Source organism: Dasypus novemcinctus, chromosome 28 (assembly GCF_030445035.2).
Source record: "Dasypus novemcinctus isolate mDasNov1 chromosome 28, mDasNov1.1.hap2, whole genome shotgun sequence".
NCBI lineage: Eukaryota > Metazoa > Chordata > Mammalia > Cingulata > Dasypodidae > Dasypus > Dasypus novemcinctus.
The window spans coordinates 21,382,081-21,670,438 of NC_080700.1; the positions used below are offsets into that span (position 1 = coordinate 21,382,081).

The window sequence follows — 288,358 nt, forward strand, 5'->3', positions numbered from 1 at the left end:
GAGTACAGTTAACAAGAACATTTTAGTGTTCTGTTGTCAGTTACCTCACTAACACAATGTGTCAACAATAAGGGAGTATATGGGAATGTTGAATTTTTTACACGACTTTTTTGTAGCCTACGACTTTACTAATTTTAAAAATTACAATTAAAAATAAATTCTGGGTTATGTCCACCCTCACACCAGCTCACTAGGTGTCTGTCCAAGTCATAGTTTCCTCATGGATAAAACACATGGTGACTGCCACATCATTTTCTATCTCCATCCTCAGCTTCCAGCCCCATCCTGGTTGCCATCCAAAAGTTTTCCATCTTGCTGCTCATTTCTCCCTTCCTCTCTGCCTCAGAAGAACGGTGTGGGGTGGGGGGGAGGGAGAAAGATACAGAAGTCCTGAGGTGGTACCATGATTTTCACTGCTCAGACTCTTTCTGCTGCCTTCCCCTCCTCCCACGGCCCGCTTGGGGAGAAGAAGAAGAGATTTTGTGGCCTGCCATAAGCATGGATGACTTCCAGCAATAAGGGTATTTAATCAAAGTGTTTTGACTTGTTGGTTTGAATAAACCAAAAAGTAATTTGACTCCTTATTAACTTATTCTTCATTTTAATTTTAGATACTACCCTTTCAGAAATATTTCCATTGTACAGAAACGTTTCCTAGGATTCAAGATATGTAAGGAAAGAGGAGGGAGGGAAGCAGGGAAGGAGGGATCTAAAGCAATGAGGTAGAGAAAAGACTTGCTAATTCTAACTGGGTCAGCCACTACTACTTGTTTGGTATCAATCAAATGTATTCATTCAGGAAACCTCTCCTGGAAGTCTGCTGTGTGTGTGACTCTGGATGGACCCAGGGAAAGCAGAGATGAATGTAGCACAGTCTTTAAGGACCAGCTTTATGTTCTGATAGTCACACGTTCTAGGTATAAGTTTGCCTTTCCTTCCTACAAAGACTCACAGCCAGTGACACTATTTGAAGGCTTACCTGGAATTTGATCCGCCAACATGGGATTCCATATGACATTGGGACCGACAAGGGGATCTGCATTTCAGCATGGCGGTACAAGAGTGGGACCATGAAAACAAGTGACCATGTCATGTACCAAACCACCCAGAAGATGCCAGCCTACAGGTATGACCTGCTGAAGACAGCTGAAACTCCAGCTCAGAGGTGAAACTTTTAAGGATAGGGCATCATCCTCCAGGAATCAGATGCTTTTTCTGCATTAACTGAGATGCTCACGTGATTGTTCTTTATTCTCTTAATATGTTGATTAATTTTTTCAATGTTAAACCAACCTTGCATTTCTAGGGCAAAAATCCACATGCTTATAATGCATTGTTCTTTTGATATTTTGCTGGATTTGACTTGTTTAGGATTTTTATATGAAGAAGAGACTGCTGTCCCTAGAGAAACCTGTTTCAATTGGCCCTTGGCTGGCATCTAGATTTTGAGAGTGTTCCCACCACTAATAAGGGTCATTCACTGTGCCTGAAATGATTGTGTAGACAATCTGGTTTATACTGAACAACTACTTTCCTTATGGTAGGATGGAATTTTCACACATGCTGGGCAGCGGGTGCTTATGTGGCCAGCCTCTAACAAAAACCCAGAGCACTGGATCTCTAATGAGCTTCCCTGGTAAACAATTTGTTTCTGGAAGAATTAAGAGCATCTTGTGTGACTCCACTGGAAGATGAGTTCGGAAAGCTTGAGCTTAGTTACCTCTAGATTTCTCCCCAAGCACCTTTTCCCTTTGCTGATTTTGTTTGTATCCTTTTACTCAAATCAAACAACCATGATTTGCTGAGTCCTGTGAATTATTAGACCTGAGGTGTTCTTGGGGACCCTGCTGTACTTTGCCATTACGTTCACAAAGGGTATAGAGCTGTACTTTCCTTGTAATATCTCTGTCAGGTTTTGGTGTTAGCTTAGGTTATGCTGGCTTCATAAAAGTAGTTATTTTTCCTCTTCCTCTGTTTTCTGAAAGAGATCCATATTATTTCTCTTTTAAATTTTGACTGGGAAGGAGCATGAGGGAACTTTCTGGGTATGATGAAAGTGTTATTTATCTTGATAGGTTGTGTGCTATGAACATATGCGTTTGTTAAAACTCCTTGAATGATGTATTTTAAAATTTCATTTTTGTAAATTTTACCTTAAATTTGAACTGTAAAAATACTTAAATTTGCCTTTTTCAGTGATATGGGATCAGTAATGGGAAACTACCTTCTGTGTACTCTGGACTTGAACAAATTAATAACTATATTGACGGTAATGGGAATCAGAGTTCTCATTATTGAGAAAGGGAGTTAAAATGTGGATGGAGGAATACTAGAATATGCCCTGAGATTTTGGATTTGGTGGTATCAATATAAACTCATGATGCAATGACATACCAGTAGTGTAAGCACAGCTAACACCCAAAACTTGGTTTCTAATACTGTCTTTCACTGAATAGAACAGAAGTCTTTGGAGAAATGGCCAACTGAAAGACTGAAACAAGGAAAGTACGGTATAATCCTGGAACATCTTATGTGCCAGAATGTAAGGAGGTCCTCAATGAATAATAGGGCACATTAAAAAGAGAAGGATGGGGAAACGGACTTTGGCCCAGTGGTTAGGGCGTCCGTCTACCATATGGGAGGTCCGCGGTTCAAACCCCGGACCTCCTTGACCCGTGTGGAGCTGGCCATGTGCAGTGCTGATGCGCGCAAGGAGTGCTGTGCCACGCAAGGGTGTCCCCCCGTGGGGGAGCCCCACGCGCAAGGAGTGCCGCCCGTGAGGAAAGCCGCCCAGCGTGAAAAGAAAGAGCAGCCTGCCCAGGAATGGCGCCGCCCACACTTCCCGTGCCGCTGACGACAACAGAAGCGGACAAAGAAACAAGACGCAGCAAATAGACACCAAGAACAGACAACCAGGGGAGGGGGGGAAATAAATAAATAAATAAATCTTTAAAAAAAAAAAAAAAAAAAAAAAAAAAAAAAAAAAAAAGAGAAGGATGCAGAAGGCATCTTGATGGAAGTCTCAGTGGCCAAATCTGGGACAATTCATGCATCAAAATAAATAATAAAAAATTAGTAAAGAATTATAACCCAATGAATAAAATAAGAATCTATAAGTCCATACTAAATAAATACACTAATGAATGAATGAAATTGGAGGTTCTTCCTTACAGTAGAATGTCAACCCATAAATATTGAAGGAATGATAGAGGTAGGAAAAATAAATAAAGGATCCCTTTAGAGTACCTTTTGAACAGGAAATAATTACTCAATTTAAAGAACTATTAAGTAAATTATATATTTCAGGCAACATAAATTCACAGCGAATTTTCATTTTATGCTTCATTTTATTAGGAGCCATTGATGAGTTCAGATAAAATTGTAAGCTTTCAATAAACTTGAGAGACATTAATATCATTAAATATAAAACATTCACATACTAGAGTATCAACAGAGCTAAAACAAATTCTTTGGAGAAGCAAATAAAATTGGCAAACTTTTGGTTACATTAGTTAAGAAATATAAGAGAAAGCCATTATAGGGCATGAAAAGAGGGACACAACTATAGATGCTGCCGAATTCCTTTCTACCTCATTGGTTTAGGCAATTTCCAATTCTGCCAATATTAATCTCTTAGCTTTGCTCAAATTTGTTCCTTCTGCTATTTCACAGGCCACCCCTTGCCTGGGTCTTTGTTATGCCATTGCCCTGGCCCCTAACTGGGTGCCCCACTTCTGCTTTCTTCCATCTTGCCTACTGCTGTGCTTACTCAGACTACTTGGACCTTCAGAAGAAATCCTAGACTATACAACTTGGCATTCCAAGTCCTTCTTGTCCTAATGCTATTTCTTTGTCAACTCTCTTTCCTGGTTGTCAACTCTTAGTTCCCATACTTAAATTAAAATATGCTCTACCTTCACATTTATCCTTGTTTCCTACCCCTACAATCTCGTTCATGCTTCTCCATCCACCTCAGAGAACCCAAATGTGAACCAGTAAAGTTTCATCACTTCCAGAAGCTTCCCAAGTTGAAAACTGGGCTTCCTCCACTCTACATTCATAGTAAATTTTTGTAATTTTATATGTAATTTTATACATGCATCAAAGTTGCAAAAGTAAAAAAATCTGTGTACCATTTCCCAGATTGACCAGATTTTTTCCTTTTGCTCTATTTTCTCTCTCCCTCTGCACATATGCACACGCGTTTTTTTTTAAAGATTTATTTATTTATTTTTAAGTCTCCCCCTCCCCCAGTTGTCTGTTCTCTGTGTCTATTTGCTGTGTCTTGTTTCTTTGTCCGCTTCTGTTGTTGTCAGCGGCACGGGAAGTGTGGGCGGCACCATTCCTGGGCAGGCTGCACTTTCTTTCGCGCTGGATGGCTCTCCTTACTGGCGCACTCCTTGCGCGTGGGGCTTCCCTACGTGGGGGACACCCCTGCGTGGCACGGCACTCCTTGCGCGCATCAGCACTGTGCATGGGCCAGCTCCACACAGGTCAAGGTATGAACCATGTAAAAGCATGTTGGAGACATCATGCCCCTTTCCTTTAAATACTTCTCTGTGTTTCCCAAATTTGAGTTATTTTCAATACATATAACCACAGTGCAATCATCAAAATCAGGAAATTTACATTGATACAATGTTATTAACCTATCCATTATTCGTATTCAAATTTCATCAAATTCCATCAAGTTGTCGTAAAAATAATAATAGCTATTTTCCTAGTCCAAATCCAGTTGAGGATCATCTATGGCCCTTGATTGACATGTCTCTTTTGGATCAGTTCTTCAACTTTATGTTTGTATTTCTTACTTATAGAACTGTAATGGACTTTTTCTTAGCATACTTAACAATTGCTTCCTGATATATCGACTATCTGTTATACATTACTTATTTCCTCTTCTAGCCATCAGGCTCCTTTGAGAGGGAATACATGTGTGACACAACTTTTAATCTCACCCAGCATTTCCCAAAGTACCCAATGTATGGTAGATTTACTATGAATAAAATGAGTTTGTTCTTGTATTTAGAGAGGTTGTTTTATAGGAATACTTTCTAGCTCTGAGAGTCTATCTAAATTTATGGCGCACTTGGAAACTGAAGATCATTCCTAACATTTTGATAAAGAATGTGGCAGGATAAGGCAGAAAGGAGGAGGGGGGAAGATTTTCTTATTATGCCCATAAAATCAAGAGCCAAGAACTCAAACCAAGACCACTCCAACCCTTAGTCCTTCTTTTGTGCATTTGATTCCAACCCCTCTAGCCTTTTTACAAACTCTTTTTGTTTCTAAGTCTATGTTTGGGCTTTTTTTTCCCAACTGGACCCTTTCCATTAACATTTTAACATGTTCAAGCCACTTTCACCTTAAAATTCTTCACTATACTTCAGCTTTATTTTTTTCTCAGTCGCTCTAGCAATAGTTCTTACTATGAACAATAATCTCCATGTCACCAAATCTAATGGACATTTTCCATTTTTGACCTTACTTGACTTTTCAGCAGTATTAAGCACTTCTGACCACCTGCTTCTTCTGAAGACACTGCTTTGGCTTCTCATATACTACACCCTTGTTTTCTTCCTCCATCTCTGGTCACATCTATGTCTCTTCTAGGCTTAATCTTCTCAACCCCGTCATTAAATACAGGTGTTTCTCTTTTCTCTTCTCATTTTAGACTCTCTCCCCTGTAGTCTAATCAATGTCTATGGCTTTAATTAATGCATATACGTGAATGACTTAAAAGTCTTACCTTCTGCTTAGAGCTCCAACTACCTCACTGCCTATCTGGCATCTCCATCAGGATGTTACAAAGGCACCTGAAATGTAACATGTCTGAAACCCGAGTTAATGATTTTCCCCCAAATTGCTTTCTCAATTAATCGCACCACCATCCACCCAGTTCCATAAGACAGAAACCCAAGAGCCACCTTTACACTTCCTCTCCTTCCCCCACCCACCCACTACCACCAACTATTGTTAATTATAACCTTTTCAGTATTTCTGGGGTTGTATATTTTTTCATATTTGCTCCTAATCCAGCTGAAATGACCTCCTGTCTCACCAGGACTACTGGAATAGTCTAAATGTTTTTCCTCCTTCTGTCATTGGCTCTATCCAATTTATTTGTTACAGAGCAGCCACTGTAATCTTTTCCAAGTGAAAATTTGGTCCCATTACTCCCTGATTAAAAGCATTTAATGGTATGCTCTTGCTCTTAAGACAAAGACCAAAATCCTTCATATGGGTTACAAAGACCCTAGATGGTCTTTGTAGCCCATGTCATCCTCTCTAGTCTCCTTTTGAACCATGCTTCCCTCACACTCTGTGGTCCAGCCTTCAGTTTCATATCTTCTTTCCAGAGAGCGGTGGCACACTCTTTACAGCTGGGGAAGGATGAGTTTTCCTTTCTTCTATTGTTCTTTCTGGAGCCCAGTGCCTCCTAAGTTTAAAATAATAGAAGGGGTTTTTTTTGGTAATGTAACTCAAGCCAGAAAGGAGCCTGGCATTTTTGTTCACACCTTGGTGAGGAATGGGAGATGTGCATTGGCTGGTTGCATTCATAGTGATTGTTGTTCAGATATCCCACCTGTGAGGATGTCTTCCTCCCCTCTCTCTCAGCTTCTGGGTCTGAAACTTCTCCCCTTCCTGCAGCAAACACAAAAGAAGCATGAATTAGTGTTCAACCCCGGCAGAAGGTCGCACACAGGGAGGGCGGTGTGAGGCAGAGAGATCAACGTGGTTTAAACATCTGAGGAAAGAAGGTGCAAGGGACGAGTCCACAATAATCCAGAATTAGGGCATCCTCCTGTTAGTTACCTGTGTGCTCAGGGTGAGATGAACAGAGTGGAGAATCTTTTCCGAAATTTGGGTAGCATCATATTTCCCACTCATCTGAAGGCTTTTTGAAGATAGAGGGAAATTGTGTGTGTGTGTGTGTGTGTGTGTGTTTTCTCACCATTTTATCTGTGCTGTCCAGCATAGTAGGCACTCAGAAAATATACTTATTTTCTGATAGCTAATTAAATCATTTGATCTGCTCTCATACTTGAAGATATTGGCTTCTATAGTTTAAAAAGTTTAATATAAGTGAATAAGTATATTTAGCAAAAATATTCCAATTTTGTTTGTTACATTTAAAGGTAGCAAAAAAGGTTGTGTGTTGATTCGAGTCTTGTTCTTAAATTAAAACTTTTCTGAACCTTTGACTAGATTAGATCAGTTAAGGGCCATTCGATTAGAGTGCTCCAGTAAGGCGTAACCCAGGGTATGTCTTAATCCTCTTACTGGAATCCTGTATAAATGGAGGAATAAAAGCCACAGACACAGAAAAAGGTCACAGAGACAGAGAAGCATCCAGAAGTTGAAATCAACAAACCTGGGAAAGAGAAAAACCACAAATAGAGTAGCCTGAAGCTGAAGCAATAAGATCTGGAGGAGAGGGGAGAGATGAGCAGACACTGCCATATGTCCAATTGCCAATTGTTGAGCTTGGGGAGAAAATGAGCTTGGAGGAGAAGGCAGAGACTGGCAGAGACTGGCAGAGCTGCCATTATGCCTTAACTATGATTTACCAAGAGGTGAAAAAGAATTATTTTTAAAACTCTTAAAAGGAGGTAAATACATATTTATTAAAAGTAGTTTTTTGGGGAGCATTTGTTCAAGTGGTTGAGCACCTGCTTTCCATGTTTGAGGTCCCAGATTCAATCTCCCCTACCTCCTAAAGACAAACAAACAACCAATCTCCCATTAGGGAGCAGACGTTCAGTGGTTGAATGCCTGCTTCCCATCTACAAGATCCTGGATTCAAACCCTGCTACCTCCTAAAAAATAGCAGTTTTTTATTGTGGCATATTTTATTTTCAAATTCATGGTATCATGTTGTTTTCGTAGTTTATCTTAAGTACAGTTTTTTTTTAATCCAATCTGAATTGAGAGTCTTTTAAGGGAGAATTTAACCAACTCATTTTAAATAAAGTAAGGGCTGTGATGATAGAATACAAACAAGGATAAATATACCTGTAGTTATAGTAGACTGATTCTATTATATTTCCTGCTGCTAAGGTCAATTACCTCCCACAGTTTCAGGTTGACGTTCCCAGCAAATTTTTGACGTGGATAAAGTTGGTTTCTAGAGCCACTGGCCTCCTCCCTTGAGACAGTTTCCCTCCCTCTTCCAAGAAGACCTTCTATCTTTTCCCTCCCAGAAGGCTTTTCTGGCATTTGGAGCGTTCATATTTTCTTCCTGTTATCAAAGTGCATGCTCAGGAAAAGATACCACTTTTAAACACCCATCATTATCAGCTTATGTGCTATATTTCTCAGGAATTTACATTTAATCCATGACAGACATGGAATACACCCCTTTGTTTCAAAATACAGAATTTTCAGTATTATGTAAGATGTATTTCAAAGTTTAAACTGTGCAAATGCTTAGTACACTAATACTTTTTGAACAAACATTAATATTGTGGGTATTTTACAGTTAAATATTCTTTGAACACAAGATCTCAGATATACATATTTAATGGCACCCCCAAAACCTAGATTTGGAAAGAATCCATTTAATTGGTTCCAAGAATGGGTATTCAGTTTTATTTTTCCATAAACTAGACATGTTTTGTCTGAATAACAGTGGGTGCACTTTACAGAAGATGTCAAACTACTTGTGTGCTTATTATAAAATGCTGTAAAGAAGATGCACTTCCGTTTTGGGCCCCTAGGCAAGATTTGGTTACAGCACTTAGCAAAGAGAATTTCTGTTTTATTACTATTGATCAGAACGGAATTCCTGGTATCAGTATTATAGCTGGAAAGGATTTGGGCATAGAAGTACTTCATTTTTGCTCTGTGCCTCTGTCAAATTAGTGTCAGAACAAACAAGGTAGGTATTCCTTGCGTGATCCAAATAATTAGCAATGTTGAAATTTATGAAAAAAATATATGATTTTGTGTTTATGTTTTATTCCACAATAAAATTAGCAAAATGGATGATGGTTTTGTATAGGAAATATGAGAAAGGGTCATTCAATTGAAATGACCAGTGTCACTGGAGAAAGATCCTTTCAAAATTGGAGACAATAAAAAATTATAGAATAGTTTTTAAAGAAATAAGCAAAGCTATTGACTATTAAATGTCTATGAATGATCTTTCCTACTTGCTTTGGCATAGACATGAAACAGGACTGTAGATTTTCTTTGCAAGCACTATTAAATTTTTCTTAAAGATGTGTGTAAGCATTTATAGCTGTGCCACTCTTTTTTAACCATTCTGACTACCCAGAAATGGTATTATTTTATTAAGCAATCAATATCCACCTTTAGCCAGGACTGAGTTTGATTTTAGTGTTTAAAACTTCTCTTTCCTCCCTCTCTCCTTTTTGTCTTTCTTGTGATTTGGGAGGAAAAGTCTGGATACTGCACACTTTATCAGAAGGGAAACATCATGAAATAGAGATGATCTATACCAAACCCATGCCCTATTGAAAGAAAAAGTTCTGTTTACCCATGTCATGACCTTCACTGGAGACCTTTATTACTTCATGAGGCTTTGATCTATTTGTCTATTGCCCTTTCCTTTCAACCTGCAGAGCTCTCTTTACCATCTCTTGTAGGGCCAGTCTAGTGGTGATGAACTCCTTCAGCATTTGTTTATCTGGGAATGTCTTAATTGCTTCATTTTTGTTTTGTTTTTATTTTTTATTTAGCTTTATTAAAGTTAATAGATCACAAGGGATGTTACATTAAAAAACATAAAAAAACAAGAAACATAAGAGGTTCCCATATAACCCACTCCCCACCACATCATTTTTGTAAATTGTATATTTTTTAAAGATATATACATCACACAAAAAAAGTTACACTAAAAAAATATAAGAGGTTCTTGTATACCTCCCACCGCCCCACCCCACTCCTCCCATACCAACAACCTCCTTCATTATTGCGGCACTTATCACACTTGGTGAACACATTTTAGGACACTGCTGCACTACACAGATAATAGTTTACCCTGTAGTTCACACTGTCCCCCAGTACATTCAGTGTTATGACAGGATATATATGGTCCAGGATCTCCCTGCAATATCATTAAGGACAACTCAAAATTCCAAAAATGCCCCCACGTCACATCTCTTCTACCCTCTCCTTGCCCTCAGCAACTGCTGTGGCCACTTTCTCCACCTTGATACTAAAATTTCTTCTGTTACTCATCACAATAGTTTTATAGTAGAATATCAGTAAGTCCATTGTAGTCCATATTTTATTCCTCCAATCTGTGGACCCTGGGATGGTGATGTCCCTTCCACCTCTAGATCAAGAGGGGGCTTAGATTCCACATGGGTGATGGATGCAATTCCTCTGCTTACAGCTGTAGGCACTCTTGATTCCCTGGTGTGGTGGTTGACCATCTTCACCTTCCTGTTAGCTAACCTGGGTAAGACCAATGAACCAGAGAGTAGGAGTTGCCACTCTGCTGAGGCTCAGGGCCCAGCTGGCACATGGGCAGTTCAGAGATTCAAGTCTCCTGAGTATGGACCATCCCTAGCACCAACCACAGGTTCAGTAAAAGTGACAGAAGAGGCATGTGTAGAAAAGTTACATCTGAGTCCAGCTCTGTCACACTTAGGAGCACAAATTCCAAAGTAGGATCCTCTGACATGGCACAGAGCTCCAAATCCATCTGCCATGACTATATACCCTGTGGATCTCCATAGCCTTCAGGAGAATGAGTACCTAGGGTTGTATCTACTTTGGCTTTTTCTGGGGTCCTGCTGAGGTGTACGTAAGTGCGACCCCTCTGATGGCCTCCTGGCTCTTTTTGGAAAACTCTTAGCCATATCAACTCATTTGTCTTTGACGTTTCCCCCTTTTATTCAAGGTCAAAGAGCAGTTTTTACCACTTGATTGAACATGTGGGCTGAGATATTCTGCTGGTCTGAGTTGACCCTTTTATTCAAGGTCTCTTTCTAGTTGCTTCTCCAGTTAGTGATTGGTAGTAATCCCTTGGTGCTAAGGAAGCTCATCCCCAAGAGTCATGTCCCACATTGGGGGGAAGGTAATAATTGCATCATTTTTGAAAGACAATTTTGTTGAATATAGAATTCATGGTTGGCAAATTTTTACTTGTAGCACTTTAAATATGCCATCCCACTGCCTTCTTGCCTCTATGGCTTCCAATAAGAAATTAGTATTTAATCTTGTTGAGGCTCTCTGGTGTGTGACACATTGCTTCTCTCTTCCAGTTTTCAGAATTCTCTCATCTTTAGCATCCAACTTTATGACAATATGTTGTGGCGTGGTTCTATTTGGGTTTATCCTTTCTGGAGTTCGTTGAACATCTTGGATGTGTATAATCATGTTTTTCATTAAATTTGGGAAGTTTTCAGCTATTATTTCCTTGACTGTTATCCCTGCCCCTTCCTTGCTTCTCCTTCTGGGTCTCCCACATGCATATGTTGGTATACTTGATGGCATCCCACAGACTCCTCAGGCTCTGTTCACTATTCTTCATTCTTACTTACTTCTGCTCCTCAGTCTAGAAGATTTCAATAGTCTTATCTTCAAAATCACTGATTCTTTTTTCTGCCAGCTCCTATCTGCTGCTGAACTCCTGTACAGTAAATTTCTGTTACTGTGGTCTTCAGTTCTTTTTGGTTCCTTTACATAATTTCCATCTCTCTGCTGATATTTTCTTTGTGTTCATCCATCATTTTACCTGATTTCTTTTAGTTCTTTTTCCATGTTTTCCTTTAGCTCTTTGAGCCTATTTATGGCCTTTTAAAAAAATCTTTGTCTGATATGTCCCAGGTCTGGTCCTCCTCAGTGATAGTTTCTATTGTGTTGATCTCTTTCTTTGCCTGGGCAATCACTTCCTATTTCTTCGTGTGTTTTGAAACCTGGGTATTTTGACATTTTAACATGTTAGCACTGAAATTTAAACGCTAAGGCATTTGTTCCTTAAGCTTGTATCCAGTTAGTGTTATTCCAGAGCTTTCCTTGAATGCTTGGAGCTAACAAAAGAAGAAGAGGAGAAGGAGGAGAATGAGGAGGAAGAGGAGGAAGTGGAAAAGGAAGAAGAAGGAGAAGAAGAAGGAGAAGGAGATGGAGAAGAAGAAGGAAGAGGAGGAGGAAACACCTTCTCCAGTCTTTGAAGGTTGACCTGTCCAAGTGCTCTCCTCCAGGGCTTATACATATGATGGATTGTATGAGAATAGCTCCAGGTCAAAGGATCTTTTCTGTGCATGTGTCTTGTCTGGGGCATACACATGTGGCCTAGGAATCCCCCCATTTACACAGCTACAAATGCCCCATCTTCCCTAGGAAATGGTTTCCTCATGGTCCCAGGTACTATACAGTATGCCCTTTAGCCAGCGATCTCTTTCCCCATGGAACACAACTTGACTGCTCTCCCACAGCATTTTGTAGGGAAGCTCTCTGAGCTGCTTTCTTTTTTTTTTTATAGTTACCAGTAACATTGTAATATTTTGTAAAAATTGTAATATTTTTGCAAAGAAGGTACTATGTCAATGCTAAAGGTAAAAAAATAGGTCTAGTTTTATGAGGTATGAATATGATTAAACATTTTTTCTTAAATTTCTTCATTAAGAAGGAAATGTTGGTCATGACATATAATCAATCTCTAATCACTTATGTATCTTTCCTTTTTTTACAGGCTAAAATAGTTTATTTCAAAGGCTGTGGCAGAACAAACTAAATTTAGGTCTTTTTCACATCTGGACATATAAATGAACCTTCAACAATTATGAAGCACACAACACAGTGTCCACATATTCTCCTTCCATCTACCTGGTCAGAAAATATCTAATCATTAAAATCTTCAGGAACATAAGCCCACTGTCTAAGAGACCCAAGTAATGGAATTCCTTTTCATTCTGGCTAATATTTAAATGTAAATGCACTACTACTACCACTAATAATAATAATAGTAACAATGACCTCTCTTCAATTATTTTATTCAATAACACTCCAACTCATCAAAAAAGACCACCATCCTTGTTCAGGAAGCTGATAGGTGGGCAGGCAGTAGGGCTCCACCTGGAAAACCAAGCATCCATGAGCTGCCTCCTATATGCAGGGCACATTTTGGGATAGTGAGTCCCTCAGGTCACCACCAGACAGACTGGACCAAACATACATGTTTCCAGCATGTGCATGGGGGCCATCTGCTACCTCCAGAACATGACCAGGGATATGCATGGGGGCTGTGAGCAGGGAAGGGGTAAGCCAAGGTACCGTGTCATCCCACTGTTTTTTTTTTTTTTTAGGTGCTGGAGTGGGGAATGAACCTGGGACCTAGGATGTGGGAAGCTGGCACTCAACTACTGAGTAACACTGGCTACCCTGACTTGGTTTTTTATCATTTGTTTGTTGTTTATTTTTAGGAGATACTGGCGATCAAAGCCAGGACCTCGTACATGAGAAGCAGGTGTTCGCCCACTTGAGCTGCATCCTTTCCCTCCTACTGGTTTTTTTTTTTTTTGGTCTTTATTTATTTTTTTAATGTTACATTAAAAAAATATGAGGTCCCCATATAACCCCCACAGCCCCCATCTCACTCCTCCCCCCATAACAACAACCTCCTCCATCATCATTCATTGCACTTGGTGAATACATCTCTGAGCACCGCTGCACCTCATGGTCAATGGACCACATCATAGCCCACACTATCCCACAGTTCACCCAGTGGGCCATGGGAGGACATACAATGCCCGGTAACTGTCCCCACAACACCACCCAGGACAACTCCAAGTCCAGAAAACACCCCCACATCACATCTCTTCCTCCCACTCCCTACCCCTGGCAGTCACCATGGCCTCTTTCTCCACACCAATGTCACATTTTCTTTGATTACTAATCACAATAGTTCATGAATAGAACATCAGTAAGTCCACTTAATCCTTACTGTATTCCTCCTTCCTGTGGACCTTGGCTTGGTTGTGTCCATTCCACATCTATGTCAAGAGGGTGTTTAGATTCCACATGGATGATGGATGCAATTCTCCTGCTTGCAGTTGTAGGCACTCTTGGCTCCCTGGTGTGGTGGTTGACCTTCTTCACCTCCATGTTAGCTGAGTAGGGTAAGTCCAATAAACCAGAGTGTAGGAGTTTCAAGTCTGTTGAGGCTCAGGGCCTGGCTATCACATGGTCAGTCCAAAGATTCAGGTCCCCTGGGGATACACTAAACCCCAGTGCCAACTACAGATCTGGTAAAAGTAACAGGAGAGACTTGTGGACAAAGATCACTTCTGAGTCCAGCTCCATCACACAGAAACACAAACTCCAAAGTACGGCCAACTGAGATGGCACTGAACTCCATCTGCCATGACCATAGAACCTGTGGGTCTTTGTAGCACTCAGAAGAAACAATACCTGAGTTTGTATCTACTTTCTCTGTCTCTGGGACTCTGCTGAGGTGTGCATAAAGGCAACCCCTCTGATAACCTCCCAACTCTTTTTTGGAGACTCATAGCTATATAAACTCATTTGTCCTTTCCATTTCCCCCTTTCATTCAGGTCAAAAAGCACTTTTAACTCGTTGTATTATATGTATACTGAGATATTCTGCTGGTCTGAGTTGACCCTTTTATTCAATATCATTTTCTAGTTACATCATCAGCTGGTACTTGGTTGTAATCCCTCGGCACCGGGGAGCTCATCCCCAGGAGTCATGTCCCATGCTTGGAGGAAGGCAAAGCATTTACATGCTGAGTTTGGCTTCAAGACTGGCCACATTTGACCAACAAGGAGGCTCTCAGGAGGCAACTCTTAGGCACCCTGCAGCTCTAGGCCTTGTTCTTTTTTCAGGTGCATGGGCTTACAAGCATAGTCATTAGTATCAAGGACTCCGTGTTGGACCTTCCTTCTTTTTCAGTCTTTGCCATTGCACTTGGGGGATTGTTGCTGTTCCATTAGGGAAAGTGATAGAGCTCCCCTATCTAGGAACTCAGCACTCCCTCAGTTGTTGTTTTTAATTGTAACCACTATGAAAATATCAAAAAAATTTTATGTACCCTGGATATATGCCCTGGAGAACTCCCTGCCAACCATGTGTCCCTTGTCAATAACATCCCGCACCAATATTCCTCCCCTGCCATTGTTGAACCTCTCTGTGATCCAAAACTTCTTGAAAAATGAAGCCCAATATATTGCCAGGTTCCATTAATAGTAAAATGGAATATAGTGATGAGTTTAAAGATTAGATACAGAATACATATTAATTTAGAAAAATTTAGGTAAAAATAAATTGGGGTATCAAAAAATTTTTTAATGCAAAAGCTTTGTTTTTGATGTTTTGCCTTCCATCACTGCAATAAGTGTTGCCCTGTATGCACATTGGCAAGGCAACTTCCATCTTTTCCTCAGTGTCTACGTTCTTTCTTTTTCTTTTTTCCCCTAATTATTACACTTGTCCTCACAAAAGTTTTAGATCACAGTAATTCATATATACAATATACAGTACTCCCACATATCCAACATAAAACACTTTGTCCCTTCCCCAGCAATAATCTTTTTACATATTCATACTATATTTACTGCAACTGATGTACAGATATTGAGACAATAACTTTCAAACAAGGTAACATTTGTGTTTACATTGTGGTTTATATTTTAGACTATACAACTTTCTAAATTTTTAGTTATCTTATGTTTTACACTATGATTTACATTTTAGCCTATTGGCCCCTATGCATTTTTGGTGTAATTTAACATGTCTTATATCCATCCTTGCATAATCTTGTGGAACACTTCTATTGCCCACACGCTTACATTGATTCTATCTATTCAATACCTCTTTCCCATCCCCTCAGGGCCCACAGTGACAGTCAGTCTTCATTGCTTGAAGGGCCATGTTCAATGTTGAGGGCTTGACATGCTCGACTGCCCTAACACATTAGGAGCCACCATTTCTCTCGAGAGATACAATTCCCTCTATTTGAGAACATCAGTCCTCCCCAGGATGTGGGTGTACCTTCACTCTCATTATATGGGTCTCTATCCAATGATATAACCCCCTATGACAAAATGAGCACTCACACACTCCCTAGAAGCCTGTCTTGCATCAGATTATCCCCTTTAAGCATTGTAAACAGGTAACCTTCCTTATTATATTTTTGAAAAATTTTTCTCAGCATTATACTCTCAACCAAATATCTGACAATCTCCTATGTTATATATTCCCCCACCCTTCCCCCAATTTCTTGGGCAATATTTCTACTGCTTTTAAGAAGACTTTTTCTTGATTCAGGACTTGCCCTGTTCCTGCAGTCCTTTAACTGTTTTCTGGAGCCCTGAGAAAGACGTTTCTGCCAGTTTTTGCTGGTTGTTCAAAGCTTCTGGGACAACTGAGTCCTGAAGCGACTTACTTTGGGAAGGGTCCAAAGTCATTCTTTTATTACTATTATTTTTTATTTTTTTAATGTGACATTAAAAAGATATAAGAGGTCCCCATATATCTTCACCCCCCTCAAGCCACTCCTCCCACATCAACAACCTCTTTCATCATCATGGGACATTTGTTGCATTTGTTGAATACATTTTGGAGCACTGCTGCACCACAAGGATAATGGTTTACATTGTGGTTTACACTATCCCGACGTCCACCCAGTGGGCCATGGGAGGACATACAATGTCCAGCATCTCTCCCTGCACTACCACCCAGGACAACTCCAAGTCCTGAAAATGCCCTCACATCATATCTCTTCTTCCCTCTCCCTACCCTCAGAAGCTACCATGGCCACTTTCTCTACATCAGTGCTACAATTTCTTCCATTACTAATGACAGTAGTTCCATAGTAGAATAACAGTAAGTCCACTCTAATCCATTCCTCCATCCTGTGACCCTGGGATGGTTTTATGTCCACTCCATCAAGCGGGGCTTAGATTCCACATGGAAGATGGATGCAATTCTCCTACTTGGAGTTGTAGGCACTCTTGGCTCCCTAGTGTGGTGGTTAACTTTCTTCAGCTCCCTGCTCACTGGCCAGAATAAGTCCAATAAACCAGAGGGTAGGAGTTGCAAGGCTGCTGAGGCTCAGGGCCTGGCTGTCACATGGCAGTCCAGAGATTCTTGATGGAGATGTATGGAAAGAAACTCCTGTAAAGGTGGCTGAGGGCTGTGTTTGGAGCTTCCCCCAAATCTTTGTGCATCTAGCTTTATCAGCTCTTGAGGGTACTGGGGACCTCTATCTTATTTCTGGAAAACTCCAGATGTTCTTATAAGAAATGATTTTGTGGCAAATGGTGAGAATGTATTTTCTTCTCATTTCTATTTTTATAATTAACCCCATAAAGATGTTTTAAAAAGGAAGAGGGAACTTTTTACAACACTTCAAAAAATTTGGGGGTAGTATAGGGAAGTGTAGTGAAGGGAAGGAAATGTATCACATGAAGAGAAATGCCCATTTTAGGAAATCAGGTCACAGGCTTGATGTGGCTAAAGCATTTCCTTATATGAAACTTGATTAAACGTACTTACAAATTTTACGTTCTTGTCATCCTGTTGACTTCCTCCCCCGTGAATCCACCCCTCTTCATTTCCTCAAATGACTTTCCCCTCCACTTGGTTTCCTCACCTTTGGAGTTCCTTTGCAAAGGTTCCTATTAATGAGCTCTTACAATATTTGTCCTTTTGTGTCTGGCTTATTTCACTCAACATATTATTTTCAAGGTTCATTCATGTTGTCATATGCATGCCGACTTCATGTATTCTTACCACTGAAATAATATTCCATCATATGTATATTCCGGATTTGGCTAATCCATTCATTGGTTGATGGACCCCTGGGTTGTTTCTATCTTTTAGCAATTTTGAATAATGCCGCTATATACATCAGTGTACAATACGGACTATAGTCAGAAGTATGGGAAAGTATTTGGAGATGGTATCTAGATAACAGTAAAGACTGCTCTACGATTTTTTCAACACAGAAGAAAATCAGTTATAACAAAAGTACCACAACTAAGGCAATGTGTTAATAATAGAGAAAACTGTGCATGTGAGGGGGAATGTACGGGAACTCTATTTTCTGAATGATATTTCCATAGCCCTACAACTTCTCTAATTAAAAAAAAAATGCAAAAATTCCATTCCGTTAATACAGAAAAAAAGACCAGATGGAAACATCATGCTCATTTTAAAACATATTTTAAGTAGGAAATCTATAGAGGGCCATCAAGATGAAAACTTAACTGGAAGATATAATAGAAATTTGGTTTAGTTAATAGTCCACCATTCATAAATAAACTTGATAAATCCTTAGACTATTTCCCAGAGATTACCAGGGTTAGTGAGGGTTCCTTTTCAACATTGTGTACTAATCAGATCAGACATGGATATCTGACAAATGTCTGCCAACAGATTTTATTTTCTGTGAATTTGAGGTTATAACTTGGACCTATCAACTTTTCATTGATTTCTCAGTTTAGCAGTCCTTCTAGGCTAAGATGTTTTCTGCTACAGGGATAAAGAAGAGAGCAAAGCAGATCTACAGGAAGTGGGAGAAGAATGAGCAGACACACAATGATTAGCAGAAACTCTACATCTTCCATTACGAAAGAGACAGAGGAGTAGTTGCTTTGATTTCTGATGATTTCACCTGCCGTTGGGCTCCTCTTTACTTATTATAAATTAGCCCAAATTAATTTGAAAGGGATCTTATTTTTGTAAGCAAAATAATCTATCAGGTGAAATCAATCATCTCTGTGTAGGTTTCTATTCTTTATCTTCAATTTATAAATAATGATTTTATTAGGTGTGTTTAATTTTGGTGACTTATAACCAACAAACCAAACAAAAACCAGTTACTGTGATTAAGACCAGAGCTGGAAGGCAGGTGCACTGAGGACTCTAGAAGGTCAGCAGGTCAAGCACTACTATGATAGGGAGAAGACTAAAGAGGTCCCCCAAATTACTGTCCCCTTGTTAGTCAATCAATCTAGGTACTACTAGGTACTATTAATCTAGGTATTACTGTGAAGGGACTTTGCAGGTAGAATTAAGGATACTAATCAGCTGACCTTGGGGTAAAGACATTATCCCGAATTACCTAGGTGGACCCAGTGGAATGACAAGTCCTTTAAAACAGAAAAAAAGGCAGAAGGGGAAGAAAGATTCGAAACATGAAAAGGACTCAATACACTGTTTCTATCTTTGAAACTGGAGAGAGACACAAACCAAGGAAAGCAGGCAGCCTCTAGAAGCTGAGATCAGTTCTCAGCCAACAGTCAGCAAGGATGCAAGACCTCAGTACTTCCAGCCTGTGGAACTGAATTCTGCCCTCAACATGAAAGCGCCTAGAAGGAGAGTCTCCAGATAAGAGCCCAGGCAGGCTGACACCTTGACTTCAGCCTTGGGGGCACGAAAAAGAGAATCCAGTAGAGTACCTCTGTACCCAGATTTCTGACACACAGAGGCTGTGATCTAATAAATGGTTGTTGTTCAAGTCACCAAGTGTACGGTAATTTGTTACTGTAGCAATAAAAAACTCATACAGCTATCCCCGGGGATACGTCAGTACCATCCTGAGAATCTAATTAAATTCCAAAGCCTGAAGACAGTCCCCTGATCTGGCTCAGGTCTCTTGACTGTAATGTAATTAAATGGCAAAGGAAAAGGAAAAACAAAACTGGTCAAGTATTCCAGTCTACTGTTTGTGCATGTTAATGTATATATTATAGCCTATACATGCACATGAATGGGCGTGATTAAATCATAACAAATAGTAAAGTAACTGGTATCCTTAACTGAACATCAGGATTGTGCTACTTCTGGTAAATTCACCACACGGGGCTAGGAATCTCCTGAGGGAAAAGTTTTCTCATGGAATTCATAATTAACCTTTCTCCCATGCAGGTTGGTGATCCCACAGAACAACCCTTCCCAGGGTATTTTGGAAATTATATTCCCAGTGAGAAATAAGAAATGCAGACCTACGTGGAGCTGGAAAGGAAATCAGGAGAAAATAGCTTGCTAAATTTTGTGAGGCTGGGAAGGGAGAAGGAGTGTAACATTTTTAAAAATGGAAAGAAAAGCTCAGGGGAGTCATTTTGATTACCAGACTCAGTCCTACCTTTTTTATGGTAACAAACCCTGAGAGCTTGAAACACACAGGTGTGACAGAGAAACATGGTGCTGGCTGGTGTTTCCAGTTCTTCCCCTTGTAGCCAACTGTCTGAACAGCTCCCAAACTGAGTTTATGTTGGTGGAACTTATGGGGCTTTACCATTTGGGTGAAAGAGGAGGTTTTTAGGAAGTATGGAATATATGATTTTGCATTTTCCCCATAATCCTTTAAGCTCTTTCTCCCTTCTAGTCATAGCAGCATTTCATTTTTAATAGTTACCCAGCAAGCCTTGAGAAATAGTCTTTACAGCTCATGACTGATAAGTAAATCTTGTATGCTTAGACTTCTTTCCCAGAAACTCTAAGAATAATCTGATCTGCTTAGCCCCCTTACTGTAGAGATAAAACTTCAGCCCTACTGACGAACATTGTGAAGGCTCGTTTTATGTAGTTATTGTGAAAGTGTAACTTCTGCCCTGCTGAGAAACATTGCAAATGATCACTCCTCATTCCCTCATTATCCGTGTGAATGATGCATTTTAAAAATCATGCTCGCCCTCGCATGCCCTCTTCTTTTGCACATAGACATGTAGACTGAAATACTGATAAATAGTAAACTAAGGAAAGCATATATTTCTGAAAATCACCCCCTATGAGCTATCGGTGTTCTAGTATTGTATTCTACTAGACATTTAAAATGAAGAAAAATTGTATTTGCATATAACCAAACTGAATCATTATTCTGACAAGTTTGTTTAATTTGGTAGTAATTGTATTTTGTAAAAGGTTTGCTTGGAGACAGTTTCCAAAATCATTTTGTAACTTAAGTGTATAAGGTGAATGTTTTTTTTTTAAATTAAGGAAAAAGAAAGCAATTTTGTGCTAAGATAAAAATGACTGCTTATTTAAGAAAGAGGTAAATGTGGGACAAAACCTGAATGAATACAGGAAGTGCAGAAGGTTTGCAGAAAAGGAATTTTTGTGATCAAAGTTGGGGAAGATTTGGTGGGTCTATGTATCTATAAAGTAAAATAGTATTCTGATGCAAAGCTAAAATTTGATTCTTTATCTTAAAGTAACAATGCTTCTTAAATCATTAGTTTGTTGTAATAAAAAGGTTATAAAGCATTTTTCTCCTGAATAATTAGTATGCAAAGCAGAAAGTCTGTTTCATCAAAATATATTCTTGTACTTTATGTTAACTTTATCGTGTCCTTGGTTTAAGAAAAACAAGTCTTAGGATATATATGGTTGACAGGGAGTTACACAGGGCATATGCCCAGGGTATATAGTAATGTCTAGATATACTCATAGTGGAAACAATTAAAAACAACAGCTGGGGGGGGTACTGAGCCCCTGGCCGGGGGGTCGCTGTCGTGGACCCTGGGGGAGCAGCGGCAGTCCCCCAGATACAATGGCAAGAACCAGGAAGGAAGGAGGGCCCAACAGTGGGCTCCTGATACTAATGGCTATGCTTTTGAGCCTATACACCTGCAATAATAAGGCCTAGAGTAGCACTGTGCCTGGGAGTTTCCTCCTGACAGCCTTCATGTTACTCAAATGTGGCCACTCTCACAGCGAAACTCAGCATGTAGATGCAGTACATTCCCCCCAGTGTGGGACATGACACCCAGGGATGCGCCTCCCTGGCACCAAGGGATCACTACCACATACCAGCTGAAGATGCAACTAGAAAATGACCTTGAATTAAAGGTTCAATACGGATCAGCAGAATATCCCTGTCTACATATAATAACATGACTTCAAAATGCTGTTTGACCTAATGTAAGGGGGAAATGGAAAGGAGAAATGAGAATATAAGGCTATGAGTCTCTAAAAAAGAGTCTGGAGGTTGTCAGAAGGAATGCCCTTATGCACAACTGAGCAGAGTCTAAAAGACAGATAAAGTAGATACAACCCCAGGTATTGGTTCTTTTGAGGAATAAAGAGACCCATGGGTTCTATGGTCATGGCAGATGGGGTTCACTGCCATGGAAGATGGTCCTTCTTTGGAGCTGGTGTTTCTGTGTGATGGAATTGGACTCAGAGGGGATCTCTTTTCACAAGACTTGCATGCTACTTTATTGGAATTGTAGTTGGTGCTGGGGTTTTAGTTATATTTAGGGGATTTGAATCTCTGGACTGATAATATGACACCCAGGCCCAGAGCCTCAACAGACTTCAGCTCCTACACTCTGATTTATTGGACTTACCCCACTCAGGTAACATGGAGTTGAAGAAGGTCAACCACCACACCATGGAACCTAGAGTCCCTACAACTGAAAGCAGGAGGAGTGTATACAGTATCCATGTGGAATCTAAGCCCCCACTTGACATAGATGTGCAATGGACACAACCAATCCAATGTCCACAGAGAATGTGGAATGGGTGTGGGAAGGGTAGCCATGGTGGCTGCTGGGTTTGGGGAATGGGAGGAAGAGATGAGATGTGGAGGCTTTTTCAAGATGTGGAGCTGTCCTGGGTGGTGCTTCACGGACAATTACAGGACATTGTAGATCCCCCCAGGGTCCACTGGATGGAACGTGGGAGAGTGTGGGCTATGATGTGGACCATTGACTATGGGGTGCAGTGATGCTCAGAGATGTACTTACCAGGTGCAATGGATGTGTCACGATGATGGGAGAGAGTGTTGCTGTGGAGGAGTGGGGGGTGGGGGCGGTTGGGTTGAATGGGACCTCATATTTTTTTAATGTAATTTTTAAAAATAAATAAATAATTTTAAAAATAAATAAAATAAATATAAAATAAAATATAAAAAAAAAGAAAAACGAGTCTTCTTACTTTTAAAAGAACATAATGTTCAAACCTAACAACTCTTAACATTTTGCATTCTCAGGGTCAAACCCTCAAAATTATCTTTTCTTTTCAAACTATTGCAAAAGATTTGTTCTTTCAGCTTGTAAAAAGTGAAGCACTAAAACACCAAAAAAATAGCTAGACATTTAACAATGTTTACTGCAAAATATTAGATTACAGTATAATGTTGTTTATCGCAGTTTTATGTTTTATGTTATATGTCACAGATGTTATATGTCACAGAAAACCTTTCCACCCAGAAACTAGGAGGCAGATGCTTTAGCTAATATTCGTTTGATGTGCCCTACTCCCACTGAGGAAACAGCCCTATGGCTACCTAAAGAGTGACATCAAGGGGCTGCGATGGGGTAGCGCATGGCTAAGATGTTAGGCATTCCTATAAATCATTCTGACCTGGTTCGTAGCATACAAGATTGTGAAGCCTGTTCTCAGCTTGGACCACAAATAGTACCTTACAGCAGTGGACATATCCATAAAGCCACACCCTATGGGGATGGACTTCACTGCTGTCAGACCCCCTTGGGACCCAGTCCCCCAATACCATGCATGGTGTCTCTCCATTTGAGTTATTGGCTTGGTCAGTCACTACTACCCCCACAACAATAAAGGTATCTGCCCCATCTCCTGGTCACGCTCCTGAAGTTGATGGAAATATGTCGCTGCTCTGGACTTCAGCAATGCCAGCCTGTGATGGCTCAATAGCCCTAGATCTACGATGGACATTGCCTCCAGGCTGGCTCTGTGTCATCGTGCTGGTGGGCACTATGCACCAGGCCCGTGGAACACTAGAGCCTACTTCCTGTTTTCTCAAGGACCAGTGATGCTGCAGTATGCTGACTATGTGAAGGGCATACACAGTGAAGCAATAATCACTAGAGTAATGTGGGTAGAATGAAAGCAAACACCATTGGCATTAAGACCTTCTCCCATGGAGGGACAACATGTAAGGTGTTGAAAACCTGGAGCTTGCCCATTGATGCCTCATGCTTCAGGGCCTATGTGAGAAACTTCATCTGTCATTTTGCTTTCTGGAGATGATGTCCCTCTCCGGGTACCCACCAAACACTTACGTTTGCATTCTTAGGCTAATTTTCTTGCTCATCCAATGTTTTCTTCAACTGGGTTGCCACCATGGCAGCTGCACACACCAAATGGACTGTTTGGTATGTGGATATGTGCCAGCCTCCAGTAGCTCTGGTCTTCCTTGGAATATCCTCCCCTTACCTTTGATTAATTGGAGTAATTGCTTCATGAGTAGAAATCATAGCCACCCACTTAGGTGGCAACTCCCAGAACCCACAAACTGTTTTAGTTACTCTGCTTCTGTTAAATATGTCTCTTCTATTGTCAGGGAACATTTAAACAAAACCCATCCATCCTTTATTTCAATTTAGAATGGCCTCATGTGGATGGTAGCAGAACATGTTATGACAGTTTGAGATTTTTTATGGATCTCAAATGGAGAGATATTATGTTTTTAAACTAATCTATTCCTGTAGGTGTGATACCCTTTGATTGGAATAAATTCCATTGAGGGTCCTTTGATTAGATTACTAGCTAAGATAGATTTGGGCTTTGATTGGAATAAGTCAGTGAGGCATGACTCAGGTTGAGTTTCTTGCTGGGTCTGAGACCACAGAGAGAAGACACAGGAAAAGGAAGATGCCATATTTGGTCCTTCCATGTTAGAGAGGTTTCACTCACAGCTGAACAGCAAAGAGAGAAGCCCCCAAGAGGCTCAAAGAGCTGAGGCCCAAAGAGAGAGAGGAGGCCCAGTAAGAGACAAGACCTATGCCAGTTTTGCCTACATCTGCAGAAAGGCAGAGAGCTCAACAGAGATCGCCCGCCATCTTGCTTTGCCATGTGGTAGCTGACTTTGGTGAGAAAGCACCTCTCACGGTGCCCTAAGCTGGACTACTCACAGCCTCAGAATGCTAAGTTTTTACCCCAAATAAATCCCTTTTATAAAAGCCAACTCATTTCTGGTGCTTTGCCTCAGCAGCCCTTTGGCAAACTAAAACATGTGACATCCTAAGCGCTCAATCAGCCTTTTGTCTTGAAAGAAACAACGTCTCCAATCAACCCACTGTCGTGTAGGACAGGTGTGTGACTGAGTCATCCGTCTGGCAGACTGAATGGACTGGGTGACAAAATGCATCCCTACGTTTGGGAGCTTCTATACCTCCTTCAGGAGAGGGTTGGTTATGTGGAACAGACTTTTGGTCACACCTACCCTGTAACTGGAGAGGAAGGTGTAAACTGGGGTATCCTTTCCTACCGAGAAGTATACACAAAAATTTTACCCAGCACCCCTCAAAACTCCCAGTTCTACAAGACCATTTTGGCATTATAATCAAGCTGTTCTCTAGTATGGTGGGAGAGGCCACTTAGTATTTTTCCCTCCAGTGCTGGAGCCTTAGATGATTTAACACAAGGAACCGCCCTAGCTCACTTCACTGCCCAAGCTCTTAGTGGTGTTGATCATAGCATAAGCCTCTTGAGTGAAGAAACAACTCAAATGAGAAAAGGGATATTACACAACCATATGACCTTAGATGCACTTACTGCTGCAGGGGGCCGGGGGGGGGGCACTTGTGCCATAATCAGTGCTGCTTACTGTACCTATATACCCTACGGACATACTGAAGTTACCAAGGCTTTAAGTCATTTACAAAAGTCTACAGCTGCAAGCAGGAGAATCGCATCCATCAGCCATGTGGGATCTCAGCCCTCTCTCGATTTAGAGGTGGAATGGACATCACCATCCCAGGGCCCACAGGAGGGAGGAATAAAATATGGATAAGAGTGGACTTACTAGTATTCTAATATAGAATTATTGTGACTATAGCAATGAAAAAAAGTACATCACTGACGTGGAGACAGTGGCCAAGGCAGTTGCTGAAGGCAGGGAGAGGGAAAAAGAGGTGTGATGTGGGGGCATTTTCGGGACTTGGCGTTGTCCTGAATGATATTGCAGGGACAGATGCTGGACATTATGTATCCTGTCATAACCCACTGAATGGACTGGGAGAGCGCGTGAACTGCAACATAAACCATAACCCATGCTGTGTAGCAGTGCTCCAAAAAATAGTCATCAAATGCAATGAATGTACCACACTAATGAAAGAAGTCGTTGAAGTGGGAGGAGTCGGGGGTGTGGGGAGTGGGGTATATGGGAACCTCTTATATTTTTTAATGTAACATTTTGTATGATCCATGTATCTTTTAAATATATATAATAAAAAAAAGTCTATCTGTCATATGAAACCCCTCGGTCTAGTGCACTTTTTCTCCTCCTGGCTCACAAACCTACCCTCACACTGGAATTACACTTTATTGTTTGTTAGCCTCATTGCACTAATAATGCTCATTTGCTTGGGTTGCTGTTGTTTATATTGCAGCTGTGGCCTGATGGCGCATCTGTAAAGCCCCTGTTCCACGCGCAGGGCTTTATGTGGAAGAGGTGCTGGCAAGATTTAAGAGTTGGGAGACGGGGTGGATTGTAGCATACATGGCTTTGCATTTTCCCCACACTGCTTCCAGTTCTTTCCCCTTCTAGTCACAGCAGCATTTCATTTCTTAATAGTTACACAGCAAGCCTTGAGAAATAACTGTTGGTGAGCTCACAACTGATAAGTAGGTCTTGTATGCTTAGACTTCTCTCCCGGAAAGTCTAAGAATAATCTGTTCTGTGAATTGCTTGACCATCTTACTGTAAAGATGCAACATCAGCGCTACTGACAAACATTGTAAAGGCTCATTTTACATAGTTATTATTCTACCCTGCCGAGAAGCATTGCAAACGGCCGTTCCTTCACAATCTGAGTCCTGCATTTTTAAATATTATGCTCCGGGTCACATGCCCTCCTCATCTGCACTTAGACATGTAGTGTCAACGACCCCTCTTGCGTTGTGGTAAGTGTGGACATCAAGCCTTGGAAGCACCCATCTCTCCTGCCACCAAGGACGAGGAGCTAGGCCATGACCAGACTTAGGCTCTCCAAGGGAGAGTGTCTCCTCTCTGACAACGGAGGGCGAGGCTCTCCATGAGCCCGTAATCAGGGCTCACTCACTCACCCAGCTGGACTTGTCCGCGTCTTTCTTTGGTTGGACCTATCCCTCTCAGTCTGGTGGGAAGCTGTCCTTTTACACGGCTCCCTGCTATACTCATAACAGAAAGCCAATGTTTTAATGCCTCCAAGCAAGACCAGCAGAAGAGACCCATGCCAGAGTTCAGGATAATAGCCAGCCTGCTACAGGTCTGAGATTTGGAACCCCTGTGAGAAATGGGGTCTACTCAGAGCAGAAGGAACTATGTTTTGAAGGACTTTGATCCACCCTCGGAGCAGAAGTGCGGTTGCATGGTCCAGGTGGCTGGACAACGAGGAGCAGTTTAGAGGCCGGCCTCCCCCTCCCGCCTCTCCAAAGCACCTTGACCGAGAGCTGCACGTGGACTTGGAGCAGGCTGCAGAAAGGCAGGCAACACCTCGAGGAGCCCGCGCAGATCGACCTCGCAGGCTGGTTTCGAGGTGTGGGAGCCTCAGGGTGGCGGGAGGCAGTGCTGAGGTCCTGACTTGGCAGGTGAAGCCTGCAAGTCAGTGAAAACCTTCAGAGTTTAGGCATAAACGCTAAAATGGCGTCATTTGCTCCCAAAGGCTGGTGAGGTCCAGAATATTCGGTTTACACGTTCATATCAAAAAACAGCCACTGACCTCATTTATTAGACCCTGCTAGGGTGGAATTTTTATACCCAAACAAAAGAAACAATGACAACAACAACAACAAAAATAGGTACACATCTCAAAGGAAACCTGTGTCGGGGGAAGTGGAAAGAGGGGGCTCTTTTCACCAGCCCTCCACGCCTTGCTGCTGCAAATTCCCAAGAATCGCCTGAGTCTTTGAAAAGTAGAAGTCCTTGAGGCGGATGTGGCTAAAGCAGTTGGGCACCTCTCTCCCCATGTGGGAGGTCCCGGGTTCGGTTCCCAGTGACTCCTCAAGATGACAAGCAGATGCAACGACCTGACACAGTGAGATACAATGAGCAGACAGATATGGGAGCCATCTAAGGGGGTACAGGGGGAGAAAAATAAATAAAATTTTTAAAAACCAGGGGCAACAACTCAGTTGCATCCTGGTTTAAGACACTCTGAATGTTTGCCATGGGAAGACTTTCTTTCCGTACTAGTTTTAGAGAGCAAAGAGGGAAAATGGGCACTTCCTTCATGTTTATAACAAAACACATTTTTTTTTCCTAAGGGGTAGTTACTGGACTTGGGTTTTCTTGACATTTTATTCTACATTCTCCAGCCCTTCCTTTTTTGTCACGATCAGTTCTGTTCAGGAGATGGTACAAAGGTTTTCTAACATATTTCTTTGTGACCTGACATCGAAATAGACTGATACAAAAGTGAACATTGAAATAATAATAATAACTGAAGACCAAGTGGGTCTTTTCACGGTTTTCAAAAGGTGGGAGCCCCACTGATGACTCAGCTATGTCATTCCCAAGTGATTTAGTGAGATTTATTAAACTCCTTCAACCAGTGCCATTTCATTGTTCACAGTTGAAATTTTATCTTTTAAAAAATTGAATTGTGGTAAAATAGGTATAACCTAAAATTTGCCATTTTAACCATTTTTACTTGCATAGTTCAGTGGCATTGATTACATTCACACTGCTGTTCAACCATCAACAATGTCTATTTCTTTTCATCACCCTAAACAGAAACTCTGTAGCCATTAAGTAATAGCTCTCCGTTCTCCCCTCCCCTCAGCCCACCTCTGATTTACTTTCTGTCCCTGTGAGTTTACTTATTCTAGATATTTCTTGTGACACTTTGAAGATTTTTGTGGATCCCAGAGAAGATTATGTTCTTGAAGCTAATCCATGGCTGTGGGTGTGGATTGAATTCATTGGGGGGGGGGGGGGAGCTTTCATTGGGTGACTTCAGTGAGGTGTGACCCAGGATGGGTCTCCGTCCTCTGCTGGAGTCCTTTATAAATGGAAGCAGCAGACACACAGAGAAGCCATGGAGTTGGAGAGAAGGAACCCAGGAGCTCAGAGAAGAACCTGGGAGAGAGGAAGCCACAGATGGAGCAGCGGAAGCTAAAGCAACAAGACCCAAAAGAAAAGCAGATGCTCCACGTGCCTCACCACGTGGAAGGAGTCCAGGATTTCCAGGAGCCAACCTTTGGTGAGATGTCTTTTAAGATTTATTTTTATTTATTTCTCTCCCCCCCACATTGTCTGCTCTCTATGTCCATTTGCTGTGTGTTCTTCTGTGTCCACATGCATTCTCGTCAGGCTGCACAGGAATCTGTGTCTCTTTTTGTTGTGTCATCTTGCTGCATCAGCTCTCCATGTGTGCGGCACCACTCCTGGGTGGGCTGCGCTTTTCGCACAGGGCAGATCTCCTTGCGGGGTGCACTCCTTGTGCGTGGGGCACCCCTATGTGGGGGACACCCCTGCATGGCATGGCACTCCTTGCGTGCGGCAGCACTGTGCATGGGCGAGCTCACCACACAGGCCAGGAGGCCCTGGGTTTGAACCCTGGACCTCCTATATGGTAGGCGGACGCTCTATCAGTTGAGCTACATCCACTTCCCTCTGATGGTGTCTTGATTTTGACATTTTCAGAGCCTCAGGACTGTGAATTTTTAACCTAATAAATTCCCATTTAAAAAGTCAACCTATTTCTGGTATATGGCTCCAAGCAACTTTTAGCAAACAAAAACATTTCCTGTTAGTGGGAATCATATAATATTTGCCCTTTGGTGTCTGATTGTTTTCACAGAGCATGTCTTCAAGGTTCATCCATGTTGCAGCACGTATCAGAACTTCATTCCTTTTGATGGCTGAATAATATTCTATTGTATGTGTATATACCACAGTTTATCCATTCTTCCATTGATGGGTTGTTTCTACCTTTTGGCTACTAGGAATAATGCTGTGAAATCTTATTTTTGCCAAGGAAATAAAAGAAGTAGAAGATTGGGGATAGAGGCATGCCAATATTCTTGTCTTACATAGTTGAGTCAGGAAATACTGTCCACAGTTTCTAGAACAAGAAATAGAGACCTAATAATTTTATTTAAACATGGAAGCATTAAAAATTGTATCATAATTATAAGATACTTGGAGGATTGCAGGAAAAGAATGTTTTATCTTTTACAGCAGAGTCAATGGATATTATTTAGGGCCGCTAACCAATAAAAAAGAAGAACCTTACTATTTCATTTTATAACAGTAACTTCTAGTAGGACTGAAAACTGAAATCATTAAAAAGTAGTCAGCTCTAGGATATAGCACTGTGGATGGGGAAGATTTGCATGGGAGATGGTTGTTTTTCTCTATTTATTCCTGTACTATATTTTCTTGGGCATTTATTATTTTTATTACATTTTTAAAAATAGAAGAGTCCAACAGTTAAATGTATTTTCAAGGCAGAGATAAAAGGGGAGGGATGCAAAAGAGGTCTGAAGACTTAAATAGGCAATTCTCCAAAGAGAAAATACAAGTGGCAAAAAAGCACATGAAAAAAAATTTCAATATCACGGCTATTAGGCAAATGCAAAACAAAACCACAATGAGAGCTCACACCTCATAGAATGGTTGTTATTTTAAAAAAGAAAAGAAAACAATAAGTGCTGGAGAGGATATGGAGAAATAGGAACACTCCTCTGTTGATGGGAATGTAAAATGGTGTAGCCTCTGTAGAAGCAAATTTGGCGGTTCCTCGGGCAGCTAAATATAGAACTGCCATATGATCCGGCAATCCCTCTACTAGGAATGTATCCAGAAGAACTGAAAACAGTGACGCAAACAGACATTTGCACACCGACGTTCATAACGGTGTTATTCACAATTGCCAAAAGATGGAAACAACCCAAGTGTCCATCAACCGATAAATGGATAAACAAGTTGTAGAATATCCATAGGATGGAATATTATGCTGCTGTAAGAAGAAATGAAAGTGGGACATATATGGTAACATGGATGAACCTTGAGGACATTATGCTGAGTGAATTAAGCCAGACACAAAAGGTTAAATATTGAATGGTCTCACTAGTAAGAACAAAAGATGAAGAATAAACATGTAGAGTTAAAACCTTGAATATAGGTTACTAGAAGATATGATGAGGGCTGAGAAGGGGTACTGATGTTTAAATGTAGAATTTTTAATTCGTTTGACTGAAAAAGTGTAGAAATGGATGAAGTTGATGGTAACAAATCTGTAGCGAGTGTAACACGGCTGGTTTATAAATGGGATTGTGGCTGAAAGGGGTACATCTAAGGATGTAAATGTCGATTGAAATAAAACTAAAGAATAGTCTAGGGACTGAATAACACGGTGAACCAGAGGTGGATAAAAATTGTGGTTAATAGTACAAATACATGGAGTGGGCATCACAATCCTAGAATCCTCAGAATTGGGGAATAAAATATGCACTAGAGTGGACTTACTGTTATTATACTATAGACTTATTGGGGTTCTAACAATGGAAGAAATTATATCATTGATGTGAGGGCAGTGGCCACGGGAGTTGTTGAGGGCGGGGAGAGGGAAGAAGAGGTGTGATGTGGGGGCATTTTCGGGACTTGGAGTTGTCCTGAACGATATTGCAGGGACAAATGCAGGACTTTATATATCCTGCCATAACCTACAGAATTGAGTGGGAGAGAGTGTAAACTACAGTGTAAACTATAATCCATGCTGAGTGGCAATGCACCAAAATATGTTCATCAATTGCAATGAATGTACCAAACTAATGAAAGAAGTTGTAAACGTGGGAAAAGTGGGAGGTGTGGGGAGTGGGGCACATGGGAATCCCATATATATTTTTTTATGCAACATTTTATGTAATCTATGTATCTTTTAAAAATTAATAAAAATATATTTTAAAAATAGTACAAATACAAGAATGTTCTATGAACTAGAACAAAGGTGCATCACTATTACAAGGTGGAAAGAATATGGAGATGCATGGGAAAAATACAACAACTGTAACTTACAGACTATAGTTAACAGCAATGTTGTCATATTCTTGCATCAGTGTCAAAGAAAGTACTGTGTTACTAATAAGGAGGTGTGGAAAAAATACACCAAATGTACGCCACGGACCACAGTTAGTGGTGAAAGTCTGATGATGTTCTCTCATAATCTGTAACACATGTTCCACAACAAGGCAAGGTGTTGGTGGAGGGGTGTCGTAGGGGAATTCTGCATATTATGCATGATTGTTTTGTAAGTTCACAGCTTCTCTAAGGAGGCAGTATAGCCATGGAACCCAGGCCCCTTCTAGCACTGCTCTCCCTGCCCGGGTATCAGATGCCTGCCCCAAGAGAAGAAAGCCTGTGATTGCTGAAGAGCTCTTGGAAGAGAGTCTGTGTCCAAGAGCCCCTGTTGTCCTTCTGCCCAAGTGCCCACATTTCCTAAAGCCACCTCTGGCAGCACCATGATGTGTCCGTGCCCAGCCTGGGTTTGGATCACAAATCTGTGCAGGCAGGGAATAAAGAGGGAATGAAAGGATTGACGAAAGCAGCCCTTAAATCATCTGGGCTGCTTTTTATCCAGGAATAGATGTACTGGGCATATAAAACTGTCCTGGTTTCATTTGAAAAGGTACCACAAGCGTGAGTATCCACAGCGAGTGACATTTTGCCAGCAATCACGGACTTGTAAAACAGCCAGAAAATTCTGGTGTATTTTTGGCATTCGGAGGGTTTTTTAATTTGTTCAGGAAAGGATAGAAGGTGAAGGAGTCATTTCCACCCATTTGTTTCTCTCTCTCTGTCTGCACTTTGAATTCATTTAAAAGATGGGTTTTGAAAAGCAATTTTAATCCTTTGGGAGCTATGTAGCTGGGAAGCAGGTGCTCGACCACTGAGCTATATCCGCTCCCCAGGAAGAGTTGTTTCTTACATTTGTTTTTTTAGGAAGTACCAGGGATTGAACCCAGGACCTCATACATGGGAAGCAGGTGCTCAACCAGTGAGCTACATCTGTTCCCCTCAAAGACAAAATTTAATGAGGCTGTTCACTAGGTACTGGAGAAGGCTGCGCTTGGAAACGCTTGGTGCTGTGTGTCATGTAACACTTTAGGGGTGGAAATCCTGTTTTCTATGTATTTGACCAACTGATTCAAGAGTTCAGGCTGTAGCCATTTACTACCTTTATTGCAGGGGCTCTCAGGATGATCTTTCCTAAGCCAGGTGTGGTCCAGTGGATGTTCTTTGGGGTTCTGCCCAAGTCCCTCTAGGACAGGTATAAACCAATTTATGAGTGCAATGTCAAGAACTTGAGGAATTGATGGTCAGTTTGGATAAAGACAAAGAACAGACAAATGCAAAGAGGACTTAGAACCCTGGTTTTGGGATTGGAGACCTGGGTCCCAGTACCAGCTCTGTCTCTTAGTGGTTTTTCCATTCTTGTCTGAACTTGGGTCTCGGAAAGAGAGAGGAGCAGTGTAGCCAGGTGGAAAAACAGTAAGCTTCAGAATTTGACAGACTTGCATTTGAGTTTTGGCTGTGCTACTGTTTGTGTGAGTTTAATCTCTCCAAACCATGATTTGCTCTATTAAAATAATGGGTCAACAAAAACAAATGGGTAGACGGATGAATGGACAAACAAAATGTGGTATATTTATATAATGGAATATTACTCATCTATAAAAAGAAGTGATGTGCTGGAGCATGCTACAATCTGGATGAACCTTGAGGACATCATGTTGAACAAAATAAGCCAAACACAAAAGAACAACTATTGTATGATTTCTCTTACCGGAAAGAGCTGGAATGAACAAATAGAGACAGAAAGGAGAACAGTGGCTACCAGAGATGGGATGAGGGTGGCGCGGGATAAGATAGGAGTTATTGGTAAATAAGTATGAGTTTTGGTTTGGGATGATAAAAATTATCTGGAAATAGATGGTAGTGGAAGTTACACAGTAACATCAATTTTCTCAATGTCAAAGAACTACTTAAAATGGTTAAAGTTACAATTAAAAGTAAGTAATTTTTAAAAATGGATATAATAGATTAAATGAAGTATATGAAAATGTCTGGGGCATTGTAGTTTCTGTTCTACTGAAAAAGGTAAGAGAGGAGGAGGCTGAGTAGGGGGAGGGGGAAGGGGAGGAGAGGAAGAAGAAAGAAGAAGAAGAAAAAAGAAAATCCTGCCTACCATAGTGAAGTAGGAGAAAGAGTGAGGAAAGGTGGGAAGAAATTGGAGTAAGAGAGAATAACAAATCTGGGGATATGAATTCGTGAGAAGGCTCTGAGTTGCTCCCTGTTTGAGCAAAAGCAAACTTCCATAACTTTGAGCCATTACATCTTTCGGGGAACGTTTGCTCCCAAGCCACTATTATTCATGATAACTGAAGCTGTGGGGTAGTTGAGATTGCCCAAGGAGAGTTTGTAGAATGAGAAGAGAAGAGAGCTTGGCACAGAACTTTGAGGAATACCCACTTTGAAGGCACCAAGAATTCTGAGGAGCAGCCTTCAGGGGCCTTGTAGAAGTCAGGGGAAGGAAGTGTTTTACGAAGGAAGAAGAGTTCAATAACATCAAAGGCTGCTAGGAAGTAAAAAAAGAACCGAGACATATCCATTGTATTTAGCCCAAAGGAGTTTTATATGATCTTGTCAAAATAGTTTCCGTGGATCATAAGTATAAGTCAAATTGCAGAGGTTGAGGAGTAAGAGGGAGAAAATGCAGGCAACTTTGACTGGGAAGGTGTGAGGTGGGGAGTGCCAAAGGAGAAACATGTTGGTAAGAAGGCATGGTTCTTCCTTCTTTTCTTCCTCCTTCTTTTATTCATTTTTTTTCTTTACCCCTTCTTTTTCCCCCTTCCTTCTTTTACCTCCTTCCAGTAAAAAAAGCCTAAGCACATTTAAATTCTAATGAGAGAGAAACTGAAGATACAGGCAAACGCTTTCCAAAGTTCTTACCTACTGCTCAGACCACTTTCCCACAAAACCAATTGCCCACCAAACAGTTGCATCTGCATGTGCCTTGGGCATGTGAAGTCTAAGGTGGATTTTCTTATCTCCTCCCTAGTTTCAGGCTCCTCTTATCCCCATAGCTGGCACCACCATCCATTCTCCCAGTGGCTCAAGCTGGATGCCTGTGGGCTGCCCTAGATTCCACCTTCTGCAACCCACCTGAGTCCTATCCATACTACCTCTTTAGCACTGGTCTAATTTTCCAGGCTGCCAAAGGCAATATACCAGAAATGGGGTGATTTTTACAATGGGATTTTATTAGCTTAAAAGCATACAGTTCTGAGGCCATGAAAATGGTCCAAATCAAGGCTTCATCAAAATAATACCTTCTTTCTGAAGACCAACTGGTGGTGATCCTGGACTCCTTTGTCGTATGGCAAGGCACATGGCAACATCTGTTGGTATCTCCCTTCTCTTGCAGGTTTCATTGCTTCTGGCTTCTTGCTTCCACGACTTTCTCTCTCTTTGAATTTCATTCTCTTGTAAAGGACTACAGTAAGAGGATTGAATGAGTTGAGTCACACCTTAACTTAAGAGCCTACTCACCAAAAGATACTACTTACAATGGGTCCACACTCACAGAAACAGATTAATTTTAAGAACACACTTTTCCCATATGCTCCACTCCACTAGTGTGGTACATTTGTTACAATTGATGAACACCTATTGAAGCATTGACACTAAGTGTGGCTTACAGTTTCCATTATAGTTTAAACTCTCTCCCACATATTTTTGTAAGTTGTGATAAGATATATAATGGCCTATATCTGTCACTGCAACAATCTTTCAGGACAATCCCAATGTCCTGAAAAATGCCATCCTATTACACCTATTTTTTTTTAAGATACTTAGTTTACATAAATGTTATGTAAAAAATATAGGGGATTCCCATATGAAAGAACGAATGACAGAAAATGGAGACAGGGCTAAATGCAGAGTTTTGAGGCACTGATTCTTCCCAAACCTGGTTTGGCTTAAACAGTAAGCATGTATTGTCTTATGGTTTCATGAGCTAGAAGTCCAAAATCAAAATGTCAGTGAACTTATGCTTTCTTCCAGGAATCATTCTGGGGCTGGCTGCTGATATCCCTTGGGATTCCTTGGCTTGCCCCTCTGCCTCTTGTCACATGGTGATGTCTTCTCCTTTGCCTTGGCTTTGGCTTTTGGGTTCTCTTTAAGGCCTCCAGTAATCCAAATTAAGATGTACCTTCATTCAGTTCGATCTGACCTTAACTAAAAATATTATCTTCAGGAAGTCCTGTTTACTAGGGGTTCACACCAATAAGGAGATGGATTAAGACTAGGAACAAGTCTAAGTTGGGGTACATAATTCAATTTACCATAAAGTATAACTGGATTAAAGTAAGTCCTTGCCTCCTCTTAGGGCTTCCCTCCTTTAAGGCACGTTATACTATTTTTCAATATGCTCTGGATGATGAGCTTTAAACCTGGATATTTCCTGATTTCAAGATTGAGATTTCAAGACAGAAACTTAGAGTATGTCTATACATGCATCCTAGACTCAACATAAGTATTGTTTAAAAGCTACATTTAAAGACACTTTACCAACCCCCCCAAAAATTGTCCAGTTGATTTCTACAGGTGAGCTTGTATAATTGTTAAATGGTTTTCCTTTACTATCTTAATACTTTGCACTATCCACTAAGCAAAGCTTTGGAGACTGCACCAGGAGCAGGAGGTATTGCCCCACAGCACATTTGTACAATATCAGTAACAGTTTCTATTACTCTGGCTCATTAAAATTATCTTTCCAGAAAGGGTATGCTACTAATCTCAAATGCTATTATAGAACTTGTATTTAAAAGGCTCAACTTCGTATTTTCCCAAACCCAATTTCCTAAATATTTGGATTGATGTCACAAACAAGGGACTTGTCATCTGAAAACTCGTACTTAGGGCCATGGCTCTTGGGCATTTGCGTCATCTCCCATCTGAGTGAGGATTAGGTTAGTCCCTGTGGATAGAACATCCGCAAAGCTGTTTGATGTTCTCTGATAGGGATTTCACAGTCATAAAATATCCAAGGAGGCATACTTTCTTTTTTTTTAAAAATCAGTTTGTCTAACAGTGTATCTGAGGTACAAAATACACTCCATTGAACAAATGTCTGCCCACAACACAAACTTTCACATCTTTTAGATAGTGTGTATATAATACAAGCGCAATAAAGCATAAATCAGCTGTTCACCTGCCAAGTTTCCTTTGTAAACTTGTTGTGCTGGCATCACCAACTCATGACAGGCAGATCAGAAGCACATCAGAAAACGTCAGTGGAGCAATAATTAGCAACTGCGTCAGGCGTCTGGGCCCATTTTGTTAATGTGAGATCATGGCTTTCTTGCTCTTGGATGAAAAAGAAAGAATGGTGTCTGGAAACTATAAATGACCTAATTAATTTTTCTCATATGTATATGGGGGAGAGTATTATTTAGATCAAAAATTTTAATAAGACATTAAGAAAATGTGAATATTCTAAAGGGATAGCCAAATGAGTCATTGGGCTTCCCTGAAAACACCTCAGGTAGCCAATTAATTATTTATAGACTATTTAATAATATGTCTAGCCCTGTATCAGATATTTTGCCAATAAACAAAATAGGTAATGCAGGCTGTTGTGAATAAGAAGCTCTAGAAGACGATAATAATTTGTATGAACAATTATTAATAGACAACAGTACCTCTATGCATGTTATTGAGTGCTAAGTAGGTATGGCTATAAATACTTCAGGAATTAAGAGAAACAAGTAGAGTTCAGGAAAAAGGCATGAGGGAGGTAGAGTTGAATGCAACTTGTACATGGAAAGAATTTTGAAAAATGGTTAATAGTGATTGAGCCTTTCTTTGTGTGTCCTACTATGCTAAGCAATCAACTTACAGTATTTCATTTACTTCTCCCTACAATTGCATGGAGTAGATACTGTTGTTTATCCCCATTTTACTAAAGAGAAAACTGAAAAAAGAAGAGGGCTAGTGACTTGTCTAATACCACTTAGCAAATATGAGGTGGACTTCCAGAGCTGACTCCAGAACCTGATCTCTTAACCATTTTGCTACAATAACTAGCTATACTAAAATAAAAGACATGGGTATAGACATGACTAGGGGCAGAAATATATACGTACATATTAGATATGGTGTAGGCAGAAGATAGCACTAAGGGAGACTTTCAGATTCAAGAGAAGCATGAAACTAAAGTGTAAAAGTGGAACTTGGCATGGACTTGAGGGAGGATGATGAAGATACTTGATTTAATTGGAAAGGGGGACTTCTCTTGGCAAGGGCTAGGTAATAGGGGGAGGTTATGGAAGATCCCAGTGGAAGGTCAGTGTTGGCATGCCACAGGGGATTTTGGCAGGTCTGGGGCTGAGATTCAGGTGTCTACTGACTGTTCAAATGGATAACCACCATGATTTGTCTGTGTGCTTTGGACAGGAGGATACTCTTTAACTGCAGCTAAAATTTTAGAGACACCAATACCGGCGTTCAGGGTTGGCCCCTGATTCCACTGGAGGCCAGCAGAGCTGTGGGAAAGAGCTTGAGCCCTGACTGCTCTTGGGGTTCAGACACACACAGACCTGAGTGATAAAGTGGAGGTGGGAAGCAATGGAAATGTTCTGAGGCTTCAAGGGGAGCTGTAAACTTACAGTCAATGCACATAGCTGTGAACTAGTGGGCGTGAATCTCTAGCAGGTCTACCACATTAGGTAGACCTCGCCATTCTAGTTCTATAATTTCAAACAAGACATCCCTTAGTTCAAGCCAATCACTTAACCTAGTCCCTGACCAGAGAAACAGTGATTTCTTCTAATTCCGGACCATGGAAAAGACTTCCAAGGGTAATATTTCACCACACACTATGTTCTCCTTGTGCTTTGATGTGGGGCATTAACCCGTGAGTAAGATGCAATTACACAGTGCACAGTGACCCATCCCCACCCACTGTTGTCTCGGAGATTTCTGCAAAGGTATGAAAAGGAGAAGTATGGAAAGCTGTCAAAATGACATTGGAGGTCACTTATAAATGACGGTCCTGGAAATGCTTGGAGATGAGAACCCTGCAAGAAATAGCCCTTCTTCAGGAGTAGAAGGGGGTGGACATATATAGCTACTGAGAATCACAAAGCAGTGTTGAAGTGCTGCATGTGCAGGCAAAGTCTAGTGGTACAGAGGAAACTCAGGTTATTCACTACCCAATGTTCTGGTGGTTTAGGTATATTATGGGGTGTGCACACATAAGCCCTATGCATCATGTGTGCTTGTATTTATTAAGCAAAGACAGTAAGCCTTTTCCAGAGAGATCACGAATTAACGCCAATGATTAAAATAGTAAAAGAGTAAAAGAAGCACAAATACCTCCTCTTACCCCCCCTCCCATAAATCTCTTATAAAACTTTGGCTTGGGGAAATAAGACTGATCACTTTGTTACTAAAACTTGTTTCTTTGCCCATCCAAAGATGAATGCTTATTTCAAAGCACAAGCAATGCATAGCTTGTGGCTTCAGTTTCACTTGTCCTCTATTGTAAGCCCAAGGTCACGGCTGCCAGTGAGCACACCGACAGCTCCCAATTTACGAAGAGGTTAGGCTCCAAAAATATACTTGTAAATTAGTCCTCTGGAGCATGGAAGCATTTCTCCATACAAGGATGCTCAGAAGGAGTTCTCAACCCTCAGGCCAGCTCGTAGAATTCAATGTAACACCCAAGGGTGGTACCAAGAGCCATTACAAAACTACAAGGATGAGGGTGGACGGAGCAGATCCAGGGAGGGAGTGCCAGGGCTGTCATGTTTTCAACTGGAAGAGCCCAATTCGTAATCATTTTTGGCACATGCTTTTCAGGGTTTGTTGTCCTAGCAATATACAGCATTATGTCAAGGAAAAAAAAATTATTTCAAAAGAGTTTAGGACTCACAAAAAGTGGCAAAAATAGTGCAAAGATTCTGTGTACCCTTCACCCAGCTCCCCTCAATGATGATGTCTTACCTAACTATAGACATTGTCAAAACCAGGAAATTGACATTGGGACTCTGTTATTGATTCTGGTGGAGAACTTATTTGGAGTTCACCAGTTCTTTTTCCCCCCTAAACAAATGCAAGGGTTTAGAATTTTTAGGCCACTTATTTCTCCAGTGTTACAGTTGCTAAAAATCTGTATTTTTGACACTCACGTTTCCATTCCTCAAAGTAAAAAAAGCAAACAAATAAAAAAAACCTGCTAATGTTATTCGGGTGGAGACTGGTTTTACATTCATACTAACTACTTCAATTTTGATACAAAAACGGCAATTTTAAAAAAAAGTCTGGAATATGCTATATATGAAACCCAGAGAATAATTTATGAAATGAACGACTGAAATTTAATTCTAAGCCAAGATTCTGCAATGTGTCCCCTGAGTCTTGTCCCACTATTGCTGTGAACTGAGTGAAGCCATTTTGGTGGAGTCACTTAATCGCTTCAGTTTTTGGTTACTTGGTTATAAAATAAATAAATTAGACTAATGACCTCTGAAATCCTTTCAGTTAAAAAAAAATCCTATGATATCCCCCTGTCATAGAGATCATTATAGAACACATAAGGTGGTTTTATTAAAAACAAACAAACAAGCAAATAAACAAACAAGCAAACTCCTCACATCAAAGTCATGGAGAAAGTACAAAAGAAAATGCAAAGTCAGTGCCAGGCAGGTGAGAGGCAAAGGTGGTAAGGGACAGTAAATTTAAAAAAAAAGCTTGGGCTGCGAGTGCTGCAGTGAGCCAAGGTTTGAGCACCTGAGGACCCACCGCTTAAACCTGGGCAAAATGTGGACAGCTTGTGTTAACTCTTCCAAGCCTCAGTTTCCTCAACTGTAAAAGGATGCTTTTACTTGTTAGTGTTGTTCTGAGGATTGAACGGATCCAGTATGTGACGCGCACGGGCAGAGCCTCTGGCATAGGGTCTCCTTTCATAAATGTTCACGGAGGCCCTGAAAGTTAGATTTGAAATAGGAATGAAATAAAAAACCCGGGAAGAGAGTTAGAGTTTGATGAGGTGACATGGTCTAGAAGTTAGCCTGCCATCAGTGGTGGCAGTTAGCTTGAAGCAGTGAGGCTCTGGTTCTGAGGGAAGTAGAGAAGGGCCTCTCACGGGGCTCAGATGTGTGCGTGCATCTTTGCACTCAGAGAAGTACTTGACTGAATGGAGAAAGGGGACAGGGCTTTCTCACCACGATGAGGAAGAGACTCATGGTCTCAGTGGCACTCTGAATTGACTGAGAGACAGAGATGAGTCAAACAGACCACTCTAATCTGTTTTTAGGAAAAGTAAGCAGGTCCCACATACTTTTTTTCAACTTTAATTTTTTTACTTTACTTTTAATTTTTTTTAATTCGAGAAGTAGTAAGTTAAAACAATTATGCATTCCATAGAATCCCCATATATCACCCCACCATCCACATACTTTTTATCTCACTGTAAATTTAAGAGATGAACTTGGACTGTGAAACCTAAGGGAGAACCCAAGATATTTTAATATGAAAATGAAACTATGGTTTATCAATCTCGCCCCATTTTGTTGCTCATGCTAGTTTCTTATCTACAAATTTTTTTCTGCTGTCTCTTAGTATTTATAACCTTCCAATTGCCGTTACTCAAGATAAATCTTAAAATCATCTAGACAACAATTAATGCAGTAAAGACAGAGAAAGAAGAAAAGAACAATTGAAACAGAAATACTTATATATACTCCTGTCTAGCAGTCACACAATACAGCAATTTCCATCATGTCCCACTGGGTAATCTTGGTCTCTTTATTGTATTCCTTTGGGCCACATTAAGAAAAGGATTTTGAATTTGTCAGATGGCTTTCATCTTTTCACATTTAAGACATAGTTTTAAAGTCTCACAAAATTGACATCTGTCAGCATTCAACAAACTTCATTAGAGAACATGCCTCAGTAAATATGTACATACCACAATAACCTTGATTAATGTGGTTTATGCTTTTGTTTTTATATTTTATATTTTTGTTTTTATATTTAATGTTATAAAAAGAGAACTTGAACCCACTGCATTACGCAGCTAGGAAATGATCTAAAGATTTTAATTTAATGTTATTTTTAGAAAAAAATCATTTATTGGTTCATCCTAAGACTAGAAATTATTCTTTGACTCCAATGTAGACTGGGAAAACAATCATGTATAGTTTTTAAAAATATAAAGATTAATTCCAACAAGAAAGTAATGAACAAGTAGAAAGCTTTAACTCATGAAATCAGGCAAGCACCCTCTTCCCCATTGGTGTGACTTTGCTAACCTGTAGAGAGAACAATATCCAAGTGATCTTTTATAACCACTAACATAAGAAATTGCATTGCAAGGTTTCCAGTTCAATGTAGCACTTTAGGAGATAAAGAAACTAAGTCTTTACTTAAAAATCACTTAAAATGTTCCACTGGTATATTTTACAAAACGTTTACGTCAAAACAACCTGGTTTTATAAATAAAAGTGGCTACTTTAATTGTGTCAAGAAAATTAACTCTGGAGAACAGCACTTACCATTTCAAATCTAATGAGTACTGGACCCAGGGCTGGGCTTGGAAGGGATCTGACTTCTAGATTCAGAGTCAAGGCTATCTGGGAGACAAAGATTGGTGACATCAGTCAACATATTCCTAATCAAGGAAAATAGTCTTAAATCCAATGCACGCAATTTTATTCAGATGAAAATAGACATTGAAAATAGACATGGGGTTCCATATTCCATTTTGAGATTCCTACTATGTCAAAGTGATGGCTTGGCTAATATATCAACTTGACCAGGGAATGGTACCCAGTTGTTTGGTCAAGCAAACACTGGACTAATTGTAATGCAAAGACATTCCCTAGACTTTAATCATCTGTGAGTTGATTGCATCTATGTCTGATTACATCTATATTCAACTGAAGAGATTGCCTTCAGCAATGGGTGATGTCTCATCCAATCAGTTAAAGACCTTAAAAGAAGAAGTGATTTTAGTAGCAGAGAGAGAATTCCCATCTCCACTTCACACAGCCAGCGTCTCCTGGGGAACTCAATGAGGACCTCAGTCCGAGTTCTTGGCTTGCAGCCTGCTCTATGGAATTCGCACTTGTGCATCCCCATGGTCGCGTGAGACAATTTTTATAAAATCTCATACTATTTACAGATATCTCCTGTAGGTTCTCTTTCCCTAGAGAACCTGACTAGTACAGTAAATAAATATAGACTGTCTCATCTCTGTCTCCCATGACAAATAAAAGAGTTACTTAGGCAACATTTTCTCTATTCCCAGTATCATTCTATTCCCATATTTTAAGATATTTCTTTTATGATCTCTAATAAATCACATTTGCAGATCTTACAAAATTGAAAGTGACTCTTGAGAAAGGTTCCACATTTTTCAAAAACCAACTAGTGTTCTTGATGGAAGCATATCAACACCAACTCTTGCTAAAAAGAAGAAAAGAAATGTGCTGGGAAAATAAAGAGCATCTCCTAGAACTAGGAAGGAGGCTAGAGAGCAAAGGTCAGAAAATGGGCAGTGAGAGCCACAGCTCAGGGCATCTCCATGGCTGGCCTGGAGAGATGCTGTGACTGGCCTCGCCACTCTGCTGTGCAGTCACTCAGCACTGATGTTGCTAGACCCCAGCTGCCCTTGTAAATAATACCTCATCTGCCCTGCATCCTTGTGGCACTCTTCAGGAGTCAAGGATCTGGGCAAGAGCACCTGAGTGGCTGGACCTCAGCAGAGCATGGGGTCTGGTCAGTCAGCTTGGGCCATGAAGGGCTCCACAGTGGGGCATGCTCTCAAACAGGAACATAGAAGGTGTGAGAGTTTGAAGTTTTTTGTGAATCAAGAAAGATCATATGCTTAAACTAATCTGTGCCTGTGGGTATGGGGCATTTGATTATAATAAGGGACTTTTTGATTAGATCACTTGATTAGATCACTTCAGGGCTTTTGATTGGACTGTCAGTAAGGTTGGGTCTCTGTCCTCTTGCTGGGGTCTTATAGAAACCAAACACTGGGAGCAGAAACACAGAGAGAGAACCGCCATTTTGACCCTGCCATATGAGAGAGAGGACTCTAGAGATTGGCCGCCATCTTGCCTTGCCACATGGCAGGTCTCCCAGCATCTGCCAGCAGCTGACCTTCGGTGAGAAAACATCTCTGATGGTGGCTTCATTTGGACATTTCATGGTCTCAAAACAGTAAACTTTTACCCCAATTACATTTCCTTTATAAAATCCAAACCATTTCTGGTATATTGTATTCACAGCCCTGTGGCAAACTAAAACAGAAGGAATAGTGCCTTCCCCATCACTCAAGGAAAAATATTCCTTACTATTATTATTTTAAGTCATTTTCTTCAGGGAAAGCTTGTATCCTAGGCCCTGCCATTTATTAATTAGGAGACACTGGATGTTCTCATCTGCTAAACTGCCAAAATGCAGATACCATAAAATGGGGTGACTTTTACGATAGGGATTTATTTAATTTAAATGTTTACATTTCTGAGGTTGAGAAAAATGTCCAAGTCAAGGCATCCTGTGGCAATGCTTTTTCCCCAAAGACTATTTTCTGGTGGTCCTTGACATATGGCCAGGCTCATGGCAGCATCTGCTGGTCTCTCCTTTCTCATCTGGGTTTCATTGCTATCAGTTTTTTGCGTTTGCAGCTTTCTCTCCTCTCTCTGAATTATGTTCTCTTATAAAGGACTCCATTAAGAGGATTAAGACTTACCCTGGGCCGTGCATTTGCTGAAGTAACCTCATCAAAAGGTCCTATTTACAATAGGTTTACACCACAGAAATGGATTAACTTTAAGAACATGATTTTCTGGGGTCCATATACAGCTTCAACCATCACAATGGACAACTTTATTTTCCTCGGTCTCCATGGTGATGAAAATGGGACATACCTCTCAGGATTGTTGTAGAGATTACATGAATTAAGAATATGTGTGAAATGTTTAAAACACTGCCTGGAATGCAGCAAGTGTGTATAAGTATTTTAAAAATAGATAGCAGAAAAAAATGTAGGAGCTGGATGAGCCAAAGGAAAGAAATAAAATTGTCATGCTTATGCATAACCACAGCCAACACCCCACAGCACAACTCTCCAGACCACCTTTGATGCATGTAGAGACTCTAGAAATGTCATTCATTCCACAGATACTTGTTGAGTTCTGATTTTATTCCAGGCTCTACTTGTGCTAGGACAAAATGAAGAATTCTTACAGAGAATGCATGTATGTTATTTCATCTAAAAAATGGGATTATATAGAACATATTACTCAATTACAATTCTTAGACCAAGGCTGATCTGCAGTTTTTGTTATCTGTCAGCAGTTACATAAGTATACACGTAGGCAGTAAGCATTTAGAAAGTTTATAATATTCTGACATCACCATAATATCCAAGTGTGTAATCAGTGGGCTAATCTCCTTGAATAGGATGTAGACAAATTCCAGAATTGCTGATTCACCTCTAAGCCTTGTGTCATGAGCCACAACATTCAGGACCAGTAAGACCATATATTGGACTGCAATGGACTGGGAACAAGACAGATAGACAAACATGTTCTCTTTACCACCAATTGTTTGAAAAGCACTGGTATGGAATGCAGTCTTTGTAACCTGTTCTTTTGTGAAATGTTGTAAGCCTCATTCCATTTCAATGACTATGTTTCTAGATGTAATTTTTAATGAATGTGTTTTTCTTCAGCTTTTAGGTTTGCTGGAGAGGTGTCTTAAGCTTAATTGACACCTACAACTTTCCTGAGATTGTATTGTCTTTTCCCATTTGAAGATTACATTAATGTAATTTATGTGTGAGGGCACTGAGTTTCAGGAAAAGCAGATTTTTCTTGAACATTCTTCCCAGAGGGACTTCTTACCAAACTATTGAAAGAACCTCACTAAAAATAGTTTCATTCATAATAAGATCCAAAGGCAGAAATCCCTGGCAATACTTTAGCAGACTTTAATTAATAGTACTGTGTCTTCTTCGTTGAGACTTTCACAAATCCCCAAAGTAATAAATGTTATTACAGCACAAGCAAGCTGTTTTCTTTTACTCATTTCTCAGCAAGAATATGATTTTTTTTCTCACTTTACCTCTCTGTGATTCAAAATCCCCAAGCAAAGCTGTGTTCCGATGCTGATTGTTGGGGATTGAATCATGTACCCACCCCCCGGCAAATATATGTTTACATGTAAATATGAGCCCATTTGTAAATAGGACTTTTGGAGATGTCATTTTTAAGGTGTGCACAAACTGAATGAGGGGAGTCCTCAACCCAATATGGCTGAGGTCCTTATAAGCAGTGGAAATTGGACACAGGAGAGACTAGAGACAGAACAGAAGGAGACAGATTACCATGCAGTAGAGAATTGTGGGAAAGCCATCGTCAGAATGCTACAGACTTTGAAAAAAACATGGCCTTGATGATGCTTTAGCTTTTTACTCCAGGCCTCCAAAACTGTGAAACAATGAATTCCTGTTGTTTAAGCCAACCTGGTGAGTGGTATTTGTCATAGCAGTCCTGGCAAACTAAGACTGATGTTGGGAGTCTGGCTAGCTTCACTCATTAGCTAAGTGACTTGCTCTCTCCCACCCATCTTGAAGCATATGCAAATCAAGGTGGCGTTTCCCTCAAATAACAAGCTATCACATGTTCTGAACCTTCATCATCAGTCTAGGATGGAACATGTCTACAAACAAATGGAAAATGTGAAGAGAATTTTGTGAGTCCTACACGAAAAAAAAATGCCATTCATTAGATGGGACACTTTATGATGCATCTGAAAAGACAGGAAATTTGGAATCTTATGGGGAGTATTATGGCAATTTGGTACTTCCCAGGCTACACCAACCAATAGAAGGATGACCCCTCTTTGGCACTCATGCTGCTGTTCCCTTCTCCTCCACATTCTGAATTAGTTGTGGCATTTTTTCCCACTCGACTTCAAAGCTGTCCTCAATAGTGTGCTCTATCTAGAAAGCCCCGACCAACTGACCCAGGTGGGACAAGAGAAGAAACCTATTTTGCATCTAGATGAAAACGATACCTACATTAGGTTTCTAAGAGTTGCAATTCACTTTACCCTGCAGTTATATTAGTAGCCCCAACACCTGAAGTGTTGGAAAGAAAAGTGGTGAAGGATTTGCTATTTTACTTTAGAAGAGTAAATATGAACTCCAGAAATTACTTAGGCTGATATGTTTTTCTACCTTATCATAATTCTGCTCTGGACTATTTCAGTCCTATTTGGCATTTTTTCTTCATGCCTACCCATCCCAAAGATGACTTAAATCTAAATCTTAGATATTTCAAGTATAGAGATAGAATCTATTTCAAAAGGATTATAATATCTAGACTATCTCTCCCTGCCCAAAACCAAAAACTTTCTCCCAGGGGAGTCCAAATCAGAATCATTCAGCAAGAGAATGGGCCAGAGAAAGATAATTATTAATACTAATCAATCTAAATCAATGTTAGGGTCTAATTATCAGCCATGGAATAATAGAAGTATAGAGCAATTTTCTACTACATTTACATGCTAAGGTAAAAGTGACTATTTCTATGACAAATAAGGAAAGAATAAGAGTCTTTCAAACATTCTCACCTACTTGTCACACACACACAAGAAATATGATTCCTCATTTTTTCCCTTAGTCCTGAGCACATGCACCAATTCTTTTGCCACATTTTCTTTCATCAGATCTTTGAGGAAAAAAACAAAAAACTTATTTCAGGAGGAAGGACATTCTTGAGGGGGAATCAAAGAGGCTTTCATTTATTCAACAAATAATAAATACTGTAGCAGTTTGATACGGTTATGAATCCCAAAAATAGATATTGGATTATGTTTGTAATCTGGTCTGTACCTGAGTGTGATTAAGTTATGATTAGGGCTTTGATTGGGCCATGTCACTTGGTGGGTGGGGACTCACAGATAAAAGGCATGACAAAGGACAGAGTTGGGATTTTTGGTGTTAGAGTTTTGATGTTGGAATTTGATGCTGAAGCCATAAGCTGGAGCCCCGGGAAGTAAGCTCACAGAGGAAAGAGAAGCAAGCCCCAGCAAGAGAGGAGCCCTGAGCCCAGGAAGAAGCAAGCCCTGGGAAGAAAGGAACATTGAACCCAGAGAGAAGCAAGACTCTGGATGGGAGGAACCCAGGAAGCCTGAACCCTCATAGACATTGGTAGCCATCTTGCTCCAACACGTGGAAATAGACTTTGGTGAGGGAAGTAAGTTATGCTTTATGGCCTGGTATCTGTAAGCTCCTACCCCAAATAAATACCCTTTATAAAAACCAACCAATTTCTGGTATTTTGCATGAGCACCCCTTTGGCTGACTAATATAAATACCTTCTTTACATGAGGCACTGTTCTAGGTGCTGACAATATCAAAGTGAACAAAACACATGGAATTTCTTGCCCTCATGGAACTTATATTCTAGAGGGACACAGAGAAGGTAAATAAGATAATTTTATGATCGGAGGCTTGCAGGAATCTAACCTTGTATTTTACCAGGGGACAATCGTTCTGTATTCACCAATTCAGTGTTTGTGGCTACTTTATAGAACTTAGCTATACGAACAATGAGAATCAAAACTATCGGATGGTGACAGATTCTTTGGGGACAAACAAAGCAGAAAAGGGAGCCAGGGAGGATATGTTTGGGAGGAGGGGAGGGGGTGGAAATGGGGGACCTGAGTAACAAGGGGAAGCCTCACTGAGGTGACAATTGAGTAGAAACCTGAGGATACTGAGATTCTGAGTCCGAGTGACTGAAACGTGGTTCCCCCAAAAGGCAGGGCAGGGGGATAAGCTGGGTGGGCGGAGGACATCCTGAGATTGGGATCCAACAGGCAGTTAAAAACATGAATTAGACTCTGGGCCATGAGACACACAACCACAGAACTAGCTGACAATGAGGTGGTAGGAAGATGAATCTTGGTAGCTGAGAGCAACAAGAGAAAGGATAATAAAAAAATATGATTCGACAAGCTCCTACTGCATCAGGAGTGCTAACGTGTTTTATTCTGCACATCTGTCACCCCGAAGACATCCCTGCAAGGTCCCAACCATGCATCCTGCAACGAAAAAGAACAACAGTGGTACTAGGCAGTATTTATAAAGAGCCTACTAGGTGCCAGACACGTTTCTGGGACTTTCGACAGCTTGGTTGATTCAATCCTCATGCCGACGGAGGCAGGTATATTATTAGACTCATTCGGGAGATGAGAAAACTGGGGCTTAGAGATGAAGTTCTCCAAGGCCCTAAACTGGAAGCCGAGGGAAACCAAAGGCCCAGTCTGGCTGGATCGTCTCTGCTCTCAAAGGAGCAAAGTTGCGTCTGTGCTCTATCAGCCTCTTCTGCCCTTAGAGAAAAGCCAGCTGAGGGCAGAACTTGGGTGAGTATCTTGAGGGGCAGGGGAAAGAGCTGGAGACAGTTTTCAACATGGTAGAGCGCTCGGGGCCGTGTCAGGGAGCGCGGGCGCGGGGGCGCGCACAGCCACACACTGCGGCCAAACCTGAGCCCGGGGGAGTGGTGGACCCCGGCGCCGCAGGGGCAGAGAAGAGGCAGGGAGGGACTTTCCACCCCCGCGGCAGGACGGCACACACGTTTCTGGGGATATTTGAGAGCTCAGGGAGAAGCGAACATCGATGGTTCAAGCCAACCCTGAAACTCCCTTTCCCAGGGAGTTAAGGCAGGGAAGCAGCCTGTGCCAACTGTGGCCTGAGCAAGTCGCTTCACCTCTGTGAGTCCCAGGTGTCCTAATGTCAACTTGGAGAATCGCTGAGATGTCTCCAAAACCTAACCCCGGGTGCTTCTTAGTTCTGCAGTCGGTCACGGGCACACAGTGGGCGCCTCCTGAGAGCCAAGCCCCCGCTCTGGGAACCCGGCTGCCCGGCCCGCGGTGCGCCGCGGAGTTAGGCCTGGAGATGCCTCCCGGCTGCCCTGGCCACCGCCCAGAGGTCAAGTCCGAGAAGCAGCAGCGAGGCGGGCTGCTTAGCGCTAGAACTTTCTCCCTCTGGGACCCGGGTCGGGGCCAGATGGCAGAGGAGGCAGCTGGCAGGGACCGCGGGGAGCCGCGCGCCAGGCGGGAGGCTGTGCCCGTCACTCGCCGTCCCGGGCACGGGCCCGGGCGCGCCCAGGGGTGTCCCCAGGCGGTCCAGGGCGGCGGGGCGCGGGAGGTGGCGCGCGGCCGGGGGCGCCCACGGCGGGGCGGGCGGGCGGAGCGCGCGGGAGGGCGGCGGGGCGGCAGGCGGCGCGGGCGCGGGCGGGGCGCCAGGGGCCGGGTGGTGGGTGGGGGCGGGAGGGGCGGGGGGAGAGAAGAGGCCGCGGAGCCCTCGGGGCACTGCGAGGCCCGGCGGCGCGCGGGAGCCGGCGCGTCCCCGGGAGGCTCTCGGCGGCTGGGGAGGGCGCGGCGGGCCGGAGCGGCCGGGGCGGCGGCACGATGCCCACCTTCGACGAGGCGCTGCGCAGGGCGGGCGAGTTCGGGCGCCTCCAGCAGCGCGTGTTCCTGCTGCTGTGCCTGACGGGCATCACCTTCGCCTGCCTCTTCGTCAGCGTGGTCTTCCTGGGCACCCGGCCCGAGCGCTTCTGGTGCCGCGGGCCGAGCGCCGCCGCGCTGGCCGAGCGCTGCGGCTGGAGCGCGGACGAGGAGTGGAACCGCACGGCGCCCCCCGGGCCGCACGGCGCCGGCCGCTGCGAGCGCTTCGTCCTGGAGGCGGCCAACGCCAGCGCCCTCGCCTGCGACGACCCGCTCGCCGCCTTCCCCAACCGCTCGGCGCCGCTCGTGCCCTGCCGGGACGGCTGGAAGTACGCGCAGCCCCACGCCACCATCGTCACCGAGGTGAGGGGCGCGGGGCGCGGGGCGCGGGGCGGGTGAGCGCGGCCGCTCCGGGGGCGCCGGGGCCAGGTGCCTTCCCCGCCCCCGGGAGCCGGCAGCGAGGAGGCCAGGCTCGCGTTGTGAGGAGCTGGTCCCCAAGGGAGGACCGTGGGCAAAGGGACGCGGTGGTGACCTTTGGGGACTGACGAGGTAAACCCACCCCTTTGGAGAGCCGCGCTGTAAACGGCTGGGAAAAGCCTGCCTTTGCCGTCTCAACGCTCCTGAGTTCACGGAGAGATGCTTGGGCGCCAGGTGTCAATGAGAACTTTGATAGAACCCAAGTTTCAAGATGCACGTGCCTTCCCGGGAATCGGCCAAAGCACCCAGTTGACGCTACCTTTGAGCATGAACTGGACATTACGGGGAGACGCACGGCACAGAGCTGGATCTCCGGGGGCAGGGAGGGTTAGCAGGTCGCGATTGGCCCGTGGTCTCCAGAGGGCAAAGCAGAGGGGGAAATCAAGCTTTGAAGTCTGCGCAGGTTTTTCTGTTTGTTTTGTTTTGTGTTTCCAGTTGCCTGAATGATTATCCCAAATGCAAAGGGGACAAAGGTCGAGACTCTCCTGGGAAATGATTTTGGGAAAACCGCTTTGGGACAAAGAGCAACATCCGAGAGAAGTTGGGAAAGCTGGGCTATTGAATAAGAGTTGTGATTCTCCCTGCTAATAAACTATAGGGAGGCAGCAGCAGGGGCCCCGAGCCCTAGACTCCGCCCCGTGGACGCCCCGTGGACAGGTGGCGGCTGATGGGGCGTGGTGGGGGGGGACCCCGCTGTTTTGTTGGGTGCCTTTGGGTGGCCAGTGCTTTCGGGGGGTTAGACCCGGCTTGGTCACCCTTTGCTGAGAAGGCCATTTGCACCCTTGTGAATTCCAACAACAGGGCGGAGTCACATGAAAAGAATCAATTCGGAAACTGCCTGGGATGAGCAGTTTTTAAAAACGTCTTGAATGTGCTCAGGTAAATTGGAGAAAGAAAAAAAGTTGTCTTTATTTTATGTGCTGTCATAGCAGTTTTTCAGCACCTCTTTGGATAATGGGGAAAGCACTGGTGAGGAGTGGAGAGGGCTCTGCTGCTTTGAGCAGGGATCGTTGCCCTAGCAACACCATCTTTCTGGAGTTGGGGTTTTTTAGATCTTGAGGTTGTGTGCAGATCTGTAACGGCGTTTGTGGGTGTGTTGGATCACTTTGAATGGTCCCATGTGAATTATCAAAGTGTATCATTGATGTGGAGACAGTGGCCATGGAAGGGCTGAGGGCAGGGAGAGGGAAGAAGAGATAAGATGTGGGGGCATTTTTGGGACTTGGAGTTGTCCTGATTGATATTGCAGGGACAGGTGCTGGACATTATATATCCTGCCATAACCCACTGAATGGATTGGGGGAGAGTGTAAACTACTATGTAAACTATAATCCATGCTATGCAGCAGTGCCCCAAAATGTATCTACCAAATGCAAAAATGTGCCCCAATGATGAAAGGCGTTGCTGATATGGGAGGAGTGGGGTGGGGGATATATGGGAACTTCTTATATTTTTTTAATGTAATGTTTTTTGTGATCTATGTATCTTTTTTATTTAAAAAAAGGCAATTACATGAAAATTTCAAAAAACAATAGTTAAAAAACGTTTCAAAATATGAAATAAAGACATGTTTAGAAAAATGAACCCCCCCCCCCAAATGACATGGCAACGTGTGCCAATGCTTATGTGCATTTGGGTTACTTTATTTTATATATATATATTTTTGTCTTTATTCATTTTTTTAATATTACATTAAAAAAAATATGAGGTCCCCATATACCCCCCACCCCCCTCACCCCACTCCTCCCCCCATAGCAACAATCTCCTCCATCATCATGACCCATTCATTGCATTTGGTGAATACATCTCTGAGCATCTCTGCACCTCATGGTCACTGGGCCACATCATAGCCCACACTCTCCCACGTTCCATCCAGTGGGCCATGGGAGGACATACAATGTCCGATAATTGTCCCTGCAGCACCACCCAGGACAACTCCAAGTCCCAAAAACGCCTCCACATCTCATCTCTTCCTCCCATTCCCCATTTGGGTTACTTTAATTTCCACTTGATCTTTATTGCTGCAGACTGCTTTATAAATGGTGGTGGGTAGCTGTTAGGGATTTCAGGGGTGAAGTGGACAGGGCATGGGCTAGGGAGGGCTGTCACTAGTACCTTCCCAGAGCTGTTTGTTAGGGGGCTGTTTCTATTCCTGTTAGCAGGGTGTTAGTATTTACTTCCCAGGGGAACCAAGACGCCCCACGTGGAGAATAGGTACCTGATGTTTAAAGACATCGAAACCTCATATGGAGAATAAAATGAGCCTTAAAATGCAAAATGCACACAGACTTGAGCAGGTTTTGCATGAATGAACATGCTGGGCAACGATCAAAGGCCGATATAGAATTTGTGAATTAATGCACACATACTTTAGAAGCACAGTATTCCTGGATTATTTCAAGAAGGGACCTACAGTCTTTGGAAAGGGGGTGGCTCTGGAGGGACAGTGTGGAGTGAGGCAAGGTGGGAACCTGAGTCCTGGCTCTGTCTCCAGTTAGCTTGTGGCTCAGGTGAATCACTTACCTCGTTGGGCTCTGTTTTCTCATCTATAAAATAAGGGGTTGGATTTAGCCCTGTCCAACCCAACTAACGTGATCAGCGTCATCACTATCTTTCTGTGCTCAGAACAAGAATTAAAACTCATCAGAGAAAACTAAGACAGTGTTCAGAGTGCTTTGATTAAGGCCACAGATAGAATTTGAAGTACACTGTAGAGATTTTTTTAAAATCTCAAATTACTTCTTTTTTTTGTTTTAATGTTTGGATTCTTAAGAGGAAAATTTCTACCTATTCAGGAATAGATGTTTTAGCTATCCAAAACAGCTTGTTTTTCCTCAGAGTTCTGGGTGGCTGATATTTGGTTGTTTTGAATTTTGAATATGATCCAATTAGTTTTTGTTCTTTTGAATTCTATCAGAGTGATTAAAGCAACTATAGGTCATATCTTTAATTAACACTACGTACCCAATGTTTTTTTAATTTTATATTTGTCTTTATTTTTTTTTAATGTTACATTCAAACAATAGGAGGTCCCCATATACCCCCCACCCCCACCCCACTCCTCCCATAACAACCACCTCCTCCATCATCATGGGACATTCATTGCACTTGGTGAACACATCTCTGAGCACTGCTGCACCACATGGTCAATGGTCCACATTATAGTTTATACTCTCTACCCAGTAGGCCATGGGAGGACATTCAATGTCCAGTAACTGTCCCTGCAGCACCACCCAGGACAACTTCAAGTCCTGAAAATGCCCCCACATCACATCTCTTCTTCCCACTCCCTACCCTCAGCAGCTACCATGGCCACCCTCTCCATCTCAGTGCTACATTAACTTCAATTACTAATCACAATAGTTCATGAATAGAATATCAGTAAGCCCACTCTAATTCATACTCTATTTCTCCATCCTGTGGACCCTGGAATAGTTGTGTGTGTTCACTCCAAATCTATATCAAGAGGGGGCTTAGATTCCACATGGGTGATAGATGCAATTCTCCTGCTTTCAGTTGTAGGCACTCTTGGCTCCCTGGTGTGGTGTTTGACCTTCTCCACCTCCATGTTAGCAGAGTGGGGTAAGTCCAATAAACCAGAGTGTAGGAGTTGCAAGTCTGTTGAGGCTTAGGGCCTGGCAATCACATAGTTAGTCCAGAGATTCAGGTCCCCTGAGTATACACTAAACCCTAGCACCAACCACAGGTCTGGTAAAAGTAATAGGAGAGACTTGTGAATAAAGATCATATCTGAGTCCAACTCCATCACACAGGAACACAAACTCCAAAGTAGGAGCAACTGACATGGCACTGAACTCCATCTGCCATGAGCATAGAACCTGTGGGTCTCTGTAGCCCTCAGCAGAACCAATACCTGGGGTTGTATCTACTTTATCTGTCTCTGGGACTCTGCTGAGTTGTGCATAAGGGCAACACCTCTGATAATCTCCTGACTCTTTTTTGGAGACTAATAGCCATATAAACTCATTTGTCCTTTCCATTTCCCCCTTTTATTCAAGGTCAAAAAAATTTTAACTCCTGATATTATATGTAGGCTGAGATATTCTACTGGTCTGAGTTGACCCTTTTATTCAAGGTCACATCACCAGCTGGTACTTGGTAGTAATCCCTTGGTGCCAGGGAGGTTCATCCCCAGGAGTCATGTCCCACACTGGGGGAAAGGCAATGCATTTACATGCTGAGTTTGGCTTCAAGACTGGCCAAATTTGAGCAACACGGAGGTTCTCAGGAGGTAATTCTTAAGCACCCTGCAGCTCTAGACCTTGTTCTTATTTCAGGCACACAGGTTTATAAGCATAATCATTAGTATCAAGGGCTCATTGTTGAACCATCCTTCTTTTTTGGTCTTTGCCATTGCACTTGGAGAATTGTTGCTGTGCCGTTAGGGAAAGTGATAGAGCTTCCCTGGCTAGGAACTCAGCACTCCCTCAGTTGTCATTTTTTACTGTAACCACTATGAAAATATCCAAACATTTTTATGTACCCTGGATATATGCCCTGGAGAACTCTCTGCCAACCATGTGTCCCTTGTCAATAACATCTCGCACCAGTATTCCTCCCCTGCCATTGTTGAACCTCTCTGTGATCCAAAACTTCTTCAAAAACGAAGCCTAATGTATTGCCAGGTTCCATTAATAGCAAAATGGAATATAGTGATGAGTTTAAAAGTTAGATATAGAATACATACTAATTTAGAAAAATTAAGGTAAAAATAAATTGGGGTATCAAAAAATTTTTAAATGCAAAAGCTTTGTTTTTGATGTTTTGCCTTCCATCACTGCAATAAGTGTTGCCTTGTATGCACATTGGCAAGGCACTTCTTCCATCTTTTCCTCAGTGTCTACGTCCTTCCTTTTTCTTTTTCTTTTTTCCTAATTATTTAGCTTGTCTTAACAAAAGTTTTAGATTACAGTAATTCATATATACAGTATACAGTACTCCCACATATCCAACATAAAACACTTTGTCCCTTTCCCAGCAATAATTTTTTTACATGTTCATACTATATTTACTGCAACTGATGTACAGATATTGAGACAATAGCTTTCAAACAAGGTAACATTTGGGTTTACATTGTGGTTTATATTTTAGACTATACAATTTTCTAAATTTTTAGTTATCTTATGTTTTACATTATGATTTACATTTTAGCCTATAGGCCCCTATACATTTTTGGTGTAATTTAGTATGTCCTATATCCATCCATGCACAATCTTGTGGAACACTTCCATTGTCCCACAGTTACATTGATTCCATCTATTCAATACCTCTTTCCCCTTCCCCTTAGGGCCCACAGTGACAGTCAATCTTCATTGCTTGAAGGGACATGTTCAGAGATACTTGCAACTATGTTAAGGGCTTGGCATGCTTGACTGCCCTGTCCCATTGGGAGCCACCAATTCTCTCGAGAGATACTATTCCTTCTATTTGACAACATCAGTCCTCCCCAGGATGTGGGTATACCTTCACTCTCATTGTATGGGTCTCCATCCAATGATATAACCCACTATCACAAAATAAGCACTCACACACTCCCTAGAAGCCTGTCCTGTGTCAGATTCTCCCCTTTAAGCATTAAATAGGTAACCTTCCTTATTATGTTTTTGAAAAAGTTTTCTCAACATTATATTCTCAACCACATACCTGACAATCTCCTATGTTCATTTGTTCCCCCACCCTCCCCCCAATTTCTTGGGCCATATTACCCATCCTCCCATCCCTAGCCCCCCTCAAGTCCACCAACCCCACCCAAAGGTATCCCTATGTCCCCATTTTATCCCTTCGCTGTACAAATACTTACCTCCAGCTTATCATAGATTTCACCCATGTAGGTGTCAGCTTACATCCTTCCTCCTACCCCCCAAATTCCTTTAAGCCTATCATCTGGTCTCTAGCTCTCTGCGGCAGCTTGGCTTACTTATTTCATATCATTGAGGTTATGTAGTATTTGTCTTTCAATGCTGGGGTTACTTCACTCAACATAAGGTTCTCAAGATTCATCCATGTTACCACATGTGTTTGCAGTGTATTCATTCTTAAAGCTGAGTAGGGGAAACGGACTTGGCCCAGTGGATAGGGCGCCCGTCTACCACATGGGAGGTCCGCGGTTCAAACCCCGGGCCTCCTTGACCCGTGTGGAGCTGGCCCATGTGCAGTGCTGATGTGCGCAAGGAGTGCCGTGCCATGCAGGGGTGTCCCCCGTGTAGGGAAGCCCCACGTGCAAGGAGTGTGCCCATAAAGAGAGCAGCCTACCCAGGAATGGCGCCGCACACATGGAGAGCTGACACAGCAAGATGACACAACAAAAAGAAACACAAATTCCCGTGCCACTGACAACAACAGAAGCAGACAAGAACATGCAGCAAATGGACACAGAGAACAGACAACGGGCGGTGGGGGGGGTGGTTGGGAAGGTGGGAAATAAATAAAATAAATCTTAAAAAAAAAAAGCTGAGTAGTATTCCATTGTATGTATATAGCACATTTTATTTATCCATTCATCTGTTGATGGGCATTTGGGTTGATTTTAACTTTTGGCACTAGTGAACAATGCTGCTATGAACATTGGTGTTCATATATCAGTTTGTGTCCTTGTTTTCAGTTCTACTGGGTATATGCCCAGCAGTGGAATTGCTGGGTCATATGGCAAATCTACAGCTAAATTTTTGGGAAACCACCAAACTATCCTCCAGAATGGCTAGATCCTTCTGCATTCCCACCAGCAGCCACTGTGTTTTTATAAACTTGAAATTTGACATCAAGGAAAGGGAGTGAATCTAGAGAGCTTAGAAGATGGCAGGAGGCAAAGAGCTACCCAGATCCCAGAGCGCCTCCATAGATTGTTTTATTTAATTGTCATGCCGTTGTGGGGGAGGTATCATTGTCCTGGCTTTTTAGAGGATCTGTCAGGGTTTCCCGTAGCTCGTACATAGCCCAGCTGGATTCAAATCCAGACATTTTTACTGTAAATTGGTGGCAACCCTTTCTTCCACACAGTTCTCTACGTCAGTTGAGAAAGTCCTCAAAACAGGACACCCAGTTCATCACTTCTTATGTCCTGCAGGAAACCTTGTTGAACCTTTGCATTTATTTTATTACTACCCTGGCTCACATGCCAGTTTGTTTTTATTATGTGGCACCTGGAACCACGGTCAGCCCAGACTGACAGGCGGGGCAGCTGTGCCTTCATTTTGGTGGGAGTGATTCTGGGTCCTTTTGGTATGAAAGTTGCAAAATGGCCACTTCAACCCCATCCGCCCCTTTTGCGTCTATTAAAAGAAACCGAGTCACTAATAACAATCAATGTAACAGGTTTATGAAAAGAGAAATTGCTTGAGCAGGGATAGCTGAAACCGAAGTGAGTCTCAAAATATTTAACAAGTTACATTAGCTTATAAAGATTAAATTATGGGATTCCTGGTGAGGAAGTTACAACAATTGGTTGACACTTAGTTTCCTTGTTATAAAGGAGCTCTCATAAATGGAGAATGATTGTAGATTGGTTATGACAGTATATTTGTCCATTTCTGATGGCCTATTTCCATTGGACTGTAAACAGCTCACTTCCAATTGTTGCTTAAATTGTAACTTTTTAAGGGTAACTTTTTTGGTAAAGCCCCCTATCTTTATTTTTAACTCTTTATATATATAATTCTCTTTTAGCTAAATCCTATAAAACACATTTTTGTTAAAATTATTGGCTCAACTTGGTTAATGCAAACTTTACAATCCTTATCATCTTAAACATTTAATAAACATAATGTTAGCTTATTTGATCAGTTAACTTAACCTTATATAAATTTAGGAAGAACACACCAAGGAAAAAATATCAACATACTTGTATTATATCTAACATTAGTAACTCAAATTAAACCAACAGCAAAGTCTCATTCGCTAAAGATCTATTTACATTATGCAAACTTGAAAATTTTAAAAACATTTGGGTTAGCTTTTAACATTTGAAACATTAAAACTTTAGTGTCTTTAATTCCTGGGTCTTAGTAGTATTTAATTTATAAGCACTTATTTATCTAAAAGCCATTTTGAACAAAGTTCCTTTAAGGAGTTTCGCAAGTATACCATCGAGAGCTTTTAAAAAAACCACATTTAATATATATATGAACATTTAGACAAACACAGTAAAAACTTACAACTCAAAATGTCAATCATGAGTTGGACAATTTGATTCTTAAAAACATGAAAAGACAAATATGGTAAACAAAATTCACTACATTATCTGAAAGCATTGGCATTTGCCTTTTGCCTCAGAAGATGGCAGGCCTGTAGTGTTCTCTGTGCTTCTGAGTGAGAACTCCCAAGGGGAAGTTGTGGTTAAGGAGGCCTAAGGCTTGGCTGTATTAAACCATCTTTTTTTTTTTTTAATTTTTTTATTGACTTTGTAATAATATTACATTAAAAATATATATATGAGGTCCCATTCAACCCCACCCCCCCACCCCACCTCTCCCCCCCCCAGCAACACTCGTTCCCATCATCATGACACATCCATTGGATTTGGTAAGTACATCTTTGGGCACCTCTGCACCTCATGGTCAATGGTCCACATCATGGCCCATACTCTCCCCCATTCCATCCAGTGAGCCCTGTGAGGATTTACAGTGTCCGGTGATTGCCCCTGAAGCACCATCCAGGGCAGCTCCATGTCCCAAAGACGCCTCCACCTCTCATCTCTTCCTGCCTTTCCCCATACCCATCAGCCACATGTCCACTTTTCTCAATCCAATGCCACCTCTTCTATGTGGACATTGGATTGGTTGTGTCCATTGCACCTCTATGTCAAGAGGAGGCTCAGATTCCACATGGATGCTGGATGCAATCCTCCCACTTTCAGTTGTAATCACTCTAGGCTCCATGGTGTGGTGGTTGTCCTTCTTCAAATCCATCTTAGCTGAGTGTGGTAAGTCCAATAAATCAGATTGTAGGTGCTGGAGTCTGTTGAGGCTCAGGACCTGGCTATCACATTGTCAGTCCAGAGATTCAAATCCCCTAAATATATCTTAAACCCCAACACTAACTGCACCTCCAGCACATTAGCATGAAAGTCTTATGAAGAGAGATCCCATCTGAGTCCAGATTCATCACACATAAACAGCATTTCCAAAGAGGGGCCATATGACCTGGTAATTAACCCCATCGGCCATGACCATAACTCCCATGGGTCTCTTTAGCCCTCAAAGGAACCAATATCTGGGGGTTGTATCTGCTTTATCTGTCTCTCTGACTCTGCTCAGTTGTGCATAATATGTTGGCCAATCATTGGAATGGTCCAGGAGTTGAGGTTTTAGTTAAGTTATAAAAAGTAATAGCCAATCGAGAGACATTTGAGGCTCACCGGCGACCGTAGCCAGCAGGTCTCAAAAATGCTTTCACTGGGGCCTGGAAGCGTCACTTTGTAGTGTTTCTAAGATGAGTATTTTGGTGTGGCCCTTAAAGGGAAGTCTGATTGTGCTTGTGCTATGCATAGAAGTGCTGGGTGATCCGGAATGTAATCTCATTTTGTGAGAAAACATCTTACCAAGTAAAGGACTGTTCATTATATACTGGCTCTATGTTTGTGAAAGCGGTTTGGGAAGTGGGCAATAAGACATGTGGACTGCTTGATATCATTTCTTGTGCAATTAGTCTGATTTTATTTTTTGTCCAGGAAATTCTTTACAATGGACAGGACGAAGTTCAGCTCCTTCCCAGGGCACTGGGTTTCGCAGAAGGCCTAAGTTTTAGGGGCAACTGGCAGGCTCTGGGGGATAAGGTAGAAAAGGGAGTTGGTTTGAGGCTGAAGAAGTAGGACTAGTATAAAGACTTTTTAGCTTTACTTCTGTGTAATTTAAGGAATCTATTATAAAGTCTGCTTTTGAGTCATCTTGTCTTTTAGAAGCTTCTGAGTACCAATTTGAAAATGATCTACACTCCTTTTGTGGAGCCTGGGAACGTCTCTTTTCAAGTACACCTTTCTAGTGTACATTAGTTAGCTCAAATGTTCCCCAAAGTGGCCGCTGCAAACTCATGTCATTGCTGGTGAGATTTTCCCATTTATTCAAAAACAAACATGAACTAGGGCCATAGTAAGGAAATATGAAAGTAACAGGCATCTTTGCTGAAGGAAAAGGGAGAGATTTACATTTAAAGGGAGGAAAGCCGATATTCAATCAAAGGTTTTCTACAGTTTATAAAAACAACAACGACAAAGGTTTCAAAAATGAAAATTACATTGGAATTCTGCAAACGTAAAAGTGGCTGTCTTAAGGCACACCAAATCCTCTGTTCCCTCCCAACACAGACAGAACAAGGTACTCACCAAGGAGACATCTGGACCAGACCAAACCAAAATCAAAACCAAGTGTAACAATAAGCCTGAAGTTCAATGCCCCTTGTGCTGCACGGGTAACTAGGGAGCAATGGGCACAAGCCCACTGTGAGTACAACATCTGGACACTCGCCAGCTGTGGGGACAGCTGGGGCACCCAGATCCCACTTCTGACACCAGACACTGTCAAAACTGAGTTACTGGTAATAATCAATACTATGGGTTTATTGAAAGAAAAGTTGCTTGAGCAGGGAGATCCCAAACCAAAGAAGAGTTTTCAAAATAGTTAGCAAGTTACATTGGCTTATAAAGGCAATTAGGAGATCTCCCAAGGGAAAATTACAATAATTTAGGGTTCGTATTATAAAGGGAGTTTGACAAAGTGGGCAATAATCTTAGATTGGTTGTTATTTTTATCCATTTATGACAGGCTATTCCTATCCGATTGAAACTAGCTCACTTCCAGTTTTTGCTTAAACATCAACTTTTGCAGGGTTCCCCCCCCCCCCCCCCACCAGAAGCCCTCACTTTTATTTATAACTCTTTGTAACATCCCTTGTTACTTCTTGGAAAAGTGGTCATTCCTGGCAAGCCAATGTAGGCAGTCAGTTTACTTTATTGAACACATCTTACAAAGCTAAACAGCCCCCAAGGAGTTGTCAGAAGGCAGTACCTAGTGCTGGGTAGGTTCTGTCTAGTTCCCCTGTTTGCTTTCCCTGTTCAGCTGTCTCCTTCCAAGGCAGTGGAGTTTTCACCTACATATAACTTCTTCAATATAGACTTTTCTAATTTCTGATTCTAAGCCTGATCTGGCTATCAGACATTTGGGCAGAATAAAACATGATGTAGTGCAGAGAAGTGAGTCAGAGAGCTCCAAATACTCCAATTCGTTGCTCAGGGAGTAAGTGCTTGCAAGTATACCATGGATGAGGGAAAATGTGAGTCTCTCTCAGGTTTCTCAGTAGTAACTGGGATTCAGAGCACCTTTAAAAACAGACCACATGCAGCCACCACACCAAGGAACTGAGAGTCTACAAGTGCAAGCAGGAGAACCCCATCCATCTGCCATGTGGGATCTAAGCCCTTTCTCAATTTAGAGGTGGAGTGAGCATTGGCATTCCAGAGTCCTCAGGATGGAGGAATAAAATATGGATTAGAGTGTACTTACTGGTAGTCTACCATAGAATTCTTGTGACTCTAGCAGTGGGAGAAATTATATCATTGATGTGGAGGCAGTGGCCACAGGATTTGCTGAAGGCAGGGAGAGGGAAAAAGAGGTATGATATGGGGGCATTTTTGGGACTTGGAGTTGTCCTGAATGATATTGCAGGGCCAGATGCAGGACATTATATATCCTGCCATAACCCACTGAATGGATATGTAAACTATAATCCATGGTATGTAGCTCCAAAATATATTCATAAAACGCAATTAATGTACCATGCTAATGACAGAAGTTGTTGATGTAGGAGGAGTGAGGAGTATGGGGAGTGGGATATATGGGAACCTCTTATATTTTTAATGTAACATTTTGTGTGATCTATGTATCTTTAAAATTAAAAAAAAATAAAATGGCGGAAAAAAAGATTGGTATGCACTAAACATCAAAAAACAACAACAAAAAAAAAAACCCCAGACCAAATGGCCCTTGTTTTCCTTTTCTTTCTCATATTTTCTCCCAGAATAAAAGAAAAGTCACTTTAAGGATGAAGCTGGCCCAGTGAAGATGACGGTGGTTGACAGGTTCCTGGGGGTTGTTTGTATGCTTTGTGGGTCAAGGTTTGCTTCTTACAAATCTGAATAAATGGACAGCCCAATGTGCCAACCTAAAGACATCAGGCCCACCATCATCGTATCCTCACTGACTAGTTATTAAGCATGTAATCAAATGTATATACTAGAGAAGGAAGTTCAGCTAAGCACAATTTTTAGTCTGGATTAGCCTCTGATTTGCTTTGGGCACTGAAAAATACCTTATCTTTGTTTTGCTTTAAATTCTAATATTATTTATTTTTGACTTGTCTCTTTTTTTGCTGAATCAATCTCACCAGAAGAATGTCTATTTTATTATTGTTTCAAAGAACAATAATATTTCAAAGAACAATAGCATTTCTTATTTTCTATTTCATTAATTTTTTCTCTTTATTATTTATTCTAGTTTTGGGGGATTGCTTTTGGTGTTCTTTTTCCAATTTAAGTTAGATTTCCAGCCTTTCTTCTTTGGTGATATAAATATTTAAATCTATAAATTTCCTTCTATGTATTTCTTTGACTGCCCCCAACAAAAAAGCTTTATAATGTGTATTTTTAAAATTATTCTAGTCTCAGTATTTTCAAATTCCATCATTATTTCTTCTTTGACCCATGATTTATTTAGACGCTTAGTTTTAAATTTCAAATGTGTATGTTTTGATTTCTAAGTTAACCGTGGTGTGGTCAGAGAATATGGTGTGACAATATTGATTCTTTGAAATTTTTTGAAACTTACACTATAACTTCGTAAGCAGTCAATTTTGTTAATGTTCCATATATGCTTGAGAAGAATTTGTGGTCTTTAGTTTTAGGGTACAGGGTTTCATAGATGCCCAATATTTGAAGCTTGTCAATTGTACTATTAAAATATTTTCTATTTTTTACTTCATCTGCTTGGTCTATCGATAATTAAAGAAAAGTATTAAAATCTGCCATTATGTGGGTGGGTTTGTCAGTTTCTTATATTTCTAGCAGATTTTAAAAATTTGTATACTTTGAGACAATCTTATTAGATTCATAGGCATACAGATTTAGCATTTAAAAACATTTCATAGTGAATTGCACCTTTTATTATAGTGTAGGGATCCTGTCCAAAGCAAATCATGTATTTTGTCTCAATGTTTATTGGCCTAATATTAATAGCTACTCCAGTTTTCTTTTAGTTAATATTTGTCTGCTATATCTTTTGTTTTCCTCTCATGTTCTACTACTTTAGATGTGTCTCATAAAATGCATAAAACTTGATTTTGTTTTAACTGGAGTGTCCAGTCTCTTCAAATTTATTATAATTGGTATTGTGGATCTTGTTATATCAACTTTTTTTCTATTTTTCTTGCTCTTCCTATGCTTTTCTTTTTCCTTTCTTAAAAAAATGATTTTTTGTTTTGTTTTATTTCATTTTATTCCTTCTGTTAGTTTGAAATTTGATCCTTTGTTTCAATTTTTCTAGTGAAATTTAACCATGTTTACTAACAGAGCTTAAATTTAATGCTACAATCCCCTCTTAAATAATTTAGGAAACTTCAAACTTAAACTCAGTCACTCTCGCTCTCATCTGACAAGTATTGGTAGCCAATCTTCTATGTTTGCCCCTTATTGTTAATTTGTTATTTGTATGTAGATGGTACTAAGAATTGTATTTATACTTTATTTGCTCATGATTCTATATAGTAACTCATTTTCCTTCCTTCTGAAGTAAATCCTGTACAAGTTCTTTGGATGTATAGCTCTAGGTAGTAAATTTTGTTTATTTGGAAATATCTTTATTTCACAATTATTCTTTTTTTTTTCACAATTATTCTTAAAAGATAGTTTTGTTAGGTAAATAGTACTGTGTCACCAATTACTTTCACTCAGCCCTTTGAGGATGTTAGTTCTGTCATGTGGCTTTCATTTTGCTCTTAAGAAGTCTGTTGTCAGCTAATTGTCCTTCCTTCATCGGTGATCTGTTTTTCTCTTGGGTTGTGTCTAGATGTCTTATATTTATCCAGCGTGGTATACCTTGCCTTAAAAGGCGTCTGGCACATAGTAGGCACTCAGTAAATATTTGTTGAATGAATGAATGTTGTGTTTCCTTTAACTGTGAATTTGGTTCTTTCATCAGTTCTGGAAAATCCTCAGCCATTATCTCTTCAGCATTGCCTTTTACATTCTCTGTTCTTTCTTTCTGAAGTTCTAACTAGACACATGCTGGAAGGTCTTTCTTCCACCTTTCATGACGCTTAACCTCTCTCTCATAGTTTCCATTTCTATGTCTATATGTATGGTCTGGATTTTTTCAGACTTACCTTCCATATCACTACCTTTCCATTCATCAGTGTAGAATCTAGTATTCAATTCCTCCATTGAACTTTTTATTTCAATAATTATGTTTTTCATTTATCAACATTAGATTTGTTTTCATTTATTGGTGGTCTCTTATTTCTTGCTCATTTTTGTGTTTCCATTTTTAAATTTTTTAAACTATTTTACAAAAGATGCCTCTTTGCTTTTTTCTGGTAATTACAATATCTAAAGTCCTTGTTGTTCTATATGTGTTTGGTGGTGTTATGTGTTTGGTGTTTATTAATTAAGTCCCATTTGATTGATCTTTTCAGTGGGAAACCCTGTTACCTCCAGAAAGGCATTTGCAGGAATGGGAGGGTGGGAGGAAAACTCCTGATGTGGAGTCACTTTTTTACCTTCCATTCTTCCTAGAACCACAGGGGGCCACAGGCAGTGCTGACATGGACATTTTCTCTCAGGTCTCAGGGAATCCCACTCTTTGCAAATGCCTTTCATTTATCCATCAGGTTTTACCTCAATGTCTGACTTTTTTTTTTGGTCATTGTTGTCTGCTTTTATTAGAGGTTTGTGGTTTTCTCTTACTTCCTGAAGTGCTGGTAGTTCAGTAGAAATTATATTTTGTGCTGAAGGTAGTTGTTTTTCAGAGAGTCTTTCAAAGTAAATCGTCTATGCTGCTCATGACAGAAGTATTTTAATAGCTGAACAGTTGTTGTTTTATGGAGCAAAAGAAAGAGTCTGATGAGTGCACAGCATTCTTAATATGTGCTTACTTATTGGACTAGGAAACAGGATGTCAAAGCAGATCCATACAGCTATGTTGGTATGGATCCCAGAACGACACTAAGCAAAATATATACAATAACAAGTTTAATTGTGAGAATATGACATAGCACCTCCCACTTATCTCTGAAAGAGTTCAATTGAAATTTACTTAGCATTTATTATATGCCAGGCACTGGGCTCTCCTGAGGATACAAAGATGAGCAGGAATCTTTCTTCAACAAGCTCCAGGCCTAGCAGGGAGTGTTGTGTTGGAGATTTGGACCCGAAGGGTATCAGGAATGAAAGAAAGAGAAAAGAGAGAAGGAAACAAAGAACAAGAACGAGTGAGAGAAAAAGAACGAGAGAGCTGGGATCATGGTCTGCGAATAATAACTCCTCAGACAACTTTGTTTACAAGGGGCTCTCTGTATACCCCAGTGTATGTGACAACAAGCAGGACTACGTAGCCTACGTGCCATCAAGCAGCATTACCCGTATTCTAAGGAATTTTTAAAAAATCTTATCTAAAGGTACAAAGTCTAAGTGTTCTATTCACTACAAAAGGTTATGTGCTCATCTTTTCTTTCAGCCTTTAACAGCTTCATCCCATTTGCCAGGAACTCTTAATTACCTCATTCCTTAGGTTGCAAGCGTAGCCATGGAGACAGCACTAGCATGGAGACAGCACGTCTCTCCTTGTGAGGCCACTGTGCCTCAGTTTGCAACATCATTGCATTGAAATCATTACGCGATGAGAGTGGTGATAAATGTGGTGAAGGGATGCTTTCTTCTGGTTGGTCTGAGGGGTGGGATCAAGGCAAGAAGCACATTAACCTTGACCTCAACCTCAGAGGATAAGGAGGGCCCAAGAGGAAAACAGGAGGAAAAGGAGGTCCCATCACACATTCTCTCATCTTCAACATTGTTCTTTTTTTTATCGCCTCTTATTGAATGCCTTCAAAATCAGTGCTTAGTGTGCATCCCTGGGTTCCACCTGCAAGTATTTGGCTGGGAATCTTTCTTTTCACAGGCACCCAATGTCCCTGCAGGTGTTCCATCCATGGGGAAATGCTGGGTGGGGAGGTTTGGTACATTACCAAGAGTGTGATGTTGATGTCGTAATGGAGCAACCTTAAGTGTGGTTGAGGAAAGCACCTGTCCCCCCAAACACATTCGGCAGATGCTTGGACCTTTATGTCAAGGCAGGCATCCCAAATTTTGCCTGATGGAATGCTGCGCTTTATTTTCAGAATGCTTTGAGCTCTCCAGGAATGAGTAATTGATAGGAAAATCCTGTAATTGATTGGGGTTGGGGTGAGGAGGCGCCCAAAGCTGAACTATCCTCCCTGGGAATCTTGGTAAACTTTAGAGTTGGTGTTTGGGCGAAAGTAAGGACCACAACTGGACTGGAGAGCCAAAAGACATGAATGACACAGACATCTATCCTTTTTGATCTTCGGGTTAAAGATTCTTGGCAGAAGATAGCTTGGTGTAGTGGAAAGAACAGATATGTCCTTTGGTGCCTGAATGCCAGCTACTCTGTATATCAGCTGCAAGGGCAAGCCACAGAGTAATTTCTCAGCTCTAGAACAAGTGTAATAAAACCTATCTTAGTACATTTAGATGCTGAGTTTGACTTAGAGAGAGGCCACATTTGAGCAACAAGGAGGTAACTCTTAGGCACCCTATAATACTAGGCTAAGTTTCAATTTCAAGAGTAAAGGTTCATAAGTACAGCCATCAATATTAAGGGCCCATCAATGGATCATCCTTCTTCACCAGTTACTGACCCTGTACTCAGGGGATTCTTGCTGCTCCATTAGAGAATGTGGTAGAGCTCCCCAGGATGGGAATTTGATGTTCTTTTGGTTATTGTGTGAATCTTCACCCACCATGACAGTGCCCCATGAACACTTAAACACATTTATATGGCTTGAATGGTATGCCCCAGATGAACCTTTTCCCGTGTATCCCCCATCACTGACATCCGCACAAATGATCCTCTCCTGTCATATTTGTAACTCTTCTATGAGTGATTGGTCTGACAGAATCATGCAAAGTACCTATCGTTGTGCCAGGCCATAGGTGATATTCAAAATTATTTGTTCCTGATAACAAGCAGAAACTCTTGAGCTGGGGGGAATGAAGAGAAGGAAGGAGGAGAAGACAGTTGACAGACCAGATTTGACCTGGGAGCTGTCATTTCCTTATGCCTGTTCTAGCTTGATAACTCAGTAATAAATTTGCATTAAATATAAAAAAAATGCATGAGTTTTTGTTTGCCATTGAGGCAGAGAAGATACTATTAAGTTTCCTTTTCCTCTGGGGCACACAACTGGGTTTTATTTCCCAGCTTCCCTTGCAGTTAGTGGGGTCATGTGACTGAGTTCCTGTGATGAATATTGGCGGATGAGACTTCCAGGCCTGGAGTCCCAAATACCTTTCCTGCAATCCTCCTCTCCCTCTTTTTTCCCTCACCTGCTGGCAAAGAACTCTGAAGGCCTAGAGGATGGTGGAGTTCTTCGATGGAAGTATCTAAGATGCCTGGGTGACTGCAAGGAGTAGAGTCCCCCCACCCCATCCATCTGCACTGTCATAGGAAAAGAATGAGAACAAGCTTTCTTTGTGTTAAACCACTGAGATTTGGGGGTCATTTGTTACAGCTTGTTTTAGTTGTCTAAAGGCTGCCAAAGGCAACATACCAGAAATGCGTTGGCTTTTAAATGGGGATTTATTAACTTGCAATCTTACAGTTCTGAGGCTGGGAAAAATGTCCAAATCTAGCCATCAAGTGATGCTCTCTCTCTGAAAACTGGGTGCTGGCAATCCTGGACTCATCTGTCAAAAGGGAAGGCACATGGTAGTATCTCCCTTCTCCTCCGGGTCTTGTCACTTTCAGCATCCTGATTTTGGTGGCTTCGTCTTTCAGCTTCCTTGGGTTTCTCTCCATCTCTGTGACTCTCTCTCCATAGTCATCCCATTTATAAAGGCTTTCAGTAAGAGGATTAAGACCCACCCTGGGTCATGCTTATTGAAGAAATCTAATCAAAAGGAAGGTCCCACCTACAATAGGTTTACACAGACAGGAATGGATTAGCTCTAAGGACATGATCGTTCCTGGGGTCCACAAAAGTCTCAGAATACCACACGTCTCTTCTTGTTAGCCTACCATGACTAATACAACATTTTAGTACATTTCCAATAGGGCAGAGATTCCAGGGCTGGGGCACCTAACAAAATGGTAGGAAAGCTGATACTTTCAAGATAGCTCACCTGCTGAGATGCCCAAAGGCCCCCATGATGCTGTCCAGCCAGTGTCCGTGACTTTATATGGCTCCTCTCCTCTCCAGGCACCCCCAGCTCCAGCCCCTCCAGTTGAGAGTCTTAGCCTAGCATGCTGTGGCTGGCTTTCCTCCTCTTGGCTCTTTCCTTTTCTCAGAATGCCTTTCTTCTTTCTTCATGGGGCAATTCCTTTTTTTTTTTTAACCTTAAGGTGCAGCTTAGACTTACCCATTCCAGGAATACCTTCCCTGAATCTCCACTTCTCCATCTGAGGTGTACTTGGCTTTCTTCCTTGGCCTGACTAGTCCTCTCCATGCACACAATGCACTATTGTGTGTTTGTGTGTATGCCTCCCTCATCAGACTCTAAGTTTCTTGAGGGCAGAGACTGTCCCCCCATCACCTGACACAGTGTTTAGTAAATATTTGTGATGAAATGACATGGTGCATAAAAAACATGTGTGATTAGTGAGTGAATGAGAAAGTAAACGAGTGAAGAGTTTAACCTCTTTTACAATTTTGACTTGACCCACGCCGAACTGGACCTACATAGATTGAAAACAAAACCCAACACATTCCTATTCCCCAATGGTGTTGTTTCCCAAGGATTTTCAACGTAAGCCTCAAGGTTTACAAGTCATTGGGTGGGCACAGACTAGCAGAATCTCCCCCTACAGGCCCCTAAAGTAGAAGGAGGACAAAGAGGACTGTACACTGCCCCTGGGTTTTGTCACTGCAGAATCCTAATTTGGGGTGTGACATGGAACATGGAAGGAATGGGAAGAAATAGAAGTCTGGCTCCTTGGGGCCTTAATTCTTATGTGCTGACATCTACTGTGCAGTGAAAGCTTCTCTCAGCTGTCTGGGCACTCTGTGGCAGGGGCAGCTGGGCTGGGGGTCAGCAAGGGGCAGAGCGAGAATTGGCTGGCAACACTCAAAAGGTTGCAAAGCCAATCCCTCCAGCCCGCAGAGGTGAGAGTAGATGCTGCCTACCTCTCAGCACAAAATAAAACCTTGCCAACATTCTTCCTCATTTCTCTCTCTTAAACTCTGACCCAAGAAAGGAGGTTTATTTATATTCGGTGAGGAAAAGACAGAGTTCCTTAAAGGTCTCAGCGTCAAGTTTTGTAATGATAAACGACTGGTGAGTATGTCAAGTACAAATAATGGCTCCTGCTGTTTTATCTGGGCAAGAGATCAGTCACATAACTTTTAAAGGATTGCTGCACTCTTTCTTCTCTGTGCTATAGTAAAACAAAATAGCCTAAGACTGTTACTTGGGTGATAATAGAGAAAAATAGTGAGGAATGCAGTCTAGGGGATTGGAAGAAGGTGAATAAATAAATGTGACACTTATTTTTATAATCCCAGCATTTCAATTGTATAGGTAAGAGGGAGTCCAGTAAATCCTTCAAAGAGTAAGATTGTTTAGTGTTTTTAGTTTAATAAAGGGTGTTTGGGGAGATTAAAAATGAAAGTCAGGTTATGGGCATGCTGATTGCCCAGAAAAACTGGGCTCCTTATGTCTGATTAACCAATGAGGTGGGACTTTGCGGTGGAAAGGTAAACTCAGGAACCATGTCACAGATTACCTCTTTTTTGTGATTGGGGAAGTCGGGCGACATTTGTGGATTTCTGTTTCCTTATATGTGTAAAGCATTCTATTGTCAAATTGCACACGGTAGGTTGGCTTAACAACGGGGATCTATTAGTTTACAGTTTCAAGGCTAGAAGCCAGAAATCAAGATGGCGGCAAGGCTGGTTTTCTCCCAGAGGCTGGCAGGTTCCGGTGCTGGCTGTCCCAATCCTTGGAATTCCTTGGGCTGTATCTCTCCTTTTTCTGCTCTTCGGGTTTCTGCTGACTTCCAGCTTCTTCCTGTGGCCTTCTCTAACTTCTGGCTTCCGGTTCCTTCTTTTTATAAGACTTCAAAAAGACTGGATTCAGTTGAACCTCACCTTAACTAAAAATAACATCTTCAAGTGGCCTTATTTACAATGGGTTCACATCCCCAGGAATGCAGATCAAAATGAAGAACTTGTTCCCCGTCCAGCTCCCCCCCGGGTCATATAACTCAGTGTACCACCCTGAGGTCCCAATAGCGCTATCATCTTGTAGCAGAGCTAGTTTTTCATTGACATATTTCATTGACGTATTTCATTCCTGACCCTGAACTTGGAGTGGCCCTATCTCTGTGAGCTGGGCGAGAGCTAACATAAAACATGGAGGTATTTGTTTCCTAAAATCAAGATGGATTCTCCCCCATGAACCCTTTCTTCCTGGCAGGTCTGATGTACTCTGTGAAGGATGTCGATAAGGAAAAGAAGGGGAGCGTCTGGGTGTTGCTGTCACTCTAGATCAGATGCCCACCTTGTCTTCTATAAGATCCACTGTGGACTCTGGTGCTTTATGGAGAACCTGAGGATAGGGTGATGGCATGAACCGTTCACACACAATGAAATGTGCTGTTGGGAAGTGGGGGAGGTGCTAGACTCGCCTTAAGAAAATTGTTCTTTTGTCAAACCCAGTCTTTTGAGGGAGGTGACCTCCTTTATAGGATTGTTAGGGCAGTAGCAGCGGAGATTACTAAGTGATGTGTAAGTCTCTAGTGTTACATTTTATTGCCCACCAAGGGGACTGGAGGTTTTGCAGCAACAGTATGGAACAATGGAGCCCAAGCTTCATTAACCCATCCATACCACATGCTTTTGCCTCAATGACCTGATTATAAATATTTAAACTTGAGAACATTTAAGTATTTTTAATTAATTCTGATAAGATTGCATCTGTTTAGGGAATATATAACATTTCTTATATGGGTTTTGTTGTTCTGTTGTGTTTATTTGCAATAAGAACAAAAGATGAGTGGGGGAAGCGGGCTTGGCCCAGTGGTTAGGGCGTCCGTCTACCACATGGGAGGTCCGCGGTTCAAACCCCGGGCCTCCTTGACCCGTGTGGAGCTGGCCCATGTGCAGTGCTGATGTGCGCAAGGAGTGCCGTGCCACGCAGGGGTGTACACAAAGGGGAGCCCCACGCGCAAGGAGTGCACCCCTTAAGGAGAGTCACCCAGCAAGAAAGAAAGTGCAGCCTGCCCAGGAATGGTGCCGCACACACGGAGAACTGACACAAGATGACGCAGCAAAAAGAAACACAGATTCCCGGTGCCGCTGATAAGGATAGAAGCGGTCACAGAAGAACACACAGCGAATGGACACAGAGAGCAGACAACTGTGTGTGGGGGGGTGGCAGGAAAATAAATAAAATATATCTTTTTTTAAAAAAAGATGAGTGGGGGAGACTGCATTTTCTCATTTCTTAGAAAATAGCTCAGAGAGGAAGCATGGACACTTGAAACAGGTGGGAATTTAGATGGATTCTTCCGTATGGGAGGTTACTCATCCAGTGTAGATAGAAAGCAAACCAGCGACCTCTGTCTCCTCCAAACGATGGAACTGTTTGATTCTTCAACTAATTTTAGCAGTTGTAGGGTGATACTGTTTAATTTTTCTTGGCTTCATAGTCCTGAAAGAGAAGCTTCCCATATGGGTTTAAGTTAGGATATCATAGTATCAAATGCAGTTTTCCTCACAAAAGCTTTCATGTGTCAATGGAGAGTGTTTATTTTATTGCTGCTTGGGTCCAGTGGAGCCAGATTTAGTCAAATGGTGGTTTTCAGTGAAATGCCATCAGCCAAGTGATGTCCCAGATAAGAGACAGAGCTTTAAAAAGAAAGGCCATCACTGGCCAGATGTAAGGACATTGCAGAATGCTAGCCCCCGTTCTTAAGATGTGCGAACTCTGACACACTTGGGGTTGGACATAGTCCTTTGGCAATGTTGAGTTTCTGGAATGATAACTCAAATCCTTGTGCGTGAACAAGGCTCTGGATAGCTCAACCCTCCGGAGAGAAGACTGAATCTCCTTTACGAGGGTCGTCGCACTTGTACAAGGCAGCACGTGAGCCCCTTGGGGAGGGGAGGTGTGGTGAAGGCTCCCCACAAGGTGACGACTCCACATGTGCTCGCCTCATCCCTGTTTGACAGCCTCTCATGTCTCAGAGGCCGTTCTCGGTTGTTGCTTATGCACAGCAGACAGCAGGATGGGTCTGGTTTCAAGGCGCCCTTGCCAGTTGGAAGAGCTGAGCGACAGCACAAGATGAAAAGAGACATGTGTCTCTCTCGCCCCGCACAACTAGGACAGGGATGCCGTAAACAGAAGCCTCTCGACATGAACAGGAGGCGCCAAGAGCCAGGGTCTCCTGGTCCGGAGACTGATGGTGGCACATTTACGGGATTAAGGGGTTGCGGAGAAACAGTGTGTACGTACAATATTGATATTTTTTTCAAGCAATGTTTTTGCAGACATCAGTTAAGAAATGAGCTTTTCTTCATTCTTCTCAAAGACATTTTCAAAGCCGTACTCATAGGGAAGATGTATGGATAATTAAAAACATTAAAAATCCAGGGAAGGAGAGAAAGTTCAATCGGCACTAGCAAATCAATTTGGCATCAACTTCAAAATCACGTAAAAAGTAAACGTCAAGGTTTTTGTTGTGTTACGGGAATTGTTCCAAGAATCATTTTCACACTTTCTGGGTCTTTCTCTGTGTCTCAGGTACTTAATAATTATGTGACAAATTCATCCTCTGAGACCCTCTGTAGTCAAACCACCCTTCCCTTCTAGGATTGCTGTGACCCCCTACCCAGGGTGCAGGTAAATAGGACATATATGGAAGAATCTTGATTTTTAAACTAAATCGAAGGGAATAAACTAAACCAAATAAAACTGCCTTTGTAGTTATCTACTCTCAAGATAATTCAATAATAGAAATTTATGATTGCAAAATCTGGTGGAGCAATCATTAAATTTTAGATCTTAGCTGGTTCAGTGTAACTGATGTCTAAGGCAAATACAGTGATTAAGGCTTACTAGTTGAATGAATGCAGGCAAATTATCCAGTTCAAGACTTCCTGCACTCAGGCGCTTAGGAAACGGAAATAAAATAGATGTTTCCTAGAGTTGCTGGGAGGATTGTATTAAATAAAGCATGTCAAATGCTTATCATGTTATCTGGAACATCATGTGTGCTAAGGACCTGGTGAGCATTTTAGTTGTTGATTACAGAGAAAATTGACTCCAAAAGGCGCATGAGTCTGGGAATTCAGGAATTTGGAGTAGGATGCCAAGACCCTAGACTTGGAGGGAAGCTTTTGTTAGGCAGGGCATCAAGATTCAAGTACTAAGGAACATGGCAGCGTTCTACTCTATGTATAAGCTGGAGCTATTAAAATAAAGAATAAAGAAAGAACCACGCTATAACATCTGAGCAACATGATTTAGCAAGACTTCCCAAGACTCCATGTATTCTGCCCTGAAGTGGAACTGTGCCTCCTCTCCAGGTTCTCTGGGTGCTAGATGAGAGGATCTGCATGACCTGCTAAGCACATGGAAGGTCCTTCTTCTTGCCTTTGGTCATGATATGGACTCCCCAAATCCTCACCTGACTTGGTCTGGTCTGTGGTTGTTGGACCCAGACTGGTTCAGAATCCCAAGCTGTGTTCTGACTGCTGCCTGGACAGAGGGACTCTGGGATAGAGGGGATGGAGCTCTGGCACTTCCTAAAACCTGGGCAATCCCAGGATCTTAGTCAGACCAGAGCTCAGTGGGGTCCGGTGACTCTCCTGTGAAGCTGTAAGGCTTGGGCAGGAACCCTGGGGGACATCTAAAGGCATTTTTATTCTCATTTTACCTAAACCAAAGAGCAATGCTGATTATCCTGTTAAAGTTCCTGGTGTTATTTTCTTTGCTGTTGTTTGGGGATGGGAGGTGCTGTTGGAGGTTAGTGGACACCACTGCCCAAGCAGACCATGAGCTCTTACAGGGTGGGAACTGCGTAGTATTACTCAAATTTGTATTGTAGCCCATCCCACCTCCCTTCCTGCAGTGCAAGCCACAATGCCATGCAAAAGAAATATTTGCTTCTTAATCTTTCTAAAGTGTCACTTTGACCAAGTCACTCGCAGCATCAAATCTTCCAGTTGCCTACTGGATCAAGAAGGGAGCCTGAGCTTGTAAGTCTGCCTTGCCTCAGCTTACCCTTCTGGGCTGCTTTGTTCTCACTACCCAGTTTGATGTACCTGCTGGGGATGCCTCTAAGGAGGAGATGACGAGGATTGCAGATTCCCAACCAGCTGCTTCCACCATGGTGAAGTTCCCAGGAGCTGTGGAAGAGAACACACCCAGGTACAATGAGTGATGAGGACCTTGGCCCTAAAGCTCAGTGAGGGGAAGCAGATGTGGCTCAAGCAACTGGGCTCCCATATACCATATAGGAAGTCCAGGGTTCGATAATCCTGGTGAAGACGAGCTTGCCCATGAGGAGTGCTGGCCCACTCGGATCCGCACAGGAGTACCGGCCATCATGGAGAGCTGGCGCAGAAAGATGATGCAAGAAAAAGAGACACAGAGGAGAGGCAATAAGAGACACAGCAGATCAGGGAGCTGAGGTGGTACAAGAGAACGATCACCTCTCTCCCACTCTGGAAGGTCCCAGGATCGATTCCCAGAGCTGCCTAATGAGAATACAAGCAGACACAGAAGAACAAAACAGTGAGTGGACACAGAGAGCAGACAATGGATGCGGGTGGTGGTGGTGAAGAGGTAAATAAATAAACCTTAAAAAAGAAAAGAAAACCTCAGTGGGGATGTCTAGGTAGCTGAGCTGCTTATGCCTGGATGCTGCCTTCTGGATGCAGGCCCGTTCCCAAGTTGGAGTAAGTCTCAGGTCTGCCTTGCCACCACAGCTGCATGGCATTCCAAGAGAGGATCCAGAGCAGAAAGGGTTCCAAAGAGAGCAGAATTCTAAAGAGGACAAAGGACTAGGAGAAGACAGTGCATGTGCAGAAAGTTCTTACACCAAAATCTCTTCTACTACCCACACTTTCTAACATGAAGTTCTATCATATGTTTCTTCACAAGCACCAGAAATCCTTTCATTAATCAGGACAATGAAAGGTGACCCAAAGGTGCTGTGGTTAGAAAATATCCATCCAGTCCATGCTGCTATCCTAGTTGGGTCATCTAGACAGACCTCCCCAATCGATGAAATGAACACAGTGCAGTAACAGGAGGACAGAAATGATAAATATTGAAATGCAGGCTAGGGCCGAGGTAAACGTGGGCTAATTTACTTTGTTTATTAATCAATCCAGTTCTCTTGCATTGAATAAACACTAAAATTTAATCTATGAAAGTAGCTCCATACTCACCAGGGATTAAAAAAACATAAGAGACTACATTTAACATTATATCTAAGTCACACTTACTGCTTACAAATGTATTTTTTTATTTGTCAAAAAATAGGAAAAGGCAGTGGACTTGGCCCAATGGATAGGGCATCCACCTACGACATGGGAGGTCCACAGTTCAAACCCTGGGCCTCCTTGACCCGTGTGGAGCTGGCCCATGCGCAGTGCTGATGCGCGCAAGGAGTGCCCTGCCACGCAGGGGTGTCCCCATGTAGGGGAGCCCCACACGCAAGGAGTGCACCCCGTAAGGAGAGCCGCCCAGCGGGAAAGAAAGTGCAGCCTGCCCAGGAATGGCGCCGCCCACACGGAGAGCTGACACAACAAGATGACGCAACAAAAAAGAAACACAGATTCCCATGCCGCTGACAACAACAGAAGCGGACAAAGAAAAATACGCAGCAAATAGACACAGAGAACAGACAACCGGGGTGGGGCGGGCAAAGGGGAGATAAATAAATAAATAAATAAATAAATAAATAAATAAATAAATAAATAAATCTTTTTTAAAAAAAGGAAAAAAGAGCAAATTTAACAATTGATCGTACTAAACTTAAAATTAGAACCAGAGAACATATGTTGTTCAACAAAAAAGGAAATATCAAAAAAGACATATTAGCATCTGGATTTTTGGTAAAAAAAAAAACAAAACAAACAATCCTGCAGTTTAATTAATGGTCCAAACTAAACAGACTCTTTTCTGAAACAAAATAAAGCTGTAATTAAATCCAGCTTTGTGACTTTGGTGAATCAGAATACCAGGAGATAAATAAAAACAAACAAAATTAGTAAGAGGACTGAAACTCATACAAGATTTCATGAATTGAAACTGTTGCACTAAGAAATGGCCTGTATTTGAGGCTTTAGTATATGAAAGATTTTCTGGAAAGAAACTCTAATAATTTTGCAAACAGTCCAGGTAAGATTATAATCCTGACTCATTTTCTGGATTACACATTAATGCCATGACCTTTAACTCTTTATCTTCTTACAACCACTAGAAGAATAACCAAAATAGATTTCATGCATTTTTCCAGTATTTGTAGTTATGTTATCCTTTTTCACGAGTCACTTTTCAATTCTTTTTTAATGGCATGCACTGCAATTATTGTATTTTTTCTTACAAAACTATTTAGACATTTCATGTAGATGATTTTTCTTTTTTTTTTTAAATCATTCAATCTGTCAAAATATAAATGATATACACAGGTAGTAAATCACTTTTAAAATTTTAATAACTAAATATTCTCCACCTATTCCATTTTCTCATTCTCTTTCTATAACCCTTTTTTTCTTAAAAAAAAAAGAAAAGCAACAACTACAAAAAAACTCTAAAAGTCCAGCTTAGTTGTGCCAAGTTGGAGTACTATCCCAACCCACCTTCCCTAAACCGATCATTAAAAAAGTTCCCTCTTTCATATCTTTTTCCAAAAGTGTTTGAATTAATGCATAATAATTCATGTATTTAATTCATTGACTTGTTTTTGCCTTCTCCATCATTGGCGCTGTGACAAATTAACAGGTGAAAGAGCTGGAATACATGTTCCTGTTTAGCATCAGTTCAGGAAAGAAAAAAGTGAATGTAGTTACAGTATTCTAATATTTATATGGGAGAATGTAAGACCACAAAGAGGTAAATCACTCTAAAAAAGGGGGTGGAGCGTAAGAAGGATGGGTGGCCCGTCAGACTGTAAAATGTGTTACAAAGCCAGATTAACAAGAAGAGCATGAATTAACACTTTACAGATGGGCTATACGTTTGAAAGCCAGGTGATACCAAGTGTTGGTGGATTTCAGGTGGACAGCTGGTGGGCATGTGCAGCTCTCCTCAAGAGCAATCTGGGCCCCGGGGACATCCGGCCACACAGCCGCATGAAATCAACACCGCCTCAGCAGGCTCTGTCTGGGAAATAGGAAAATCTATTTCTCCAACCTGACATAGTTATACGCATATATAATTCCCCTAATCATGATTCTTCTATTTCTTTTATTTGAATCTATAATTTCAACTTACCTGCTAAGTATATTTCTCAGAGACTTAAATCACTGGACTGTCCATATACCGGTTGAGCCCTGAAACCCAGCAGAGTTGCAGCCAATACCTACTCTGCAGTTCTTTGGGCTTTCCCTGGATAACTAACGAATTGATGATGATGGACCAGTCCCATTCCAAAAGCAAGGAGTGTCTTCGGCTCCAAACAGAACAATTCCTTACTTCTGCCCCATGTCTGTGTCCCTTCTCAGCCTGACACAGTCGGAATGCATGCTGTCCCAAATCCCTCAAGATTTAGGAGTGAACAAAAATCAGATTTATTGTTATTGTAGTTATTGTCTTTTGTTGACTGAGTAACTTGTAACATTGATATTTAAAAAAGAACACTCGAACTAATTATAAAAATTAGGTGTCCACATACATGTCCTGTGACCCAGCAATTCCACCACTATGTATAAATTCCACTACCCATTAACCCCAAAGGAATTCTCAAACTTATCCATTAGGAGACATGTGAGGATGTTCATTGCAGCATTATTTGGGGGAGTTGGAGGCACTGGGTGCTCATCACTTGGAGAATTTATATGTAGAATGTAGTAAAGGAACTCCCTTCAGTAGTTGGAAATGATGAGTTAGATGCTCATGTAGCATTACAAGTGGCCCATAAAGCAGAGCGAAGAACCAAAAAGTAAGAAAGAGCATCGAGTATAGAATATAATATTGTTTACAAAAAATTAAAAACATGTGCACACAAAACAAGTAATACATATTTTGTGAGAACACAAACAGAAAAGAGTCACAGTAACACATCAGAATTGTTGCCTATCTGCCATTGGGATGGGAATAGGACTACAGCTGAAAACAATCAATCAATGAATCAATCAGTAAAATGAGATAGGCGTCTTGCATAACCCACAATATTAGTGAATTATAATCAACCCACCCTCTGTCCCTGAGTCTCAAGTAGAAAAAGAGGTAAAAAGAAGTAAATGGATTTTTCTGCTAAAGGCACTTAGGAGTTTTGTAGGATGCCTTAGAATTTACCCCAGCCTCTGACCTATTGAATAGTTTGAATTATAATCTAGAAATATAGATTGGCTGGAGATCAGTGATCACAAACTATATTTAGAAATTCCTAGGGGTTGCAACCTTTATCCCCTTCACTAACGTAAGTCTGTTTTCATTAGACCGAAAGAACCAACTTTATGAAAAGTGTTTTAAAACTCAGAGTTTGAAATGCCAGCTCCATCTGTGATTGTGTATAAGATATTTCCTTGGGAAGATGTTTGGGAGCATTCCCTTTTTAATGCTTATTTAGCTTCTTTCTGTTAAACTTCACTTAAACATCATTTAAGATAAAACTTATGGCATTGATTTGTATGTTGTGGACCAAATACATGTAAAGTGTACAGATCATGTATATGTCTTTACCTCTATAAGACAGCTGGTCTAAGACTTTCTAAGACCTGTTGACCTGTGGGTGTCAGTGACAAAGGTCACACAGAAGGGGTCATGCAAATACACTGTGTCCTCAGGTGCAGAAATAGAAGGCTTTTTCTGGACATGCCACACAGATGATGTTTCTCAGTTCCCATCTCAAAAGCCTAATATAAAATGTAATAATTTCATCATCAGGTTTAAGAGTTCCATTCCCCAAATTGCCTTTTAGTTCACCCACAAATTTTTATTATCCTTTTACTGTAGAACAGAAGTTCAGGCATTGCTTTTGTCTTCAGTGAGCTTATGATTTCCTCATTAGGAAGGCCAAGGTGTTCAAAGTATTTCAGGACTGAGTTTGAGAAGTCCTTTGAATGCGAAGGTCCATACATCTTCCTGAACCAAAATGCTTTGGACTCCCACTCACTCTCTGTTTTAAATTTTCTCTTCTCCTTTGCATTTTTGGTTCTTCAGTTGGGTGCTGGTTTCATCTGAGTTTCCCAGAGAGCAGAGCCAGAGAGAGAGAGGGCTCCTGGGAAAGCAGGGAAGGAACTTGAAGTAGGGAAGAAGGAAACACAACCACAAACCACCAGGGTCTACCGCCAAGAACGGTGAATTGTTCCAACCACAGAACTTGCCATGAGAAGCCTTATGAGCTGCTTCTCAGGACCGTTGGGTGGGAGTAGGATCGAGGGAAGAACTGATCCTGGGGCTCCTGCTGCCCTGTGGGCAAAGATTCATTCCACGGGTATTAGTGCCCTCACACTTTCAGGTTGTCCACGCGTTGGATGCTGCAACTTGGAAGCCCTGAGGTTGGAGACAAGGAGGAGGGGGGGCACACAGGAGGCAAAGAGCTGCCAGGTGGTGCCTGCCCCAGGATGGTTAGTGTTCCACTAGACTTGAAGCAAGAGGCAGGTGAGACCTAGGAGAGCAGAGGCGGGTGTAGATACCCATGTATTGTTAGTTCCTTCTGGTCTTTTCTTTTGACTGATGGAGCTATCCCTAGATCCTAAACTATAGGCCACACAGAAGCGGAGAGATTGGGCTGGACCAGCAAAGCAGGAAGCTGCCCATTGCAAATACTCATGATTACAAATCCTGAATCCCTAAACCGGAGTGTTTCTTCTCTTTTCAATGAGATGGTTTAGGCCATACGTATGGTAGAAAGTCAGGGAAAAGGCTGGTTAGGGCAGAAATGTTTCAAAGAAGTGGAATGAGGATGATCTGAAGGAATGGATGGGTCATGCAGAAGGGAAGAAGGTAGAATGTTACAGGTGAGGGAGACAACATGACAAAGGTCTCCACTTTGATCTGGTAGTGATCATTTATTGAGAGGCATGGTAAGTTCTATGTCAGGAAAGTGCCACCTGTGAAGCAGCTCTATTGTGGACTGGCAAGTTTATGACACAGGTAAGGTTCCACCTGAAAGCCCCTGTGCCTCCTTCTCTTGGCAGCTGGTACACCTGGTCCTTCCCACAGGTGCACGCTGCCCCTCCACTCCCTTCTATACTAAATATTTATGCACCAAACCTGAGTGCCCCAAGAAACATGAGGCAAACACTGGCAAAACTGAAGGGAGAAATCGATTTCTCTACAATAATAGTTGGAAACTTCAATACACCACTCTCATTATTGGATAGAATATCTGGAGAGAGGATAAATAAAGAAACAGAGAACTTGGATAATATGATAAGTGAACTAGACGTAACAGACATCTATAGAACATTGCACCCCAAAACAGCAGGATGTATATTCTTTTCAAGTGTTCATGGAGGCTTCTCCAAGACAGACCATGTCTTGAGTCACAAGACAAGCCTCAAAAAAAATTTTTAAATTGAAATTATGCATAACACTTTCTCTGATCATAACAGAATGAAGCTGGAAATCAATCATGGATGGAAAAAGGGAAAATTCATCAATACATGGATGTTAAAACAACACAGTCTAATCAGTGGGTCAAAAAGGAAATTGCAAGAGAATTCAGCAAAAATCTTGAGATGAATGAAAATGAGAACACAACATATCAAAACCTGTGGGATACCACAAAGGCAGTACTGAGAGGGAAATTTATAGCCCTCAATGCATACATTACAAAAGAAGAAAGAGGTAAAATTGAAGATCTAACTGCACACTTGGAGGAACCAGAAAAAGAACAGCAACCTAATCTTAAATCAAGTTGAAGGAAAGAAATAGGAAAATAGACGAAAAACAAAATTAAAGAAGCCTTAGCTAGCCTGACAAAGAAAAAAAAGAGAGAATCCACAAATAAAATCAGAAATGAGAAGGGGACATTACTAGAAAAAGACCTTGAATAAAGAGGTCAACTCAGACTGGCAGAATATCTCAGCCTGCATGTAATATCAGGTGTTAAAAACTGCTTTTTGACTTTGGATAAAAGAGAGAAATGGAAAGGACAAGTGAGTCTATATGGTTATGAGTCTCCAAAAAAGAGTCAGGAGATCCTCAGGGGGTGATGCTTATGCATGCCTCAGCAGGGTACCAGAGACAGCCAAGGTAGATGGAAACCCAGGTGCTGGTTCTGCTGAGGGCTGCAGAGACCCACAGGTTCTATGGTCATGGCAGATGGCTCTGGAGTTCAGGGCCATGTCAGTTGGCCCTACTTTGGAGTTTGTGTTCCTGAGTGTGATGGAGTTGGACTCAGATATGACCTTTCTACACATGTCTCTTCTGTTACTTTTACCAGACCTGTGGTTAGCGCTTGGGTTGGTGTATACTCAGGAGACCTGAATCTCTGGATTGTTCATGTGATGGCCGGGTCCTGGGCCTCAGCAAACTTGCAGCTCCTAACCCCTGGTTTCTTGGACTTACCCTGGCCAGCTGACAGGGAGGTGAAGAAGTTCAGCCACCATACCAGGGAGCCAAGAATGCCTACAGCTGCAAGCAGGAGAATTGCATCCCATCATCCATGTGGAATCTAAGCCCCCTCTTGATGTAGAGGGTGACTGGACATAACCATCCCAGGGTCCACAGGATGGAGAATAATGTATGAATTAGAGTGGACTTACTGGTGTTCTGCTGGGGAACTATTGTGATTAGTAAGAGAAGAAATTATAGTAGTGATGTGGAGAGGGTGGCCACGGTGGTTGCTGATGGTCGGGAGAGGGAAGAAGAGATATGGTGTGGGGGCATTTTCAGGATTTGGAGTTGACCTAGGTGGTGCTGCAGGGATGGATACTGGACATTGTGTGTCCTGTCTTGGCCCACTGGGTGGACTGGGGGAGAGTGTGGACTACAATGTGGACCACTGTCCATGTGGTGCAGCGGTGCCCCAGAATGTATTCGCCAGGTGCAGTGGATGTGCCACAATGATGGAAGAGGTTGTTGATGTGGGAGGGGTGGGGTGGGTGGGGTGGGGGGTATATGGGGACCTCATATTTTTTGAATGTAACATTTAAAAGAAGATAAAGAAGAAGAAAAAGGAGCATACTATGAATAACTATATGCAAAAAAACCCCGAAACAACAGATGAGGTGAAAAAATTCCTAGAAACAAACGAACCACTTACACTGGCCTTAGAAGAAAACAATCACAAGCGAAGAGATTGCAACAGTCATCAAATACCTCCCAAAGATGAAAAACCCAGAACCAGATGACTTCACAGGTGAATTCTAACAATCGTTCAAAGGCAATCTAATACCAAGTATGCTCAAGCTGTTCCAAAACATTGAACAGAAAAGAATGCTACTAAATTCATTCTATGAAGCCAACATCACCCTAATACCAAAACCAGGTAAAGATACTACAAAAAAAGAAAATTACAGACCCATATGTCTTTAATGAATATGGATGCAAAAATCCGCAACAAAATACTTGCAAACAGAATCCAAAAGTGCATTAAAAGAATTACACAGCACTATCAAGAGTTTTTATCCAAGGTAAGAAAGGGTGGTTCAATGTGAGAAAATCAATTGTCCATAGAAGAAATACAAATAGCAAAGAAACACATGAAAAAAATGTTCACCATCACTAGCAATTAGGGAAATACAAATCAAAAGTAAAATGAGATATCATTTTCAAACTATTAGACTGGCCACTACTAAGAAGTCAAAAAACTGTAACGTTGGAGAGGATGTGGAGGGATAGGAATGCTCATTCACTGTTGGTGGGAATGTAGAATGGTACAGCCACTGTGGAGGAGTATCTGGCAGCTCCTCAGGAAGTTGAATGTATAGACTTGCCATGTGACCTGGCGTTGCTAGGTATATACCCAGAAGAACTGAGAGCAGAGACGAACAGACATCCACTGCCTAAACTTATACTTGAATGAAAAAAAAAATGTGTCTCTCTTCAAGGAAAGTTCTATGAAGTTTAGTTCTTAAAACTTCAGCTACTATGTGTTGATGTGGTTTCTTTCACTGCAGTTTTGGTTATTCTAATCCAATTTGCTCTCACTACCTCTTGGGTCTAATAACGAATCATGTTTCTATCCAGGAAACAGTGAAATTCATGTACCTCAGTCTGGCACCGATATCAGATCCCAGTGTACAGATTTTCAAACTTAATCAAAACTCCTGCTCTGCATGGAGTACCCTCTGCCCACCCACCCAGGCCACACTGTCACTCAGTTTCTTGACCTCCTCATCTCCAGTGACCTTTCCCATGCTACTCTAACATGTCTCTCTTGAAGCCATACCCTGAGTCATGCCATCAACTGGAGTGCATTCATTCATTCATTCATTCATTCATTCATTCATTCATTCATTCATAGGAAGGTATGAAGTGCCCAATGTGTGTTGGGCACAGCTGTAGGTATTGGGGTGAACCAGATGGGCGGACTCCCTCCCCTGGCATCTCCACCATCATAGATTTGAACTTGGCACCATCTGACCCCAGCTTCATAGTCTTCCAACTTGCTCATGATATCACTCTTAATCTAAGTGAATTGGGACCTCCCGTCTATGATTATCTCTAACGCTTCTCCTCTGGCTCCTTGCTCCTCTTCCTTCCCCTATCCCACTCAGATTTTTGGTCCAGTCTTCAACCACCACCAGCCTACCCAGCCTTTTTATTTTCAATGTATTACTTATTTATTTTTGAAAGGTACACAGATCACACAAAATGTCACATTAAAAAAAAAATAGGAGATTCCCATATGCCCCGCTCCCCACACCCCCCACTTTTCCCACATCAACAACTTCTTTCATTCATTGCAATTGATGAATACATTTTGGAGCACTGCTGCACAGCATGGATTGTAGTTTACATGGTAGTTTACGTTGGGAATCCTGATCTCACTGGGAAGGTTGCCACTTCTCTCTTCACTAACTTCATGGGGCCTTTCAGTATTGCCTGACATGCCTACTGTATTTCTTAATCATTTCTCACTCTGCTTCTCCACACCCTCTGTTCTGTACAAACTTGTACCTGCCCCCTCCCCACTCTCATCCTTGATCCTCACTCTTAGCAAATGCCCTCACTTTCCACTTTCCTATGGAAACAGAAGATGTGGAACAAGAGGCATCTTCAAAACCCTGCCACCCAAACAGGTGAGACCTTCCTTGGGTCTATCCCCTTCATTTTCTCCTTCCTGAGTTATGGCACTCATCCCCGTCAAAGGCTTCTCTTTCCACCAGTGCACTGACTGGTCTCCATCCCCTTCCACCTTCTCAGGTAGCTAACTGCCTCTGTCACTACCACCTTTATCTCCTGTACCTGCAATCTCTCCTTCGCTGGTGTTTTTGCCCATCCACATTTAAACATACTCATTGCATTTTATCTTTAGAACAACCTCCCTTACTCCTGTGTCTCCCTTCAGCTGAGGTCTCTATATGCTCTTAAAAGGGTTATCTGTCCAGTTACCTCCACATTCTTACCTGCTACTCACTTCTCAACCCATTGTGGTCTATCCTGCATCTTCTACAGAATCACCTCTTGTCAGTTACCACCAGCAGTAGAAACAAAACGTCCTCTATGCCAGGATTTATACATGCAATGGGCTTAACCTAGAGGAGCCAGTGTTGTTTCAGACCTCGTCGGGACCAGGGAGCTAACCTATATTCATTCCCGAAAGGCAGACAATGGATGTCTCTGTCTTTTTAAGAACGCAGTTCATGCTCCAGTCTCATTGTGCCTCCTTGCTCTGAGTCTCATGTATGGCACCAAAATGTCAACTCTGCAAGTGGAGTGAATATATCTATACTCTCTAGTGGTCCCTTTTGCTTATACAGGTACCTGTTGGGGTCACCAGTTCGTCTTTCACTGTTCTGCCCATTTTGCATTGCCCAGTATATCTGTTCTTTCACTTCTTGCCTACTCTGTCCAACTTCTGTTGAAGCCAAATAGATTTAAACAGATGGGCATGATGTACACACTCCATTCTGATGATTAATAGACACTCCCGAAAACCACTGAGTGAGGAATTTGGAGAAGTTCTGCAGAAAATTCTATTTAGTAAAATGTTAAATTATTTTAGGTTAATTATCACATATTTCATTATCTCCATCATCTTTGCTACCAAAACAATGTAAGTGCCTGCTTGAAAATTAGATGCTCTTAAGAGTCTTTCATATTGATTATTTCATTTTGAAGTTGTACTTAAAAGTAACATGCCATCTGTAAGCAGATCCAAACTTCAAAACCGGACATAGTATATTGATAAATTATCCCTGAATTCCTTTTTTTACTTTTCACATTCTCCAGCAGGCCAAAATCCATTAGCATTTCAGAGTATCACCACCAGTAAATAGCGTTGCTGTACCATGAAAAATTTTCTCTCATTTATGAATCAATATAGAATTTACTGCTGTATGGGAACATTTTTTACTACAAATCTGTGTTTCATGTACTTGTAACCCTTATTGGCCACTTTAATAGTATGTTTTAATATTGTTATTGTGATAACTTATATACAAGGCAAAATTTCCCATTTTCCCATGTTCATATATACAATTAAGTGATATTAATTACATTCACCATATTATCAACGCCATCATCCATGACCAAAACATTTTCATCATTCCAAACAGAAACACCGTACCCATTAAATAATAACTCCCCATTCCCATCCCCACCCTCAGGCCCTGGTAACCTGTATTTAGGTATTTGATTATTTTAGGTATTTCGTATATGAGGAATCATACAATATTTTTCCTTTTGTGTCCTGCTTCTTTCACTCAGCCTAATGTTTTCAAGTTTCGTCCATGTTATACCATGTATCAGAACTTCATTTATTTTTATGGCTTAGTAATATTTCATTGTATGTATATACCCAATTTGTTTATCCATTCATCTGCTTATGGACACTTGGACTGTTTCCATTTTTCAGCTATTGTGAACTATATTGCTTTGAACATTGTTGTACAAATATCTGTTCGAGTCCATCTCTCAATTCTTTTGGGTATATATGTAGAAGTGGAACTGGAGATCATATGGTAATTCTATTTTTAACTTTCTGAGGAACCACCAAACTGTTTCCACAGTGACTGCACCATTTTAGCAATGTATGGGGGTTCTTATTTCTCCACATCTTAGTCAACACTTGTTATTTTCTATTTTTAAAATAATAGTCATTTTAGTGGGTGTGAAGTGGTGGTGAGAAGTGGTACCTTGAGGTTTTCATTTATATTTCCTTAATGGGTAATATTCCTGAGCATCTTTTAATGTGCCTTTTAGTCATTTGTTTATCTTCTTTGGAGAAATGTCTGTTCAAGTCCTTTGCCCATTCTTGAATTGGATTGTTTGTCATTTTATGGTTGAGTTGTAGGAGTTCTTTCTGTACTCTGGATATTAAGCCCTCGTGAGGTATACAGTGTATTAGTCAACCAAGGGGGTATTGAAACAAAGTACCAGAAATCTGTTGGCTTTTATAAAGGGTATTTATTTGGGGTAAAAGCTTGTAGTCACAAGGCCCTGAAGAGTGGGCTGCCTTCTCACCTAAGTCAGTCGCCATGTGTTGAAGCAAGATGGCGGGCCTGGTCTCTCCTTCCTTAGCTGCTCAGCTGCTCCCTTCTCTTTGGCTGCAAACTATCAGGTGAATGGCTCATCTCTCCCTGGGGCTGCAGGATCAAAGTCCTCTTCATGTCTACGGTACTCTCTCTTTTCTCGCATTTATGCTTCTGTCTCTTCTGGAGTGAGTTTCCATTTAAATAGCCCACCAAGGGGGCAACGACTTAAACTGAATTATGCCTTTCTGAAGTGGTCAAATCAGAGCCCTAAACTTAACATAATTTAATCAAAGACATCTCAGCTGAATCTAATACAATCAAAGGGGATCACACCCAGAGGAACAGACCAGTTTACAAACACAATCTCTCTTTTTGGAATTCACAAATAATCTCAAACTTCCACATATGATTTACAAGTATTTTCTTCCATTCTGTAGTTTGCCTTTTCACTTTCTTGACAATGTCCTTTGATGCACAAAAGTTTCTCATTTTGAAGAAGTTCAATTTCTTTTTTTCCTTTGTTCACTGTGTTTTTGGTGTCCTGTCTGAAAATCCATTGCCTAATATGAGGTCTTTAAGATTTTGTCTATGTTTTCTTCTAAGAGTTTTATTATTTTAGTTCTAAGATTTAGGCCCTTAATCCTTTTTGAGATCATTTTTGTACATGTTATGAAGTAGGGGCCCAGTTTCATTCTTTCAAAGTTTTCCTACCACCATTTCTTAAAGACACATTTCTTTCCCTCATTGAGTGGAATTGGCATCTTTGTTGAAAATCAATTGTACATAGAGGTGTGGGTTTATTCTGAATTCTCAGTTCTACTCCATCGGTCTATTTGTCTATGCTAGTGCAGGTACCACACTGTTTTTTGTGTATTTTAAAAAGATTTATTTATTTATTTCTCTCCCCCCCCCACCCCAGTTGTCTGTTCTCTGTGTCTATTTGCTGCATCTTCTTTGTCCGCTTCTGTTGTTGTCAGCAGCACAGGAATCTGTGTTTCTTTTTGTTGTGTCATCTTGTTGTGTCAGCTCTCCATGTGTGCGGCACCATTCCTGGACAGGCTGTACTTTCTTTCGCTCTCCTTACGGGGTGCACTCCTTGCGCATGGGGCTTCCCTATGCAGGGGACACCCCTGCATGGCACGGCAGTCCTTGTGCACATCAGCACTGCGCATGGGCCAGCTCCACACAGGTCAAGGAGGCCCGGGGTTTGAACCGCGTACCTCCCATGTGGTAGACGGACACCCTAACCACTGGGCCAAGTCCGCCGCCCCCATACTGTTTTGATTATTGAAGCTTTGTAATAAGTTTTGAACTCTGGCAGTGTGAATCCTCCAACTTTATTCATCTTTTTCAAAATTGTCTTGGCTGTTCAGGAATCCATTGAAAATAAAGGCTGCTGGGATTTGGATCAGAATTGTGTTTAACCTGTAAATCGTTTTGGATGGTAGTGACCATCCAAAACAAGGTTAATTTTTCCAGTCCATGTACCAAAAAAAATGTCTTTCCATGTAGTTAGGTCTTCTTTAATTTCTTTCAGCAATATTTTGTAGTTTTCAGTGTACAAGATTTTTACATCCTTGGACAAATTTACTGCCAGGTATTTTATTCTTATAGATGCTATTGTATTAACAAATGGAATTGTTTTCTTGATTTCCTTTGAGGATTGTTCATTACTGTTGAACAGAAACATTACTAGGTTTTGTGTGTTGATCTTGTACACCAACACTTTGCTAAATTCAGTTATTAGATGTAGTAGCTTTCCTGTAGATTTTTTTGGGATTTTCTATATATGGCATCTTGCCATCTACAAATGGAGATAGTTTTACTTCTTCCTTTCCTATTGGATGACTTTTATTTATTTTTTCTTGCCTAGTAGCTCTGGCCAGATCTTCCAGAATAGTGTGAATAGCAGGGTAAAAGTGGGCATTTTTATTTGTTCTTTGATTTTAGAGAAAAGTTTGTCTTTAACCATTGAGTATGATGTTAACTGTGGGGTTTTTTTAAATATATTTTTTATTTATTTTTTAAAAATAAATAGATCACACAAAATTTTACATTAAAAAAATATAGGGGATTCCCATATGCCCCACTCCCCACACCTCCCACTTTTCCCATATCAATAACTTCTTTCATTAGTGTGGTATATTCATTGTATTTGATGAATACATTTTGGAGCACAGCTACACAGTATGGATTATAGTTTACATTGTAGTTTACACTCTCTCCCATCATCAATGATATAATTTCTTCCATTGCTAGAGTCCCAAAAAGTCTATAATAGAATACCAGTAAGTCCACTCTAATCCATATTTTATTCCCCAGTCTTGAGGATTCGGGAATGGTGATGCCTACTTCACCTTTTAATTGAGAGGGGGCTTAGCTCCCACATGGCTGATGGACGGGACTCTCCTGCTTGCAGCTGTGGACTCTCTCAGTTCCTTGGTGTGGCGGTTGACCATTCTCCCCTTCTTGTTAGCTATCCTGAGTAACTATGTGGGGTTGTATGCTCTTTTTATCAGGTTGAAGACGTTCCCTTTTATTTCTAGTTTTCTGAATGATTTTATCAAAAAGGGTACTGGATTGTGTCAAATGACCATCTTGAGATGGTCATGTAGTTTTCCTCTTCATTCTATTAATGTGGTATGTAACACTGATTAATTTGTTTATGTTGAAACACCCTTGAATTACTGGGATAAATCCTACATGATCATGATAGATAATTCTTTTAACTTCATGTTGGATTTGGTTTAATAGTAATTTGGGGGGGGCATTTTTGCATCTATATTCATAGGAAAAATTGTTCTGTAATTGTCTGTTTTTGCAATGTCTTTATCTGGCTTTGGCATTAGGGCAGCTCTGGCCTCACAGAATGAGTTAGGAAGAGTTCCCTTTTTTTCAATTATTTCAAAGAGTTTCAAAAGGATTGACATTAATTCTTTGGATGTTTGGTAAAATTCACCAGTGAAGCCATCTGGTCTTGTCCTTTTCTTTATTGGGAGGCTTTTGATTACTGATTCAATCTCTTTGCTTGTTGTTGATCTGTTGAGGTTTACTATTTTCTTGTTCAATCAGTTTAGGTAATTTGTGTATTGCTAGGAATTTGCCCATTTCGGCTGAGTTATATTATTTGTTGGTATACAGTTGTTCACAGTAGCCTCTTATAATCCTTTTATTTCTGGGGGTCAGTAGTAATGTCCTCCCTTTTGTTTGTAATATTAGCTATTTGTAACCTCCCTCTTTTTTTCTTTGTCAGTCCAGCTAAATGTTTGTCAGTTTTATTGATCTTTCAAAGAACCAACTTTCGGTTTTGTGGATTCTCTCTATTGCTTTTCTATTCTCAATTTATGTCCACTCTAATGTTTATCATTTCCTTCCTTGTGCTCACTTTGACTTTAGTTGTTCTTCTTTTTCTAGTTGCTTCGGGCATGTGGTTAGGTTACTGATTTGAGACCTTTCTTCTTTTTTTAATTTAATTATTTACTATAATTCTCCCTCCAGGCACCACTGTTTTTGCTGCATCCTATAAGTTTTGGTATGTTGTGTTTTCATTTTCATTCCTCTCAAGGTATTTTCTGATTTTCCTTCTGAGTTCTTCTTTTTCTTCTTCCTCTACCTCCTCTCCCATCCCCCCCCCTCTTTCTTCTTTTTCCTCTTCTTCTCTCTGAGGTACCTGGGGCCAGGAGAAACCTGGGACCTTGTTTTTGTGAGAAGCTGGCACTCTCGAGGCATCCTTGTTCATGTATGGGACAATTTATTCTGACACATACCTTGTCTTAGTTTGCCTGAGCTGCTATGACAAATACCACACAATAGGTCAGCTTAAACAATAAGCATTTATTGGCTCATAGTTTCAGGGGTCAGAAGTCCCATTTTCAATGTATTAGCAAAGCTTGCTTTCTTCCCAAAGATGGTGATATTCTGGTGCTGGCTTTGCCAGCAATCCTTAGCGTTTGTTGGCTTTCCCATCATATGGCAGTGTCCTCTTCCTTCTCTTCTGGATTCTCCATGACTTCCTGTTTCTGGCCCTTTATAAAGCCTCCAGTAGCCTCTATTAAGGCCCATCCTCATTCAGTTGGGCCACGCCTTAACTAAAAATAACATCTTCAAGCAGTCTTGTTTACAATGGGTTCATACCCCTCAGGATTGTGGATTAAGATGAAGCATGGGTTTAAATTGGGGTACACAATTCAACCTACCACATACCTCCCAGATGAAATCCCCTCTCCCTCTCCTGTGCTTGCTTAGCATTCTAACTACATCTCCCTGATGGAGTTTAAACACATCCCACCCTGTGTTCTGTTTCACACACCACATCATGGTGCTCAACTGGACGCTCCTTGCAAACCAGATCCCAGGCTCGGTTCCCAGTAAGTGCTGAAGACCATACCTCACACCCAAGAGCAATCCGTAAAAGCCTTTTGAATGAATAAATGAACTGCCTTTTCACCGTGATTAGCTTGCTTATGCTTATCGTTGTAGATAATACAAGATCTGGAAGTACTTGGAATATGGCAGTCTCTGGTTAGGTAGAGAAATATTCATGATCTTTCCCAATGTGATGGTTTAATACTATATGCACCTCAGAAAAAACATGTTTTTAAATCATGTTCTTAAATTTCATTCATTCCTATAGATGTGATCTCAATGTAAGCAGGACCTTCTGATGAGGCTACTCTAGTTAAGAAGGTGTGGCCCACCTCAGTCAGAAGAGGCTCAACCTTATTACTGGATTCTTTTATAGGGGAATGAAATTCAGACACACAGAGAGAGAAAGGCACAGCAAGAAGCTGAAATCAATGAAACCCAGAAGAAAAGGGAGAGGTCAGGAGATGCCACCAGGTGCTGTGCCATGTGACTAGCTAAGGACCAAGAATTGTCAGCAGCTACCCCCAGTATGCCCAGTCTTTGGGGAGAAAGCATTACCTTAATGATGCCTTGATCTGGGCTTTCTTTTAGCCTAAAAACTGTAAGCAAATAAATTCCCACTGTTTAATCTGACCCATTTCACGGTATTTTGATTGAGCAGCCTAGAACTAAACACCCATTGTCAAAGAACATATACTGAGAGGACTCTGATCTCGCTGGGGCATTTCCCATGACTCAGACCAGCTTAGCTCCATAGAGCTCACCTGTGAAGACACTGCTTTCCAGTTTGGAGCAGATGTGGATAAAGTAAAGCCATCAGACAGAGAAAGACCTGGCAGCAAGAAGGTGTTTCAGGTTGGGTCCCAACCTCGGGTTTAAACATTAAGCTATTGAAATAAACGAATGCATGTAATAGTTCATTAAGCTCTATATTTATTTAAGCAGTGTCCTGTATCTTCTGTATTTTGTAATGAGGAGACCACGTATAGTCTAAAATTTATTCAGGTATCTCAGGTGATCTCACACATAGAATTGAGGGAATGACTTATGAAAATCGTAAGTGGGGAAGTTAAGGCTTAATATGTTCAGGGTTCCTGTTTGGAATGATGGAGATGTTTTGGTAATGGATGGTGGTTATGGAAGCACAACCATGTGAATGTAATTCACAGCACTGAAATATATGCGTGAATGTGATGAAAAGGGGAAATGTTAGATTATATATGTGGTAATAGAATTAATTTTTTAAAAAATCTACGGAACCACAGTACACAAACAGGGAACCCTAAGTTAAACCATGGACCATAATTAATAGTAAAATTATAAAAATGTGCTATCATCAATTGTAGCAAATGTTCCATACCAATGCAAGTTTTTAATATTAGGGTAGTATATGGGAATCCTACATATCATGCATAAACATTCTGAAAATCCACAACTTCTCTATAAAAAAAAAAACCCATAAATGAATGCATTGTCTTGTCTCCACCTTCAATTCGTAATCACTGCAATAATCGAAGTTGGACCATCTCTGCTTCCCAAGTGTCCTTAAAAGGGACAAACAGAGAGTGGGCACACATGTTTGCTGAGTGAATAGCTTTGGACATCTGATGCCTGCTACTTTCCCAAGCTGGTAGATGGAGAGCACCACAAGAGACCGTGGATACACCTGAAACCTTGGTGGGAGTGATCCAGAAACGTATCAAACCAGCTCTGAACCTTGGATGTCTTTGTTCTCCCGCTTCCTGAAGAAGTGAAGCGGAGTCGGGGGTTGGGAGAAGTCATATCTTGTCTCAGTGTACACAGCCAGGACCAAGAGGGCCAATAGACTTCGACGTAATAGAGTTTTAGGAAGGATCTATTTTCCTGTTGTGTAGCCCAAGTCTGAGCCAAGAAACAAACATCAGCAGCCAAGCTAATACTCTACCCTAGAACTTTCTCTCCTTTTTCAAGGCAGACATAATTTTAAGACCAAGATGCAGAACTCTTGTACTCAAGAGATAGTCCTGTTTCCCCACAACAAATTGCTTTTAAAAGCAGGATAATATGAAAATGCTGAAGTAATGCTGGAAGAGAAAGAGAAATTTTGCATTTGATACCAGTTACTGTCAGTTTTAGAGCAAACATGAGGCAATAGTTAATTGGTAAGAACGTCAGAAGTAGCTCGTTTCCTAAAAAGAATAAATGTCAAAGTCTACATCATTATTAATATTTTTTTACTTAAAGAACAATGACAATGGCAACCTCAAAAAAATCTCAAGAACACAAAAGCTTTGGAAATTTGTAGCACTATTCGTTTATCCAAGTAAGATTATTCTGAGAATGATCTCTTGAGCTCTCTTAAATGAAGTGTGTATTCCAGCAATTTTTTAAAACTGTGTTCCTTTTTACCTGGCTGCAGGAGCACAAAGGAACAGGTGCAGTACTGAACATATTTGTGTGTTCAAAGGTGTGGACTCAAGTGTCAGACTGAGTTCAGTCTCTTCCCCACCACTGCTAACTAGCTTTGAACCTCCAACTAGTTTCTTTTTTTTTTTCTTCTATTTTTAAAGGAGCTTTAGATTCCAAAAGCGTTACATAGAAAAATAGGGAATTCCCATACACCCCACCCCTGTACCCCCTCCCACGCTTTCCCTGTTAACAACATCTTTCATTAGTGTGATACATTTTCCAACTGATTTCTTAATATCACTTAAGTCTCATTCTTTCATCTGTAAAATGAGGATAATCAAGTTGTTGGGAGAATTCAACAAGCTTGAGTCTTTTAAGGAATTAATCTAATGCTTAGCCAATAGTAAGCATTCAGTAAATGTTAGCGGTCAATAAAACCAAATTTCAGCAAACAGACTTCAGAGCTGAAGCGTTCCGTAGTACTAACCATAAGTTATCATCTGGGTATTTATTCACCTAACACCCGGACGTGTAGACTAAAATAACCAGATTATTGAAGGCTGATACTTCGTTGCACCCTGTTCATTTGGTTAATGTGTGTTAAGGAAAATAGCCCTGATTAGCACCCGCTCGAAACCTGCCAGGCCTTAAAACAAGGTCTTTGTGAAGTCCGTATTCACTTTTTTGTTGTATCAATAGGTCCCAGTAATCACAGGGAAAACAATTTCATTTAAAAATGCCTAGGGAAGCGGACTTGGCCCAGTGGTTAGGGCGTCCGTCTACCACATGGGAGGTCCGCGGTTCAAAACCCGGGCCTCCTTGACCCGTGTGGAGCTGGCCCTTGCGCAATGCTGATGTGCGCAAGGAGTGCCCTGCCACGCAGGGGTGTCCCCGCATAGGGGAGCCACATGGGCAAGAAGTGTGCCCCATAAAGAGAGCCGCCCAGCGCAAAAGAAATTGCAGCCTGCCCAGGAATGGTGCCACCCACACAAAGAGCTGACACAACAAGATGACGCATCAAAAAGAAACACAGATTCCCATGCCGCTGACGACAACAGAAGTGGACAAAGAAGAAGATGCAGCAAATAGACACAGAGAACAGACAACCGGGGCGGGGGAGAAGGGGAGAGAAATAAATAAATAAATAAAGCTTTAAAATAAATAAATAAATAAAAATGCCTAAAGACGCAAATATCTTCAATTTAGGACATTGCATAGCTGTTAATAATTTGATCTCAGATCCCATGACCAACTAGAATGACAGTCCAGGATGATAAATTAGTCGTGCTCCGGAGCTGCATCCAGTCGTAGAAGGGACCTGGCAACGCTGTGAAGCCCTGTCCTCCCAACACACTCGCCGTTGAGCTAGGAGAGGTTGGGGCATCTTAAGGACTTGGGGAAAGACCCTGTTTGGAGCAGGGATGCAAGAAACAAGGTCTTTTCCCAGGTGAAACTTTCAGAATTGAATAACAAAGTTTGGTCTGCACTTGGGGTTAAAAAACAATCAATGCTACAATCCCGACAGGGAAGTGCTTGCAAAACTGGGATTTCCAGGTGGAGCTCAGTCAATGATCCAATTGTTCCAGTGTTAGTCTGGACTTCCTTGACGCTCTGTACCATAAAAGTGGGCCAAAACTCTCTGAAGAGTAAGCATTTCCTCAAGCCTCTTTTCCTGATCCTAATCAAATTGGAAATGTTATAAAAACAATTCTCTTGTTAAGTCCCTCTTATTCTTCCTCTCACACACAAACCATCGAAGGAATAAAAATCAAAGTAAAAGTGAGCATAAGACACAAACAGAGGATGGGACCACCCGCCTAGGTTGTTTTGAACACGTAGGTTTGGTTCAATGATTTTTAGTTGTTTGAATCAGCTCACTACTTTTTTAACCCTGTGATAATTTGTTGACTTATTCTGGCCATAACTTCTGCTTTTCTTATTGGTTTATTTAATTTTCTGCTTGTCTTCTAAAACTTTTCATGGTGTAATTTTTCCTCTCCTGACCTAAGAATCATTGTTGTAGTCATAGGAAGAGCCTCATGTTTGTGTCTTACACTCACTCCCTGTGCACAGAATCATAAACTTTAGAACAGGAAAGCACCAATTTTCCACATCATCTGTTCAGTGTCCCCAATTTGACATGTGAAACAAACCAAGGCTCAGTAGATTTTAGAATGATGTGTTGAAGTCAAAATGGAAGAAAAAAATTAGAATAATGTTTTTGATGTTCTTATTGAAATAAATGATTTTCAAAAGTGTAAAAGAGACACATGTTAAACTGGGAAAATACCGAAGATTTAAATTCTGTCAGCTAGTTTTCATATCCTGGAGAAGTCAATTTTTAGATGGCATGGTGGCTGGTGTTTCATCAGCTTGTCTCTCCATGTCATAAGAATGTGTTTTTATTAGAAAACACATTTATTTTTATTGGGTTTGGCAAACTTTAGAAGATGTACATGTTACTCCATATTTTGACTAGATTACGAAAATCTTTTGCAACTGTGATTTCCAAATGGAGAAAAAGTGTTAGCAATAATTTTAAAAGACATAAGCTAAAATCTAGTAAGATGTGATGATCTCATTCTCCACTCTAGGTAAGGCATATGGGACATCTTTGACACAGCAAGATGGTGGATTTCTAAGAGAGAGAAATCCAGGGAAAGGCCCCTGTAGTTACACAAAACCCCACATCCTGCCCTCACCCTTGGGAAGTGGGGGTGAGAGGGTCCCTCTTACCCTCCAAACAAAAGAAAGAGAAAGTCACGCTTTCACTTTTAAAGAGGACACTTAGGAAGTGGGTGTGGCTCAAGCAGTTGGGTGCCTGCTTCCCACATGGGAGGTCCCAGGTTCAGTTTCCAGTGCTCCCTTAAAAAGACAAACAAGACGGCAAGCTGATGCAAAGGGCTGGTGCGGCAAGCTGACACAAGGAGATGTCACAAGGAGAGGTTACAACAGGATGATATAACGAGGAGACACAACAAGAGACACGACAAGCAGGGAACTGATGTGGCTCAAGTGATTGGGTACCTCCCTCCCACAAGGAGGTCCTGGGTTCGGTTCCCAGCGCCTCCTGAAATAAGATGAGCAGACAGAGAGCACACAACGAACAGACACAGAGAGCAGACGGTGAGTGCAAATAAATTAAATAACTCTTAAGAAAAAAGAAAAGGCCACAAACACTTTCACACCAGTGTTCACAGCAACAGTGTTCATAAGAGTCAAAAGGTGGAAATAATCCAAGTGTCCATCAACAGCAAAATGGATAAAGAAAATGTGGTCTGTACACACAGTAGTATTCTTTTAATTTCCTGGCTGCTTAAGCAAGTACCATAAAATGGGTTGATTTAAGCAAGGAGAATTGATTAGCTTATGGTTTGGAGGCTAAAAGAAAGTCCAAGTCAAAGCATCCTTAAGGTGATGCTTTCTCCTGGAAAACTGGCATTCTGGGGTGGGCTGCCGGCCATCCTTGGATCCTCTGTCACATGTCAAGGCACGTGGCAGTCTCTTTTTATTGATTTCAGCTTTGTTTCTCTGTCTGAATTTCATTCGCTTATAAAGTGCTCCATCATAGGGCTAAGATCCATCCTGATCACCTTAAATGGTCTTCACTGAAGACCCACTTTAAGTGACGTAGCCTCATCAAAAGGTCCTGCTCACAATGAGTTAACACCCACAGGAATGGGTTACATTTTTTTAAAATTTTATTTTATTTATTCATTTTTTAAAAAAATATTACATTAAAAAAATATGAGGTCCCCATTCACCCCCACCGCCCCCACCCCACCACTCCCCATTCACCCCCACCGCCCCCACCCCACCACTCCCCCCACAGTAACACTCTCCCCCATCATCATGACACATCCATTGCATCTGGTGAGTACATCTCTGGGCATCCCCATGGCCTGTGGTCCACACCATAGCCCACACTCTCCCACGTTCCATCCAGTGGGCCATGGGAGGACATACAACATCCGGCAATCATCCCTGGGGCACCACCCAGGACAACTCCAGGTCCCGAAAATGCCACCCCATCTCATCTCTTCCTCAGGAATGGGTTAAATTTAAGGGCATGTTTCTCCCGGGGGTACATACAGCTTCAAATCACCACAGGATAATTATTAGCCATAAAAAGAAATGCTGTTCTGACACATGTGACAACATGAATGAACCTTGAAGACAAAGCTAGTAAGATAAGGCAGGCACAAAAGGACAAATATGGCTTAATTCCACTTAGACGAAATATCTAGAATATGCAAATCCAGAGAACCAGAAAGAAAGTTCAAGGTTACCAGGAGCTGAGAAGAGGAAAGGAAGTTTATTGCTTAAGGTGGAAAGTAAGTTTTGATAATGCATTGTGACGATGGCAGCACAGCAGTTTAAATGCAATTATTGTCACTGAATTGTACACTTAAAATGGTTAAAATGGCACATTTTCTCTTTATATGTTACCATAATAAAAAGTGTACCCTTTAAATGGTTAAAATGGCATGTTTTATTATATATATATATGTTACCATAATAAAAAAAAATAAAATGCAAAAGAAAGGGATCTTTAAAGCTCTGTTGTTTTTCAGCTTTTAAGAACTTTCCTTGCTCCCTTTCACTTTAACTTGACACCGTCTGCAATCTGATAGCTTGTGGCATTGTTCCTGCACATGGGTGCTTAAAATCCAGAAAAGCTGCTGGATTTTACTTTGCCTATAATTGAGGAACACTTCTAGTAGCAAAAATATCCCCTGGTGCTGTTTTCAAAATGCCAGCTCAATGTGATAGAACTGTAGCAGTACAAGTCCCAGAGTCTCTTTTCTTCATAACTTAGTTTGGCAGTTTCCCTTTTCCAAATCAAAGAAATACATAAGGCAGCTAATTTTTTTCTCATTATTATTAGTTTTAAATCTTCCCACGTTCCTAAAGATAAATCCTGTGTGTTTTGTTTTGCCCTTGAGTACTTACAATGATCAATTACTTGGCCTGTTTTTGTGTTTATTGTGTGATTTCAGATACAAATCAACCTAGAAAGAGAACCCGCCTAACAGCAGATAGAGTCACAAGAAAGCAAAGAGTTGTGATTCATGGACTGTACTTGTCATTTTTGTTCTGATTTATATCTTGTTATGTCTTACCCAAGCTCACAAATCATATACAGATGAATACATCTGAAATACATATGCTGACTATGTGGCCAGTTTTTACTCTTCCCGTAGCTGATCTAGAACAGTCTTCCTCCACACTACTGAGCAATTTCTAAATGCTTATCATATCCCTTAAAAAGACTCTCCCACTTCTAATTATTTCAGGAGATTGTTATCATGTAAGGGATACAAAATCAGAGAATAATCTGTGATTGCTTTCGTTAATATTGAGGCTAAACTAGATCGTCTTAGTTTTGAAAAACTGGGGTTGAGAAACTTGTGGGGAAATAATGGATTTTTTATGGAATGTGCAGTTGCATATTTATCTTAGGAGGTCTATGTAAGAGTTTTACCTCCCAAAACTGTAATCTATGTAAGTTATCAAATTTGTTTATTATTTCTTTAAACTGTTTTGGAGTAAGAAGGTTTACAAACAACTGGCAAAATTGCATTGACATTATAATTTAATCACTTTATCCCAAATCATTTTGCTTACTGTAACTTGATTATATTTCAGAATTCTTAGAAATTTCACATTCCCTTTGAAAAATAAAGTTTGCAGTTTATTTCTATAATGGTGAAAAAATTATTATCACCTAAGTCCTTATACAAAATATGAAGAATTGGTTTAAGAATAAGGTCATGTATTGGACTAAGTGAACCCATTTACAGTAATGGTATGGAGGACAGAGTTAGAAACTCACAAATCATATGCAGAGTTTATGAAACTGTAGTAGACTATAACCTTATCTTTGTAAAAAGTTATAAATACATACATATACACATATGCAAACGTCTAGAAGAATATACATATCAGAATGCAATTGCAAGAGATATTAGTGATTTGTTCTTTTTCTTCTAATTTCCATACAGTGACTGTTACTTTTAAAATGTCATTTTTAAAAATTATGGATACCAGTCTTTTAACAAGAATGTTTTACTTTCTCTCTTTTTATTCTGATGATACAGAGTAACAGTGTTGCAACAAATCAGAGTTTTGAACAAAAAAAAAAAAACCAACAGGGGCATGCAGTTCAAGAAGTAACAAATTCATTTACAGTCAAAGAAAAAAATTATAGAAGTGGGACTTTTCTGGAAAATTCAGGATATGTGGCCACAATTAAGGTGTTTAACTTTAGAACTAATAGAATAGATGTCTGTGAAGGCTCTGGTAGGTAAACCATCTCCAAGTTAGTGGATAAATTTTACCTAGGCCTTGAAGAATGAAGGAATAGGATTTTATCAGGCAGAGAAAAGATGGAAAAATGGGTAGAGTTGATGATAACCCACTATAATGATTATCACAAACAGTGCTGATTTATAAATGTGATTGTGACTAAAAGGGGTAATCTACAGGAGTTAGCATTAATTGAAAGGCAGCTAGAGGATAATCTAGGGACTGTATTATATAGTGATTTTGGTAGTAGATGAGGATTGTTGTTAATAACACAAATACAAGAATGTTCCTCTATTACAAGATGTTAAGAATATGTTGATACATGGGAAAAATACAACAAATGTAACTTATAGACTAGAGTTAACAGTGATATTGTAGTGATTTTATTGCAAAGGCTATATTCAGTTCTTCTGAATATATTCCTAGTAGTGGGATTGCCAGATCATAAAGCAGTTTTATATTTAGCTTCTTGAGGAACCATCAAACTGTCTTCCACAGAAGCTGCACCATTTTACACTCCCACCAACAGTGAAGGAGTGTTCCCATTTCTCCACATCCTTTCCAGCACTTGTAGTTTTCTGTTTTTTAAATAATGGCCATTCTGTAATGCATGAAGTGATACCTCATTGTAGTTTTGATCTGCATTTCTCTAACCACTAGTAATGTTGAGCATCTTTTCATGTGCTTTTTGGTCATTTGTATTTCCTCTTTGGAAAAAATGTCTATTCAAGTCTTTTGCCCATTTTTTAATTGAGTGGCTTGTCTTTATTATTGAGATATGTGATATTTTTATATAACATGGAACCAAACCCTTGTCAGATATATTGTTTCTGAAAAGTTTCCCTGTTGAGTAGGTTATCTTTTCACCTTCTTACTTAGCAAAGCCAATTGAAGTATTAAAGTGTTTAATTTTGTGGAGGTTCCATTTATCTATTTTTTTTTCATTGCTCATTCTTTGGGTGTAAGGTTTAAGAAACCACCATCCACCACAAGATCCTGATGTTGATCTATATTTTCTTCCAGAAGCTTTATGTTTCTATTCTACCTTTTATATATAGGTTCTTGATCCATTTTGAGTTAATTTTTGTATAAGGTGTGAGATAGGAGTCTTCTTTCTTTCTTTTAGATGTGAATATGCAGTTTTCCCAGCACCATTTGTTGAATAGACTGTTCTGACCCTTCTGGTTGAGTTTGAAAACCTTGTCAAAAATCACTTGGCCATAGATGTGAGAATCTTATTCTGACCTTTCAATTTGATTCCTTTAGTTAATCTGCCTGTCTTTATGCCAGTACCATGCTGTTTTTACCACTGTAGCTAAGTAATATGATTTAAAGTGGAGGAAATGAGAATCTTCCAACTTTGTTCTTTTTTAAGGCCCTTACCCTTCCAGATAAATTTGGTAATTGGCTTTTCCAATTCTGCAAAGAGGCTGTTGGAATTTTTATTATAGTTGTGTTGAATCTGTAAATCAATTTAGGTAGAGTTTACATCTTAATGATACTTAGCTTCCAATCTGTGAGTATGGAACATACTTCCATTTATTTAGGTCTTCTTTCCTTTCTTTTAGCAATGCTTTGTCATTTTCTGAATACAGATTCTTTTTTGTCCTTGGTTATGTTTATTCCTAAATATTTGATTCTTTTAGTCACTATTATAAATGGATTTTTTTTCTGACTTTGCATAGAAATGTTACTGATTTTTGTGTATTAATCTTGTATCCTGTCACTTTGCTAAAATCATATATTAGCTCTAGTAGTCCTGTTGTGGGGTTTTTTTTTTTTGGATTTTCTAGGTTTTGGTGTCCTATCATCAATGAAGTGCAAAAGTTTTACTTTTTCCTTTCACATTTGGGTGCCTTTTATTCGTTTTTCTTGCCTAATTTCTTTAGCTGGAACTTGGAGCACAATATTGAGTAACTGTGGAGACAATGGGCCTCCTTGTCTTGTTCCTGATCTCAGCAGGAAAGCCTTCAGTCTTTTATTATTGAGTACAGTGTTAGCTGTGTGTTTTCATATATGCACTTTATCATATTGAGAAAGTTTCCTTCTATTCATATCTTTTGGAGTGTTTTTATCAAGAAAAGATCAAGTAATTTTCCAGCTTCTTCTGCTCAAGGTGAATATAACCTCTGCTGTGCATTCCATTGAAAAAACAGTCCATAAATCTAATAAGGGCTATATTCCAGGGCTCACACCCTGATTATACTTATAATAAACCTAGTCAATGCTTCATTCTTTGGGACACACACTGTCCATCTTGATTGGATTCACCAGATTATTGCAAAACTATAACCCTCATCTGATGTTGGATACATAAAGCCATTGTGAAGGACAGTTTTCCAAAATTCATTCATTCCTTTATACACTCATAAATCCTTTTGATTTGCATCCTGGAGAGTAAGCAGGGAACCTAATACACTGGGTGCCTACAGGTAAAAGAATGGAATTCTCTGAAGTAAATCTGGAAATTTAAAAAAAATTTTAATTAAAAATAAAATATAGAAAGGGACAATATTATCTTTTAAGGTATTATATTATTAGAACCAAACAATGCTGGTTCCCAATTTTTTCCAACTTGATTGTCTTAGAAAAAAGAAATAATCCAAATTCACTTATTCACTTACAAACGGAGTGCTTTCCCTAACCCTTGTATAGCTTGAGTGGCAGAAAGCTAAAGCCCTATCAGCTGAATACATAAGAGAAGAGGGTCCCAAACTGGTAGGCCAGCTAGAAATTAAGAGAGTGAGATTCCCCAGAAGCAAGAGAATCACAGAAGGGTGAACCCCAAAATCTGAATATAAACTCTTGCCGAATTCTTGGCTGACTATCAACCTATTCAGGCATAGGGAAGCCGCTAGGGCCATGCTAAAAACAGCTGCTGCTGGAAGGTGTAAAATTGAGCACCTGTGCACTTACAGGGTCATCAGAGTTTGCAATTTGCGTCCACTTAACATCCTACTAGAACAAAAAGCAACAGTCCTCAGAAACAGGATATAGAGTGGCTGAAATGATTATTATCTGCCAGTTTTAAATGCTGTCCTCCAACATATTGAGCCATGTGTTATTGATATGAAAGAAAGAGGAAAATGTAGTTATGCATGGGGTGAAAAAGGTAATCAATAGAAACTGACTTTATGTGGGCCTACACATTGGATATAATAGCCATAGATTTCAAAGCAGCTATTATAGGCATGTTCCAATGATTAAAGGGAAAATAAACTTAATGAGTGAATCTCAACAGAAAAAATGAAAACTATTAAAATATGGAAATTCGAGAGCTGAAAGTACAATAACTGAAATGAAAAATTCATCTATTGGGCTCAGCAACAGTTGGAGATGCAGAAGAAAGAATAAGTTAACTTGAAAGTAGGTCACTAGAAATAACCCAATCCAAAGAAGAGAAAGAAAAAAGAATGAAGCAAGACAACAGTGCCACTGAGAACCAAAGGACAATATCAAAGACCCATCTCACAAAATACAAGTTCTGTCATGTTCATTAGGCCTCAGATTATGCAGCAATGGCAGTGAGGGGGGGCTGCATTATGCCACAAAAGCTCATTCATGAGAACTGGATTTGTTAGTAATAAGACACACTTGCCTTAGGTATTAAGAGATTTAACTGTACCTAAAGAGAGGTTCACACTGCCCACTCATTCTGACTTACATCCTGTAATAGTTTGAAGCTGTATGGACCCCAGGCAAGTATGTTCTTAAAGTTAATCCATTCCTGTGGGTGTGGAACTGTTGTAAGTAGGATCTTAAGATGGGACCCATCTCATTCAGGATGGGTCTTAATCATTTTACTGGAGGCCTTTATAAGAGAATGAAATTCAGACAAAGAGAGAAAGCCATGGAAGCAAGAAGCTGAAAGCAGTGAAATCTGAAAGAGAAGGGGGAGACCAGCAGACACCACCATGTGCCTCATCACATGGCAGAGGAGCTATGGATCTCAGGCAGCCAGTCTTTGGGAAGAAAGCATTGCCTTGATGAAGCATTGCCTTGATGATGCCTTGATCTGGATATTTTTCTCAGCCTCAACAATGTCAGATTGTAATTTAATACATTCTCACTTGTAGCAGTTTGATATGGTTATGAATTCCAAAAATAGATATTGGATTATGCTTGTAATCTGATCTGTACCTGGGCATGATTGAGCTATGATTAGGACAGATAAAAGGCATGGCAAAGAACAGAGTTGAAGGTTTCTGATGTTGGAGTTTTGATGTTGGAGTTTGATGCTGAAGCTTGAGCCCCAGGGAAAGAGAGAGAGCCTTTCACCTGATAGTCTACCGTTGACCTTGTGGAAAGAGGCCAAGCCTAGAAAGCCTCATAGTCTACAGCTGACCTTGTGGAGGAAACAGGAGCTGAGCCCAGCAGAGCCCAGGAAGCCTCACAGACATTGGCAGCCATCTTGCTCCAACATGTGGAAATAGACTTTGGTGAGGGAAGTAACTTATGCTTTATGGCCTGGTAACAGTAAGCTCCTACCCCAAATAAATACCCTTTATAATGTCTACCAGATTTCTGATATTTTTCATCAGCACACCTCTGGCTGACTAATACATCACTGTTAAAAGCCAACCTATTTCTGATATCTGCATTTCAGCAGTGTAGCAGACTAAAACATATTCCTTTGTGATTTGTTTGTGTGTGTGCATGTTACCCCATGCACACTCAACCATGTATTGAGAATCACGGGATACAATGCACAGCCATGGAATTTATCCATCCCTCTTTTGATCTCTTTTTTTACGATGTATATTTTCTAGACTGTCTTTTTTATTCTTTTTCTTAAACCTACCCTTTTTCTCTCCATCAATAAAGGTCATGGATGCTGTAAAATATTAATGTTTTAATTCTCAATTGTATTCTTCAAATAAAATTCTGTATTTTTAGGGTATCTCATCTGTGAGATTATCTTTAAGTCTTTTGTACTTATCATTCTAACAAAATCTTATAAAGGATATTTCATAACCAAGGTTATGAAAAGGTTATGTACTAAGTCTTTATTGGGAGATGCAATCCCAACCTAGTGAAAATGAGGATAGGAAGTGAGGTAGAGAAAGAGACAAAGCAAATACATGATGGAGCATATCAAGCAAGTCTGAGCTTCTAAAAAAACACAGTCATTTGCTCAGTCACATAAAATGTCTTCCAAGCGGCAGACTTGGCCTAGTGGTTAGGGCATCCGTCTACCACATGGGAGGTCCACGGTTCAAACCCTGGGCCTCCTTGACCTGTGTGGAGCTGGCCCATGCGCAGTGCTGATGCGCGCAAGGAGTGCCCTGCCACATAGGGGTGTCCTTCGCGTAGGGGAGCCCCACACACAAGGAGTGCACCCCATAAGGAGAGCCACCCAGCGCGAAAGAAAGTGCAACCTGCCCAGGAATGGCGCCGCACACATGGAGAGCTGACACAACAAGATGATGCAACAACAAAAAAAAAACACAGATTCCCGTGCCGCTGACAACAACAGAAGCAGACAAAGAAGACTCAGTAAATAGACACAGGGAACAGACAACTGGGGTGGGGGAGGAAGGGAAGAGAAATAAATAAATAAATAAATCTTTTAAAAAAAAGGTCGTCCAGATAGACTGTGCAGAACCCAGTGCTGCCTCTCCCAGAGGGGCCAGAGAAGGCAAGTGTTAAACAAAACTTCAATCCCGAAGCATTTTGTGGTTGCTTTTGCTGTTGTATGATAGCATCTCATTGGACTAGAGTGTGTTGAGGGGAGAAAGAAAGAGGAATACATCTGAAATCTATGTGCTGGCTCCTTCCTGTCTCCTGTCTTAATGGCAAAGTTTTGCTCATCGCTAAGCTGTTCCCTGGCCCCTTTGTGCACCCACCAAGGAAGCCAGATCTTTGCTCCCAGATCTACACTTCTCCAAGTCCAGATTTGACAGAAGGAGCTAGAGTCCCCGTGCATCTGGCTGGGCCCAACCTGGCCTCTGGGGGTGCATAGCACATACCATGGAGGCCATGTCCAAGTCCAACCTTTAGCTCAGGGGAGGCTGGAGCAGGAACTATGTGAGGAGGTAAAGCTTGGTGGCAACTGCCAAAGCTTAACACTGAGAAAACAATTGAGGCCAAAAAATCTGGAGAGATGGATAAGTGGGAACAACACAGTCTTTGTCTGTACTTTGCAAATTGGCAGAACATAGTAAATGGGAGGGAGAGAGTGGTAAAAACACAAACAAAATGACAACATGACAACAAAAAAACAACCATGAGCATATGGAAGGAAACAGTCAATGCCCTCATTGCCTTTTGTAAGCGAGCATTGGGTCCATCTCCCCAACCTGCCTATCCCTTTACAAGTGTTGGGTGGATCACTATGAAATAAATGTAGGTAATCTTGGCTTGAGCAAATCGATTTCTTTACTTCAGGTCTTTGCAGCTCCTTCAAAATATGAATGTAAATTGGAAGTCTCCATCCAGAAGAGATATTGTGCACAACGTTTCACAAACATGTGATCATCAGTCTGCCCCAATTTTTTTGCAGGATGTATTAGTCATTTGAAGGGGTGCTGATGCAAAGTACCAGAACTTTGTTGGATTTTATCTGGTGTGGAAGCTGATAGTCACAAGGCCCTAAAGAGTCCAACTCAAAGTAGGATAAGAAGTACTTTTTCATCCAAAGCCATTGGTCACGTGTTGAAGCAAAATGGCGGGTGATGTCTGTGATGGTTCAGCCTTACTTTTTCCACTTAAGGCTCCATGGTCCCAGCTTCTTTCAGTCTCAGCTGTAGGCTGGCATAAGGCTCATCTCTCTCCCCAGGGCTCATTTCTTTCTAGGCTCAGCTGTTCTGTTCTCTTCACAAGGTCAGCTGTAGACAATCAGGCTCATCTCTCTTCCCAGGACCTCTGCCATGTCTAATGAGCTGCTCTCTTCCTCTGCTGTGTCTTTGTGTGTGTGTGTATCTGCCAACCAAGGGGGCAGGCACTCAAAGACCTACTGACATGGCTGAATCAAAGCCCTAATCTTAATTTAATAAGTAAATGGAACCTTTGAATTTAATACAATCAAAGGATATCACACCCAGAGGAACCAATCAGTTTACAAACACAATCAATATCTCTTTTTGGAATTCATAAATAATATCAGCTGCCACACAGGACCTCATGGGAGTAATGCTTATAGGCTTCACCTTGGGAAATGTTACTCTAGACTTTCTGGGCCATTTTCTCACTTTGAAAACTGTCTTTAGTTTACCAGGGCTGCTATTACAAATACCACCTGATACTCATGGGGGAAAGATTAAAACTTGTTTTATACTTTCTTTATGCAGTTTATGTATCCATATATTTCTCTTTAGCTTACATTCTATATACTTTATTATCTGTAATGGGGAACTTAGGAAAACATGTATTTACTCTCTATGAAGTATATTTTACTCTCTTAAAACCCAACAAAATTATACATGAACCTCTGATAAAATGAATTGTAAGTAAAGTGATTTTTCCTTACTAATAGAGAACTTTGAACGATGATTTATTTAAACTAATGGCATTCCAAATTTATTTTGAGAGTATACATATATATAACTTTGCATTGCTTGTAAATCATAGAAACTGCAATTCTGGATATAGTTATAACACCTAGACTGGAAGAGGGGTGTTTAAGCTACGTGGGGTGGGTAGAATTCTAAAGTGGTTCCATCACCTTTTATCCCTGTATTACTATTATGATTGTGTTATATTAAATACTTCAAAGGATTTTGCAGGTGTAATTAAGGTTACTAATCAGTTGACTTTAAGATAGGGAGAACATCTGGGTAGGCCTGAACTAAGAACATGCGCACTTTCAAAGCAGAGAGTTTTCTCTGACTGATAGCAGAAGAGGAAGTCAAAGAAATTCCAAGAATGAGAAGGAGGTGACATGCCCCCTGGCTTTGAAAATGGAGAGGGCCATGTGGAAAAGGCCTGAGAATGGCCTCGGGGAGCTGAGAAAGACCCCTGGCCTACAATCAGCAAGAAAACCAGAACTTCAGTCCAACAACCACAAGGAACTGGATTCTGCCCACAACCTGACTGAACTTGAAAGCAGATTCTTCACCAGAGCCTCCAGGTGGCAGCTCAGCCTAGCCAACGCCTTGGGTATGAGGTGCTGGGCAGAGAACACAGCCGAGGCCGCACAGACCTCTGACTCGTTCTGTAGAGCTGTGAGATAAATGAGTGTGGTCCTATGCCATATAAGTTTGGACTGATTTGTTACATAGTTTATTAGTCAGTCAAAGGGGTGCTGAGGCAAAGTACCAAAAATCTGTTGGCTTTTATAAAGGGTATTTATTTGGGGTAAAAGCTGACAATGACAAGGCCCTGAAGAGTTCAACTCAAGGTTGGTTTCTCACCAAAGTCAGTTTCGCCCCGTGTTGAAGCAAGATGGCCGCTGATCTCTGCGAGTGTTCCGCCTTCCCCTCCGAGCTTCCTTTCAGCTGCAGGCTGGCCCAGGGCTTGTCTCTTAGGGCTTCCTCTCCTGGCTTAGGGCTCGTTCCTTTCCCAGCCTTCTCAGCTGTTCTTTTCCCCTCCCAAGGTCAGCTGCAAATTTCAGGTAATGCCTCATCTCTCCCTGGAGCCCCAGAATTAAAAAAGACAGAGCTCTCCCTTCTGGTGTGCCTATCTCAAGGGAGTCTCCATTTTACATCAGACCCACCAAGGAGGTGGGAACTCAACCTGAGTCACTGCTGTGGTTGAATCAAAGAAAGCCTCCAAGCAGTCCTAACAGCTAACCTACGCAAGAGCCCTTCTACGGAATCCAATATAATCCAAGGGTATTGCCCCCAGAGGAATAGATTCATTTACAAACATATTCTTTCTTTTTTGGGGATTCACAAAAATAATCTCAAACCATCACACACAGCAATAAGACACGAATAAATTGTTTGTCTGCAATGCCCACACATTCATTCAGGAAGCTCACAGTAATATTTTCTTGGCTTTTCTGGAGGTGACCAGTAGTATGTGTCAGAGCGTTAGATTTGAAAAGTTTGAATTTAAATACTATCAAATACTAATTTAAACATCATGGTTCTGAAGTTATAGTGTGCCTCAGAATCACCTGGTGCGCTTGTTCGAGCACAGATTGTTGGAGTGCACCCTCAGAGTTTCTGATCCACAGGTATAAAGTGGACCCCAAGATCTTGCATTTCTTACAAGTTCATAGATAATGCTGATGATGCCAGCCCAGGGACCACATTTCGAAAGAACCCCAACTGTTAATGTCATTAGACCTTCTTTTAATATTATGGGAAGAATGATTTTGTAAACTATTGTATCTATCTGTAATTCTCCACTTTAATTACTTGTTTTCTAGAAAAAAAAATACTTCTAGTAAAACTATGATAGGGATGCATTTTGTTGTGGGCACAGCCTCTGATGTAGTTGTCTCTCTACATAATTCTTCCTAACGTAATTCTTTCCCTTTGAGGACTGTTCCATAAACCTCCTTATGCAATGGTTTTTCACTTGCTTAGACATCGTCTTTATCAGGAAGTATGGGTATAGTTTAAGGAGTCAACAGCAATTATTTGTGACAAAAACAAACACTATGGAACAAAGATGTTACCTTGTTGTACCTAAAGACCAAAGTTCAAAGGAAGGTTAATGGCAAAGCCCACTGTAGCTTAGCAGTTAAGACATGCACCACTTTGGCAGGTGTGAGACCTGCGTTAGAATCCAGCCACATGGAGCTACAGGGAACTTGCTGTCAATCATAGCAGGCCAAGGAGAGGCACCTAGAAGCAACAGCCCCTTTTTGCCTCCCAAAGAAGTGAATGTATTAGACAATTGCTGGTTGCAATACTCAATTCAGCCATCTTCCAGAACATTCATGGTCAGGTAACAACAAGTATCTGAGATTATAGAATGGTAATTTCGTGTGGTTAAGAATCATGTGATCTAGTTCTTCCATGCAGTTGTTCCTCAATCATGAACCCTTTTGTTTAAGTCTCGTACTTTGATATTGATCATTTTGTACCCCTTCCTTGAAATGCCCGACTGACTAAATCAATCAATGAACAAGCATTTATTGAGTGTCTACAGAATGCCAAGTAGTTAAACATCAATTCTTGCCATTTAACCCTCAGTTTTGTGGTGGCCTTGGGGAAGGAGGGCACCTGAAGAGCAATGTTTGGAAGAGTCAGTCAGCCCCTGCACCTAGGAGAGGGGGCAGCAAGTGTAGACACTAGAGCAATACACGTCCCTCATGTTGAGTCTAGCTTTTCTATTTAACTCTACTAAGCACTGCTTCCCCTATCTTGTGACTATACCGGGTCAGATATTTGTTCCTTTTTGACCCACTTTTTCTCAGTGCTGATGACACATACCCAGATGGTGAAAGCTGGGATGTAGTTTCAGTTCCTAAATCGTGCCCTATTTTAGCACAGAACTCCATTCCCAGGAAACTTTCGTGTGGTGCTGGATCTGTGCCTCTAAGGTCTTTAGCAGCAACACTGATTCCTGAGTGGCCCTGGCTGATAGGCTGGGTCATCAAGATGGAGACCCTGGAACCCCCCAACCCTCTTCTCCAAACTGCCCTTTTCTGTCCTTACCACAAAATTGAAATGGACAGAAAGTAGCCTAGAACAGCCGGTAAAAATTCCTCAGCCAAACACATGTGCACTGGCTGCCAAGCACAAATGAGAGTAACCTAATGACGTCTGTCCTGTTAAATCGTCATACTAACATGATACTTTCTGATCATGTCACTTTTGAGCAGGCATGATTGCCTACTGTGAGTGCTACATCATCCCTGATCTGACCCCACTTCATCTCACACCATTCCCATGTCACATCATCCCACCTCTCTAAGTTGTCTCCACCCTAGCCCAATAAAACCCTGCCTCTTTCCCAACTCAGGGAGACAGATTTGAACCTCATCTACTGTCTCTTTGCTGATAGACCTTGCAATAAGTCTCTTTTTTTCCCTCAAACTGCCAGTGCCATGCTCCCATGCACATCGGGCAACAAACCATTGCTCAGTAACAAGACTTACTGTGAAACCTGGTCAGATTGACTCAGACCCCAAGGGACAGAGTCTGTAGAGGGAAATCTAACAAGCTTTCCTGGGTAAGACTCTTGGGTGGTTCTTTGCTTTTAGATGGAATTGCATTAAATCAAGGTGGTAATTCAGGATGGTTAGTCCATGAAAAATAGTTGCTGTGATTGGCAAGTAATTGTGCCTTCAATTAATTTAAGACAGAAAAACTGATGAACCATCACTTAAACTGCACAATTTCTTTTGGAAAGAACCCTCCAAAACATGGAGTCGTGAATTTAAAGAAGAGTGGTACCAGGTGAAATTATTGTGAGCCACTTATGGAGCATTCAGTAGTCTGAATTCCCTAGAAAACTGAGCCTGGAGCAACCAGCTCAGATACTAATTATCGGGAGGTGCAATTCCAAGAAAATGAAAGTGAGGGGGCAAAGAGAAGTGAGGCAGGGAAGAAGGGGGAGCAGATGGGTGGAGCCCTTGCTGGTCAGAGCTGGCAGCAAACATGGCAGGCGGTCTCCCACGAGGCTGTGTGAAAGGACAGCCTCTCAGGACAGCCGTGGAGGGGTGGGAGGGAGGGCTGGCTGGTCCCCTGACTCCCTCTCCCCTCCTAGCGCCCAGGTCCTACCGGTCAATGTAGCCCACAGGGCAGCAGTCCCCCTCCAGGTCTGGGTGGTGGGTGTCAGGCCCTCTCTGGGGCAAGCCCAGTGGGGTCCCATGTGGCCCCTGAGCAGGTGCGCAGAGGCCCATGTCTGTGGGGCTTCCCTGGCAGCTGGACTTGACAGGCAGAAAGAGAAGAGCTCTTCCTGGGTGCCCCAGCTGGGAAGCCAAACAAAAAACCGAGGCAAATGAGTGGCATGCATCTCAGGTGGTGAAAAAGCTGGACCCCCATGCAAAGTCGCAAAGTTTCCTCTAACCGCGAGGGTTTAAGATTGGGAAGGAAGAGGAGTCTAGAGAGATACAGATATAGATATAGATACAGCTATAGATAGATATGTAGTTGATATAGATATATATAGATATAGATGATATGGGGATAGAGATAATATAGATACAGAAACAGAAATAGAGATATCGCCTCATTTTGTAAAGAACTTTCAACCTGAATCAACTGATATGCAAAAATTAACTGACCCGCCAACAGGCGTTTAAATACCTGACAGTCTCCATACCACTGTTTTTCAACCTGTTTTTCAACCTCCACTGCACACTAGACTAGATTCTGATTTAATTGGTCTGGAATGGGGCTCATACATTTTTTAAATTACCCCCATGTATTTCTAATAAGCAGTCAGTGTTGAAAGACACTTTTTAAAACCACCAGTTACATTACTTATCTGCAGAAGCTGGTGATGTTTACTGAGCACTTATCGTATCACAGGTATGTAGCTAAATGCTTTACTTCCATCATCTTAATGATATTATCAATCCAGTTATTTCCCTCATATAGCATTATAGAGACACTGACGGTAAAAGATGTTGAGAAAATTGCAGGACACAGAGCTAGGGAGTGACAGTGCCAAGACAGAATCTAAGTTGTCTGACTCCAGGGCGTCAACTCTTAACTCCCCTAAGGACCCTTCACAAATTAAAAACCTTCCATCAATGAGATATCATCCCACACCTATTAGACTCGCCAATATTAAAAAGTCAGAAAACTGTAAATGTTGGAGAGGATGTGGAGAGAAAGGAATGCTTATTCACTGTTGGTAGAAATGTAGAATGGTGCAGCCACTGTGGAAGACTGGCAGTTCCTAAGGAAGTTGAATATAGACTTGCCATGGGACCGTGTGATACCATTGCTAGGCACATACCCAGAAGAACCGAGAGCAGTGACATGAACAGATATCCACACACCGATGTTCATACCGGCATTATTCACCATTGCCAAAAGCTGGAAACAACCCAGATGTCCATTAACTGATGAATGGATAAACAAATTGTGGTATATTCACACGATGGAATATTACACAGCAGTAAGAAAAATGAAGTTGTGAAGCATATGACAACGTGAATGAAACTGGAAGACATTATATTGAGTGAAGGCAGACATAAAAAGGACAAATATTGTATGACTCTGCTATTATGAACGAAATATATTGTATAAACTCATGGAGTTAATGATTAGAATATAGGTTACCAGAAAATAGAAGGAAGTAGAGAATGGAAAGGTAAAAGTTAATCTGCAGAATTGGTAAAAAGTTTGTTTATAAATCTTTGGAAATGAATAGAAATGGTGAAAGCATATCATGATGTTTGTAACTAGCCGTGCTATAGTTTGACTGGTTGAAAGGGAAGCCCTAAGGTCATGTATATTACTAGAAGGAAAGCTAGAAACTGTAACCTGGGACTCTATAAGATAGGAAAACCTCATATAAAACACAAATATGGGTGATATTGCATATATAAGACTTTTTTACACAATATAAATACAAATATACTACAGAGAAGGAGAAAGAATAGCAGCTATGTACAGCAGGGAAAGCATAGAAAGATTGAGAGGTGATGCGCTTTGGCTGTTTTTTGTTTATTATTATTATTATTGGAATAATGACATGTTTTAAGAATGATTGATGTGATGAATGCACATATATGTGATTACACTGAATACCATTGATTGTGCGCCTTAGATGGATTTATGATTTATTAATATGTGTCAATAAAATGGATTTGTTAAGGGGAAAAAAACTTTCATCTTCTTACCTTTAGACAGTCTTAGTTATTTAAGGAAATTCCAAAAAATTTAACATGAGTAGCAGCAGATCTTCACTAAAAAATAAGATGGCTTAATAGAAAACCAAGAGGAATTGATTTATCAAATGTATTTTCTGAGATTTTAGGGTGACTCATGAAGGGCCTAAGTTAATAAATGCTGAGGCAATATTACTGTAAATAGATTTATTTTTCTCATTCATCAGAAATTCACAGTTTAGACAAAAAGTTATACATTTGAAAACACCTCACTGTCATATTTCAAAGAGCATTGCTTAATCATGCATTAAAACACAGCCATTGTTAACCTTGGGGAACAATTCAAGTGACAAATGAGAATTTACAAACCTTTTCATCGCTTCACAGCTTATCTGAAAAGGAGGTTAAATCACCCTGTTCTGAGCCATGGTTGCAGACTCTCTATCTCTCTCTTTCTCTCTCTCTCTCCCCCTTTCTTTCCCCTCCTCCTCCCCCCCCCCCCCCCCCCCCACACACACACACTTGATCTCATCTCCCTGGACTCTTGCTCTTTCTCTCAGTACATCTGCTTCTGGCCCTTTCCATTTGCAACCTTCAGGACTCTTCCTCTCCCCATAAAGTCTTCATCTTCCTTCAGTCCTTGGCTCTCTGTAGGCCTCTGGTTTCTCCCCATGTGTCAGCACTCCATTTCCCACTCCAGGTGGGAGACAGACAAGTGACTGCTCATCATAAAGAGCTGAGATCTCCCACCCCAACGACTTCAGGCAGCTGTGAACCTCACGGCCGCCATGTTTCTCTCTGTGCCTGGTATGCTGACCACCGTTCCTGAAACACTTCTCTTTCCCCTCTTTCTCTCCTTCTAAATCCAGGCCATTGTCAAAGGACCCTGTCTCCACCAACCAATCATGTCTTTCTCTGGAGTCCTCTTGCCTCTCTAGTCAAACGCATTCTCTTTGGATCTCTACTGTTCTACATCTGTTTCACACAAACCGACCTGGTCTCTCCAAACTATGTAATAAACACCTTGCAGAGGCAGAAACAGAGTTTCCATATCATTTGTATCTTTCATACCCAAGTCTAGACTAACGCCAAGCACACCAAGAGAAGCTCTGTGAACACCCGATGATTAATTATTTTATCCCTGAAGCTCATCATGGATAATGAAGATGCCCAAATAATGCCATTAGATCACGTTAAAAACGTTTTAATGGGGAGCAGGTGTAGCTCAGTGGTTGAGTACCTGTTTCCCATGTACAAGATCCTGGATCAATACCCGATACCTCCTTTAAAAATTTTTTTAAATTATGACTAGAATTAATAAACACATCCTTTCCCCTCATGAGAATCCAACCCAAATTATTTTCTGGGGGAATTACCGTAATTTTTAACCATAGGGTACCTTGTTAAGCTCTGTTTTCATATCTTGTTGATTAAATCTACACATGGGGATTCGTAGGCCATTAGTTGTTTGGCCAATGCTAAATGCAAGCCGGGGACAAACTGCCCAATGGCCAGTCCAAAGGTTGAGAGTGATGCACTTCAGTGGCTCCTGATTTCAAGTAAGAGCTAATTAGGAATGATTCGATTCACACCTCATCTTAGACAATTGAAACAGGAGCACAGATGCTGTGTTTTGACTTCAGAGAAGCCCCCTTCTCCCAGAACAATGCAAATTATGAATGAATATTGTTTCTCATACCCAAAGACTAAAGTCAGATACTACTAGGTTGTCCTCTATTCTTAGACTGTCTTATGTAAGAGTTTGTTGAAGAGAGCTAAACTAGACTTCCGTGAAAGATTCGACTGCTGCTCATCAGGAATCATTTCCTGTGGTCTGAAAAGTAAGGTTCTAAGTCTTTTGTACATTTACAATTTTTTTTTCCTGTAGGTTTCATCTTTGACCTTTATGTATTAGAGATAATTTTTTACTCTAGTTATAAGGATAATTTAGAAATCATAATATTAACAACTATCTAATAATAATTTGCCCCAGAATTTTATCATGACAGTTCAAATGAACACAATGTCTGAATTTTAACAACTAGGAAAAGCTCATTAAAGACCATGGCTAAAAATTCTTCAGGACTATCTAATGAAGCCAGAGTTGCTTGTAATTTCTGCAGAACTAAGCAATGTAATCCTTTCAGCGTTACATAAACAGTTGTTTGAGTCTTTTATCAGATCGGCTTTCTCTTCATGCCAAGGAGAGCAATTCTCTTTGAATAAAAGTGACTTTGAAGATTAATAAGTAACAGAATGGGAACACATGGTTTTATGAACATTAAAATTTTCAAATGTCTTTGTGTATATTCACTTTGGAAAAAATAATAGAAGATGCATCACTGGCTCTAGATAGCTTACCTTAGGAGAAAGGCAAAAACTCTTGTCTGTAAATTTTTGGTGAGCCACCATGATTGTCCCCTTAACAGGACGTGGGTTTGGGGATTCTTTCAGGTCCTTTAAGTTTAAGAGAAAGACCTCTTGCAAGTGCTCATAGGTCTTCAGTGCCCACTGAGAGATGTATCTTGGACCCGGAGCTCTTGCAGCAGTGGGCAGGGGCCAGCAAGCTAAGAGCTAATTAGGAAGCTCGAGGGGCAAGAGGCAGACTCCACCCCCTGCCTCTATAACTGGGCGTCAGATGGAAGCTCTGGAATCCTTGTACCCGCGGTGCTTCCTGTACTGGAAACATGCGTGTGTGTTTGAGTGCATTTATTTATGGATCCACAGTTTATTTAAATGTGTTTGTTTTGTACTTTTCAAAGATGGTCTATCTGGCCAGGACCCCAGTCATGAGCATAAAAACCAGGCTAGGGCTGTTAAGCAGGGAGGGAGTTATCAAAGGATGTGGATGGTAGACATTTTGGAGGGGCTTGGGGAAAGGGAAGGAGATCAGAAAGGACCGCCTGCAGAGCCTCTGGGTGGTGGGTGCCTGTCCTGCCCGGACCCAGCAGGAGAATGCCTCTAAGAAGTCAGTATCCTTTGGCCAGGTTGCCACGTGGTTTTACCAGCCCTCGCTGACTCCAGCAGCCAACACTGATGCAGACGACTGCCGCTGGTGGAGCTGGAGCTGCTGCCGCTGCCACCACCAGAAGTCCCTACCACCTCCCTCCTGCCTCCAGACCTGGCCCCAGACCCAAGCAGAACCCTGCTGCAAGGGAGTCTAGGAAGTGTAGTTTCTGCCCTTCTAGCCGCCTGGGATTCAGAAGCAGCACAGGGCAGACGTCTTCCGATGCACAAGACTCTCAGAGATAATGTTACCATAGTTGGCTGCTGGGTGTGGGGAATGGGAGGAAGAGATGAGATGTGGAGGCGTTTTCGGGACTTGGAGTTGTCCTGGGTGGTGCTCCAGGGGCAATTGCCGGACATTGTATGTCCTCCCATGGCCCACTGGATGGAACGTGAGAGAGTCTGGGCTATGGTGTGGACCACAGGCCATGGGGTGCAGCGATGCCCAGAGATATACTCAGCAGACGCAATGGATGTGTCATGATGATGGGGGAGAGTGTTACTGTGGGGGGAGTGATGGGGTGGGGGCGGTGGGGGTGAATGGGGACCTCATATTTTTTTAATGTAATATATTTTTTAAAATGAATAAATAAAATAAAATTAAAAAACAAAACAAAACAAAAAACAAACAAAAAAGTTACCATAGTGCTTTCGCCATTGAGACATTTCTTTTTAACTAGATTTATTTTAATATGATGTGTGATTAAAATCCTTGGTTAGGGAACCAGACTTGGCCCAGTGGTTAGGGCGTCCATCTACCACATGGGAGGTCCAGGGTTCAAACCCGGGCCTCCTTGACCCGTGTGGAGCTGGCCCATGCGCAGTGCTGATGCGTGCAAGGAGTGCTGTGCCACGCAGGGGTGTCCCCCGCGTAGGGGAGCCCCACGCACAAGGAGTGCACCCCATAAGGAGAGCTGCCCAGCGTGAAAGAAAGTGCAGCCTGCCCAGGAACGGTGCCGCACACATGGAGAGCTGACACACCAAGACGACGCAACAAAAAAAACACAGATTCCCATGCCGCTGACAACAACAGAAGCGGACAAAGAAGAACATGCAGCAAATAGACAGAGAACAGACAACCGGGGCAAAGGGATAAATAAATAAATAAATATTTTTTTAAAAACCTTTGGTTATTTGTCTTGAGGGAGAATGGGAAAGATCATAGGTTTTCTATTAGAGAGTATTTTGTGGGTTTAAAGACTATTGGGGGGGCATTTTAATCGATGCAATTCAAAAGCAGCTGAAAAAGTCACTAAAAAGATAGTTTTGTTTGTTTGATTGGTTTTTGCTATGCCTTGCTGTGTCATCTATGACAGGCTTGCAGTGTGTCCCTTTGCTAGCTAACCAAACTCTTAGAAGTAGAGCTGGATGAAGTAAATTTTACCATTTGGGTTTTTTATTTGACAATAGTTGATGCTTTCCTAAAAGCAAAATGTTGGATTTTCTCAGGTAGTTAAGTAAACTGTTTGCTTTCTCTGATGTATGTGGTTTTATTCTAGTTTCACTCTTTATGTGTTCTTTTCCAGTGGGAAATCATTTCAGATGATCATCTACAAATTAATTAACTTATAAAACCGTACCTTGGGACTTAAACTGATTAACTGAATGACCAGCGTTACTAATACGATGCATATTTTGTAGAGCTTTTCACTTCTTTAATCTCAGCTAACCTTCTCCCAAACTCTGTGAGGTGGGCCAGCTACTACTCCATCCTTTTATTTAAGCTATATTAAGTGACAGGCCATGAACTGTAGAAACAAGGAAAGAAGTTGGGTTTATTAATAAATGTGACAGTTTGCTTATAAATATTTATGAAATGACTCACAATTGCTTTTCCAACAACCTTACTTTTCTCTTCACACTACGGGCTAAAGCAGTGATTTTTGAGATTGGGTATGCATACCGCTGGAAGTATGTGAAGACTATCTAAGGGATTCATGAACTCAGATACTTGTGAAAAGAGTCAGTTTTCAGATACTCATCTCCCATCTGTCTCCTCTTCCCAAACTGATTTGCCTAAGGTATGACAATGATGAGGAGGCACCTCCCATCCTATAATTGCTCTTATCCCAAATTGCAAAAAGAATCTTACATCTTTCCCATCATCCTATGGTGTATTGACTCGGGAATTAAAATCTATGGAGCAATGTGAAATACTGGCTTTGGTATGAAGAAAGAAAGTCAATGACTTTCATGATTTGTTGATTCAACTGTTTTTGTTCTTTGTGTGTATGTGTAAGTCTGGGAATTTACAATGCTTTCCTTACAGCAAAATCATAAGGGGAATTAAATGATGTGCCAACTAACAGAAAATTAAAAAATGATTTTTGATGATAGATCACTATGGGATTCTTGGCTTATAACTTGGAAGAGGGTCTAAGAATTGAGTAACATTGCTATAACAAAACTCTTTCCATTCCCATTAATTTATTTATCCAGACAAGATTTCTTGGCACATAAATTTATAAAAATGAGAAACAGGAATAGAACTGATGTTGAGCCAAACTCATTCTAGTAATAAATAATATTCCTCCACAAATTACATGAGCTAACTGGAAAAACAACTCAGCCTCTCTTACATTCTTTTGGAAATGTAAATGTGAATTTCCAACAAAATTTTACTCCTGTGTAATAATTTATCAAAATTCACTATAGCTTATGTTTTCATCATTTATGCCCTAAAAATAATGAATTATAACCAAATCAAGAAAATTTCTAAAATTTAGAGACTTATGGTCACAGGAAATTTTCAAAGAATTAAATGTCAGTTTATATACAGAATTTACTATACACAAAAGTATGAAAAGGTCATCAAAATATCTTCTACATAAAATATATTATGTTAAGATAAAAGCGTGTGGGAATGAAAACAAGAGTTTAAAGAGAAAAAAGATGTGAGATTTTAGACTGTTAAAGACCTTGTTTTTAATGGATGGTGGTAGGTGTCAAATCATTATGGCATTTAGACTACACTAAATGTACTTAAAAGAATGATGTGTCAGTATTTATAGTATGCTGGGAATTACATCCTTGGCAGTTATTTAAACTTACAATGCAAGCACTTATATGCCAATGTAAAAAATTGGGCATGTGAGAGGATGTGTTTTCAAAACTCCTTTAAGGAATGTTGTTAGAAAATGGAATGCTGAGGTCTCATCTGTGCAGAATTGGTAAAAAGTTGTTTGCAAATGTCTAGAAATGAATAGAAATGGTGAAAGCATATCACAGGATTTGTGATTAGTAGTGTTTACATACGGGTATGATAGTGGCTTGTTTTTTTCCTGGAGTAATGAAAATGCTCTTATATTGATGTGATGAATACACAATTCTGTGATTATATCAAATGCCATTGATTGTATACTTTAGATAAATTATATATGTTTATGAACAAAAAAACCAATAGGGTGGATTTAGGGGGAAATACACCAAATGTAAGATATGGAGTATAGTTAGTAGTAATACTTTGACAATGCTCTTTCATGATTTGTCACAAATGTTTCACAACAATGCAAGGTATTGGTGGTGGGTGACATATGGCAGCCCTGCATGATATTATGCATGTTTGTTTTATAAGTCACAACTTTTACTATACCCTTACTGTTTATGTGTGTTCATGTATGAATGATACACTTCAATAAATTTTTTAATGACAAAGAAGTGAAATTCCTTTAAGGAGTCTATCAACGAAAATGTTTTAAGATCATTTTTCTATGCAGAAGATAAAATTTCAGCGTGTCTCCTGTGTGCTCCCTTTGTTTCCCCAGTTTAACCTCGTGTGTGTCAATGCTTGGATGCTGGACTTGTCTCAAGCCATCCTCAACCTGGGCTTTCTGGCAGGAGCATTCACTTTAGGCTATGCAGCAGACAGGTACGTATGTGTGTGACAGCACGTCACATCATCGTAATACAACATGTATCATGGAGATGAAATGGTTCATGACAACAGGTTTGTATCACTATAACACAACATACACTATGGAGACGAAATGTTTCATGACGTTCATATCCCTGTAATACAACGTATACTTATGGAGACGGAATGCTTCATGAGAACAGGTTTGTATCACTATAATACAACTGTACTGTGGAGACAAAATGTATACTTTGAAGATGAAATGTTTCATGACAACATGTAATACAACGTATACTAGGGAAACTAAATGTTTCATGACAACACATTCATATCACTGTACTACAGTATATACTATGGAGATGAAATGTTTCACGACAACAGGTTTGTATCACTATAATGCAATGTATACTATGGAGACAAAATGTTTCATGTTAACATTAGAAGAATATTTTTGGTAAATCTGGAGAAAAAAAATTATTTCCACCACTCACGACCTTCACACTAGTTTGGATTGACTAGATTTTCCCTTCTGAAAGAATTTCATCTTCTTACCCCTTTAGCTGTACAAATGGATGGTGAAAACGTAGTCCTATAAGGCAGTGAGGTCAAGGTTGGGTTCATGGATGACTGGGCTGAATTGCTGCAGAATTGACTAAAATGTGTTTCAATAATAACCTATTGGTTGTGGTTTAATTAATTTAGACATATTGCAACAGACTGAAGGTTTGTCCATTGCAAATTTTTCACTGGATATATATATGAAAAAGAAAACCTTGTGTTTTTTGGTACCAATTTAAAATTCTGCAAACAAAAAGTTTTTCCAAAAGCCATTAAACAGTTTTATTTATTACTGAACATTCATAAATATATTATAATCAGTTAATGGCAGGCATGATGAGTGTGCATATTCAAGACCAGTCCTGTTTGCTATTTCAGGTACTAGTAAGATTGGTTGTAGTACTCATATTTAACTCTATTGTTCTATTCCAATTCGAACTATGGAAATACGTGCAGTGATTTAGTAATTCTTTCAGAGTCCTTTGGACAGGGATCACTGTCTCTGGCCCTTGGCGACAGCTGGTTTACTATTTCTCTGGTCACTAGCACAGCCCTTGGTGGGTCACTGGCACCCATGAGAAATGCTAAGGATAGTACTTAGAAAAGCGGAGTGGCAAGTCATCAGCTAATTCAAGACAATGACATTGCCCCAATTCTATAGCCAACTTCAAATATGAGTTTGGCTGGACCAGTATATCTGAGTAGAACTTTTCTGTTTCTTTTCCTATCCTTTTCTCTTTCTCTCTCATTTTTCTTTTGTCCTCTCCCACAGACCCCATCTGCATATGAGTTTCCCCTTTATCCTTTTTGTGTCTGATGCTCTCTTCTCCCCCTTTTCTTTTACCTGTCTTTTCTTAGTCTTTCTGCTTAACAGCCCTTTCAAACTTTATCTTTCCTTTCTTAATCTCCCTCATATCACCTTCTCTCCTAACTGGCTATGATTTGAAATTGACTTCAGCCTTCTAAATATCTATTCATTTAATTTTGTTTTTACTCTTTCCTAACTTAAATTTAGTTTTGTTTCTTTGATCTTTTTCTCTTTTCACGGTCAATAAATGTATCTCCAAACTAAATTAACTTGGCTAAAGGAAGGGGGATTTTCTCTCCCTCTAGTCTAGCACTTACTTGAGCATCTGTCTTTATAGATGATATATGATGCTTTGGTGAGGATGGACCAGACCCAGGAGAAAGACTGAGCCGAAAATTATTCCGCCTCCTATCAGAGTTGGCCATCTTCTCTCCACATCTAGGATTTATCTTCACATCTAGGATTTATTTCCTTGAAGAAATAACTTAATAAGCCATATATCTATGAAAGGACAGTGCAGGAAGGGCTGAGGAGAATTTAAAAATCTAGCTAAACTGAGGCTGCTTTTGTCTCCCTTCTGCTGATTAAAGCAAGATTATATGTGAATTTTGTGGAAATTTCTATGAAAAAGTGTCACAGAATCAAATCTCTTAATCGTCATTAATGACAAAAACTTTATCAGCCAATAATTTGACACAGCCTCCTCCTAAACCACTTAACATCAGTCTCAAACTATTGGGCACACTCTGTCCCATTTCCCTAAGCCATTTAATAATAGTTACGTAAATAGTGAAAACAAAACACACAAATTTAGAATAATTCACATCGGTTTTGAACTTTAAAGTTTCTAAAGGACTTCCACATTAGCATTTCATCTGATCTTTTCTACAGCCTCACTGTAGAAAATAAAATAAAAGGCAGGGAAGCACACAAAAACAAATAAAACTTGGGTCTTAGCGAACTTAAGAAATTTGTCCAAGTTTGCAAGACTGGTAGACAGATTAGCCAAGATTCAAACCCACTCCTTCTGGCTCAGATAACCATTGCTGCTTCTTTGTATCCTTTCTCCTTATGATTCCACCCTCTGAAAATGCTAGAAAGTAACATACTGTGCCAGGGAGACTGTTTGTGAAAAACAGCTGTCATAGAAATGCTCATCTTTTGGGGCACCACAATCACAAAGGATATGTTCCATCCTTTAAATCTGTAACATTATGTATTAGTCAGCCAGAGGGGTGCAGATGCCAAATACCAGAAATCTGTTGGCTCTCATAAAGGGTATTTATTTGGGGTAGGAACTTACAGATACCAGGCCATAAAACATAAGTTACTTCCCTCACCAAAGACTATTTCCACATGTTGGGGCAAGATGGCTGCCGACGTCTGCCAGGGTTCAGGCTTCCTGGGTTCCTCTCTTCCCAGGTCTTCTTCTCTCTGGGCTCAGGGCTCCTCTCTTCCCAGGGCTCCAGTTTCAGCATCAAACTCCAATATCAAAACTCCAACATTAAGAACTCTTAACTCTGTCCTTTGCCATTCTTTTTATCTGTGCCCTACTGGCACAAGAGGTTTACATAAGTATTTAATCAAGTAAATTTATGAATCCAATATGCCCACTGGAAAAGATCAGTTTGCAAACATAATCCAATATTTCTTTTTGGAATTCATCAATAATATCAAACTGTTATGCATTATTTCAGAAGCCCATGTTTTATTTGCCCTGGTTTTGTTATAAAACAAAACTTAGGAATCTTCAACAACATTCACGTTGTAATGATGAAGACACAAAGGACAAAATTTCTGTACTTAAAACTTTTTGGCAACGTTTGCAGTGATAGTGCTTTTTTCATGATATTGATGAAAATGTTTAGAGTGATCTCTTTTTCTCTCTCTCAAAAAGGTATGGCAGACTAGTCGTTTACTTAATATCCTGTTTTGGTGTTGGCGTCACTGGTATTGGGGTGGCATTTGCACCAAATTTCCCTGTGTTTGTGATCTTCCGCTTCCTACAAGGTGTGTTTGGAAAGGGGACATGGATGACTTGCTTTGTGATTGGTAAGAAATTGTTACACCTTCTTTCCTGTTTGAGAACTTGAGTTCGATGGGTCAGACGCATCCAGCCAGAGCACCTTAGTCATGCGTCCTTTAACAATGAAATAGTGTGAGGTTTCACTGTTGCTATAGCGATAATTTCTGCAAAGAACATAGTGCCTGTGGCAGGATTCTGGTTGCTTTGCAAACTGAAATGCCTCCATCTGTTGGGAACCAAATAGGGAATATCATGATGTCATTAATGGGGTGAAATCACTTTCCAGCGCTACCATATTGTTATCTTGTGGTTTCTGGTTTGGCTTTGTTAGAAATTAGTTCTTACAAAAGTTTCAGTGGCTGGGGAGCAGACAGTAGCTCAGTGGCTGAGTGCATACTTCCCATGTACAGGGTCCCAGATTTGATCCCCAGTACCTCTTAAAAAAGAAAAAAATTCAGTGGCTCCTTGAAACAACTTTAAAGCATTTTCTGTGTATTTCTGTAATAGAGGTGGAGATGGCTTTCCCATGTTATAAAATATTGTTTAACTCTGGTCCTTCCATACCCATGGAGAACTTTTTACTACATGTAAGCTAAGACCTAAAAATGAGAAGTTAATTTTTGGACCTTCACTTTCTTCCATAACTTGAAAGTTTGACCTCATGGGTTTGAAAGAAAGAAAAGCCCCCTTTTACTCTTTGCTCATATTACTTAGTAGAGCCCAGGTCACAACCTTTGGCTATCTTTCTGGAATTGTCCATGGCCAACCACCTACTTTGAAAGTCATGGTGGACTTGTACCTTAGCATTCCACTTTGGCTTCTACTCTGTTCCATTACTGCAGTGCCCACATCGCAGACCCTTCAAAGAACTTTTTATTGGTGGTGGTGGAGGAGAAAGAATGCTAGGAGGGGTTGGAAGCCACTCACTGAAGCAGAAGGGATAACTGGATTCTGGGGCATTTTTAAGGGGTTCCCAAAGTTGTTATCTGAGGGCAACACTACGGCAGCCTGCCCCAGATGGTTAGACTGGAAGAAACCACTTAGTGGGTAGCGGCTGCAGAGAGAAGGATGCCAGCATTAAAAATGCCCACATGATTTTTAGAATGCCAGCTTGTCCAATCAGTGAAAAGCCCAACACTGTGGAGAGACTTATTTGATAGGAACTATCTTGTTATAACTATCTTGTTATAACTTGTAGAGTCAAATGTTCATCATGAATCTCCTAAGGAGACTAGAACATGCACATCTTTAAAGATACAGTGATAAAATTTAGCCAGTTTTCTGTAATTATGCTTTGGTAATTAAAATTACCTTTAAAAAATCATCAAAGCAACACATGTATCTTTTTGTATTCCCCTGCCGTGCCCAGAAGAGTGATTGGGCTAATCATGTAAGAGGAATATGATAAACACTTGATAATGGACAGAGTAGAGAGTGAAAGAAAAGCCTAGACGTTATCTTGAAAGCATATCTCCATCATTTCAGTAAGCGTGGAAGTCGGGGTATTGTTACGAGATAGGTAATACCCTAGTACTGCTGAATGGATGTGACAGGTGTAATGTCTTTTTATTTGTTTATTTTGGAACTGACCTTCAGCTTCCTAACCTCTTGTGTTTTTGTTTTTCTTCAGTGACAGAAATAGTAGGCTCAAAACAAAGGAGAATTGTGGGAATAGTGATTCAAATGTTCTTCACCCTTGGAATCATAATTCTCCCCGGAATTGCCTACATCATCCCCAATTGGCAAGGAATCCAGCTAGCCATAACACTGCCCAACTTTCTCTTCCTCCTTTATTACTGGTAATGTGGTTTTGGTCATTATCATATCCATACTTCCTCTGCAGAGATGTAGAATCTGTGCTTCCAAACCACTGTGGAAATGAAAGCCAAAAAAAAGGGATTGTCTAAAATCTCCAGAAACGCCAGATGAGTTCGGAGAATGTTTATTTGATTGGTAATTGTCATTAAAAGTAAACTGATAAAATTCCCAAACTTAAAATTCTGGGTACTGCCTTCCATTTGATTATTTTGCCACTTCTTCATGAAAACTATGAGGCAACAAGTGGTATCTGCCAGTATTTCAACAGGCAAAGTAAATGCAATCAATTTTTTTGCTTCTCTTCTATGTTTTCTTAAGCAAATTAATATTACTCTAAGAAAATGTTAAGGGCATCAGAAAATTAAGTTATCCAAAAGCTATAGGCCTATGCATTTGATTCTTGGTAGAGTGGACATATTTTAATTCATTCCTCGAATTTAATTTTAATACATGGGAAAATCAGTTTATGTAAACCAGGTTCTCAATCTTTTCCTCAGTGTACCTTAAACCCCCACTCTTTTCATATTTGTCAGTAAGAATACCATGATCTGAAATAGCCTGGTCTAATAAGAGCTATGCCCTTGAGTGTTTTTATGAGCAAAAGCATTTTATTCCTTCCATCCCTAACTTGCAAAATAATCTGCTAATAAAAATGTTTCCAAGAGCTTTATTATCAGTTCTCAGAATCTCCTAAACTTCTTTCTAATTGCAAGATCCATTTTGACACAAAAGCTCTAGCCATAAACTTTTAAGATTTTCAAATTCCTAGACATGAATCAGGAAAGTTTGTTTCCTTGTCAGGGTGGTTCCTGAGTCTCCCCGCTGGCTGATTACTCGGAAGAAAGGAGATAAAGCATTAAACATCCTAAGGTATATTGCTAAATGCAATGGGAAATATCTCTCACCAAATTACTCAGAGGTAAGCTTGTTTATTACTAATAACAAATACGGTTAAAGTAGCTGAATTAATTTCTTTGATGCTTAGGGATTTAATTTTGCTTCTTAAAATGATACGCGTATTATCAAATATATGACCAAATCATTTTTTGTCTGACTTAAAAGAAAATTTATCTTGGGAAGAATCACCTGATGTGTTAAAGAAAGAAAGATCAGCATGATAGTTGATCATTTCTATATTCTGTATTCTAATAGTTCCTCCAAGTTATTTGAATCATTACACTTTACCTAATGTAGTTCTCATAATAGTTAATAATTCATCTCTTGATTGCACAAACTGTGAATTAATTCATATATTGACATACAAGTGAGTCTAAAGATTGGTCTTTAAATTTAGCTTTGGAAATACTATTATTCAAACCAGAGCTTGAGCTCTCTATAATATTTCAGCCTTTAAACTTGTCTATGGTAGCCTGCTCCATTCCCGTTCCTCCCTCCCTCTGTCCCTCCAGCAAAAGCTTTCTGGGTGCCTCTGTGTCACTGAACTAAATGAATTGGGTGGGGCGGCAGGGGAGGATTAAAAATGCACTCCTTACCCTTTGGGAGATTTGCTGTATTGGAAGATACAATGTAGGGTGTTTATATATATAAAGACTAACATGTAAACAAGTATGTGCACATATAAAGAATAACATGTAAACAAATATGTGAAGCAATGCTTTAGCTGTAAAGACTAAGGGAATAGTGAATGCAAAATAACAGGTTTAATATAAAGAAGATTTTTGGAAGTTATGAATCCTGACTGAAACTTTATTAGGCTGGTAACATGGTTTTCTTCATAGCATTCAGTTTGTTTCTATCAGAAACACACTTTGCTGGTTTAATTTTCACTTCACCTTCCACTGCCGCCTGGAACTTGGTTGACTATTTCGGATTTTTACATTCTTTATCATTTTTATATTAAGCATCGTCAGTAGCATCTGTAGCGTCAGTAGCATCTGTGTTTACAAAGGTTTCAGTTGACCATTTGTCACTGTTGTAAGTCGATTAATGACATACCTTGAGGTCTCCAGATCATAAAATATATGGTAAAGATAAAATACGAATTTAAAAAAAAAACAATGAAGATTATTGTTAGAACAATTATAGGTTTGCAGAAAAATTTCAGAAAGTATAGAGGGACTCCATATATACGCATACACATATAGTTTCTTCTCTTATTACATCTTCCATTAGCATAGTGCATTGATTACAATTGATGAACCTATATTGAGACACTATTATTAACTGAAGTCTATAATTTACTTTAGGGTTCACTCTGTGTGCTGTACAGGTCTATGGGTTTTTGCCAATGCATAATGTCATGTATCCATCACTACAGAATCATACAGAATAGTTTCACTGCCTTTAAAATGCTCTGTGCACCACTCTTCAACCCTTCCTCTCTTCCCCCAGAACCTTTGGCAATCACTGATTTTTTTAATTAGCTCTGTAATTTTGCCTTTTCCAGAGCATCATATTCTGAAATCTCTTAGAACATCACCTTTTTCTCAGACTGGCTTCTTTCAACATGATCTTTTTTAATCACTAAGACTAGTCATTCCTTGATTGAGCAAATATGAGCTATGTAATTCCTTTAGGAGAAAAAAATACTTCTGCCTACTCCATTTGTCTTCAAAAGGAGTCAGATTACTAAAACACCTTGCTAATAGCTAAATTCAGGCATATTATAGACCAGACCATAGTTTTCTCTATCAGAGATCGTTATGTTCCCCCCAACATCATATAATGTACAAAGTACCTCTTTTTACAGTAATTCATATGTGCCAATAGTGCAGGTATTTTACTTGAAGGCCAACATCAGAATCACAGCAGGATCCTGTTATGCGTTTTGTGTAACTATAAATAGGGTCTCTAATCAATTATTCCTATTGTGATGACTTTAGTAAATACCGCCTATATCGATGTTATGATCGCACTGAGACCTTAAGTTTATGTGATTCCTTTAAACTTTCTACAGAGTTCTTTCATTTGCATTAGTTTATATCCCTGCTCTCTGGATCCCATCTCAAAGACACCCAGGTCCAAAGACCGAATTGCCCAACACCCTCTCTTCCTTTTCACAGAACCTCTTTTCCATAAATCTTGACTTTCGGAAGACGTCATCATCCTGTAAATTAGCTCACCCTTGCCGACCTCTCCAATTTCCACATCATCGTAGGGGTGCAGTTAAGCTCCAAGAGAGCTGGCACCTCTTCTCTCTTCCGAAGAGCTGTAGCCACCTCTTAGAGAGGCAGACTTAAGGACCTGATGCTCTCTATTACAGAAGATGGCATGAATTTTGCTTACAAACCAGGATTATACCAATCCCCTGGGTTTTAGGAAATGAGAAATAAAAGGAAGACATGGGCATGACGGATTTTATGAAAACATTTAACAAGGTGGATTGTTCCTTGCTGGTCCTGTGCCTGCTCTCAGTCTTACTCCACAAGCATGCTACTCCATTCGTGGGTTCAATAAACCCTGGCTCTCTCACCAGTCCCTCGGTTGCCATTTGCCAAAATTCCTGCTTGTCGTCTGACTCTGCCGACAGGATAGCTAGAAGGGAGAAATGCAGAACTTCAGGCTCTCAGAAGATACTAAGAGTGTAACTGTTATGCTTTGAAAAGAGAAGCCCCCAAATCAAAAGCCAATGCAAAAGAGGCAAGTGACTTGAGCTTGTAGGAAGTTATGTAGAAATTAGGTAGAATCAAAGACCAGGAGAGATTTTAAACACTAGGCAGCGTACCCACTGAACAAGACTGATTTATGGGACACCTGCCCTGAGGATTATCACCTTGTAGTACGCACATACTATACTTTCTTAAGCACACTTGAAAAAAATAAAAACCAAACTATGTAAGGCCACAATAATTACTGCACAGGCAAAACTACAGCATAACGCCTTGAAAGTATCTGTAGTCATCCACTAGCCGTGGGGTCATGTCAGCGAAAATAACTGTTTCCTGCTTGGTTTTGTTCATAAGGCAACGTTCTTGCATGTTCCAGTAAATGTGAAGTTTTTCTTTGGCACCAGGTTGACATTACTTCCTACCTGTTACTTGTAGTATCTTGGTTCTTGCCCTGCACCTGGTTACTAACCAAACCTGTCAGCTTTACATGATCACATGATGGCTATCATAGTTTGCCAATGGGCCACGTATACAAAGTACCAGAAATGGGTTGGCTTTTATAATGAGAATCTTAGGTAGGGTAAGAGCTTACAGTTCTGAGGCCATGCAATGCCCAAATCGAGGCGTCGGCTTTCTCAGACGTCCTGCCATGTGGCAAAGCAAGATGGCGGCCGACCTCCGCCGGGGCCCCTGCCTCCCCCTCCAGAACCTACGGTCTTCCAGAGCTCAACTTTGGGTGACCAGGCATAGGGTTTGTCTCTGTCAGGGCCTCCTCTCTCAGTCTCTTGGGGTTCCTCTGCCTTTCTGCATCTGTAGGTGAACCTGGAGTCCTCCTCACGTGGCAGGATCAACGTAATATGGCAGCTTCCTTTTCTCTATGTGGGTCCCTCTGTGTTTGTCTCCATTTGTATCAGACCCAGAAAGAGGGTAGAGATCCAGGGTGGCTCAAGCCTCACTGATGTAGTCCAATAAAAAACCCTTAAGTGATCTTACCAAGTAATCTAATCAAAGGCCCAGCTGAATTTTATGCATTCAAAGGGCACTACACCCACAGGAATTAATTAGTTTAAGAACAGGATCTTTCTCTGGGATTCGTAAAATAACTCAAATTGTTAAAACAGCCATGCAATAGCCTGTATGTCTAGGTGAAGGATGTATTGAATAGGAATGCTAGTCTGAGGAGATGGCCTTTGTGCCAGAAGCTGAATATGTGTGCTTGTCAAAATGAATAAGGAATGGGCAGATACTTGAGAGTGCTCAAGCTGTTGGTATATCAGAGCTTGATAGATAGAACTTGGTCTCCTGCTAGTTGTTTCTTAGGAACTTTTTCAAGTCGTGACCTGGGGTCATCTGTGATAATTTATGTTATTGCTCCCAACTCTCTCCAGTGCCTTTTCTGTAAGAGGGTTGTACATTCCTCTCTGCCAGTTGCCATATGACTTATGGTCACACGTCTCAGTGGTGTCAGGCTGGCCACTTGATGGGGTCAAGGGAGCAGAAGTGGCAGCACACCAGTTCCAAAGAAGAAGCTTTAAGAGGCATCATGAATTTCTGGCAGCTCTCTCACTCTTTCCTCTACCACAAGAACAGCACATCCTAAATCACTGCTGCTCCTTCACCATGGGTCTCAGAAAGAGAAAAGCTACAACTTGGAGCAAAGCTGCAGCAGCTGACCAGCAGCTGACCCCTCTGTGTAACATGGCCAAGAAATAACTGTGTCCTCAGTATGCTACAGTATGCTAAATGTGTCCCAGAATGCTCCTGAGGTTTGGGAGTGTTTGTTCTCGCAGCCAAAGCTAACTAATACAGATGTTCATAATTGCACTGGTTCCATTGCCAGAGTAGAGTTTAGTGATTCAACACATGTGTTGGTTATTTAGATGATATTGGATCATGGTAGATGAGATTATTGTTCAGAAATATTCACTTCCACGCCCATCAATTCCATGGGATGAAAATACTTTCCAGCTCTAGTGATGTTGGTCATTGCATGTAGTTTGCTTTGGCTTCACGGTAGGTGGAATATACTTCTTGCTCTTTGGTTCTGGGTGCCCACTTGACTTGCTTTGGCCAAAGGTATGTTAACAGATGTGTTGGAGTAGAGGCTTGAAATGTGCTTCTGTGGTTGGGCTTGATCTCTGCCCTTTGGCCATTGCCATGAGAAGAATATTCCCAGACTATCCTACTGGTCCCAGGTGGAAGCTGAGAGATATTTGGAATAGAGCTATCCCAGCAAAGCTTCCCCTGCCAACAAACATACATCAGTAGGCTCCCCAGCCAACCCCCAAACGTGTGAGCTCAATAAATGCTTATTACTTTATGCTGCTGAGATTTTGCGGCTGTTATACAGCATTATTTGTCAATAGTACATTGATGTGCTGATTGAACATCTGTGGTCACTGCACTGCACTGAACTGGATTATGTGACTACATAGGTTGTAAATGTGCCAGCATTTTTGGCTTCATTTTTTTCCCAAGGATTTTAAAGGCCTTTATGATAAGGGTCCTTCCCTTCCCAGGCCTTTATTGTAAAGGTTCCTCCTTTTCCATTCCGCCTTAGCTTTGCATGGGATATACTTATGGAAAACAGTAGTTTACAACTTTAGTTAACAAAGAACTTCTGATACTAATTGAATATGTTAATATTTGTTAGTAATATTTCATATTCTGCTGGCCCAATAAACCCATAAGGTTGGACTATAATTTCCTCATTTTTATGGTATGCTTATACAGCTCATTGTTCCTAGCTAATCTGTAGCTCATTAAAATATGAGTATAGATATTCCCTTGGTGATATCATGCATGAACACACTGATGGACATAACCCGTGGTAGCATGTTTAGGGGACATCAAGAACTGAAATTTGAGCTTTCTGATCCCCGAGGGATTCCTTAGACTTACCTTGAATATAAATGATCCTACGGTTTAATGTATTTCCAAAATACAAAAAGACTAAAACCTCATTAGATGGAAGCGGACTTGGCCCAGTGGTTAGGGCGTCCGCCTACCACATGGGAGGTCTGTGGTTCAAACCCCGGGCCTCCTTGACCCGTGTGGAGCTGGCCCATGCGCAGTGCTGATGCGCGCAAGGAGTGCCGTGCCACACAGAGGTGTCCCCCGCGTAGGGGAGCCCCACGCGCAAGGAGTGTGCCCCATAAGGACAGCGCCCAGCGTGAAAGGAAGTGCAGCCTGCCCAGGAATGGCGCCGCACACATGGAGAGCTGACACAACAAGATGACACAACAAAAAGAAACACAGATTCCCGGTGCTGCTGATAAGGATAGAGGCGGTCACAGAAGAACACACAGCGAAGGGACACAGAGAGCAGACAACTGGGGGGCGGGGAGGGGGGAAAGGAGAGAGAAAAAAAAGAAAAAAAAAACCCTCATCAGAGGCCTGGGGCAAGGCAACACGTGGAGGCTGGGCAAAGAAAAGGAAGTGCCCCCGGAAAGAGACTGATAAGTAGCCACTGAAATGAGAAGAAAACCAAAAGCAGAAGCCAAGGCAAGAAGGTGTTTCCGAGAGGATGTGGCTAAGTGTGCTTCGTGGCTGTTAGATCGAGTAAGATGAAAACAGAAAAGTTTCCGATTGATAACGGCTTTATCCTAAAGACTGTACTTCGAGTAACTGCACAAGGAAAAACAAGACCTTGATAAGGGCCTGAAGCAAGAAAAGCCATCTGAGTGCATTTGCTGTGCAGCAAGAATCACGAAGTAAAAACCAAAAAGGAGGCCCCAGACCAGAACAGACACTTCCCAAGCTACCCTGGTCAAGGAGATAAGAGCAATTTCAGATATCCACATAAAAACTTGAGATGAGGAAGCTTACCTAATTATTAAGGTTATATAAAATGTCTATTTCCAAAGTCATGCAGAAACCAGACAAGCAATACCCCTGTTCCAAGGTACCTTTCCAAATACTTTTTTTAAAAAATTCTCCTTATTAAAGATTTATTTTATTTATTTCTCCCCCTCCCCCCGTGTCTGTTGTGTGCTCATCTTCCTTTTTTAGGAGGCACCAGGAACTGAATTCAGGACCTCCCATGAGCACAGAGGCACGCAATCCCTTGAGCCACCTCCAGTCCCTACTTTCTTGTGTCTTTCATTATGTTTTTCTCCTTGTGTCTCTTGTGTCATCTTGTTGCATCAGCTCACTGTGCCGGCCCATCGTGTCTTGCTTGTCTTCTTTAGGAGGTACTGAAACCAAATCCACGACCTCCCATAGGATAGACACATATGCTTGAGCCACATCCACTTCTCTCCAAATACTCTTAAGTGGTCCCAAAGCACCTTAAACTCAGAATTCATTGAATGGTTTCCCTCTGTCTTTCCAAAAAGAATGAAACATTGTGATCGCTAACTCTTATTTTTTCAGTTACTCCCACCAATATCTGTATGTGCTGATGGGTTCCCCTCTCTGTCAGTCCCTGCCTCCCCAATATCATTTCATAATATTACAACGTACAAAATGTGCATTGACTGCAAACGTTCTGTGTGGGAAAAATTCTGTGTTCACAAAAACGCGTGTTGTTTGATGTGGCTAATGAGGAGCAGGGAGGCACCTTGCTGATTAAATCCACTTCAGACAAAGTGAGGGAGTTATGAAAACATCGATCATAAAAAATTTTAAAGGACGAAATTTGAGGAAAATAAGCAATATTTTTAAAAAGCTTTTGAAGCCTCATTAGAAAGTGCCAGTCTAATCGATTACCATGGTCACCAGAGAGCCTTCCAACTCATCACAGGTGCCATCTCTTCTATATGTTAATGAACTGTCACAACAAACACCAATTTTGCTACAGAGAGGGACTTTCCAGCTCTGGAAATGTCTCTTTCTGACATTTCCTTTCAAAGGGGGAATTTTTATAAATATAATTTTTTTCTTCCGAAAAAAAGGAGCCATATCCTGGCTCTGACCTTAATGAAGCTCATCAGAGCTATTTGGTATTCTACTCCAATTACGGGGCCAATTTTGTTTATGGTTGTATCTCATGGTTTTCTCAGAGTTGAGATTAGAGACCTGTCTGCATGGAATTCATTTCATGAGATCCAGAGAATGTCATTTACTTCCAGAGAATGCCTGAGTGGGGCACTCAGCCAGTGTCCCTGTCAAGAGTAAGAAAGGTGTGAGTCTAGAAAAGAATAAAGGATATTAGAATGCAAATCACTAGAAACTCATACACTACTCTATCCCGAGAGAGATCAATCTTCATTTTTTTACTTCACTAAGGGAATGGTACCGATTCTACTAGAAATGCTCTCATCCTTCAAATGCCACATAAAAATATGGATGCCATCATCTTAGCTTTAATTAGAATATCCTTGAACTCATGCAAAATGTCAGGACACCTGATCTCCCAAATCGATCATTGGAACTGGGGGTTAATTTAATAGTACTTCACTTAAATACATTTTTGGAAATAGATTGAGTTCCATTAATGATCTATATTTAAATGGATTGTTTTAATTAGTTAGTTTATATTTTTTCACTTTTTAAAAATAGGACTATATTGTACAAAAGGAGAAACAAGTTTTTTGCTACAATAAAAGAGGAATAAAAGCAGTCATATGGACATTTGAATTCAGCGTATGTCAAGAGCCCTGAGCTCCTTTTCTCTGCAATTAAATAAAAAGATCCTCCTACTCAGAGGAATTTAGCCTAAAATCGTTCAGGTCAGTAGACATTAATTTAACCATACAAATATTGAGGCAAAGATGTTCCAGAGCATCATATGGCTTTAATTGAATTAGAAATCCAAATGACCTATCTCTTAAAGAATGCGATTACAGTCGTGGAGTAGGCCAGGCAAATTTGGGGGATGCCTCACCAAAGAGCGGGATTTTGAGTGAGGAACCCTGGAAAACACAGGGCCTTCTCGCCAACTTGGTCTCATCTTCTAGAATCTCTCTTGGAATAACCAGGCTATGCCTTTGTCAAAATCTTAGCTCTTTCATTTTAGCACAAGTTAAAGCTTGAAAATATTCATCAATCTTGGTGTCCGAGGACACACGACTAAAAAGTAATTGCATGGGAAACGGACTTTGGCCCAGTGGTTAGGGCGTCCGTCTACCATATGGGAGGTCCGCGGTTCAAACCCCGGGCCTCCTTGACCCGTGTGGAGCTGGCCATGCGCAGTGCTGATGCGCGCAAGGAGTGCCGTGCCACGCAGGGGTGTCCCCCGCATAAGGGAGCCCCACGCGCAAGGAGTGCGCCCATGAGGAGAGCCGCCCAGCGTGAAAAGAAAGCAGCCTGCCCAGGAACGGCGCCGCCCACACTTCCCGTGCCGCTGATGACAACAGAAGCGGACAAAGAAACAAGACCCAGCAAATGGACACCAAGAACAGACAGCCAGGGGAGGGGGGGAAATTAAATAAATAAATAAATCTTTAAAAAAAAAAAAAAAAAGTAATTGCAGTAGTGGTGTGCTCGAGCAGTTGAGCACCTGCCTCCCAACAGAGGTCCCGAGTTCAGTTCCTGGTGCCTCCTAAAGAAAACAAACAAGGAGCAGACAGCGAGCAAAAATGAGCAACAATGAGCAAACAACAAGCAAAAACAAAATAAGCAAACAGTGCAGAAACAAACAAACAGAAATGAGGGAGCCAGGTCAGTGGCTCAGTGGCTGAATGCCGACCTCCCATGTACGAGCTCCTAGGTTCAATTCCCAGTCCCGGTCCCTCAAAAAAAAAAAAGAAGTTATTTTATCTCCAGAATACAGGACAACTAATGAACTACTGAGGAGGACTTCTCTCAGATGCTGACCAGTAGGGCAAATTCTCCAGTTTGCCCAGGTTTGAGAGGCTCCCCAGGGCGCAGGACTTTCAGTGCTAAAACTGAGAAGGTCCTGGGCAATATGGGACAAGTGAGTCCCCCCCTCTGTCGGTCCCTGCTCCCCCAGTTATGCTCAGAGGAAGATTCCCAGGGCGTACACTTTGTTGGCCTTGCGAGCCTGTTCCCTGGGCCCTCGTGTCCGTGGAAGATCTTGGGATCCTGGCCTGACGACAGGATGAGGTATATGCAATTTGTTTGCTGGACTGTTCTCAATATCACATGCAAATGCTAGACTTCCAGGCACCTGGCAAGCTTCCTCTGGCGTCCTCAGCTCTTTCTTCCTCAGTTCCTAGTTTCCAGTCTAGCTCTGAAGCTGTTTGACTGGGGCCCAGGCCCCCCTGCATCATTTCTGCTTGTTCTTTCCTCCAAAAGTAGGAGCCTGTCACCATGTGCCCACTCATCCATTGTCCTGACATCAGGCATATACTCTTCAAAAGCCTGGAGCCGGTACCCTCTTGATGACGAGGACCTGCTCTCTCCAGGGACTGCCGCTGCTATGAATCCAACCTCTGGAGCAGTTGAGTCCCCAGGAGAAGACCCAAGCATGCCCCGCCTTTCTAAGTGGCTCCTCTCCTTGGAGGAATTAGTTCTGGTGCCTGGTCAGCCTTCAGACCTAAAGCCCCTTTCGTTCTCACTCTCCTTTCCCTCTTATCAAAATTCCAGCACACCGTTTTCACAGGGGGATTTATGTGGGTTCCAAGCTGGGCAAAGTGACTTTTTAAAAATTTCTCTCACCTTCCCCTCACCCCCAGTTGTCTGCTCTCTGTGTCCATTCGCTGTGTGTTCTTCTGTGACCGCTTCTATCCTTATCAGTAGCACCGGGAATCTGTGTCTCTTTTTGTTGCATCATCTTGCTGCATCGTCAGCTCTCGGTGTGTGCGGCGCCACCCTGGGCAGGCTGCATTTTTTCGCACTGGGCGGCTCTCCTTACGGGGCGCACTCCTTGCACATGGGGCTCCCCTATGCGGGGGACACCCCTGTGTGGCATGGCACTCCTTGCACGCGGCAGCACTGCACATGGGCCAGCTCACCACATGGGTCAGGAGGCCCTGGGTTTGAACCCTGGACCTCCCACATGGTAGGCAGATGCCCTATCCATTGAGCCAAATCCACTTCCCCACATAGTGACTTTCCAAGCCATTTCAATTAGCCGCTCTATGGTAATCTTGGAATCAATGGACTCCTCCCTTTTTTCCTTTTAAGAGGATGATTTTCAACCTTACTCTTTAGGGCTCTGGATCCCCATATCCCTTTTATATGGAAGGAAGCCTTTGACTCTTCCTGCTGTAGTCCAAGCCCTGCTGACATCATAAGCAAACTTAAACTACAAAACAAAGTGAATAAGCCACACAGGCTTATTTTGTTAGCATTAATATTGGTTGCTCTCTTTTGGGGGAATTGCAAAAGTTCCTAATTATTTTAATTCTGGTTCTCCATTAGAATGGAGGAGTGTGTTTGGTCTTTCTTCTTTTTTTGAGCATTTTTCAAGAGAATGGCTATCTAATACCTCCTTTGAAATCCTCATGCTCTGTCTGGGAGGCAGAAAAAGATGGTCAGCTTTTTCAAGTGTCTTGTTTCTTTGCCGTTAGTTCATTCTTGGATTTTCAGCAAAACCGTCTTCTGCAATACACATTACTGTGCTTCCCTGCTGTGAATAAATGAGAAAATACTAGGTCTTTGTGAAAGTGTTCCCTCCTGCACAAGATGTTGGAACCCTGACTCCTGGCATCATTCAGAGTCAGAGTTGCCATTACCAGGAGTACTGTTTGGCTACATCTTTGACCTACAAGAAAAATTGCCTGTCTTCATGAAATACTCTAAAGAAAAGAGATGTTGCCTGGGGAGCAGGTGAAATCCATTAAATTCCCCAGAGCTAAATTAAATGTTGGTGTTCAGAGATGATGTGCAGGTAGATAAGAACAGGAGGAGGTTGTGCTAAATAGTAAGAGAGAGAATACAATGAGATCCACTTGTGCCAATCTCTTGAGATTGCAGCCAGGTAGAGTAGTGTGGAAGTATCAGGTACTACATTTCCATGGGATTTTTCAACTCCTAGAAAAAAAAATAGCAACCAAGAGTCATCTAACAGACGACTGGGTGAGGATCTCCTGGGTGGAGTTGCCATAGCAATATTTCTTCATGTTCAGGGATTGCTAGGTTCCTTGGATGGGAACAGGTAATATGGACCTACGTTGTCTTTTTCTTTGAATTTGGAGCTTTCTGAAGGGAAGGAAGTGTAATTTAATATACAGAAAGAGGACCTGATGAAGAGGAAACCTTGAGGTTTTTCCAAATAGTCAATGTACCTTTCTCACATTCCAAAAAATATGTATTCAGACTAGTAGAGGTCTGAATATGGAGGTTTTCAAGAGTCTTTGTATCCTTACCAGAAGAACAGAGGAGAACTGAGGGAATGTTGGGAAGCAATGGCCAGAACCAAGTATACAGAAAAAGTGTCTTTCACGGAATAACAAAAACTTGTCATCCTCCCTGGTGCTGGGTGGGGAGTACGAGCAGAGAGAGAAGCCTGGGCCAGCAGATTGCTCTCCCAGTGCAGACTCTTGTCTGCCAGCGCATGGAAGCTCAGTCCCAGAGCTGATGGAAGGATTGGGTGGCAGATCTGCCCCCATGAGCTGTAGATCCTTGGAGATGGTGATTGCAAAAGCCCCCAAAACATTTGCAACCAAGCCTTCTCTGTCGACTGAGCTGATACGCCTTGACAGTAAACAGAAGCCTCCACACTCAGAAAACGATGGGAGGTGGTGGTCTATGGGCTCCAAGAAGATTAGTCTCCATTTGATGAGCAACTGTTTCACGATCTCTCGAGGTTCATTATACCGTGTGCTCAGGAAAAGTCCAGCAACCCCAGAGGCTCTTTAAATTCTTGATAACAACTTTTAAGATCCACTCCCTCATTTTTTTTTTTCATGATTCAATAACATTAACTCAAGTTCATTATTTTTGCCTCTTTCACTGACCTTTAAGGCCAGGCTGTAAATGTTAGGCTGAAAGACTTGGCCAAGTTGGGGCAGAATTGCCTGGCTCTCTCTCAACGATGATTTCTTGTTTTCTTTTCCTCCTTACATTTCAGAACCAATACACCACAAGTAGTTTAGACCTCGAGATAAATTGAAGGAGGCTTATGGGATGAATATTCAGCAAGATCACTTTCATGGCATAGAGTGAAATGGAGATTAATTATCCATATGTTTTGATCAATATGTATAGTCATCCAGATTTTGACAATTTTTTTTGAGACCTGACTTAGATAAATTTTGCTAAACACCATTCAAGTATTCACTCCACAAGTCATAACCATTTATAGCCTGTGTTTACACAGGCTGCTCTAAAATTAGCAGAGATGAAACTTTTTGATGGCAATCGAGTGAAAAACTGAATATACTTCTCGTAACATTACTTAGAGTCCCCTTTCTTCCCACAATTCTGTAATCTTTTTGGTGTACTTTGTTGTCTGAAAAATAACCAGTCTCTAAATTTCAACAGGGCAATTATTAATTATCACAGTGAAAATATTTTTCACATTAAAATCTGAATAGAATATTTTATTTGTTCACTACATATTTGGAAACACCACTTTAATGTAACTGAAATGCAGTTGTCCCAGAAACCAAAGTATATTGAAACACACATTGTAACAGTTATTTATCATCATTTGTTCCTCCATTTTTTCCAACAGTTACTGAGCATCGTGTTCAAAGCATTTCCTTTTTAAACAACCTCTGTGTAATATTCACTTTAAAAAATATGTTTCCAAACGTGTTCAAGTCTCCTCTCATATTTTTTCCAGTTCTCTGTGGGCGCATTTCTTACTTTTTCTCTTTTTCTCTTTTTGGGCTGTTTTCAATCTCTCTTCTACTAATGGTTCTATAAACTATTTAACTGTATACACTTCCATCCTATACAAGTTTTATAAAACTAATATGAATTGTCCTCTCATTTAAAGTTGAAGAGTAGCTCAAATCTTTTGTGTAGTGTTTGAAACCATTTAAGTAGTTTTTTTTTTACCCAGCATGTTTTCATTTAAGGGCTTTTGTGTATAAATAGAAAGGCAATAAATTGAAGCTGTTAATTGCAGAATCTAATTTGTATCTTTGTTGGAATATGATAAAGCAAGACATGGTTCAAAGTTAGAGTAATTTATGAACACTGTATAACCTGAACGCAGCTTACCACAATCCAGAGAGTCAGTCATTTGACTACACACCTTTCACTATCAACCATGTTTAGAATCTCAATCTAGGGATGATGTCACGCCACCCATTCACAGCTTTTATGTACAAGTGTCTCATCTCTCTTTAATGGCCATTCTGCATGGAGCAATAAAGGATATACCAGTGATCAATAAGTAACCATATGCAGACAATATTTTGGCAAATCAAAAACCATAAGAGGGAGCACCACCCAAGTTCAGAACTCACCAAAGGATTGTGATATTTATTGAACTGCTTGGAAACTGCTCTTTTAATTGTTCAGTTTACTTGACTTTCCTTAGTAAAAGTTCCTTCAGCATTCTCAAATGCAAATAAATAAACATGAAACCAAGGACTTTCTGAGATACAGAAGGAAGGAAAATTTGGACAGTGTGCAAATCTGAACATGGTGTCCTCTGTGTTACCCTGCCTGAGGGTGCATTTGTGATTTGCCTTTCTTCACGTGTGAAGTCAAGCTCATCACTATCTTCTTTGGGCTGGACAAGGTGCCTCTTGTGTTTGATTCCATTTTATTTTCTCCTTCATTTATGATGCCCACTCTTCCCCTCAAAAGCTTTCCACTCTTATGTGTTTGATTTGTGCCCTTCAATATCTGTAAAACGGTCTCTCTGATGGATTTAAGTAACATAAATGTTCTTGTGCTGCTACAGTCTATGTTTCTTTCTTTTTTCACTTAACAATATGTGTTAAGTTAATTTGCATGGGCAAACGCATTCTTTCCCACTGCTGCGTGGTTTTCATCAGCACACATCTGCGGTATTTCACTTATCCATCCTCCGGATGGTAGGCCCCTCAGATGCCCCCAGTAATTGTAATCCACCTTTTCATGCTTGACCCCTTTGGATCTTCGCGAGCTTTTCCCTGGAATAGAACGCGTAGGAGGAGAACTGCTGGGTCACGGGCTACAGAGTCACGCTGGACCTCTCCAGAAGAGTTGCGCTGGTGTCCCTTCCCAGGTGGGCTCTCCAAGGACTCCCATTTGTTATTTCCCGATTTTCTCGTCTTCACCAATTTCCTGAGGGTGTAATCTCCGGTTACTGGAGAGATTCAGTCTGTCAACCATGAGCCTGGCTGTAGGGTGGCACCTCTGAGAATTTCCTCCCTATCTCTTTGTCCATTTGTATTGGATTTTCTGGTATTTTTCCCCCTCTACCCTTGATTTATAAGATCTCCTTTATTTATTTATTTCCTTATTTATTTATTTTTAGAGCAGTTCTAGGTTTACAGAAAAATCATACAGAAAGTACAGAGTTCCCATATAGCCCTCCCTCACACACACAGTTTCTCATCATTAACATTTTGAATTAGTGTGCGCTTCCTTGCCAACATTTGCTATTTACCTTTTTTTAAAAATAATAACTATTTTGATGGGTGTAAAATGGTATCCTTTTGTATTTACAATATTAACTCCTCATTGGTTTTATTTATTTTTTTATTTTTTTAACAAGTCAATTTTATTGATACTTATTAATAAAGCATACAATTCATCCAAAGTATACGTGATATAATCACGTAGATGTGCATTCATCACTTCAGTCCATTATTAGAGCATTTTCATTATTTCAGTCATAATAAAAAACAAAACGAACAAGAAAATTCTTCACTTCCCAATCTATGTTTCCCCTGCTGTACATAGCTGCTATTTCTGGCTATTCTTGCACAATTATTTACTTATTAAGCAGTTTTGTTGAGATATATTCAGATACCATATGATTTATCCACAGTGTATAATCAATAGCTATTAGCCTAATCACAATGTTGTGCATTCATACCTCGTTGGTTTTAGACACCACAAAAACCACCTGAAACTTTCAGCTGCCCACTAGCTCTATTTTTTCCTCATTGAACAAAATTCTCTTAATTAATATAGTCAATTCAATCTACATTTTTGCCTATTGATTGTTTAACGGGGTTTGTTCAAAAGGCCACGAAGAGATTCTCCTATTAGCCATCTGGCTTTGACTGCCGCATTCAGGCCTTGAATTCATCTGGAGTTCACTGTTGTTCTGGGTGTGAAGTGGGATCCACCTTATTTTTTTTATACTGAGGCAATTTTCCCAGCATCAGCTAATAAGCAGATTCATCATTTATCAAGCTCCCTTTTCAATTAAAATTAGCTCTCAATGTAATACCTGCTTATTATTTTTCACGAACCCAATCATTAATGGCTGAACTGTGTATTTCTGTGTGGTGGGTTGTCTAGGATGTTTGCCAGGCTTTTCAGGTATTACCAGTGAAGGAAGCACACCTGTGACTAATAAGCTGTATCCTCTAGACCCCAAATCCTTACCCAGACACAAAATAGTCACTTTCACACACTGGTCTTAAAAATCATTTTGTTTTTGTGAATAAAATTTCCCAACACTTACCATCCTCTAAAGCACATTTTCTCTGTTTTGAGCTTTGTTCTCTAACTGTTCATCAGTGAAATGATGCAGAAGTTCTATTCTGAGCCTGAAAATCAGAAGGGACTAGAAAGGCAGATCCCCCTTTCCCCAAATATTCAAACATTTTTTTGAAAAAAAAAATTACTACTCCTTGAGATAGTACTATCGGCCCCCCTTACATCTCCAAAGGGGATAAGGTATATGAACACAATTTATAAACGTAAGGAGATAATAATTTTTCAGACCTACCGATACCTTCATGACATCTATTTAGAGACTGAAACTTGATTGTATAAATATTTTTACCACCGAGGCAAAGGCCTAAACTCTTATTTAAGAAGTCTTCAATGGAATGGCAGTTCTACCCAGGGGACTTTCTGTTTCAGCGTTACAGTTTTTTTTTTTAATTATTGATTTTGTAAAAATATTACATTAAAAAAAAATATGAGGTCCCATTCAACCCTACCACCCCCACCCCACCACTCCCCCCCCCAGCAACCCTCACTCCCGTCATCCTGACACATCCATTGCATTTGGTAAGTACGTCTCTGGGCATCTCTGCACCTCATGGTCAATGGTCCACATCATGGCCCACACTCTCCCCCATTCCATCCAGTGGGCCCTGTGAGGATTTACAATGTCCGGTGATTGCCCCTGCAGCACCATCCAGGGCAACTCCAAGTCCCAAAGGTGCCTCCACATCTCATCTCTTCCTGCCATTCCCCTTACCCATCAGCCACCATGTCCACTTTTCCCACTCCAATGCCACCTTTTCTAGCGTTACAGTTTTTTGGTTTATTTCTGTGGCAAATTGATTAACGCCTAGGATGTGAAAATGCAGGAAAACAGTCCTCATTTCTTTTTTAAGAGTTTTAAAGGTGTGCATTTCTAAGGACTATTCATGGTAAGAAGTAAACACCAATCTTAGAAAAATTGCAATTTTCAAAACTTAAGTTGAGTCATCTTCATTTACTTCAAAATAGAAACAGCACTACCATAATAAGTTCCTATGAGCAGGGTGTGAACTGAAGGTTTTTTTCTTCTCAACTTGAGAAATCTATAGACTCTCATGATCTGGGATTGGCTAGATCATGTGTGTAGCAGATACTACCACAAGCGCAGTTGCTTAACACCACTGAAATATATATTTGAAAGTGGTTAAAGGGGGAGGGAAGAAAAGCTCAGTGGCTTAAAACAACAAATCCTTATTTCTTGTTCTTGCTACACATTGTAGATTAATTGGGGGTTGTTGAGTCTACAGATTTCTCACTCTTTCATCCAGGCTGACAGAGAAGCCACCATTTGAACCACTGCAGAAGAGAAAGTTCTAGAAGGCCTTGGACGCGCTTCACGCGCAGAGTTGGTTAAGTGGGCCCACCCAGACCCAAAAGACCAAGAGTGCAGGCTTATCATGTGTCTGTAAGGGAAAGGGAAGGCGTCTGTGGACCAAAAATATTTGGCAAACTCTGCTAATGACTACCACAGATCTCTAGTAAATGAGAATGCAGGATGTGGGAGAAACACTGACTTGGGATGATCAGTGTTTTACAGTTCAGATTATTACTGCCGACGAGAGAAGTTTTGTCTTTATTACTAGTAAAAAAATGATAATAAATAATTATTTGGCAAAATGTAAGCACAATTTATAGATTTCTTATGGAAAAAGTATATGTAATATATTATGTGTAAAAAATATACATATACTATATATATACATACACAGTATATATTGTATATATAAAAATACATACAATATATACAAAGACCCATTTCCCAGAAACCACAGCTTCCAGACATACTGGGGGGGGGAGAGGGAGGAGGACTGAGCCCAGGGGGGAGGAAACTCACTGGAACACTTGGAAAATGGAAGAAACTGAGGAGCGAGGGTGACTCTCCATGAGCTCAGCCAGCAGTCTAGTGCCAGCCCACAGCTGTGGGGTTTAGAAGAGCCAAGCAGTTGGGGAGCCCCAGACGGTGATGCCAGCTTGCTTGAGCCTGGTAAGAGCTGTGTGAAGGGAAATAAGAGAGGGACCCCGTTCTCCTGAAGCAAAGGCTCACAGGAATACTGGGGCCCGCAATCCCTACCTGCTGGCTCTCTGGCACCATCATCTTCAGCTGGCCCCTGACCATCGTGGAGCTTTGGAAACCTGAGAGACCCAGGCTTGGTGACACCTTGCCTGCGCTTGGCCAACCAGATAGGGCTGCCAACCGAGGAGAGGGGACATATACGCCCAGGCCCATACGGAAAGACAGCCGCCCGGAATCTAGCCGGGTAAGGTTGTAGATTTTCCAGAATCCTGCAAACTCCAGGGCACCTGGAGAAGATAGCGCTGAGGTGTGGGCAAGGAAAATATTCCCTCAGCTAGCGAGGAGAAAGGCCATCTGAAAAGTTTAATTTATGTTAAAGACCATGTTTTTATTAAAATAGTTTCTGAAGCACTCAGAAGGCTAAGAAAATGACCATAAGAATTTGGATGGGTGAAAATTCTTTTGATGGGAGAAATGTGGTTTTGATTTTTATTAGTGATAGAGCAGATGATTTAAGTCATTCACCCAAGCTTTAGCTCCTCTTCAAAAAAGCCCTTTCCTAACTAGTGACTTAAAGATACGCAGTTTGTCTCCATACTTGGTTTATTCTCCATAGAATGGAGAATTTCATTTATCCACACAATCGACTGTAGTGCGAGGGATAGGGCATTCTTCTCAATTTGACATTTTCTGGTTAGAATGATTATTGACATTTACCAGTACCAGGACTGTTGGGGAGTTCGAGGAACATGTTCAATTCAGTCCACTAATGTCAATTTTTGGTGTGTTTTCCTCCCAAGTTTGGAGTCTTTAGGGTTAGAGTTTTAGAACTGCCCTTGCAAGTTCCTTGCAAGTTCCAAGTTCCTTGCAAGGCCCTTGCAAGGGCAGTTCTAAAACTCTTCTTTCTCCTTCCTTGTTTTAGTACCATGACCCCCAAAATAAAACAAAGACAAACATCTCAGCTTCGTTTTTAGGAAATGAAGAAATGTCCCAACACGTGACCCACAGCTGCATTGCGTTAACCTTTGCTAATGTCTCCGTGGCCCTTTGGGTCCCTTGTGGGACCTCTTAGCTAGATGTACTTTTTGCTGTTGTAGGCAGCCTGCCCAGTCAAGTGGGAACGAGAGAGGGACTTCATTATTTTGTTCTGTTAGCTTGAGATGTGCTATAAGTGTAAATCACTCAGTGGATTGCAAAGATTTGGTATGGAAAAGAACACAAACTATCTCATTTATAATTTTATATTGAGTACATGTCAGAATGAGAGAGTCTACAGCTGCAAACAGGAGAGTCCCATCCATCAGCCCTGTGGGATTGAAGCCCATTCTCATTTAGAGGTGGAGTGGGCATCACCATCCCAGAATCTTCAGGACTGGGGAATAAAATATGAACTAGAGTGGACTTACTGGTATTCTACTATAGAGTTATTGGGGTTCTAGCAATGGAAGAAATTATATCATTGATGTGGAGACAGTGGTCACTGAAGATGCTGAAGGCAGGGAGAGGGAAAAAGAGGTGTGTTATGGGGGCATTTTCAGGACTTGGAATTGTCCTGAATGACATTGCAAAGACAGATATAGGACATTATATATCCTGCCATAACCTACAGAATCGAGTGGGCGAGAGTGTAAAATACAATGGAAACTATAATCCATGCTTCCTGGCAGTGCTCCAAATGTGTTCATCAATTGCAATGAATGTACCACACTCATGATTGTTAATGTGGGGAAACTTAGGAGGTGTGGGGAGTGGGGCATTTGGGAATCCCTTATTTTTTTTTTATGTAACATTTATGTCATCTAAGTATCTTTTAAAAATAAGTAAAAAATAAAAATAAAAATAAATGATAACAATTTGGATATGGTAGATTAAATGAAATAATTATTAGAATTAATTTTGCCTGTTTCTCTTTCGCCTTTTATAATGTGGCTACTAGAAAATGTAAACTTACGTGGCTCACATAGGTGGCTTACATTTTGTTTGGATTAGAGAATGCTCTAGAAGACTGGGATTTTTAACTACTTTAATAAGCATCAAACATTCATGATTCATAATTTCAATTCATAATTATCAATTTAAAGCATTCATAATTTAAGGAATTTTTATCGTGGTAACATATATACAACCCAAAATTTTCCATTTTAACCACTTTCAAGCACACAGGGCGGTGGTATTGATTACATTCACAATGTTGAACTTTCATCACCACCATCCATTACCAAACTTTCCCACTCCACCAAACAGAAACTCTATACCCATTAAGCAAAGCTCCCCTTGCCCCCCCTCCTCCCAGCCCCCGGTAAACTGTAATCTTCTTTCTGTTTCTATGAATTTACATATTCTCATTATTTCCTGTAAGTGGAATCATACAGTATTCGTGCTTTTGTGTCTGGCTAATATCAATCAGCTGACATCTTCAGGGTTCGTCGGTGTTGTATCATGTACCAGAGCTTCATTCCTTCTTACGACAGAATGACATGCCACTGTGTGCACGCCCTACATCGTGCTTATCCACTCTTCTGTTTGGGCACTTGGGTTGCTTCCAACTTTTGGCAGTTGTGGATAATGTCTGTTCGAGTCCCTTCCCCGTTTTTAATTCTTTTGGTTTGCCGGGTCATATGGCAATGCTACACAGCACGTCAGCTTCTGAGGAACCACCAAACTGCTTCACCTCAGTTGCACCATTTCTCCATCCCACCAGCCATGGAGGCGGGTTCCTCCTCCTCCTCCTCCTCGCCATCACTTCCTCTTTCCCATTTAAAAAATAATAATAACCCAGTTGGTGTGAAGGGGTATGATCGTTTCGGGTATTTCTTTACCTTGTAGCTCTTGTAGGGCAAATGTTTTACGCACTCTTGTTTTAAAGTAAAATGAGGTTGAAAAACACCCCAAAGCTCTATGGCTAATCAGGCAACTTCTCTTTTGTGAGTACCAGGCAGCGCTGTTCCCACCCAGAAGCTGGCCGAAGCTGCGTGACGTTAGACGGGTGCTGCTGGGTCTTCTGGTGGTGGCCTTTGACCAACGAGGTCATCCTCTGGGTGGGAAGCTGGGGGAGGACGTGGGTGTGACAGCAGCGGCCACTGGTGATTTCCTCCTGCCCTGCCCAAGCCCTCTGGCTCCTGAGGCACGTCTCTAAGACCTAGGAATACTTTAACGTTCAGGGTGATTCCTAGTCCCCCAAGAAAGCGAGCTCAAAATCCTGAAATAACATTTCATGCACACACAGAGATTAGAGATTAGAAGCTTCTAGAGAATGGCGCCTGTGGGGACCTCTCAGGGATCTGTTGGCTGAATAAATCCCAGGGGTGGAACACTATTCCATCTATCTCTGGAAGTGGCTCCTCAGGAAACGGAGGTTGGCTATCACTGAGGGCACTAAGGTGGAAGGGAAAATGGACGTTAAATGTGTGGAACCAAAGTAAATGGGGGGTAAGAGAGGAGTTTCTTGAGAGTACACAAGGATGGATATAAAACATGTAATATTACACCATAACATATAGGAGATGACAGACTGATAATGTAAACCATAATGTAAAACATAGGATAACTAAAAATGTAAAGAACTGTGTATCCTAAAGTATGCACCATAATGTAAATACAGATGTCACCTTGTTAGAAAGCTAATGTCTCAGACTCTGTACATCACTTTAAGTAAATATGATATGAATAGGGCGTAAGAGTATCACTGTGGAAGGGAAAAGGTTTTCTGGTGGATGTGTGGGAGTGCTGTATATTATATATATACATTGCTGTGGTCTAGGACTCCTGTGAAGAAAAGCTGAATAATTAGGGGGGGGGGGGGGGAAAAAAAAAATAGGATGTGGAATTTTTTCAAGTCAACATTCTTTATCTAAGTTCTTTATCTAACTTTATCCAAGTTCTTTATCTATCCTTTAAACTCATCGCTATATGCCATTCCCTAGTAAGGGACCATGACATTATATTGGGCTTCAAATTTCGGGGAGTTCTGGATCACAGAGTGTTTCAACAATGGCAATGGAGGGATACTGGTATGGGATACCAATGACAGATGATATATGACTGACAGGGAGCTGTACAGAACATATGTCCAGGGTGCATGGTAATGTTTGGATATACTCATAGTGGCAACAATTAAAAACCACAGTAGGGGGGGTACTGGGTTCCCGGACAGTGGTGCTCTGTCGTGGTCCCTAGGGGAGCAGCGACAGTCTCCCAGGTACAGTGGTGGGGACCGGGAGGGAGTGAGGGTTCAACAGTGAGCCCCTGATACTAATGACTATGCTTGTGAGCTGATAAACCCAAAATAATAACAAGGCCTAGAGCAACTTTGTGCCTGGGAATTTCCTTCTGTCAGCCTTCATGTTACTCAAATGTGGCCAGTCTCGAAGCCAAACTCAGCATGTAAATGCAATGCCTTCCCCCCAGCGTGGGACATGACACCCGGGGATGAGCCTCCCTGGCAACGAGGGACCACTATCAACTACCAACTGATGATGCAACTGGAAAATGACCTTATACGGAAGGTTCAATGCGGATCAGCAGAATATCCATGTCTACATAAAATACCATGACTTTAAAATGCTGTTTGACCTAAAGTAAGGGGGAAGTGGAAAGGAGAAATGAGTTTATATGGCTACGAGTTTCTAAAAAAGAGTCTGGAGGCTGGCAGAAGGTTTGCCCTCATGCACAACTGAGCAGAGTCAGAGAGACAGATAAAGCAGATACAACCCCCAGATATTGGTTCCTTTGAGGGCTAAAGAGACCCATGGGAGTTATGGTCATGGCCGATGGGGTTAACTACCAGGGCAGATGGCCCCTCTTTGGAAATGGTGTTTATGTGTGATGAATCTGGACTCAGATGGGATCTCCCTTCATAAGACTTTCATGCTAATGTGCTGGAGGTGCAGTTAATGTTGGGGTTTAAGATATATTTAGGGGATTTGAATCTCTGGACTGACAATGTGATAGCCAGATCCTGAGCCTCAACAGACTCCAGCACCTACAATCTGATTTATTGGACTTACCACACTCAGCTAAGATGGAGGTGAAGGACAACCACCACACCATGGAGCCTAGAGTGATTACAACTGAAAATGGGAGGATTGCATCCAGCATCCAGGTGGAATCTGAGCCTCCTCTTGACATAAAGGTGCAATGGACACAACCAATCCAGTGTCCACATAGAAGAGGTGGCATTGGATTGGGAAAAGTGGACATAATGGACAAAGGGTATGGGGAAAGGCAGGAAGAGATGAGAGGTGGAGGCGTCTTCGGGACATGGAGCTGCCCTGGATGGTGCTTCAGAGGTAATCACCGGACATTGTAAATCCTCACAGGGCCTACATGATGGAATAGAGGAGAGTATGGGCCATGATGTGAACCAATGTACATGAGGTGCAGAGGTGCCCAAAGATGTACTTACCAAATCCAATGGATGTGTCATGATGATGGGAACGAGTGTTGTTGGGGGGGGGGGGGAGAGGGGGGGTGGGGGGGTGGGGTTGAATGGGACCTCACATATATATTTTTAATGTAATATTATTACAAAGTCAATAAAAAAAAATAAAATAAAAAAAAAAAAAAAAAAAAAAAAAAAATAAATCCCAGGGGTGGACTAAAGAACAGATCAACCCCCTTCTCCTCAGCGCCGTCGTCATCTTTGCTCGTGAAACACGGTGTCTGATGTAAATCCACCTAGCTGAGAACAAACCAGAGGAAATTCCCAGGCTGGCAGTGCGGCTGCCACTGCTTCCCCAGCCCATCACAGCAACCACGGATGAGCGGTTTCTCTCCTGCTGGGGCTGGGGGGGAGGCTCACATCCTCTCCCTCTCAAGCCCAGGTTCCAGGAAGAACCACTAATTACGAGTCGGCAGATGGCATTGGACTTGCTGTCCACTGCCTGTGATCTCACATGCTCTCCCAGACACAGCAAAAGGCAGATTCCAATTTCTAGGTCTGGGGTGGGGCATGGCTGGCTGATTTACAAACGCAAACCTAGCAAGAGGCTCGGCCACCGGGCACGCGTGCTGTGTGGGCCATCCTGGGAGTGGTAGGGTTCTCTGAATGCTATTTGCTTGTGGGTGCCTACAGGCCTGGGGGAGCAATGGTGCCAAACTGATACTAAATATACTGGGTATATTTAAGAAAATCCAATCTGAAAATAAACTCACTCCTTTAAAAAACATAGTAACAGCTCCCTTTACAAAGGGACTCATATCAGAGCATCTTCTAAAAGCCTCTCTCTTTATGTAGTATAGCATGAGTTACAGGAAAGGATGAAGAGGGCCAAGTGAAGCAAAGTCTCTCTGAAATATTATTTTAAAAGTCGGCATTGGGAGAGAGTGTAAACTACAATGTAAACTGTAATCCATGCTTCGTGGCAATGCTCCAAAATGTGTCCATCAATTGCAATGAATGTACCACACTAATGAAGGATGTTGTTAATGTAGGAGGTGGGGGAGGTGTGGGGAGTGGGGCATATGGGGATCCCCTTTGTCTTTTATGTAACATTTATATAATCTAAGTATCTTTAAAAAGTAATTTTTAAAAAAAAGGCTTTATTATTCTAGCAATGGAAGAACTTGTATCATTGATATAAATCCGTGGTCACCAGAGGTTCTGAGGGGAGGGAGAGGGAAGAAGAGGTGTGACATGGGGCATTTGGGGGACATTGGAATTGTCCTGCGTGACATTGCAATGACAGATACAGGCCATTATACATTTTGTCAAAACCTATAAAATTGTGTGGCGCAAAATGTAAACTGTAATGTAAACTATGGACCATGGTTAGTAGCCGTGCTTCAATATGTGTCCATCAGTTGTAACAAATGTACCACGTTAATGAAAGATGTTGTTAAGGTGGGAAAGTGGGGGAGGGGGAAGGGTGGGTATGTGGGACTCCCCTATATTTTTTTATGTAACACTTATACAATCTAAAGCTTCTTATAAAATAAAAATTAGAAAAAGATATATTGATATATATCACCACCTTCTAATGAGCAGTTAAATTTTCAAAATACTCTGATGATGTGTGTTCTTATCCTCGTGCTGCTGCTGCTAAAACAACTAAGCCCCAAAGATCTTAAGTAACTTACCCAGTAAGAAAATGTCCGAGTAAAATGCCATATCTCTGGCCTACTCCTGGCCGGTATCCTTCTTGATCTCAAACCAGTTCCTCATGTGGGGAGCTCTGAACTCTATGTCTGTAACAGATTGTTGTTTATAATGTCTTTCTCTTCCTTGGCAGTTTAAATTAAAATGTCAGCTTGAAAAAATGTTTCAGAAAGACACCAGGCCAAATTGTAAATAGAGGTGAATTAATTTTGAAAAAAGATGAATTGTGCACTCTTTTAACATAGAGCACAACATAGTTGATGTAAACCAAAAGTCTTGGCAGAATTTAAAGACAAAGAGTGGACAGAGCAGACAGTGAATCTGCTCAGTAAATAAGTATAAGGAGACTGGCATCTGCAGTTCAAGCTTGAGCAATACCTTTTTCTATGAGTAACATTACTAGGCAGGGGCCTCCAAACAGGCAAATGTTACCCAGTGTCATTCCCTTCTTCCCTTACTCCACATCAGGGCCAGCATACCCTATTAAGATGACTTAAATGAATGACAAAATGCAATAGACATGCTAAGGGGTGTGGAGTGTTTCTTTTTGGAGTAATGAAATTGTTCTAAAATTTTTCGTGGTGATGAATGCACAACATTGTGATGATACTAAAAGCCGTTGTCATACTCTTGGATAGGTTGTATGGTAAGTAAATATATATCAATAAAACTGCTTTTAAAAAGATAAATAAATGTGCTAGAAAATAGCAGCTCTATACAGCAGGGGAAGCATAGAGAAATTGAGAGGCGATGAATTTCTTTTGTTTGATTGGTTTTTTTAAATTATTATTGAAATAATGAAAATGGACTAATAATGATTGAAGTGATGAATGCACAACTATGTGATTATATGAATACCATTGATTGTATACTTTGGATGGATTGTATGCTTTATTAATGTGTATCAACAAAATTGATTTGTTTAAAAAATATATATATGGGCCAAGTAGACACAAAGACAACATACTATGTGATTCCATTTATATGATATTCTAGAAAAAGCAAGACTGTAGATTAAGGATTGCCAAGGGCCCAGGGTGGGAGGAGCGCATTAGTTGCAAACAGACAAGAGAAAACTTTTTGAAGTCATGGAAATGTTCCAGATCATGACTGATACTCTCTACTTCCTTAAAACTCATTGAGTTGTACCCTTAAAACTGATGAGTTTTATTGTATCTAAGTTACTGTCTCAGTAAAATTCATTTTTTAAAAAACACATAATAACTGGATATAGCATTCATATTCTCTTGTATCTCATTAAGACTAGGCAAAATTTGGCAGTAGCAAAGAAACACAATTTATTTTCAAAATAGAGAATTAGATATTATAAAAGAATAAGGCTGCAGCCATCACTTCACACAAGTTGCCAAGACTTTACGGGATAAATTCCATCCAAGATACCTCTTTTAGTCTCTCGAGGTCTTTGAACAACTAGAAAGTGGGTCATCTTTCAGAATATTTGCGTCACTGTGGAAAGCATGAGGAAATCAAAGACCAGTTGGATTTGTTCTTAAATGTGGCAAAATACTTACTTGCTTGGAAGTACTATTAATCCTTTCATTCATTGCACAGGGAAGACTGGTTTTAGAGTCTTAATTACCTTCATCAGTGCTTCACATTCTTTTCGTAGAGGATATAAATTAGACATTAAATTTGTGCTTTGGAAAAGCAGAGATCATAACATTGTTTGGCTCTAAATCTCAAAAGGTTCAAATTAGGATTAATACTCTGTATATTTTGCAGAATGACTTGGAGTACTGAAGCAATCATTTTAAATATTTAGTACAAAATTATTTAGCCTAAAATATTCAGTCTTTAAAATAAAAGCATTGTTCTGAACTAAATTCTTCAGATAATTCTGCTTTTGGCAACAGTTAACAGAAAACCAACTTAAATGGGCTTAGACAATAAGGGCCTTTATTAGCGTAAGTATCTGGAATTCTAGAAACACAGCAGAGTTCAGGGTTAGCCAAACCTGGTCTCGACAATGTCATCAAGGCTATAGTATTTTCCGTTTCTCTGCTTTGCTGATGGACAGCGTCATCTTAAGACTGGCTCTCTTGTGGGTATGGGAGGGCTTCTAAGAACAATTTATGCCCACCACTGGTCTGTAATTCCCTGACAAAAGAGGGAGATTCCTTCAGGAACCTCTGACTTAAGAGCAAAGAGGGATTTTCCCAGAAGCCTCTTCCTCATTGGCTGGGACTGGGTCACCCTCCCATTCCTCATTGGCTCTGATGGGACCACCTTCCCCTTCCTCCTTGCCCCCAATTGGGCCATCTCCTTAGTCCTAGTTGGCTCTGATTGGGTCCCCTGCCCATCACTGGAATAAAAGATGGGATTCCCCTTAGATAACCAGGCCTCCCCTACAATTAGAAGCAATCGCATCCACTAAAAGCATGCTGTGTGTGTATGTGGTTGTGTGAGGAGGGGAATTCTACTAAGAAAGAAGGAATAATGCTCAGTGAATAATCAAAAAGGTATATTACAGTCAAATTTAAATCCATTGCTTTTTAAAAACGAACTAGTTTTTCTTGTTGCAAAGTGATACAGGTTTAATTTTTTTATTTTAAGATAACCAAAAAGAAAGTAAAAGCAACCGTAATCCCACCACCTAACGAGAGTCATCAGTGAGACGACACACAATATTTCAAATAATAGAATACTGTACTCTGCACACTGACTTTAATGTTGACCTCTGTTTCATCTCCTGACTGTCTGTGTGTCCTTCTTGAGTAAGCTCCTTAGCTTTCCTATACTTCAATTTCTTCATCTCCATAATGGGAATAATAACAGCCCCTATATAAATTTCTCCAGCACTAACCCTTTAGTTCAAGGGTTGGCAAATTACAGCCTGCAAAGCCAGATTCAGCTTGCTCCCTGTTTTTGTAAATGGCTTTATTAGAACGTAACTACTGTCATTCATTTACATACTGTCCATGACTGATTTCACACTACAAAAAGTTAAGTAATTCTGAACTGAGACTCGTTTGGCCCACAGAGCCAAAATAAATTACTGTCTGGATGTTTGCCAAACCCTGGGTTAGACCATAAGACTACTAATAATTCCTCAAAATCAAACACGACATAATTCTGTGATCACGTAGTGATATGACCTGCCTGGAGATGTGGGCAGCAAAAAGTGACTTCTGCAGAGCTAACAGGAAGGCAGGAGGTACTCTATTGTTTGATCACTGATAAACAATTAAGAACAAGAATAAGTGAAAAACATACAAAGGTGTTTGAATGTTGCAATAACTACCTGAATTGACCAGAGATTTTGAAATATGCAACGTATGATGTCTTTTCAACTCTGGGATGTTCATGAAGTGACAGCTATAGGCAGGAAATAGGAAAACTGAAAAGGAAATTTAAAAGAACCTACCATTAATGGGTGGGAGTATTCCCTTTAGAAATAAGAAATGATAGTTTCCATCATGTGCTTTGGTGAGCAAAGGTGTAAATGTGTAGGCAGGGAGTTCAATTGGGAATGCCCAGGAAGAGTATTTGAGATGTACACAACCAACAGACTCAAGCATTTAAGTTGTGAACAATCCTTGTGTGAAAAGAAAAGGCACACTGGAATATGCCAGTAATTACTCTTCCATGGAGGAAAAGTGTTCTTGAATTATAGGGGCTTTAACCTTGGAATTAAAAATGCTGAAAATCTAAATTATTTTAATCCACTCTAATGTATCTAAGTTATTTTAGTCAAATCAAAACTTTCCACAAAATAGTGTTTTAATTTAACATTAGATTATCAATCGAGTCTATAATGTCCTTTTTAAAAATGTGTAGAAATCACCATAAACAACAAAAAATATTTTTCTAGTATAAAAAACTTTCTCTATATTCAGAAGTTCAGTGTGGGCATAAGAACTGAGGCTCTTGAATCAATTGCTTGGTTTTAAATCCTGGCTCACTCACCTTTCAGTTGTTCAGACTTTAATGTCCTAAGCATTATTTTTCTTATTTATAAAATGGCATGAAGAAATCTGCTGAACTCATAGAGCTTTGGTGAGAATTAAATGAAATAATCCATTTCATTTAATGGATGTAAAGTGTTTCGCCCAGGATCTAATAAATACACCATGTGCCATAGATATTAACAATTTTAGTTTGGAAACCAACTACATGATAACATATTATGGAAGAATTGTGGGAAGATGGCAGGGGAGGGAGCTCCAGGGTTCAGTCCTTCCACCAAGGCAATTATCAAACAGAGGGAAATAGTCTGAAGCAAGTATTTGGAAACTCCAGAGACCAGAAAAACAGAGTACAGCATCTGGGAAAGAGCAGGAGGAAGAGAATGATCAACTGCAGTAGAGAACAGTGAGTTGTTCTTCCTGTGCAGCAGCAGCTGGCACCCATCCCCCATTCTCTTAGCAGGCCACCATGGGGTCCAGTCCCTTGCTGGCTCACTGGAGACAGAAAGGAACATAAAAATCCTCTTCCCCAGGAACAGTGGGGAACACAGCCAAGCACATAACATGGCTTCTGATTAGTAAATTCAGATCACTGGGTCCAGCCTCCAAGCTTTGTTTCAAGTCATATTTCAGTTTAAGAAGCATTAAAATATGTGTCTCAAAATAAAAGAAATAGAATATTGGAAACACTTAGGAATTCGGGATCCCTCTAAGACCTCTATTCCGCCCCCCTCCCCATGGCTCGCTGTTTATTGTTTTTGCTTGCTGTTTGCCCTCATCTGCTCGTTGTTTTTTGCTCATTGTCTGCTCGTTGTCTGGGTTTTTTTTTCCTTTAGGAGGCACAGGGAATCAAACCCAGGACCCCCCATGTGGTAGGTGGGTACTCAAATGCTTGAGCCATATCCACTCCCTGCTCATTTTTGTTTTTCTCGTTGTCTGCTTGTTGTTTGTTTTTCTTCTCTAGGAGGTACCAGGAACCAAACCCAGGACCTCCCATGTGGGATGTGGGTGCTCAACTGCGTGAGCCACACCTGCTCCCTCTAAGACATCTGTTTTGTAGTCGTCGTGTATGTTGAGACTTTCCCTATAACAATCACAGGCACAAGGAATGTAAAACCTCGTTGGCCCACTGCACTTAATGTTTTGAATATGTAATTTACAAGGTGCTATCAGTGTGAATTTACTATAGTTAAATTCTTATGACTGCTGGCAAAGAGATCTTTGACTCAAAGACTTGGGGAAATTTTGCTTAGATTTCGACTCAATCTGGACCAGATCTGGAGTTGAGTAAACAGACAGAAGGGAATTTGTCTAAGGTAGTAAAGGTTCTCCCTTAACAGGAGTCAAAATGTAAGGCAACATTCTAAGGAAACAGTTAGGGCCAGGGCACTTGACTTTTTGCTTCAGCATTCATTGTTTAGCCGTGTTTCCATGAGAAGGCAAATAACAAGTGTTTGTTGAATTGAATTGAAGAAAAGACCAACTTCTTGGGTGGCCAAATAGAGATGAGCTAAATTTTCCTGGGTCAAAAATAGGCTGTGTTCCAGTAAACAAACAGGAGAAAATAATAACTTTGGTGCTTGCTCTTGGACTTAATATATAACAATGTCATTTCTCTGAGTAAAGAATGAGAATTTTAGTTTTAAAAAACCCTTGATTTAGCCATTTTTACTCTCATTTCCCTCCAGTTGAATACATGGACACATGTATTTTCCTTTAGAATACTCCTTTTGTCCTTATCCTTAAAAAAAACAAATCCTCAGTGGAGCAATCACATCTCTGGAATCTTCACCTATTCAAAACGCTGGAGAAGTAGCCATTTCTGTGCTCTGGTTTTAAGGTGTAATAGTCAAAGGCCGGCCACTGGGTGGACTCGGGGAGACTGTAAACTACAACGTAAACCATTATCCGTGGGGTGCAGCAGTGCTCCAAATATAGTCACCAAATGCAGTGAATGTCCCACGATGATGAAAGAGGTTGTTGATGTGAAAGGAGTGGGGTGAAGGGGGTGGGGGTATATGGGGACCTCTTATATTTTTTGAATGTAACATTTTTAAAAAGGAGAGAAAAATAGTCAAAGGCCGGGTCAGTTCAGTAAGATCGTTTGATTCTGCAGCTTCAGATCTGGTTAATGACAAATCTGTACCCTGCAGCTCTCTCTTGCTGTATATATTGCTATTGAAATCCGCTTTTTCATATAGATCACTGTTACGGATGAGGAAGTTAGTAACCCAGCCTTCTTAGATCTGGTGAGAACGCCCCAGATGAGGAAGTGCACGCTTATCCTTATGTTTGCTTGGTAAGTCTGACTTGTGACGATTTACAGCTTGTATCAAATTTGCAACCTGCCCCTTCCTTCCAGTGGGGTTAAGGCTCTCGCTCGCTGTCCTCGGGCGTCTTTCACGTTCTGCAGGTTCACAAGTGCAGTGGTGTACCAAGGACTTGTCATGCGCCTGGGAATCATAGGAGGCAACCTCTACGTCGATTTTTTCATCTCGGGAGTTGTGGAACTGCCAGGAGCTCTCTTGATTTTGGTAACCATCGAGCGTGTTGGACGACGCCTCCCCTTTGCAGCAAGCAATGTAGTGGCTGGAGTGGCATGTCTCGTCACCGCATTCTTGCCGGAAGGTAATCTTCCCCAAAATCTGTTTGGCAACCAAAGAACTTGAAAAAAAAAAAACTTGAATGAAAATATTCAAGTAGAGAAGCCAACGTGCCCTTAGCAATGTACCGTTGCAGCAACATCTGGGTATCAGGCAAGCTTTAGTGTGTCACTCAATTTTTTCGAATATTTTATTGAAGTGTATCATTCATACATGAACATACATAAACAAAAAGTACAGAGTAAAAGTTGGGAACTTACAAAACAAACATGCATATCATCATACAGGACTCCCATACATCACCCCACCACCAACACCTTGCATTGTTGTGAAACATTTATTATGATTCATGAATAAACATCATTAAAATATTACTACTAACTATAGCCCATACCTTACATTTGGTGTATTTTTCCCCCTAAGCCACCTGATTATTAACACCCTGTTTTATTTTATTTTATTTTATTTTTTATTTCTCTCCCCTTTCCCCTCCAACCTTCCCCATGCCCCTGTTGTCTGTTCTCTGTGTCCATTTGCTGCATGTTCTTCTTTGTCCGCTTCTGTTGTTGTCAGCGGCATGGGAATCTGTGTTTCTTTTTGTTGCGTCATCTTGTTGTGTCAGCTCTCCGTGTGCAGCACCATTCCCGGGCAGGCTGCACTTCCTTTTGCACTGGGCAGCTCTCCTTACTGGGTGCACTCCTTGCACATGGGGCTCCCCTACACAGGGGACACCCCTGCGTGGCACGGCACTCCTTGAGCGCATCAGCACTGCGCATGGGCCAGCTCCACACGGGTCGAGGGGGCCCGGGGTTTGAACCGTGGACCTCCCATGTGGTAGACGGACGCCCTAACCACTAGGCCAAGTCTGCTTCCCAACACCTGGTTTTAGTATTATACATTAGTTATAGTTCATGAGAGAACTTTCTCATATTTGTCCTGTTAACCACAGACCATCTTCCACCACAGGATTCCCTGTGTTATACTGCCCCATGTTTTATACAATCCATTCAAAGTGTACACTCAACAGCTCTCATTTTCATCACCTCAATTGTAGAACATTTTCATTTCCCCAAAAGGAAAAATCCCATACCTTCTCATACCCCCTATTTTTGCCCCTTAGCATTGATATATTTTCTTTGCCGTTGCTGCAAAAAATATTACAATATTGCTGTTAACTATTGTCCATAAGTTACATTAGTTGTAATTTTCCCCGTCACTCAATTTTCTTCTTCATCAGTATCAAGACTTTGAGAAGAGATTATTTCCATAGATTTTTCCCAATTCATTTTATTTTCATTTATGAGGGAAATAGACGCTGTGCTGAATCCAGCTCTTAGTGACATAGTTCACTTCCGGTCACCTTCGTCTGATGTTCTTTCTGTGGTAACATTGACACTGCCGAAAACATTTCCTGAGCATCTACCATGATGCGGACTGAAGAAAGACGCAGCTCTTGCCTTCAAGTGGTTCCCAACCTTTTAAGGGACAGAGGTGCTTTCACACTGTCACAATTCACTGCGACAAATGAAGTGATAGGATTAGTTACAAGGTTGAAAAATAGCAACCAAAAAAAAAAAGGCGAGGGGGTGATTAATCCATGTGGGGAGGAAGGAAAAGCTTCGGGGACCTGAGGACCAAAAGGAAGAATGGAAAGAAATGCTCAGAATGAAGGGGAGGATAGGAGGGATGTCCCCAGAGTAGAAAATAGTTCCGTCAAGTACGAAACACCTCGTGGGCTCAGGGAATAAACGTTCTTTGTTATCACTGGGCGATAACGTTCATGCAAGGAGGCTGGAGGGAAGGTGCTTGGAGCTTGGGTACTTCAGGAGCAGGGATCACCTGGTGGCAACGTCCACAATGCAGACAGTGGGTGCGAGGGCAGAGAGAAGATGAGGGCACTGGAGGGAAAATGAAGGTCGCAGAGGTCGATGCGTTACACGCCACGGAACACTGATGGGTGACGTGCACAGGGGGAGGCAGAGGTGTCAGGTGACACGGACGCCCCCGGCCGGGAACCCAGCAAGGGCTGGAAAGAGGAAGCTCTCAGACTCCCAGGGAACGCTTGATCAGAGCAAATGCATCATTTCCGTGTTCCAGGGGGTGTGGAAGGGGGGATTTCCAGAGAGCTGGATTCCCTGTTGACCTTGGTGTCAGCACAGCAGAGGCTGTTCTTTCTTGAGAATACGCGGGAGGATTGATATTATGGCAGGTAGAACACAATGTGAAGGCTCATAAATTTGCAGGACATCAGTTCCACCCATGCTTAAATAAAACTACAGAAGTTCACTGCTATATTTATCTCATTTCCCTTGAGTCATCGACACATCCTAAGAGTCAGGATAAATATCTGTCTATACATGTCTATTTGGTAGCTATTAATTGCCAGGCATTAAATCAGGAGTGTGGGTAGAGAGGTGAATAAGCCAGATATCATTCTCACCCTCAGGAAGTTTCCAGTTTAAATAGAGGAATTTTTTAAAAATGGATTGATGTGTGATCTATTAACTTTAAAAAAAGATAATTAAATTTTTAAATTAAATTTTTTTTAAAAGTGGGTCAGGGGAAAACATTGAAGACCAAACTTTGATTTCCATTTTACTCTGCTACTGTATAGTTGGAAGGTTGCTTTCTTTTCTTGTTCTTTTTGTTGTTGCTTTATTGTTCTTTATTGGAGAAGTTGTGCACTTACTGAACAATCATGCATAAAACACTGGATTCCATATGCCACGCTATTGTAACACCTTGCATTGGTGTGGAATATTTCAATTAAGGAGTGCACATTATTATAATTATACTCTTAACTATAGTCCACGGCTTAACTTGGGTTCAGTGTACAGTGTAATTCCATGGATTCTTTTAAAATGTTTATTCTGTTACCACGTGTACAATCTAAGATTTCCCCCTTTCATCACATTCACATTATTTATTTCGGTGCCATTAATTATTTCACAATGTTGTGTTGCCCTCACCACCATTCATTACCAAAACATCACCATCATTAAATAGGAAACCTGTACATTTTTAGCCTTAACTTCCCATTTCCTATCCCCACCCCATCCCCTCATAGCCTATCTTCTAGATTCTGACTCTATGAGAAAATCTGTATAGGTTTTGCTTTAACTTAAAAACGTAGTTCACAACTAATGCAAAAAGTTACTAGTGGGGGAAACCGTATGTAGTGTTGTGGTATATGGAAGTTTTGTGCTAGTTGCATGTTCTATAACTGCTCTAAATTTTTTGAAAAACGTAGTTTACTAAGAAGAGTTCTTCTCTTCCCATTGCACGTGGAATAGAAATTGAGGGTTCATTGCATGCGATACCAGGGGTAGTCATTGAAAGTGTTTCTGAATATTTTCCTGAATTGACAAGTTGTTTATCTGTATTTGCTGAGTTAACCACAGGTGTTTTTCACAGCGTGTGTGTGTTTTGATTGGGTCTCTTGGCTTTTGGTCCTTTGCCATCAAACAGCCTTCCTCTTAGCTGTAAACCCAAGTTGTCCCTGAATTTGTTAGTGGGACTGAGTTACAGAGCAAACTTGACTTCGAAGAAAGAAACTTACACATGGAGCATCTAACCTGGATAATAAAGTTACTTCCACAGTAGCAGGCCGCCTCTTGACCACCACCTGAGGGCAGTGGGAGATTGTACAGCCTGGCTGGGAGCCAGGCATTCTTGGCAAAAGTTGCCCCTTTCCATTGTCCAGTCCCTGACACGGGCACCACCTGCTCATTGAAGGCGGGGGCTGGGAGGCATTTCTGAGTCCCCTCCCCTGGCCTTAGTGAGAAAGTAAAGCCTACATAAAACACATGTGTACAACTGTTCCATGCCAAAGCAGATGGCACAACTCTACCGTTACCCTCTGGTGCAACTGCTAATGTGAGAGCTACAGGCAACTTTATTTAGGAAAAACATCAAGTCGGCCAGGATGCACTCAGCCGACTTATATTATAATAAACTGGGGCCTCCCAGCAATTATCTGAATGTGTGAACCGTATTTTCCCTGCGTGCCCTCCTTGATAATCACTTTATTTGGTGAGTTTTAGTTTTTTACTGGCTGAATATCCTGCAGAGAAAACACGTATAAATCCACTGATCTTGGGTCTTATCTTTAATCCTCTCCATTCACTGATTTTCTAATATATATATATATATTCAGGAAGGTGCAATAATTCTTCTAGAAGATCAAAGGACCATTTAAACCGAGTGAGTCTGAGAAAGATGAAAACCAGACAGAAGCTTCCCCTCCCTAACTTTTCTTCCAAGAGCAGTCGTGGGCAACTGTCCTTGTCCCAAGGCCACTGAGGAAGGATGACATAATTTGCATTACTTTTAAGAAATTTTAGAGCCCTGATCTATTAGACCAATAATGGTTTACTCCTTCTTCCCTTAAAACATAAAAGTAAGACAATGTCTTAAATTCTGGAGGATTTCCCGGGGGAAGTAGCAAGATTGGGATGGGGAAGACAATGGATGACAGATACCTTGGTGCCAGAATTTGGGAGATAGTGTACCACTGCCAATCTCTCCAGACGTCTCTACTTTGTGAACAGAGTTAGATTATAGAAAAACAACTCAAGAGACATTTGTTGAACTCATTGAAAGCAGTGTTCCAGGCAGCCTTCTGCTAGAGAGCCCTGGTACACTGTCCTTTTGTCGGGAAGTAGCCTCTGCCTGTGCCCATTTGTGCCTTCCTGTATCCATACCTCTTAATGAAAACATACAGAACAGATGTTTCTCTTCCAAATATCCCAGCCCTTGCTACTGTCTAGAAACCAAAGTCAGATCCAGGACAGGATTCTCCTAGTCTGTTGGATTTTGTCTCTTTTTTTTTTTTTTAAAGATTTATTTCTTTATTTAATTTCCCCCCCTCTCCTGGTTGTCTGTTCTTGGTGTCTATTTGCTGCGTCTTGTTTCTTTGTCCGCTTCTGTTGTCGTCAGCGGCATGGGAAGTGTGGGCGGCGCCATTCCTGGGCAGGCTGCACTTTCTTTCACGCTGGGCGGCTCTCCTCACGGGCGCACTCCTTGCGCGTGGGGCTCCCCCAGGCAGGGGACACCCTTGCGTGGCACGGCACTCCTTGCGCCCATCAGCACTGCGCATGGCCAGCTCCACACGGGTCAAGGAGGCCCAGGGTTTGAACCGCGGGCCTCCCATGTGGTAGACGGACGCCCTAACCACTGGGCCAAAGTCCAATTCCCGGATTTTTTGTCTCTTTTTTTTTTCCAGGCTGGTAAATGAGAACATACAAAACACACAGCGAGCATTCCCTATTTGCTATCTTCTACACACTGAGCAAAGAAATGGGAGTTAGTGAAAGGATGGATGGTTATATTGTCTATTCCAATGTTCATTTACTGTACTGCCCAGAAAATATGTCAGGGACATTTTCCCTAGAAAATCCCTATTCGCTTACTCTTTCATTGGTTCATTTACTGAGTAGCATCTGCTTGCTCTTTGTGCATCCTTGAGCTTAGAGGTCACCTCATCTCCCTGTGGCCCAGAAAACAGATAATAAAAAACCAGCTATGCTAGATCTGTAAGATAACGTAAGGCATCTCTAAGGCTAAAATATTAGCTACCATTCCGGTTGTCATTGGTCATGCAATTTGACTACAATTAGCAAGGCATTTATCACTGGTACTTAAAATTAACTAAGACTTAGAGCTGGAGGAGCATTAAGCAAATGCCTTTTGTTGTTTTCTTAAATGTTCACAAAAGCAAACTACTAACTCTCCCCTTCCAAACTTTCTGTGTTCACAGGAATTCCGTGGTTGAGGACCACAATTGCCACCCTAGGAAGACTAGGGATAACCATGGCCTTTGAAATTGTTTATTTGGTAAATTCAGAATTGTATCCAACAACATTACGGTAATTCCAACATTACGGCTTGGTTTCTCATAAGTAACGCTTCAGCTAACTATTTTAGGTTGCCTTACAAAATAACTACGAAAGCATTTCCTTAGCTCGGTGGTATTTCAGCCTGGGCTGAATTTAGCCTGTAAAGAAGATATGCTTTGACTTACAGCTGCTCTTTGCAGGACTATCTTGACATTGCATTTTGTGATATCTTAACACACAGCCGAGGTCTCATGGAAAAGCAGTAGGCTTGAAAGAGGAAAACCTGGCCAGAGCATTTGTTTACATGATGGCTTCAGTCTGTATATTCATCAGTATAACCCTGGTTCAAGGCTGCAGCCTCTCTTCTGATCGCATTCTGCGTCTTGCGGCGCTGAGTGCCTGATCATTGAAGGACAAAATAAAAAAGTCTGCATGGAATAGTACAAACTGGCTTCCTTTGCTGGGGAAATATTCCATGGGAGTACACCTTGCTATCAATCTAGGTTACCAAGGTGGTGCCCACTGTCCCAGAGCAGGCAGACTGAGCTGCTGAAGGACTTTCCCCCAAACTGCAGAGCATGACCTAACATTTAACAAAATAGGAAATGGGGCAGAATGAAGAGGATTTGCTTAGTGTATGAGAGGATAGTCATTTTCAAATTCAAAGAACAGTCTGTATGGAAAATAGTCTAATTTCCTTATATGCATATGCCTGAGTCTTTCCATTGCATTAAATCTGTCTAAACAGTTTTTGTTTTTATTTTTATTTTTTCACTTTCCAGAAACTTTGGAGTCTCGCTCTGTTCCGGTTTGTGTGATTTTGGGGGAATTATAGCTCCATTTCTGCTCTTTCGACTAGCAGCCATTTGGCTAGAGCTACCTCTCATCATCTTCGGTAAGAACTAATTTTACTGGTTGTTCTTAAATGCTTTTATCAACACTCTTTGCATTCACAGAACTCTCTATTGCTTATTAAGTTTCCAATGAGTGATATTCATTTAATCTACCACAACTGTTTCAGTTTAGAGGAGCTAATCTCATTACAGTAAAATTTGAAACCCTAAATTAGTTTAGTTGGCTTTATATTAAAGGTTATGGTGAATAGTATCTAATTTAGCCTTCTTTGTTTGGGTTCTAAGGCAAAATCAAATTCTGTGAATCTCTTTTATAGTATCGGGGAATAGACCCAGTAGTTTTCAGGGAAGCAAATCAGACTTTAAGTATGTCTAGAAATAAGTGTAAAAACAGAGTCCTTGAGGACATACTTCCCAGCCGAAAAAATGCAAAAATCCTTTTGACAGTGTTAGGAGCAGTACGTCAGCATCTAATCATTTGATAGCGGTGAATTCAATAGAAGATCATTTCAAGTTATTTAATGGGATTTGGTCATAAAGCTCAGTGTTAATTCTGAGGTCTGCAGGAAAAGCAAAGAGAGCATCATTGTTCAACCAAGGGAGAGTAGTCTAGGAGATTCAGTAGGCTGATTATTCCAGATGAGAACCTGGCCCGGTGTGGAGTGTTGCATAGTCTGGGAGCTGGTGTGGTAAGGCAGTCCTTCATTCATAGAGTCTATGTAGAGAGAGATGCCTATTAATTTTCTTAATCAGTTACAGTAGACTGTGGTCAACCCTGAAATAGTGACAGTAGAGGGTGCGATGAGAGTGCATCAGAGGGACGTCCAGCCCAGCTGAGTCCAGCAGAAAGACCAGGAAGGAATGAGGTCATGACTAATCTAGGTTGACCCTTGGAAGACAAATGTCTAGAAGACAAATGGGAGCAATCCAGTGAGAGAGGTGTAGGGTGATAGTCCAGGAGTGGAAGGACCTAAGGCGAGAGGGAAAAGGTGTCCTCACGCAAACAGCCAATGAAGGAGGGAGTGTGGTAAGGGAGGGGGAGTCTGAAGAGAGATGAAGCTGAAGAGGAAGGCAGGGGCTAGAGAGGGAAGGATCTCATCAGACTTGAGAAGGGTTTGCCCTTTATCTAAACAGCAAAGGGGACCTCCTGAAAATGGTAAGCTGGGAACAGGGGAGGGCCACTGTCAGATTTGGAGGTATGCAAATGAACTGGAGAGGATAATGCTGGAGGTGAGACAACCAAAAGAGTTCTGTTATAATCCGGAAGAGGCCTCATAATGACTCGGAGCAGATAGATTCAAGAAATATATCAGCAGTAAAATCAGAGAGACAGGATGATTGCCTGGAGAAGGGACAAAGGGGCTGTGACGTGGGAAACCCAGGTTCCTGGTTGGAGAACCTGTAGATGATGAAGTGGTTGTGACTTTGACCACCAGAGGAGCAGGTCTGCGGGAGGCAGTGGAGGGATTCTGCTTTGGCCATGAGCAGGTCAAAGTGCCTGTGGGCTCAGAAGAGCAGTCTGGACTAGAAGTGAAGATCTGGGTGTCTTCACTTATAGATAACCATGGATGGATGATCTGAGAGTGACCAAGTTCCCCCAAAAAAAGAGGACAAAGGGGGGGGTGGGGAGAGAGCCTAGGACAGAGCCTTGACGACTGATGAGACACAAGGAGAAGGAGAGTCTCCAACCAAAGAGATGAGGAAGAAAACTAATTGAGGATGGGTCAAGGAAACCCAGTGGAAGGGGTTTGTTCACCAATGGCAAAGGCTGCTGGACATGAGCCCAAGAAGGACTCAATGGTAGCGCATTGAATCTGGGGGCAGGTTGTCATTGGTGACATGGTTGGAACAGGACCAGGGAAAAATTAAGCAGAACCCATGTTAGAACTGGGGAAGGTGGGATATGCAGCACGCTGGAAGTGGCTCATATGAGTTCACCAGGGCTAACTCTTAAATGTTCAGGAATTTGGGGAGCCATTTATTAAAAGCAATGGTAATCAATACTCAAAACTCATCGCTTCCTAAGTAGTTTACTACCTTTTACTATTGTCTCTAGTCTTGAGCTTGTATATGCCTGTTATATCTTTATGGTAGAGATACTGGCCATCTCTTCCCATTTCTGCATGCAGTGATGTCACTTTGGTCACTCGAAATCATCCATGGTGGAGATATTTACACCATGGAAACAGGCAAACGCTATAAACCAGGGACTGATTTTCCAGAAAACCAGTTGTTTAATGTTTGCCAGCACAACACTAGGATAAGAGGATTTGAAGAAAATGGGAGACGATGGTGTTTTAAGAAGTTTGGCTGTAGAAAACAGAAATAAGGGAAGAAGGTAACTGGAGGATAATGTGAGGTTGAGGGAAGGTGTGTTAAAGATAGGAGATTCTAGAATGTTTGGCTGTTTCCACCAATAGGTCGAAGATATTGGGGAGAGGGGATTAATCCTCACTACAGTGAGGTTCCCTGAAGCATAGGTGAGCATCACCCTTGAGCAGAAACAGAGGCAGGTCTTCCAGGGGGTATGATGTACGTAGGAAAAGAAGGGTGAGGTGCAGGTGTGTTATTGTGTTGATAAAAGGGAATTGAGCGGATTCCTTACTGGTGGCTTCCATTTTCCTTGTACGAGGTGAGGTCTCCTTTGAGTGTTTGGCACTTAGTAGGCACTCAATAAATATTTGTTCAAAGAGCAAATGAATGAATGAATGAATGAATGCCAGGAGTGTGGAATGATGGTACTGTATAGGGTTTGAGGAAGGCAGAGAACATTTCAAGTCATGGCAAAGGGAAAATGGAGAGCCGATCAGGGTAACCAGAAGACCGCTGGGCGGATGGTGACGGCTAGTTCAGTTGGCGGGCATAGCTGTCTCCAGAAACGGCAGGCAGGGGTGAGAGCCAGCTTGTGTATTCTGGTACAGTAATGCTTTTCCCCCTCTTTCCTAGGAATCCTGGCAACTCTCTGTGGTGGCCTCGTCATGCTGTTGCCCGAAACCAAGGGTATTGCCTTGCCAGAGACAGTGGATGATGTAGAAAAACTTGGCAGGTATGGTGCAAAATGCAGTGCCTCCTCAGAAAAATGGCATTTCAAAACCAGTAGGAGAAAGATGGTGTTGAGGAAATTGAATATCCATGGGGAAAAAATTATATTAAATCTCCATCTCCTATCCTAAACAAAAAATCCAAAGTAAATTAAGTGTTACTGTAAAAAAATAGGCACATAAAAGAATGTGCTTATTTTTTAGATGTGGTTGTGGAGACAGAAGCATTTCTAAGTAAGGCCTTAAAACTCAGAAACGATCTAAGGGAAAGGTTTTTTAATTTGACAAATTGGAAATAACTTAAATGTGCATCAAAAGGCTATAAAGTGAAAAGTCACTAAATAACTGAATAATACATTAGAATATTTTTTAAAAAATAAAAAGAACAATCCTTCTGTATAACTGAATAGAAAGATAGATGATAGATCATAGATACATATATATATATAGAGAGAGAGAGACATAGAGATATAGATCGAGATCGAGATAGAGATATAAATATATAGACCAAACTTTAAGTAATGCAGTTTTTTCTTCACTTGATAAATAACTGAAGGAGATTGGGAAGAGGGTAGAATCTGACTTTTTTTAAGTACCCTCTGTGGTAGATGTTTTCATCTATTATTTAATTTAATAAAATTATTTTCTGCAATAGCAATTACTATCCTCACTTTTTCTATACGTTAAGAAGTCTGTGCTCAGAAAGATTCTACAACTTTTAAAGGCTTGGACTGATGGTGAAACTCAGTATACAAGTCTGATTCCTTTTGTGTAGTCTTATGATTTTATCCTTTTTGATGATGAAATATTTTTATTTCTTATTTGAAACTTTTTATTCTGAAATACTTTCAAATGTATAGGTCAGTTACAAAAATAATACCACCCAATACAGAGAACTCTGATATTCCTCTATTTCCCCAACTACAATATCAGTCTATCTATCCATCTGTCCATCCGTTTAACCTCTGTCTGACTGCCTATTCGTCCGTCCATTTTTGAGCACTGGAGTGTAGGCTGTATACCTCATGCTCCATGAATGCTTGAAACTGCTCTGTACATTTCCTGCAATCATGGATATTCACTTATGTAACCAACCTTAAGTGCAGCTAGCAAGTTGAAGAAATTTAACATTGATATCAAGTTTACAGTCTATATTCCAATTTCTTCATACGTCCCAATAATGTCCTTTTCCGCCTTTTCTCCTCCTTTGTTAGATCCCATCCAGGATCACATATTGCATGTAATTGTTATTATCTCTTTCATTGCTCTTTTTTTTTTTATTGTGGGTACATTTATACAGCATAACCTTTCCCATCTCCACCATTCCCAATCATACCATTCATTGGGATTAATCACTTCGCAATATTGCAGTACCCTTACCACCTTCCGTTTCAAAACGTTCCCATTTCCCCAAACAAAAACCCGACACTCATTAACCATTAACTCCTCATTCTCCCTGTTCTCCACCGCTGGCAACTTATACTCTAATTTCAATGTCTATGAGCTTGCCTATTCTTCAATATTTTCTTTGTAGTTACCATGGGGCTTAAATTTAATATCTTAAATCTGTAACAATCTTGTTTGCTTTGATACCAAATTAACTTCAGTAGTACACACAAACTATGTCCTTCCACCCCTCTGTTCCCACATCTTTATGTAGTTTGTGCCACAAATTACATGTTTATACATTTGAGTCCAAGACCACTGATTTATCTTTATGTACGTTGTATACATTTTCCTTTTAGATCCCATAGGAATCAAAAAGTAGAGTTACAAACCAAAAATACAATAGTAGTGGCATTTATGTTTACCCATGTCATTATCCTTACTGGAGATCATATTCTTGATAGTCTATTGCTTCTTTCTTTCAACCTGCACAGCTCTCTTTACCGTCTCTTGTAAGTGGTGACACAGTCTTCCAGCTTTTGTTTATCTGGGAATGTCTTAGTCTCTCCCTCATTTCTGAAGAATAGTTTTGCTGAATATAGAACTCATGGTTGGCAGTTTTTTGCTGTCAGCATTTTTACTCTGTCACCCCACTGCCTTCTTTTCTTTGTGGTTTCCAGATGAAAATTGCCAATTAATCTAGTGTGACATTCTTGTATGTGACATGTTGCTTCTCTCTTGTGGCTTTCAGAAACTTCCCTTTAGTTTTGGCATTTGACAATTTGATTATATTATGTCAGAGGGTGGGTCTGTTTGGGTTTGGAGTTCATTGAGTGTCTTTTTTTTTTTAAGATTTATTTATTTATTATTTCTCTCCCCTCCCCCCCACCCTGGTTGTCTGTTCTCTGTGTCTTTTTACTATGTCTTCTTCTTTGTCCGCTTCTGTTGTTGTCAGCAGCATGGGAATCTGTGTTTCTTTTTGTTGTATCATCTTGTGGTGTCAGCTCTCTGTGTGTGCGGCACCATTCCTGGGCAGGCTGCACTTTGTTTCGCGATGGGCAGCTCTCCTTACAGGGCACACTCCTTGCGCGTGGGGATCCCCTACATGGGGGACACCCCTGCGTGGCAGGGCACTCCTTGCGCGCATCAGCACTGTGCATGGGTCAGCTCCACACCTGTCAAGGAGGCCCGGGGTTTGAACCGCGGACCTCCCATGTGGTAGGCGGATGCCCTAACCACTGGGCCAAGTCCGCTGCCCCATTGAGTGTCTTGAATGTGTATATATTTATGTCTTTCTTTAAATTTGGAAAGTTTTCAGTCATTATTTCTTTGAAAAAATTTTTCCCCTTTCTCTCCTTCTCCTTCTGGGACTCCCACAATGCATGTGTTGGTGCACTTGATGGTGCCCCACAGATCCTCAGGCTTTGCACTCACTGTCTGCTCTGTGTCTTTCACTTTCTGCTCTCTGTATCTGCTCATCTTCTTTTTAGGAGGCACCGGAAACCAAACCCGGGACCTCTCAAGTGGGAGGGAGGCGCTCAATCAGCTGAGCCGCCGCCGCTCCCAATCCTACCACTTTTAAATAGCCTTTTTCTTGATTTGGCGTTCACACGGTTACTGCAGTCCTCTAACTGTCTTCTGGAGCTTTGAGAAAGATGTTTCTGCCAGTTCTTGCTGGTGTTCTGTGGGAAGGTGGAGCCCTGAAGCCTCTCACTCTGTTGTCTGGATCAGGCAATAGGATGAAATGTTTTTTAACAGTGCGAATCTCTCTGGTATGATTGCATATGTCCTATTTCTGATCCTCTTTTAATCAGGTACCATTTCTCCTCAGAGTCTCAAGTGTATTTTTCCTGACTTTCAAAACTTGACAGGGTAATTAATAACTTAAACTGCTATTTCCTTGTATTCTACTTGTCCTCTTTCTTGATGCTAGCTTTGAAAGATAAGATTGATTAAATATCCCCAGAACATTCCTTAGAAATGCCTAACGGTGTGCTCAAAAGAATATCACTACATCATATCCATTGGTCAGCTACTGACAGGACAGGCTATCAGAGGAGAGGGAAGTGCCTGCCCCATGAAGGAAACCAGATCAGATTCTCACACTGGGATTGGAAGTAAAGTGGTAGATCATAGTAACAGTTTACTCCTCATTCCAAGTTCTACCTCTATTTCAGCCTAGAACAATGTTCCCTGACATTTGTTGGGGTAGGGGTGGGGATTCTCTTTAGGACACTGCCATTTTGTAAACCAGAATTAAGTGAGTAAATGAAATTCTCTTTTCATCTGTGGGAAGTAGGGTCTTGCTTCATCCACACAGGAGGAACACATGCTACTTGTGTCAGCACAGGCAATTGTTTAGCTGCATCATGTTATGGGGGAAGGGACAGAGAGTCTGAGGGGGGTTTCCAATCCTGCCACCCCAATCTCAATGCTAGAAGACCATGAGACAAACTGTTTTGTGTTTTTGGCACTGTTAGTATAAGAGACCTTTAAATACTGCTATAAAGTTAGAGGCTCTACTATTTTGAGATAAATCTATAACAGTATATAAAGGACAACATTTAATTAAATCTGAAAAGTGGTAAACAAAGTAAAAAAAAAAAAAAAAGGAGAATGTTCATCCCATGAGATCTAAGCCTCCTCTCAACTGGAAGCAGAGCAGGCATCACCATCCCGAAGTCCTCAAGACTGAGGAATTAACACACCTAAGGAGGGATTGCAACCACGGTCCAAAGTAGACTTATTATTATTATTCTAGTAATGGAAGAACTTGTAATATCGATATAAAGATAGTGGCCACTAGAGGTTCTGAGGGGAGGGAGAGGGAAGAATAAGTGTAACATGGGGCATTTAGGGGACACTGGAATTGTCCTGCATGATATTGCAGTGATGGATACAAGCCATTATACATTTTGCCTGAGCCTATAAAATGGTACAGTGCAAAGTGTACACTGTAATGTCAGCTATAGACCGTGGTTAGTAGCACTGCTTCAATATGTGTTCATCAATTGTAACAAATGTACCCCACTAATGAAAGATGTTATTAATAGGGGGAAATGGGAGAGGGGGAGGGAGAAAAAAATTATTTTTAAAAATTTTTCAAGGAGACTGAAGCAAGGGAAATCAGTGAGAAAGGAAGTGAAATTTTCTTAAAATAAGATATCTAGACTTTATGAGTAATTTCTCATGGGTTTATGTGCCCTAAAGCATCAGTTTCAGGACCAGAATTACCGGAAGTGAAATGAGTGATTGTCATGTTGTTATGTAAACTCATGCCCAGACAGGATTTATAATAGTCCCCAGTTTTGCTGAAGTTTGTCCAGCATGTTTGGTAAACCGTCAGAGGAGGTGGCTTTCCGTGGGATGAGATCAGGCAGAGGGCCTGTGAAGATGGGGAAAGGGTGGCTCCAGGGGAGTATTATTTTAAAATCATGGAAATGAAAGTTCCAAGATGGCCAGTAATGAGCGGATCTGGTTACTGGGAAGATAGGTGTAATAGATACACAAATGCAGTGTGCAGCCAGGGAGTCCTTCTGGGTGTTGGTAGACTACATCTGCACAGCTTTGCAGAGCTGGCTGAGTACTTGATGAAGACACAGTCTGGCACATGATACTGGGATTTAAAAAGAGAAAGACAAATTTCAGCGTCTTATTAGTTTTTAAAAGAAAATTTTAAAAGACACCTCATATCCCTTGGTACAGCCAAGAAAATTAAGATTCTTCTTAAGGATTATTTTACTAAGAATTTCAAGAACTAGTTTAACATCCCAGGTTATTTCTAGTTCAGAGGAACATGGAAAGGGACGCAACAATTGCAAAGTGCTTTCTTACAGATTATTAACCAAGGGAAACAGTCAGTAGAATTAGTACTAACCAGGTGCAGTTTTTGTTTTCTGTGTGTTGTCAGGAGAATAAAGTTTTTGATAGCAAGCACATGGCTTCTCTGATTTCAAGATACCTTTGTTAGGATCTGTAATCCCTTTATTAATTTTGTTGAAATCTTTTTCCCCTCTTCCTCTTGAACAATAAGTTCCAAAATACAGTTTATTACATCTTTATCACCGAAAGTTTTTTTCCTTTTTCACTACAGGCAGTTCACATACAGCAAAAGTATTGGTTTTAGTATGTTGTGTGACTTTGCTGTATATCAAAACTAATTTTTATAAGTTTTCATTTTAAACCTCAAACCATCTGTATTAGTTAGCCAAAGGGGTGCTGATGCAAAAAAACAAAAATCTGTTGGCTCTCATAAAGGGTATTTATTTGGGGTAGGAGCTTGCAGATACCAGACCATAAAGCATAAGTTGCTTCCCTCACCAAAGGCTATTTCCACGTGTTGAAGCAAGATGGCTGCCAATGTCTGCCAGGGCTCAGTCTTCCTGGGTTCCTCTCTTCCCAGGGTTTGCTTCTCTCTGGGCTCAGCTCCTCTGTTTTCTCCACAAGGTCAGCTATAGACTATGAAGTTCTCTAAGCCTTGCCTCTCTCTACAAGGCCAGCTGTAGACTATCAGGTGAAAGTCTCTGTCTCTCTCCCCAGGGTTTCTGCCATGTCTAAGGAGCTGTCTCTGTTCTTCTGTGTTCTTCTCCTGGCTCAGGTCGTCTCTTCCAGGGGTTTGCTTCTCTTTCCTCTGTGTGCTGACTTCCCAGGGCTCCAGCTCAAGACTCTAGCATCAAACTCCAAATCAAACGCAACATCAAAATCTCCAACTCTGTCCTTTGTTATGTCTTTTTTCACACCCTACCGACGTGGCCCAATCAAAGCCCTAATCATAATTTAATCATGCCCAGGAACAGACCAGTTTACAAACATAACTCAATATCAGTTTTTGGAATTCATAACTACATCAAACTGCTATACCATCTCATTAACAATTTGCCTGTTTATTTATGACCCAGTTGTGATTCCTCTATTAATAAGAGCTAATGAAAAAGGGATAAAAAGTGGCCACCCAGTGCAAACTGCTGGTGGCAAAAGGCTGTAATCTGTCCTTGAGGCTGGACACCTCCAACCCTCAGTGATGCAGATTCCTTCTCTGTCCTCATATGCTGCCCTAGCACCTTAATGCACTGTATGCAGATACTCAAGAGGAACTGAATTCTTCCTTTTGATTCCACTCCATTGACTGCTGATTATTTAAGAGAATAATACAGTCATTCCTGATCCTCAAACCAGTCAGGTTTTCCAACTCACCAGGAAAAAGACGGAAGAAGAGGGAGTCACATGAAATCAGGATTTCTACTAATCCAGTTGTATAAAATTTAAACAACTGGAAGAGATGGAGTTTTGGGGGAGGTTGACAAGAGGGTGTACAAGGCAAAAGTAGTATCCAACCAATATATAAATACAAAGAATTACACCAACAAAAATCCAAGTGACACAATTTTTTCAGTTTGAAGTTTTCCATCATAAAAAGTTGGGTAAGTTAATTAATTACACCCTTCAAAAAGAAACCTCATAAAAATATGACTTAATTCTACAAATTAAGCACCTTAATTGCTTTCCACAATCATTAACTCTGGAAAAAAATTACCACAACTATTGTCCCTTTAACTCAACACTGAATTATATCATTTCTGCTACCTTTTGATTACATCAACTGTTCTGTTTCTTAACCATCACTTACTCATTCAGTAGAAATTTATAAAGAATGTATATGCTCTAATTCTAATTAACACCTGCCTATGATCTGAAAGCAGATCAAAAGTGAACCTGGAGACTGTTAAATATTTCTAGCCTCTCTTTTCTGTCACCCCTGAGCTGGGTTTCCATGAGAAGTTATGTATGAGTGTATTTGTTCAAAACCAACTACGATATTTGAGCAATGAAAAGAAGTCTTTCTTCCAACTAGTTGCATAATCTTTCATAAGCTCTTTCTCTCTTCTCCTTTGTTTTGTTAGTCCACATCCCTTTCAATGTGGCTGGAAAAAGAAAAGCCAAGTCTCAAGCTCTCACCTTTGAGACCCCTGCCAAAAACACAGAGGAAAGGAGCTATTCAGTCTGATACTCTGGACAAAGACGTGCCTGGCAAGGCTGGGTGTTCGTCCATTTCACCTTCACAGTGCTGCGCTGCTGCAAAGGTTTTTAATACCACACAAAGACATTCAAGCTACCCAGAGGATTTGTCTACAGTGTTGGATGAAGCAGGACTTGGAAGTTCCTGGAAATGCATAAGATGTGGTCAGTTTAGGAAAGAGCCTGTTATGTGCACAGCTCTTCCTGAGCCAAGAGAATTTTGCTTCTCTTGAGCGGAGGTCCCTGTCAGACAGATTAAAGAGAGAAGAGAAACCCAACCCAGGCTCATGTTGTTTCCATCAGGACTGTTAGGAGGTGGGTGCACTCGAAGGACTTGGAAAAGGTATACAGACTTGAGTCCATCCAGTCTGAACAAGGGACTACTTCCAGAATGTTCTGAAGAGTCCACAGAGGGTGAGGATCCAGGAAGCCTGCTAATGAACCCTGAATCAAAGCATACCATTGGCACGTGTGGCTCAAGAGCTTTGTTCTCTTCTGCCTTGATTTCTGTAGGCCTTTGTAGCATGCACAGGTCAGTCATCCCGCCAGTCTTACACCTTCTCTGTAGCATCTGGGGTAATAGGCATGGTTTAGGCATCGGGCCATAAATAGAAAATAAATTTGCTGTATCATTTGAGGATTTGGCAATATTACTTATAAAATCAGGTTTTAGTCCTGAGAAGAAGATTCAGGATATTTTTGGCCATCCTTTAGTGGACACTTAGAGCCACATATTCCGTTTTTACAGAACAACACCTATGGAAAATAATTTCATGGGTCTTAGGATTTTAAAAGTCAAGGGATATTTACCTTGTATTTGTAAGTTCTTTTCTATGATGGTGCTCAGGGACAAAGGTGGAAAACACGGACAGTTTCCATTGAGTCTTTGCCCTTCTAGCTTGTCTTGGGAAGACTCTTATGTTTTCATTTAAAAGAGAAGTCAAGTATATATCCATGCTTAAAATAAGGAACAACAGCCTTGTAAGTGACTTTACAGATACTAACGAGAGAATTGAGCTTTCTTTTTTTGTTATCGAGATTTTGACATAATGGAACTGAAACACAAGTGTGCTCTTTTCCAGGATTCTGCTCTGTATGTTATATGTTACTTTTTACAGATAATCATATATATCCTATGCAGAATATTTTAATGAAGTATTTTGTGTATGCAAGCAAAAGTGGACACCAAAGGGAAATCTTGCCGATGAGGAAGAAAATTCCTATGTAGTGTGTACCACAAGTATGCTCATTATAAAATAAGATTTTAATCCTGAAAGTGCATTAGAATTTAATATGACTGTTTTGTTTTTTAATGAAATAAACGCAGCTTTTTGAAGATTTCATGCTTTTTTCATGTTTATTCACAGACATTGCATTTTTGCTTTCTTTGCATTTCTCTTTGCTTTAAGATGACTGGTGCTCTTTGATACCATCACTTTTGAATTGTATTTTGAATTATTTTGATTCCAATAACAATAAAAAATTTTAATTAAGAAAAATTAATAGTCATCCTTTTCCTTTTAAACACTTGCCCCATTAAAATACTTAATTCCCTGTGAGAGTATGTGCCACATACTGTTTTAAAACTAGGCAGCCAACTAGCAATGGTGAGTAAGCGGCAGATTTTCAGTGTTTATTTGCTGTTCCTTTACTATAACATTCAGACTTTTAGTCTGGTCTTGTTTTACACCTCCATTGCCCAGTTCACTTTATGATAATCAACTCTATGCTCAGGGTCCCTCGTGCTGGCTCAAGTTGTTAACAAATGTCATGACTCCCATACATGTCGCAGCTTCGAAAACTTTCATCTCAGGGCCCTAAATAAAGATATCAGACATGTGTCAGGCAGTCTAAGTTAGATGTCCTAGGTCACTTATGAGGATATCACAGCTCTCTTTTCCATGAACTTCTAGGCTTCTTAGTTCTTTATGCAATTATGCCTTGTGAAAAAGAGCTAAAGTAACTAAAAAGTATGTTAGAATTGCACTATTTAAAATTGGTGGTGTTGGGGAGTCGATGGGGCTCAAGTGGCTACGTGCCTACTTCCCATATATGAGGTCCCTAAAAAATAAAAAATTGATGGCATAGAGGATGATAAGTGAATAACGTGTAGACGTTGAAGATGTAAAATAATCAACTCAAGTCAAGTCAAGTACAGAGTTCACAGAGTTTATTTTTGACAAATGTATCAGCTTTTTATTACAGAATCTATCAGTCCATGGATAGGAAAAAATTTATCCACAATAATACCAAAAAAAGAAAAAAATGAAGTTTAGCTGTGGATGGTAGCCAAGTACAGTGTCCTAGTTTGATTACTGTCAATTATTTCTGAGCATCCTAAATTCCCTACCCATTCTCCAGTCTCTAGATGAGTCGATGACTCACTCCGTTATCCATTCAATTAATTATTCTTCATTATACCTTCAATCCAAGTAACAAACCTTGAAACACGAACATAAACACCGGGCTTATTGGGTCGTGCACAGCCAAGACCCCAAGAAGTGACTCCTTGTAAAATGTATTTGTCCTTCTCGAAGCAAACCAGAGGCCCTCCACTGTCACCCTACAGAAAGGGGAGGGAAAGCGCATGTGAGAATTCAACTGCCATTGTTTTATTATGGGATGCCATCCTTTTATTACCCAAATGCTGGTTTTCCCCATATTTGACCATTGCTTTCCAGTCACAGAGTAACTTTTTAACATTATTTGAGTATCTGCTGTGCTCAAGTACTGAACACAGTACATTCAACAAAACCACATCATTTAGTTTTTCCTGGGGGGAAGGAGGGAATCCCTTGGGAATACTGTACTCATTGTCCCTTCCTTGGGGTTTCTCTTGGGCAAAGCTAACCTCAAGCACAGTTTGGATAGCAGGTTCAGTTGGCCATATCTTATACCTTATTCCACCTTCTCTACTGGAAATACCATCACCCGAGACCAATACACTCGGGTGGCCCGTGGCTTTGGGAGTGAAGGACACTTTACTACTGCTGATGTGGGACTCAAAGCCATAAAATCCCCTTAAATCAGGGGTTTTTAGCCAGATTTCAGGGGGTCCATGAAATTGAATTGAAAAACATCAACTCATGACCTCATTTCCTCTGACCTCGAATTGAAATCTAGCATGTCCTTCACTCATGAGTGTATGCAATAAATTGCAGTCATGTTCATTTCCTATCACATTACAGTCACGTATCTCGAAAAATCGCTTACACTCATCCGTACTTTGATAGTACGATAGTTGTTAGACCCAACGCTAGTTGACTATCATAAAACTATCTGCTGCTACATTCTGAGAAGGGGTCTGTGGCTTTCACCTGACTGACGAAGGGGTCCGTGGAACAAAAAAGGTTAACAAGTCCTGCCTTAGATTATGCAAGTATGCTGGGGCAAATCTAAAGGATTTCTGGATAATACTTAGACTATGCCTCCAGTTGATGGATCCTTCCTGAATTTGCCAGTTTGGGAGTGAAATATCTCTCCTACCAGCCCAAGATGAACTTTGGTTTATTTAGTCTTTTCTCACCTGGCAACTGTCAACACCACCAGTCAAGAGTCCGGCACAGAGCTCCGTCGCTTTGACTCTCCCATTCAAATACTCATAGCGATTGCACACTTTATTTTCAATCACAGGGAGCTGGGCTTCCTTGAGTAGACCTCTGCCAAAGGTACCTGTGTTGAAAAGGATCAAAGAAATGGTTATTGGAGCCAAAACGTGTTCACGAGGAAACTTCCAGAAGAACAGGTGGGCATTGTTAGAATCCCTTCTTATTTGTCTATGTAACTGCATGTCAGTTCCTAGGACTACTAGGACTCGTTTAGACTTGGTTTTACTTTTTGACCCCAGAAAGTACAAACATTACATAAGATTTTATGTTTCCATGACCCAGACTGAACAATCTGGGCTTCTTCATGGTATTTTGGTTTTTGTTGCTCTTATTTTTGTTTTGGGTTTTGTTTTATTTTTTTGTTTGTTTTCGTGGGGGTTTTTTTCTTTTGAAACTATAAACAATAAATGTTAGGAAAGTTTGTGAAATATGACTGCTACTATTTTCATATATTCTCTTTCAAGTTTTTCATAGGCATATTTTACTCCCTACCTCAAACTGTACAATTTCACATCCTGAGACATTTCACTTAACCTTATGTCCAAAGGACTTTTTTCATAATGCTGTGACCTTCAAAATGAATATTTCAGAGGCTACATAATAACCATACAGTAGATGTACAACCATAAATGTGTGCGTGTGTTTGTTTAGAAGGTCAGGGATTGCATGGGAGGCAGGCGCTCAACCACTGAGCTACATCCACTTCCCCAACCATTTATATATTTTTAAAGATACATAAATCACAGAAAATGTTACAATAAAAAAATGTAAGAGGTTCCCATATACCCCAATCTCCACACCCCCCACTCCTCCCACATCGACAACTTCTTTCATTAGTGTGGTACATTCATTGCATTTGATGACTATTTTTTGGAGCACTGCTACACAGCATGGATTATAGTTTATGTTGTAGTTCACACTCTCTCCCAGTCCATTCAGTGGGTTATGGCAGGATGTATAATATCCTGCATCTGTCCCTGCAATATCATTCAGGACAACGCCAAGTCCAGAAAATGCCCCACATCACACCTCTTTTTCCCTCTCCCTGCCTTCAGCAACTGCCATGGCCACTGTCTCCACATCAGTGATGTAATTTCTTCCATTGCTAGAGTCACAATAATTCTCTATTAGAATACCAGTAAGTCCACTCTCATCCATATTTTCTTCCTCCCCCCTGTGGACCCCGGGATGATGATATCCACTCCACCTCTAAATCAAAAGGGGGCTTAGATCCCACATGGCTGATGGATGGGATTCTCCTGCTTGCAGCTGTAGCTTCTCTCCCCAACCATTTATATTTAAAGAAAAACATAGCTAGCATTTAGTCAGAATTAACCTTTTTAGGCAAAATCTCATTACATGGCAAGCCCTATGAAGTAGGCACTTATATTATTCCTTTTTCACAGTTAAGGAAACAGCCTCAGAAAAGTTATGTAATTTCCCATAAGATCCCCCAGCCTGTACATTGCTGAACTGGGATTTAAACCAGGGTGTAGTACATCAGTGTCAAGTTTTTCATCACTAGGTTTACTGGTCCCCACAGTGGCTTCCAACATTCCACATCTTCGTTCATGTGGCTTATTCATAATCCTTAGTATTTTCGTAAGCCTATGTTCCCACAAGTTATATAGACATATTTATGGCTTCCAACGACATTGCCAAATTATTTTCTAGCAGGATATGGCAGGGTAAAATGTCACTGGAAAAAATCACTTCACCACACCCTTATAAGAATTTAATATACTTTTTTTTACCATTTGCTAGCACAATAGGTGGAACTAGTTCTAATTCATTTTCTAATTTATATTCCCTGATAATTAGGAAGAGTGAACATTTTCCTGTGTGCCTGTTTTACTGTTTGTATTTCTTCTTTTGTGAACAACTGCCCGTTTTACTCGGGCAAACTGAACTACAAAATGTGCAGAATTGCCAGAAGAAATGTTGTTTTCCATATGGATACATATAGGAATGTCTGAGTGGTTTTCTTTTACAAATGATCCAGTTTTCCAATTTTGCAAGCCCAGCTTTCACCAGCGCTTTTGCCAAACGAAACAAAAGAACTTTGCTTTCCTTCCCTCAAACCAGCCAGTGGGATGATGAGGTGCTATCCCTGTTCCAAAGACTTTGAATTAATGTAGATAATTGCCTTTGGCTTCGGGAGACTTAAAAGCAGTCTGGAGTTTCCACGTGCACATTAGAGGACCACCCGTCTGCAAAAGAGAGGCTCATGAGGGTCTCCCCCCAAAGCTGAACTCAGCCCTCACTGGCCCGTGAAGCAGGGTGCAGCTGCACAAGCCTCGGTTTAGGTGGGACACGCACTGAGTCTCTGCACGGAGGGGCAGCTTTCTCATCCTGTTGTGCTGAGAATTCATCGGGGCCAGCGTCACCGCTGCTCTGACTTCTGATACGCGTGAATGAGCAGCCCCAGCTGTCTGAGAAGTGGATGTGGTTTGTGAGGTGGTGCTGCCATCGTGTGGCCAAAATAGAGAGAACACGGCTGAGGGCTGGGGGACCGAGGGGGACCCCAGGAAAGATGTCCTAGAAAACAAGAGCGGGGGAGCAGGGCAAGTCCAAGGACTCCGGAAAGCACCCAGTGATCACGGATGAGAGGTCGACGGGGACACACACTTTGCATGTGGAGTATCAAAGTCAGGGGGAACAGTGGGAGGCGAAGAGGAAACAGGAGACCGTGGACCTCCACCCAGAGGCCCAGGGCAGAAGGAGCGCCCGTCCTCATCGTCGCGTGGGACGCTGGTGCCCGGCACCGAGTGCGCGTTCCGAGGCTAGCCCCTTTACCTGTGGGCAGCTAACCCATCTGTAGCCAGCTGTAGCCAGGGCCTCTGACCGGGTCATTAGTTATGGTGTGGACTCCTGGGTGCAGAGGACGTGCAAAGATCTCTTAGATGAGGTGCGTCGGGCACACCAGGGGGCAGATGGCCCCGTGGCCGAGGCCAGCATCGGCACCTGCAGAGTCCGGGAGAAAGCACGGTCTGACCGCACTTCGACGTTGTGCTTCTGGCCTCTGAAACCATGACCCAAAGCATTCTGTCGCTTCAGCTCACCCACCGGGCGGCATTTGTCGTAGCAGCCCATGCACACTGAGACGACTGGTAAACAGGCCTGGGTCATGACCGCTGACTCCTCCTGGTCCAGTTCATCTTCTGAGAATCGTTTCCTCGGTAGCCACACGGGTGGAACCAACAGAGGAAGGCAGGGCCCAGGGCAGGCTTGTGTGTTTGGAAAGGCACTGGAGGGGTGGGGGTGAGGGTAGAGAAACAGCAGGTGGTCTTGGGCAGGCTGGGTTGGATCAGGGCTCAGCTACATGCCAGCTAGACGATATTAATAGTGATGTGGTAAGCACGGAAACTGCTAGATTGAGCACTGCATACACACTACCTTATTCTCACAACACCTTAGAGGGTGATCGTACTGTTATCCCATTTAACAGATGAGGAAACTGAGGCTCAGGGAGATTAAATAACTTGCCCGATGTCCCATCAAAAGGGCGAGAGCCAGAATTCAAACCTCAACATTGGCTGGTGTTTTGGGCTGTCTGGCAGCCCTTCACCCTGCACCCCATCACTCGATTAGGGGGTTTACCCTTCCCCCATTCTTGGTGGGAGTGGGTCCACACACACACACACAGCTCTAGGGGTGGAACAGACACAAGCCATTCAGGTCACCCAACCCAGCAGTTAGAACCTAGTTGGTTCACCAGACCTTAGGGTACTTCTACATGCATTCTTGCAGAAGCCACCTCTCTCAGCCCTGGTTGCACCTGGAGGCTTGCAGAGTTACCCCAGCCCTCAGCCACCACCAAGGATGGCCTAAGAACACTGCCTGTCCCTGGAGGGAGAGATCCTGGGACCTGGTGGCATCATTTGAGCCACCAGACTCTTCAATGCACAAATAATTTCCCTTTCTTGCTAAATCCACCTTGAATTGGATTTCTTCTCCTTTGCAAGAAAGTTTCCTGCTGTACCTATACTGTGTATCCTTAATCAAAAGCTACCGTTTACAGCGTGCTAGGTGCCGTGTGCACATTTTCTCATTCTTTCCCCTACAGCAGCCCTTCAGCCCATTTTTCAGCCAAGGAAAGTGGTTCAGTGAGATTGCCTCATTAACCTTCTCTGAAGCTCGGACCTTTTTGTGAATAGAATTTCTAGCTCATTGTGGCACTTCAATTTTAAGAGACAAAAAGGGGAATGGAGGTGGCTCCAGCCATTGGGAGGTCATGGGTTTGGTTCCCGGTGCCTCCTAAGAAGAAGACGAACAGACACAGAGAGCAGACTATGAGCACAAACAGCAGGGCAGGGGTGGGGATAAAAATAAATTAAGCCTTAAAAAAAAAAAAGATACAAAACGCCTGGGACCAGCCTGGCACATGCATAGGTGAGCTCCACTTGAATTCACTCTGATTTGCCTCAGTGTTTGCGGGACTCAGACAGACAGAAAAAGGAGGCTTGGGAAATCCGGGAGGCGAGATTTTTTTAAATAGTAGGAAAAGAACAGAAAGAGGGAAGTCAAGTTTGAAATTGTCTAGACCACCGGGCTTTAGCCTTTTTCCGAAGCCACAGAACCTGTCTCCAAAGGAAAGCTTATGCAGATGGCTAATGGGTTAACACAATTTGAAAACACTGATTTTACAGATGAGGAGCGAGGACAGAGAGGTAAAGTGGTTTGTCCAGGTTTCCCGGCTCATGGCAAGGCCAAAACTATTTTCCAAGTCCCCTGGCCCCGATTCTGATGATCTCACCAACACTTCTGCGGACAGCGGCGCCAATCCCAAGAAATTGTTCCAAGGGGTCAGGACTAATGGATTTAATTGTTATTGGAGACGGGACCCCCAAGCCCTGCATCCTTCATAAATGTCACCCTCTTACCCTGCACCCATCAACCAATACCAAATGCCAGCCTAGAATTAGGGAGACATGGGGCCTTCCCCCTCAGCCCCCAATACCACTCTCTCACCGCCTCTCCAGCACACATCAATCGAGGATATTTGAGAAGGCTTCTTTTGCTATCATTTTCATGTTGTTGTTTTGCACTGTGTTTGGGAACACATTGATAGCTTCAGGGAAAAATAAGTTAACCCTTAATATGTAGGCTTGTGTCAAAACCCTACTGATTTCCATATTTCATCTTTTGAAAATGGCTTCACACAAATAGGTACTGCCAAGTACTGACATCAGTCCATGAGCATGTGATTTTAATTGGGCCTAGTCATCTCTTGCAAGGCCTGCATAGAATTCTATTGGTCTTTATTTGGTATTATGTGTCTTTTAGCATGATGCCATTGCAGATTAATTGCCTCCAATTGACGATGAGGTTGAAGCTCCCCAATTGCCAATTGAAAATTCTCTTTGCCCTTGCATCAAGATCCAAAACAACGCTACTGCAACTGTAGTTTGAGGTCGTAAAATGTATGCACTAGGGGATGGGGATTCATTTCTTGTTTTGACTTGGTAGCATGGAAAGTGTGTAAAGCAGCTTGGCGTTCTGATGATTCAAATGTTAGTTTTTGCCAAAATGACTTACCATGGTATAAGTTTCACCTATTATAAAAATCCCCACTGACCTGGAAAAACAATATTATGGGCTAAGAGACTCAAAGATACTCTCCTTCCCCTTTCGGTTTATCCCTTGTTGACAGATTTTGGAGACTGTGATGATTAGCCTAGTAGGTCAGCTCAGCCAGGAAATAGTGCCCAGTTTTTGGGTCGAGTAAGCACTGGGCTAATTATAATAACAAGAGTGTTTCATGGACTTTAATCATCAGTGAGTTGATTGCAAAGACAGCTGATTACACCTACAATCGCCTAAGGAGATTGCCGTCAGCAATGGGTGAAATCTCATCCAGTCCTTTGAAGTCCTTGAAAGGGGAAGTGGTCTCGACACTCAGAAGGAGAATTCCCATGTCTACTTCAGAGAGCCAGTGTGTCTCCTGGGAACTCATCAAGGACCTCATCAGGTCCCCTGGGTTGCAGCCTGCCCTGCGGAATTTGGACTCGTGCATCCCCATGGCCCCATGAGAGAATTTTATAACATCTCATACTATTTACTGTTTCCCTAGAGAATCCTGACTACTACGGAGACATATGGAAGTGGCCAGTAAGAAGGGGAAAATTCGTCCAGCTTTCTCAGAAATGCGCGTTTTCTCATACAAGCTATAGGGAAAAACCAATTCATTACATGGGTCATGGAAGTATCTCACCTTGGGTTTCACCCCAGCCGGTGATATAACATTCTGTTCGGTCGGCAACCACGTAATTTGCAGGTGGCAGACAAGCTGGGATGACTTTGTCAGTGATGATGGCAGGGCTGATGGGAAAACATCAAAAGTTACCTGCGTTGGCCCTGCTGGGAGACGCCCACCCACTGCTTATCAGGGGCTCGCCCGCAATGAGACGCTACTTGCCTCGAGACCCCGGAATTCTCCAAGTCAGTATTTGCCTGCTTCCCTGACACAGGACTCCGTAGAAAGGCACTTTTCAGCCTCACATTTGCCTAGAGTATTTATGAACTAAACTAATGTAATGTTTTAGTACAAAGGCATCCATTGTGTATATGAAAACTGCTGGTGGTGATCGCCTCTGGCAGGACAGAGAACAAAAATTCCATTTTCATAGCTCTCTGGTGCACTCTTGAAATTTTATACCAAGTCCATGTTTTGCTTTGACTCTGTTTTGTGATAAACTGGTGCTTGTTTGATTTCCAGCTCTAATCGGAGCAAGAATATGCTGCTACTGAATCCTGCACTGAGCCCAGGTATTTCGTGTTGCCTTTCCCAGTGTTTGATCGAATGCTAGCTACCAGGAAATGACTAAGAAGTTAAAATTCTTCCCACTGCCATCTTGCCATTGCATTCTCAGTTCCACACGCCCTTTGAATTTCAATGATAAAAAGTTAGCCAAACCCATCTCGGGCAGCTGCTGGGACTATATTTTTTAGACAACTAATTTTTTTAATTGTATTTTTTGAAGATATATAAATCACGAAAAATGTTACATTAAAAAATATAAAAGTTTCCCACATACCCCACCCCTACCCCACCCACTCCTCCCACATCAACAACCTCTGTCATCGTTGTGGCACATTCATTGCATTTGATGAGTACATTTTGGAGCACTGCTGCCCCGCATGGATTGCAGTTTACATTGTAGTTTACACTCTCCCCCAGCACATTCCATGGGTTATGGCAGGATATATAATTAGACAACTACTTTTTAAGAAGAAATAAGGGCAGGTAAAATTTTTAAACCAAAAAAATTACACATTTCATAAAACTCTGATGAATTTTGGATATGTGAGAGGGCTTTAACATTCCTAAATATGGATCTGTGAATTCAGTAAATTAACCTCATGGATATATTTCTTCAGTGCAGGGTGTTCTGGGTTTTGTTTGCATTTTGTTTGTTTACTTTTTGTAACAGTCCTGCATATAGTTCAGGTATAGCTAGCAAACCCCTGTTCTAAAGCAGGAGACTTGTTTGGTTCAGTACAGATGTTTCCTGCCTGTCATTTGTGATGGGGACTTTTACATGAGTGCTTTTTCTTTTATTTATTTCTTGTTATGTGTTATGTATTTGTTGTATTAAATAAACAGGGATGTACATATTAATTTAAGGGGGGAAAAGGCATCAACCATAGGCAAAACTGCTAGCTGAAATGCTGCAATAAGCACAGAAAATGTACTGTGTGACCGTGAGGAAATTGTTCCATCTCCTAGGTCCTCCTAGGTCCTCAGTTTTGCTAATATTAACACATCATGGCTGTAAGAATCTAACAAAATACTGGCAAACAAATGAATGGGAATTGGCCATAAACACCATGCATCTTAGTTTGCCAAAGGCTGCCAATGCAAAAATGCCAGAAATGGGTTGGCTCTTAAAAAGGGAATTTATGTGGGGTAAAATCTTACATTTCCGAGGCTGTGAATATGTCCAAATCAAAGCATCATCAGCGATGCTTTCTCACCAAAGGTCAGCTGCTAGCAAATCCTGGATTCCCGCCAAATGGGGAAGCAAGATGGCGGGTCTGCTGGTCTCTCTCTACTTTCTCCTCAAGTTCAACTATGGGCGATCAGGCATCTCTCCCTGAGCCTCAAGTTTTTGAGCTTCTCAGGGTTTCTCTGCCTTTCTATAGCTGCAGGTGAACCTGGAGTCCTCTCCCTCACATGGCAAGGTCAGAAGAGTAAAACTCCCTTTCTCTGTTCTCTCTCTCTCTCTCTCTCTCTCTCTCTCTCTCTCTCTCTCTGCATCAGTTTATACAAGGCCCAGCAAGAGGGCAGACACTCAACCTGGGTCACGCCTCACTGATACAGTCCAGTCAAAAGCCCTACAGTGATCTAGTTGAAAGTGATCTAATCAAAGGATCCCTTAATGGAATCTAATGCAATTAAAGGGCCTCACACCTACAGGAAAGGATTAGTTCAAGAACATATACTTTCCTGGGATTCACAAAATTCAAATAGTCACACCATGCATCAGTGAAATGGTATTATCTTCAAAGACCTTCCACATGCCATAGCGTTCCAGGGAATCTCAAACATTAGAAGGACGTTTTTAGACTTAGTTCTATTTTAGGGAGTCCAAGGGGAAAACAGGCTGGAGATGAGAAATGCCCTATGCTGATCAGTAGCCATCCTTGTCACCAATTCTGAGGCAGACACAGCTTCTTGGAGGCACCAGAATAGACCCTCCCTCCTGCCTCTGCTCAGCAGGGCTACTCTGAGGGTTCCCCTCCTCCAACACAAAATGCCTTAGACTTTTGGGGTGTTGGGGGTGGGGGATGGGTACTCCCAAGCTCAAACTGTGGTTCATCCTTTCAGGAAACACTTCCAGAACCCAAAGTTCCCCAGGTTACTTGTTCAGACCTCAATTTGTGCCTCCACTAGGACCAGAAGGATGGACAGCTTGTACCTGGATATTCGCTGGGAGCTGAGGTGAGGAAAGGAGATTGTGGAACACAGGGGATATCAGCTCCATTTTTACACTAAGCCAAGAAGGTCCCTTCATTCCTTTCTAGAATGTTAAAACATCCCAGGAGGTCCCCCCTTCAGTCTGCTGGCCCAGAAAAGCTACCAAGAGCTTCAAGGCCAGAGAACTCAGAGCCCCTGCTGGTCTGGCCCATCATCATCATGGTCACTGCCACCATGCTGTCACCAAGAACCTACTGGTGGCGCTAACATACTTGGTATGCCTCGTGGCCTGCACCCAAAGTGGCAATTCTCAAAACAGCAGCCTTTTATTTAACTGTTGTGATGGCTGGAGGCTATACAGACCCCAGGAAAGTATGTCCTTAAAGCTATTCCATTCCTGCAGCTGAAAATCTATTGTAAGTAGGGCCTTTTGATGAGGTTACTTCAGTTAAGGCATGGCCCATGATCAGTCTTAATCCTCTTACTGGAGTCCTTTATAAGAGAATGTAATTCAGGGAGAGAGGGGGAGAGGGAAAGCCACAGAAGCAGGAAGCTGAAGCAATGAAACGCAGAAGAGACCAACAGACACTGCCATGTGCCTTGCCATGTGACAGAAGAGTCCAGGGTTGCTGGCAGTCAGTCTTCAGGGAGAAAGCATCACCTAATGATGCCTTCATATGGGCATGTTCACAACCTTAGAACTGTAAGTTTGTAAGCTAATACATTTCCATTGTAAAAGCCAACCTATTTCTGGTATATTGCTTTTCATCAGCCTAGCAGGCTAAAATAGCTATCCTCATTGGGACTTATTTCAAAGTATTCCTGACTTTAAGTGACATAAAAAAGTTTATCATGCTGTCAAGTTTAATAAAACACCATTTCATCAGGCAAAATAAAACCAAGGGAGGTGATGATGTTGGTGATGGTGATAATAATTTGCACTTGTCAAGCACATTGTGATTTTGGTAGTGTTTTGGACTACATTATTTCATTTTATTCTCCAAAAATATCCTTATGTTGAGAGAAGAATTGTCAAACTGGAACCATTAAATAATTTTCTGATCATTAAAATGTTTGGTGACCTAAAAGTGAAAGAGTTTCAGGGGTAAAAGTACAAAATATGTTTCAATTCACTCTTTTTTACACAAGAAAATTGAGTCCTGGTGACTTTTTCAAGGTCCCAGGTAGTAGGTGGCAGAACTGGAACTGAGTTCCAGGTTTTCTGACTTACATTCAGTACTCTTTCCTCAAAGCTGCCCTCCCTTTCATCTCATACACTATGTCTTCCTGCTTGTTACCTAAGTCTACTGTTGCTGCTAAAACTCTATCATAAAGAAATGTTTCCTCTTGTCTTAGGGCACAAACCACAGGTGAATGCTTACCTGCTTAGCTTAATCAGGGCAATATCTGCTCGTGTGGGTTCCAAGAACAGCCTGGAAGCTTCTATTTCCTGAACATCTGGTTCAAGATTTCTTTCTCTGTGTGCACCCAGAATCACCTTGTATGCTGATGGCCATGAGGGCCTAGAAAGGATGGTAGAGTTAAGAGGAAAATGGGGCCCTTCCCCTTCACCAGCACCCCTTTTGGGCCATGAACGGAATGTCTTCTCTTGACACTGCCACCCAAGGTCTGGGAGTGAAAAGCACAAATGCACAGTGTGGACACATTCCTGGTTTCGGTCAATATCCTGGTAGTTGTGGGCCCTTGTAAATAAGCTGTCTCCAAGATGTTCCTTCAGCTCAGGTGTGGCCCAACTGAATCAGGTTGTGCTTTCATCCAGATGATTGGAGTCCTTTATAGGCAGAGTGGAAGTCAGATAGAGACAAGCAAGGAGAAGCTGCCATATGCATTGCCATGTGACAAAAAAGCCAATGACCAAGGATAACTGGTAGTCAGTCTTCTGGGAGAACATTCTCACTTACTGCTTTTGGTCTTACTACAAAGGAAGAAGGCAACAAACCCAGAAATGAGCCCAAGGACAGACCCATTCAGGGAGCCATGGGGAGGCCCAAGCCTGTCACATTTGGAAGTCTACCCAGGCCAACAAACTCACCTCAACTAGATCTTTTTTCTCCAGCTTCCTTCCAGAAACAACTGCCCTGGTAAATCTGCTTTGGGCTTCTTCACCTCTGTTCACTTCTCCTTAGTCTCACTGCCACTTCCTAGTTCTGGACCATGTCAACTCCAGCCTGGAGCCTCACTGGCTTCCCTAGCTTTGGGTTTTCCTCCCTCCTGCAATAATAACTTGTGTTCCACTCTTAGTGCAAAAGCTCGCAAGACACATTCACAACTATTGCCTCACTTCCTCAAGTCTCCCTCTGCCACTGTCTTCCACAGTCCCTCCTCTACATAAAAGCTAGAGAAATATCTGTTTAATATAAATGGATTTTTAACAGTCCCTTTCTTTACACCCTCAGTGATGACTTGGAATAAAAGGCATTAGAATAAAATCCAAACTCTGCATGCTGGCTCTAAAGGCATCCCTCTTGCCCCTCACCAACCCACCCCCAGGCCCTAACTCCACTCCCTCTACACATCCCCACCCCACCCCAGAGTCCTCACAGGTGCCAAGGAGAAGACCTTATGCTTGCTATGCCCTTTTCCTAGAAAATCCTTATCCCAGATCTTCAGGGCTGGAGCCTTTCATTATTTAGGTCTCAGGGCAAAAGTCTTCTCTGGGATCCCCTTCCAGGCTACCACAAATGTAGCCCTTTACATCCCCATCACTCCCTATCTGTCACTCTAGCTTATGTTCTTTGCAGCACTTAATAATTATCTTATTAATTTGCAGACATGCTTATTGATGATTGCTCTCCAGTAGCATATTAGCTCCTTGAAGGCAGGGAATTTGAGTCCCTGCTACCTCTCCTATGACAGTGCTTGGTGCTCATTAAATGTCTTTGAATGAGCAAATAGATTTCCTGTTTATACTCCGTGGTTTCCCTTCTTCCATCCTATGCTTCACACAAAATAGCCTCCATACCATTCTCTTATTCCATCTCACTGTCGCATAAACATGGGTGAATTTCCCCCCAACTCCACATGTTCACTGTGTCCAAAAGCCTCCATCTTTCAAATTCCAAGCCAAAAACCATCTTCCTGAAATGTTCACTTGGCCCAATTCCCAATGCTCTTGGTCCAGCTCCCCTTTTACTCTGAATGACAGTTATCTATGTAAAAACTGTGTTTTTCTCACCAGACTCATAAGACTGCATCTCTCCCATCAGATTTTAAGTGTCTTCACTATAGTAGGTATTCAGTATTGCAGGGTGGACGAGGGGGTGAAGGATGGGAGGGAGGGGAGAAAAGCAGGAGGGAGGGAAGAAAAGAGGAAGGGAGGGAAGGAGGAAGAAAGGGGAGGAGAAAGGGAGAGAAATAAGAAAGGGAGCAAGAGGGGAGGAGTAAGAGGGGAGGAAGGATGGAGGAAGGGAGGGGGAGGAAGAAGAGAAGAAGGAAGGGATAGAAGAAAGAAGAAAAGGAAGAAGGGAGTGAAGGAGGAGGGAGGAGAGTAAAAGAAGGAGGGAAGGAGAAGAAAGAAGAAAGCAAAAGAGAAGGAAAGAAGGGTGGATGAAGGGAGGGAGGGAAGAGGGAAGAAAGAGAAGGGTAGGAGTGAGAGAAGGGAGGAAAGGAGGAAGTGAGGGAAAGAAGAAAGTGGAAAATAAAGGAGTGAAGGAGTAAGAGAAGAAGGGAGAGAAGGAAGGAGGGAGAGAAGGAAGAAGAAAGAGAAGAGGAGAAGGAAGGATGGAAGAAGAGAAGGAAGGAGGGAGGGAAGGGAGTAGGAATGGATAGGAGAGGGGAAGAGAAGGAGGAAGGGAGGGAAAGGAGAAGAAAGGGAAGGAGGAAAGGAGGGATGGAGAGAGTGGGAAGGAGCACAGGAGAGAAGGAGAGAAGGAGGGAGGAGCAAAGAAAGAAGGGAGGGAGGGAGAGAAGTCCCGAGAACAAGGCGTCCTGCCAGCTCTGCCCTAAACCTACCTCTCCAAGCAATGGGCTGCCGTCAGCACCCACTCCGGCGATATCAAGGTGCCTCCACAGAAGTGCCCTACAGAGCTAGAAGAGAACCACACAAGGATTTTAGTTCCAATCTGACCAGCGATTATTCTGCTCTAGGGTCCAGAAATCCAGAAAGAACTGTTCACACAGTTCTGATTGTGTTGGTCTTCCTGAAGGACAAGGCTCCCACCCCAGCATCGGGACAGCAGTGCCCTGGGGCTGTTTCACTAGGAGGATCCTCAGGTGTGATCCTGAGCAGTGATTCTTTGGGAGCCTGCTGATTTTACTTGAGAACCCTGACTTTGCAGGGGATATCCCTTAAATCACTTACTTGATAGGATTGTTTAGGCAAGGGGTGGCTCCATAAAAATTGGGTGAGCCACTCAAAATGGGCTGTCAATGAAGAGGAACATGACCAGCAAGGGCACGCTAGCAGATAGGTTCACAAATCAGCCCAGAAATAGGCCCCAGTGTAGTCTGGGGAAGAATTCATTGGAAAGATGGGAAAGATGTTTAGAAAAAAAGTTACTATAGGATAAGGTTTAAAAAAAAGTTAATTCCACAGCAGAATGAAGTATCATGGAATCAAGTTGATCAGTGGGATTGCACAAGCTTATAAGGCAAAGCTCTTTAGGGGAGCCCAGCAAGGGAGACCAGACATAAAAGCTCAGAGACAAGTTGTGGAAAGCAAGGCAAGCAGAGGTGCCTGCGCTTTGGAGGAGATGCCCCAGAAAACAACTTATTCAGGGGTATTCCACTAGAATGACAGCCCGAGATGCCCAGCCTTCATGATTCCATGGGTCCAGAACTGATGACTCTTAAATGGTGCTGTCTCTGACCTACACTACACTGGTGGAAAAAAATATCTGTGACTGTGATAGATATAACTGTATCTTTGTCCCATCCCCCTAAAAAACTCCCATTTGCCAAAAAAAGAGAAAAGAAAAAATTCTTTCTTTTCAAGTACACTGAAACAAAGGATATCTACATATGTAAACCCTCAAAGCAGCTTCAATATTTTCCCAACACATTGGAATTTGGTGTAGATTGGTGCATCTACAGATTTTCATGATAGCAGCCCAGATCAAGGAAAAGATTCAATTCTGGAAATGTTCAAAGTAGACAACCTAAAGAAATTTTTTTAGAGTTTTTTTTTTCCTCTTTAGGATTAGGAGAACACAAACAGGAACTAATGCCTGTGATGTCTGGATATGGTGGGGAAATGTAAGAAGGTTTTATAGGGCTTACAAAGAAGTGAAGCAGGCTAGTAAGATAGGGAACCAGTAGACCAATCTGGAACCTAGCAGGAGGTCCATGTGGACATCAGTAACCCCAAAATGGCTGCTGGAAGACCCTCACAAAATTCTGCCATTCCAAACAAGGTTTCCTCCAGAAGCCAGGAGAAGCCCGGGATATTCTCCAGGGGCCTTATCATTGGTCCTTCTGGGGGATTGATGGGTGGGGTAATCAATCAAAACAGCTTAACAGCTGGGGCTCCCCCCTTGCCATTAGCAAAGGGGTGGAATAACTAATGGTTTAAAAAGCCAGCGCAGGGAACCAGATGTGACTCAAGCGATTGGGCCTCCATCTACCATATGGAAGGACCCAGGTTCGATCCCTGGGGCCTCCTGGTAAAGGCGAGCCTGTGCGGTGAGCCAGTGCCTACGCAAGTGAGTCACACAGCAAGATGATGATGCGACAAAAAAGAGACGAAGGGGAGAGTCAAGGCGAGGCGCAGCAGAAACCAAGAACCGAGGTGACACAAGTGATGGGAAACCTCTTTCCACATCAGAGGTCCCCAGGATTGAATCCCGGTGAAGCCTAGAGGAGAAAAATGAGGAGATAAGACAAAAAAGATAAATAGATACAGAAGATCACACAGCGAATGGACATAGACAGCCAAAACAGCAGGGTGGGTGGTAGGGGGATGGGGAGAAGTATTAAACATAAATATAAATTCTAAAAAAATAAAAAGCAGGTGCAAAGCCCTCTTGCTCTTTCTTGCACTCTCTTGCCCTCACCCTGTCCGGGTGCCTTTCTGAGTGACTGTCCCTGCCCACTGCATCCTGCTCTTGCCGTTTCTCCCCTGCCGTGGTGGCCACATAAGTGGCATCTATAATAGGAAATTGTAGTCTGTAAACCAGCCCGCTTTACCGCTTTTCAGCCCCTTCTTCTCTGTCTTTTGTTTTCTCCCATTTCTCTCCCCCCTCCCCCACCTTAATAAATTACTGGCCCAACTAACCCGACGTGCTCTTGAAGTTCATTTCTGAAGCACAGTCAAGAACCTAGACACAATGTGGCTACAGAACGATGGTATAAATTGTTTCTGGAAGTGTTCTTACCTTTTTCTAAGACTGACCTGCCAGGGCCAGGAATGGGGATAGGCCACACACCCACCTACGACCCTTCCAGGACACTTCTTTGGTTCCACCTTGGGCCTTCCACAGTCAAACGGCGACGACACTGCTGCACAAAGAGGGAAAGGAGTCGCATTCGAAGGGGTCAGAGGCAGCAACTGTCTTCTAATTCAAGATCGATTAATGCCTCACAGTACTAATCTCAAAGCCATCAACATCTTTTGGAAAATGTTTTGCAAGTTTCAAAAGTGGTAGAAGACAACTGTTGGTAGACTACACAGAATTCTACTACTTTCAAGAAACTAGAAGTAATTTTTATTATTAAGTTGGGGAAGGGACCCGACAAATCAGTATAGCTGGGCTTGAGAATGAGATCTTTTCTGAAAGGAACTTGATGGGCAAAAACTATTTTTCAGACTCGACGTAATATATCTAGAATACTATATCACCATTTCTATCATCATCGGCACCATCTAAACCACAGGAAGGTTGCTGAACACCATAGTTGTTGTTTTTTTAGAAAAGCACTAAGGTTAATTTTAGGGTATGTGTATGGAGACGGGGAGGGTGGCGCAGCGAGAGAGAGATCATGTATAAAAGGAGAACTAACTCTGCAGGACCCCATCAGGACATGATCTTGGTCTTGCTCTGCCTCCTGGTGTGTGGGGGTCCATTGTAAACAAGATCTTTCCAAGATGCTCCTCCAGTTAACGTGTGGCCCAGCTGAATCAGGTAGGGCTTTAATCTGGATTCCTGGAGTCCTTTATAAGCAGAATGAAAGTGAGGTGGAGAGAAAAGCCTGGAGAGGTCGCCATGGAGATTGTCACGTGACAAGAAAAGCCAAAGACCGAGGATGGCTGGCACCCAGCCCCAAAACGCCAGTCTTCTGGGAGAAAGCATCACCTTGATGACACCTTGACTTTGGACCTCTCTTAGCCTCAAAACCTTGAGCCAATAAATTCCCACATTTGAAGCCAACCCATTGCATGGTATTTGTTTTCAGCAACTGGTCAACTAAAGCACTGGCCTAGGATGAAACATCGCCTTCTCCCATCAAGCGTTGATATCCTTCAGGATAGCGTTTTCGTGGGCCTCCTGTGACTATCCAGTGCTGTGGGAACTGCACCTTTCTGAATCTCAGCACACTGCTTAGCCCTTGCTTTTACTCTCTGTTTGCTTCCCTCCTGTTCTCCCACACCAACTAGCCTGCAGGATTCCTGGTCAGGGGGTTAGGTCTCCACCTTTGGTGCCACCTGCTAAAAACTACAACAATTCAGGGGCTACAACGTGTGTTCATAAGCAGCTTTGCCTTTGTCTGAAGCCTTTTAAGGTCTTTGGGAATATAAATGTAACTCATCATTGACAGCAACAGCAAGGGGAGGTGGGAAGTTCTTTCTGTTTTAATCAGCAGATATTTTACACTCTAATGAATTAGGAACCTGAACTTTCCAAATAACTGTCCATTTGCCCTCTCTGTGCCAAGAATCCATGTATAGAAGTCTTTTGAAAAGAGAAAGGATGTGATGTCATGAAATCATGTTGTCTAACGCTCTCTAATTTCTGCCACTGTACCTCACATATAAAAGACTTGCATTAATGTCTTAAGAAAAAAGGAACTGCAGAGATTATGGAACCCTGTTATTACTATTCAAAAATAAACAAAACCCTGAGGGTTTCTTATTTGTTTTTACTTTTGTATTAGTTGTACCGAATTTGTTGGTTGAACTGAAATGAGCCGTTAAAGCCAACCAACAAGTACTTTAAAATAAATATATATAAATAAAATTGTTTAAGGTGAGCATCCTTCAGTTTTTTAAATTAATATTAAAGAGTAAAACTATACAACCCTTGAATGAAATTCAGAAACAGTATCTTGGGCTGGATAAACTATTAGTTTTGACTCAGGATTGTTTTTCTTATGCTACTACTGTATGTTTAATTTGTAAGTGCTATTTCTTTTTAATAATACCTTACATTTACACAAATCCTTTTGGTTTAGTTGCTTAAAGAAATTTATGCATAGCTGAAGGAGGTAATCAATGGTATTTTTTCATTTTTAAAGACATTTTCCATGTAGTTAAAAATAATGTAAAGGCTGAGAATTTTTAAGAAAGGGATTGTTAGGCAACTTTCCTCTTAAATAAACAAAATCCAAATTTGCCCAATAAAATCTTAAAAGAAAAAGAGGAAAAAATATAGACAACCTAAACAGACAAAGTCATATCATAGATTTCTCATTCTATGAAATCCAGATAAAATCAGCAAACACTACACTTGAGCATACATTTAAAAATACCCTTAGCTGAGGATACCTGTCCATTCAAACGTTCAGCATACTGGAGGAATTGAGATTCACATTTTGTTCACCCTACAGCTTAAATCACTTCTAAGCTTTGGCTCTTTGGAGGATTTCGTATTTACTTTATTTAAGGGAGGGGGGAGAGGATTCTCTAACAGGTGGGACCAACAATAGAACAGGTTCAGGATGCCCATGACAAAGGGAGGTCTCAGGTGGGGATGGCTCTGGAACCCACTGCACAGACATCTCCTTCCCGGGAGGGCACAGCTCAAAGCCCCTTTTCTGCAGATCTATTTTAAGAAGGTGATTGCTGCATTTCGTTGAGAGTAGTCTCCTTAAGAAGAAAGAAAACAACTTACAGCACTGAGGGATATCACAGTAGTCAAAAAGCTTTTTTGGATTCGTTGTGTAGCACCAAGGACCATTGACATCACCATCAGGATTCCGACAATACTGGGAAAAAAAGGTAGAAGCTTGTGATATAGTTCATGTTGGGATAGAGAGGGGGAGAAGGTGTGCCAAGGCTTCTGTCCTTAGAGGATGAAATGTGGGGTCCATTTTTTTACTTTGTTGTTGTTGTTGTTGTTTTGCACAGTTACATTAAGGACGTTGGCAAAGCCTTCAGAAAGCAGCTATGCCACTGGACATGGCTCCTTATTCAAAAGGAGCTCCATCTATGACATCACTCTCCTGGAGAGAGGGTGGTAGACCCTAAAGGGTCTTGAGGTCAAGACCATATCAAGTGTCCCTCCCACCCAGGAACCTGGATTAGTGGAGAACTTAGAGGCACTTAGCAATAGAGACAGTGGGACATGGGTGGCTGCCTTGCCCCTGGTTTATTCAGCAATATTCTACACAGTGAAGCCTGTCTGCCAGTTGGTCCAGAAAGTTCCATGGGTTGTATACCCTCCATGGGCCCACCCAGAGATTGGCAGTGTCTTCCTTTACTTTCCAGATAGAGATAGAGGTAGAGAGAGAGAGATTTAGAGAGAGAGAGATTTAGAGAGAGAGAGAGATTTAGAGATAGAGATAGTGATAGAGTTAGAGATACAGATAGAAAGAAAACTTTCCCCAATGTGTGTGCATCTAGGGGAAATCCTACTGTGTGGAGTCCTAATAGATTCATTGAAAATTTTTCTAAGAAAATCTGACTCAAATATCATTAACAGCATATGTGATCACAAGAAGCTAGAGGACAAACGCAGAGAATGAGAAACAGCACCCAATAATAGAAGCATGCCAGAAATGTCACAAAAAGGAAAAAAAGTCCAGAGGCATGTTGCCCATGCTAATTGTTCTTTACAAGTGGACACCAATTATCTTGCAGGCCTGAAATCACTCTTGTTTTTCTCCTGCCATCAACTATGAAAGAGTAGGAGAGGTTGATCTTCTATAACAAAGGATCAGTTCTATTACTGGAGTCCTTTATAAGCAAAGGTTAGTCAGCAGGAGGAAAAATAGCGTCCAAATCAAAGTGGCTTACATTTTCTTCTAGATCTGCCCGTGGGTTTGTCTCTGGAGTGAAAATATTATGCGCATGAGGCTCCTGGGCAGCCCAACCCTGGCATGGTGTGCCAGTAACAGTGGTTGCTCTCTTGCCCCGATACCCTCTACCATTCCCGATCATACAGTCTGTAGGAAAAATAAAAAAGGGTGGTTACGTACTATTACACAGGCCCAGAAAGACAATGAATAAATGCAGTGGTTTTATGTTTCTCTAAGATGACAGACCCAATGGTCATATCCTCAGAACAGCGTAGAGTACTGAAGATTGCAGTTACTACTGTCTACCTTAAGAAGTTACCAGCAAAGTTCATTAGCTTGGAAGTAATTTCAACTTTAGCAAGACATTAGAATAGGAAAATTGGCTGGGACACTAGGATCACCAATTTTAGGACATGCTGAGTGGGAAGACAGCACTCTGGAGGATTTGCATACAGTGGATGCCGCTATGGATTGTTGGGTCACCCTTAACACTGCATGCTCATCACACATATAGAAGAGGAATGAAGACTGAATGGGATTTTATCATTTTGGCTATGGCTATGCTATGAGTCCTGTGGTGGCTTGGAGCTATGTACCCCAGAAAAGCATGTTCTTAATCTTAACCCATTCCTGTGGATGGGAATCCATTGTAAACAGGACATTTTGATGAGCTGACTTCAGTTAAAGTGTGGCCCAGATGAATCAGGATGGGTCTGAATCCTACTACTAGATTCCTTTATAAGCAAAATGATATTCAGACACACCAATAGCCACAGGAAAAAGTCAGGAGTCAGAGGAAACCAGAGAAGCCAGAGGGTCCACCATGTCCATTGCCCTGGGACAGAAAAGCCAAGACCAAGGATCCTTGGCAACCAGCCCCAGAATGCCACTGTCCTATGGGGAAAAGACCTTGATGGCACCTTGATTTTGGACTTCTTACTGTTTAAGCCAACCCATGGAGTGGTGGTTTGAAGCTGTATGTACCCCAGAAAAACATGCTCCTAAATCTAATCCATTCCTGTGGGTGTGGATCCATTCTAAGTCAGACTTTTTGATGAGGCTACTTCACTTAAGGTGTGGCCCAGTCCAATCAGGATGGGTCTTAATCCTCTTACTGGAGTCCTTTATAAGCAGAGTGACATTCAGACACAGAGAGAAAGCCACAGAGGGAGCAGCCAGGAGCTGAAATCAACAGAACACAGATGAGAAGGGAGAGGCCAGGAGAGGCCGCCATGTGTCTTGCCATGTAACAAACCAAGGACCAAGAACTGCCAGCAGCCAGCCCCAGAACTCCAGTCTTTGGGGGAGAACCCATTGCCTTGATGATGCCTGATTTGGACCTTTCTCCAGCCTCAAAACCATGAGCGAATAAATGGCCACTGTTTAACCAGACCCATTGCATGGTATTTGCTTGAGCAGCCCAGGAAAGCAAAAAAAAACACATGGCAATCCTTTTAGCAGCCAGGAAACTAAAGTACCTACCCCCTGGGGTGAGAGGGGTAATAAAGTGATGTTTTGTCCCTCCTCCCTTTGCTAAGCTTGTCCTTTGTCTCGAGCCTAGTGAATGGGGCTTCCATGGGACCCCTCAGAAAACCTGAAATGTGTCCCATATGGGAATCCAGTGACCCAGTGTTCTAAAGACCACTTGTGAAATCCAAAGAGCAGAAGCTGGGTGGGCCAGCTGCTCTGCCAAGGAGAAGCATTCCCACAGTTTGCCAGAAACAGTGTGTGAGGGTTACTGTGAACCAAATGTGGAGCATGCACATGAAAGAACTAGGTAGACTCTACGCTGTAGAGTCATTTGAAGTCTTGACAGGGACACCCAAATGGGCACACAGCCCAAAGTTCCACCTGGAACAAGTATGTTCACCCTGTTCAAGGGAACAGCAGGTGAGGTTCTCTAGTATTGCGAAGGTGTTTCAGCATCAGCAAGCTCACACTGGAAAGGGAGAGAGGTCTCAACTTCCAACCAAGTTCTCATTTTTAATCACGACTGTCTGGAGGACTTTGTATTATCCAAAGTGATCGGAACAGACATCAGACCACCTGAGTTTTCATTCTGGGGTGGGGAGAACATTGGCTCCTCTTTGTCTTCCCATCCCCAGTTGAGCACTTTCAGGCTGCCTTGTAGCAATCGCAAAACAAGGTGTATTTAAGCATTATCAACCAAGGGCCAGGGAAGCAGAGAAGAGGTAGAGATTATTTTTTTTGCCTCTCACCTCAAATGACAACTAAATTGGCCTGATAAACTTCCTGGGCTATATATTCCACTTTCCAACCTTTGTTGGCGAGCATCATTTGACTGTCCCACTAGCACTTCTAATTCAAAACCAAATGAACCATTTCTATCCCTCCATGAAGACAGGGTGATGGCTTATTTTTCTTGAATTCCCACTAATGCCAGTGCCATCATTATCAACCTCTCAACCCACCCAGGCTTAGTATTTTATTCCTCAACACCAATTCGTTTCCAAGTCCCAAAGAATCAACCTACCTGCAGTAGCAGCCATGGCTCCTTAAGACATGAAGCTCTCAGCCTTACCCTCAGCCAGCACGTGACTTACAGTGTAGCATTTAAGTCTTGCGCATCAGTAAGTTTCTCCACCTCTTTTCATCCTTATGCCAAAGTACGTCCATCTCTGGCCACAGGCTTCTTACCTGATTCAGACGGAGTCTCTTCCCTTGGAACTTGGGGAACAACCGGAAAGCGAGGGACACTCTCGTCTCTCTCTGAGCATCTCTTCAGATTACAGAACTCCCATCTGACTCCTGGATCGGTGGTAAAGCACCAAGGGCTCTTATCTCCATCTGGATTCCTGCAGTAGTTCATTGTCAAGCCACTGTAAATTCCAAAGTAATGCAGGTCAGGAAAGATGGAAGACGCTCCAGAGATACCCAAGAACCTTCTGAATTTTGTTAGAAGAAAGAAGTATGGGCAAGTGGCTTTGAAATATTTCCACTAAAGGTACAGTAACAATGCCACAAGCACAGATGATCCTAAAAAGTAACCTGTAAGTTGGAACTAAAACTTATTTCCCCAAGGAAGAAATGATCTACACGATGATGTCATTCCCAGACCAGTTCCTCTATGTCTATTTGCCTATAAATGTAATGAAAACGATGTACATGTGCAATGAAAAAAGATCATGAAGCAGAGTGGGGGTAGCTCAGTGGTTGAGCGCATGCTTCACAGTAGAAGGTCCCAGGTTCAATCCATGGTACCTCCAAAAAAAAGAAAAAATCACGAAAATGTGAATATCAGGTAGCCCAAATGGGTTCAGGGTTTAAAAAGACTTATGAAAGCCAGCCTGGAAATTAAGCCTCCACAAGGCAGGATCACGTTTCTATAGGCTGCACTGTGCTGGAAATGGGGATGAAGGAACACACTCTCCTCCTTTTACTTCACCTTCTGCTCACTGCAGCCACTTGGACATGGAGGGAATGGCGAATGGGACTCTAGAACATCTGGACTGGATCAAGGGAGAAGTCAGAGTAGACTGGGAAGCTGATTCGGAGCAGACTGGGAAGCTGATGATGGGTTGTGAAAATGTCAGGAAAACTTGAGTATGAAACCACGCAGCCTCCCAAGACCAAGACCCAAGCCTCTCAGAATTCTAGGCTTTGAAATTGCCTTTAAAACTTAGACCCATGACCTGTGGCTGCCTGGGAAGACTTGAAACCTATTATGAACCATGGGAATCAACCACTGTCTCTAAATATAGATAAGTAACAGTCCCAGGTTTGAGTCCAGGGTGGAAGGAAGCCAGTTAGTGGATTTCCAAACAACCGGACGTGTTAAAAGTTTGTTTGAAATAGACAATCTTTTTTTGAAAATAAGATATTACCTACAGTGAAATGCACAAATCCTAAGTATATAGTTCAATGAGTTTTAATGAAAGCATTTACCAGTGTGACCCACATTCCTATAAAGAACATTTCCATCGCCCCAGACAGTTTCTTTTTGTCACTTCCCAATCAATCCCTCTTCCCGGGAGGAGCAAACATTTTTGGTTCCTCCACCTCAAATTAGTTTCATCTTTTCTAGATCCTCCTATCAACGGCCTCACACCCTATACACTCATTTGCGTATGGCTTCCTTCACTTAATATAACTTTTTTTAGCTTCATCCATGCTGTTTGAGAGTATGAGTAGCTTGTCCCTTTTTATTGCTGAATAGTATTCCATGGTAAATATGCCGCACATTGTTTATCGAGGTTCTTATTGGTGGACATTGACATTGTTTCCAGTTTGGGCTGTTATGAATAAAGTCCCTATGAATATTCTTGGAGATATACTTGTGGGCGTTTCATTTCCCTTGGATAAATATTCAGGAGTGGAATTGCAGGTTTGTATGTTGATGGATGTTTCACTTCGTAAGAAACCACTTGCCTGATCTCCAAAGAGGCTGGACCATTTTACATTCCCAGCAGCAGTGTAGGAGGCTTTCAGTTGCTCCATGTGGTTGACTCCGTGTGCTGCTCTCTGTCTTTTTAATAGTAGTGATTTCTAATGAATCTCACTTTGGTTATATGTCTTATCTCTTTGCTGGCTAAGGAAGGTGAGCATTTTTTTCATGTACTATTTGTATATCTTCTTTTACGAAATGCTTATTCAAATCTTTTGCCTATTTTTGGGGGGTTGTTTCTCTTCTTATTATTGAATGTTCAGAATGTTTATATGTTCTGGATACAGGCCATTTATAAGATATATGGGTTGAGAATATTTTTCTCCCAGTCTGTGACATGCCTATTTATTTTCTTAACGATGTCTTTGATGAGAAGTTCTTCATTTTAGTGAAGACCAAGTTATAATTTTTTCTTTTATAGGTGGAGATTTCTGAGTTCTGTCTAAAAAACTTTTTCTGCCACAGATTATGAAAATATTCTCTTATGTTTTCTCCTTGAAACTTTTTGTTTTAGCTTTAGCTTTAGCTTTTATATATAAGTCTGAGAGTTATCTCAAATTAATTTGAGGTGCGAAATAAGAGTCAAAGTTTGTTTTTCTTTTCTATACGGCTATTCAGTTGTTCCAGAATCATTTTAGGAAGGATTTCCTTTCCCCATTGAACTGGTTTGCAAACTATATTGAAGATCAGTTGAAGATATTTGTGTGGATCTGTTTGTCTATCTTTTTGTCAATACCACAGTGACTTAATTAAGGTAGCTTTTATAATACGTCTTTAAATTAGGTTGTCTAAGTCTTCCAACTTTGTTCTTTTTGAAGATCATTATCGTTCTTTTGTAGTTACATATAAATTTTTTCACTTTTTCCAAAAAAGGCTGCTGGAATTTTGATTGTGTGTGGATTGAATCCAAAGGTCAATTTGGTGAGAATTGTAATTGAGTCTTTTAATGCATAAACATGGTGCATTTTGTTTTCTTTAATAGGTGTCAGACTGTTGAGATTTTTTATTTGTTCAGTGTGTTTTACTAATTAGTTTTTTTCTGAAGAATTATTTAATTTTATCTAAGTTGCCAGATTTAATAGCATAAAGTTGTGCTTAATTTTCTTAATAACATTTAGTATCTCTAGGATTCTGTAGTGATGATAACTTTTTCATTCCTGATGCTGGCAAAATTTTCTCCTTTTTTGGGGGGAGGCAACAGTTTAGCCATAGATGATTTATCAATTATACTGATGTTTGGTTTCATCGATTTACACTTTATGGGCCCCCTAGAAAACTCCACTGAACATTTGTGAGAGAGTAAAAGTGAAAAGGGTGAATAAAACCATATTTTAATTTAAAGTGTTTTGAACTCACAGATTCCTGAAGGGACCTCAGGAATCCCCTAGTTCCCCAGACCACTCTTCAAGGAAGTGTGACTTAGAGCATTGATTTTAAACTTCTCTTCTTTTCTAATACAAGCATTTAAAGCTTTAAATCCCCACAAATGTACATGTATATATTAATAGCATCCCACAAGTTTTGATATGTTGTGTTTTTATCATTTTGTTCAAAATATTTCTAAATTCCTTCTTTATTTTTCTTTGACTTATGAGTTATATAGAAATCTATTGTTTAATTTTACAAATCTTTGGGAATTTCCTAATTTTTTTCATTTCTCACATTTAATACTATTGTGGTCAGAAAACATACCCTACATGATTTTAATCCTTTTAATTTTCCTAAGACTTGTTTTAAGGCCAAGTATATGGTATATCTTGATAAATGCTCCATGTGCACTTGAACGTGTATTCTGGTGTTAGCCATAATGCTAAATTGGTTGAGAGCTGCCTCTCAAACTTCTATATACTTTCTGATATTTTTGTCCACTTGCTCTGTTAATAACTGAGAAAGAAGTGAAAAGATATTCAATTATAATTGTGGACTTATCTTTCTTTGGTTTCATTAGTTTTTGCTTCGTATAAAAGTTTTATTATTAGCACACAACCCTTTTAGGATATTTAAGTCTTTTTGATGAATTAAGGCTTTCATTTTTGAAATGTCCTTTTTATCTCTAGTATTATTTATTGTCCTAACATCTGGTTTGTCTGTTATTAATATAACCATTCAAGCTTTCTTTTAGTTAGTGTCTTCTTGGTATATCATTTTCCATCCTTCAATGTTTAACCTATTTATATCTTTTTATTAAATTTTTATCCTATTACCATATATACTACCTAATATTTTCCTTTTAACCACATTCTGATACATACATCTATATATGTATATATGTATGTAGGCATCAGTCTGTTAATTACATTAACAGTATCATGCTACCATCACCACCTCCCATACCAAAACATTTCCCCCATTCCAAACGGGAACTCTGTTCATTTTAAGACTTAATTAACTCCCTGTTCCAAATCCCCACCCCATGCCCTGGAAACCTATATTCTAGTTTTTTACTCCATGGGTGTGCTTTTTCTAATTATTTCGTATTAGTGAGATCATTCAATATTTATCCTTTTGTGCCTGGCTTATTTCACTCAACATGATGTCTTCAAGGCTCATCAGTGCTGTCACAAGTATCAGAACTTCATTCCTTTTTACAGCTGAATGCTATTCCACTGTGTTTATATACCATATATTATTTATCCATTATTGGTTGATGGACACTTGGGCTGCTTCCATCTTTGGCAATTGTGAATAATGCCACTATGAGCATTGGTGTGCAAATATCTATTTGAGTCCCTGCTTTCAATTCTTTTGGGCATATATATACCAAGAAATGGGATTGCCAGGTCATATGGTAACTCTTTACTTAAATTCCTGATGAAATTGCCAAACTTCCACAGCAACTGCTCCATTTTAAATTATCACCATAATGGCCAAGTGATCCTATTTCTCTGCATCCTCTCCAACACTTATAATTGTCCACTTTTAACATAGTAGCCATTTTAGTGGCTGTGAAATTCTATCTCATTGTGGTTTTGATTTGCATTTCCCTCGTGGCTAATGATGTTGAACATCTTTTCATGGTTGATTTTTTTGGTAATTTATATGTCTTATTTGGAGAAATGTCTATTCAAGTCTTATGCCCATTTTTCAGTTGGGTTGTTTGTCTTTTTGTTTTTAAGTTAAGGAATTTCTTTATATATTCTGGATGTTAAATCCTTATCAGATATGTGGTTTCAAAATATTTTCTCTCTGGGAAGTGGACTTGGCCCAGTGGTTAGGGCGTCCATCTACCACATGGGAGGTCTGTAGTTCAAACCCTGGGCCTCCTTGACCCATGTGGAGCTGGCCCATGTGCAGTGCTGATGCGCACAAGGAGTGCCCTGCCACGCAGGGGTGTCCCCGCATAGGGGAGCCCCACGCGCAAGGAGTGTGCCCCATAAGGAGAGCCACCCAGCGCGAAATAAAGAGCAGCCTGCCCAGGAATGGCGCTGCATACATGGAGAGCTGACACAACAAGATGACGCAACAAAAAGAAACACAGATTCCAGTGCCGCTGACAACAACAGAAGTGGGCAAAGAAGAACACACAGCAAATGAACACAGAAAGCAGACAACAGGCGGGGGGGGGGGGGTTGAGGGGGAAGGAGAGAGAAATAAATAAAAACAAATAAATAAAAAATAAAATATTTTCTCTCATTGTGTGGGCTGTCATTTTACTTTCATGATAAACTCTTTTAAGGCACAAAAGTTTTTAATTTTGATGAGGTCCTATTTATCTATTTTTTCTTTTGTTACTTGTGCTTTGGGAAACCAGTGCCTAACTCAAGGTCCTCAGAATGATTTCCTACATTTTCTTCCAGGAGTTGGATGATTCTAGCTCTTATATTTAGGTCTTTGATCCATATTGAGTTGATTTTTGTATATGGGGTGAGGTAGGGGTCCTCCTTCATACTTTCGCAAATGAAGATAATTTTCCCAGTATCAATTCTTGAAAAGACTACACTTTCCCAATTGAGTGACCTTTGCCCCCTTGTCAAAAATCAGTTGGCCATAAAACTGAGAACTAATTCCTGAACTCTCAGTTCAATTCTATTGGTCTATACGTCTGACTTTGTGCCAGTACTATGCTGGTTTTTTGTGTGTTTTTTGTTCATTTGTTTTTATGGCACCAGGGCTGGGGAATGAGCCCCAGGCCTTGTATGTGGGAAGCTGGCACTCAACCACTGAGCACATGGGCTCCCCTGAGTTGGTTTTTCATTTGGTTGTTTGTTTTTTTAGGAGGCACTGAGGACTGAACCCAGGACTTCCTTGTGGGAAGCAGGCGCTCAACCTCTTGAGCCACATCCACTCTTCTCCATGCTGTTTTTTTTTATTGTCTTTTTTTTCTAAGATAAATAGATCACACAAAATGTTACACTAAAAAACATAAGAGGTTCCCCACTCCCCAGCCCCCTAGCCCCTGCTCCTCCCACATCAACATCCCCTTTCATCAGTGAGGCACATTCATTGTATTTAGTGAATGCACCCTGGAGCACTGCCACACTGCATGGACCATAGTTTACATTGTAGCCCACACTCTCCCCCCATCCAACCAGTGGGTTATGGCAGGATATACAATGTCCTGCATCTGTCCCTGCAATATCATTCATGACAACTCCAAGTCCCCAAAATGCCCCATATAATACCTCTTCCTCCCTCTCCCTGCCTTCAGCTACTCCCGTGGTCACTGTCTCCACATCAATGATACAATTTCTTCCATTGTTGGAGCCACGACAGTTCTATAGTAACATACCAGCAAGTCCACTCCAATCCATATTATATTCCTCCGTCCTGTGGAGGCTGGGATGGCGATGTCCCTCCATGCTGTTTTGATTATTGTGCTTTGTAATAAGTTTTAAGATTGTGAAGTGTGAGTCCTTCAATTTCATTTATTTCAAGATGGTGTTGCCTATTTGGGCCCCCTTACTCTTCCATATAAATTTGATGATTGGATCTTCCATTTCTGCAAAGAAAGTTACTGTAATTTTGATTGGTATTACATTGAATCTGTAAATCAATTTGGGTAGAAATGATATTTAAACAATATTTAGTCTTCCAATCCATGGGCACAGAATGTCCTTCCATTAATTTAGGTCTTCTTTGATTTTGCAATGTTTTTACATTTTTCTGTGTACAAGTCCTTTATATCCTTGGTTAGATTTATTCCTAGATATTTCATTCTATTAGCTGCTATTATAAATGGAGTATTTTCTTGATTTTGTCATCTGAGTTTATTGTTTGTGTATAGAAACACTGCTGATTTTTAGATCTTGATCACGTACCCCACCAACTTTGCTGAATTCATTTATCAGCTCTAGGAGCTTTTTGTGGATTTTTCAGGATTTTCCGTATATAGGATCATTTCATCTGCAAAGAAGGAAAGTTGTATTTCTTCCTTTCCAATTTGGATGCCTTTTATTTGTTTTACTTGCCTAACTCCTCTGGCAAGAACTTCCTGTACAATGTTGAATAACAGCGGTGATAGTGAGCATCTTTGTCTCATCCCAGGTCTTAGAGGGAAAACTTTCCATCTTTCACCGTTAATTGGGATGTTAGCTGTGGGTTTTCATGTATGACCTTTATGTTGAGGAAGTTTCCTTCTTTTCCTAGTTTTCTAAGAGTTTTTATCAAGGAACATTGCTGGATTTTGTCAAATACATCAATTGAAATGATCATGCATTTTTCCCCCTTCATTCTATTGTTTTGGTTTTTACATTAATTAATTTTCTTATGTTACACCACCCTTGCATACCATTTTAGATGCTCTTTGAGTGACTTCAACTTGTTTTCACCTAAAGAATGTTGAGTTTTCTTCTGGTAGGCAGTTAATTGAATTACAGATCAATGTGATCCTTTTAGCCTTGCTTTTAAGCTTGCCTTCAGTGGTCCTAGAGTAGCCTTTACTCTAGGGTTCTATTCGCCCTTCCTAAAGTGTGGTCTTTCTAGGGTCCCTAGTAAATGCCTGAGGTGTTCAATGAGATCTCTCCCCTCTGGTTAATCATAACTAAACATCTCACAGTGCTGGATAATCTCCATTTAGTTCACCACTTCCTGGCAGCTATTCTCTTCCCAAGAGTTGCTTTTTGTCCTACTTTGTGGAATCACCCTCTGTGCATGTGCAGCTTTATATTCAGCCAAAGACTTAAAGGGACCTCTGCGCAGATTTCTGGAGCTCCTCCTCTGTGAGATCCTTTCTCATACTCTTCTTAGAAGGTCCCAGACGCCTTGGTGATCTCCACTCCTCGTCTCTTCTGCTCAGCAAGCCTTCTGCGAGTCCATGTCCCTCGCACTGCAGTCCAGGAAGCAAGACACAATAATTGTGAAGCTTATCGTATTTTTTTTCCTTCTCTAAAAGGTTTTCTTCTTGTGCTGCCTGTTGTCCATCGTCTGAAAACAGCTTTTCCATATATTTTATAGTTATTGATGGCAGAAAAGCTGATGTGGTCAGATCAGGTCTTTTGTCTACCTACCTTCTCATTCTACCTGCCAGCCCCTGCATAAGTCCTGTCTCTTGGTTGTTTCCTTGCTCTGGCAATCCCTTTTCCTGCAGACCGCTAGTGCTTAGGACCGGTGTGTCTGTACAGCTCAGGTGATATTTATATGGTGACTTGTGACCCACAGATAAATGACAAGCAAAAACTTCACTTCAGAGTTTGGAGGATAGAATGATAAATCCCATAGTTAAAAGACTTCATTGATCTTTAGCTGGTTGTGTGGAATGGTACTGTGTCTAAGATTTTGGTTATTTGTTCTCCTGAGCTGTCCGCCAATGTGACCTCACCACCCCAGTGTATTCTCCCCTACCTCTTCCCTGCAAAACTACCTGGTAAAAATTAGCCAACCTCTAGGGCTCTCACAATTTGACCAATATAAGTGCCTGGGAGAAGCAGGTGTGGCTCAAGCAACTGATCTCCTACTTACCACTTGAGATGTCCCTGGTTTGGTTCCCAGTGCCTCCTGCAGAGGACAATAAGCTGGCATGACAGGCAGGCAGAGCAAGCTGACACAACAAGATGATGCAACAAGAGACACAAGAAGAAAAAACATAGTGAGAGGCACAACAAAGAAGGGAGCAGAGGTTCCCAGTGCCTCCTAGAGAGAATGAGCAAAACAGGGAGCTGGTGCATCAGGCAGGTGCGGTGAGTTAACACAGCAGGATGACACAAAAAGAGACACAAGAAGAAAAAACACAATGAGAGACACAACAAAGCAGGGAATGGAGGTGGCTCACGCAATTAGGTGCCTCCCTCCCACACTGAAGGTCCCAGGTTCAGTTCCTAGTGCCTCCTAAAGACACAGCAAGTGCGAACAAGTAGGGGGTGAGGAGAAATATGTAAATAAATTAAATTAAAAAAAAAAAGAAGCATCATAGCAATGATCATGGCCCATATACTCCAAATAAAAGAAGACATTAAAAATAAATAAATAAGGTGTCTGGGACATTTTACATCACATTCTTGAGTCAAAAGAAGTGGTCCTAAGAAGTTAGCTTAAAGCATAACTATCTAACAGAAATGTAAATTGGCTGTTGTTCTTCTGATGGTTAAAATCAAATACATACGCCTCTGGGAATTTTTCTGGAGTCTTCTCATGCTTATGTGGTGTCATAGAGGTCCAAGATTGACATTTCTTTCCTGTGATAGTGGTGGATGATGTGCCTCGATAGCTCTGTCCATTGCCCTGGTAGCACTCCTGGACCACAGGGGTTTGCTCAGATAACTCTAAAATTGCAATCAAATAAATCAAAGTGAGTAGTGATTGGAACAGAGACAGACATGAAGCAATTCATTACATGAACAGTACAGTAGACTCAAAATTATCACTGTGCCCTTTTCTCCATTGACAGCTAGATCCATAGCATTCTAGTAATTTAATGGCCTCATTTCTCTTGGAAATATGTAATTTAAAACTCAGGAAAAAATAAACAGGTAAGAGTGCGTACATACTAGGATGTTGCACTCATTTTGCAAGCTCTTTTTTTGTGGCTCTCCACCGTGTATTCATGAGAGCAGTTGGACAGAAAACCAGAGGGAGCCACGCCAACTGGTGAAGGCTGCATGTGGTGACCGGCTTTCCGTGGGGAAAGCACATTTCCCCCAGACCTTAAGCAAAAGCCTTAAGCTGCTGGGGGATGGGGCAGGAAATTCTTCTTTATGCAAGACTGCAGGCAAAGACCCATTGCTTCTGGGGGAAGGATAGAAGCAAAAGCCCATTCACCTCGAAGAGGGACAGGAAATCCTCATGTGCTCTATCCTGACACAAAGGAGAAGTCCCACCGTAGACACAAATTAGAGTTTGGCAGCACAGGAAGGAGTAAGAACCCTGAGAAACTCCTATCTTCAAAGCCCTGCCTGACTACAGGCAGGTGCACCCTGCCTGACTACAACAGAAGCTGGATCAGAAAATCAAGGATTCCCCTACCTCCACCAAAAGCTTAGCACTGAGCAAGCAAACAAAAAGCAGTCTGTCGCTGGGGTCAGCCGAAGAGCATGGAGACACGCCCAAGGTCCAGGCATATGGTGGCTGCTAAAAGCTGAAGATGGACCAGGAACACTGAAAAACCTATTCAGTACCTCAGGCCCCACGCTAAGCACAAGATAGCAGCAGCTGGTATTTGATGTCTGTGGTGGACTTAAGGAAAAATACCAACAACCAAACCCAAATTCAGCTCAACTGCCGACTAGCCTGACCCAATAACCCACACTAATATACTAACAGAAGAGGGGTACTCATTTCCAAGAGTAAATAATATTGATCACAATCCCTGCTGTTCTATACACACTGTCCAGAATATGGGTTTTGTTTTTTTTTTTTAATTACAAGACTCACCAAAAGAAAGGGGAGAGGGAAGAATTATCATTAAGTGATAAAGCAAACAACACAATCCGATTTAGAGATAACTATTGAGGAAACTGCCAGGTTGGAATTGTAAAATGACTAAAGAATCTAATGGTAAATGTGGACAATATGCAAGGATAAATGGGGAATTTCAGCAAAAAATGGAAATCATAAAAAAGAATAAAACGGAAATGTCAGGTATAGAAACCATGATACCAGAGATGAGGAAATCCTCTGATGGGCTGATCAGTGAATTAAGTACAACTGGGAAAGAATCCATGAATTTGAAGATAAAGAGAAATTATACGAAACAAAACCAAAACAGGGAAAAGAATGGGAGGAAAATCCAGAGTAAGCATGTAAGGGATGTGGGACGATATAAAATGATCCAACATTTGGGTGATTGGAGTCTGAAAAGGAGGAGGGAGACAACAGAGAAGAAGAAATACTTAAGGAGATAATGGACAAGAACTTGACAAAATTAATGAAAATCAATAGACAAATCCAAGAACTTCAGAGAATCCCAAGGAGGATAAATACCAAACAAAGTGAATAAATAAGAATACCTAAATACTAAACTGTGAAGAAATTCTTACAGGCAGTTACCAAAAAAAAAATTTAAATGCAAAGGAACAAAAATAGTTTCTGATCATAGACTATACAAAACAGAAGTTAATGGTGAAAGTTCTTCAAAGTGGTGGGGGAAAAAAACATCAACCTAGAATTCTATACACAACAAAATTATTTTAAAACTAAAGGCAAAATAAAGACTTTTTCAGGCATAGAGTAGCTGAAAAACTCCATTACCAGCACGCCTGTGCTACAATAAATTTTAAAAGAAGTTCTTTACAGAAGGAGTAGGATACCAGATGGAAATTTGGATTTACACAAAGAAATAAAGAGCATCAAAAATGGTAAAAGTAAAATAAATATGAAAGATACTTTTATTTAATTTACTTTTAAAAATGATTTGTAGCAAAATGGCAAAGAACTATCCTGCATTATCAGAATTTACTTTAAATGTAAATAGATCAAATTCTCCAGTCAAAAGGCAGAGTGGATCAGAAAGCATGACCAAACTATATGCTGTTTACAAGAGTCTCACCTTAAATTCAAAGACATAAATAGGTTGAAAGTGAAAGAATGGAAAAAATAGACCACGCAAGTAGTAACCAAAAGAAAGTGGGGTAACTATAAAGAGATCAAATAAAATTTAAGTAAAAAACTGTTATGAAAGACAAAGAGCATCATTATTTACTAAGAAAGGGGTCAATTCAGCAAAAAGACATAACAATTATATATGTACATAGCAGCAGAGACCCAAAATATATGAAACAAATACTGACAGATTTGAAGGGAGAAATAGATTGCTTTACATAAGTAGTAGGAGATTTCAATACACAACTACAATAACTGATAAACATCTAGAAAGAAGACCAATAAGGAAAAGACTTGAATGATACTTTATACCAGCTAGACCTAATAGATATATATAGAACACTTCACTTAACAGCAGAAGAACACACTTTATTCTCTGGTGCACATGGATCACAAGTCTCAATAATTTCAAAAATATCGAAATCATGCAATATATCTTCTCCAGCCACAATGGAATGAAGGCAGAAATCAATAAAAGAGGGAGAAGTGAAATATTCACAAATATATGGAAATTAAGCAATGTGCTCTTAAACAACCACTGGGTCAAAGAAGACATCACAAAGGAAATTATGAAATATTTTGAGGCAAATGAAAATGAAAACACAACATACCAAAACTTACGGGATAGGGAAATTCATAACTCTAAATGCTTACAATTAAAAAGAAGAAAGATCTCACCATCAGAGACTTTACCTCAAAATTAGAAGATCTGGAAAAAGAACAAACTAAGCCCAAAGTAAGCAGAAGGAAATAACAAAGATTAGAGAGGAAATAAATAAAATAGAGATTTTTTTAAATAGAGAGAATCCAAAACAAAAGTTGTTTCTTAAAAAAGAGCAATAAAATTGAAAAACCTTTAGGTACACTAACAAAGAGAAAAATGAGGTCACAAATAACTAACATCAGAAATCAAAAGGGGGACATTACTACTGATCCCACAGAAATAAACAGGACTATAAGAGGATACTATTAACAATTTTAGGCCAACAAATTGGACACCTAGGTGAAATGGACAAATTCCCAGAAACACACAAACTACTTACACTCACTGAACTCAAGAAGAAATAGAAGACATCAACAAACCAATAGGGAAGAGGATTTGGCCCAGGGTTAGGGCTTCTGTCTACCACATGGGAGGTCCGCAGTTCAAACCCCGGACCTCCTTGACCCTTGTGGAGCTGGCCCATGCGCAGTGCTGATGTGCGCAAGGAGTGCCCTGCCACGCAGGGGTGTTCCCGCATAGGGGGGCCCCACGTGCAAGGAGTGCACCCCATAAAAAGAGCCGCCCAGAGAGAAAGAAAGTGCAGCCTGCCCAGGAATAGCGCCACAAACACAGAGAGCTGACACAGCAAGATGACGCAACAAAAAGAAACACAGATTCCCGTGCTGCTGACAACAACAGAAGCGGACAAAGAAAAACATGCAGCAAATAGATACAGGGAACAGACAACTGGGGTGGGGAAAGGGGGAAGGGGAGAGAAATAAAATAAATAAATAAATCTTTAAAAAACAAACAAACAAACAAAAAAACCCAATAACTAGCAAAGAGATTGAATCAGGAATCTAAAATCCTTTCCACAAACAAAAGCCAAGAACCAGATAGCCTCAAGGGGAATTTTACCAAATATTCCAAGAAGAATTAACACCTATCCTGCTCAAAGCCTTCCAAAAAACTGAAGAGGAGGAAACACTCCCTACCTCATTCTATGATGCCAACATCACCTTCATACCAAAGCCAGATGAAGATACCCCGAGAAAACTCCAGACCACTATCCCTTATGAATATAGATGCAAAAATCCACAACAAAATACTAGTAAACTGAATCCAACAGCACATCAAAAGAATTATTAAAAATATATTCAAAATTTTTTAATTAAAAAAAGAATTATATACCACGATCAAGTGGTATTCCTCATAGGTATGCAAGGATGGTTCAATATAAGAAAATAAATTGATGTAAAACACTACATTAACAGAACAAAGAAAAAAACACATGATCATTTGAACTTATGCAGAAAAAGCATTTGACAAAATACAGCACCCTTTCTTGATAAAAATGCTTAGATAACCAACAATAGAAGGAAACTAGAGTTTCTGTATACTAATAAGGAATAATGTGAAGAAGAAATGTTTAAAATTTTCATTTATAATAGCAACTAAAATAATCAGATGTTGTGGAATAAATCTAACCAAGGATGAAAAGGACTTGTGCATGGAACACTACAAGACATTGCTAAAAGAAATCAAAGATCTAAATAAATGGAAGGACATTCCATATTCATGGATTGGAAGACTAAGTATTATTTAGATGTCAATTCTACACAACAAGATTTATAGATTCAATGCAATCCCAATAAAAATGCTAGCCATCTTCCATTTCTGCATGCTAGGGTAAAAGACCTGAATAGCTAAAGCCCTCTTGAAAAAGAACATATTTGTAGTACTCATATTTCATGATCTTAAAACTTACTACAAAGCCACAGTAATTAAATCAGCATGGTACTAGTACAAAGACAGACATATAGACCAACAGAATTGAATTGAAATTCAGAAATTAACCCTCACATTTATGGCCAACTGATTTTTGACAAAGGTGCCAAGTTCACTCAATTAGGAAAGAATAGCCTCTTCAGCAAATGGTGCTGAGAAAACTGGATGTCCATGTGCAAAAGAATGAAGGTTGAGCCCTACTCATACCTTATAAAAAATCAACTCAAAATGAATCCAAGACCTAAATATAAGAACTGGAATTACAAAGCTCCTAGAAGAATACATACGGAAGCATCTTCAGGACCTTGTATTAGGCCATGGTTTCTTGGACTTTACACCCAAAGCATAAACAACAAAAGAAAAAATAGATAAATGGGACCTCATAAATATTAAAAATGTTTGTGCCTCAAAGGAATTTATCATGAAAGTAAAAAGACAGCCTACTCAATGGGAGAAAATATTTGGAAAAAACATATACAATACAGGTTTAATATCCAGAATATATAAAGAAACCCTACAACTCAACAATAAAAAGATAAACAACCAAATTTAAAAATGGGCAAAAGACTTAAATAGACATTTCTCCAAAAAGATATACAAGTGACCAAAAATAATATGAAAAGATGCTCAATGTAATTAGCCGTTAGGGAGCTGCAAATGAAAACCACAATGAATACCATTTCACACTCACTTGAATGATTACTGTTAAAAAAATCAAACCAGAAAATTACAAGCACTGGAAAGACTATGGAGAAATAGAAACACTAATTCATTGTTGGAGGGAATATAAAATGGAGCAACCACTGTGGAAACCAATTTGGCAGTTCTTCAAAAAGTTAAGCATAGAATTACCATATGACTCAGAAATCTTCCTTCTAGGTATATACACAAAGTAATTGAAAACGGACTAAAACAGAATTTGCACATTACTGTTAGTAGTAGCATTGTTCACAATTGCTGAAAGATGGAAGTAGTCCAAGTGTCCATCAACTGATGAACAGATAAATAAAATGTGGTATATACACAGTGGAATATTATTTAGTCCTAAAAATAAAAGAAATGAAATTGTGATACATTCTATGACATGGATGAACTTTGAAGACATCAGGTTGAGTGAAATAAGCCAGACACGAAAGGGTAAATATTGTTATTATCTCACATATATGAAATAATTAGAATAGTAAATTCATAGAGTCTGAAACTAGAATATAGGTTACCAGGAACTGGAGTGGGGGTAGGGAATGGGAAGTTAATGTTTAAATTGTGCAGAGTTTCTATTTGGGTTGGTCATGACAAACTGGTAATGTGTGGTGGTGATGGTAGCACAACATTATGAATGCGATTAACAGCACTAGAATTATGTATTTGAATATGGTTAAGGGTGAATTTTAGGCTGTATATATGTTACTAGAATAAAGATTTTTAAAAAACAGGACTGAACAACACAAACAGTGAACCCTAGTGTAAATTATTTACTGTAGTTATAACACAATTATAAAAATGTTCTTTCATAAATTGTAACAAATATACCTTACACTAATGTAAGGTGTAAGTAATAGGATATTATATGGGAACTCTGTACTTTATGCATGATTTTTCTGTAAATCTACAACTTCTCTAATAAAAAAATGAATAAAAAATATGACTGACTGTATAGGGCGAAAAGAGTATCAGTGTATTATGAGATTTAAAATGTAGTGAAAGTAAATTCTTTGAGAACAAGAGCCCAAATTCTGGAGAAAGAAAATAGAATTATATTTTAAGTTTTGTACATTATACATGAAGTAGAATAATATTTGAAGGTAGACTAAGATAACTTAAAGATGTATATTATAAACATTAAGATGATTATAAACATTAAAATAGGTTTAACTAATAAGCAAAAAAGGGAGATAAAATATAATTGTAAAAATATTCAATTGAAACAAAGGCAGAAAACAATTTTAAAAGGAATAAATTTAAAATAGGCCAAATAGAAGCAATTAACTAGATGATAGCTTTAAGTAAAACCATATTACCTATTATATTGGGAAGTGGACTTGACCCAGTGGATAGGGCATCCGTCTATCACATGGGAGGTCTGCGGTTCAAACCCTGGGCCTCCTTGACCAGTGTGGAGCTGGCCCATGTGCAGTGCTAATGCGCACAAGGAGTGCCGTGCCACACAGGGGTGTCCCCCGTGTAGGGGAGCCCCCACGTGCAAGGAGTGTGCCCCGTAAGGAGAGCCACCCAGCACAAAAGAAATTTCAGCCTGCCCAGGAATGGCGCTGCACACACAGAGAGCTGATGCAGCAAGATCACATAACAAAAAGAGACACAGATTCCCGTGCCGCTGACAACAGCAGAAGCGGACAAAAAGAACGTGCAGCAAATGGACACAGAGAACAGACAACCGGGGTGGGCGGGGGAAGGGAAGAGAAATAAATAAAATAAATCTTAAAAAAAAAAGAAAGAATTTTTTAAAAAAACAATTATACTAATTGTGAATGGTATAAATACCTTAATTAAAAGGTTGGGGAAAAAATATATACTACAGTCACTGATAAGAAGAGAACTGCAAAAGTAGTATTAAAATCAGCCAAAGTAGACTGCAGAATAAGAAATCTTTCTAGAGACAAAGATGTTACATAATGATAAAATGGGCGTTTCATCAAGAAGGCATAATAAATTGCAAATGTGTGTGTGCCTAGCAATGGAGTTTCAAAATATATAAAGCAAAAACAGAACTGTAAAGAGAAACAGATAAACGTGAAATTATAGAAATCACCATTCATCTTTCAGTAATCAACAGAACCAGGAGATAGACAATCACTAAGGATACAGAGCTCAACAACACTAATAACCAACAATATACTTGACTTCAACAACAGTGGAATACACATTCTTTTCAACAGCACATGGAGCATTTCCCAAGATAGACAATATTCTGAACCATAAAACAAACCTTGACAGATTTGAAACAATGCAAATCATACAGAGCATGTTCTCTGATCACAACGGAATTAAATTATAGAAAAGCTAAATATGAACTACTTACAAACTATAGACATCGTGATAATACCCCTGGAATAGAAAGATAACAAGACCCTTGATAAGCTCTCATTATTCTTTCTTACCTGGTGCCTCTGGGGGTGATGGGGGTGAGTCACAGGATGGTATCTTGCAGTATTCCCACCTTACTTCACTGTTGGTTGTATAGCACCAGGGAGCAGTTTCACCATCAGGATTACGACAGTAGTTTTCATCCAAGTTTCTGAGAAAGAAACGATTGTGAGTTTGGCTTTCCAAAGAAGGCTAAATAAATAAACGTATATGCTCATTGATGGTGACACTGCTTATATATCCTGCTAGTACTCTAAAATGATGCAAACAAATAACCAGTGCCAGAAGGAAGCTTAAGCAGAGCAGGATTCCATAGAATAGAGCCACAGATGCTTCTCTTGGGTGAAACATATTCCCTCAACTTTGTATAGTCAAGTGAAATAGGTCTTTTGCTCTATGTTGAGCACTACATGCTGAAAATACAATGGGTATTTTATGCAGTTCCTCCCTTCGAGAAGCATACATCTTAGCCAAGGAATTTAGGTGTTCTAGAGCCACAGTTCTCACACTTTAGAGTGCATTTAGTTGAGGGATTGTCTAAACAGATTTCTAGGACCCACCACAGAGCTTCTAGTTTAGTAAGGCTAGAATGTGCATTTCTAACAAATTCCTGGTGATCTGATGCTGCTGGTTTGAAGAACCACACTTTGTGAACAATGATAAAGGAAAGTCAGGGCTGGATTTCACTTCCCTGGCCTGTGACTTTTGATCAGTTTTAGTTCCAGAATCTTTTAATCCTGGCTGCATGTGGTAATGGAAACTAAGGCAAAGTCGGTGGTGTTTTATATTTCACGGGGTAGGGGGGGGTCTTACTTGCAGGGAAAGTTTTCCGGGGTCCTGTCGTGCTTGTGAGGGGTCTGTTCACTCCAGCGCTGACAGGTATTCCCAGAAACGGTAACCGCCACATCCCCTCGATAGCTTTCACCTCGTCCCTTCAGACACTGATATGTTGGGCCAGAAGATGGCGGAGGTGTTGCTGGATTGGGGAAAATAAATTATAATGAAAAATTTTCAAATGAAGAACACACAGACGTTATGTGCCTATTATGGGTAGATGGGCCCAGAGAGAGTCAGCCTATCCTCTTTTCTTTGCTCAGCCTCACTTGGAATTTGGTCCTTGAAAATTGTTTACTGTTTTCAAAGGTAGGTTTGGTAGAATCTATGTTTATGCATCTCATGAGGAACTCCTCCAGAGGTTCAACTCTTGGTGTAGAGGCTTCTTTCTGTATTTTCCTTACTCAGTCCCTCTTACATAATAAGTATCAACATGTATCAGCCCCTGCCCCAAACCCTAACGTATACCAACGGTCCAAGTTAATTTGTGAAGAATAAATAATTCACTGAGGAAACATAATGCAAAGACCCCTGATAATCCAGAAAACCAAACAACAGAGAAGTCACAGAAAGAAGGCAAATAAGATTTCCAAGGAAAAGTGGGCGCATCCAGAAATCAATAAATTCTTGAGAAAATAAAATGGAAGATGTTAAAAAAAAGAAAAAAGAAAAGAAACTCATGTTCATAGAAAGGGAGAATACCTGAGGACCTTCAGCTTTCCAAAGCCATGCTTGCCAAAGCAAAGGAAGGGAAGGCCTGCCAAATCTTTTTGAACAGCATTTTAATGAGGTAAAGAAATATATACAATTTGCCATTTTTGCCATTTTTGAGTATCTAATTCAGTGGCATTAATGACATACACAATATTGTGCAACGGTCGCCATTTCAGATATTTTTCATCATGCCAAACAGGACTCTGCTTGCATTAAGCAATCACTCTCTTGGGCCCTAGTAACCTCTTATCCACTTTCTATCTCTGTGAATTTGCCTATTTTAGATATTTCCTATAAAAGCCACATCATATGATACCTGTCCTTTTGTGCCTGGCTTATTTTACTCAACCTAATGTTTTCAAGGTTCATCCACGTCCTTGCACCTATCAGAACATCATTCCTTTCTATGGCTAAATGACATTTCATTGCATGTGTATACCACATTTTGTTTATCCATCCATCTGTGGACACTTGGGTTGTTTCTACCCTTTGGCTGTTGGGACTGGTGCTGCTGTGAACACTAGCTCTGTTTAAGTCTCCAGATTCAGTTCTATTGGTTATATTCCCACATGTGGGATTGGTAGGTCATATGGTAGTTCTAGGTTCCTTTTTAACTTTTGATGGTTGTCTTTGCCTAAACGTTTAATCCTTTGCTTCAAATTCTTAAAGAAGGAAAATATGAAAATATGAAATTGTTTCTTCCAAGCCATTCTTACTAGGTTTGCCATTTCACCTTCTCCCCCTGAACTCTTTTTCCCCTCCAGTCTCATATAAGGAGAACATACTGGATAACTGGGCATCCAGAGACAGCTCTTTGCTTACAAAGCAACAGTTAAAAAGAACTCTAGTTGATAATGAAATCCATCTGCAGAAAGCATGACTCTAATTTCCCTTGGCACTGGAGAAAAGAATAACAGAGATACCCTCCAAGAGTCCACTTTTAGCCATACTCATAAGAGTCAGTAATCACTGGTAGGGAAAGAAAAAAAAAAAGATAAATGGATGTTCTGATCAATTGCCGACAGTAGCCAACTGGTTGTTTTAAAAGAGTAATTTTTTAAAAAGAGAGAGTAATAGCATCCCATAGAAATTATAGTCCCTTTTAGGCACATATTCAGTTACTGATACCTGTTTTTTCCTTGATACCCAGAGCAGATTAATTCAGGATCCCCGAATTCTGGGCATCAGCCATACTTACTGCACCGAGGGATGTCACAGAATTCCCAGCGTTTGTTGGGATCTGTGGTAAAACACCACGGGCGGGGCTCCCCATCAGGATTCCGGCAATAATTCATCTTCAGGTTCTTGTTTGGAAATCTGAAGGGGCAAGAAAGGTTTTGATGGCACTTCACATTTACATTTGCTAATGAGAATCTTCTCAATTGAACCTACACGGAGCACCTCTGGGTAAAGAGGTGACTGGGTGAAGTGGACACAGCCTGTCCTCAAAGGGATGGCAATCAGATAAGAACGATTAGCCCAGCATCCCAAGGACCATTTTTTTTTAACAGTTCATGCCTGCAAAAATCAGACTCAGTAACTCTGTCATTTGGCCTTCTTGAAAACTGAGGTAAGCAAACTCCAGTTACTCAGCTGCAAATGAGGGCAATTTTTACAACACAGTACACGGCATGTAAGAAGCTGACGTCTTCATATTTTATAGGAATGGTGCTACAAGTCTTCTAGTTCTAGTCCTGCTAGCTCGTAAGCATATAGAACCTGAGAGCTGTGCTCTGTGAGCACTTATCCATGCAGAATGGAGCAGCGAGCCCTCCCCAGACCTCCACAGCGGGACCCAGGGACCAAGGCCCTTAGAAGTCCCTTAGAAAGCCCTTAGAAGGTTCTAGAAGGCCCTTAGAAGGTTCTAGAAGGCCCTTGGAAGGCCCTTAGAAGGTTCTAGAAAGCCCTTAGAAGGCCCTCAGAGCTTATCCCATGTCCTCCTCCGGCTGGACATGCTCAGTCGGGAGGGACCACGTGACCAGCAGTGCCTTCGCAATCCTCTTCTTTTTTTCCTGGAAATACATTTATCCAGTTTGGGGCTTTGTGGCCCTTTCCATATTTCTCCCTTGAAGGAAAATGACCCCATTTGGAATGGGCTCTGCAAAACTTCACTGGCGTTGCTTTCTACGGCAAAATCAGTGGCTTAGTCTCATTTCTGCAGTTCCTATAAGCCCCATTATGGTCCTACGGGCATCAGAGAGTGAAGAGAGATCAGAAGCAGCTTCAAAGCAGTAGGCATCTTCCAGTACAATTATTATTTTTTTATTTTTTTATTTTTTTTATTTTTCCCTCCCCTCCCCATTGTCTGCTCTCTGTGTCCATTCGCTGTGTGTTCTTCTGTGTCCACTTGTATTCTTGTCAGTGACACCGTGAATCTGTCTCTTTTTTGTTGCGTCATCTTGCTGCATCAGCTCTCCGTGTGTGGTGCCATTCCTGGGCAGGCGGCACTTTCTTTCACGCTGGGCGGCTCTCCTTATGGGGCGCACTCCTTGTGCGTGGGGTTCCCCTATGCAGGGGACACCCCTCCGTGGCAGGGCACTCCTTGCGTGCATCAGCACTGCGCATGGGCCAGCTCCACACGGGTCAGGAGGCCCGGGGTTTGAACCCTGGAACTTCCATGTGGTAGGCAGATGCTCTATCTGTTGAGCCAAATCTGCTTCCCTTACAGTACAATTAATGTGAAATAGAATACCCAGAAAACTTGAACTCTATGGATCATCATTACCTTCTGGAGTAGGAACATTTGTTCCTTTTTTTGTAAGTATGGTCTCCTCTAAGAATCCTGTGGAAGCTTTGACTCTGTGCCCCAGAAAAACGCACTGATATAAACACACATAAAATGTCAGGGGATTAGCAAAACCCCCGAAGCCCACCTGTAGATGGTAGGCTAAGAAGCCTTGACACTCACGAATATAAAAAGAAGAGAGAGGAAAGGAGCAAGTAAGAGAAGGAAATGTTTGGAAAATCCACAAGGAAGGTATATCCATAGTTCTCAAATTTGAATGTGCATCCAAATGTCCTGGGGACCTTGTTAAAATGCAGATTCAGTAGGTCTGAGATTCTGTGTTTCTAACAAATTCTCAGGCGAGAGTAACAAGAATGGATATTTCGTTTGCTGTCATCTGGGGGGGTGTAAGTTTTGAAATTCAGAAACACATGGTGCATGTTCACTTCTTGGTTAATGCAAAAGTACATAAATAGGGCTAAAGGGTTAAATGGCTGCGAGATCTATAGTCTTTTTTTTTTTTTTTTAAGATTTATTCCCCCACCCCCAGCTCCCAGCCCCCAGCCTCCATTGTTCTGGGCTCACTGCCTGCTTTCTGTGTGTCCTTCTGTGTCTGCTTGTCTACTCTTTGGGTGGCAGTGGCAACCAATCCTGGGACCTTCTGGAGTGGCAGAGAGGCACTCACTCTCTTGTGCCATCTCAGCTCCCTGGTCTGCTGCATCTTTTATTGTCTCTCTTCTGTGTCTCTTTTTGTTGCATCATCTTGCTGTGCCAGCTGTTTGCAAAGGCCAGCACTCCTGCAGGGGCCAGCACTTCTGCATGGGCCAGCTCTCCACTCAGGCCAGCTCTCCACTCGGGCTAGCTCGCCGTGCAGGCCAGCTTGCCTTTCACCAGGAGGCCCTGGACCTCCTAGATGGTAGACAGGAGCCCAATCGCTTGAGCCACATCCATTTCCCAAGCTATAGAGTCCTTTTATTTTTCTAACTTGACATTTTTTTTCAAAGATTTATGTTTATTTATTTATCCCCCTCCCCTCATTGTTTGCTGTCATTGTCTGCTAGCTGCGTCCATTTGCAATGTGCTTTCTGTGTCTGCACGTCTTCTCTTTTGGAGACACAGGCAACTCCCACGTGGGAGAGAGGCGCTCAATTGCTTGAGCCACCTCCACTCTCTGCTTTGTTGTGTCCTCAGTGTGTTTCCTCTTTTGTGTCTCCTTGTTGTATCATCCTGTTGCATCAGCTCACCGTCTTGCTCTTCTTCTCCAGGAGGCACTGGGAACCGAACCCAGGACCTCCCGTGTAGTAGGTGAAAGGCCAATTGCTTGAACCATATCCATTTCCCCCTTTAAAATCTTAAACATCTAAAATTTTTCCCCAACAAGACTTACTTGGAAGGCAAGTATCCATGAGAATGTGGGCTCTGAGAACCCCAGGCCTGGCAATCTCGTCCAGACATGGTCTTGGAGATTTTGCCTTCGTAGTTTTCTCCACTGCAATGCATGCATTCATCTGGGAAGAGTAAAGAGAAGGGAAGGGAAGAAGAAAGAAACTGGAATGGATGCAGCACAAACCTAATAGAAAATAGAACACCGCTTGCTGCTCATTTACGTGTAATTTCCAAACATTGATAATAAAACCAGCAATTCAGTTTTCTAATTCAACCCAAAATGTCATTTTCTCTTTTAAGTGGTAGAATTTGCATATTTGGGTCAATCCCTCAACTATTAGAGTCATGACCAAATTCAGAAACTCCGTAAAGGCATATCCTCAAACTGTGACCCACAGGCCCCCATCTGGGCGGGGGCCGGGGGGTGTTTCGGTACATATTCTCAGAAATCTGTAAGCTCCCTATTAGGTTTTTTCAATATTTGGTGTTTTCTTTTAGAAAACGATCTTTAGAATTTTCTAAGAAATTATTCTGGTCATATGGATGACTGCCAAATAAGCTAGCACTGTCCTAGGGCTTCAGGGTTGGAGTTTGTTGTTTTCTTAAATTATTTAAAAATTGAGGAACTGTCCTGAATGTTGTTGCAGTGATGGATACAGGCCATTATATATCTTGTAACAACTTTAGAAAGGTGTGGGAGAGAGTTTAAACTATAATGTAAACTATAATCCACAGTTAGTGGCAATGCTCCACATACGTATTCCTCAGTTGTAGCAAATGGACCACACTAATGAAAGAAGTTGTTAATGTAGGAAAGTGTGGGAGGGGTAGGGAGTCAGGCATATGGGAACCCCCTACATTTTTTATGTAACATTTATGTACTCTAAGCATCTTTTTAAAAATAAAAAAATGAATAAAAACTAAAACTTTGATTTGGAATCATTGAAATATATAGCACAGCAGAATAACATACAATTTCGGTTTAATGGGGTGATAAGAAAATATAGGCAGACTTGATATAGAACTGCTGCATTCTTGTCAAATAAGGGCCAAATGGCCTGATAAAGGACTTTATCAAATGGGTTAAAGTGGTGGGAGAGCTGAGTGTCACACATACCCACACTGCAAGCAGAGATGTTGCTCATATCCCACCAGTCTCCCTTCCCGCTTGCAGCAGGAAATGTCGCAGTAAATATGAAAATGAAGAAAATGTTTACAATATGACAGTTTTTTTTTTAAGCATCAAACCCTGTGGTACCCCATTCAATTGGTTGGCACCTTAAAATAATGGACTGCTGATTTATAAACTGGTTCGTTGCTCAGCTGCAACCAAACAACATCTACACATGAAAGCCGTTTCATTTATTTGAATTTTATGGATCCTGTAGTTTTCTTTTAACTGTATTTAATTGAGAATATGTTTTTGCTTTTCTACCGGGTCAGCGCTAGGCACCTAAGAAGTTTACATCTGGCGTTTACTTTCGTTTTATGCTTGTACCTGGTCAAGTAACATTTGGACAAAAATAATTTAAATCAATGTTGGGGGTCTGAGAGAAATTTCTTCCTTTCCAGGAGATGCATCGATTACTCAAGTTTGTCAGACACTGAGCTAACTGACTATTCATCACATCCCTTTGAGAAGTGACTCTGCACCAATTTGCTTTACAGATAAAAGGTAGGTGAGAATATTTGCAAGGTTTTCCTGACCTTCACACTGAGGGATGCTGCAGTAGTCGAATCTGACCTCAGGGTCTGTAGTGTAGCACCAGGGCCCCTTCTCATCATTGTCTGGATTTCTACAGTAGTTTTCCTCCAGCCCCCGTGTAGGGTATTTATCAGGTGTAAAGCTGTGGAAGGTGGAAAAGAAGTACTTTGATTCTTTTCGTCAAATCAGAAAGTCCGAGTAAGGCACTATTTCCCCTCAGAGAGTTACACCTCTGTCATCCCAAAACATTTAGTTGTGTGCTGTAATTTATGTAGTCGTATTTCCATTTTCTCTACCGATAGGCTCTTTCAGGTACAGTAGTAGCTCATATTACCATTACAACTAGGTTGACATCCAAACCTAAGTGTTTTCCTATACAAACAGTAGAAAAATAAAGGCCTTCAGAGCCTACCAAATTCTTGATTTATTCCAAACACTTGCTTTTGTCAGTCAGCCTTCTCTGTAAAGAGAATAGTGGTGAATACTATTTAGTCCATGTATAACACTAAAATCTTCCTAGACATTCTCTCATTTAGTCTTCATAAAAACCCTATGGGGAGGGTACTATCACCCCTATTTTATAGATGAGAAGACTGAGGTGTGGCAGTGCAAAACAAAACAAGCCAGTGTCTAAAGCCAGATCTGTCTGACTCCAAATGATGTTTCTTCCTGAAATTTAACCTGGATTAATGGAATCTTAGCCATGGGTTGCTTTGTGGAGGCAACCAATTAGAGAAAAGGCACAAGACGTTGCTTTAAAAGATGGGTTTTGTTTCGGGTTCTTTCACATACCTGTTTTGGGAATTTGGTAACTTGTACCTTCTCAGGTCCTCAGTTTCCGCATTTGCCATGGTGGAGATGGCCTATGACAGTCTATGCCTTGGCCATTTGGTTTCATCATTTTATCTCAATAAGCCTTAATGTCCAGGTTCATCCAATGGGGAAGAATAACATCTACCCATTTCATAAGGATGTAATAAGGGGAGGACAGGGTAACAGACACTAAATCTTACTCAATTAAACCTTGTTACCAAGATCTTAATATCATCTATTGCTATGTAACAGGGAAGGTGCAGCATGTTGATTTTCATTTATGTTTTCTCTTTCGCTCCACTACATTGGGTTAACATATGATCAAAGTTCCAGTTTGGTGTGTTTGGTTGAGATGAACTCAGTTCTAAATATGGTACATCCTTGATCTTTTCTCAGACTTGACCTAGCATTGTGATTTGATTGTTCTTTTCGACTAGTCATTCTTCCACGTTCTTGGTCTTCCAGAAAATAATATGTGTAAAAGAGTAACTAAAAGGCCACCATTTTTCTCTGTCTGTGCTGTAATTCATTGAACAATTCTGCATCAGCATCAATAAGATCGTCTCCTATTCCCATTTTTTGTTTGATTTAGAAGTAATGGAATTATTGTACACACAATAGGTGAACACAGAGATGAAAGAGAAAGTCTTACTTAGGTTTGTGAGGAAACTCATCGCCCCACTTTTGGCAGGCAACACCATTCTTAGTTTTGGACTCCGTCCCCCTGTAGTTCTTTCCGTTTCCAGTCTTGCACTCTTGAAGATACACTGAAAGGAAGTCCACACAGTGATTGTTGGGGATTGAATCATGTCTCCCGCAAAAGGCATGTTCAAGCTGTGTGGATGCGGGCCCGTTGTAAGTAAGCTCTCCTCAAGAGGTAACTTTAGTTACAGTGTGGCCCCACTGAGTCAGGTTGGACTTTAATCCAGATTACTGGGTAAACAGAATGAAAGATGTAGAGAGAAGCCATGGGGAGTGGCGAGAAGCTGGAAGACAACAAACCTGGGAAGAAGAAGACGACACTACCATGTGCATTGCTGTATGATGGAAAAAGCCAAGAACCAAGGATTGCCAGCAGCTGGACCCCAAAACACCACAGTCTCCTGGGAGAAAGCATCACCTTGCTGAGGCCTCAGTACCTAGCCCCAAAACCATGAGCCAGTAAATTCCCATTGTTTAAGCCAATCTATTGCATAGTATTTGTGTTAGCTTCCGGGAAACTAAAACAGTGATCAAACCCTTTTGCAAGAATTCTCATGGAAAAGCCCTGCCTTGCTTAGCACACTGGGAGAAAGAGCTTGCACTATTGCAAAAGGGGGAAATGCACTAGATGACACAGTTGTCCTACTATCTAAAGAGATCATTTTTTATATCTACGGAAGAGCTGCAGTTAATTGAACTGATTGGTATTTTGATTCATTAATTTAAAAGCTATCAGGAAGCAATTGAGCTCCCACCTAGCACATGGGTTTGGTTCCCAGTGTCTCCTGGAGAAGACGAGCAAGACAGTAAGCTGGCACAATGGGCTGGCACGGCGAGCTGACACACCAAGAAGATGCAACAAGGAGACACAAAACAGGAAACACAATGAGAAACACAGCAAAGCAGTCAGCAGAGGTGGTTCAAGTGATTGAACACCTCCCTCCTACCTGGGAGGTCCCAGGTTCGGTTCCCAGTGCCTCCTAAAGAGAAGATGAGCAGATAGCAGAGAGTACACAGCAAATGGACACAGATAGCAGACAAACAATGAGCGGGGGTGAAAATAAATAAATAAAATAAATCCTAAAAATATATATAAAATAAATAAAAGTAAAAGCTGTTTACTGGGGAGAAGATATAGCTCAGTGGTTGAACACTTGCTTCCCATGTACCAGGTCCTGGGTTCAATCCCTGGTACTTCCTTAAAAATTAAAAAATAAAATTAAAAAAAAGCTATTGACTGAACCCATCCTAGGGTGTCCACTCACTTCTGTTCCCACCTTTGGGGTAAGATGTTTAACCAAGAGTCAATCGTTTATATTGTCAACCTTTTTTGCAGTTATATTTAATTTTAAATGATCTAAACTGGAAAATGAATGCAAAAAGAGAGAAATATTGTTTCTTGTTTTTTCTTGTTTTTAACTAGGTGGAATGCTTTTACAGACTTGAAGGAGCTGGCTTAATTAGAACTTGCTTGAAAAATAAAAATAAATAAAATCCACTGAGGGCAAGTTAACTATATGGGTTTTGGAGGAAAAATCATAAAAATCTCAAAGTATTGCACAGCCAGAATAAATTTTAAAAACAAACAAATTAGAACTGTACAGAACAGAGTGAACCCTAATGTAAACTATGGGCTATTGTTAATAAATAATTTCAATAATATTGTTTTATCAATTATAATAAAGTATTGTACTTTCAGATTGATTGATAAATGTCAGTAAATCTTCTTGCTTCTCTTCAAAAAGAAGGAAATTGATTATTGAAGACAATGCATTAGAATGTAGTTTATGCAAGTTATACAATCAATAACTCTTGTCAGGGGACCCATAAGCAAAGAAAAAAGCCTATGCTCTACATCAAGACTTATGTTTTCAATGAAAATACAATATCTGTACCATCTTTTACAACTCCCCAAATCAAGCAAATTTTTAATTAATTGATCATTTGTCTGGAGAAAGTTACTTCTAATAAATACACCTATAGCAAACAAAGGCTTTTAAACCAGTACTATGTATAATGATTGCAGATATATCTCCATATAGATGTATGATTGCATAAGATCTATTATGCTTTTCAAAGATGTAAATTAGAGGAAAGGGAGGCCTGGGGGTCAGGGAAAACTTTTATAAAGAGGTGACATTTGAGCTGGGCCTGGCTGTGGGAAGAGCTGAGATGAAGAGGGACTGGGCCGAGGGAGATGTGCCCTGGGCAGGCTTGGGGAACAGAGATAAGGAGAGTCGTGAAAGGTAGTTGGTCAAGCAGCTGTAGCCAGTATGGGTTTATAAAAGTCAGGGTCCTAGAGCATTTCGTAAGGATTCAGATTTTATTCTAAGTGCATAAGAAGGGTTTAAGCAGGGAAGTCACATCATTCAGAGAGCACTCAGGGGGAAGCGGACTTGGCCCAGTGGTTAGGGCGTCCGTCTACCACATGGGAGGTCCGCGGTTCAAACCCCAGGCCTCCTTGTCCCGTGTGGAGCTGGCCCATGCGCAGTGCTGATGCGCGCAAGGAGTGCCCTGCCACGCAGGGGTGTCCCCCTCGTAGGGGAGCCCCACACGCAAGGAGTGCGCCCCGTAAGGAGAGTCACCAGCGCGAAAGAAAGTGCAGCCTGCCCAGGAATGGCACCACCCACACGGAGAGCTGACACAACAAGATGACACAACAAAAAGAAACAGATTCCTGGTGCCGCTGAGGAGGATGGAAGTGGTCACAGAAGAACACAGCGAATCGACACAGAGAGCAGACAACGGGGGGTGGGGAGGTGGAAGGGAGAGAAATAAATAAATAAATAAATAATAAATCTTTTTAAAAAATCACTCAGGGGAAGCGGATGTGGCTCAAGCAACTGGGCTCCCATCTACCATATGGGAGGTCCAGGGTTCGATTCCTGGGCCTCCTGGTGTAGGCAGGAGCTGTGCAGAGCTGGCCCAAGTAGAGTGCTGGCCCACGCAGAGTGCTGGCCTGCACAGGAGTCCCGGCTCAGCAAGATGACACAACCAAAAGAGACACAGAAGAGAGACAATAAGAGTCACAGCCGACCAGGGAGCTGAGGTGGTGCAAGAGATTGAGCACCTCTCTCCCACTCCAGAAGGTCCCAGGATCGGTTCCCAGGGTGCCTAAAGAGAAGACAAGCAGACCCAGAAGAATGCACAGCAAATGGACACACAGAGAGCAGACAGTGAGTGCAAAACAATGAGGCAGAGAGGAGAAATAAATCTTTTGGAAAACAATAAAAGAGAGATCACTCTGGCTGCATAGGGTGAAATGCAAGCAGGGGGGAGGTTGCAGTGGCCCCCGCTATGGTGGCATGGAGCGCAGTGGTGGCAGTGGAGCTAGAGGCAAGGGGCAGCTGCAAAGCTGATCAGACACTGACGGCTTCCCAGAAGAACCCTGGCAGGTCATGTAAGCAATGGGTCAATACTCCACAGTAAAGAAACAAGCACCAAACGATGAGTGACTTTTGACTATTTACCTCTCTTTTGTTTGCATGTACCCATCTGAGTTTATATAACCTTTGATCCTTTCCATCACCTTGAAAACAAACAATTTCAAACTAACCCTAACAGTCACCTCCCTGTTCTTTTTGGTTAACGAGTAACAAACGATATCATTAAATGTTAGCATTTTTCTAGGGAGATTCCCACCATGTATTTCTTTTTCAAATCTGGTAATCCTAGCTACCTTCAACCTTTACTCACTAAACATACGGGCTTTAACTCCAATGGATAAATTTTAGGTTTAATCTGTACTTTAATCTCAAGAATTAGAGATAAGCAGCCGTAGGAGGGGAGGAGAGAAAAAGACAGCTAATTATTATACCTAAGATAAATCCATGCATAGAAATAATCCTGACCTAAAAAAAATACTTTTAAAAATCTTAGAGGCTTGCAGTGAGACTAGAAGGAATGTTGCAAATCGTTGTCAAGAATGCACAAAATGAGATTTTTCCTTATCTCCTTTCACACCTGCAACACAGAATATTTGCGGTGTTAAATTGTTATTATAGACTGTCTTATTACCTATGAAAAAATGAAGTGTCACATATTCATTAAAATTTCCATATATCCTCCATGGGACTTTTGCATGTATTTACACAGCCAATTTTTATAGGAATCCAGGCTACCTCTTATCCTAAACAACGGAACTCTTTATCTAGCATTTTAAAGGAACCTAAGGAGCTATCATGTCCACTTTCTCCCATAGTAGCTGCTGAGGGTAGAGAGAGGGAAGAAGAGATATGATGTGGGGGCATTTTCAGGACTTGGAGTTTTCCTGGGTGGTACTGCAGGGACAGATGCTGGACACTGTATGTCCTGCCATGGCCCACTGGGTGGACTGGGGGATAGTGTGAACTACAGTGTAAACCACTATCCATGTGGTGCAGCAGTGCTCCAAAATGTACTCACCAAATGCAGTGAATGTGCCACGATGATGAAAGAGGTTGTTGATGTGGGAGGAGTGGGGTGAGGGGGTGGGGAGTTTTGGGAGACCTCATATTTTTTTAATGGAACATTTAAAAACAAGAAAAAAAGAAAAAAAAAGAAGAACACACAGAGAGCAAACAACGGGGGTGGGGAAGAGGAGAGAAATAAATAAAAATAAATCTTAAAGAAATAAATAAAGGAACCTCGGGAAAAGGAAATGTAAATACAATGCATTTTCAAAAAACATTTCAGAATCTGAGGGAAAGATAGACCATGAAAAAGAAAAGCAGAAAATTTGCCTCCATCCAAATGTCACCAAGGGTTTAAAATGCCTCAATACTTCTATTTCACCAGGCTTCATTCTAGAAGGTAGAACCCAAAGATTATGGGCACCTTGGCAAAGCAAGAATCCAAGACTGTTAGGTACTTTCAGACTCCCTAAAAATAAAACAAAATTTCAAATGTCTTGTTCTTACAGTCATGGAAGAGGAAGTGATTTTGTGAATCCTACCCCTTCATTCTTCAAATATTTAGAAAACGAAAGAGGTGAAGTGATTCGCTCAAGTGGGCAGAGCTGATTAGTGGCCAAAGCCTGTCCTATCTCCAAGCCCAATTTTGCTACACCCAAAGGCCTTCATTCTCTCATCTCATAAATTGAAGAGATAAAAGGGAATTAAAGAAGTTGGAAATGTTGTACCCACTTCTTTTTTCAAATAAAACGACATCTCTTCTCCTAATGACTGCAGACGACTTGCTGTTCTCTGCCATTATCACACATTGTTGCTCTTTACTGTGATATTGGAATGACCTGCAGAAAAGAAGCAAGAAGTACAACACCAATTTCCTTTATGGAAGGAAAGCAAGCACTTCCGAATAAGCCTGACTCACTAACAAGGGATTCTAAATTGAATTTCTTGATGAGCCTGGGAACTCACCATAATGATTACCTTTCAAGTAATTCTGACATGGTGTCAATGGAATACTGGGAAAGAATATATCAACATGGCAGTTACTCTTGCTTAGTATCCTTTCTCTCCTCCATATTTTGTCTTTCTTTTTGTTTCAACTGTATCACTCTTCACTCATTTTCTAAAATTGTATTAAGTGCCACAATATTTGTTTTTGTGTTGGAAAGAAGCGTCTTGGCTTACTTGCTCATTCCCAAGATAATCTATGTGAACTTAGACTCTTATAAGTTTCCCTTAGCTCCATATTTATATTCTAAGTCCCCTCTGCACGTTGCACCACCCTTTTCCATCCACATGGTCCTGCCATCCAAAAGCATGTGGCTTTCAAAGACACAGTCTATCTTTCCAAACAGATTTTCTATTGGGACCCTTCATTTTACCCACATTGGTCTGTTCGTGGTCTCCCTCACAGGACACGTGCCTGTGTCTCTCACTCTGCCTAGAAACCCTCCCTGTCTTATTGGAACTCATCAAGAACTTAGCCAACTTCAAAGCCCAGGTCAGGTCCCACCTCTGCCATAAGTCCTTCTCTAGCTGTCCAACCCTTAGCAATTCTTCCTTCCTCTGAATCTTTATAGAACGTGTGCTGATTATTCCTTTTATTGGTACTTTGTATTTGCTGTCTTCTAAATATTTTGTTTTTACATTATATTCAGTTTACTTGACTACACCATGAATCCAAAAGGGAAGGGATTGACTCTTCTACCGATACTTCTTTGCTGCCCACTATCTAGGACACTTCCCTCAGACCTTCGGTGAATACTTATTAATGGTGATGTTAAAAACTACGGCTCAGAACAATATTTGTTACTGTCATTTATATTTTCATGCATAAATATAAATAACTTCCTCCTTGGGTATTTTTCTAGAGTGGAGACTAATAAACCTAAACAAGAGACTGCTATGTGATTTCAGATAGAGGGAAGCAAATACAGATTCCAGATTCTGATTCCACAAAATTCCTCTTTCCTCCAAAATCCTATTTTTTGTTAATAAATCCATGAGTAAATTTCTTGTAATTGAAATAATACCGTCACCCCTCTCCATTGGAAGCAGAGTAGACATCACCATCCCCAAATCCTCAAGATTGAGGAACGAACAAACATAAGGGGGAAAGGCAACTATGGGCTAAAGTAGACATTTTTAATATTCTAGTAATGGAAGAACTTGTATCATTGATATAAAGGCAGTGGCCACCAGAGGTTCTGAGGGGAGGGAGAGGGAAGAAAAGTTATAATATGGGGCATTTTTGAGACATTGGAATTGTTCTTCATGACATTGCAATAACGGATACAGGCCATCACACATTTTTGTCAAAGCATATAAAACCATGTGGTGAAAAGTATAAACCATAATGTAAACTATAGACCATGCTTAGTAGCAATGCTTCAATATATGTTCATTTATTGTAACAAACGTCCCACACTAATGAAAGATGTTATTAATGGGAGAAAGTGTCAGGGGGGTTGGGGTATATGGGAATCCCCTATATTTTTTATGTAATATTTATGTAATCTAAAGCTTCTTTAAAACTAAAATTTAAAAAATTTTTTAAATTAAAATTACTTAGAACCTAAAAATAATAATTGTGTCTCAAACAGCATGACTTTTGCATAGCTGCAGTGGCAATGGACCTACCTGCAAATGAATTCTGTTTCCACCTCACATTTTGCTGCACATTGTTCTATGCTTCTTGCTTCTAGCTGCTTCTTAGTGACACTAGACAGTGAAGCACCCTCCGTATTTACATAGTCATCCAGGAGTTCTCCTTGACCTTAAAAAGGAAAATAAAAATGCAGCAATGGGTAATATTCATCAAAGCCATTGTTTCATTATCATGACTTTGTAATCTATGAGCTTTGTATCAGCCAAATACAATTTGGTGCCTTATTGGAAACAGAAGGGACGGCCTCGAATAAAAGTGTTTAGTCAGGAAAAAGAGTCCCACTAATAGATTGCGTTGTATCCATAGATTAACTAGATTGATAGATTAGTAGAGTAAAACTGTTTAATAATTTCTATGATCCGGTATTAATGGGTGGGAAACCTTAAGCAAGAATAACTTTTATCTGTTTGCTACTAACAGCCCTGTCATCATAGAACCGTAGGTGACGATCATTGGTAAGAAGGATGAAGTGACAATTTCGTTATCAGGGCTGATGTTGCTTTGTCAGCCCCAGGTATACATGGGACATGGAGGCCACTGATTTCTAACAGCATAAGCTTTGATTGTGACAGCTTGCTTTAACTAATGCTAAGTACTTTCTGAACGGTTCCACCTCGAGATTGGTGAGTTGTGTTGTTGAGAATAAATAGGAATCAAATTATTAACCTTGGGCAAAAATTACCGGAGCCTAAGAATCTCACCTGCAATGCAAGGTCATTTTTATACTATGCTTAAGGCATTGACACATCACAATTAACTGCAGAGACATAACTCTTGCCACAAGGCAAGAAGGAGGACGCTGCCAACAAAGAACCCGGGACAAATACTGACCTAGATGCCTTTTTAAATTGAGGTGAATTTCACCTAACATTAAATGCACCATTTTAACCTTTTGACAGTCTACAATCCCAGTACAGTCCCAAGGTTGTGAAACCATCACCACTATCTAATTCCCGAACGAATGGACCTTGAATTTTCTGTGCGATAAAACCTGAGACCAAGCATGCGTCTTACAGTTATCCCCCATCCTGCCCACACCGAGTTGCAGGAGCTAGCGGCCAAGGCGGCCTCTTCACGTTTCTGCAAAAAAGGTCACCAAGAATATCTCTTGTCCTGAGGCTTCACGCAGCACCTGACCTGCCTCAGGCAGCTCTAGTCTGTCTGGAGGTGCCATGCCCCATCCTTTTGGTGTGGAGTAATAATGATTTTCACGGGGTGAGAGGCCAAAAGGAGCTAATAAGAGGAAGGCAGCAAAGTGTCCATTGGATTAGGCAACTGGACAGCCTTGACCAGGTTGAGGGGAGGGATGGGACCAAAGACCCAGCAGTAGAAGCCAGCGCTCCACAAGCGTGACCATGAGAGGAGCAGTTCCTGGAGGGAATACGCGGTCACAGAATTTTTTGGAAGACAAGCTATTCCGTATGTTCATGAAATCATTCCTAGGAAGGGTCCTTAAAGGTCCAATTCTCATTCTCAGAAAGGCCTTCTCGGACCAGTCTGGTAATAAATATATTGAACAGGGGGAGATGTTCCCTAATAAGTTAATACAAAACCACCCTTCAGAGTTCACCCTTTCTCTACATTTAAGGCTTCATCCTTCCTCAATTTAACATATTCCAAATGGGAAGAATGGACTATTAAATGGGACATTACTTGATGCACTTTAAAAGTTAACACACCAAAAAGCACTTGATAAATGTAGCGAAAGATTATGGAAAAATATGCGTTTTAAACCTATATCCATGTCTTCACCCTGCATTTTCTTCCTATTTGTAATCTCAATTCTAAGAGGTGTTTGTGCTATGATATATTCCATAGATTACAAGGTGATTTAAAAGACAAACAGAATAAGTTTATAAAGCACATTCTATAAGGAGTTAAGCTCTTTGAAGAGTTCTGGAAAGTGTAGCAGGCTAGGTTGGAAATGGTATTCAAAATAAGGGAAGTTCCCTATACATTACCCTTTAATTCTGTTACTTGTGAACCCACAACAGATTAGACAGTGTAGAGTTTATGAGAGCCACTTTTGAAAGTGATGTTCCCAAGATATCCCAGAAGAGAATCTTTTTTTTTTCTTTTTTGTTTGAAAAGTTTCCCCCAATTTTTAAAAATCTTATTCAACTCTAAGTCTTATGTGGCAACGGGGTATAACATGGTTTATTTGTTGATGAAAAACCTTAAATAAATCTTTAGTAGGAAAGCCCGTTTTTATATTATAGGCCAATGTAGATATATATTGTTACCAAAGCTGTGTATTTTAATAAGGTGGAGTTGTTGTTTTTTAGAAATAACTGGGGTGTGTATACTTGCACACTTGTGCATTTGAAAGAAAAGACTTAGAGGCCCATGAAATATAAAATGCTTATCCAACTCTCAGTGAGTACAGCTATTTTATTTTAATGTTTTTTTTTCTCTCCCAGCACATTCCAGCACAGTGGAAAGATGAAACTTACTACTTATTTCCACGGAAAGTGAGAGTAAATGCTTTCCTTTCAAAAAGAGCTTAGGAAAGATTTTTTTTTTCTGGATTGGTTAAAGCATATGTTAATCCCGTTGCAGAGAAGTCTGCTCGAACATGTGGGTATAGCCAACTGAATAAATTCGTAGTGTTCCAGCCCTTATTTTCCATGGACTGAAATAGAATATGCTTGCCCTCCCCCCCCACCCCACACAACCATTTCCCACAAAAAAAAACCTCTCCATTTAATCTTCTGCTCTATATTTTCTTTGATGTTTCTTTGAACAGGCTCCCACCAAATATGCATTCGATTCTAATTTAAAATGCAACTTGTAAAACGTATCTGGTAATTCATAAATCAAATATTAAATACATGCGCATTGCTTATTTAAAGAACGATTAGCATACTGTGTGATTCCATTTATATGAAATGTCCAGATTAGACAAATCTACAGAGACAGAAGGCAGTTTCGTGGCTGTCTAAAGCCGGGGGGGGGGGGGGGGGGGAAAGGTTGGTGGGGTGGCAACGAAGGGAGTGGGATTTCTTTGGAGGATAATGAAATGTTCTAAAATTGATTGTGGTGATAGATGTACAATTCAGCGAATATACTAAAAGCCATTGAATTGCACAGTTTAAATGGGCGAGTTGTTTAGTATGTGAATTATATCTCAACCAAGCTGTTAAAAAAAAGAGCTGCTAGGCCATATTTAGGAACATTTTAAATAAAGTTTGAGGAAAGCTGGAAAAGTGAGAAGCACACTGGATTTATTCTTAGAAAACCCTGGTTTAAATGCTGGTTTCTTCACTTACTGGATTCAGAACTTTAGTCAATGGCAAATAACATGATTGCCCTAAATCTAGATTTCCTCGTTTATGATCTATCGATAATGAAATCTATAACCTATCTCATCAACTAAATAAGTTAATATTAGCACAAGGTTTATGTGTGTTTGTAAAAAAAGTGCCTGACTTACCCAAGCATTAAATGAATATTTGTTGAATTAATGTATACATACATCATTTGGCAAATAGATTCTTGTAATTTCTCCATTCATAAGAAGGAGACATACAAGAATGGAAAAGCCTTAATTACTGGCTTAACAAACGGAAATGGTGAGTCCAACTACACAGATGGTCAAAGAACACAATAGACTGAAAGAGATATGTTATTGTTTTAAATTTTAAAATGAAGAGAGTTTGACACTTCAACAGAAATGTTCTAAATTAATCAAACTAAGAGCAAAGCAGAGGAACCAGCAGCTTGTGGAGTTAGGTATATTGGCTATTTTTTTCAACTAAAATAATCAACACTTGGACTCAATTCTTTAGATTTGAAAATTCATTTGTCATTTTCTCTGCCCATTCATTCCACCACCATGAGCGCATTTCCAGGGAAATTAAGCGTATTTCCTGAAGCATTCCTCAATCTTACATTTGATTTTGAAATGGACATCTCATGAAGCAAAAGTTAAATTAAACAAGTTGCGCATAAAACCGTCACAGCACATCTCTTATTTAATATGTGGCTAGGGAAAAAAATACTCATTAAAATTAAAAATGTCTACATCTTACCTGATTTCAGAAATAAAAGAAATAGAAGGACCACTTCCTTCTGGTCCATTTTGAAACTGGCCAGCAGGGTCCAGAAAACCTTGTGTCCCAATCTCAAAATGTTATTGACTCACAGAAGCGTAACTGCACCCACAAACAAGACGGTCAAAGGAAGTTAATTATTCTCTTGAGGGCCCATGCCCCTGTGCTCGAAGGGGTCAAACACCACCCTGAATAGGGGATCTTACAAAACGCTTGATGGCAGAATCCGCGATAGATGCTGGGAACTGGTGAAAGCAACTCTTTCCCTGCTCCAGCGGCTCCTCTGAACTCCCCTTCTCCTAGTCCTCTCTTCAATCCAAGGTCTTCATCTTTTCCATTTAATCTGCCTCCTTCCCTCTTCTTTCATTCCCTTTCTTTTAGGTTAAAAAAATCATAATCAAGACTAAAATGTTCTGAGAACGTTCTACATGCCAGGCCCTCTACAGGGACATGGACAGAATCTCATCAACCTTCACAAGTGCTGAAATAAGCCATGTTATCAGTATTCCCATTTTAAGAGGAGGGCACAAGGGCTTAAAGAGTTTAGCCGAGGTTACCTAGCTAACAAGGACTGGAGATAACAGATACCAACTCTACCGGCCTTACATTACACACTTAAACTAGGATGTTACTGTTAAAACCCCCACATCCCACCAACAATGTAGAAATTACTACCTAAGTTAAAATAGTTTATTATTTTCTAAATTTCCTTGTTCCCATTGGGCTCATGTGTTGTAATTATAAATTATTTTAATGAAATATCTATTTTTTCCACAATTTAATTCACAATGCCTTATACTCTCATCCTCATAAAATAAACTAAGAGCGGTAGGATTAAAGTTTAAAGTTGTGCCTCAATTTTGATACTTGTTTCTGTATTTTCCCTGACTTTAGGCTAAAATGACCAGGTAAAATGTGCTTTAAACCTCCTAATTCTCTGTTTTAAAAATTTGGAAATAGTTCTGTTGACCTTTTTATTTTAAATGAGATTTAAGAACAAGAAAGCATATACTCCTCTCCCTAGGCTAGGAAATTCTTTCCTATAAATTAACTATCAAAGTGCAGAGTTGGGTGCCAAATCATCCTGGGTGGAATATCCTGCATAATTCCCTGGGATTGAAGTACTCTGCAGAATTTTCAAGAACAAAATGTACTAGAGAACAAGATTATAGCACGACCGTTGAGTGGCATAGATGAACTAACCACATTCCCTGATTTTCTATTTCTCCTATTCTTTTCTCTCCTCGGTTACTTCCTCCCTTTAGCCTCTTCCTTTCATCTAATGGCCAAAGTATTTAATGGAGACCGAAGGTGGAAGTCAGCAGTTGGCAGAATTTCTTGAAATATCTGAAATATCTTTTGGTGGGCTTATGTTGGTACCTTTCAGAGAGTATAAAGTCCCGTGAGAAAAGGACAGGCTCTGATTATATGTTGTTTCCAGTGTGCTTTTATTTCCATTTAAAATATTGTTTTAACATCACCTCAGAGACAAGGCACCTCGGGAATGATGTAACCAGGAATCTGACATCTACATAATTTCCCTTTACCTATTGTTTTTGCTTTTTTCGGTTTGGGTGGTGGTGTTAGACCTTCTGACCCTCTAAGAGAATGGTCTTGATTCTACAAATGTTACTGTGTAAATCAGGTTTCCCACATCATGGCCTCTGATTACACAGCCATCACCCATTCATGATATATCAGCCTCACAAGGACTTAAATGAACATTAAGCCAATCTTTGCAATTGGGCTGCTTGATTCTGTAGCATGTAAAGATAAGAGCAAAAGTACTGCTCAGGGATGGACTGGGTTTGGGACATAGAGACTTCCACGTTGGAGCAGCCCTACTTCATTCACTGTGGGAAGAAAGGGATGACTTTGCCTCGTAGACCAGAGCAGGCATAAAGCAGTGGACTATTCACGATCGTGCAGGGGAATTCCACACTGGCACTCTTGGAGGGAGGTGGGACAGCTGTTTTCCACTCTAAAGACAACTGGTTCAAAATAATTATTCTCTTCTACTTGAAAGGATGGCAAACTCTGAGTTTAGAGATGTAGAAAGAGAGCTCAACGCTGTACAATATCACTGGGTGGAATAAATTCGGAAGTGTGTGTTCTTACTTCGCTCAATTCATTCTGTATTGATTAACCTCAAACTCTGTGTACCTCATTGTGTTGCTGTCTCAGTTTCCCAGCTCCTAAAGCAAATACCACGTGATAGGCTGGCTTACACAACAGGAATTTATTGGCTCACAGTTTTGAGGCTAGAAGTAGTCCAAGACTGAGATGTCATCAAAGCGAAGCTTTCTTCCAGAAGACTGTGGCGCTCTGGGGGTGGCTACTGGCAATTTTTTTCCCCTGGCTTTTCTGTCACATAGAAACACGTGGCAGTGTCTTCTTTCTCCTCTGGTTCCAACGACCTCCCACTTTTGGCTGCTCCCAGGGCCTTCTCTTTCTCTCACTGAATTTCATTCTGCATAGAAAGGCCTCTCATAACCCAATGGCCCAACCCGATTCAGCAGGGCACCCTTTAACTGAAGTCATGTCTTCAAGAACGCCTACTTGCTATGGGTGCACACCCTCAGGACTGGATTAAAATTAAGAGCACGCCTTTCTGGGGTCTATAACTCCAAGCCAACACAATTAGGTTCTTTTATTAATAGAAATGTATGAGTATAGATCAGTCTTTACCCTGCCCCAACCATCACCCTAAAGGAACAACAGAAAACATTTTCCCCTTACATTTGTGGAGACTCACATGTTGTACTTGTTGATGGGCACAAGAAACTTCAAATAAAATGGAAGACAAACCTAGTACCTTATCTCTGACAGCCCACCACCCACTCAGATCCTCTTAGGAATTAGCCCGTGGCTCCCAGCATTAAAATGGAAAATACCTTCCAAGGACCTAACAAGGACAACCCCAGGGAGCCAGGAACACGCGGGAGGGTCCGTGTCACCTGGAGAGAGGTGGCGTTTGCCACTTACTCTCACTTGCAAAGTGAGAAGCGCTGCGCAGGTCACAATATCCCAGGGGCCCGGCTTTCACGTAGCTCGGACCTTGGAGGTCAGCCACGGACATTTGTACCTGCCAATTCCTTCCCAAACCAACTCTCCACTTCCTCCAGCCACCCCTGTCCCCGACCCCTGCCAGCCCCGGGCTCTGCCAGCTGCCAGCTGCCGTTCTAAAATGACTTCTCTCTTTACCAGGAACATCTCAGTATCACCAGCAAGATCATTTCAAAATGAAAACAGGAAAAAAAAAATCTATGAAAGACTCAAGCAAAGGCTTCCTTCATTGTTGCAAGAGATCTTAGCAAGGCTATCTTTGTCCTTGATGAGCATTTGCAGGTTGCTTTTACTGTGTTCGTTTTGAGGGCGGATGTCCTCTGAAATGTGTTCTAATTAATCTGAAGGTATCTTTCATTTCTTTATTTGACCTTTTTCTCATGTTTGTTAGCTTTTGCTCATCAGTCTCTGGGGCCATGTAATGAGATATTTATCAGCCCTTACCTCCGGAAAGAGATAAAAGGGCTGCACAGTTAGCACAGTGGTTAAATCGTAATCCACCAGGGAACACCTCCGAAGACTTGACAGATAAATTCAAAGTTCAGCAGAGTAATATTTTCTTAATTGAGTTTGCTTGAGGAAATTGAGATGTTGACTTGTTTTCACAAATTTAGTTTTCATTGGGTATCTCCTCCTCAGACATGTCACACGCTTTTGAAAACTATGAGTAGAGAAGAGAATAGTAATTCCTGGATAATCGATCAGTCTGTGTTGAGTCAGGTACCAGGACTCCTCTGATTTGCAAATCCATTGGATGAAACAGAAGTTTCATTATTCTCTAAGATAATTAAGACAAAAACCATTTCCTTCAAGAATATCTTAGTAATGTGGGAGAAAAATACAAATCACAATGACCCAAGCTTCCCACAAAGTCTACTCTGAAGTCCTCCTACCACCACCAAATATTTTTATTAAATAAATTCCTGGCTCAACACTATAATACCCTTTATCCTACATTTTCGGCTGCATAGTTTTTGACTGACTCTACAATATAACAACGATTTTGTAATACCATGATCTATAAGAGAATAGAAAAACAGCTCATTCTTTCCTCTGGCATTTTCTTTTTTTTTTTTTTTTTTTTAAAGTTTTATTTATTTATTTAAATTCCCCCCTCCCGCGGTTGTCTGTTCTCTGTGTCTATTTGTTGCGTCTCGTTTCTTTGTCTGCTTCTGTTGTCGTCAGCGGCACGGGACGTGTGGGCAGCGCCATTCCTGGGCAGGCTGCACTTTTCTTTCCGGCTGGGCGGCTCTCCTTACGGGCGCACTCCTTGTGTGTGGGGCTCCCCTACGCGGGGGACACCCCTGCGTGGCAGGGCACTCCTTGCGCGCATCAGCACTGCACATGGGCCAGCTCCACACGGGTCAGGGAGGCCCGGGATTTGAACTGCGGACCTCCCATGTGGTAGACGGACGCCCTAACCACTGGGCCAAGTCCGTTTCCCATCTGGCATTGTCTTATCAGTAGTTTTCAAAAGTTTCTTGCAGCTTCATAACTCATTATTAGTAGTGACATATAAGTTTTTTAGGATTGTTGTCAAATTTAGGAAAATGTCTATCAAACTATTTTTATATATGAGCTACAAGATTTATAAGAACTCTCACAGACTTTCTTCTAATTTTATACATTTCAAATCCACATGCCAGGCCTTTCAGGAAGATGGCAGACTAGAAAGACACGGGACTTTCTTCTCCCCCAGAAAAGTAGCTGGAGGACAGGCAGAAACGACCTGGGGAAAAAAATCTTCTAGAGTTTAGGACACCAGGGGTAGAATGAAGACCACGCAGAGGACAGAGTGGCAAAGAAGATAATCATGACTGCAAAACTGCGAGTTACAAGCCGCGGCTGCAAATGCCGGCACCCTCTTCCACACTGTAGACACTTTTGAGTTCTCAGGCCGCAGGGCCAGCAGCTACAGACGAAGAGGGCCCCAGGGATTCACCTCCCCAGGAAGGTGAGAGAGAAGGACACAACCAAAGGCTGAATCAGCTTTTGACTTACAAATCTGGTCTCCTGTGTCCCACAGCCCTTCCAGGCTGGGTAGACTTAGTGCAGATTTCTCATGAGAAACCATGGAGGCAAGAAGACAGTGGCATGATACAATTAGGATACTGAAAGAGGAAAGATTGCCAGCCAAGAATACTTTATCCAGAAAAATTGTCCTTCAAATATGAAGATGGGTTTAAAACATTCACAAACAAACAGAAACTAAGAGAGTTCAGGGAAACGGACTTTGGCCCAGTGGTTAGGGCGTCCGTCTACCACATGGGAGGCCCGCGGTTCAAACCCCGGGCCTCCTTGGCCCGTGTGGAGCTGGCCCACGCGCAGTGCTGATGCGCGCAAGGAGTGCCCTGCCACACAGGGGTGTCCCCCGCATAGGGGAGCCCCACGCGCAAGGAGTGCGCCCATAAGGAGAGCCGCCCAGCGCGAAGGAGGGAGCAGCCTGCAGAGGAATGGCGCCGCCCACACTTCCGGTGCCGCTGACGACAACAGAAGCGGACAAAGAAACAAGACGCAGCAATAGACACAGAAAACAGACAACCGGGGGAGGAGAGGGGAATTAAATAAATAAAAATAAATCCTTAAAAAAAAAAAAAAGAGAGTTCATAAAAAAGAATTCACCTTTGAGGGAAATATTAAATACTGCCTTAAAGCCTAAAAGAAAAAGAAAAGAGAGAGAAGCTTGGAGGAGAGTATATAAGAAAGAATAGCAGAAAGAGTAACCAAAAGAGTAAAAAGATAGACAAAAATAAGATATGACATATGAAAACCAAAGAATAAAATGGTGGAAGTAAATAATGCATTTACTGTAAGATCATTGAATGTGAATGGATTAAACTGCCCAATCAAAAGATACAGACTAACAGAATAGATTAAAAAAACGTGAGCCATCCATATGCTGCCTACAAGAGACTCACCTTAGACCAGAAATATAAACCAATTGAAAGTGAAAGGTTGTAAAAATACTACACACACATAGTAAGCAAAAAAGAGCAGGGGTAGATACACTAATATTTCACAAAACAGACTTTAAATACAGAAGAGTTATAAGAGATACAGAAGCTCATTATATATTATTAATAATAAAAGGGACAATCCAGCAGGAAGAAATAACAGTCATAAATATCTATGCACCTAACCAGGGTGACCCGAAATACCTGCTGAAAGCTCTGGCAAAACCGAAGGGAGAAATAGACCTCTCTACAATAATAGTTGGAGATGTCAACACAGCACTCAAATTGTTTGATAGAACAACTAGACAGAAGATCAATAAGGAAAGAGAAAACTTGAACAATATGATAGATGAGCTAAACCTAACATTTATAGAACATTGCACCCAAACTCAATGGGTTATACATTCTTGTCAAGTGCCATGGATCTCATTCCAGGATAGACAACATGTTAGATCACAATGCAGCTCTCAATAAATATGAAAGATTGAAATTATACAAAGCACCCTCTCAGATCATAATAAAATGAAACTGGAAATAAATAATAGACAGAAAAATGGTAAATTTGCAAATGTGTGGAGGCTAAATAATCAGTTGGCCAAGGAAGAATTTGTAAATGAAATCAAACAGCAAACCATTCCCAAAGCAAACAGAAGGAAAGACACAACAAAGATTAGAGCAGAAATAAAATGAAATTGAGAAAAACAACAACAGCAACAACAAAAGAGAAAATCAACAAAACCAAAAGCTGATTATTTGAGAAGATCAATAAAATTGACGAACCCCTAGCTAGGTTAACAAAGAAAAAAGAGAGAAGATGCAAATAAATAAAATCAGAAATGAAAGGAGCAAAGTTACAACTGACCCCACAGAAATAAAAAGAATCATAAGCGAATATTACAAGAAACTATATGCTAGATGAAATGTGCATCCTAGCAATGCACAAACAACCTACACTGATGCTACAAGGCATATAAGAACTTAACAGACCAATCATAATTAAAGAGATTGAATCAGTCACCAAAAATCTCCCAACAAATAAAAGTCTGGGATGAGATGGCTTCACAGGTGAATCCTACCAAGCATTTTGAGAAGAATTAACACCAATACTGTTTAAACTCTTCCAAAAAATTGAAGAGGAGAGAAAATTACCCAACACATTTTATGAAGGCAACATCATCTTAATATCAAAGCCAAATAAAGACACTACAAGAAAAGAAACTTACAGACCAATTTCTCTAATGAACATAGATGCTAATATTCTCAACAAAATACTTGCAAATAGAATCCAACAGCATACCAAAAGATTTATGCATCAAGACCAAGTGGGATTTATTCCTGCCTCAAGCAACAGGGCTTCTGAGGGCTCTAAAGACATCCAGACACTATAAACAGGGCAGACAATTTCAGGAAATTGACACCCTGCCTTGCTTTGGAATTTATGGTCTCTAGCGAAACAAGGTAAGACTTATTTATAATTTCCCTACACATGGCTCTCATGCCTGTTTTATTCGAACCTATAATTGACACTAAACTTGTTAAATATATGCCCCAGAGACCAAAGGGTCTGTTCATGTTCTGTTTGAGACCTGAATCTCAGCAGAAGTCCAACACCTACTCTCCAGTTCATGGGACTCACCTAGAACAACTAGCAAAAGGATGATGATGGACAACACCCATCCCAAAAAACAGAAAGTATCTACAACCGCAAGCAGGACAGTACCATCCATCAGTACCGTAAGATCTAAACCCCTCTCAATCAGAAACAGAGTGGGCATCACTATCCCCAAATCCTCAAGATTGAGGAATATACAAACCTAAGGTGGGAATGCAGCTATGGACCAAAGTAGACGTTTTTATTCTAGCAATGGAAGAACTTGTAGCATTGATATAAAGGCAGTGGCCACCAGAGGTTCTGAGGGAAGGCGGAGGGAAGAGTGGGTGTAACATGGGGGCATTTTGGGGACATTGGAATCGTCTTGCATGACATTGCAATGATGGACACAGGCCATTGTACATTTTGTCAAAACCTATAAAATTATACGGTATAAAGTGTAAACTATAATGTAAACTCTATTCCTTGGTTAATATAGCCATGAACCACACTCATGAAAGATGTTGTTAGTGTGGGAAAGTGTGGGAGGGGGAGGGATGGGGTATATGGGAGTCCCCTATAATTCTGATGGAACATTTACATAATCTAAAGCTTCTTTAAAAATAAAAATTAAAAAAGATTTGGTTGCCAGCCATCTTGGAAAATACCATCTGCTACAGCATCCATGGAAGAAAGGGAATCTGAAGCTTAAGCTTTATTAGCCTTATATAAATCTGTCTCTACTTGTGTTCCAGAATTCAGTCCTTTCTATACCTTGCCAAAAATGCTTCCCTTAAACTACCTCTGCCTCCCAACTTAACACAGATCAAACCTTTGAGCCTCTGGCCCAAAGAACCTCAAGTGCATCTGCTTCAACTGATGATGGAGCCAGACCTTGCTCCTACCCACTGCTAGTGTTCCCCATCTTACTGTCTTTGCCAGGTAAAGGGACTAGTATATTCATTCCTGGAGGACCCTAGAAAATAAGCTCCAGTCAGGTATTGCACCCAGGAGACGAGGTTCTTGCTAATACCCTCCCCAATTATGTTCAGTCAGGGGCTGTAACAACACAAGGTTGCTTAGGAATTCATGGTGTTGCAATCTTTAATTGCCATGAATATACAATCCTTCCTCCACAGAGCATACCAGAGTATGAGCTTTTGGCACTGTGTGTCATCCTGTTTCAGACCAGTAGTCCCTCCATCCTGGACGGGTTGGAAAAGATCCTTCTCCCCTTAATCACGCGTATTCTCTCAGAAAGCCTGGGTTGGTTTCCACAAATGGGTTTTGGTCCAGATTCACCCCAATTTATTAGACAGGATTTTGTATCCTTGATTCTTAGTAGGCATCAAAGAGTCAACATCCCCAGTTTTTCCCCCAAGGAGATGACTCTGTCCCTGGGATAGGCTAGTAGATGTGAATAGATGGTTAGATGCTCCTCCCAACTCTACTTTACAAAAGTATTAAGTCCCAGTTGTGGGAAACGGACTTGGCCCAGTGGTTAGGGCGTCCGTCTACCACATGGGAGGTCCTCAGTTCAAACCCCAGGCCTCCTTGACCCATGTGGAGCTGGCCCATGCGCAGTGCTGATGCGTGCAAGTAGTGCCTGTGCCACACAGGAGTGTCCCCCGCATAGGGGAGCCCCATGCGCAAGGAGTGCGCCCCATAAGGAGAGACGCCCAGCACGAAAGGGGGCGCAGCCTGCCCAGGAATGGCGCCGCCCACACTTCCCATGCCGCTGACGACAACAGAAGTGGAAAAGAAAGAAGATGTAGCAAATAGACACAGAGAACAGACAACCGGGGGAGGGGGGGAGTTAAATAAAATAAATAAATCTTAAAAAAAAAAAAAAGGAAGAAAGGAAAAGTGTGATTCTACAATGAGAAAATCATTAAAAAAAAAAAAAAGTCCCAGTTGTAAATCCATTGGGCGAACACCTCAAGTCATCACAGGTGTCTGAGCTTCAGTTCCTACTCAACCAAAACGTCCTTTTACAAAGACGATGACTAGAAAATATCCCTAGAGTTTAACAACAAGGGAGTCAGGAGAGTGGCAGGAAGAGAAGTTGAACCGTACTTAACTGAAGAGTCAGGGGGAGATAAAATGGAGACAACAAATTCAGATAACTCTTTCAAGAAATGTGGCTGTGAGGGGCAGAAAAAGAGGAGAGCAGGACCCAGAGGAGAGCATGGATCAAGGCTCACCCCATTTTATTGCTGATGGGAGAGAGCTAGTAGAGATTGAGGAAGGCAAGAGAAGGGATCGCTGGTTGTGAGAGCCACAAGAAGGAGAAAGCACCAGAGGAAGGAGAATCCCAATTAGGAGGAAAGATGGAAGAATCCAGCGGTGGCGGGTAATTAGCTGTCTCCAAGGCAGGAAATTGAGGATGTTTCCTTTAGGGCTTTCTCTCCACCTCAAAACAGAAAGAAGGGAGCAAGTAAGAGATGTGAGGAGGTAGAGAGGTTTTGAACGTGTCAATGAGGAGAACCACAGAGAGAACTGATGAGGAATATCCAGAGATGATGGTCTAGACTCTAGAGCCTCGCGTGGTCTTGTTTTCATGGGAGCCCTATTTCCATGAGCTGGCCAATTATTTGGCTTCCAGCACCTTCTCCCTGGACACATCAGCAGTCTTTGATGGTTGGAGGGACACCGGGCTCATCGAGCCATGTACTGTGTACCTGAGCTGCCCTTGACGTAATCTGGGTTGGGGGAAATGGAAGAACTTAGAGGAGTGAGTACACAGTGAATGTGGTTTTGTAGTGCTGGTAATGATGGATTTTAAATTTGCTAAATACTATCTTGGAAAAAAATGAAATTGATTCTCCTATGTAGAATTTATATTGTACCTGCCTGGCTCCAGAAGGCATCTGAGTTTGCAGTCCCTAGGCTGAATAAAAGAAGCAGGTAAGGAGTGGGGTGTTGGGACGGGGATGGGAGGAGGGGCACGGAAAATTAGACTGGGGCCAGGTGATGGGCATGGCTGATTGCTGATTGCTTTGCTAAATATTGTGGATTTTAACACAATGGCCATGAAGAGCCCCAGAAAGGCAGGATAGACCACAAATTTGGAGGGCAGGCATGGGGTTCTGGGAGAAGAAAAAGAAGGTACTCGTGGGGGAAGAAGGGTCCTCTTTTTCTAGGGTCCTTGGACAGTCATAAAAGAATAGTTCCCCTCCTTCTCAGTCTTACAGCATGGGGATGGAAAGAAGTTCCCTGGATTTTTAAAAGTCCTTTTGTAAATCACGCCAGCCTAGTTCCCTAAGTGCTGTCTGAGGGAAAGAAAGAAACCCACTAAGTTGCCATTCCAGTTCAATAAGGAACATAATGGCAAAGGCTAACTAACCACTCTCTTATTGCAAGCCTCCTGCTGGGACCTGCTAGCCCAATTCCTTCCGGATTCCTTCCTTATGTGCCTTACTGCAAACATTGCTCAGTTTTATTTGCACTACTTGGCAAAAGCAAGTTTCCAAGTGTGGATAACTAAGGGAGCTTTCTCAGTGGTTCCCCACCTTTCCATTCAACCTGGCAAGGATCAGCCGTCATCACCCGAGAAAGTCCTTAAGGCACTTCAGAAATTGCAAGAACGGTTCTGGCCAAAAGGGGGCGCAGCCAGGGACCAGCCTTTCCACTAGGGGCTGCAGACGGCTAACCACCTGCCCAGGAGACACGTGGGAAGCCAGCACGGAGCTCAGATGCCCTTCTGATAAGCAAATGATGGAAAAGTGAATTATTATGTCAGGGATAATAAGCATCGGTGGCTGATCAAACATAGACTCCTTATTAAAAAATTATTTTACTGCTCACTACAATTTATCCTAAGGCTGACCACCTTGTATCATGTGCAAGCAGTGCTATTAAATTAAGGACAGTAAAACCCCATATGATGCTAGAATCACCAGCATTTCTCTATATTATTATTATAACCATTTTACAGATTGGGAAACGGAAACCCCCTGGGTCAGTTTTTGGAAACTGGAATTGGCAGGTCTCAAGTCCCTGCTTGTAGCCACTGCCCTGCAGTTTAGTCCTGGGAAGAGGGAATGAGAATAATAATAATAACAATGATGGTGGCGGCTACTTGTTGAGTAAAGGCTATTATTAATATATACTACACACAGTGCAAAGCACGTTACATAGGTTATTGCATTCTCATCACGACCCTATCAGGGAGGTACCCATTTTACCAAAAAAGAAACTTGGAGAGGGGGAGCAATTTGCCCAGAATCACCCAGTGGGCACCTGAGTACTGGAGCCTGACCCATCAGTCCTGAGTCTCACTAGCTGAAGAAGCCTCTCCCTATCAGTGCCACAGTTATCAATGCCAGTACCAAGAATGTGCATTTATGGAGCACCCACTGTATACGCTCACCCGCAGGCTCACCCAGGAAGCTCAAACAAGGAGGCAGAGCCAAGGAATGGTAAAAAGAGTTAATTCAAACCAGCATCCCCAGTCTGTTCTGTGCTGCTTGCACCACGAGGATGGGTTGGAGATGCTTACAGCTGAGTCACTGGCCAGGCACTCTCTGCCTGTTTTCATGCATTTTAATGTACTGTATTGAGTGGAACTCCTAATTGTGCCAAGTTCTGTTGGCTTTTTTGGTTTGTAGGACAAGCATCACCAAGCAGCAGTTAAACTCCAGGAGCATGTGCACTGCATGTTTTATTTCCATTTGCCGTCCCCCAAACTTGCATAGGGTGGCTTGGGGCTCATATTAAAAAAAATATTAAAAATAAAAAACCTGTTAAATGGAAGGAAAGTTCCTTTTTCTGGCCTCTTTCATTATTTATTGTTCATATCCATAAATGCCTTTAAGGAAATCAGCTTTAGATGCAAAGATCAACAACTAGTCAGCAAGGAATCAGGACATACAGTAGTTTCTTCTCCTAAAAACAAAAAAAGTTTTTGGAAGCCTTATTTTGCAAAGGCTTGCTCCTTCTGAGAAATGGCTAAATCCTACGAGATCGGTGGAGTATATCACATACTTAACGTGGAGAGTTTGCTTCATCTACGAGCTTGGTGGTCTCAGGGACCCTGGAGTGAAACTGTCTCCCCTTGAGCGTTACAGGTAGCTGGAGGCAACCACTCTGACGCATTTAAGAATTAAATCCAACCCCCAGGAGTTGGATAGGCTGGAGAAACCTACTGCCAAACAGAAGAGCAACTTTTTTTCCTTTCTTTCTCCTTCGCTGGAACTTGTAAACAATATTTTTCTCCCAACCGGGATTTTGAAGTTCATTTTCTGTTTTCTGGAACTCTGCTGAGCAACTTTTGAACCAAGGCGCGCCGCCAGCAACGCCCAGGAGGGGGCAGCAGATCCCCGGCCTTTGCGCAGCGCGGTGGGCGCCCGGCCCCCCGCGGTCCCCAAGACGGGCTCGAGCCTAACGGGCCTCAGCCAGCAGCTGGGTCAACCCCGTCTCAGGCTGCAAGACCTCGGGGTGGAGAGAGGTGTAGAGGGAGAGAGCAGGTCAGAGGCGAGGCCTGGAGCCGCCGTGGGCACATGGCCTGGTCCTGCTGACCCCTGGCGCTTCCGAGAGCTGGGAGGAAACTACCCCGGCCACGCGACCACGGGGGCCAGCCTTCCCCTAGGACCCCCGGGCGGGGTGCAGCCTGCTCGCCTTAACCCAAGACAGGAGTAAAAGGTAAGAAAACCGCCCCCGCTTGGATTCTCTCTTTCGCAGCCTGCCCTGTACGCACAGGAACGGCTCCACTTGAACAGGTGGCACCAGGCGCGCACGCGGGTCGACCAGATGACAATCTCTGGGAACAATGCACTTTTTGCATGAGCAAAATTTCCTTTTTCTGAGTGTCTCAGTGAATGGCTTTGATGCTCAAAACTCTGAATCTTGAATTTATTGAATGGCAAGGGTAGGAGCTGCTTTGCAGGAGGCCGCTGCTCAGCTTTCCTCTGGTTTAACACCTTTCTGATTAAGGCATACACATAGTCAGGAGTGGATAAGGTTAAAAAGAGGCTGGCAGGGATGGGTATAGCTCCGTGATTTGAGCAGCCGCTTCTCACGTCGCCAGTTCAAGCCCCCGTACCTCCTGGGGGGAAAAAAAAGGCTGTCAGGGAGTTGCAGTGACCAGAAAAATCCAAACACAGAAAATGTCAATGTGATTGATGATGTCTCTCTCTCTCTCTCTTTTTTTTTAAGATTTATTTATTTATTTATTTCTCTCCTCCCCCTCCCCCATTGTCTCTTCTCTGTGTCTATTTGCTGCCCCTACTTCTTTTGTCCAGCGGGCGGGAAACAGTTTCTTTTTGTTGCATCGTCATCTTGTTGTGTCAGCTCTCTGTGTGGGCGGCGCCATTCCTGGGCAGGCTGCACTTTCTTTCACACTGGGCAGCTCTCCTTACGGGGTGCACTCCTTGTGCGTGGGGCTCCCCTACGCGGGGACATCCCCGTGTGGCAGGGCCCTCCTTGCGCGCATCAGCACTGCGCATGGGCCAGCTCCACACGGGTCAGGGAGGCCCGGGGTTTGAACCGTGGACCTCCCATGTGGTAGACAGACGCCCTAACCACTGGGCCAAGTCTGTTTCCCGATGTTTCTCTAATGAGCCCAGTTTGATTTTGTAATCTTCTTTCTCCAGGCTTACCTTGTTTTATGCAATAGCTGTACTCCTGGAAAGCCAGACATATCAAGTTTTGTTTATGGAATCTGATTTAGATGGCAAGGAGTAGCTAACTCTAGGGCATATTAATCCCTAGGAAAAAGGGATTATTATATCTCTAAAGATAGATATCCGTATGCTCTGTTGCTTCGTGTTCAATGGACCCACATATTCACGTTCAGAATTATGGAGACATTCACTCAGGAAAAAGTGCTGTGTATTAGTGGATGGCTAATGTTTTAGTTTCCTCATGGCAAATGCAAATACCATGCAATGGGCTGTTGTAAACAATGGGAATTTATTGGCTCACGGTTTTGAAGCCAGGAGAAGTCCAAATCAAGGCAGCAACAAGGTGATGCTTTCTTCCCAAAGACGGACAGTCTGGGACTGGCTGCCTGTGACCATTTGTTCCGTCACATGGCAATGCATATGGCGGCCTCTCCTGGGCTCTCCTTGCTCTTCCGTGTTCTGTTCACCTCTTATTCCTGGCTGCTGCCTCTGGCTTTCTCTCTGTAAATTACCCTATGAGAACTTCAGGAACAGGATTAAGACCCATCCTGGGCCACACCTTACCTGAAGTAGCCTCATCACCCCCAGGAATGGATGCTCACCCACAGGTGCTCACCCACAGGAATGGATAAGCTTAAGAACATGTTTTTCCCAGGTACCCAGCTCCAAACCACCCCAGCTAACATGGATATGCATTTTAACTGATTTCAGAGAGGCAGGGCTCTTGATATTTTGAGACACAAATTTTATTTGATTTCTCTTTACAGTCTGATCAGTCGGCTAGTTATTTCATAGTTACATGGGGTGAGGGATCCTATTTCTCTCTAAACCTCTTTTCTTCGCAGAAAGAAGGAATAAAGGGGAATCCTCTTTAGCTTAAATCAGTGTAACATTTCTCCCCCACTATTCTGAAGTTTAAGCCTCAAAAAATTAATGAATATCATAAAATTAATACTCTAAAGCTATCTGATATGCTTAATTAACTGGAAAACATTGTAATTTGTGAAAATTATAATCCATCTAATAATCTGATATTATATATATACATATCCTTATGAGAACAAGGTATTTATATATTGTGCTGAGTTTGTGCTTTTTATTACCCAGCACTAAGACCCTTTCCTGACTGAAAAAGTGAATTATATAGACCTGTGAAATAAGCAACAAAAACATTGCATATTTGTATAGTTACATAAACACACAAAAAAGTGCCGGTCAAGTGCAAGTTCTCATCATCAGCACTCATTGTCGTCTTTTAAAGTGCTGGTAGATGGAGAAGGCCAAATCTGAATTTCCTGGATATCGTACCTTGGAAATTGCTCTTTTGAAGAGATTATTATTTTGTTTTTTTGTTGTTGTTGTTGTTGGTTAGATGGTTTTTCTTTCAAAAGGAGAAAACAGCTATGTAAATTGAGTTTAAGTCCTTGGAAGTTTCATGTAAACACACTATCCTGCACATAGAACTTGATCAACCAATGCTATCGATAACAGTGGTAGCTTGTGCTTGGCCAGTTTATCATTTACTCGCTCTTCTAGATGGCGGTCCATCAAATATCAAATACCAATTAGTCTTTGGTATTAATTAGTCTTTAATAAGTATTTAATTAGTCCTAAATACTAACTTTAGAAATGTTGAATGTACCAAGGAAGTACAGATTGAGCAAATACTGACACAACCTACCAACTTTCTCTCTACCTGGAATTAACAATTGTGAACATTTTGTCATTTTTTTAATTCATAAAAAAAAAAAAAAAGATGAAATTCTATTTTCCTTCCTAGTCCCTGGGCCTTTGTCTTCCATCCTCCCTAAACTAACGCCCCACAACTCCTATCATGGATTTCAACATGCTTTTACTTTTTAAAAATGTAGTTTTATTTTTGCAGCAACTTTTTATGGGCACATAGTTTAAAGACTCAAAGAGTATGGTTAAGACTCCTTCATTTCTGCTTCTCTTCAACTTCTTAAACTAATTCTTTTGGTATTCCCCTTCAAATATCTAAATAACATTGTGATTCTGATACTTCTTGATTGTTGTTGTTTTTGGGGTTTTTTTGTTTTTTTTGTTTTTGCTCTAATTATTATCTATTAACTTACTAGCATGGAATAATAGGGCTTAGCTTTCTTTACTGCACCTGTGAACATTATAACATACGCACTCCTCTCTTTTCCCCATATAATTATATCATAATTTTGGATATGCATTCAATATCCATACTTTTGATGACAATGTAAATGCTATTTATAACTGAGCCTTGTAGTCTACTTTTACATTTCTCTCTAGAATTAGTTATTGTCTTCTAAATAAGTTTTTAAAGTATATTTTACTAACTCCATCCCATAGTCTCTACCAGGTTTGTAAACGTTTTCTATATACATTCAAATCCTTTAGGTAATCTAATGATTTTCTCTTCGAGAGCTCTCCCCTAGAAACTTCTGTCCTGCTCCAATCTGGACCAACTACACAATTGTCATGTGATCCCCACTTACGGTCATCTGAGAGATACCTTTGCCTTTCTAAAATTTGATTCAAAAATTAGATTTGTTTCTTGGATCCCATGTCTTCCTCTTTCTGGATGAGGAGAGGGCATTACGTCATCCTTTTCTTAGGGCATTTCTTCCAGAACAGTGCATGGAAGGTAAATGTTTTTAACTCAGGTGAAATTTACATAACATAACCTAAGTATTTTAAAGTCAGTAATTCCATGACATTTAGTGCATTTACTATGTTGTACAATCACCATCTCTATCTAGTCCCAAAACATTTTCATCACCCAAAAAGTAAACCTAGGATCTACCAGTTACTTGCCATTTCCCCTTTCTCTCAGCCCTTTGCAACCACCAAGTATGTGTTCTCTCTCTATGGATTTAGATATTCTAGTTATTTCATATAAATGGAATATACAATATGCAGTCTTTTGTGGCTGGCTTCTTTTATTTAACATAATGTTTTCAAGGTTCATCCATGGTGTAACATGTATCAAACTTCATTCCTTTTTATAACTGAGTAGTATTCTTTTGTATGTAGGTACCACAATTTGTTTACCTGTTAATCCACTGATGGACATTTGTTCTATTTCCATGTTTTAGCTATTGGGATTATTGTTGCTATGCACATGTGTGTACTTGTTTGAGTTCCTGCTTTCCATTCTTTTGGGTATATATCTAGGAGTGGAATTGCTGGGTCATATGATAATTCAATACTTTACTTTCTGAAAAGCCATCAAAATGTCTTCTATAGCAACTGAGTTACTTTGCAATCCCGCTAGCAGTGCTTGAGGGTTCCAATTTCTCCACATGCCATCAACACTTGACATTTTCTGTTATTTTCCTTTCTTTTCTGCACCCATCCATTTTAATGGGTGTGAAGTAGTACTTCTTTGTGGTTTTGATATGCATTTTCCTAATGGCTAATGATATTGAACATCTTCTCATCTGCTTATTGGCCATTTGTTTATCTTCTTTAGAGAAATATCTATTCAAGTTCTTGTCCATTTTTAAATTGGATTGTTTGTCTTTTTGCTGTTAAGTTGCAAGAATTCTTACATATTCTGGATTCTAGACATTTATCAGATATATAATTGACAACTATTTTCTCCCATTGTACAGATTGTCTCTTCATTTTCTTGATAATATCCTTTGATATGTAAAAGTTTTTAATTTTGATGGTGACTTATTCATATATTTTATTTTGTTGCTTGTGCTTTGGGCATCATATCTAGGAATCCATTGCAAAATCCAAGGTCACAAAAATGTACCCCTCTGTTTTGATTTCTTCTAAAAGTTTTATGATTTTAGCTCTTATATTCGGGCATTGATCCATTTCTAACTAATTTTTGAATATGGTATGAGGTAAAGGTCCAACTTCCTTCTTTTCCACGTGGATATCTAGTTGTCCCAGCACCATTTGTTGAAGTTATTATTCACCCCATTCAAGATGGCAGCGTGAAATGCTTCAGGGCTCTGTCTACTCACAGAAGCTTTGAACAACCAGCAAGAACTAGCAGGAGCATCTTTCTCAGGGCTCCAGAAAACAGTTCAAGGACTGCAGTAACAGGGCAAGTGCTAACCAAGAAAAAGGCTACTTAAAAGCAGTAGGAGCTCATGGTGCCCTGACTGGCGACTCCCCTGTCCCTTGCCAGCTTGGAAAAGAGACAGCCCATCCGCCAAGTGTGGATCCCTGGTCCTGGTTCTGGAGGGAGCAGAGAAACCCTCATGTACATTCTGGGGGTATGTATATCTGCCCAGTCTCTCTGGTGGTGATCTAAGGGATTCAGTGTTCTACAGGAGAGCAGTCAAGTCTTACTGCCTAGGGCAAGGGATTGTTGACTGTAAGGTATATAAAACAGTGTCCTGAACCATGAGGAAACTATTCCTTGGGAAGAGGAGTCATTAGTATCCATATAAATAGGGGAATTATTAGGGCCACAGGCAAATGCCCAAGACAAGATGCATGTGCAGAAAGGATAGGAAGGCCCCTCTGCTTTCTCTAAACTCATTCTGTGGATAAGCACTGAAGAACATTTATACAGGCCAATCTAAAAAGACTGGGAAAGGTGTTTCCTTTTTTTCCCTTCTACGTCATTTTATTTTCTTTGTTTTTGTTAGCTCCTTACATTCAGGAAAAGCTTTGTCATAATACTAGCTGGATACACACTTAAGGAATAGATGCCTCAGAGTCTATGTTCCAGCAATAACACATTAAAATATCAAAATGTCTGGGTTTCAACAATAGGTCACAAAACATGCAAAGAAACAAGAAATGATGGCCATGTAAAGGAGAAGACTGAAGCAACAGGAACCATCAATCATCAATGAGGAGGACCAACCTGGGACATAGCAGACAAATATTTTTTTTAATGGCCCTAAATATGCTCAAAGATCTAAAGGAAAACATGAACAATGAACCAAAGAAAATCAGGAAAACAACATAGGAACACAAAGATAATATCAATAGAGATGGAAATTATGTGAAGGACAAACCAGAACTGAAAATCCAGTGACAAAAATTAAAAACTCCCCAGAGAGTTTCAGCAGCAGATTGGGATGGCAGAAGAAAGAATCAGAGAACTTGGAGCGAAGACCATTGAAGTCATTCAGTCTGAGGAGCAGAAAGAAGAAAGACTGCGGAAAAGTGCACAGAGCTTGAGGAACCTGAGGGATACCATCAAGCATACCAATATACGTATTGTGAGAGTCCCAGAAGAAGGAAAAGAAAAAAAGACACAGAGAATATTCAAAGAAATAATGGTTGAAAACTTCACAAATTTAACAAAAGACATGAATATACACATCCAAGACGCTCAATGAACTCCAAACAGGATAAACCCAAATAGACCGTGCTGTGGCATATTATAATTAAACTTCTGTATGCCAAAGATAGAGAATTTTGAAAGCCACAAGAGAGTAGTGACATGTTCCATACAAGGGAGACTCATAAGATTAAGTCTTGATCTCTCATCAGAAACCATGGAAACCAGAAGGCAGTGGGATGATATATTTAAAGTGCTGAAAGCAAAAAATTACCAACCAAAAATTCTATATCTGGCAAAACTGTCTTTCAAAAATGAGGGAGAGAGAAGAGGATGTGGCTCAAAAAACTGGGCTCCCATCTACCACATGGGAGGTCTGTGGTTCCTGGTGCCTCCTAAAGAAGACAGTGAGTTGGTGTGATGGGCAGGCATGGTGCACTGACACAAGATGATGCAACAAGAAACACAAGAAGAAAAAACATAATGAGAGACACAACAAAACAGGAAGCAGACATTCCTGGTGCCTCCTGAAGAAGATGAGCAAGACAGCAAGCTGACGCAATGGGCAGGCACAGCAAGCTGATGCAACAAGATGACACAAGAGACACAAGAATTAAAAACATAATGAGAGGCACAATAAGCAGGTAATGGAGGCGGCTCAAGTGATTAGGTGCCTCCCTCCAACATCCCAGGTTCAGTTCCTGGTGCCTCCTAAAGAAACAAGGAAGATGAACAGACACAGCAAGTGCAAAGAACAAGGGGGTGGGGAGAAAAAATAAATAAAATACATCTTTTAAAAAAAATGAGGGAGAGATTAAAACATTCTCAGGGAAACAAAAGATGAGGGAGCTCATCACCAGTAGTGAAGTCCTAAAAGAAATGCTAAAGGGAGTTTCTGCAAATTAAAAGGAAAGGACAAAAGACAATAGGTTGAAGCTGCATGAAGAATAATGATCTCCAGTAAGGGTAATGACATGAGTAAATGTAAATACCAGTACTATTGTATTTTTGGTTTGTAACTCCACTTTTTTTTTAACGTCCTACAGCATCTAAAAGGCAAATACATAAAATGTATTGATTAATCAATGGTTGGGAGTCAATGAATAAACATGTGATTTGTGACAAGACCTACATAAAGGTGGGGGAAGGAAGAGGCATAGTTTGTGTATTCTAGTAAAGTTAAGTTGGTATCAAAGCAGATGAGATTATTATAGATTAAGGGTAGTGCATTTAAGCCCCATGATATCTACAAAGAAACTGCGAGATTACAGAGAGAGAAGTTAGAGTACAGATTGCCAGGAACAGGGGACAGGGAGAATGGGTTATTAATGAGTAATGGGTATAGGATTTCTGTTTAGAAAGATGGGATAGTTTTATAATGGAAGACAGTGAGGGTACCAAATATTGTGAATGTGATTAATCCCATTGAATACTTTGCTTGAGAGTGGTTGAGATGGAAAAGTATGTCAAATATATATATGTTCCCACAATTTAAAAAAAGAACAAAAAAGAGACAGTGACAGTTAAATGCAACACATGACCCAGGATGGAATCTAGCGCAGGAGGAGAAAAGGCTTGAGGAGACATTATTGGGACATATAAAAAAATTAGAATATGAACTGTAAGCTTTCTATTATTGTTAAATCTCTTGAACTTGACAACTGCAGTTAAGGAGGTTACATAAGTAAAATCCTTGATCTTAGGAAATGTACATGGCAGTACTAAGTGTTCAAGGGGTGCGATGTATACAACTTACATTCAAGTGTTCCGAAAATGGATGGATGGATGGATGGATGGATAGGTAGGTAGGTAGATAGATAGATAGATAGATAGATAGATAGATAGATAGATAGATAGATAGATAGATAGATAGATTGATAGATAGATAAAATGATACTCTAAATCTAGCATAGTGTTGGTGGATTTGATATCTGGAGGTGGGGGTATGTGTATTTTGGTGTTCTCTGTACATGGTTTGTATTATATTTATAACTGTCCTGTAAGTTCAAAACTATTTCAAACTAAAAAGTTTTTTTTTAAATCCATAGGTTCAGCCGATCTTTTAATATCTTCCATGTCTGAAAGCCTCAATCCCACCTTTACACCTTACAGACAGATTAGCTGGTAAAAAAATTCATTTTTTTCTCAGCTTTGCTTTCCTGTTCCCAGTGTTGTGTTGAGATGGCTGGTGCCATTCTTATACTTTAGGCACCGTATGCAAACTTTATTTTCACTTTGTCTATTTGTGAAATATTTTCTTTATCACCCCATATTCTAGTACTTCATGACGATATCTTTTTTGTGAGTTCATTTTCCTGATGGGCCATTTTAATCTGGAAATTCAGTTCTGGGAAATTTTTTTGGTCTTCGTCCTTACCTGGTAGTCTCTGGTCAGAAAGAGGCTGAGAGAGAAGAGTCCTGGCCCAGAAACCACATTACATCTCACCACATCTGTTGGTCAAAGCAGTTTACAAAGCCAGCCCAGATTAAATGATAGGGGCTACTGCAGATAATCTGTGGCTGTTTTATGATCTACCACAGATGCAATACATCGCTTATCTCTCTCTGGGTGCATTCATGATCAGTTTTAAAAACCTCCTTTTCTCTCCATAATCCATATTTCCTCTAAATTGTCATTTTCTGGTGCTTGCTTCTCCGTTTTTCATGTCACACATTTCCCCCAAGTTGTCTGACTCTCCTTGTCTGTTGCCACTTGACATTTGAGAACAGGGCACTAGGAAGCTGTTGGGAAGTTCTAGACTCAGGAGCAAAGCTTTTCACCTAGGGGTTTCACTGTAGGAGGGTCTGACTGGACGTTTAACTAGAGACCTCACCCCAGCTTAGTGTCATTAGTCCTTTGCCCAGAGGGGTCTCTTCCAGTGTCACGCTTGGTGAGTGTTGGCCTGTCTGCTTGTGTTTTAGGAGCCTACTGGGGAAAGAAGCCAAAGTGTCTCAACATTTGGTAGGTAAGGCATTTGTAGCAAAAGCCAATGTTTGCACTGTATCAATACTAAAGGCAAAAAAAAAAAAAAAAAAAGAGCATATGTGGAGGTAGTGGCCACTCCCTCTGAGGGGAGGGAGAAGGAAAAGCAGGTTTAACATAGGGCATTTTTGGGACATTGGAGTTGTCCTGAATGACGTTAGAATGATGGATACAAGCCATTATAGATTTTGTCATAATTTACAAAATTGTGTGTGAGAGAGTGTAAACTGCAATGTAAACTATAATCCATGCTTAGTTGCAATGCTCCAATATATGTTCATCAATTGTAACAAATGTACCACAGTAATGAAGGATTTTGTTAAAGTGGGAAAGTATGGGAGGGGGAGGGAGTGGGGCATATGGGAATCCCCTAAATTTTTTATGTAACATTTATGTAATCTAAAGCAGTAAAAAAAAAATGTTTATGTCATAAGAAAAAAAGCAGATGGAGTTTGGTTTTTTGAGATCTGGATATGATTAAGCATTTTTGTCTCTTTGCCATATTTTTTTCATTAATAAGATCTTGACTATGTTACTTAACTAATTTCCGTTAATCTGTGTATCTTTCTGAATACTAGAGGAACAACCGAGTTAGTAGCTAGAATTAGATGAGATCAAAGTATCTGGAAAGAACTTTTGAGGAGAATGTTTCCATAACTTACTGAGCTATATTTTTCTGTTATTGTATTTTTTTAATTTGAAATAAAGTTATTTTTTAAAAAGGCATTTGGTAAGTAGACTTTCATTTGCTCTGCCTGTTTCAACTTTCTGACAGGGCAGGGGAGGGACTCTTACCCAGCTGCACTGAATTAGGAACGTTCCACCATTTTCCTGTCCTAGCTACCTTCACTCCTTCTTCTAGAGGCACCCAGCACTGCCAACACCCAGATCTTTGAGATTCTGCTGTAAAATTTGGATTGTTTCTCAGCTTTCCCTTTTTGCGAACTTAGGATACAGTTTTCTTGGTTCTGCTGCCAGTAACCTGTCAGGTTTCCAGTCTTGAAAATTTTATTATGTTAACACTTTCCTGTTTTCATTGCCCTGGTGTGTCTATGTCATTTAGAAAAACAAAACGTTAGTGCTATTTTTAGTGGGTTTGGGGAGGACAGATGCACGTGCTCAATACATCGTCTGTACCAGAAATTTCCCTGATTTATCTTTATACTTTTACACACATATGATCATGAACAATATATAGTGAGATTTTTGCGTTTTTTTCTTAAATTTTGCTAAATCGTATATTTGCATTCATGTGGCAACATTGTTTTTAGATCTTTTCCATAGTGCATATGCATATATTTCAACTATTCCCTATAGTTTATTTCTCATAAATAGCACAGAGAATGACACATACAAATATACTGCATTTTGTTTATGCATGTTCCTTTAATGGACAGTCTCAAAATTGTTGCTATAACAAGCAATACTTAATGAAAGTCCATATACGTGTACTCACTACCTAGATCTAACAATATTCACTGTATACACACATACACACATCCATACAAAATATTTTACTTTAAATTCTTCCTTTATATGCACATATAGATGTACTTTATACACTGTAACATTTCACTGATATGTGTACACATATTTTGACATTTTCCCCCAGAAAATAAGGATATTCTACATATTCTTTCCAATTAAAAATAATCCCCTACTATTATCTAATCTCCTGTCTATATACTAATGCCCATAATCGTCCTTAAAGTGCCTTTTCTACTTGTTATCACTGTTTTTTTGAGCCAGGATCTGATCAATAATCACATATTACATTTGATTGTTGTGCTTTTTAATTGTTTCTTTTTCTAGAATAGCCCTGCACACACACACATGCTTTTTCTCGTTGCTGTTTATATTTGATTTTCCTGGTTAGCAGGGATTTGACATTTTTTCTGCTACGTTTCATCTTATTAGTCCATCACAAAATTTTGTAATTCTGACTTATTTTTAAAACTATTAGTGACACCCCCCAATGTTATGCATCATCCAAGTCGTTGATGAAAGTACTCAACGGAGCTGAGCCGATGGCAGAGCCATCTGACTTGTCTCCAGAGACCAGTCTTCAAGGGAACAGTGAAGATGTGGAATCCAGGAATTTAACCTGAGATCATTTCACCCCACGCCTCTGTTGTGAGCAGGAAGCCAGCGTGAGCGTCTCTGAAATGCCTCATTGGGAAGTCCGCATGCATTGCACCTGGAGCCCTGCCCTCATCTCCTGACAAATAATTGGATTGAGATTATTTATTGTGGGCTGCAAGGCATCATGGATTTTTGTATGTTATCACTAATGCTCACAGCACACACCAAAATCGAACGTTATTACCACAGGTCCAGAGATGAGAATGGAGCTCAGAGAGGGAAGGCAGGTTCTTTAGCTTACACAGTCTTATCTGACTCAAAGACCATGGCCATGCTCTCTCTAGGTCTTCACACTCTCCATCAAGATCAGTTTGCGATGATTTTTTCTGAGCAATCACCTATTTCTTTCCCAAATGCTCAATAAAGCATTTAACAGCCTGATTCTTAATTTCATTATCCTTAATAAACTGGAAAGCCAGAATCAGCAAATGATTTCTACCTCTCACATTAGCTCTCTGCAGGACTTTGGATCAACCAAAGTACCAAATTCAGCCCTTAGCTTCAAATAATAGTCCGTAAGAAAGATTATATAGAGCAGAGCAGGTGTAGCTCGGTGGTTGAGTGGGGTTCAAACCCCAGAACCTCGCAGAAAAAAAGAAACAGAGAGAAAGATTAAAGAATCCTTAGTAAGAGTGTCTGGTTTTGTTTTGTTTTGTTTTTTTAATGAACAAGATGTTTAAATTGTCTTCCCCTACTGCATACACGGAAGTCTTAAGAACGAAGAGAACAAACTATTACTTTTATTCAAAATCTTTTTGTTCTTCTTGAGTCTCTTGTTGCGCCATCTTGTTGAGTCAGCTTGCCATGCCTCCCTGTCGTGCCAGCTGGCTGTCTTCTTTAGGAGGCACCAGGAACCGAACCACGGGCCCTCCCATGTGGTAGGTGAGAGCCCAGTTGCTTGAGCCGCATCCGTTCCCTCTACAAAGTCTTTTAGTAATAAAGAAATGCACAGCTGGCCTGAATCTCTACACTCCCTTTACTGTTGAAACAATAAAGAAAATACAGATACTGTTTAAAATAGGAACTCTGGCCAATACACTGGAATCTATGCCTCCATCTAGAAGCTTCACTTGAGAGCTAAGATTATTTCCTATCTCCCAAATTACCTCTGTACTTTTGGAATCTCTTCGTGGGAGGCAACCTGAGAAAGCTGTAGACTCCCCCTTCTGATCCCTCCTGGGAACTCCTCTAAGTATGTCTTCCTTGGTTCAATTACATAAGGAAAAATTTGAATATGTGGGAATGAATGCATCAACACAACTTCCAAAATTTTAAAAAAGCTTTAATAATCTTGGGAAATGTTTGTCTTTTCAAAGCTTTATGAAAACATTATAAACACAAAACTATTAGAAAAATATTAAACAATATTTAACTTAGGTAGAGTTTTTCTTTAAAGAAGGGAAATCAAAGATTAAACTGAAAGGCAATAAGATATTGATGATGAAGATTTCATGTTTTCTTGTAACATATCAGTATAGACTGTCCCACGTTTCAGGCTCTGGGGTGATACTAAACCAGTGACCAGCAGATGGGGTCGTTGCTCACACTGAGCTTACGGTTAAGCAGCGATACAGATGAGTAACCAGGCAGTTACGCTCCTCTGTGATAAAATCTTCAATAGGGAAGTAAGGAGTCTATATGGTGTCCTTTGGAGGATACCGAACCCAGACGCGGCAGGAGATGAGGTGGTCAGGAGAGGTTTCTGGAGCCATTTCTATGCTGAGATCTGAATGCAGAATCTGAATTAGAGAAGCTGGATTAGGACCTGGGGATGGAAGGAATAATCTAGAGAGAAGGAAGAGCATGTGGCAAGGTGCAGAGCTCATAGAGAGCCAGGGACATTGAAGGAAATCATCTCAACTCATGATGGTACTGAGGTTGGAATTGCAAAATTAAAAAAAAGGTGGAGGGGAGAGGGAACTAGAGAAGTAAACCAAGATCAGATCCTTATAAAATATCAGGGAGGGACATCGTTGAATTTGCATGTCAGAGGGTATGACACTGTGGAGTAGAGGTCGGTGAGGAGGCTGTGGAAACAAGGCAGGTGCAAGGTGACCTTGGCCTGGACCGGGAGAGCGGAGGTGGGTCTGTAGAGAAGTCGGTGGCTGGGATGGACTGGGCGGATTGGGTGTGGGGTTGGCAGGTGAGGAATTGGTGAGGTGGAATCCAAAGACCAGGCTGCTGGTCAGGGTAACGTGGTTCTGCTCATTGACAGAGGAGAACACAGGAAGAGAACAGACGGGTGCGGGGGAGAGATGTAAAATGTGAAGGACCAGTGCGACATCCAAGTAGGAAACTGTAGGTCTAATCAGTGAGAGATTTAGCCTGGGGGATGCCATCAGCACATAGACATTTCTTGAAGCTGTGGAGGTGGATGAGAGTTTCTCTGTGTAGGTCAAGAGAGGAAAAGCTGAGACACAAGGTCTGAGAAGCACAGCATTAAAGGAATGGGAAATTCAAGAAATGAGATGGAGAGAATAGCCAGGCATTTAGGAAGAAGATTAGCAGAGTATGATGCCACAGGCTCAACAGGGAATAAAGGTATGATTCTACAAATATTGGCACACATAAAACTTACTTTCTTTTGAGATTCAAAAATGAGCCAAGTGGGTTTTTTATAGCTCCTCTGTGTCTATCACCAAGAATATAAAAGTTTGTAAATAATTCTGGTCTAAGAACTTAAAGACTGTTTGACAAAGCAAAACACAGAAATAATCACATTGGTAACCAAGTGATATCTTGATGATAGATACTGAAAGTGCTAAAAATTTCATGAAACTTTTGGCTAAAATATATCTCCCTCTGGAGAGAGGACAACTGAAAGGATAGCAAAGGAATAAAATTTATGAGAGTGAAGGTAAGAAGGCAACCACTGGTAGCTGAGAAATCCTGGGTTTTCAGTGGCTCAAACAAGAAGCAGTAGCTAAGGTTCCAGGTTGAAGGAAGTCCATCCTAGATGCCCACAAGGTGGAGATGTGGAGTCGTTGGAGTCCAGGAATTCTGGAGAGGCTCCAGATTCCCATCCAACCAGGAACCACCCATGGACAAGAAGGGAGTAATGGCAACTCTCTACAGCCACTCTTCCCCTCCAGAATTCTTGCCAATCAAGAGAACGACCCCCCAGGGAGGCAAGCAGAGGTTTTACCTCTGCAGAAGAGAAGGGTCCAGAGAGAGACGTTCGGGGTTATCCCAAGAAAAATGAGAACTCCCTACCAAAGCACCTGAGGGCACCTCTTTTGTTGAGATTGGTTTTGTGCGAGTACAAGGCAAGTTTGACCAGCATGTTCTGTGTGAGGCTGGATTGGGCTATTGTGGCTCAGCAGTGTGTCATAGGACTGCAAGAATCAGGGCAGATTGGGTGGGATGGCTGCAGCCTGCCAGAAATGATTCTGGGTAGCAATTCTATTAGAAAAACCATGAATTTATGTGGTCTAAATTGGACCTACTATGTAGACATTTAGTTAATTGCTTTATAGCCAGCTCTTGAGTCTTCAAAATCAGTTCGTTGGCTAGTTGTAGACTCTAACTCCTGTCTACCTTTGTTTGATTGCTTGTTTTTTTCTTTGTTTTTGGATCTAACACATTTCTACTTATTTGTTTTATTGTGCATAGGAATCATCACTCTGCCCCTGAGCACCTAAAAATGAATTTCTGCGTTGTTGCCTGTATGGCCACCTCACCCCTACTGAATGTATGCTTACTTTTTTTCCAGTTGTCATTTATTTACTCCCAGCTTTCTCTTCATTTTCCAATTCTGCATCCGATATGCCTCTTCTCTGCAGCCAAATTTCAGAAGCTTTTCATTAGAATTAGAAGGTGCAAAAAACCCTAACAGTTTATCCTTCCTCTCTCTTTTTTAGAAAATCACCCTGTTTATTTTCTTTAAAATCAATTATAAGCAATTGCTTTTCTTCTACTGCCCCGATCCATCTCTTCTGTTTGTTTAATCCTCTGTTATCATAATATATCCACTGTTGAACACTTTGGTTCCTTATTTAGATGTCATTTTGCACTTTTATGTTCACTGGACTTCTTTTCTACGTGCCTTTAAAAATGTTTTTTGGAGCACATTAATCAACAGAATGGAAATATACAAATCAATTTTATAACAAAACCAATGCATCCATGAGAAAGATGTACTACAAAAGTACCCATACCTCACAATGAGAATACAGTTGGATGGAGGAGGGCAGAGGTCTAAATCAGAGAGTAGAGGGACTGAATCATTAAGACACGCTCAGCAGACATCTTCAGCTTCCAGATTCCCTGGACCCTGGTTGGTGGTAGGAGCCAGATGTGGTATTTGGTCTCAGAGAGCAAGCTTGGGAAACTGCAATGTCTAGAACAAGGAGGGAGCTCAGAATTCGGTGGCTGTTGTAGACACTCGATGTCATGAGAGTGAGGTGCAGGATATGCGGACAGCACAGCCCTGGGAAGACTCTGTGCTCGTTTGTGTCACGCACCAATCACAGCGCAGACAAAATGGCGGCAAACAGTTGTTCAGTCATCACTACCAAGGGCCTGGAGCAATGGACCGTCCTCCTTGACGAGGCACCGCCCTGAACTCCAGGAACGGAGTCTGCAGCTGCAAGCAAGGTAGTCCCATCCATCTGCCCCATGGGGTCTAAGCCCCCCTCAGTTAGAGGCAGCGTGGGCATCACCATCCAAAGTCCTCAAGATTGGGGAATGAACAATGGACTAAGTGGAATTACTGGTCTTCTACTGTTTTTACAGTAGACGGAAGAACTTTAATCATGCTGTGAAGGCAGTGGCCACTGGAGGTTCAGAGGGGAGGGAGAAGGAAGAACAGGTGTAATATGGGGGCATTTTGGGGACATTGGAATTGTCCTGCATGACGTTGCAATGACAGATACAGGCCATTATATGTTTTAACATAACTTACAAAACTGTGCAGGACAGTTTCAACTATAATGTAAACTATAATCCACACTTAGTAGCCATGCTTCAATATGTGTTCATCGGTTGTAACAAATGTACCACACTCATGAAGGAGGTGGTTAATTTGGGAAAGTGTGGGAGAGGGAAGAAGTAGGGCATATGAGAATCCCCTATATTTTTTATGTAATATTTATGTAATCTAAAGTTTCTTTAAACAAATTTTTTTTTAATTTCAAAAAAAATTGTTCAATTTACTTCGTTAGTGGAAGAGGTGGAGTAGCTACAGGAAGGGCTTCTATGGAAAAGGTCCAGTTGATACAAAGAAAATTCACATTCAAGCACTGGAATTATTAAGGTGCCATGTTCATAGTTGGTGGAAGAGAAGAGTTCTTGCAGAAGATGCAGAAGGCATTTTTTTTTTTTTTTTTTGCAGAGAGAACCAGAGCATTCCATTTTCTAGAAAGTTCTTGCTCTTGTCCTGTTTACCCCTGAGTGTTGAAGCATCTCTGGGTTCTCTTCTAGGATTGTGTCAAGCATCAGCTTCAGATGTGGTCTTGGAATGGCACCATGCTGAATTATTAAAGAAGTCTCAGAAATGATTCATTTGACAGCATCAGTACCCACTCCTTCCACGGAATAAAATTTTAGATCTCCTTGAAAACATCTAGCCTACAAATGAGAAATAGGCAAACCATAGCCAAATCCAGCCAACCAAAGGGGCAGGTCTTGTAGATTCCAGGCTAGGTCTAGGTGCAGTTGAATGCAGAGTTAAAAAGACAATTTTTGTGTTTTTTTTAATTAACTTTATTTCAAATTCACAAAAATAAAAGAACAGAAAAAGGCACCTTGATGAGTTATGGAAGCATCACTCCTAAAAAGTCCTAAAAAAATAAGACAATCTATTTTTTGAAGTGTGATGTCACCACCCTGGTCACTTACCTTAATAAGATAAGTCTCCTTTACCCAAAGTAACAATGGTTTTAACAGCTGGGTAATCCTCTTTTCTATCTTCACATAATTTGATTATTACTCTCATTGAGTTCTTGAACTCAGATAGCACCTGAAATAGATGTGAAGTCACATAAACTACCTGAACCAGGTTTGTCCAGAACTTTGGCACTGAGTTCTTTTTTTTTTTAAGATTTATTTTATTTATTTCTCTCCCATCCTCCCTCCATTGTCTGCTCTCTGTGTCCAATCATTGTGTGTTCTTCTGTGTCCCCTTCCATTCTTGTCAGGCAGCACCAGGAATCTGTGTCTCTTTTTGTTGCATCATCTTGCTGCATCAGCTCTCCATGTGTGTGGTGCCACTCCTGGGCAAGTTGTGTTTTCCACATGGGACACACTCCTTGCACGTGGGGCTCCCCTATGCAGGGAGTACCCCTGTGTGGCAGGGCACTCCTTTTGCATGGCAGCACTGCATGTGGGCCAGCTCATCACACGGGCCAGGAGGCCCTGGGTATCAAACCCTGGACCTCCTGTATGGTAGGCAGATATTCTATCAGTTGAGCCATTTATGCTTCCCCAGCATTGAATTCTTCAACTTTCAGCTCTGGAGATACCAGATGATTCTACCCAGTCCATGTGGATATCTGACAGCCATTCTGTCAGTGTTTTATTTTTCAATGTGTGTTCAATATAACCTCCTGTTTCTTTGTAGATTTTTTTTTTTACTACTTATTATTGGCATATTTTCTTTTTTCCTTTTTTATTAAAGGAAGAATTTTGGTATGAAATAAAAAACATTTAAAAATACCATTGACATTTGGTTAGCCTTTCCCATTTCACTAAGACAATTGAGGGCAACAAATTCTCTGAAGGTGTATAGAAAATGCCTCCGGGAAACTTTTAATTTATTTTTGGTTAAAGATATTTAAAGTCGTACTATCATAACCTATTCACTATTGACTACCTTGCATGTTTGGGTCAAAAAGACATATGTATTGAATATAAGAAAGTTAAGTATGCATTTGAGCAACTATTAAAACCATACGCAGGGAAGAAGATGTAGTGCAAGTGGGTGAGCACCTGTTTCCTATGTACAAAGTTCCAGGTTTGATCCCCAGTACCTCCTAAAACCAAATAAATGAAAAAAACATCTCTCGTTGGGGAAAGAGTGTAATTCAGGGGTTAAGTACCTGCTTCCCATGTGAAGGTCCTAGGTTCAATCCCTGGTACCTCCTAAATATATATACATATTTATGTATGTATGTAAATATGTAATCCTTCATATTTCTCATAAACATATTTCCCAAAGCAAAAGAAAAAAAAATTGGAGTAGTCTTTAAGCCATGTTTTACCAAGTGTGAACTTAGACATCAAAGATTACTTATGCTGATGTCAATACACTAAGGTCCAGAGAAATGGTGAAAATATTTATCAGTGTTTCTAATATATGAATGTTAGATCAAATATCAGGATATTTTTATTTTTTGTTCACATCTTTAACCAAACCACTTCCCTTCGCAGCACCAAAATAATTTTTTCTAGTCAAAAAGAGAGAGGGTTCGATATCATGCTTACTTTTTTTTATTCTTAGGAAACTATATATCTTAAAAATTTAGAATATTCCCACTTTGCCTCTGTGGGTTGAACAGTTATTGCTGACTAATTATGGGATAAATAAGTACAGTTTTTACTTTTGCTTAACCTTTGCCACATTGGGAAAGTGATTAGTTAAATCTAGAAGATAGTGGGATTTTTTTTTTTAAGGAGGTACCAGGGACTGACCCCAGGACCTCGTACAGGGGAAGTACATGTGCAACCACTGAGCTACACTCACTCTACTAGGAGATACTTTCACAGATGCTTGTGATGAACCACTTATGATTTAATGATTTTCAGGCTAATTGAGCTATTATTAAATGATATCTTAATTTGGGGGAAAAATATAGTTTCACAGGTATAGAACTTACTAAACTAGAAAGGCACATTTGTGAATCATCACAATCTATTCTTTCTGTTAGATATGTAAGTAAAGCTTCAAATTGCACTACCATTAAACCTACAGCAGCACATCATAATTCCTCCATGAATCAATTTTTGCTTCTTAGCTATTTTTGTGTTTTGTTTGAAAGATGCTAAAAAAATCACATGAAACATATATGCATACTTGAATGATACTAGCAAAAGCAACAAATAAGCCTGTTGTAGCTAAAACTGTACCACAAATACCTCTTCACACACTCACCTCATACCACTACTATTACATATCTATTTATCTTTTTATTTTTTCCCTTTCCCTAAAACAAAAGGGCCAGCCCATCAAAAAGTAAATCCCTTGGTAAGTATAAACATAACAGTAAAGGGAATATATAAATATCTAGAATTAGATTCAGCATTGCCCAAGGTGATCAGTAATTAAAAGAAAACACCTGCTTAGGTTTCATGAAATACTTTAAAAATACTTTTATTCTAGATATAAAAGGTCAGGTTCATTTTGCTAGATATATTGTATGGACTTTTTGAAGTTTCACATTTATGAAACAAAATAATTGTTTACTCTGTGCACAATTTCCATAAGCATTTCAATAAACATTTAGGTTTTAGTTTTTGTTAAAGAGCGTCACCAGAGGCTTTTTTTTTAATTTTTAAATTTTTTTTTAGTTCTTTTTAGCTAAAGTTACAATTTTCAACAGGGTATGTGCACATGCAAATGCACAACCTATAGTTATTGGCAGAAAGCTTTTTCACCAAAGGTCTTATTTTAGAAGAGTTCTGTACCAAACTACACTGTTTCATTTTTTAAAAAGGAATGAGTAATATTTCATTTTAAAATGTTTTTAAAAATATGTTCGGGCTTTCTTGGGACTTATCCAACTGTTTTGCTGAACTTTTTTTTTTTCCTTCAAGGTTACAGAAGTACAAAGAGTAGATTCAATTTGTTACATAAAGGATGTACTTAAAGAAGACTGAAGTTACTTCTAGCTAGCAAGTTCTTTGCTATTCTGGTAACAATTTATCACAATTTGACAAGATATACTTTTTAAATTTGGGGTTAAAGAGGGAACTAGAAATAGCTCTGAGTAGAAAGGAAAGGTCCACATACAGCTATATAATCGGTGTGATGTGCTATTTTATCCCACTACCATTTACAAATAAACATGACTAGTGTTCAGTATAAAACTTCCCCAAATATGTACTGTATTAGAAAGGGCATCTACATATTTGTATTTGTAAGGCTTGGTTCGTAGTTTTCATGACAAAATGCTTACTTTCCTTTCTCCCCTCAAAAAAAATTTTATGAGCTAACTCGTAGTCATTATATAGCTTATAATTTGAAGTTCAGATTACATGTGTTTAGAGAAGTACAGGCAATTCTCATTTCTAAACCTCATAGATTATCAATAGGTAGTTTACTGTCTTTGGTCATTATTTTAAAATCTGGGCTGGCCTCTGCTTTCTATCCAAATACTTTCTGAGGTTTCTCTCCTTCCAAGGACCTCACTAAACTTCCCAACAGTGTTTACAAACTAGTAACTAATTTTAAAGACAGGCAGACCTATTCCAAGACAGGCGTACACCATTAGGGTTTTTGAAGGTGAATGTGTGTCATTTTGCTAATCTGCTATTTTGAAGTCTGACATCACCAGGCAGCCTCCTGCCAGTTTGTTTACCTCGAACCTTTTTAGAAACAAGATAGACGATGGCTAAGGACCAGTACTGTGCTGCGTTTTAGCACTGACAATAATTCACCAAAGTGCATATTGATTTTAAGTGTCTTTATTAACAAAACGGGGGGATCTGCTGTATGTAGTCAAGGTACTAGGTATGATTGTTAGTCTCTAGTCAAAACTGGTGACTTTCAGGAAGCTTAGATCAAGTATTCCCTTCGGAGAATCCACTTTTGGGAAACCCAAACTCCATTAATTACTTCCACATATGCTAATACCACATTCAATTGTTGGCCTGAGAATTACCCACGTGTAATTATCTACAACGATCGTTCTTTCTTTAGACAAATGCATGTTGAGCTCCTGGTACGTATCAGGGCTACTCGAAGCACTAGGCATGCAAAGATGAGCAAAGCAATCCCCCCGGTCAAGGACGCCAAAAGCCAGGAAGGCAACCGAAGCCACAGGCAGATCATTAGAATTCAATGTGGAATATGCAAAGACTCGCATGTGCGCCGGGTATCATGGGAACTCAGAGAGGGATACTTCACTCGGCTTGGGTGGGGGGCGATCTGGGAAGGTCTCCCGAGAGAGGATGCCTGATCTGAGCTGGGAGGAGGGGACAGGTGTGGGAAGCAGGGCCAGTGTCAAGAGCAGTGGTGACAGGTCCAAATAAATGAGAATAAAGATGCATGAAAGAGGATGATGCGCTCTGAGGAACTTCAAGCAATATTGTTGGCATGTAAAGTGAAAGACAGGGAGTAGCAAAAGAGGAAGCTGGAAAGGTGAGCAGGGCTAACTCGTCGGGGCTTTGGGGTTATGGTAATAAACTTGGAATTCATCCTCAGGCAATAGGGAGATATCAGAAATTTTAAGCTACGGAGAATGGGCATGGCCCAAGTCATTGAGCGCCTGCCTCCCACCTGGGGGGGTACTGGGTTTGGTTCCTGGTACCTCAAAAATAAAAAAAAAAACAATGAGCAAAAACAACAAGTAGACAATGAGCAAAAACAACAAGCAAAAAAACCCAAACAAACAATGAGAAAACAGACAAGGAGCCATGGGGAGGGGGGGTAGGCAGTTCAAGTGATTGGGAGCCTCCCTCCCACATGGGAGGTCCTGGGTTCAGTTCCTGGTGCCTTCTAAAAAGAAGGTAAGCAAATACAGAGAGCACACAACAAGCAGACAGTGAGCGCAAACGAGGGGGGAGGGAGGAGAAATAAAATAAAATAAATCTTTAAAAAAAAAGTTTAACCTAGGGAGTCACATGGTCAGAGCTGCATTTTAGGTCAATCACTTTACAGAGGACAGAACTGAAGAGAGCAAGGCTCTCAGGGGACCCAGGGGAGGTGGCTGCGATAAATTATTAGCGTTGCCTCGGCAGAACGTGACGGGTGTTTGGATCTAAGGGGTGACAGAGAAAGAGAAATCAAGGGCGATTTCTAGTTCTCTAGCTCAGGAGGCTGGGCAGACAGAAAGAGAATAAAGAGGTAGGTCAGTGTGAGGGCTGGTGACGGAGGTTTCAGTTCGCTAAGGGCTGCCAAGGCAATCTACCAGAAATGAGCTGACTTTCACAATGGGGATTTGTTGACTTAACAGTTCTGAGGCCGTGAAACGGTCCAGACACAGGCATTATCAGGAGATGCTTCTCCCCGAGTGGCACCTGTGGGTTATCACGCACGACGTGGTGGCGTCCGCTTGTCTGCCCCGTCTCTCCATGCCTCCTTGCTTTCAGCTTCTGGCTCCTGGGCTTCCAGGAATTTTTTGCTATGTCTCTGCAGGTTTCTTCCCTTTATACAGCCCGAGGATTAAGACCCGCCCTGGGTCATGAAATCTAATCAAAGGCCCTTAACTGAAGTAATTTTTTAAAAAGTTCTCAACCAAGGGAAGTGGATATGCTCAAGTGATTGAGCTCCCACTTACCACATGGGAGGTCCAGGGTTCAGGTTCTGGTGCCTCCTAGAGAAGATGAGCAAGACAGTGAGCTGAAATGGCAGGCTGGCATGGCGAGCTGATGCAACACGCTGACGCAACAAGAGATACAAGGAGGAAAACATAATGAGAGATACAGCAAAGCAGGGAGTGAAGGTGGCTCATGCAATCGGGCACCTCCTTCCCATATGGGAGGTCCTAGGTTGAGTTCCTGGTGCCTCCTAAATGAAAACAAAGGAAGACGAGCACACAACGAACAGACACAGTGAGCACAAACAATGGGAGCGGGAAATATATAAATAAAAGAAATCTTCTAAAAAATGTTCTCACCTACAATAGGTTTACACATACAGAAATGGATTAGCTCTAAGGATATGATCTTCTGGGGTCCAACCAGCTCCAAGCCGTCATAATGGGTGGGGCTTTCTCTACACCTGCCACTCAACACATGCACACACACAATTTAAATTTCTCTGCCATGCTCACTAGTGCCCGGTACTAGGAAGATTTATTGTACTTCATTTTCTTCACTTGTTTAGGTATCTGTCTTCTTCATTAGACTGTAAGCTCTCTCTGAGGGCAGGAATTGTGTTTGCCTTCTTCAATATTCTATTCCCAGAGTTAGCAGATTGCCTGGCACTTAGTAGGCCCTCAGTAGTTTTTGTCGAAGTAATGAGACCAGGTTTCAGACCACAATTAAGAGCTAGTTATACATTTTTGTGGTTTTCGGTTTTGCTTTGTCTCTGTAAATTTTTAACGACATCCCCGTGGAAGGTATTTAACAAGGAGACTTGCGCAGTACCTGCCAATGAGCCTGGGTCCCGGTCCCAACGCTGCACCTTGCCAAGCTTTGTGATTTGGAGCATGGTAGTTACTGCCCCACCCTGCCCATGGGATCTTTTACCATCATGAATATAATGAGGAATGTGGACAGGTATTGATCACTGAGACTCATCCGACCCTGTCTGTCTTATGAGAAGGGAAGATGGGTTAGGATTGGTCAAAAAGAGAAAAATAGGAATACATTAAATCCTTCCATGAGAAGGGAAAAAACCCTCAGGAAAATCACTGCTTTTGACAGAAAGCCCAGACCCTTGCCTTTAAACTTCCCAGCGCTTCCCAACCTTTTCTAAGCATATGGACTTAATCAAAGAGAAGTTAGTTCAGGTGTGATATATGCTGCATGTTTTCTGGGTGTCACAGCCACTGTCCCAAGGTTTGGTGGTTCCAGTAGTTGAGCAGGATAAGAAAGAAGTTAAATGAAGGCTTCAGCATTCGTGGTGTGCTCAGCCTGTGCCCAAATTTTCCAAAGAGCAGCTCGATCTACTGCAAACTCTCTTTCGTTGTCAGTGCCTATCTGTTTTGAGAAGCCCTGCATTGATTCTGCTTCTAAATGGTTTCCCCTTTTTTTGCAAAGTGTCATTATACCCCACGGAAAAGAATGTGAGCTCAGAGGCGTCTTTGTCCGAAAATACTTTGAAGGCAAATTCCTTGAACTTTTTGAGACATTCAGCTGACAGCAGCTCCTTTCCTCACGGATGCCTGCATTTGACTCTGGCAGGAACCTTTGACACATTTTTCCACAGCTCTGTTCATTGTGACTTCCTCAGGACATTTCCATGTAGAAAATCTGACTGGAAAAGAGAGTATCGCTAAGGTTTAAATATGCTTGAGAAACCCATTTGTTTTACACTGTTGATAACTTTCTCAAGACAGCTATGGGAGGGAACTGAGGTGGCTCAAGTGATTGGGCACCTCTCGCCCACTGGGGAGGTCCCAGGTTCAGTTCCCAGTGCCTCCTACAGAGAAGACGAGCACACTGCAAAAGGACACAGAGAGCAGGCAGCGACTGCAAACAACGAGGTGGCGGGAGGAATAAATAAATAAAAGTAAATCTTAAAAAAAAAAAAAAAGACAGCTATGGGTCTACCTCCCTAACAAAACAGATGTGTTCTTCAAATGATGCCTGCAGTTAAAATTTTTGTGAACCGAATTATACTACCAGAGATGGTTGGTGAAAGGAATCTGCACGTGCCCTTTTTATTTATTTTTAAGATTTATTCATTTATTCCTCCCTCCCCCTCATTGTTTGCACTCGCTGTCCGCTCGTTGTGTGCTCGCGTTCTTTTCAGAGGGTACCAGGAACTGAACCCGGGGACTCCCACCTGGAAGGGAGGTGCCTAATCTCTTGAGCCACCTCTGCTCCCTGTCATGGGAAAGTGAAAAGTCCATTTATAGGGCAGTCTCCTAATACCTATTTACTATTCCTACGTACATGCTGGTATAGCAGAACAGCTCCTTCTCCACACCCTGATCTGAGCTCTCGCTCTTTCTCCATCTCTGTTTTGGAACCGTCTCCTAACCAGCCCCGAGTTATTCTCAACACCAGCAGTAGTGATCCTTTAAAAATGGAAAGCTAGTCTCAAACGTAATAGAGAGAGTCTCTGCTCAGAACACCTGAACAGCTCCCCGTGCCACTCAGAGAAAAAGCAGACATCCCCACATCACGGTCACGTCCCCAGACAGCCTCCTGCCTCGGGGGCTCCGCACAGGCTGTTCCCTCCCTCTGGAAAACTCTTGCCCAAATATCCATCAGTCCTGCTCTTATCTCCTTCAGAAGTTCCTCAAATCTCACCTCAGCAAAACCTGCTGAGATCACTCTCTTTTGCCTCTCAGCCCCCACCCTGCCCTGCCGTCCTGGCTTCTTACCCTGCTCTGTCATTTGCACTGATCACCTTCTGACGCTCTATATATTTTGCTTATTTCTTAGGCTATTGTCCCCGCCGATAGAGCGTAAGCTAGATGAAGGCAGAAACGATTTGTTTCGTTTACTGCTCTACCTCCAGTGTTTGGAGCCAGCACAGAGTAGGTCATAACTCTTTGTTGAATACATGAGTGAACGGATGGATGAGTGAATCGGTTGTTTTTCACGCGTGGTCTAAACGGAGTCAGGTTTAAACCTATGGGAAGGGCGACGTCCATTGACGTGTGCGTTTGAAAAACAAAACCAAACCAAGCGTTTGTAAACCGCTACCAAGGACATTCTTCACTATAATATCGAGAGCAGTAATTACGAGGACTAAAGTCAGGGAGGCACTGGCGCTGGAAGGAGCACTGCTGGCGTTGGACCCCGGCTTTTGCCCTCTCTCGGTTTTCTTCTCAGTAAGATGTGTCTCATGATACCCTGTGCTGCCGTGAGGGCTGGAGATGGTGTCTATCAAGGGCCTGAACCCACCTCTGATGACCACTACAGTACTGGGAAAATCATAAGCTTTCTATCAGCCTTTGAAGCCATGCTGGAGAGCGCCCCAGCTGCCCCAACGACTTCAGACTCCTAAGAAGGCAGAAAAAGCAACCAAAAGAAAGCCTTTTGCAACCAAAAAAAGCTGGAGGCATTCTGCCTACCAGACCCCTTCGATGACTCATTTTGAGCCTGGGTTGGTGCTCAGTGTCCCAAACGTGCACCTGTACTGCTGCCACAAACAGAAAATAAGTGAAGGCACAGATTCTCTTGGCTTGCCCAGGATAAAACCAACGGTCCCTTCTGCTGTTTTTATGCTGCTAGCATTTGCCCTTGTACAGGGTTTTTCGTGCTTTAGAGCATGCCACATGTATCATTGCTTCACAATAGATGGGGCAGCTGCCATCGCTCTTAGCAGCAAGTTTCAAATGACTTGCCTGTGGGGACGAGGTGTCCTGCACGCCACGTAAGTGTTCCTCTTGCCATTTGTAACCTTCCTTTATAGATGCAACAAATATTTACGGCTTCTTATATGCCCGGCATAAAGGCACTGGGAGTATAGCAAAATCTCTGTCCTTGTGGAGTATACATTCTAGTAGACGGGAAAAAAAGGCAATAAATAGCATGTAAGCACGTAAAATAGCAGGTAGAGATTCCTGCTAGAGAGAAAAGTGAAGAGGGGTGAGGGGCACTGGATATTCTGGTAGGGGGGCTACTGTTTGATTATATTGGCAAACAGATAGGACCTCGCTGAGAAGGTGGCCCTTGAGCAAAGACCAGCGGCAAGCTTTGCAGAGTTCCTGGTAGAGTGTTACAAGGAGGAGGCTCTGGGGGGTAACAGGGCTGGAGGCCGCATGGAGGCCAGAGGAGTTCAGTGAGCAGGAGAAAGGAGAAGAAAGGGGTTTCCCTGAACCAAGGTGGGAGAAATTGCAGGTAGCGCAGGGTTTTGTTGGTTTTGTCTGGTGGGTTGTTTGAAGGGTGTAGGTGATAGAAGTTCTGTTTGAGCATGTGACATTAATTAGACATCCAAGGGGTTATAGCTGATAAGTGTATTGTTAGGAGTCTGGGTGGAGCCCAAGGTTTGGCCTGGGTGAGAGACATATATTTGGTCTCTAACTTCACTATAAGAATGTTATTTCAACCCATGAAAGCCAATGAAATCATATTGAAAGTGGATATAGACACCCATTTATATATGTCCCAGAGACTCAAATCTTCCGTCTGTTCACATGCATCTCAGCAGAGCTGCAGCTAACACCTACTCTCCAACTCATCGGACTCACCCAGGACAACTAACAAAAGGATGATAATGGACAACACCCATCCCAAAAAACAGAGAGTATCTACAACTGCAAGCAAGACAGTTCCATTCACCTGCCCTGTGGGATCTAAAGCCCTTCTCAATTGGAAGCAGAGTGGGGACCATCATCCCAAAACACTCAAGATTGAGGAATGAACAAATATAAGGGGGCATGCAACTATGGACCAAAGTAGACATTATTATTACTCTAGGAATGTAAGAACTTGTAGCATTGATAAAAAGACAGTGGTCACCAGAGGTTCTGAGGGGAGGGTGAGGCGTTTGTATCAATTTTTTGGTATAAATAATGTTTGTAATATAAATTGTTTCATGCAGCTCTTGATTCTCCAATGCATGTTCCTAAAAATGGAATTAAGAGGTTAAAGTTAATATTTATTGGGAGCGGAGGTGGCTCAAGTGCCTGAGCACCTGCCTCCCACATGGGAGGTCCCAGATCTGGTTCCAGGTTTCTTCTGAAAAACAAAAACAAAAACAACGAACAAAAATAAATGAAAAACTCAACTCAGGGGAGCCAGTATGGCTCAGTGGTTGAGCACCGGCTTCCCACATACAAGGTCCCTAGTTCAATTCCTGGCTCCCAGTACCTCAAAAGAAAAAAAGTTAATATATATTCCAAGTGGTCTTCCAGAAGACTGTACTAATTTTTGCTCCCACCGACATTGTAAAAGAATGCCTGTTTTACTGTGGCTTCACCAACACCAGGTACCAATCTTTGTCCAATTTTTTTTACAATAGTATAAAGGTTTATCAATGATATTTACTTTTTGCATGAGCTTATTATGCCTTTGTATATATTTTGTTCACATCTTTTGTCAATTTATCTGTTGGAGTCTTGCATTTTTCTTACTTAGTCAAGTTACACACATAGTAAGAATACTGATATTTTGTCATATTTGGGGTAAATGCTGTTTGCATTTTAGTTTTATTAAAGACATTATATAATCTATAAAGTTTTAACATTTTATATAGTAAAATTTATCAATATTTTCCTTTACTTTTAAATTCAGAAAATTCTTTGTCATCTGAAAGTAGTATACATATATATATTTATGTAATTTATAATAACACAAGATTTCTAACCTTTAAGATTTTCGTGTTGTAAAGTTATTTATGTTTATGTATAGTTTAAGGCAAGGCCCTGAACTGACTTTTTTTCCCAGAAATAATCCAATCTGCTCACCTAGATGAGGAATATAGCTATATTTCAAATTCAGCCACTCATCAAACACTTATAGAAAAAGACAACAAAATAGAAAATAACCAATTTGGGCAGAGCAAGTGTAGCTCAGTGGTTGAGTGCCTGATTTATACATACATGGTCCTGGCTTCAATCCCCAGGAAAAAAAGAAAGAGAGAAAAAGAAAGAGAAAGAAAGAACCTGTTTGGATAGTTCTATTACTTTCCTTTTATATCAAATTCTTCTTCCACGTAACTTCTGTATCAGTCAGGACATGATAGGCCATGCTGCAGTAACAAACAACCTGAATCCCTCAATGCCCTGACCAGAAGTCATATTCATCACCTCCACCCATAATGCATTTGCCGGAGCTAGTCATGTGGCTCTGCCTAACTCCAGGGGCTGGAGAAGGTGGACAAGCAAGGGGAATGCTGAGGGAACACCTTCCTTCCACTTGTTCTAGTGCCGGCCTCAAGAACACAGAGTAAGCCTTTTCCACACAGGCTTTCCAATACAGCATTTGAAAACAGCAATCAAATTACACGTCCCAGAAGTACTGATCCCCATACAGACACACCCTGTCCCCAGTGTAGTCTTCTCCTTTTCAGGGAAAATAAATTCCTAGTCATGTGATCATATTCCTATGATGTGTGTTCTCATTCCCTTGCCATCCTGGTGACCATTTTCTGAATGCGTTGTCACTTATTAAAACCCCAAATGTCTGTGATTAAAACAGAGATATTTGTCATATTTCTTTTTCATTTACTAACTTTTGGTCTCCTTTTCTCGAAGGCAGAGCCCTTTGCTTCTTCTCCTTGATGTCCCCTACACACTACGACTTCCTATCCCACTACGTGCCTAGCTAGTAACTGCTCAGTTTGCTGAATGTGGTGTTTGACAGTAGTTTCCATGGACTCAGGACCATGGCTCTAACCAATGCAAGAAGCCACTCCGAGAGCCAGAACCAGTGATCAATTCATGTATATGCTGTAACTGTTTTATGAGATCATTGGCTCAAGCTGTTAAATCACATCCAATGCTTGTGCTTCAGCTTTTCAAAGCTTCGGGCTGCTGTGCTTCTTCTTATTGGGTCTTGACAAGCCATGGGGGGGCGGGGGGTGAGGGAGGTATGGGCATGAAAAGTAGATGGCCTAGGAAAACAATATCATTAAGCAGATAACGACTGTGAAAGTCTTCAAGTCTCCACTGATTTAGAATGGGGATGAGGAAGGGGCTTTTTAAGCCCTCTTCTCCAACTCTTCACATACATAGGAAAATTTGCCTGCATTCTTTGAATGGCTTGTATTCTTTGAATAAAAGATGCTACCAGGATGCTACATTGTCCCCACAGAGCCAGATGGTGACAATGGACCTGAAGAGGTCTTTAGAGGGTCAGAATTCTTCAACAATGCTTCTGCCAAAAAAATTACCCCTGGTGACATTTGACGATAAAGTTGACTATATTACGCAGTGATGCTTTATTTATGTTCTAACACTGCTGGTGATATGAAGTAGAAACACTATGGTAGGTGCTGGGTTAAAAATTCACATGGTAACTAGTCATTTCATGTATAGTAAATCCCACTTTGGACCCAAACACAAAGTTTGTTCTAACGTTTTGCCCAGGCTTTATGGGACACTTAAGTATATTAAAGCTGAAGCTTAAATTTACCCTTGAACCTTCCTCATATTTTCCAAATGCACATTCATCTCACCATCTGACTTCCTTCATTGTTGGGACTGACTGCTAGTAATCTATTTTTCAAAAGAGCAAGAATATCATTCAGCCTTTCTTAAAACCAGTGAAGTCGGATCCATGTCAAACTGCCACTCAGCCAACGCATGCTAAGCACATCTTAAAAACCCGGCAATTCTATGTGCTACCCTAAAGGTATTTTCAAACTAAAGGTATTTTCGAACGTTATTTCCAAAACAATTTTTTTTTTGTTCTGAGTAATGTGAGTAGGCCTAGCAATTAACTAATTTCCAGGCAGCACCGAAATATCAAAGGTTAGTCCCCAGAGACTGCAGTGTGTGAAAGAATGGGGGCTCTTGTTTTAAAAGTCAGCTCTGTCGATTTTCACAATTTCAGGACTGGAAGGTGGCCAAATCCTTATTAACCTCCTTTTCCAGCTTTCCTAAGAATTCTCTTGCTGCTACTCCAAAACTTCATGCTTGTTTCATTGTGCCTTAGCAGACACCTTAGTTATCAGTAGAGTTAATGGCAGTGGTTAGAGTTCAGAGATTGACAACTGAGAACGCGCGCGTCGCCTTGCTAAGTTTTAAACCCAAAACCAAGGTTATTGGTTCTGTCTGGCATCACGGTCAAGTTCAAGGTCACCTGAGGGCACACATTTCCCATCTGAGGCTTAACCCTGGACTGCTTTATCCTTAATGGAGTTTGACTCTTCTGGAGCGCACTTTAGTTGCCATGACCTTGACCTTCAGATCTATCGGTTAGAATCTTGATTATTCTCCCAACCACAGTTTCGCCTTTCCATTTCCCACCTCTGGGACTTCCTGACCTCCGATCCAAGGACTCCCTGCATCTGCCCTAGCTCCGAGGACGGGGTCTGTGCTTCCCAGGTTTGGAATGCCTGCCCTCATCACTCGGGAGCATCGTAAAGAAAATTCTTATGGTCTGGCTGAACCTATTTTGAATAGGCTTCAAGAAAAAGGGAGCATATTACAGTTTCAGGAACAAAAACTGAAGTTTATTCAGAAAGAGACCTGTTGCAGACAACCGCACACTGTGGAAAGATGGTTCTTGAATTCTGTGACGGCAATGGTCCCTGCATAGAATTGTTGTTGCTGTTGTTGCGAAGTTATCGGCCCACGTTTCAAATAGAGAGGAGGCTGGGATAATACATAGACTGCAAACCTGTACATCTTTAAAAAATAACCTACCTCCCTTCCCTAACTGCTCTCTTGCATTCATTTTCTCTTGAAGTTTTAATTCAGGGAAAGATTGTGTTCATGTTGCCATAATGAAAAAAACCTATAAATTTTAAATTTCCATAAAAGCCAACCAGCAAAAGCTTGGAAACATCTAAAATGTTGATATCACTGAAACTCCTCTTCAGTACTTGCTAAATACATGTCTTCCCTCCCATTTTGTCTAACAAACAATTATATAACTATGTTTGGCTTTAGTATTTGGATTCATGAATACCGCAGGAAAATGGTCAACTCTGTTCTTCTTTGGATTCATGGGTTATTTTTATTTTATTTTATTTTATTTTTCTCTCTCTCTTTTTTAAAAAAATGTTACATTAAAAAAATATGAGGTCCCCATATACCCCCCACCCCCCTCACCCCTCTCCTCCTACATCAACAACCTCTTTCATCATCGTGGCACATTCATTGCATTTGGTGAATACATGCTGGAGAACTGCTGCACCACATGGATAATGGTTTACATTGTAGTTTACACTCTCCCCAGGGGTTATTTTTAAATAAATACCAACTACATAATTGGAATTTAAAGAGAAATCAATACCTTGGATCCGACTAGCTGGTTATTTGGGATACAAAACTTTACATGTGTCAGAAGATGATGACAAATGATTACAAATCTTTCCTGCCGAAGAATCCCAAATAATTGGTGTAGATAGTTCCCCCTCAAGGAGGTGGAGCCTAACTCCCCACCCCTGACTTGTGGGCTGCACACAGCGAACTTCCAAAGAGGACAGAAAAGAAATGGGGAGGGGTGGGGATAATAATTTTACAGTGGAGAAATCTGCCAAATTATGCCTCACAGGTGTTTGAGAACACCAAATGCCCTTGATACAATGTGCTGAGAAAGAACCTTTTCCTCCCCAAAGCCCATAACCTCTGTCTAATCTAACCATGAGAAAAATATCAGACAGACCCTTTGAGGGACCTTCTCTAAAATACCTGGGGAGCAGATGTGGCTCAAGTGGTTGAGCGCCTGCTTCTCACATGGGAGGTCCCAGCTGGGTCCCTAGTGCCTCCTAAAAACAAACAAACAAACAAACACAAAACCAACAACAAGCAAATAAACAATAAAACCAACTTGGGAGCCAACGTGGCTCAGTGGTTGGGCACTGGCTTTCCACATACAAGGTCCCGGGTTCAATCCCCGGCCCCAGTTCCTCAAACGTAGAACTCCTCAAAACTGTCAAGGTGATCACACAGGGAGTTGAGGGTTAAAATGTACAAAGTTTATATTTGGGACGATGGGAAACTTTTGGTAATAGACAGTGGTCATGGTAGCAAATTGTGAATGTAACTAACACACTGAATTTAAATGCAGTTATAAGGGGGGAGATGTTAGATTGTATACATGGTACCAGAAAAAAATTACCCCAAAATTTTCCAGTTGCAGCCTTGGAGCTGAGCCATTTTCTCATATCAAATGCAGGAATAAAACTCTCGAGGGTTGTTGTCAGTATTAAAAAGGAAGTGTAGGGAGCGGAAGTAGCTGAGTTGGTTTAGTGCCAGCTTCCTGTATGCAAGGTCCCAGGTTCACCCGCCTGTACCTACTAAAGAAAAAAAAAAGTGTAAAGAACACATGTCAGATATATAAAATGAAATTCCTTGAGTAATTAATATTAATGGCAGGGGAAGTGGATGTGGCTCAAGTGATTGGGCTCTGGGTTCGGTTCCTGGGGCCTCCTGGTGAAAGCGAGCTGGCCCACACTGTGGAGAGCTGGCGCAAAAAGGAGACTCAGAGGAAAGACTGTGAGAGACACAACAAACCAGGGAACTAAGGTGGCTCAAGCGATAAAGTGCCTCTCTCCTATGTCGGATGTCCCAGGATCGGTTCCCGGTGCTTCCTAAAGAGGAGAAGAGAAGATAAGCAGACACAGAAGAATGCACAGCAAATGATGGACACAGACAGCAAGGGGGTGGGGGAGAATAAATAAAATAAAATAAAATAGATCTTTTTAAAAAATAGTAATGGCCAATGAGGGTTTTTATATTTAATTTTTTTACTTTGAAAGAAATTATAAAAGTAGCACTTCCCAATAACTTGGAAAGTGTGAAAATATATACAGAGGAAAATAAAACCTCCTATTACCACTCAGGATTTTAATCACTGCTAACACTTGTCCTATCCATATCCATATTTTACAGACACATCCTCACACTTGCACGTGTACAAACACAGATGTGCTTTTCAATAAAAGTATAATGTAAGTGAAAAAAAATCCAACACAGCACAACATAAACAATGAATCCTAAGTTAAACCGTCGACTGTAGTTGATAGGACAATTACAAAAATAATCTTTCATCAATTGTAACAAATGTTCCACACTGATGCAAGGTGTAAATAATTAGGGTGGTGTATGGAAATCCTGTATTTTATCATGATTGTTTTGTACCTCACAAGTTCTCTAATAAAGTAAAATTTAAAAAAACAGGGGCCCGACTGCATAATTTGTGGTAGCAGTGAACTCCATTCGTGTTCTCCCCTGGGGGAAAAACTACAAGGAAAATCTGAGAAGCTGTCACCAACAGAAGAAGCCAAGGAGATATGACAGCTAAATGCAGTTTGGTCCTGGTGGGGATCCGGGAACAGAAAAAGGGCATTAGGTATAAACTAAGAAAATAGAATGAAGTTTAGACTTCAGGTAATAATAATGTATCCATATTTGTTCATCGATTGTAACAAAGGTCCCATCATCATGTCAGATGTTGAAAGCAGGGGGACCTGGGGACCTTGTGGGAACTCTGTACTATTTTTGCAGCGTTTCTGTAAATCTAACACTACTGTAGAATTTTAAAAGTTTATACAATGAATGTGACTTCCAGACTGTAGTTAACATATAGTTATTAACATTTTTGTAGCAAAGGCAAAGAAGTTACTCCATTAATGCCAAAGGTCAAAAAAAGAATATGGGATTTAATTTTGTGAGATGTGAATAAGTTCAAGGATTTTTTCCTTCATTTCTTCATTAACCCTCGGCACGTCATTTAACCAATCTGTGCTCATTTATTCATCGTTTGGAATACAGGAAAAACAACTGAGTTTGTTTTTAGGATTATATAAGATAAATGTACCTGGACAGGAGTTTTTAAAGTAATGCTTCAATAATTTGTTAAGCTGCCTTTTGTCCATTATTTTATTTTTGAAGTTGAAATAAAATTTATATATTAAAAAAAGGGGGGGGGATAGTTGGGATTCTTAATCACTCTTATTTTTAACATACCTATCATTTCCAATAATCCTATACATCCCTTTCCCATTTAAACATATGTATTTTTCAGAATCTTTTGTCCATTCTACCAACTATTGTAAGACACTCTGAAAGTTGGTATGTGCTTTCTAAACGAACAAAATAATAAACAAAAGCCTTCACTTTACCTTTAAAAAAATGTTTATTTAAAGAAATGCTCATCACAGACCACAAGGACATTTTCTACCATCAAGCATGACTTTTTAGGACCAGCTTCCAAACCGCCCTTGCTGCCTTGTGCTCAGACTCCCCTCCCTTGGGACCTGTCTCTGGACTTTCTAACCTCAAACATCTCCTACAACATCTTTTCATTTCTTCCCTGTGTCGGGAACCAGGTCCAAAGGTTCCTGGAGCCTTGTGAGTCGGGGCCACCCTTAGAACGGAGAGAGAATACCTGTCCTTTGTGGATGTGGGAGAAGACATTAGCCATTCTTGTGATCTGCTGGCATCTGACTCACCTCCCTTTAGCGTTTTCCTGTGGTTTCCCTCTAGAGAAAATGAAACTTGCAAACTCTCACTTTTCAGGCTCCCTGACAGGGCAGCCCCGGGACTGTGTGCTCTGCGCCGAGAGTCGGACACAACTGTGGCAGCCTTAGAATCAGGAGGTATCAGGGAGCAGGTGTGGCTCAAGCGGTTGGGCACCTGCTTCCCACATGCGAGGTCCCGGGTTCAATCCCCAGTTCAGGAGGCAGGGTTAGTGAGTGACCTTTTCAGGTGGCAGCATTGCATCTGGGCTACAGAGGTGAGAGGGTCAGGGGGCAGTAAGAACTAGTGGAATGGGCTGTTTGGCACCTGCTGGGTCTCTTGTTTGGCAGCTGGACCAGTTCTGCGGTGTGCTCTGAGCATCGTCCCAGCTGTGAAGCTCTCAGCTTCGTTCTCCAGTTTTCCTGGCCAGTCCCTAAGTCACTCAGTATCCTTTAAATAAAATTGTTCATTGAAATATACCTACAGGAAAGTGCCCAAATCATAATAAACGTTTGGCGCAAATAATTTCCACGAAGTGAACTGATCCCTAGCTAGGACTCATAGCAAGAAATAAAACATGACCTGCACCCTAGAAACCCCCTGAAATGCCCCTCAAACCCCTCTCACACCCCCAAAAGTAGTTGCTATCTTGACTTCTGACACCATGAATTAGTTTTGGA

The 288,358-nt window shown here is 41.2% G+C and overlaps 2 protein-coding genes and 1 long non-coding RNA gene across 4 annotated transcripts; 1 reads left to right on the plus strand and 2 right to left on the minus strand.

Annotated features, from left to right (window-relative positions):
• Positions 1–3,360: 3,360 nt before the first annotated feature.
• On the minus strand, positions 3,361–50,494 carry LOC139437805 (uncharacterized). The gene is made up of 5 exons (XR_011647707.1): positions 50,420–50,494; positions 42,473–42,550; positions 35,243–35,406; positions 6,587–6,645; positions 3,361–6,439 (listed from the first exon to the last, which is right to left on the minus strand). It is a non-coding gene; the product is annotated as an uncharacterized lncRNA (long non-coding RNA).
• Positions 50,369–177,941, plus strand: SLC22A3 (solute carrier family 22 member 3). The gene is made up of 11 exons (XM_004449796.5): positions 50,369–50,810; positions 121,500–121,603; positions 124,852–125,006; positions 126,611–126,779; positions 127,600–127,717; positions 159,066–159,163; positions 159,278–159,492; positions 165,226–165,334; positions 166,087–166,199; positions 169,105–169,204; positions 176,486–177,941. Exons 1-11 carry the CDS (start codon positions 50,412–50,414, stop codon positions 176,544–176,546), a joined length of 1,641 nt encoding a protein of 546 aa, XP_004449853.2. The 5' UTR covers positions 50,369–50,411; the 3' UTR covers positions 176,547–177,941.
• Positions 177,942–178,753: 812 nt separating this feature from the next.
• On the minus strand, positions 178,754–239,337 carry PLG (plasminogen). Of its 2 annotated transcripts, none has more exons than XM_004449798.5 (19): positions 239,196–239,337; positions 235,137–235,272; positions 233,232–233,338; positions 228,059–228,173; positions 226,596–226,735; positions 224,890–225,010; positions 221,976–222,094; positions 220,043–220,205; positions 219,244–219,380; positions 211,202–211,361; positions 201,918–202,099; positions 199,258–199,406; positions 198,134–198,227; positions 195,461–195,581; positions 193,101–193,175; positions 190,511–190,651; positions 186,423–186,529; positions 180,127–180,272; positions 178,754–179,163 (listed from the first exon to the last, which is right to left on the minus strand). In XM_004449798.5, the coding sequence occupies exons 1-19, from the start codon at positions 239,242–239,244 to the stop codon at positions 179,002–179,004; spliced, it is 2,424 nt and encodes an 807-aa protein (XP_004449855.1). In that variant the 5' UTR covers positions 239,245–239,337; the 3' UTR covers positions 178,754–179,001. The 2 variants fall into 2 exon arrangements, with proteins under 2 accessions (XP_004449855.1, XP_004449854.1); XM_004449797.5 differs by having other exon boundaries at positions 195,461–195,584.
• Between the last annotated feature and the right edge of the window lie 49,021 nt (positions 239,338–288,358).

What these genes read in the sequence shown, in the direction of transcription:
- SLC22A3 (XM_004449796.5), top strand. Translation starts at nt 50,412, where the DNA reads ATGCCCACCTTCGACGAGGCGCTGCGCAGGGCGGGCGAGTTCGGGCGC. An exon ending in GATGACTTGCTTTGTGATTG is followed by an intron (nt 125,007 to 126,610) that starts GTAAGAAATTGT and finishes GTTTTTCTTCAG; the next exon opens with TGACAGAAATAGTAGGCTCA. An exon ending in CACCGCATTCTTGCCGGAAG is followed by an intron (nt 159,493 to 165,225) that starts GTAATCTTCCCC and finishes CTGTGTTCACAG; the next exon opens with GAATTCCGTGGTTGAGGACC.
- PLG (XM_004449797.5), bottom strand. Translation starts at nt 239,244, where the DNA reads ATGGACCAGAAGGAAGTGGTCCTTCTATTTCTTTTATTTCTGAAATCA. An exon ending in GAAACAGAATTCATTTGCAG is followed by an intron (nt 233,339 to 235,136) that starts GTAGGTCCATTG and finishes TCTTTTCTGCAG; the next exon opens with GTCATTCCAATATCACAGTA. An exon ending in GTGGTGTTGACAGTTGCCAG is followed by an intron (nt 179,164 to 180,126) that starts GTGAGAAAAGAC and finishes CCCTTTCTGTAG; the next exon opens with GGTGACAGTGGAGGGCCTCT.